The following is a 275,228-nucleotide window of genomic DNA, read 5'->3' as shown; positions in this document are numbered from 1 at the left end:
CCCCATATCCATCAGCAGTCATTCATCATTCCCCTCCTCACCTTAGCCTCTGGCAACCACTAATATATATATATTTTTAACTTTTATTTAAAACATTAAATAAGAGGGGGGAGGGCAAAGAGAGGTGGGGACAGAGGATCTGAAGCAGGCTCTGTTCTGACAGCAAACGTGGGGCTCGAACTCTTGAACCACGAGGTCATGGCCTGAGCGGAAGTCGGAACCTCGAAACAACTGAGCCACCCAGGCGCCCCTATTCTATTTTCTGTCTCTACGGATTAGCCTATTCTGGACATTTCATGTAAATGAAATTGTACAAATAGAGCTCCACACACCATATTTCTAAATATTGAAAAATCTTAAATCAATTTAGCAAACTGTTAGCTAAAATGTTTTATCCTCCTATCTTGACAAATATAGAAGGAAGTCAGATTCCAATCTAGAATTCTCAGACTTCCCAGAATTCTGTTGCCGGAGGGGGCAGTGTGGAGAGAGCCAGCCCCGGGTGCCAGCCCATGCCCTTCTCTCAACCCAGGCTCCATCCTACGCCGAGGGGCTTTGTGCATGTGTGTGGACACCCAGCCCACCAATGCAAACAGTAGTCACCCGCTTTCCTGACAGCTGTCACTCCCTGACAGACCTAAAGGCAGGATAGGCTCAGGGAAGAGACCTCTGCAGGTATGGAGACAAGTTTGGGGTTGTATGGGCAGGGAATTCAGAGTCCTGGGCACCACAGCAGGGTGAGGATGGCTGCAAGGAGTCTGAAGAGGGCTCCAGAGTGCCTGGGTAGCTCTGTCAGTTAAGCGTCCGATTCTTGACTTTGACTCTGGTCATGATCTCCCAGTTTGTAGTTTCGAGCCCTACATGGGGCTCTGTGCTGGCGGTGTGGAGCCTGCTTGGGATTCTCTCCGCCCCTACCCCGCTCACATGCTCTGTTTCTCTCTCAAAAAAATAAATAAACTTTTAGAAAAATAAATAAATAAACTTAAACAAAACAAACTTTGGCTCCACGGCCTCCTCACACCTGGTGCAGTCAGAACCCAGAGTCCAGAGCAGGGCTTCCCTCAGGAGGGTCTAAGGATAGTGTTGCCAATCATGGTATAAGCAGTCCTGAAGATCTTGCCAAATCTATCGAAATAGTCTCTGATTTCCAGCAGTTTGGGATACTTCTTTAAGCATCTAAATCCCCGTAGCAGCTGTTTGGGCTGTAGCTTTAATGATGAAGGGCAGAACGTGGCATTCTGGGTGTACTTGAGAAGAAGCTATTATTCCCAACTACTGCTGAATCGAGGGTGTTGTGAAACAGCTCGCCACATAGACACACAAAAGCTAGGTGCATGCATAAGAGGCAAAGCTGGAACTGGCAACTTTATTGTAGTTGCATTAGAACAGCAGTTTCTGAGAGATTAGAAAAAATAATCCAGACTGTGATAATGGTTGTATGACTATGCAAATTTATTAAAAATCACTGAATTGTACACTTGAAACAGGTGAATTTTATGATCTGTAAATTGCATCTTGTTAGATCTGTGGTTTTTGGGTTTTTGGTCTGTTTTTTAAAATAATTCAGACCTGGGGCGCCTGGGTGGCTCAGTCAGTTAGCATCTGACTTCAGCTCAGGTCATGATCTCACGGTTCACGAGTTGGAGCCCCTGGTCGGGCTCTGGAGCCTGCTTTAGATTCTGTGTCTCCCTCTCTCTTCACCCTCTCCTGCTTGCACTCCATCTCTCTCTCTCTGAAAAATAAATAAACATTAAAGAAAAATTGGGGTGCCTGGGTGGCTCAGTTGGTTGAGCGTTTGACTTCGGCTCAGGCCACGATCTCGAGGTTTGTGAGTTCAAGCCCTACATCAGGCTCTGTGCTGACAGCTGGGAGCCTGGAGCCTGCTTTGGATTCTGTGTCTCTCTCTCTCTCTGCCCCTCCCTCACTCATGCTCTGTCTCTCTCTCTCTCTAAAAAATAAATGAAAATTTAAAAAAAAACATTAAAGAAAAATTAAAAAGAGAATGTTTTAAAAACCAAATTTTACACACACATACACCAAAAAACCCCCCAAATTCTAGGAGCTCCTGCCTGGCTCAGTCAGTAGAGCATGTGACTCTTAATTTCGGGGTTGTGAGTTTGAGCCCCATGTTGGATGTTGAGATTACTTTAAAATATTAAAAAAAATTTTTTTTATTCAACTCCCTGCACTAAATTGTACGGGCTCATGGAGAAAGGACCTTTTTTTGACTCTTCTAAGCAAGAGAAAGTTGACTCCAGGATTATGCATTTGAATACATACTCTTCAAAGAAATATGCTTTTCAATTATTTTAAAATAACTTGATTTTACTTATTACAAAAAAGCTCCATACTCACCACGGAAATTTTGGAACATATTGAGAATTAAAAAGAAGAAAATTTAAATTAGCTATAAATACATACCAAAGAAATGACACCTATTAACATTTTGTTTTCTTATAAATGATTTAGGGATGCCTGACTGGCTCAGTGGGTACAGTTGTGAATCTTGATTTCAGGGTCATGAGTTTAAGCCCCGCATTGAACATAGAGCCTACTTTTAAAAAAAATGAAAAAAAAAAGTGATTCAACCAGTACTGAAATATAATATAGTCATGGCTGAACTACTAATAAATTGAAGAACTAGATGACAGAAAATCTATGGTAATAATTGTTGAAATTAAGTGATGAGCATGTGTGTATTTACCTTTATATTTTTGTACGGGAAATCTCCGTAATCACTCTGCGCTAAGCATGAAGACTGCTTAAGGTTCTCTCTCTCTCTCTCTCTCTCTCTCTCTGCCCCTTTCCCCAGCTCACACTCTATCCCTCTCTCCCTCTCTAAACTAAAAAAAAAAAAAAAAAAAAAAAAAAAAAAAAGCGTTTAAAAATAAAAATTAAAACGAAAATTTCCATAATCTGAATTTTAAAAGAGGCATCTATTTGAAAATCCCCAAATTCTTCTGTATGGCCAAATTTTCTTTTTTTGAGAGAGAGAGCTAGAGCATGCGCGCGCACACACACACACACACACACACACACACGCATGCACACACACACAAGTCAGGGGGAGAGAGAGAGAGAGAGAGAGAGAGAGAGAGGGGGGAGAGAGAATCTTAAGCAGGTTCCATGCCCAGCGAGGAGCCTGACTCAGGGCTCGATCTCATAACTGTGAGATCATGACCTGAGCTGAAATTGAAAGTCAGATGCTTAACCCACTGAGCCACCCAGGTGCCTCAGTATGGCCAAAGTTTTAACTGGAATGAGTTAAAGACATGGGAGTCAATATTTATTTCAACATACAAGGTAACGTGCATTTATACCTGTTAAAACTAAGAGGCGTTTTCTATGTGACAATAGAGAGAAACAGATTTCAACCTCCGATTGCTTATGTAATTATTTGGTGGTGAGATAACTGAAAAATTAGAAAGCAACATAAACATAATATAATGTAAACAGGAAAGATACCAGGCATTGCAATCCAGTGAGCCCTGAAAGAAGGAACTCCCTATGTCAGCCAGCTGCTGAAATGCAGGATCCTGAACTGAAGTTGACACAAGATTGTGTGCTTTTGACTCAGCACGGCCTGGATTTAAACTCAATCTCCCCTGCTTCTTACCTGTGTGAACTTGAGCAGGCTACTTAACCTCTACGTATTTTAGTTTTTTCCCCTCTGTAAATAAAGGAAATAAAATCCACCTCACGGATTTGCTTAAGACTCACTGAGATCATTTATAAGCAAGAGGCAGGGTAACATAGTGGGTTAAGTGTGGAGCCTAAGGAGAACTGCCTGGGTTCACTTCTTGGCTCTCTCACTTGCTTTAGTGTTGTGACCTGGGCAGGTGATTTAACATCTTTTTTTCTTTTTTTTAATGTTTATTTACTTTTGAAAGAGAGAGAATGTAGGGGAGGGGCAGAGAGACAGGGAGACAGGGAATCTGAAACAGGCTCCAGGCTCTGATCTGTCAGCACAGAGCCCGACGTGGGGCTCGAACTCATGGACCATGAGATCATGACCTGAGGTGAAGTCAGATGCTTAACCCACTGAGCCACCGGGGCGCCCCTATGATTTAGTGGTTTTTTTAATTATATTCCCAAAATTGTACATCACCATTATCTAATTTTAGAACATTTTAGTCACCCCAAAAAGAAACCTGTACCCATTAACAGTCACTCTCCATTCCTCTTTTTCCCCTAGCCCCTGGCAACCACTAATCTATTTTCTATCTGTATGGATTTGCCGAGTCTGAACATTTCATATAAATGGAATCATGCGGTATGTAACCCTTTATGTTTGGCTTCTTTCACTTAGCATGTTTCATATTTTTTAAAATCTGTTTTTATTTTTTTATTTTTATTTTTATTAAACTCTACACCCAATGTGGGACTCGGACTTGAGACCCTGAGATCAAGAGTGGCGGGCTCTATGACTGAGCCAGCCAGGCACCCCTTTCACTTAGCATGATTTCACGGCTCATCTGTGTTGTCGTATGTATTAGTACTTCATCCGTTTTAATGGCTGAATAATATTTCATTGTATGGACATGCCGCATTTGTTTAAGCCTTCATGTTATTTCAAGCACATAACACATCGTAAACGCTTACAGCCTGGTGGTCTCGTCACCCAGTGCCTTGGGGTTCACGGCACAGCCTCAATCATGTTGCAACCCAGGTGGAAACAGTAGTCGAGGAGGAAGCCCAAGCCATGAAAGGCCACCCAGGTAATGCCCGGTGCTGGGTTTCTCTCTGCCTGCCATGGCCCGTCCTGCCTTGACCTAATGTACACAGGTCTCAGAAATCTCAGGTTCCTTGTTCTCTGTCCAGCCTTACACAAACCCGATAACCTGCTCTATTTCCCAGTCCCTCTCATCTGCTCTCTTCACTTAATCCATTCTTTCAGTCTTCCTCTGGACTTGATTACCTACCCGATTTCCCTAAACAGTCACATTATTTTGTGTTTTGGACTTTTGTCACTTTGTGTGTTTGGGTATATTATATTAATTATCCATTGCTTCCTAACAACTTACCCCCAAACTTAACAGCTTTACAATCGATATTCTTTTTTTTTTAAATGTTTTCTAAGGTTTATTTATTTTTAAGACACACAGAAAGAGAGACAGAGACAGAGACAGAGACAGAGCATGAGCAGGGGAGGTGCAGAGAGAGAGGGAGACACAGAATCCAAAGCAGGCTCCAGGCTCTGATCTGTCAACACAGAGCCCGATGTGGGGCTTGAACCCACAGACCTCTAACCCACGGACCTCGAGATCATGACCCGAGCCGAACTCAGATGCTTGACTGAATGAGCCACCCAGGCACCCCTACAATCAATATCCTTATCACACGTGGTTTCTGCTGAGCAGCTCAGCTGGGTGGTTCTAGCTCAGAGTTTTTCCTGAGGTTAAATTCAAATTGTCTGCTGGACTGGAGTCGCCTAACATCTTGACGGAAGCTGAAGGATCCCATTCCAAGTGACCCACCCACCGGCCTGGCAAGTTAGTGCTGGTTGTTGGTGGGAGGCCCTTGTCCCCTGCCACAGGGATCTCTCCATAGAGCTGCTCCATTGTCCACACAAAGTCACAGCTGGCTTTCCCAGAGGGAGTGATGGAAGAGAGAACAAGGAGGAAGTCACAAAGTTTTTTTTATGAGGTACCCTTGGAATTCACAGGCTCATTTCTTTAATATCCTGTTGAGATACCAGATCTCTCCTTTGGTGTGGGAGGGGTTGACATACAGGTGCAAACATCAGAAAGCGAGACTCACTGGGAGTCAGCCTGCTACATCACGCCACCGTCACCAAATCAGCCCCACCCTTAGGTCACTCCTACCTGTTGCCTCCACTTTCAGACTAGTGCTACCAGGTGAAGGTTGGCAGCCTGAAGTTCCTCATTTGGACACCACCAAAGCAAAGTCTGTAAATTCGTCCTCGCGGAGGAGAGTGGCCCTTCTCACTCCACCAATACCTGCGGCCCCGTCCTTTCCCAGCTCAGTCAAATGAGGGAAATCCCCTCGGCTTGTTCCCGGCCTTTGCCCTCCCCTGTCTGGCTGCCTGACTCCTCCCATGACTTCCCACACCTCCTGGGGAACATCTGTTTGCCGTGGACTTTGGACATTCCATCTGACTCAACCCTCTGATGTTTATGGACTTTTAATTTCTATGACTTAGCATAGCTGGCTTGCTGCTGCCCTGGGCTTCCCTCTCTGACTGGTGGTTCAGCTGACTCCTGTAGCCTGCTACCAGGCCAGTTTGCCCCAGCAACTGCAGCTCTGCGCTCTACCCAGATTTATTTCTTCCAAGTGTTCACATTTGCCCGGATCTTCTAGTAAAACAGCAGCAATAAATGAGCAAGCAAACAAAAAAATCTCTCTCTGGCTACCTGAACAATTTCTCACGCTTCCCTCCCCCGTTCCCGCCACCTCCCCACTTCGTCTCCTCTCGTCCCCTTTCCTTGTTAGTCCTCTAAAATGAGCCATCTGGGGCACCTGGGTGGCTCAGTCGGTTGAGCGTCCGACTTCAGCTCAGGTCATGATCTCACACTCCGTGGGTTCGAGCCCCGCGTCGGGCTCTGTGCTGACAGCTCAGAGCCTGGAGCCTGTTTCGGATTCTGTGTCTCCCTCTGTCTCTGCCCCTCCCCCGCTCATTCTCTGTCTCTCTCTGCCTCAAAAACAAATAAAAACAGTAAAAAAAAAAAAAAATTAAAATGAGCCATCTATTCTGATTTCCAACCTTCCCGTTCGGGGAAAACTCTTCTATCAAGCATATGGGAGAATTCATTGACATAGGAGCCGTCTGTGGGATACAAGAGTTAGCATCCTGGCAAGGCCCGAGGGGTAGAGCAACATTGCTTCCAAGTGCCTCCTAGAAGCCTGGGAAGGCGACAGCCCGTGAAGAGTGATATTGAGATGCCGGAATTTTTGTGGCATACAGTAGATGAAAGGATTAAAAGATTCAGAAAAGTGGGCATGGTAGAATAGATACATTATGTTAGGCCAGCAGAAGATCCACCAGAGGACTGGGCTCAGAGAACAGCCCAGCGGAATCCCATTTATCACCGATGAGGGAGGACACTAGCATCACTGAGATAGTTCTGTGGTGCTTTCCCCTTAGGACATACCTGATGGGAGGAAAGGCTGTCCTAGGACTTCACTCACCGATAGCAACGGGGACGAGAGGACCCTGATGCCGTAGACCCTGGATGATGGCCCTTAACTGCAAAAGCCAGGGGTTTGTAAGTTCAGAGTGCCAGCCAGCGGCCCCGACCTGTGGAGAGCTTCAGAGATTTTGAACAGAACAGAATTTCCCAACGAGGGAAGTAGATGGGTAGCCAGCAAAGTACTGTTTCCTGTGTATAATCTAAAAAAAAGAATAAGGATTAATGAGCAGGACAATGAGAGAGACAGTGACCCCAATAAAAGTGCACAATTCCTTACCTGGTTTCCATTCCTGAACCAGTGTTCAGACGCAGAACCCAGTGACTGAAGAGGTGGCCAGGTCCCCAGGGAGAAGGACCTAAACACCCAGGGTACCTGGGTGGCTCAGTTGGTTAAAACGTCCAATTGCAGCTCAGGTCATGATCTTGCCAGTTGGTGAGTTCGAGCCCCGTGTTGAGTTCTGTGCTGACAGCTCAGAGCCTGGAGCCTGCTTCGGATTCTGTGTCTCCCTCTCTCTCTGCCCCTCCCCTGGTCGTTTTTTTTTCTCTCTCTCTCTCAAAAACAAACATTTAAAAAAATTTAAAAAAACCCACTATGGCGAGAAGGAACTGTAATAGTGGTTCCAATCCTTCCCCAAAGAGATCTACAACATTTATGTGGATGACAACACTGGGGAAAGGGAATGTGAGAGAGTAGAGGAACCATGCAGTATCCTCCAAATTGAAAAAGCACTTTGAGACCAAAAACCAAAGCAGGCACCTCCATACAGTTTACGCAGAATTTTATTCAGGGTAGTTTGCTGACAGGGGGGATCAGGCTGGTGACGATCAGAGGCTGAGCAGCTCTTCTCCGCAAAGTTCAGATTTAGTTGACGGATTTTATAAAGAGAGGGATGTGAGGGTGAGCATAGCAGTAAAATCAAAGTGTATACATTAACATGACTACTACCTAACAGTAATTATCCTCCTGGCATCTCCTGTGCTTCAGGAGGGGGCAACTATGTTGTCCGTGTTTATACCTCTATTAGTGAGCTGGGGACCATGACAGATCTCCCAGTGCTCTCCTTGCAGGATATGATCACAGAATATATGCATCATTCTTTAGGGGGGCGGGAACAAGCAGTGCTGGAGAGGCCATTGAGCTCGCATAGTAAAGATGGTGGGCCAAAGGGGCACCTGGGCGGTTCAGTCGGTTGAGCGTCTGATTTCAGTTCAGGTCATGATCTCCCAATTCATGAGATCGAGCCCTGCACTGGGCTCCGCACTGACAGTGTAAAGCCTGCTTGGGGTTCTCTCTCTCTCCCTCTTTCTCTCTGTCCCTCCCCAGCTCTCTCAAAAATAAATAAACATTAAAAAAAAAAAAAAAAAAAAGATGGCAAGCCAAAGATAGAGTCACTCTGGCCAACATTCGTACAGGAGATACCCAGACATTTGGGTGACTGTTGTGTAGGAGGTCAGAGGTCAACTGATACCCTGAGATGTGAAGGCCCCCTGTTAGAACGGGAGCGAATAGATTCCTGAAAAGGGTCCAACTTATGATGAGTCCTCTGGGTCCATGGACTCACTGCTTGTCATTTCCCTCATCCCCAAATGTGCAGTTGGGATTGACATTCTTGGAAGTTGGGCTCGCATTACCTCCTTGTCCTGTTGCCTGAGGGTTATCACAGTCGGGAAGGCCAAGCAGAGCGGCTAAAACCACACTTCGCCCACCCCCTTCCCCAGGCCAATAGAGTAACCACAAAATAGCATTGCATTCCAGGGGTGAGGGGGGGTGTCAGAGATTAGTGCCACTCTTAAATATTGAAAAGATGAAGAAATGTTGTCGCTGTCATATGTCTGTTTCACTTGTCAGTGTTGATCCTGCAGCAATTGGATGGACCCTAGAGAATGACTAGGGACTATTGCAAGGAGGTACTCCCGGTCAATACCAGTTGTGCCAGACGTAGTGTCTTAGCTGGAGCAGAGCCATGCAGCCTGAAGCACGTGGTTTGTGGCCACTGATTTGGCAAATGCATTCTTTCTATCCCATTCAACAAAAAAGGGTCAGAAGTAGCTCATATCCCCACGGAATGGATAGCAAGTATTTCCTGTTTTGCCACGGGGTTGTGTTCACTCTTCAGTCCTCCTTTGTGATATTGTCTGAAGAGAACCAGAACGTTTGGACATCCCACAAACATCCCGTTGACTCATTTCACGGATGATACCGTACTGCTCAGGCAGGAGGAGGAAAAGGCGGAGACTGTGCTAGAGGTTTGGTATGACGTACCCACTCCAGAGAGCGGGAGATAAGTCCTACAACGATTTGTGACCTGCCACTTCACCAAAGATTCTGGGGGACCGATGATCCAGCAGCACGCTGGGACATCTCCTCCCCCCAAAAAGACGCCTTGCTACATCTCCTATCCCTTCCTGGAAAAAAACGAAACGCAAAGCCTGTTAGGAATCTTTGGGTTCTTGAGAAGACACATTTCATACCTAAGAACAGTCCTGCTGCCCACATACTGGGTTACGTGGAAAGCTGTTGGCTTTGAGTGGGCCCAGAGCAGGAAGGAGCTCTGCAGTAGGTCCAGGCTGTGATACAAACAGCCCTTCTGTTCAGATTATATAATCGAGCAGAGCCTACAGTGTTGGAGGTGTCAGTGATGGAGTAAGTGCGGCATTGGCGGCACATCCCAGTAGAATCACAATGTAGACCCCTGGGATTACGGAACAAGTTCCTACCCACTGTGGTGAAGAGTTACACTCCTTCTAAAAAGCAGCTCCTAGCTTGCTACCGGGCCCCGGTAGAGAAAACAAATGATCATGGGTTCAGAATGGGCCATCACAAGCTAGGTCCTATCGGACACATCGACAGGTCAGGCAGGCCTAACATTAAAGCCATCCTAAGAAGGGGCGCCTGGGTGGCTCAGTCGGTTAGGCGGCCGACTTCGGCTCAGGTCATGATCTCACGGTCCGTGAGTTCGAGCCCCGCGTCAGGCCCTGTGCTGACAGCTCAGAGCCTGGAGCCTGTTTCAGATTCTGTGTCTCCCTCTCTCTGACCCTCCTCTGTTCATGCTCTGTCTCTCCCTGTCTCAAAAATAAATAAAACGTTAAAAAAAAATTTTTTTTAAAGCCATCCTAAGATGAAACTGGTCCATCTGATATGGAGCACAACCAAGACCAGAAGGTACAGACAAGCTGCATGAATACACAGCCCACGTCTCCATGTCATTCATTAGGTTACATTGGCGTCCCAGCCCTAGCTTACTCCTAGGACCATATGAGGCGGCTCCACAATAACCAGCTAAAGGAGGAAGGAAAAAGCCCAAGTTGGGGTTGTGAATGAGTCATCCCAGTATGCAGTACGAGCTGAAAATGGAGGGTGGCTATAGTCTTGAAAAGCAGTGGTGAAGGGAAATCTCTGCAGTGGGAGATTTGAGATGCTCAAATAAATTTTTTTTATGTTTGTTTTTTTAAGAAAGAGAGAGAGAGAGCGCGTGCGCACACACACATACACACGTTTGAACGGGGGAGAGGCAGAGAGGGAGAGAGAGAGAAAGACAGAATCCCAAACAGGCTCCATGCTGTCAGTGTGGAGCTGGATGCGGGGCTCGACATGGAGCTCAAACTCAAGAATCGTGAGATCATGAACTGAGCCAAAATCAAGAGTGGGACAGTTAAGGTACTGAACTACCCTGGGGTCCCTTTGGTGGAGGGCTATGCTAAGGGCTAGTTGTGGCCTTGCAACCCACTGCAGTGACAGGGGCTAGAGTTCATTCCATTAGTTTTCCTCTTCTAAGTTTCCTTACAGGAAGAAGAGTGGCCCACGAAGCCCTGAAGGAGCCGTCCCCTGAATACGGATGGACAAATAGATCCATGTGGCACACAGGGTGACTGTAGTGGACAAGAGTGTGTCAGTCAGACCCCCTTCAAGGCAGGGCTTGCTGCCCAACAGCTAGAAGATGTGTGGAGCTGATACCCTCCAGCCTTAGCTCCTTCGGGATCTGCTCCAGTGTTTGAGCCCGAGTCATGTACTTGTCCAGTGGCCCCGGGCCACGACTGAGCAGGGTGGCGGTACGAGGGCTTGGGCTTTTCTGCCCAATGTTAGCATGATAGGGAAAAATAGGATAAAATAGGCAGAGAGGGAAAAATTAGGGCCTGAGTTTCCTGGGTGGGGGGGAAAAACACATATTTTGGAACAATGTTGGGAGTGTTTGACCACAGCAAACCCCTCTGGGCGTAAGGTTCCTCTTAAGAATGTAACAGATACCACACCTACCCTCCCTGGGGTTTCCCTCAGGAATTTGACAAAAAGACCTGACTAAAAATAAGTAGACCGAAGAGGTATGACCCACAAGGAATGATATGGCCAGAGGCCACCCCTCATACAATGGAAACGAGCCAATCAGGAACGGACAACCCAGCACCTAGAGTTGTCAAGCCAATAAGGGTAAAACCTGAGAAGACACAAGAGGGGAGGGAAAGGGAGGGGGGCGACCAGAACCTTATAAAACAAGGACCCTTGCCTACAGTCCTGGGCATTCACTTTCGAATGTCTCCTCTGTGCAAAGAGAGCTTTCACACTCTTCTTACTGTCTAATCTGATACTCTAATAAACTTTTGACGGCTGCTCATTTGTGTCCATCTCTTCATTCTCTGAAGCAGCGAGACAATGATTCCTGGGTATTGAGGTAAAACGAAATCCTGCAACATTTCACTCCTGCTCCCCATCGGGCTGGCAAACTTTGTCAGATCCGTATCATTGTCTGACAGCTGCCATAGCCCTAGTCTACGTCTTCCCTTGACTTTCTCCAGTGTTACACCCCAGGGAATCGTCTGAACATCTCAACTCCTTATCAGGGGAATGCAACCTGTGACAGCAGGAATTTCAAAATTTCCCCAAATGTCTGCCTCTTCCCTTCCCACTTTCCCTTATAATTGTTTTTCATGGATTTGAATTGAGAATTTTAGACCTCTATTCCCAACATTTTAGCCAGACTGTACTCTTCCTCCTCCATTCTCCTATATACCCATCGCAGCATTTAGCCACCGATTCCCTTATGTTTTAATATTTTTTTTCATGTCTTCTCAAATACAAGCTTCTTGGGGGCAGGGACCAGTTTTTAGTTTTTTGTTTTTTAACTTTTGCATGTTCAGAGCGACTAACTAATGTAAGGGTCACATGGAAAATGCTATGTTGAATTTGACAATGAAAACCCAGTCCCGGGAACCTGTTAGAACACAAATAAGGCCAAGTGGATCGAAGACAATTATGGAAGTGATAGCTAGAGGGAACAAGCCAGATGATCCTGTGTGGGCCCCATGTTTGGCTGGCTTTTATGCCAAAGAACTCTATTCCTGAGAGACATAGTTCATCCACCAGGAATTACCAAACTGAGAATTTCTGTTGATCATTTGAAGAATGCCCCTCTCTCTCAAAAATAAATATTAAAAAAATTTTTTTTTTAATTTATAGGATTCAGTTGTAAACTTAAGAAATTCTTCAAAATGGGGGTGCCTATGTGGCTCAGAGGAGCATGTGATTTTGATCTCGGGTCATGAGGTCTATCCCCACCTTGGTTGTAGAGATTACATACATACATACGCACAAGTTTTAAAAGAAGAAGAAAGAGTGTGAGTGGGGGAAGGGCAGAGAGAGAGGGAGACACAGAATCCAAAGCAGGGCTTTGGGCAAATCCAGGGCTGTCAGCAGAGCCCGACACAGGGCTCAAACTCGCAAACTGGGAGATCATGACCTGAGCCGAAGTCGGATGCTTCACCGACTGAGCCACCCAGGTGCCCATGAATTCTATAAAATTTTTTAAAAAGGTTTATTTCCTATCTGATCAATGACCCCCCCCCCCTTTTTTTTTTTAACTTCGGAGTGTTGGAAGGAAAACCTTTTTCTTCTTCCAACTTGGATAGGGTTGGATATGGTGGTTGGGGGTGTGCAAATTAACTGACAATAGACAGATTAACAGGGGAAAAGACAAGGTTTATTTTCACATTGGGAGGTGGGGGGAGCTTCCAGTAATGGAAAAGTCCTGGAATAGCTGAAGTTTATCTATCTCAATTTAACAAAAGAGTTTATTTAGAGCTTCAATGGGAGAATAAGGAAGGTTCTATTGGGCTTTCTGATGCTAATGGTGGGCAGTCTGTCTTCCCAGGGCGGCTGAATTAGCAGGAATCTCCCTTGGAAGGGGGTTAAAGGCAGCTGTATCTGAAGGAGGCTCTGCTTTGAGATTGAGAATTTCAGGCAAAAATTCCTTCTGCATCTTCTGTAGCCCGAATGTTTTCACTTTAAGACCATCTTTATACCGACTCTGGGGGTCCAAGAGGGTCTCCACAAGGGATAAGGCCTTGTCCAAACGCACAAAGAGAGGAACCCATCTGAAATTTCGGGGTATGTCTAAGCATGCCTCTCTGTGACCACTTGCCGTTGAGAATTAAGTGGTACCTGGGACACCCCAGTTACCGATCACAGGCAGGCAAAACAGTGGCAAGAAGGGGGGGGGGGGTTCTTCAAAAAGCTCTTGCGAAGACGAAAAAGAGCGAGAGCAATAATCGCTGTTCTTTAAGAGGGCATGGTGTTGGGGGAGAAAGTGCACATCGGTCCTGGCCAGGTGGACCACGATCTGGGGCGTGGGGCCAGATCTGGAGAACCTCGGGTACATCCAGGTTCCAGCTTAATGGTTGTGTCTACTCAAGTTACTTACTTCCTGAAGTACAGAATTAGGATAATAGCATCTAATCCTTGGAGCTGTTGAGAAGATTCACCAAGAGCGGAGGCCGGGCACCCAGCTTCGGGCGAGCGCTCGCTAGGGTCGGTTCTTTTCCCGGAATGGGTGGGGCGGAGAACAGAGAACTCCTCCAGGGGGCTCCTAAGACTCGCGTCATTCGCCACACGGGCTGGCTTATAAAAAACTCCACCGGGGCCCCAGATCATTCTTAGTTTCAATTCTTTCGGAAGAAGCCTCGCTGTGCCCAGCTGGGGAACGTCACCCTGGCGGAGCCAAGAACCCAGCGAAGGAGTCCGGCGGTTGCGGAAGTCGCCGGCAGACCCGCACGCGCCGTTCGCTTTCTTTCCCTTCGGCTGCCGTCGCGGTTCACTTTCAGTCCGGTACGGGGATCGGGTCGGCGAGTTCCGGCCTCCCGACCCAGGGCCGAGCGGGAAAACGAAACCGCTGGGCTCGGCTAACGGCGGCGAGGAGCGCGCGCTCGCTGGTCCCGGGCGCGCCCAGCGCAGCACCGCCCGCTCCCGCCCCCGCCCCCGGGGCTCCTATAAGTTTCGATTCTCCCCGGAGCAGCGTCCCGCGCCGCGGCCGGCCAGCGCAGCGCGCCATGGCGGACCCGGAGGTGTGCTGCTTCATCACCAAAATCCTGTGCGCCCACGGGGGCCGCATGGCCCTGGACGCGCTGCTCGAAAAGATCGCGCTCACCGAGGCGCAGCTCCGCGAAGTGCTGGAGGCGGCTGGGCCCGACCGATTCGTGTTGCTGGAGACCGGCGACAGGGCCAGGGTCACCGGCTTCGTGGTGGCCACCACCCGAGCCCGGGTCTGCCGTCGCAAGTACTGCCAGAGACCGTGCGAAGACCTGCACCTCTGCAAACTAAACCTGCTGGGCCGATGCCGCTATTCGCAGTCGGAGAGGTGAGTGCACGGAGAAGGGGCGGCTTCCTCAGGCCCGGGTCTGGGAGCACCGTCGGGGGCCCGCTGCTCCGCGACGGGCGCGGACGTCGTACCCGACCGCCTCTGCCTCCGGCGTCCCGCCTCTCTGCTCCCCTGGGAGAGCCCCTGCCCCGCCCGTGCTTCTGCTGGTGGCGGTTCCCCTCCGTCCAGCGCCTCCAGATCTTTTCTGGAATTTGGCCAACCCGATATCGCTCCGGGGAAGACTGCGGGGATACCGTATTTTGGGGCGAGCTTGGGTCTAGAACTTTTGGAGGCAGGTTTGAGAACGAAGGAAAACGCCCCCACTGTCTGGAATTTTGAGTCTTTCCCTCAGGCGCTGTCTTCCTCCCTAGGCGTGTTGCACCCTCCGCAGCGGGATCCGTCTCCACCGCAGCGAGCTGGCCCTTTCGCTTGGGCGTCCATTCATGGCCGCCTCCGCGCCCCTCATTATCACTTTTCTGATCTCCGAAGCTAGTACGCACCGCCTGCCCTGAAAGGGCCTCCTCAAGGTTCCTCGATGTTGCAGTGTCCTCTCCCAGTGCTCCTGCCCCAACGTCTCCCTGGTGGCCCAAACTGGTGACCGCCCATTCTTGGGACCACTTTGAAATAGTGCGGCTTATCCCTCAGGCAGCTGCTTCTGGGTTTCCCCTTGTTCGTTTTTTTGGCCTCCTAAATCTAGTGTGCCCCGAATTTGGGTTAAGCCTTTTGACCTGTCTTCCCAGTGTCTCCCTAAGAGAGCTCACTCCCTAGGGTTCAGCTGTCACCTATCCAAAGATGGCTTCCATTTGTACACGGGCTGACCCTGCCTTCCTGCTTCATCTGGGTTCTTCCTCTCATCAGTACCTGAATATGCTGCCAATCAGTCACTCTCCTCTTCTTTCCTCCAGGGCAGGGTCTCTGACCCTGCCCCAACTCCCTCTTCACCTTTCTCAATACCTTAATCACCAAGCCTTTCTCTTGAGGGCTCCTGTCCCCTTCCTGCCCAGTTCCGTCCCATCCCACTTCTGGTTGAACGTCTGTTCAACTAGTGAACGATTGTCTCCGACCATAGTCTTTCTCCCGGTGTTTTGTCTCCCTGTGCACTTCTGCTCAATTTTTCCTGATGTAGTAGTACTTTTCACCCTTGGCTCCTTCTTAAAAACTTTTAAGTGATGTCTTGGTGTGCAAAATGGTGGCCATCAACCTTTTGATCTTGTGATTTTTAGGAAAAAATTTTAGATTACTAACCCCCAATATATGTGTAGTAAAAGCATACAAAATACAGGTGTTTTAAATGGATGAGGTAAATGAGATAGTTTTTTTTCTTTTAAAGTTTGTTTGGGACAAAATGGTAAACAATTTTGTGAGGCACCAATTTGAAAGTATGTTTCTAAGTTGGAGGTACATCATGAATGAGTGTAGAGGGAGTCCTCCTAAGTCAGAGTAACCCAGGAAATCTGGGAGGAGGAAAGGATGGTGGAGGTAGAAGATTGAAAGGGATAGAATGTTCTAGCACTATACTGAATAACAAGGAGTTGTAAGGCCTCGTTACCTTTTTATTTTATTTTATTTTTGGTTCTTTCCTGTTTTACTAAAAATTCTTCAATTAGCATTGGCTTTTAGTTTTAAATACGTATTTCTCTTTTAATTGTTTACTCTGGATATTTTCTTTTTAAATTTTTTTTTTTTTAACATTTATTTATTTTTTGAGACAGAGAGAGAGCATGAACAGGGGAGGGTCAGAGAAAGAAAGAGGGAGAGACAGAATCTGAAACAGGCTCCAGGCTCTAAGCCATCAGCACAGAGCCCGACGCAGCTCGAACCCACGGACTGCGAGATCATGACCTGAGCCGAAGTCGGCCACTTAACCAACTGAGCCACCCAGGCGCCCCAACTCTGGATATTTTCAAAATATACTAAAGTAGAGAAAAGAGAATAATGAACTGCCATGTGCCCATCATTTCAATTCAGCAGTCTTCACAATATGGCCAATCTTATTTCATTTATTTCCCCCTCTCCATCCCTGTCCCCGGCTCCAACGTGTTATGTGTTTTGTAAATTCTTTAGTATCTCTAAAGGATAAGGACTCTATTTTATTCACATAACCTCAGTACAACAATTATAATTCTTTACAGTTACAATTTTAATATACTTTAATATCCAGTTGGCATTCAAATTTCCCTGATTATCTTATAATAGGACTTGAATCTTCAGGAAAAAACCTATAAAGACATAATCCATAATTGTTTAAAAATGTTGCATATCCAGTATGTTTAGAAACTTTCAATTTTTTTTTTAACGTTTATTTATTTTTGAGACAGAGTGAGACAGAGCATGAACGGGGGAGGGTCAGAGAGAGAGGGAGACACAGAATCTGAAACAGGCTCCAGGCTCTGAGCGGTCAGCACAGAGCCCGTCGCGGGGCTCGAACTCATGGACCGTGAGATCGTCACCTGAGCCGACCTGAGCCGAAGTCGGACGCTTAACCGACTGAGCCACCCAGGCGCCCCATAGAAACTTTCAATTTTTTTTTTTTTTTAATTTTTTTTTTTTCAACGTTTATTTATTTTTGGGACAGAGAGAGACAGAGCATGAACGGGGGAGGGGCAGAGAGAGAGGGAGACACAGAATCGGAAACAGGCTCCAGGCTCTGAGCCATCAGCCCAGAGCCTGATGCGGGGCTCGAACTCACGGACTGCGAGATCGTGACCTGGCTGAAGTCGGATGCTTAACCGACTGCGCCACCCAGGCTCCCCGAAACTTTCAATTTCTTACACACAATATGTTTAAAAACTTTAGTGTTTTTTTTTTTAAGGAACTTTAGTTTTTTGTTTTATGAATATTATTCTGGTATTTGTGTGTGGGGTGTGTGTGTGTGTGTGTGTGTGTGTGTGTGTGTGGTTTGAAACATCAAAACCATTTTAAACCATAAATTTAAACTTATTAGTGAAGTGATGAATTTTTACTTCATTTATTGGTCTAGTTGTATTTTTTATTTCCTTTTTCATTACTTTTGGATAGGAGAATTACAAATTTTTAATCCATTAAAGTGCATTGTGTCTTCATAATAGGGCTCTTGGGAGTTTTTTTTTTTTTTTTTTGACTCAAAACCTCGAAAATCTGTTTTTTCCCCAAGTATGTTTTAAAACTATTCCCCCTTCTTAGAAAATTCATAAAATCATCTAAAACTTGACATGTGGAAGTCTAAAGGTTGTGGATTACAGGTTAATGGGATCTGTTGACCAATTGATACTCATATTGAACTTAACCATTACCTTTCTCTGCCTGAGGGCAGTTTGCAATTTGCTGGACTTAGTGAATTTCCTTTATATTTCCTTATATAAAAATTCTTTTATATTCACGGATAGGATTTCTCCTATCTATCTTGCAGTTCTAGTCTTTCTCTTATATTGCTTTTAGCAGTACATGTTAGTCAACAAGGGCTTGCTTCACTGTTGGGTATTTATTTGTTTTGGTGCATCAGTTTAGATATTTCTATTTTGCTTTACTGAAATACATGCCCACACGTGGAGTTCTAATCCCAGATCTGTCGCAAACAATAACTACCATTCATTGAACAAATAGCTATCAAGCATTATGATAAGCACTTTAGAGATGGTATCCAAGAGAGTCTTTACTATAGCTCTTGAGATAGGTGTTATAAATCCCATCTTAATATAGAGAAACTCAGGCCCAGACCTCTTCAGAAATTTACCGAAGGTCGCATAGCAGGTAGCTGGCAGTTACTGTGGAATCCAGATCACTGCACGGTTTCTTAACTAGCCACTTGTGTTGTGAAGTAGCAGTGTGAAGTACGACCTTTCATTAATTCAAGTTTTTTTGTTTTTTGTTTTTCAAGCATGACTGTTTAACTGTGTAAAGCAGGCTGCCTGAGCGTTTTCAACTAGCTTTGCGGTTTTTTGCCAATGTGGGTGTTTCCTCTGGGCTCTTTCCTGTTTGTATGCCTTTCCCGTTTGGTTAATTGTAACTTTGGGTGGGGTGGGTAGATGGGAAGAGGTTTAATTGACTATTTAATAAATTGAAAAAAAAACCCACCCAAATTGCAAAGAATAATATGATGAGCATCAGAGTATGTATATACTCTCAATATGTAATATAACAAAAGTTCTATAAAAGAAAGTACTATATAATAAGATTACGACTCGTCTCTCAGAATAAATATTTACGTTTTTTCATTTTTGCTTATCTTTTAAAGGAAAATAAAAACCATAACAAGCCTAAAACTACTTTCTATTTCCTAGTCTCATTCCCTCCAGTCTTCAGAAGCAACATCAGTTAGGATTATGGTGTGTGTTCTGCCCCCCCATGCTTTTATAATTTCCTCCCACATACATTTGTGTGTGTGTGTGTGTGTATGTGTGTGTGTGTGTGTGTGTGTGTGTGTATATATATATATATATATGTGTGTGTGTGTGTGTGTATATATATATATATATATGCACAAAATATAGTATTGTTTTGTATTTTTTTTAAGATTTTATTTTATTTATTAAATTTTTTTAATGTTTATTTTTGTAGGAGAGAGAGCGTGAGCGGGGGAGGGGCAGAGAGAGAGAGGGAGACACAAGAATTTGAAGCAGGCTCCAGGCTCTGGACTGTCAGCACAAAGCCTGATGGGGGCTCCAACTCACAGGCCATGAGATCATGACCTGAGCTGAAGTCAGACACTTAACCAACTGAGCCACCCAGGTGCCCCTAAAGATTTTATTTTTAAGTAATCTCTATACCCAACATGAGGCTCGAATTTACAACTCCAAGATAGGTTGACTGAGTTAGCCCAGCGCCCCATGTTTTATGTATTCAGAATTTTTACTCTGTGTTACTTTTTGGGGATCTATTCATGTTGATACATAAGGATCCACTTTATTCATTTTAACAGCTATATAGTATTTCATATGATTTATAGCACAGTTCAGTGCCTACTGCTCCAATAATGGGCATCTGGGATATTTCCAATTTTTTTTTTTTGCTATAACAAACCATGCTGTCAAGGATATACATGTCTCTGGTGCTTTTCCAGAGTGGGTCATTACGAAGTGGAATTGCTGCGTTGAGTGTTGAATGGTTGCAGTTTCAACTTTTCTAGATTCTGACAAATATTTTCATGTTTGAGAGTCCCCAGTGTCCCCATCTTATGGCCAGCTGGCACTTTGTATTATCAGACTTTTTACATTTATGCCAATTAAAAGGGCATAAATTGTTTACTTTTAAAGTAATTTTCTCTCTGAAGTTTTTATTATGTGGTATTTGAGTCTTATGAAAATATATAAAGCATACAATGAGTTACCTGTGTACCCATGAATCAACTTCAGAAATACAATACTGCTGTTATCCCTCCCCCCGAATTCTCTTTCTTGATCATCTCCCCCATCTTATACGTGATAACTAGAGATAAATAAACTGTTTTATTTTCCTCCTCAGCTTTATGGAGGTAGCATGGACTAATAAACATTGTTTATACTTAAGGTATTACAATGTGGTGTTTTTGTTTTTGTTTTTTTTAAGTAATTTGTATACCTAAGTGAGGCTTGAACTCCTGACCCCAAGATCGAGTCCGAGCTAGCTAGGCACCCCACCATGTGATATTTTGATATATGTATACATTATGAAATAATTCCCCTCAGTCAAGCTAATTAACCTATCTATCTCCTCATCAATTTTCCCTCTTTTTTTTTTGATGATGAAAACACTTCTGATCAACTTTCTTAGCAAATTTTGAGAAGACATTATTGTTATCTACAGGCACCATGGTGTCCCTTAGAGCTACAGAATTTGTTCATCTTATAACTGAAAATTTGTATCCTTTGACCGGGATCCCCTTACCAACCCCACTCCCCACTCCAGTCCCTGGCAACCACCATTTGACCTTGTGTGGGTGTGACTTTTTAGATTCTACGTATAAGAGATCATATAGTTATTTGTGTTTGGCTTATTTCACTTAGCATACTGTCTTTTAGGTTTATCCATGTGGGATTTCCTTCTTTTGAATCATGCATATTCCTTGGCATATCTGTATATCTGTGTCTGCATCTGTGTGCCGCATTTTCTTTATCCATTCATCGGTTGATGGACATTTAAGTTGTTTCCATATCTTGGCTACTGTGAATAATGCTACACTGAACTTGGTAGTGCCGGTATCTCTTTGAGATGCTGATTTCATTTTTGGGGGGATATATATCGAGAAGTGGGATTGCTGATTCTACGGTAGTTCAATTTTTAGCTTTTTGAGGAATCTCTGTACTTTCTGTAGTGGCTGTACCAATTTGCAATCATACTGATACAGGTCTGCGTTTGATTTTTATTTTTTCCATACATTTACTGTTTTTTAAATATATGTGTGCATTTCTTTTTTTGAATTAAAAACTTATTTTAGAGAGAGAGAGTGAGAGTGAGCAGGGGAGAGGGGCGTGGAGCCCAATGTGGGGCTCAATCCCACAACCACGAGATGATGACCAGAGCTGAAATGAAGCGTCGGACACTCAGCCGACTGAGTCACCCAGGCGCCTCTAGTGTGTCTTTCTAAGCAATATTTCGTATCGTTTTGCCTGGTTTCAAGCCTATAAATGATATCAATACTAGGTGTGCAAATACTGGATTTAATTTGCTTTTGTGTGCACAACATGATGATTCTGAGACTCACCCCTGATGTACAGAGAGCCCTGTTTATGTTTCTGTACCGTCTGGAGACCTGGACAAGATGGACTTCTGCCCTGGGGCCTCTGCTTCACAACCCTAGTTCTGGCCCTCTTTTAGTTGTGTCCCTACTCACTCTTTGAGGAGTCCATGAGGCCATCTAGAACCTCTAGTCCCCACTTTCATTCTAGACCATGCTCTGGGTTTCTGGGACCCTGGAATTCCCGAACCCGCAGCCACAGCCTGGATGGCTTCTTCCCCAGGTCTTCCTACGTGCGGCTGGCATGTCTGTTGCCTCCGTATGATGGCTCCAGCAGTGTGGGACACGGCCGGGGGTGAGAAGAGAGAAGTGGTAGGCCAGAGTTGCAAGCCAGGGCCGACTTTCTTCATCCTCCTCTATCCTATTCTGTCTATATCCTATATATCCCTTCTATATCCCTTCTTCTATATCCTTCTATATCCACCAGAGACCTTGGTGGAGTCTGAGAATTCTCCGTTCGAACTTGGCTTTCCAGCTCATTATGAAAGCATGTTATTGAGACAGGAAGATGGAACGTATTTTATTGAACCACTTCGGAGCTTGATTGTTTACTTTTCAACATTTGGGCACTTGCTGCGTGGACCTCCATTTTGCTCCGAGTCCCCTGCTTTAGTTCTTTCGAATGCAGAGCTTTCTTTTGTAGGAAATGTGTGTACTTTATATGTCAGTGTTTTCTTATTATCAAAATATAGATTGTTTTTTAGTTTTTTGCTGTTACAAACCCTGATGCGTTGAATTTTATGGGATGTGTCTCCGTGTGTACCAAGAGTTCCTTAGATGTCTAGTAGTAGAACTTCTACGTTTATCTTTAGTTTTATGAGATGGTACCAACTTGTCTTCCGAGTGTGTATACAAGGTTTTACTACCACTGGGAGAATATGAGCATTCCCTTGCTTCATATCCTCGCCGTTTGACAATCATCAGCCTTTTTTTTGCGGGACGGGGAACAGATAAAAAGGTACAATAGCTTTTATTGCTTTGCCAGGCAAAGGAGGCGGCTGCAGGCTATGGCCTTCAAAAACCTGCAAGCGTGGCTGGAGGAGACATCGTCAGCCTTTTAAAATTTGTGCCAATACAAGTAATGTGAAATCTTACCTCATCGTGGTTTTAACTCATTACATATTTCTGGGTCTCCAGCCGCTCTGAGACCTAATGCTCAAATTTACGTTTCCCTTACTTGGCGCCTAATTCTTAGCAGTTGCTTCTTATTTCCATCTTTCATTTTTCTTTTGCATTTTATTGGTCTTATTTTTTGCTTGTAATGGTCTTTATTTATTTTTTTACCATTTTCAAGTGTTACAGTTCACACTTACCTTGATGAGCACTGAGTAATGTTAGAATCGCTGAACCACTATAACATCCACCTGAAACGAATATAATGCTGTGTATTAACTATGCTGGAATTAAAATAAAAAAAAAAAGAATGACCTTCAAACTGGGGGAAAAAAAGCGTAGAGTTCAATGGCAATAAGTACATTCATGATGTTGTCCACCCATTACGGCTCTCTAGTTCCAGAACATTTTCCTCACCCCAAACAGGAACCCTATACCCATCTGTAGTTACCCTGTCTTCCCCTCTCCCCGGCCCCCGGCAACCTCCAATCTGTCTCTGTGGATTTGCCTTTTCTGGATATTTCTTACAAATGGAATCCTACGGTATTTGTCCCACTGTGTCTGGCTTCTTTCACTTAGCACAATGTTTGTTTCAAAGGTTTGCCTTTTACTTTTGCATGTTACCTGTCATATGTGTGGCGTATTTACCGAGGAGTCTTTCTGGAAGTTCCTTCTGTTACCAGTTGTCCTCAGTCCGTGGAGTCTCGCGGTTAGGCTGATGGCCATAGAGACTGCTGTTTTCTGTGACATCAGGGCCCAGAGGGGTGTGGGGCCCGTAGGAATCATTTGGGAATTTGTATCCTCTTTTCACATTTGTTTCATGTTTATTTTCATTTGGCCGAATCTGACTTTCGATTTCTGCAGCTTTCTGCAGAAATTCAGCTAAGAAACATAACGACATTATAGGCGGCCCTATGAATCTTGGTAAAATGTTGAATAAGTGACAGAGAAGCATCTGATAACAATAGATTTTCTACTTTTTACATAGTATAGAGATAGCAGCATTAAATGGTGAAACTAAATACAGATTTGTTTTCCTCCCATAAAAGGCTTCTCATTTGCTTACTGGTCCTGACCATATTTACGGGTATCTCTGATCTCTACCTAAAGGCTACTCTGCAATTGGCAAGGCTCCAGGGTGGGGGTGGAAAAGGAGTGAAGGAATCCAGAAGGACCTAGGATTTCAGGCCCAGGGAGAAATCATTTCAAACAAGCAGGAACAGAGGAGCTGGACTCAGGTTTTGAGGAGAGAATGGAGACCCGTTTCACCGTCTTTTGGGCTCTGCCACACTTCAGAAAGATTTTCATCCATTTCAGACCAACTCTGAGCATCAGGTTAACAAGTCATCTAGGGGAGTAATTTCCAAACATTTTGATTCCTGACTCCTGTCAATAGAGAACATTTTGAGCATGGAATCCTATTATAAATATATTTACTTAAAAAAATCACATAACTAACGTGTAACTTCGTAGTTTGTATATTAAATATTTACTCACTTTTTTATCTTTTTTTTTTTTAACGTTTATTTACTTTTGAGACAGAGAGAGACAGAGCATGAATGGGGGCGGGGGGGTGGGCAGAGAGAGAGGGAGACACAGAATCGGAAGCAGGCTCCAGGCTCTGAGCCATCAGCCCAGAGCCCGACGCGGGGCTCGAACTCACGGACCGCGAGATCGTGACCTGAGCTGAAGTCGGACGCTTAACCGACTGAGCCACCCAGGTGCCCCATTACTTTTTTATCTTTTTAAAAAAATATTTTTTTGGGGGGTGGGCGGGGCAGAGAGAGTGAGAGAGAGAATCCCAAAAGGCCCTGCCCTGTCAGCACGGAGCCCGGTGCGGGGCTTGATCTCACAAAATATGAGATCATGACCTGAGCGGAAATCAAGAATCGGACACTTAACCGACTGAGCCACCCATGTGCCCCTCATTTTTTTTTTTTTATCTTTTAAAAGAACTTTAAAATCAACTTTATTGAGGTGTGATTCACATACAGTAAAATTCACCCATTTAAAGTATCCAGGTTGCGCGGCGCCCTGGTGGCTCAGTCGGTTGAGCGTCCGACTTCCGGCTCAGGTCATGATCTCACGGTTGGTGAGTTTGAGTTTCACGAACCCCACATCGGGTCTGTGCTGACAGCTTGGAGCCTGGAACCTGCTTCGGATTCTGTGTCTCCCAATCTCTCTCTCTCTCTCTCTCTCTCTCTCTCTCTCTCTCTGTCCCTCCCCTGCTCATACTCTGTCTCTCTCTCCCCAAATTAAATAAAAACATTAAAAAAAAGTATCCAGGGTGCAGAGTCTTGATAAACGGATACATACCCATGTAACCCTCGCCACTATCAAGGTGTAGAAAATTTCTATTAGGCCTAAGGCTATCTTGTGCACCTGCTGAGTTAACCGGTCCATCTTCCCCTACTCCTCCACATCTTATAGCCCAGGCAATATTTTTTTTTACTTTTTTAGGTAAGAAATACATGTAAAGAGTTGTAACATTTTTTTCCTGTACCCTGAGTTTATCAGCCTTGGGTAGCCCCTGGTGGATAGTAGGTACCCAGCTTTGGAGCAGTACTTCTCAGACTTTGATATATATCTGAATCACTTGGGGAGGGCTTACGAAAATGCAGATTTCCCTGTCACACATCAGACATTCTGGTTCAGAGGGGTGGGCTGGGCCCAGGGATCTGCATTTTCCCCATCACCCTACAGATTGTTTTGCAGGGGTCCGTGAACCACACTTTCAGAAACAGCACCGATCTGCTTCCTGGTAGATTGCAAAAACGAGGTTTCATGTGGCTTCGGCATTTGAGGGCATAAAAGAGAAATGAGATGGATTCTTTAGCGCAGGCTGAACACAAGTTGAAAAAAGTATTGCTTTTCTCCGGGGTTAGGGCGACCCATCTGTTACTTTTCTGTGATAGAACCACAAGACCTACAGGAAGCCTGGGGCATTCTTGCCCCCTCCATCAGCATATATTTTTGGAGCACATGCTTTGTGTGGCAAAGAGTAGGCTATTCTAGAGGCTTCTGCCCCTTACTCTCTCGCGAAAGGAACCCTCAAACCACCGCTAAATAGTTTATTACTTTTTCCCTCTAGTTTAACATTCCTCTTAATTTCCAAAGGGATTTATGTTGGGATGGCAGGGGAAGAAGGAGAAGGGGTATGTGTGAGGAGAGGAGTCTTGTGGGTCACTTTCTCTAATTGTGAACATTCTGGTGACACCACCACCACCTCTCAACGCTTTACCCTTCCTATGCTTTTTCTCAGCCCTGATGTGGACTTAGGGTGATGGGTCCCAACCTTTGCAGTACATTGGAATCACTTGAGGAATCTTTAAAAAAAATACTGATGCCCAGGGCGCCTGGGTGGCTGAGTCGTGAAGCATCTGACTTCGGCTCGGGTCATGATCTCACTGTTCCGTGAGCTCGTGTCCCACTTCAGGTGAGCCCTGCCTCTCTCTCTCTCTATCTCTCTCTCTCTCTCTCTTTCTCCCTCCGTCTCTCCCTCCCTCTCTCCCTCTCTGCCCCTCGCTCACTTGCGCCCTCTGTCTCAAAAAAAAAAAAAAAAAAATACAGATGCCCTGCTCCTACCCCCGCACATTCTGATTTAATTGGTATGGAGTATGGCTTGGGCACTGGCATTTTTTAGAAGTCCCTAGGTGATTCTAATGGGCGGTACTAAGGGTGCTGGAGTCTGGGGCATTGTCTGCAATAACAGAGAGACGATTTGGGGGTGCCTCACCCTTGGTACAATAGACTACACCCAGATCCTCAGCACCCCCCCCCCAACCCCTCCCATCCTCTGTGGGCCCCCATCCTCCTATCACCCTCCGCTGCCCAGAGTCTTGCAGCCAACCAGGTGCATTCCTGTCCCCAGGCCGAGGCCTGCAGCTGGTACGCCTTGAGCTCACCCTGTGGCAGCAGTCAGTCGACCTTCTCTTCTTTGCACCTTGTGTGTTCCGGGTAGTACAGTTGTGGTTAAAGCCGGTTCTTGTCTTCAGCTCCATGCTTTCTCTTCCCCCACACCATCCCTTGTCCTGTTCCTGCGCTTTCTATTTGTCTGCTCTGATTCTCCCCCGCCATCTTACTAGGGCTTCCAGATTCACTGAGCTATCCCTACCTCTAGTCACATGGCAACTTAACCTTGAACATCAGCTGTACAAACAGAGCGAACAGGAGTCTCATGGCTTTGAAATAATACTTCATTAGGGCTTTTATGGGTGGGCGACATTTTATTCTTTAGATCAGCGTTCTCTAGATTTTATCTTTCACACATCCTGGTTCCTTTTTCACCTGGTTTACATCACGATGAGCTATTTCCTGTTTTCTATGCAAATCAACTATATCTTTGTTTTTTATCAGCCCCTCCCCACAAGGTGTTGGGGAGCTGAGGGGGCTAGTGGGAGAAGGGAAGGGGTATTTGGAGACACATCACTGTCAAAAAACAAGACTCTCCCTTAGGTTGGTATGTTTTTCCCGTTGGTTTGGTTGTTGAGTCCAGGGCCTGTCCTGTGTTTACCAGCTCGCTAATCGTCAGAGCTTGGAGGTGACCGTCTAATTCAGGAACCTCCCTTAGATTCTGATCTGACTAGTCCGACTAACAATTCTCAGTTGTGACTGCACGGTACAATCACCTGCCACCCCCTGTCAAATTAAATCAGGCTCTGAGGGTTTGGCTTAGGTATTTCTGAACACTCCCTGGTTGATGATTGTGCGTAGCCAGGGATGAGAGGCACTCCGCCGCCCAGACCTCATCTGAGGTGCGGGGGAGGATTTATTGCCAGGGTTAAAATAACATTTTGTTCTGCGGCTGGAAGGGAAAAGTGAAAAAAGGTCATTTGTTTGTAGGCTTTGGCCTGAGATCCCTGAAGCGGAGACCATTCTGCCTCTTTCAAGGCCATCTTTGCCCTTTTTATAAAAAGTTATCATCTCCCACTCCAACTCACGCTGTTTGAAGTTTATCTGCTCCAAGTACAGGCAGAATTGTGCCAACACTTGCTTTCCCTCTGAGCACTTCATAATGGTTTGTGGGAGAGCTCATCTCTGTGCTGGGAGGTGGGGACTCTCTGTGGCCGTGCCCCCGCCTTCTGCAGGCCCCCCTGTCCTTTGTAGAAGGTAGCTGGAGCCTCTACTGGCAAGTGTCCCCAGCCAGCCAGCAGCAGCAAGTGGCTTTAGTACCTGGGCACTTGTTAGACATGCGCAGACCTACGGAGCACAACCTCGGGGTGGGGCCCAGCAACCTGTGTTCTAACAAACCTTCTAAAAATTTTTTTTTAATGTTTACTTACTTATTTTTGAGAGGGAGAGAGAGAGAGAGGGAATGTAAGCGAGGGAGGGGCAGAGAGAGAAGGAGACAGAGAATCTGAAGTAGGCTCCAAAGCTCCCAGCTGTCAGTACAGAGCCCAACGTGGGGCTTGAACTCTCGAACCACGAGATCATGACCTGAGCTGAAGTCTGACGCTTAACCGACCGAGCCACCCAGGCTCCCCCTCTAACAAACCTTCTAGATGACTCTGACCCACCCTAAGAGTTTGAGACTCAACCAGTAGGTCTGGGATGGGACCTGAGAATTTGCATTTCTGACAACCTTCCAGTGACGCTGGTGGGGGGGGGGGACCTCACTTTGAGAACCACTGGCTTAGAGAACCCGAGGAAGCCATGGCAGATTTTCACTCTTTTTCCCCACTTAAGCCTCCTGGTCAACATTAGGGCCCTGGAGCTGGGGCAGAGTGGTCAGCACAAAGTGGGAAGGAAGGTTCTGCCACCTGAAACCTAAAACATGACCACCATCCGGCTCTAACTGCAACCGGTTCGGCTGAAATTGTCTCCTCAATGCAAGTTGTAAGAAATAGTTTCTATCGTTTCTTGTGTCCTTGCTACATGCGATGTCCTTAATGTGATTTCTGTGCATTCTCTCTCCTTCTACTCCACTCTTGATTTTCCATTTAATAGTGGGGAATAGCGGTTTAAATAAGCCAGAATGACTTTCCTTTCCTTTCCTTTCCTCTCCTTTCCTTTCCTTTCCTTTCCTTTCCTTTCCTTTCCTTTCCTTTCCTTTCCTTTCTTTCTTTCTTTCTTTTTTTTTTTCCCCCCTTTTGGGTTTGTAAAAGTTTCAATCTGTTTTTGTTTTTACCAGATTAGGTTTGTTTTTTTTGTTTTTTTGTTTTTTTAGATTGGGGTTCCTTTTTTGGAGTTACCTTTGATTTCCCATTTTATCCAGCCTCAGTCTCCCAAAGTAAAAAGTAAACCACTACCTCATAGGATTATTGTGGTGACTATATTAAATAACAGAGGCAGAGTTGCCGTCCCTCAGTAAACGTGCAATATACCTTGGGTTTTGTATTCTTGGGCTTAACTCCCAAACAGGTGAGCTTGAACCGCCCCACCCCCGAGGCTGACCCAACATGCTGAAATTAGGGCAAAGAGAAAGCCCCTGAGGAGTTGGGAGACATCTAGGGAATGTGGGGAAATGGAGTAGGGCCTCCCATGGAGGAGCCTGCAGGTCAGAGAGGCTGGACGTAGATGTTGCAGACTGAAGCTGGGTGGCAGGTGAGTGTCATGAGTCTGGAGGAATGAGCAGTTTGCCTGAGGGTGGAGAGAAATGAGGAGTGAAACTGAGCCTTCATTCAGGCCGCAGCAAGGACCTGGCCAGGGCAGCATGTGCTGGCTGGGGCTCTTCCTTCAGGCAGGAGTGTCGTGGGTGAGCTCGGAAAAGCCTACTGACTCCGGGTTTCAGGCAGACCCATTGGGCTGCCTGGTGGTCTTGAGTTATTTAGAGGAACTGTTGACTTTGGGGACCTTGGAAGTGCCCCACTCCTCCTCAGCTAGGACAGGTTAGACCAAGGCTGCCTCTCGCTGTCACCAGGAGAGGAGCTCTGTCCTCTACCATGACCCTTATTTAGCCATACAAAGGGGAACATAGTCTTGGCACGGTGTTCAGGATATCTGGGTTGGAGCTGAGAGGAAAGTGAAGATTCTAAATTCCTTTGAAGTAACAGTTGTCAGGTATCTCTGAGACAGACCAGCGGAACCTTCTAGCTGTGGGGTGTTTGTTTCAACCGAGGTCATTTTCAGCTCCATACCACGAGGGTCGTTAATGAGAATGGCCTGTAGAATGAGAAGCCTTATACTTAATGAGTCTCACATTCATCTGGTAATGGAGGGGCTTTCTGCCTGGGCTGGAGGCTGGGCCCTCCCAGCCACAGATTCCGTTCACATTCCCCCCCCTCCCATGGGGGTGGGAGGAGTGATAAGGTGAAGTCTCAGCCCAGTTGCTGAGGGCTTAGGCTGGCCTTAGCCCAGGTGCTGAGGGCTGGGAGAAGTTACCTGAAACCATAGAGCCCCCAAACAAGTTGAGAGAGCTGATGTCAGCTTTATCAAGAGGCGCCAGAGACCTAGAAGGGCCTGCCTGAGAAAATGGCTAGGATAGAGACTGTCACCAGAGCCTGACCAGCTGCGCTGGACTTCTCGAAGAAGCAAAGTGCGTGGGAGGGCTGGTTGGGTTTTAAGAGCTCAGATGGTAGCAGACACAAGTCGTTGATTCCGTGATTTCTGTGATTTTTTTTTTTTTTTTTTTTTTTTTAAGGAGATTCCATAGCTAGATCTGAAGGCAGTTCGAGAGAGTTTCAGAAATGCCTTACACACAGACAGCAGCATTTGAATAAGTGACTTTTTAAAGTAATCTCTACACCCAATGTGGGGCTCATTCATACTCAGAACCCTGAGATTAAGAGTCACATGCTCTACTCACCCCGGACTTTTACTCTTTAAGATTTTTTTTTTTAAGTTTATTTATTTTTGAGAGGCAGAGAGAGCACAGGGTAAGGGCAGAGAGAGAGGGAGAGAGAGAATCCTGAGCACATTCCTTGCTAAGTGAGGAGCCCAATATGGGACTTGAACCCACAAACCATGAGCTCATGACCTGAGCTAAAATCAAGAGTCAAGTATTAAAATTGTGAAAGGCAGGTTGGAAGGGTCTGATCATAAAACAATTCAGCAACAACCACCTTAAAGTTCTTGGTAAAAAGGGAAAAAATGCAAAGCTATTTGAAATAAATAAGGCTGATAAAGATTAATTTTTAAAAATACAACGATCAATTATAAATCTGTAGGTCAGTAACCATTCTCCACTAGGTAAACAGTTAAAGGAGATGAACAAACAGGGAGGAAGGAAAGAAAGGAGTAAGTAAGGAAATATAAGCATCAAGACAACATTTGGGAATATTCAGCCTTGTTAATAAAGTGCAAATTAAAAGCCTAAGTCTATTTCATGCCTACTGAAGTAGCAAAAGTGATAAAACTCCTTGTTAATGTGCTTGCAGGGAAATAGACAAAGCCACAGATTGCTGGTAGGTTTCCTGGAGAGCAGTAGATCAAAAGGAAACACCAGCTGCCAAGAAAATTACTGTGTCTTTTGAGGCAATACTCCCAAAGGAGTAAATCCCAGGAAAATACCGTAGAAGATGGAAGGTTATTTGTACAAAGGTAATTGTAGCCAGGTAGCTGTTTTTATAGTGAAAATCTGGCCATTACCTAACCGCCTGACAATTTGATAATGGTTGTGCCAACTAGAAAATATTAACCTCCCGTCATATTAGTAACTACCAATACCATAAATCTGAGGGCTTTGGCAATAGTTACTGGTATTTAAGTTAAAAGTGGAATGAGTTTGTTATGGGGACACTGATAACTGTCAAATTATGTTTGTCTAATGAAAACAACATTGCTGTCAGGGTTTTTCAATGCTCTAGATCAGTGCTTCTTGGGCTTTAATGTCATTAAGTCGTTTGGGGATGCTGTTGAAAGGCAGATTTTGATTCATTATAACTGGGGCGGGGCCAGAAATTCTGAATTTCTGACAGGCTCCCAGGCGATGGTGACGCTGATTCTCCCGGTGCACTTCTAACACCGGCAACCTAAGTCTCTGCCATCCACATGGTAGGCACTAGTCACGTGTGGCTACTCAAATTTAAATTAATTAAAATAAAGTAAAATAGAAAATGTAGTTCCTGAGTCTCACTAGCTATGTTTCAAGTTCTCAGTGGCCGTATTTGGAAAGCTCAGGTTCTAGAACAGTTCCATCGTCATGAGTGTGTCCTCTTGGACAGTGTGGACGTAGATCATCAGTGCCTTAGAGTGAAGGGGATTTCTGCCTCTTCTTCTGTAGAGTCGTTTGACACCTACAGCTAAGAGCTTCTTCCATTACTTTGCAGTCACACAAATCATAAAGGTATGCATCGGTATATAAGACATGAGAAATAAAGCGATGAATAATTGTGTACCATTAAAATATTTGATAAATGGAACCTCTTTTCCCGTTGACTTTTTTTAAAAGTTTATTTATTTATTTTTGGGAGAGAGAGGCAGAGAGAGACGAAATCAAGAGTCTGAAGCTTAACTGATGGAGCCACCCAGGTGCCCCATCCATTTATATTTTTAAAGTGTATTCTTTAGGTAGAATTAGTAACCAAGGGATGTGGACATTGATAACTGAAAGTTCTCTGGATGATCTGTTTTTCTTAACTTCTGTGAAGGGGAGACACTGACAATTATCGTTTTCTTCCAGGAATCTGTGCAAATATTCTCACGAGGTTCTCTCGGAAGAGAACTTCAAGGTCCTGAAAAATCATGAGCTCTCTGGACTGAACAAAGAGGAATTAGCAGTGCTCCTCGTCCAAAGTGACCCCTTTTTTATGCCGGAGGTGAGTTATGATTCCTTCGTTTCAGCAGCAGAGAGAATATTGGCAGTGTCGTGTCATGGATGTGTTGAAACACAATGACTCAAAGTTCCCACCAGGCTCTACAGATGGCAGTCAACAGGTGGCCATTGCTGAGTGACCCAAAGATTCCAGAAATTTCCTTCCTATGCGAAGTGATCTGAAGATGCAGTAGTAAGAATAGTTGACGCTTTACATCCGGATAGCTTCCTGGAAGGAGGTGGGCTTTGAATCGAGGTTTTGGAAGATGACAGGGTATATTACATTGGTTGAGGGTACAGGCAGCACTTTTGTACCAGAGACCTCAAAATGTACTGATCCAGATAAAATAGAATTTTTGAAACTTATTTATTTAGAGAGAGAGCAGGGGAGGGGCAGAGAGAAAGGGAGAGAGAGAATCCCAAACAGGTTCCGAGCTGTCAGCACAGAGCCTGATGCAGGACTCGAATGCAAGAACTGTGAGATCATGACCTGAGCCAAAATCAAGCATAGGACACTCAACCGAACGAGCCACCCAGGCGCCCCACAAATAAAATGTAATTTTATTTCTCTCTCACTTGATAGTCTAGATCCAAGGCTATCAAACTATGGCCCATGGGGCAAATATGGCCTGCTACCTGGTTTTATAAATAAAGTTTTATTGGAAATAGCCACACTCATTCATTTGCATATTGTCCATTCCTGCTTTCTTTTTTTAAATTTTTTTTTTTTTTTCAACGTTTATTTATTTTTGGGACAGAGAGAGACAGAGCATGAACGGGGGAGGGGCAGAGAGAGAGGGAGACACAGAATCGGAAACAGGCTCCAGGCTCTGAGCCATCAGCCCAGAGCCCGACGCGGGGCTCAAACTCGCGGACCGCGAGATCGTGACCTGGCTGAAGTCGGACGCTTAACCGACTGCGCCACCCAGGCGCCCCCATTCCTGCTTTCTTAACGCAATAGTAAGCTGAGTAGTTGCAACAGAGACCAAATGGCTTGCAAAGCCTAAAACATTTACCATCCGGTCCTTTACAGAAAAAGTTTGCTGATTTTTCGTCTTGCCTAGATGTAGGTAGGCAGGTAGCCAGTGGAGGGGTCGGGCAGCTGGATTCCACGATGTCATTCAGGGACTCAGGCCAGTAGGTAAACCTCTCTTTTCTTTCAACATGTGGCTTCCATCTCCAGGTACAGTGAGGCTGTTCTTATTGTTACCATTTTCCTACCAGCAGGGATGTAAAGAGGAAATAAGTGGAAGACAGTTTCCTTTTTAGAAGACGTGACCTGGACATTGTATACAGCACATCTGCTCCCATCTTATTGGCCAGAGCTTATCACATGGTCACACTTAGCTGAAAGGAAGGCTGGGAAATGTAGTTTCTGGATAGGTAACCATGTGTGCATCTAAAACTTGGAAGCTTCTGTTACCAGAAGAAAGAGAGGGACAATGGCAGATAGTTAATGGCAGTCTCATCCATGTAGGAATATTGACTTGAAAATTGGAGGATGGTGTTTAAAGAATGGTACCTGGCCTGAGAAGAGTCCTCGAGCAGAGATGTTACCCTCACGCTGGAAGAGAAGCACAGAACAATAATGAAAGGACCCATGTAGAATGGATGGAAGGGGCGGAGATAAGATAAGCAAGATTAGAATGCAAATGTGCTTTATATATAAGACAAGATAGCTATTAGGGTCCTTTGGAAGGTTAAACTTTTTTTTTTAAATGTTTATTTATTTTTGAGAGAGAGAGAGAGAGAGAGAGAGAGAGAGAATACGAGTGCAGGGGAGGGGAAGAGAGAGAGAGGGAGACACAGAATCCGAAGCAGGCTCCAGGCTCTGAGCTGTCAGCATAGAGCCCTACATGGGGCTCGAACTCACAAACTCTGACATCATGACCTGAGTCCAAGTCAGGCACTTAACGACTGAGCCACCCAGGTGCCCCATGAAGGTTAAGCATTTTTGGATTCTAAGTTCATGTGTTTCCCTAAGGGAAGAAAAAGCTTATGACAAGAGGGGTGATTTTGAGTTGACCACTGAGCTCAAGAAAGATAGGAATGCAAAGCACTCTATAAAAATGTTTGGGGAGCGGGATGAGGGGAGAAAAATATTCCCCATTTTCTCTCCCTGCCACATGCATTCTTTCACCTGGATACTTGGATTTGTCTCTCTCTGCGTTTCCAGGAGCCCAAGGTTTAGAGATCTTGTCTTGAGATATCTATGGTCTTTGGCCTACGTGTCAGCCCAGCCCCCCAAGACTACTAGCATGGGGAAAGTACCTTATACGCCAACCTCATTAAAGGTCCCATTGATGAACAGGGGCATCCCTCCCTTTTCCTTTCATGTGATGGAACAATGAATGAAGGCTTGTTAGGATGCTTGAGAAGAGCATTGACTCATGGTCCACCCTTAGTCTTGTGTTAAAGTTGGGGGTTTGGGAAGGTCACTCAGTAGATCTGATCTCTGCTTCAGTTCTCCCAAAGTCACCAAGGACTTTTTATATCAAGTCCTTGGAGAATAAGGGCAGTGGCACCTTTTCCATTCTCTAGGGAGGAGGCCAACAATTAAGAACCTACTAGAAGGTGCTGTTGCTGAGAGATCCCAGAAGAGCCCATTGACAAAAGCCTATGAAAGTCCTCCTAGAAGAATGCTCTTGTCATCGTTTATCACACAGTCCAGAGAAGGAGGCACGGACACCTTTCCCTTTTAAGAATTTAGTACCCATGATTAATGGGCTGGGAGGCTCACGGCTAATGAAGTTAATTGCCATTTGCCATTCGTCAGGGCTGAGGTTGCAGACGGAGAGACTGCCCTGTTTCCTGGACTAGATGTCTGAGGGGCTGGGTCCTGTAGTGGAAAATCGATGGAGAGCCTTGGTAGCATGAGTGTGTGTTCGAAAACGTTGGGCAAGAGAGTCCCTACCGGAGTGTTCTGGTGTGGGTGAGTAGGGTGGAATATTGTCATAGGGGTCCAGCAGGAAGGAATCAGCTAGAGTTCAGCGAGTGCAAGGAATAGTTGGTCAACAATGGTCCTTCCATGTCTCTCAAAGTCCTGACTCTGCCACCAACTACTTGTGTGATCTCGGACAAGGCATTTAATCCTCCTGGATCTTGCTTCATTTGCTGTTTTGCTAACATTTAGGCGCGCCTGCAAGTGGTAGGCACTGAGTTAAATCTTGGAGGCAGCAATGGACAAGACACACTCCTGTCCTAAAAACCTTAAAATATTCACACTTTGTCACTTTGCCTTGACCTGTGAGAACATGAAAGCATCCGGCAAACCTGACTTCCTGATATATAAGCTTGTAAAATTACAATGTACTTATGAAAGGAAGACATGTTGTCATTTGTTCTGGACTAATAAAGGCAAGAGCATTCTTAACTTACTCATTAGGACCATCATAGGATTGTTAGCCAAAGTGGCATTTGTGAAGTTGCTGATGGTTTTTCTGCCCAAGCCTCAAGGACACTGGTTCTCAAGCTTTAGCGGAGCGTCGGAATTGCCTGGAGGGTTTGTTAAGCCAGAGTGCTGGCCCCACCTCCGGTGACTCTGACCGTAGATATGGGGAAGTGTCTGAGGATTTGCATGTAAGTTTCCAGGTGGAATTAATGCTGCCCATCCAGGGACCATACCTGGAGCACAGATGGTGTAGAGTCTGGAATCTGGATCATAGGCTCTATAGCAATGATACCTGTTTGAATCAGGTCTCCGAAGTTGTCTTACGTACTTAAGTTGTTGGCTAGAGTCTGAATCTCATGTCTCTGTGCCCAGATAAATCAGTCAACCAGTGAGGTGGTTTGCTCAGTCTCTTGGAACCATTGATAAATGTTTTCATCCTTAGGGTTCTTTATGTAATGATTCAAACATCTGTAGCCCATTTTATATTTTGCACGGCACATTTGCGTATTTGATTATTTAATCTGCTCAACATCTTGGGTTAGGTGGAGAGAGCAAGTATTTTCCTCCTTCACAGCAAAGGAAACAGGCTGGGGAGTAAGTAATTCAGGTGAAGTCACTTAGCCAGTTGTAGGGCTGCAGACTTTTATTTTTTTGTTTTTCTATTTTTTATCAAAAAAAATTTTTTTTTAACGTTTATTTATTTTTGAGACAGAGAGAGACAGAGCATGAACAGGGGAGGGGCAGAGAGAGGGAGACACAGAATCTGAAACAGGCTCCAGGTTCTGAGCTGTCAGCACAGAGCCCGACGCGGGGCTCGAACTCACGGGCCGAGAGATCATGACCTGAGCTGAAGTCGGACGCTTAACTGACTGAGCCACCCAGGCACCCTGGGCTGCGGACTTTTAAATCCGCGTCTTGCAGTCCTGCATCATATGGTCTGGCCCCCATGACAGTATTTCAGTAAGAAGCCCTTACGCCCTCTTTTCAGTAGGAACTACATGTCTGCAGAGCTAGATGTGTAGATATTTCTACTTACATAGAAATATAGGGGCACCTGGGTGGCTCAGTCGGTTGAGCGCCCAACTTTGGCCCAGGTCGCCATCTTGCTGGTTCACAAATTCAAGCCCCATGTGGGGCTCTGTGCTGGCAGCTCAGAGCCTGGAGCCTGCTTCAGAATCTGGGTCTCCCCCCCTTTCTGTCTCTCCCCAGCTCATTTCTGCCTAACTCTCAAAGAAAAAAAAAAGAAATATAAAAATTACCTTCTTTACTTGCCCTTTTGAGGAACTTTGCCACGTTCTATCTAGTAGAGACAACAGTTGTAAGACTCACGTGTCTTTTTGATTTTTTAATTTATTTCTTTTGAGAGAGAGAGAGAGAGAAAGAGAGCGAGAGAGCGAGCGTGTACGTGAGTGGGGGAGGGGCAGAGAGAGGGAGGAAGAGAGAGAATCCCAAGCAAGCTCTGAGCTGCCAGCGCAGAGCCCGATATGGGGCTCAGAGTCATGGACAGTTGAGATCATGACCTGACCCGAAATCAAGAGTCGGATGCTTAACCAGCTGAACCCCCTAGGTGCCCCAGATCCACGTGTCTTTTTAACTGCAGAAAGACTTGATAGCCTTCCTCTTTGGGGTTCCTTTGTGACGGAGGGCTCCCTTTGGGTCCTGTTTGGTCCTACCTGTGGCCGGCCATCTTATTTTGATTCTTCGAAAAGGTTATTAAATTCCTGTTTCTTTTCGTTAGTTTGCAGGCCTCTTCTACCCCAAATAAATCATCAGTAGAATACAACTCATCGTAGATTGTGGAAGACGCGTGCATTCTCTCCTTTGGTGTATGCCTGCTTGCTTCCAACATTTTTGCATACTTAGGCTTTTCTTCATGAATGTGTGGCAGATGAGGCAAGGTGTTATCGTCTCAGGCTCTTGTTTCTCTCTCTGCAGATATGCAAAAATTATAAGGGAGAGGGTCGAAAAGTTATTTGTGACCAGCATCCATCATGCGAAAGACTCCACATCTGCGAGCACTTTACTCGAGGGATTTGCGGTTATGCCAACTGCCTCAGGTCCCATAACCTGATGGATAGGAGGGTGCTGGCCATCATGAGGGAGCACGGGCTGAGCCCCAGCGTGGTTCAGAACATCCAGGATATCTGCAACAGCAAGCACGGCCGAAAGAAACACCCCAGGGGCAAAGGTAAATGCGTTTCTACTTTTCCATTTGCAGAAGAAACGGAAATAAGCAGAAATCACAAGGAAAGTGTAACTTTACCTATAATCATTCTATCTCCCCGTGTAAGACTGTTTTCCCTTTCAGGACTTGTCTACATGTATACATAATTTTTGCATAATTATAATCATAGCATATGTGCAATTTTGCAATTTGATTTTCATGCTAACCACTATCCACCCACCACCCCCCCCCTCCTGATTTGTTAAAATGTTTATTGTTTTTCTAAAAGGTAATTGGTGGGGCGCCTGGGTGGCTTAGTTGGTGAAGTGTCTGACTCTTGGTTTCAGCTCATGATCTCATGGTACGCAAGTTTGAGCCCTGCATTGGCCTCTGAGGCTTAGGATTCTCTGTCTCTCTTTCTCTCTGCCCCTCCCCTGCTCCCGCTGTCTTTCTCTCTCTCTCTCTCTCTCTCTCTCTCTCTCTCTCAGAATAAATAAACTTTAAAAAAGGAGTTTTAAAAGCTAATTGATAAAGCTTTTTTTTTAAGGGAGGAAGACAAATTTTTTTGTTAGTTTCACCACTTGTTAACATTTTGTCCCAAAAATATTCCGTGACAATTATTCTATCCCTTTGTCTCGATATATCAACGCCGACACACACATATAACAATTTTGTGGTTAGAGCATTTGAGGTATGCGGTCATCAGGAACCTTCACACCTAAATATATCAGCACACACTTCCTCAAAACCGGGCCACTCTACTGTCTTCCATAACCACAATACAATTAATGCAGGAAATCTAGCATTAATGCAAAACTATATGCAATTTCATTACAGTCCTCAATACTATTTCTGGAAAAATGTATTTATTTTTAGTTTTTATTTTTGTTATTTTTTTTCTTCAATGTTTATTTATTTGAGAGAGACAGAGAGAGCGAGTGAGAACGAGTGGGGGAGCAGCAGAGAGAGAGAGGGAGACAGAAAATCCCAAGCAGGCTCCATGATCTGTGAGCACAGAGCCTGACTTGGGCTCTATCTCACGACTTCGAGACCCTGATCTGAGCCAGTATCAAGAGTCGGATGCTTAAGCAACTGAGCCACCCAGGCGTCTCCCGCCCAGACCTTTTTTTTTTAAATTTTTTTTTTTTTAAATGTTTATTTTATTTTTGAGACAGAGAGACAGACCATGAACGGGGGAGGGTCAGAGAGAGGGAGACACAGAGTCTGAAACAGGCTCCAGGCTCTGAGCTGTCAGCACAGACCCTGACGCGGGGCTCGAACTCACGGACTGCGAGATCATGACTTGAGCCGAAGTTGGCCACCCAACTGACTGAGCCACCCAGGCGCCCCCCACCCAGACCATTATTAAGTGTTCAGTGGCATTGAGTACATTCGCATTGTTTTGCAGCCGATCTCTAAAACTCCCTTCATCTTGCAGAACTGAAACTCTATGCCTATGAAACAAACACCTCATTCCCTCTTCCCCCCCAGCCCCTGGCAACCCCCGTTCTACTTTCTGTTTCTATGAATAGGACGACTCTGGGTACCAAATATAAGTAGAATCACACAGGAATTGTCTTTTTGTGACACTGGCTTATTTCACTTTGCATAATAGTCCGCTGTATGTATGCCTCAGTTTGTGTATCCGTTCATCCATGGCTGGGTCCTTGAGTTGCTTCCACCGTTAGCTGTTGTGAATAATGCTGCTGTGAAATACGGGTGCACAGATGCCTGCTTGAGACCTGGCTTTCCATTCTTTTGGGTAGGCAGCTGGGTGTGGAGAATTACCATCACACGGTAATTCTATGTTTAATTGTGTGAGGAACCGTCATCCCATTTTCCATAGCAGCCGCGCCGATTTTCTCTTGCCAGCAGGAATACACGAGGGGTCCAGTTTCCCCACCTCCTCACCAATACCTGAATACTTGTTATTCTCTGTTTTTAGGTTGTTAGCCATTCCGACGTGTGGGAAGTGGTCAGTTCCATTCCTTTCTTTTTTGAGATTTTTAAAATGTTTAATCTTATTTTAAGAGAAAGAGCATGTGCGTGTGAGTGGGAGAGGGGCAGAGAGAGGGAGAGAGAGAATCCCAAGAAAGCTGTGCGCCATCAACGCAGAGCCCAACGCAGGGCTTGAACCCGCGAACCTGTGAGATCATGACCTGAGCCAAAATTAAGAGTCAGATGCTTAACTGACTGAGCCAGCCAGGTGCCCTGATCAGTTCTCTTTCTTGAGCATTTTCACATTGTCTGATGATATTCACACTTGTAATTTTTTTATGCCTTGGTGAAATGGCTGTGAAAGGCATGAATTTTATAAAACAAATAGAATACATAATTCTAAGATTCTATGATCCATAATAAACAATAACACCTCCTTATATTCGAGAAATGCTTTATAATCAACCAGGCATTTTCACCCAAAATATCTCCTTATTGTTCCTGACAGCAAAGCTATAAAGAAAGGCAGGAATGTTATTAGCCTTAATTGGTAAGGAGACCGAGGCTAAAACATTCTAGATGACTTTTATTGCAAGCAGTCTTAAATCGTTTTTACTGTGAGTAAATAAAAGTGATGCGTTCAAGGCCTCACGCTGCTAGACAGGGGCGCAGAGTTTAGGTGTTCTGGCCCCACATCTGGTGTTTTTTCTCCCACATCACAGCGCTCTCTGAACAGGGGAACACTTGGAAGGACGTTTCCTGGTGTAGTTTCCCAGTATAAATTCAGTGTGTGTGAGAGAGATCTTTATTATCCGCCCCGGTTAATTTACTTAATTAACTATTTTGTTGGCAGGAGAAGGCTGTTTGCTTTTACTATTCCTGCTGCCCTCTGAAATTTGAAGAAAAGGACCTCTTCCTCCCCTTCCTCCCCCCACAGTAGCTCATATATCACACTCATGCACACACAACACACCATGCACATACGTGCATACCACACACAAGCACACGTACGATCACATCATACACACATACTCCATACGACACCTATCACACATGCACACCTTCCCGAAGGACACAGCTCACACACCAGTTATTTTCTTTAAATGTTTTTTTTTTTTTTTTTAAGTTTTTATTTATTTATTTTGAGAGAAAGAGGGAGAGAGAGAATCCCAAGCGGGCAAAAGCTCTGGAAAATTTTGTGAATCCCCTAATTTGTTGGGGAACCTTCATCACAATATGGGCAAAATCTAAATGAGTTGAAAAATCCTCCCTGACTTGAACTAGTTGGTCTCTCCGTCTGCCATAGCGGTTGACTGTTGGCTTGAACCAGAGCACAGTGGACAGCCCCACCTATGAGTGTGGGGGCTTAGGGCTCATATCTGGGTCTCAAGAGAGAAGTCGAGAAAAGCCAGGTTCACTCTGACTCTTATCTGAGGCCATGGGGTGGTATTTCTCACTAGCACAAGAGCAGATTCCTTCGTCCTCTTGACATGCTGCTCCAGATTTTTACACACCAGATTGGGACAAGTAATTTAATAGAGCTTGGGTAGCAAATTTGGGAAAGCTGAGGAAGAACCGTAGCGAGAGCCTAGTCCTGTTAAGGCTAATTTTCCTTGTGTTTTTCTTTTTAGCTCCTTGCTCCCATCGTAGAGATGTGGCATACAGAGGGAGAAGCAAGAGCAGAGAACGATCGTTTCAGGGCGGTCCAGAATTTCTCCCACCTGCTTCCGCTTCTACTCAGAAGTCCAGCACCCCCAGTTCAGATCAAATCGGCCACAGGCCTCCCCTGGATGACATGCCCGTAGGGGAGCTGGCCCACAAGTTCATGCATTTGGGAAGTCAAGATTGCCCTCAGCCTTCCCCGGTCTCGCCTAAGGTTGATCATCTTGGAGGAACAGGTCACATGGAAAGAAGCCAGCGGTTTTCAGAGAATGGCGGTCCAGAGGATCTCTTTTTCGGGAATCAAGGCAGCACTTCCCTCCCTTCTGACCCAGTGCCAGCTTCCAACCGGAGGGGCCCTGCGTCCTGGCTGAATGACAAAGGCACCGGGAGAGGGAGTTTGTTTGCTCAGAGTCAGGCTGCCTCTGGCTGCCCTCTGGGTTCTCCACAGACACCTGAAACCACAACCACCAGAAAGAGCGCGGGGATGCTTTCCACAGATGGCACGAATGCCAAGGGCAGAAGCGGGAATCAAAATGTCCAGTATTTCTCGCTTTTCGATAATAATGTTGATGGAGCGGCCACAGATGGAGCTTCCACAAGTTGTCTAAATTACAAAACCACAACCAGCGGACAGAGAGAAAAATCGTTACCTAGGAATCAGGACACCGGAACTACTCATGGTGGTCTCCAGACCACTGGCAAGATTACAGATGGCGCTGATCCAGCAGCGGCCTCTGTGAACAGTAACCACAGTGAGAAGACAGTTTGGCCTGGTAAATCCATCCACAGCACACCAAATGGCTCTAGTCAAGTGGCGGACGAAACCACTGATGTAAATAAAACTGGTGCCGCTGGTTTTGGCTTCACATTGACCTGCAGAGGGGATAAAAACGTGTTGTACTTTGGAAGTCCGGGTCTGGGAGCCCAAGTCCTGCCAACTCCTCAGGAGACCCCTGCCCCCACACAAGTCAGCACTCTGCCCAAGGTGCCACCTTCTACATCCTTCTCAAGCAACAGAGCTGCAGCCTATGCAACCCATGGTCCTAACTCTGCCCAGATCTCTGCTGGCCCTGCCGGTGACCTTGTAGGTCCAAGCTGTGATCTGTGTAAGTCACTGAAGGACAAAGGGGACCCCATGACTTGTGTCTGCAGCAGGCCGGTGGCTTCTCTTTGGATGTTCCCCAGTAGATACTAAAGGACGTAGAGTCAGAGGGTTAGGTGAAGGGGTGTTACTGCTGAGGAGACTGACATGAAGGTTGAAGGACCACCCAGTAGTATCGTGTGGAATAAGCCGCCTCATTTACTGAGAACAGGACTAGTTTGGCCCTGGTTTATTTTTGGTTATTTTTAAGCATCACTCTCACATGACCCAAATGTTCATGTTTGCTTTTACGGAGGGGCTGTCTAGGCTCTCATGAGCAACACATGAATCTAGAATTTTCTCGAACGTGGTCCTAGTTACAGATACTCTTTCCCATTGTGAGGTCAGGTGTCTTGATTTTGGGTTTAAACACCGAGATCAGCATACGTGCATTCTCTTTTGTTTTATAGATTCTGCATCTGACGTTGAGAATACCAGCTCTTCCAGGATGGATGACTGTGGCCCACAGGAAATTTGTCTTGACTATCTGTGTAAAGGTTGTCACCTTGGTGAGTTACTTAAAGACTTTCTAGAAGCAGAAGCTTTATTAGTAGTAATACGGCCAACATTTACTGAGCTTTTAGTGTATGTTAGGTGCATGGTCAACATATACCTGATGATGGTCCATCATCTTTGAACTTCACGTCAGCCCTAATAGTAGGTTCTGTTGTTAACCCATTTTACAGATGTGGCAACTAGAGGCACAGAGAGGTTAAGACCTCACATACGTAACTAGCCAAGTTGGGTTTTGACCCTAAACTGCCCAGCCAGCCTGGGTTCTCCACCCCTGCGTGATAGACTTTTTCTTTTTGTAATTCGGCTTTACGTAAAATATTCTAGTTAGTCAGAGACCCATCTTGTCATCTACTAAAAGCAAACAAACAAAAAACAAATCCCCAGAAATAAAGGTCTCCTGGCCGACGCATTTTCACAGCTCATGTCCTGCCATTGAGGCGTTGTCTCTCTTCTGGGCCGTGGGCTTGTCCCAGTTGATCCTCACACATGGCCTGAGTCTGCATGCCACACACTGTGTGCCCTCCAGCCAAGGAGCCACACCCGGTCACTGTGCCCTCCCACCAGGCTTCCCATGGAACAGTGCCTGGGACAATTGGCTGTCCCCTCAGCGTCCTACCACTTTCTCCCTTTCATGGCTCAGCCCCAGATGTGTGCATCACACTGGATCTCCTCTGCTTGACCCCTGAGTGGTCTTAGACTCACTGACCTGTGTCGGAAAAGGAAGATGCTGCCCTGTGTTCTCAAAATCAAGTTTTTAATTTTTTTCTTCATTTTTAATTAATTGTGGTAAAATACACGTAACACAGATTTTGCTATCCTAATCATTTTTTTTAAAGTTTATTTATTTATTTTGAGAGACAGAGAGAGAGACAGAGAGAGAGAGAAAGAGAGAGAGAGAGAGAGGGAATCCCAAGCACGTTCCTAGCTGTCATCGCAGAGCCCAATGTGGGGCTCGATCTCGCGAACCATGAAATCATGACCTGAGCCGAGATCAAGAGTCACGTTTAACTCACTGAATCTCCCAGGCGCCCCATCCTAATCATGTTTAAGTGTGCAGTTCAGCAGTGTTAGAGTCACATTGTCATGCCACCAAAATCCAGGACTCTTGTTCCTCTTGCAAAAGTAAACCGTTAATACCCTCTGAACAGCAACGCTTCATCCCCCTGCTGCCTCCAGTCCCTCCAGTCCCTGGCACCCACCATTCTCATTTTTGTTCATTGGAGTAGGACGATGCTAGGTCCCTCGTGAGTGGAGTCACACAGTGTTTGTCTTTTTGTGATACTGGCTTGTTTCACTTTGTATGATGTCCTCGTGTTTCATCCACGATGTAGCCTGGGTGAGAATGTCCTTCCTTTTGAAGGCTGAATAATATTTTATTGTGTGTATATACCACATTTTGTTTATCTGGTCATCTGTGAATGTATACTTGAGTTGCTTCTACCTTTTGGCTATTGTCAGTAATGCTGTTGTGACCTTGGGTGTGCGAGTGTCTGCTCAGGACCTTGCTTTCGCTTTTTTGGGGGGGTATACACCCAGGAGTGGGATCACTGGATATTATGGTAATTCTGTGTTTCTTTAAAAACTTGTTTTGGCAGGGCGCCCGGGTGACTAAGTCAGTTGAGCATCTGACTCCGGCTCAGGTCATGATCTCATGGTCCATGAGTTTGAGCCCCGCGTCGGGCTCCGTGCTTATAGCTCAGAGCCTGGAGCCTGCTTCAGATTCTGTGTCTCCCTCTCTCTCTGCCCCTCCCCTGCTCATACTCCGTCTCTTTCTCTCTCTCTCAAAAATAAATATACATTAAAAAAATTGTTTTGGCAATTCTGTGTTTGATGTTTAGAGAAACTGCCACACCATTTTCCACAGCAGCTGCACGATTTTACATTTTTACTAGCAGTGCGCGAGGGTTTGAGTTCCTCGTGTCCTCGCCAACACTTGCTTTTTGTTTTGAGTTGGTTTGATTTTAGAGCAGCCATTCTAACGAGTGTGAGATTCGGACTTGATGAATGGTTATATACTTTTCAATCAGCCAGACCATAGTCATTGCCGCTCTGGGTTTTCCTGGGCCGTCGAAACCTGCCTCTTTTGGTTTCAAAGTAATCACACATCTTTTGAGCCTTTCAAAATGATGTAAACATGACATACTGAAAACTGAAGGACAGAACTATTTTTTGTATTCCTGTATTAATGGGCTTATGATGTTAATTAAAAAAAAAATTTTTTTTTAAGTGTTTTTATTTATTTTTGAGACAGAGAGAGACAGAGCATGAGCAGGGGAGGGGCAGAGAGAAAGGGAAACACAGAATCTGAAGCAGGCTCCAGGCTCTGAGCTGTCGGCACAGAGCCTGACAGGGGGTTCAAATCCATGAACCATGAGATCATGATCTGAGTTGAAGACGGACACTTAACCAACTGAGCCACCCAGGCACCCCGGAAGTTTTGTTTTTCTGATGAGTCTCTATTGGTAATAAGGGAACTTGAACATACGGATATGGGGCAGTGTGGGCCGGAACCGGAATGGGTAAAGGCGTAGCCTGGAAATGGGTTAGCATGCAAGCCTGGCAGGGCGGGAAAGGCAGCCCTCAATGGGGAACGTCAGCAATGAATTGTTAGAACCCCCACTCACCAGATCCTCAGACCCCCTCTCTCTGTCTTTGTAGCAAGCTGCAACAAAGTTCACTTCCACCTGCCTTACCGGTGGCAGATATTACTTGCAAATACCTGGATGGACCTCCAGCCCATGGAGAACATTGAGAAGGCCTATTGTGACCCCCAGATCCACAGGTAAGTTGGTGGCCAGACTCTGGCCTCTGAGGTCCACAGCGCCATCAAAGGAAAGCATAGTGCTAGGCTTACCGTGAGAAGGAAAAACCATTTTCCTTCAGAATCCCCTTCAAGTTTGAGATAACTCTTGAAATAAAAATGACAAATGCCTACTGAGTTCATGAAGAAAAACACGAGCTGGGTAGATTCAAGGTCACGAAGAGCCTGGCTAATTAATACTAGGGATTCTGGGACTATTTACAAACTCATGTGGTTTAATTTTTTTTTAATGTTTTTATTTATTTTTGAGAGAGTGAGAGAGACAGAGTGAAAGCCGGGGGTGGGGGGGGGGTGCAGAGAGAGAGGGAGACCCAGAATTTGAAGGAGACTCCAGGCTCCGAGCTGTCCGCGCAGAGCCTGCTGACACGGGGCTCTAACTCACAAACCAGGAGATCATGACCTGAGCCGAAGTCAGATGCTTAACTGACCGAACCACCCAGGTGTCCCAACAAATTTATAGGATTTAAACAGTGACACAGTTATTATCAGTATGTCCTGCAGAAAAACACAACACAGAGGTCAGCTTGTATTACTGTAATACTGTAAGCTCATGATAGGACTATGGAAAGTACAGTGATTGTAGCTCAAAATTAGCCTTTGGCTCAATGTCATAGTTGTAGAACGCGATTTGAATAATTTCATACAGTTCTAGGGTACATTTTGTTGTCTGCTTTAGCATTTTATACCTTCCTTTGTGTTTGCTAGTTTCTCAATCCTGGAGGTATCTAAGAGGATAACTTACCTGTTTTTGCCAGGGGTGAATTGGGTGATACCATACATGACTGTATTTATAAAGTGCCTCCTAGCTTTCTAAAGGAAATTCTTTTTTTTTTCCCTATTCCCTATGCTGTATTTTTCATCCCTGTGACTTTATAACTGAAAGTTTGTATCCCTTACTTCCCTTTATCCCCCCACTCCCTCCCCTCTGCAACCACCAATTTGTTTTCGGTGTTTATGATTCTGTTAACAACAACTCCTCCTCCTCCTCCTCCTCTTCTTTTTTTTTTTTATGTTTATTTATTTTTGACAGAGAGAGAGAGAGAGAGAGAGACAGAGCACGAGCAGGGGAGGGGCAGAGACAGAAGGAGATGCAGAATCTGAAACAGGCTCCAGGCTCTGAGCTGTCAGCACAGAGCCCGACGCGGGGCTCGAACTCACGGACCGTGAGATCATGCCCTGAGCCGAAGTTGGACGCTTAACCGACTGAGCCACCCAGGCGCCCCTATAAGGGAATTCTTTTGGGGGAAATTGCAAACATGTCATCTGTATAGTGAATTTTTGGTGGAGATTCTGTGTTGCTGCATTTTGCCACTAGAGGGTAGCATCAGCTACGTACTTGTTTCTAGGTGTGTTTTTCCCCCCTCTGGGAAAGCCTCTGGCTTTCTCAACCTTAGCACTATTGACTTTTGGGCCTAGATAATTATTTACTTTTGGGGGGCTGTTTAGCAGCATTCCTGGCCTATATCCACTAGATTTTTATTGTTATAACCAAAAAAGTCTTTCAATATTGCTAAATGTCTCCATTCCTCATTGGGAACCACTGATGTAGGAGGTTTTTCTTAGAGCAGTAATTTTCACACTTGTTGGTCTCGGGTCCCCTCTACAGTCTTAAACTATATTGAGAATCCCACAGAACCTCTCTTTATGTGAATTGTAACTGTCGGTATTTACCATATTAAAAATCAAAACGGAGAAAAATTCAATTTTTATGGATTCATTGAAAAATAATACAAACTCATCACATGGTAACATAAATACCATATTTTTATATAACTATGTTTATGTAAATATATATTATCATATGTATTAACTATTATATGTGTGTATAACTAAATAATAAGTGTTTTCCAAAACAGAGCAAAAAAATTCATTTAGAAAATGCCATTGTTTTATATTTTTGCAAATCTCTTTAATTTGCTGTAGAATCACACATCATGTAGCCTCTGGGAAAACTCCCCTGTGCACCTGTGAGAGTATGAAAGTGAAAAAGGCAAATAATGTCTTAATATTATTATGAAAATAACTTTGACTTTCCTGGCTTCCTGAAAAGGTCTTGGACCACATTATCTAACTATTTAAATAGTATTACTTGAAAAAACTGACCTACCATGAGTTGCTAACATTAAGCCAATCAGTAGTTTTGTGGGCACAATTTTATATTTATTTTTAATTTTCTTCCTTTCAGATTTGTGTGTAAATTCTAGTTAGTTAGCGGGGCGCCTGGGTGGCGCAGTCGGTTAAGCGTCCGACTTCAGCCAGGTCACGATCTCGCGGTCCGTGAGTTCGAGCCCCGCGTCGGGCTCTGGGCTGATGGCTCAGAGCCTGGAGCCTGCTTCCGATTCTGTGTCTCCCTCTCTCTCTGCCCCTCCCCCGTTCATGCTCTGTCTCTCTCTGTCCCCAAAAAAATAAATAAACGTTGGAAAAAAAAAAATTAAAAAAAAAATAAATTCTAGTTAGTTAGCATACAGTGCATTATTGGTTTCAGGAGTAGAATTGAGTGATTCGTCACTTACATACAACATCCCGTGCTCATCATAACAAGTGCCCTCCTTCGTCCCCATTCCCCATCTAGCCCATCCCCCACCCACCTTCCTCCATCAACCCTCAGTTTGTTCTCTGTCATTAGGAGTCCCTCATGGTTTGTTTCCCCTCTCTTTTTTACCCCCTGCCCATGTGGTCATCTGTTTCTTAAATTTCACATATAAGTAAAATCATATAGTGTTTGTCTTTCTCTGATTGGCTCATTTTGCTTAGCATAATACACTCTGGCACTATCCATGTCGTTGCAAATGGTGAGATTTCATTCGTCTTCATGGCTGAGTAATATTCCATTGTGTATTTATATATATATAGATAGATATACTATATCTGTATCCACTCATTAGTTGATGGACACCTGGGCTCTTTCCGTAGTTTGGCTGTTGTTGGTAATGCTGCTGTAAACATCGGGGTGGCATTTCGTTAACTTTAAACTCTTCCCCTTCAGCTTTTCTATCGGAAATAAAAACATCAACTTCCAGATGATGGTTTGTAATTGTAATCCTATCCGGCGTATCTCCACACCTTCATCTGTCACAGTGCTGACCAATTTTGTCTTTGCCACAAAATGGATTTGGTACTGGAGGAACAAATCCGACAGATGGGTTCAATATGGGGAGAAGGTGAGTACCGTTCCTCCTTGTGGAGGCTCTTGTTTAAACTTGACCACTTGAGGAAAAAATATTAATAAAATGTCTGACACCTACATGGTTATCCATGGCACATGGGTGTAGTTGAACTAGTACTTTTTCACATTATACACAACTGTATTGGTATATTTTGTAGCAAACATATACTCTGGGATTACGTTCATCAACAGCAACAGCTATTAATTATTTTCTTTTTTTAAAGCTTATTTATTTGGGGGGGGGAGGGGTAGAGAGAGAGGGAGAGAGAGAGGATCCCAAGCAGGCTCCATGCTGTCAGCACAGAGCCCGACGGGGGACTGGAATCCACCAACCGTGAGATCACCACCTTGTCCAAAATCAGGAGTCAGACACTTAACAGACGGAGCCACCCAGATGCCCCTCCTGCAATTGAATTTTTAATATGAGTTGGGGCAACCGCGATTTCTGGGTTAGGAGCCTCCCTAGTAGAAAGGGAGACAACAGCAGCTTTTGTCAACCCAGGGCAGGTGCATATGCTTTGACTGTGAACTCTCCGGAATGTAGACTTGATATCCTTTTAAGGAAGTTCAAGTGCTTAACCAAGACTTGGCCCTACATAGATGGTAGACAGGAAGAGGAAGTGATGTTGGGCAGGGTGATGATTGAATGGATGGGCAGCTGGGCAGCAATGGTACAGGACAGAGTGACAGCTGGAGGGCGGGGCCTGGTTGTCATGGGGTTTGCATCAGGCGGATCCAGACCCAACGAGATGTTTACTAGCTGGTGTACCTGTGACAGCTGATGTAGAGGGGCAGGGAGCCTGTGGCCCAAGAGAACCACCCGAGGCAAAGGCACACCTTAGCTCTAGATCAAGGCAGTAATGTAGGCACAGGACAAAAGCCAAGGACTGGCTACTGAACATGAGATACACATTCAAGTCTTTCGGGAGAAAAAAAAATAATTGAAGATCCTACCATTCATTCATTCATTCATTCACTTAATCAGAACTGGAGTACAGTGTGAGGGAAGGGCCCGAAGGAAAACCAAGTGTGAAGCTTGAAAGGCTGTCCAAATGCTCAGACACTGAAATTGCCTTGGTGTGTCCAGTAGGACAGCCACTAGCCCCTTGTGGCTGTTTAATTTTATTTAATTTTATTTATTTTTTTTAATTTTTTTTTTAATGTTTATTTATTTTTGAGACAGAGAGAGACACAGCATGAGCAGGGAAGGGGCAGAGAGAGAGGGAGACACAGAATGTGAAGCAGGCTCCAGGCTCCGAGCTGTCAGCACAGAGCCCGACGCGGGGCTCGAACTCACGAACTGTGAGATCATGACCTGAGCCGAAGTCGGACGCTTAACCGACTGAGTCACCCAGGCGCCCCAATGGCTGTTTAATTTTAAACTTCAGTTAATTGAATTTGAACAAAATGAACAATTCAATTCCACGGTAACCATAGTCACATTTAAGTGCTCTACAACCACTTGTAGCTAGCAGCTATCACACGGGAAAACACAGAGAACATGTCCAGTGAAATGTTCCAGAACGTTCCAGTGGACAATGCTGATCTAGACGTGAGGGTCTTGCTGGTTAAAATCAGGTCCACAGACCAACAACATTGGCACTGTGGGAGCTCTTTGAAATGCAGAATTAAAACCCAGTTCCCAGAATTTTATTCTGCATTTTAAAACAATTCCTGGGTGATTCACATACAAATTAGAGTTTGAAAGGCCCTGGCCTAGAGTAAATTCCTTCCAGCCTAGAATAGGGTCCTGCAGAGATACAGGACTTCAGCTGTCAGAATGGGAGATGAGGACAGAGATTCACATTGGCAAACCAGTGTCCCCAGAGGTGACAGACCTACCTTGCTGCTCCCTGTGTTCACAGGCGTTTGCCCAAGTCACTGCTCTTTGGGGTCGTAGGAAGGCATGTGATTTACCCGCGCCATCCTCTATCTAATCTTGGATACCTCATTTCCTACTGCCCGCCAAGGATGGCAGTCTCGTTTACAATGATCCTGATAGATCATGTCCCAGCAGCTGTTGCAACAAACATCTTCACGGGGTGGCTTAATTGTTGGATGCTGTGGGGCGCCTGGGTGGCTCAGTCGGTTGAGCGTCTGACTTCGGCTCAGGTCATGATCTCACGGCTTGTGAGTTCGAGCCCCGCGTCGGGCTCTATGTTGACAACTCGGAGCCTGCTTCGGATTCTGTGTCCCTCTCTCTCTCTGCCCCTCCCTTGCTTATGCTCTGTCTCTCTCTGTCTCTCTCTCTCAAGAATAAATAAAAAACATTTTAAAAAAATTAAAAAAGATTGTTGGATGATGCGGTTGAGAAAGTTCTTCTAAAGTTAGCCTCCTTAGCCTCCTTGTCGCTTCCACCCGTTTGTCCTGGTGCTACCTCCTGAACCACATTCTAGTTTATTCCAGCTTTACACCGTGTACAGGTATTGGGACCCAGCTTTCCTGCTCTTAGCATACTCCTCTCCAGGCTAAAGAGACCTAGTTCATAGACATTTTCCTTGAAGGCTTTCATTGTGGCCCCCTCGCCTTATATCCGTCAGGCATCTTCACTGGGGAAGGAGTAGGGGTATGTGTAGCTGAAAGCCTCAGAATCCAGAGGACCAGTAGCCCCTCCCCATCATAGGCTGCCAGCAGGAACTTGCTGTCATTAACTCCTCCAGTTTAGATCATGATGAACAAGTGTCTCCTTGCCATTAAATATTGGGAACCCCTCCTATTCGGGCTTACATGCAGTCTGCCCTGGTCTGCCAGCCCTGTGTTGGGTGGGGACAGTGGAATGGTGGCCTAGCTTGTCTCCTCACTAGAATCCACACGCTTCCCTTTACCCATCCATTCTGATGTCAGACCCTTCACGTAGGCCTTGAGACGTGGCCCCAGCCTGGCAACCTTTACAGCCTGGTTTGGGAGGCAAGCTGCATTCCTGTTTAAGTCCTGTGGCTAAAATACAATTGTGTAAGATACAACGGCAGAGGTTTCTTAAAAGGCTACCCTCGAGTGTCTTTACCTTTTTTTTTTTTTTTTTTTTTTTTTTTTTTCAATCAGGTCGACAAACAGCAAGCTGCAAACGTCGACTCTTCGTACCTGGAGTCTTTCTTTCTGTGCTCTCCGAGGGGAATTGTGCCATTTCAGGCGGGTTCACAGAGCTATGAGCTGAGTTTTATGGGTAAGACTCTGCGTTTGGCAGTGACCCCTACTGTTGGAATCTGGCACGCGGTGTGCACGTGGGAATGGGAGCAGAGTGTATATACACGCTGAACACAACATCAGGGTTCCTTTTTAGCAAGGCACACGGGATGGTGGTGTGGAAGCCAGTGGAGACCTGTGCTGGAGAGCCTTGGCTCTCTATGTAACCCCGGGAACAGCACCTGGCCTGTCTGGGCCACAGCTCCCTCATCTGTAAAATGCGGGCATTGGACTAAATGGATGGGCTGTTTCCCAGGCCGAGGCGAAAGTTCAGGTGCTGATGACTACAGTAGAGACTTTGGACCCATTGGTGCCTTCAGAATTGTAAAACCTCCCTCTTCCTTCTGGGCTTCATCGTCTAGGTTAGTGGCTTTATCCATCACTTTTCCTTTTTCTTTTCTTTTCTTTTTTTTTTTAATTTTTCTTAACGTTTATTCATTTTTGAGAGACAGAGACAGCATGAGTGGGGGAAGGGCAAAGAGAGAGGGAGACACAGCATCTGAAGCAGGCTCCAGGCTCTGAGCTGTCAGCACAAAGCCCGACGCAGGGCTCGAACCCATGAGCCTGAGATCATGACCTGAGCTGAAGTCGGGTTCTTAACCGACTGAGCCACCCAGGGGCCCCTATCCATCCCTTTTTCTAGAGACTTTGCCTTCTGCCATGTTTGTTTGAGCCGCCATGGGAAGGCTTTCAGTTTAGTTTCTACCAATCTGTTGTGTTTAGTAAGAAATCAGGGCAGGAACTGCCCTCCCTCTAAATGTACTGTCCTTTCAGCTGCACCCCTGGGACGCTACCTGTATATGGTTGGGTAGTTGCCCTTTCAGGATCAGCCCTACAGGTGCTTTGAAAGAGGTAAAGAAGACTTTCTCGCGTCCTTGACATTCCAGGTGGTACCTCGCATTTGGGCCCTGTACCAATTGTTGGCTATTAAGCCTCCAAAAACCATTATACCAGCTACTGTATTTTGGAAAGCATTCTGGTTATACATATCAAGAGATATTAAAATATAATTGCCTTTTCATGGTCTCAGGAATCTTTTTAAGAAAATAATTCACCAGAAGGGAAAAAAAAAAGGCTATGAACATGACGATGTTTATTAAAGCCTATTTGATATGCTATAGTAGAGGAACAGCCTGTAGGGTGGTCAGATAGTGATTAAAACAGGGTATTGAATTTCATTGGAGTATTGGTTAAAATTATGATTACGAAAACCATGCAGTAAAGTCAAAATTTGATATTGTTAAGTGAAAAAGGCAACCTCCCAAGTTTATGTTTGTACTTTTCCTCTTTAGATGTTGTATTTCAAATGTTTATTTATTTTTGAGAGAGAGAGAGCGCGCGCGCTATTGTGTGAGTGGGGGGAGGGGCAGCGACAGAGGGAGACAGACAGTCCCAAGCAGGCTCTGTGCTGACATGGGGCTCGAACTCAAACCGTCAGATCATGACCTGAGCCAAAATCAAGAGTCAGTTGCTTGACTGACTGAGCCATCCAGGTGCCTCTAGATGTTGTATTTCAAATCAAGGTTTTTTTGTTTTGTTTTGTTTTGTTTTTAATTTTTTAAAAATTTTATTTGAGGGGCACCTGGGTTGCTCAGTCGATTAAGCACCCGACTTCGGCTCGGGTCATGATCTCGCGGTCTGTTTGAGCCCCGCGTTGGGCTCTATGCTGACAGCTCAGAGCTTGGATTCTACTTCAGATTCTGTATCTCCCTCTCTCTTCCTCTCCTCTACTCATGCTCTATCTCTGTCTCTCAAAAGTAAATAAACATTTAAAATTTTTTTTTAATTTTATTTGAGAGAGAGAGAGAGAGAAAACAGGAGTTAGGGAGGGGTATAGGAGAAAGGGGGGAAAAGAGAGAGACAGAATTCCAAGCAGGGATCCTGATCCAGGCTCCAAAGATACTCCATCAGAGGCCTCTTTATATTTGTACTTTTTTTTTTTTTTTCCCCGAGAGAGAGAGCCTGGGAGCAGGGGCTGTGGGGGGAAGGGACAGAGAGGGGGAGAGAGAGAGAGAGAGAGAGAGAGAAAATCTTAAGCAGGCTCCATGCACAGCATAGAGCCCGAGGCGGGGCTCGATCCCATGACCCTGGGATCATGATTTGAGCCAAAATCAAGAGTTGGACGCTTGGGGCTCCTGGGTGGCTTAGTAGGTTGAGCGTCCAATTTCAACTCAGTTCATGATCTTGCCGTTCGTGAGATTGAGCCCCGTGTCAGGCTCTGTGCTGACAGCTCAGAGCCTGGAGCCTGCTTCCAATTCTGTGTCTCCCCCTCTCTCTGCCCCTCCCCTACTCACGCTCTGTCTCTGTCTCTCAAACATGAATAAACGTTAAAAAAAAATTTTAAAAAAAGACACAAGAGTTGGATGCTCAACCGACTGAGCCACCCAGGTGCCCCTCAAATCAAAAGTTTTTTTAAAAGAATTAATATGCATGGTAAGTACAACTGTGTGCACACATGACCAAAACCAGAGGGCAATAGGAAGGAATAGAAATCTCTTCCGTTGGATGGTGAAATTAAGAATGACTTAAATGAAAAAAAAATTTTATTCTTTGGGTACTATTCTATTGTTTTGGCAATTTAAATGGGTGTTGGACAGAGAAGAACCAATAATGGACCTTGTTCCCGAATCTGGAGAAAGGTGACCAGCAGTTCTCGTTCAGTTGGTTCATAGAAACTAGTTCGGAGCCATTTGCGGTATTCCAGGGTCTTTTTTTCCTGTTGCTGATATTGTCGTTCATGAATCTAGTATTGGAACGCCACCCATGTGGCTAGGCACCGTTCTAGGTGCTGACATACCAGGCAGTTTCTGAAAGTGATACCAGCTCTGGGGAAAAAGAAGCAGTGTGAAGAAGCAGCCAGAGAACTGGAGGAGTCCTAGGAGAGCATCTTGTTTGTATCCCAGGAGGAACTTTTGGAAGGAAGGGAGCACCTGTGCCCATGGGAAGGCGGGCCCCCAAGAGAGGGAGGAGCTGGCGCTAAGACCGTAAATTGCAGATGAGCTGGAGGTTTCAAAGGGCAGCGGGAAGGTCTGCGGGAGATGAGAGCCCCGGGAAGGTTGGGAGCAGGGCTGTGGCATGATCTCATTTGATCTTTTTTATTGTTTATGTTTGTTTCACTTTACACCAACTCTACTGAAGCAGAATTGCTACAATGGGGTGCATCCGTGTTAAGGGTGCAGTTGGATGCGTGCTGACTGATGGCGTGCAGCTGCTATCCTGATCAGGATCTAGAGCTTTCCAGTCATCGATCCAAAAAGTGTCCTCCTGCTCCTTTGCAGTCATTCTTCCCACCCCCATTTGCTGTCTCTATAGTTCTATCCATCCTAGAACGTCACAGAAGTAGAATCTTGTGGTGTTCTCTGCACGTAGCTGACTCCCTTCACTCAGAATGTTGTTTCGATTCACCTGTGCGGTTGCACGTGCAGTGGTCCTTCCCTTTTCAGTGCTGAGTAGTATTTCATTGTAAGGCTGTACCTTGGTTGGTTTACCCATTCATCTGTTAATGGGCAGTTTGGTTATTTTCACATTTTGGTTATTGTAATGATGCTACTAAGAACATTCAAATGCAAGTCTTCGTGTGAGGGTAAGTTTTCACTTCTCTTGGGTGAGTATGAAGGAGTGGGATCGCTAGATCACATAGGCACCAGGTGTTTAACTTTATAGGAAACTGCCCAACAGTCTTCCAAAGTGGCTGTGCCATTTTATACTTTCACTAGCAATGTAAGTTGATTTACTTTTTTTTTTTTTCAAGTTTATTTGTTTGTTTTGAGAGAGAGAGCGTGGGAGGGGCAGAGAGAGAGAGGGAGAGAGAGGATCCCAAGCAGTCTTTGCATCAGCAGCTCAGAGACCCAATGCGGGGCTCGAACCCACAAAATGGGAGATCACGACCTGAGCCGAAATCAGGAGTTGCACACCACTGATGTGCCCCGGGTGATGATTTACTTAAAAAAAACAAAACAAAAAACACTTTCTTTAACATTTGTTAATTTTTGAGAGAAAGAGACAGAGCACAAGCTGAAGAGGGGCAGAGAGAGAGGGAGACACAGAATCGGAAGCAGGCTCCAGGCTCCGAGCCGTCAGCACAGAGCCCAGTGCGGGGCTCAAACCCACGAGCTGAGATCATGACGTGAGCTAAGGGCGGATGCTTAACCAGCTGCGCCACCCAGGCGCCCCGATGATTTGCTTTTTAAAGAGCTCACTCTGGGGGCGCCTGGGTGGCGCAGTCGGTTAAGCGTCCGACTTCAGCCAGGTCACGATCTCGCGGTCCGTGAGTTCGAGCCCCGCGTCAGGCTCTGGGCTGATGGCTCAGAGCCTGGAGCCTGCTTCCGATTCTGTGTCTCCCTCTCTCTCTGCCCCTCCCCCGTTCATGCTCTCTCTCTCTCTGTCCCCAAAAAAATAAATAAACGTTGAAAAAAAAAAATTAAAAAAAAAAGAGCTCACTCTGGCTGCAACTTGGACCTGGGTCTACAACGTGCATGAATTAAAAATGACATTTCACACTTGATCTAGAAAAATCCTTCAAGATCTAGCTACCACATTCCAACCCACAATTATTGATGCCTGGTTTAGGGTAGCTTATATGGATGATGTGCTGTTATCTGGTCGCCCACGTCCTCCCCTTTACTGTCTGACTTCAATTTAGAGATTAGATTAATTGCTGACTGCTCATCTCATCACTTCTTTGTTTTCTGGGTCTTACAAGAGGGCAGTGAAGGATACAGCGTTTTAATCACGAGAAACTTCCATCCAAAAGGATTTTCTCTTATTCGTACATGTCACAGTTCAGTGGTGAAGATCTGCTGTATTCCTAGCCTAGGAAAAATAACAAGAAATGTTTTCTAGAACTAATTCTCGGTTCTTGTTTGTTTTCTTTTTTCTGTCTAAAGGGATGATTCAAACAAACGTAGCTTCCAAGACCCAAAAGAATGTTGTCAGAAGGCCAAAATTCGTGTCTTACGAGGATGTGGAACAGATTAAAAGGGGGTTCAAGTAAGTGTTCAGAAGCACTGCCTGCTGGCGGATGCTGTAGGTGTTCACCCGCCGATCTCCCGAATCTACTCCTGCATCTGTTTTCTTGAAATCTTCCTGCTTGCATAACACTGCAGTTTCCTTTTGCATCCTCTATGCTTGTGAAGCGGTACAGGGTGGCTGAAAGGGTAGGCGAGCAGGAAATCTGTCTCTTCCTCTGACTCACAGGGGACTTGGCGGGAGCCTCAGCTACCCGGGTCTCAGCCTCTTCACTGTGCACGGCAGGATCGAAGGGGAGTGCCTAGAAATAACCAGATGCACCGTTAGAGGGGCTTGTGTTCCTGTGGGTTCTTCTGCATATCTTTTGTTTTGTTGAGTGGATTTGTGGAGGGTAGGCTGCTGAGGAAGAAATGGGAAAAGAGAGGGAAGCGTTAGTTGCCTGGGCAAGGAGATTTGGACATGATACAGTTGATTGAAGGGGATTGTTTAGAGGAAATTTTGCTGTGGACGATCCTGTGTCGCTCTCCTCTGTGTGCTCATGAAACTCAGTAAATTCTACATTGTTCATGAAGGGTTTTGGGGTTGGGGTTTCCCCCCACCCTCCCGGGTTATACGTGGTTATGTGAAACAGATTTCAAGGTGGGTGTCAAATCAAGCATGACTTTTTCACAGTTGATTTATTTCAGTTTTTATCAAAACAAGGTGTGTGTGTTGCATTTTGTTGTTTTTATTAAAAAATTTTTTTTTAATGTTTATTTTTGAAAGAGACAGAGACAGAGTGCAAGTGTGGGAGGGGCAGAGAGAGAGGGAGACACAGAATCCGAAGCAGGCTCCAGGCTCTGAGCTGTCAGCACAGAGCCTGATGTGGGGCTCGAACCCGTGAACCGCGAGATCATGACCTGATCTGAAGTTGGATGCTCAACTGACTAAACCACCCAGGCACCCCTTGTTGTTAGTTTTTAAGAAACTAAGCGATTCGTCCTTAGAGAATTTCCCACATTCAGAATGTATCAAATGCCTATGGGGTCATCTGATAAGAAATTTCTGTGAGCTCATGGCTTGTTCAAGATTTAGAGGCTTGATTAGATCAAGGTTCCATTGTTGGTTAATGGTACAATTTAACTGCTACTTTGTACTTCCTGTCACATCACAGTAGGAGGCACATAATGTCTAGTTGTCCTCCTTAAAATTTGTTTAATGTTTATTTATTTATTTTGAGAGAGAGAGAGCAAGAGAGTGGGGGAGAGGCGGAAACAGAGAGGGAGACAGAGAATCCCAAGCAGGTTCTGTGCCGTCAGCACAGAGCCTGACAGGGCTTGAACTCAGGAACGGTGAGATCGTGACTTGAGCTGAAGTCCGACCGTTAACCGACTGAGCCACCGAGGCACCCCTAGTTGTCCTATTTTTAGTGACAAAGACGAGACAGGGTTGTGTTCATTCCAGTCTGACCTCTCTGTAACAACTTCTCACTGTTCCTCATCTGTTCTCTTCACTCGATGGTTACAGTCGCTCCTGCTGGTCACCGTTTCAATCCTTTATTTCATCAGCAGTTATGAAATGGTGGTTTTCTAATCCTGTCAATTCTGCAATTACTAGCTGTGTACTGTCTGCTAGGAAGAGTTTTCCTCCTGTATAGTTGTCCTGAAATACGGTTTCTACAGGAAAGACAGCAGGATTCTTTCCCTGGTGCTTCTCGTCTACTCCAGTGTTTAGTTTCTCAAAGACACTGTAAGACATCTTAATGCTCGCTCGCATATTAGATCCTTTGAAGGTTGCGCAGGAATATAAAAAGGAAGGAATGCGTTTACATCTTGAATCACTGGGAAAATAACATTAAATTAATTTACCAAATTACGGATAATGACTGCATTTAAAAAGCCTTTTTTTATTATTTTTTAATGTTTATTTTTCAACGTTTATTTATTTTTGGGACAGAGAGAGACAGAGCATGAACGGGGGAGGGGCAGAGAGAGAGGGAGACACAGAATCGGAAACAGGCTCCAGGCTCTGAGCCATCAGCCCAGAGCCCGACGCGGGGCTCGAACTCCCGGACTGCGAGATCGTGACCTGGCTGAAGTCGGACGCCCAACCGACTGCGCCACCCAGGCGCCCCTAATGTTTATTTTTGAGACAGAGAGAGACAGAGCATGAATGGAGGAGGGTCAGAGAGAGAAGGAGACACAGAATCTGAAACAGGCTCCAGGCTCTGAGCTGTCAGCACAGAGCCTGATGCGGGGCTCAAACTCACGAACTGCGAGATCATGACCTGAGCCGAAGTCAGCCGCTTAACTGACTGATCCACCCAGGCGCCCCTAAAATGCTTTTTTTTTTTTTTTTTTTTAACATTTATTTATTTTTGAGAGAGAGAGAGACAGAGACAGAGCGTGAGCGGGGCAGAGAGAGAAGGAGACACAGAATCTGAAGCAGGCTCCAGGCTCCGAGCTGTCAGCACAGAGCCCAACGCGGGGCCTGAACTCATGAACTGTGAGATCATGACCTGAGCTAAAGTCAGATTCTTAACCAACTGAGTCACCCAGGTGCCCCGGATAATAACTGCATTTTAAAAGAGCCTAATTACTAGTACAACTATACCAGGAATGCACAGGAAGGTAATCCAAAATAAAATACAAAGAAAATATTCTCTGGGAAACCTTGGCTTAGTGACTGGAATTTTGGGACGGAACTCTGGCCTATGGAACAGGGAGCCAAGTGAATTCTTTCTCTTACTTGTAGGCATCAGCCAGCGCAGACCTTGTCAGAGCCGTTAACCTCGACATTGTTCCCTCAGCAGGAGTTTGGCTTGAATGGATATGAGGTACTGGTTTTTGCTTTTTGGTGTATCAATTGTTTAGAAATGGGGGAAGGGGCTTAGCTGTAGATCTGTGTGTTTGGATGAGAGAACGGTTGGCTTCTATGAAATTCATGGATCAAGATTCAAAGGCCTCCAAATGGTAATGGCGCTACTTTCCCAGAGAACAGCCACCCCCTCCAGGTCACCTTGCTGCCCTGCCATACCCGATCCCTTTGGGGCGCGTCCTTGCGAGAACCCTCTGAGCTATCAGGATCTCTGCTTCATGGATGACAAAAGCGGGAAGTCAGAGAGTGAACGTGCCTCGTCTGTTAGTGGGACTTAAAAAGCAGGTTTCTGGGGGAGCGTACAAACTGCCTCAGCTCATCACCTACCCTGGTTGGGGCAGTACTCGTTCTATACTGTTCCGCGTCCACGTCACGCTCCAGATTTGAGTGCAGACCTCTTACGCACCTTCAGTGCCTCTGCCGCTGCTCTAGCTTAAGGCCCTCCCAGGTCACTGCACCAAGCCCGACACCTCCAGGGGGCGTCCCTTTGCCTTTAAGCATCGTGCATTGCCAGCCATCAGTCAGCCTGCTCCGATGGGCCCAGTGCCAGCGAGTTCGTGACTAGAATGAACTGCCAGATGTGGAAACCCTAAGCCAGCTTATCCCACCTGCTGCTGGGGGCCTGGCAAGGATACCCCATGGCATCAGGGGCCACGTGTGTGGACATATCGTGCTCTCAATGTCTCGTGTTTCACGTTTACATGGTTTTTAATTTTCTCAGCTGTTAGAGATCAATCAGCAGACTCTGGAATATGACACAATAAGCGAGCGTTTTAAAGCTTCCATGAAAAATTTCAAGATTGAAAACATAAAGAAGATCAAGAATACAAAGCTCTTGAATGCTTTTGAAAGGTTGGTGGCCACACGATCAGGGTTTTTCTTTGTTTTTTAAAAAGTTATTCTTTTTGTTTCAACGTGAAGTTTGAAAGGATTAGTTATAAGCTGTACTTTAACACCAGTTCACTGGTTTATTTATTTTACTTTATTTATTTTTTTAATATTTATTTATTTCTGAGACAGAGCATGAGTGGGGGAAGGACAGAGAGAGAGGGAGACACAGAATCAGAAGCAGGCTCCAGGCTCTGAGCCATCAGCACAGAGCTCGATGCGAGGCTTGAGCTCACGAACCGCGAGATCATGACCTGAGCCGAAGTCGGACGCTCAACCGACTGAGCCACCCAGGCGCCCCATGGTTTATTTTATAGTGAAGAGTGTCTTCAGGGTCTAGTTGGTTTTTTCATTTAAAAAAAGTTTGTTTTTTAATGTTTATTTTTGAGAGAGAGAGCTAGCAGGGGAGGGGCAGAGAAAGAGGGAGAATCAGAATCTGAAGGAGGCTCCAGGCTCAGAGCTGTCAGCACAGAGCCCGACACGGGGCTCGAGCTCATGTGAAATGGTGACCTGAGCCGAAGTCGGATGCTTAACCCACTGAACCAGCCAGGCACCCCTCATTTTCTTTTTTTTTTTTTTTTTTTTTAATGTTTATTCACTTTTGGGAGAGACAGCATGAGCAGGGTAGCAGCAGACACAGAACTCAAAGCAGACTCCATGCTCTAAGCTGCCAGCACAGAGCCCGACGTGGGGCTCAAACTCACCAACCATGAGATCGTGACCTGAGCTGAAGTCGGACGGTTAACTGACTGAGCCACCCAGGCACCCCTGGTTTTTTCATTGTGTAAACTCGAACTTCTCTCTTTCGGCTTCACTTTTATGATTCTTTGATTTCATGTGTCTGTCATTTATTTTTATTTTTTTTAATTTTTTTTAACATTTATTTATTTATTTTTGAGACAGAGACAGACAGAGCATGAACGGGGGAGGGTCAGAGAGAGAGAGGGAGACACAGAATCTGAAACAGGCTCCAGGCTCTGAGCTGTCAGCACAGAGCCCGACGCGGGGCTTGAACTCACGGACCGCGAGATCATGACCTGAGCCGAAGTTGGACGCTTAACCGACTGAGCCACCCAGGCGCCCCAGATGTGTCTGTCACTTAAAAGTTTTCATAAATTTACTTTTTTGTAGCTGGAAGAAAATTTTAAGGCAATTCGACTTTGGTTTGGGATTAATGTCATTAACTGGAGTGGGGAGAGGAATGCTCTGGGCATTAAGTCTCACATTTCCTTCATTAGGAAGAAAATGAAGATGAACAACAAAAGGGAAAACATCCTGTTTTGTGCCACAAGCCGTGCCCATGTGGAGTCTATCTGTGCGAATAATTTTGACTGGATCTTACATGGGACTGATGAAAACAAATATGGAAGAGGTTTGTGCTAGAATAGAGACGCCTCACTAGTAGAATCGTATCTCAGGCTCTATTATGAGGTATATGCCATGAATTTGTACTCGCCAGCACGTGTAGGCTTTTGCATGCATGGAGAATTAAGCTCTTGTTAATCTTTTGTTTTTCTTTTTGAGAAAGAGAGAGAGAATGAGTGGTGGAGGGGGGGGGAGAGAGAGAGGGAGACACAGAATCCGAAGCAGGTTCCAGGCTCCGAGCTGTCAGCACGGAGCCTGTCGCAGGGCTCGAACTCATGAGCCGTGAGATCATGACCTGAGCTGAAATCGGACGCGTAACTGACAGAGCCACCCAGGTGCCCCTCATGTTAATCTTAAATGCCCAAATTAGAGTGGTACATTGACCTGGGACTTGATTGCTGTACCGTAGTCCTGCTCCTTCCTGTCTTGGGTTTTTTTGCAGGGTAGAAGGACTGAAGAGTTTCAGACATGCTTGCAAAGGATTCTACCTGTCGGCTACATTGTCTACCATTACTTCCGTTCTAGCTATGGCTCTTCCTGACTTGTGTCCAACCCTGTGAAGCCACTAGAAGTAGCCTTCCATTGCCACTGATAGGTTCTAATCGTGGGAGGAGAGGCCTCTCTCTGTCTCAGGCCATGCTGGGTCACCTGGGGACTAAAGTAGCGTGGGTCTGCCCACACACATAGTGTCTTTTTCAGCTCCTTCTTTTTGTTCCTAAATTCTCCCATATAATCCTTTTCTTTCTTTCTTTCTTTTCTTTCTTTCTTTCTTTCTTTTTTTCTTTCTTTCTTTCTTTCTTTTTAAGAACTTCAGAAGTTCAGGGGCACCTGGATGGCTCTCAGTTAAGCATCCTGCTCTTGATTTCGGTTCAGGTCTTGATCTCAGGGTTGTGAGTTGAAGCCCCACGTTAGGCTCCATACTGAGCATGAAGCCTACTTGAAAAAAAAAGAATCTCAAAAGTTTAATTTTATTTAAATGATGAGCTACTTTTTAAAAATGTTTATTTGTTTATTTTTGAGAGAGGGAGAGCAGGGAAGGGGCACAGAAAGAGGGAGAGAATCCCAAGCAGGCTCCGTGCTGTCAGCTCAGAGCCCGATGTGGGGCTTGATCTCGTGAACCATGAGATCATGACCTGAGCAGAAATCGAGTTGGATGCTTAACCAACTGAGCCACCCAGGCGCCCCTGAGCTACTTTTTACTTGACTTAATTTCTCTCTCTCTCTCTCTCTCTCTCTCTCTCTTTCTTTTTTTTGAATCTAGTTGACACACAATGTTACTTTCAAGTGTAGTACAGCTTGGTGATTTGATACGTTTATTCCTTATGCTATGTTCACAAGTGTAGCTGTCATCTGTCCCGTTACATCCCTGTTACAGTATCATTGACTGTATTCCTTAAGTTGTGCTTTTCATTCTTGTAATTTACTCATTCCATAACTGGAGGCCTGTATCCCTCTCCCCTCCACTCATTTTGCTCAATCAACCCTCCTATCCCCTCCCCTCTGGCAACCATTGGTTTGTTCTCTTTATTTATAGGTCTGATTCTGATTTTTGATTGTTTATTCTTTCTTTTTTTATATTCCATTTATGTGTGGAATCATATGGTCTTTGTCTTTCTCGGTCTGACTTATTTCACTTAACGTAATAACCTCTAGATCCATCCATGTTATCTCAGATGGCATGATCTCTTCCTTTTTTATGGCTGTGTAATATTCCATTGTGCGTGCATGTATGTAGGTATGGGTATATATGTATGTATGTGTATTTGGCACATTTTCCTTATCCATTCATCTGTTGATAGACACTTAGGTTGCTTCAATATCTTGGCTGTTGTAAATAGTGCTGCAGTAAACATAGGGGTGCATATATCTTTTCAAGTTAGTGTTTTTGTTTTCTCTGGGTAAATACCCAATAGTGGTATTATTGGATCCTGTGGTATTTCTGTTTTTAACTTTTTGAGGAACTTCCATACTGTTTTCCACAGTGGCCGTTCCGGTTTATCTGTACTGGTTTATCCACCAACAGTACACAAGCATACCTTTTTTCCAGATCCTTGTCAGCACTTGTTGTTTCTTATCTTTTTAATTTAGCCATTCTGACAGGGGTGAGGTGATATCTCATAGTGGTTTTGATTTGCATTTGTGCGAATCAAATCTGATTCTCGTTTGCATTTGATTCGCATTAGTGATGTTGAGCATCTTTTCATGCGTCTATTGGCCATGTGTATGTCTTCTTTAGGAAAATGTCTATTCAGGTCCTTTGCCCATTTTTTTTTTTTTTTTTTAATTTTTTTTTTTTTTCAACGTTTATTTATTTTTGGGACAGAGAGAGACAGAGCATGAACGGGGGAGGGGCAGAGAGAGAGGGAGACACAGAATCAGAAATAGGCTCCAGGCTCTGAGCCATCAGCCCAGAGCCTGACGCGGGGCTCGGACTCACGGACCGCGAGATCGTGACCTGGCTGAAGTCGGACGCTCAACCGACTGCGCCACCCAGGCGCCCCTCCTTTGCCCATTTTTTAATCAGGTTATTTTTTGGTGTTGGGTTGTATCAGCCGTGTAATTCTTAAAACAAACAAACACAAAGAATCACTCATCTTAAGGAAACAATAGTGTTATCAATTCTCAAAGGGGGTCAACTCCTACAACTAAGATTAAATTCACACATACTCCAAAAGGTAAGAAGCCAATCAGTCAGCCAACAATTTTTTTTAAGTTTATTTATTTTGAGAGAGAAAGAGAGAGAGAGGGAGAGTGAGTGCAAGCAGGGGAGGGGCAGAGAGAGGGAGAGAGATTCCCAAGCAGGCTCCACGCTGTCATTGCAGAGCCCGGTGCAAGGCTCCATGTCATGAACTATGAGATCACAACCTGAGCTGAGATCAAGAGTCAGATGTTTAGGGGCACCTGGGTGACTCAGGTGGTTAGCGTCTGACTTCAGCTCAGGTCATGATCTCAGGGCTCGTGGGTTTGAGGCCTGCGTCAGGCTCTGTGCTGACAGCTCAGAGCCTGGAACCTGCTTCAGATTCTGTATCTCCCTCTCCCTCTGCCCCTCCTCCGTTCATGCTCTGTCTCCCTCTACAATAGATAAACATTAAAAAGAAATGTAAAAAGAGTCAGATGTTCAACTGAGCCATCCAGGCGCTCCGGTCAGCCAGCAAATATTTTTGAGTGCCTTCTGTATACTAGATAGTGGGGACGTAGATGTGAACTAACTAGATATGCCCGCCCCCCAAATTACTTCACATAATTAATTAAGTGATTGCAAATGTGCAGCTACTATAGAGGAAGTGAACAGGTCCTATGGACACCTGACCCGGCTAGAGAAGTGTTCCCAGGGAACGGCCCAGGAGGGTTTATCTGCATTAGAGACTCAGCGTGAAAAGTGAGGGATGAGTGGTGTAAGATACGGCCCCACAGGAAAGAATTGAAACCTGACTCTAAGGGCATGGGAAGCTCACGAAGGGTTTTAAGCCAATGACTGGATGAGAATTTCATGTTTATGAAGTTTAAATGCATCAGTAAAACTTACCTAGAAATGGGATGACTATCTTGAGTGAGATAATGTTTCTCTTATGGGATGACTATCTTGAGTGAGATAACGTTTCTCTTATATTAGAACTCAAAGGAATATATATCCTAGAAAATGGAAATCGAGTATATACGTGTTCTTAGGTTTTTGACCCTGATAGTGACATACATGGGCGTGTAGTCTGGTTTTCCTATTTTATAAATGGCAGGGCACTGAAACCCTCTGAAGTGCATCTTGATAGTTTGATAGTGTTACTCACGTACGATCACTTTTCCTTTAACTTGGCAAAAGAGGAGTGTTCTCGATAGCCAAGAAAAAACCCTGTGGGTGGTGTGGAAGAAAGAGACAAGAATGGGGTCTGCAGTTCTCACAGATGGGCCAGGGGTCCGTCCAGGAGCTGTGCCCATGTTTCCCATGCTACCCTCCCTTGAGAAGGTATTGATGCTTCTACTTGGCCTGCCTCCTGTTACACCGAGTTAGGAGGTGTTTTTGTTTTGCTTGTATCTATCTATCTATCTATCTATCTATCTATCTATCTATCTATCTTTAAAGTTTATTTATTTTGAGAGAGAGAGAGAGAGAGAGCACGAGTGGGGGAAGGTAGAGAAAGAGGGAGACAATATCCCAAGTAGCCTCCACACTGTCAGTGCAAAGCCCGACGCGGGGCTTGAACCCACGAACTGTGAGATCATGACCTGAGCCGAAACCAAAACTCTGAACGCTCAACCAAGTGAGCCGCCCAGGCGCCCCTGTATTTATTTTTAATGTCAACATTCCACTTGCATCACCTGTGATGGTATCAGTCCTGTCTAGATAGACGGGTTTGAACCACTGGGCCCATAATCTTAAAAAATTCAGACAGTTGTCCTAAAAGAGGCCCAGTGGTAGATGTCAGAGATGTTGTTCCTCTCTGAGGGAAAGTAAAGCCCCCCCCCCCCCCCCGACTTGTGCATGTGTGAAACCACTCCCTTAGGCTGTTATCTGTATGATTTCATATGTGACTATGTTAAGGGGAGCAGTCTGGACTGAGGATAAGAACAACAGTTAGGTAGGGGCACCTCAGTGGCTCAGTTGGTTCGGTGTCCTACTTTGGCTCAGGTCATGGTCTCACGGTTCGTGAGTTCGAGCCCCGCGTCGGGCTCTGTGCTGACAGCTCGGAGCCTGGAACCTGCTTCGGATTCTGTGTCTCCCCCTCTCTCAGACCCTCCACTGCTCAGGCTCTGCCCCTCTCCCTCAAAAATAAATAAACATTTAAAAATTTAAGAAAAAAAAAAAGAACAATTGTTAGGTAGAAGCCACTCAACTTCACAGTCAGAGGAGATGATTACAAACTCAGACTTGGATAAAGAAATAGAAACAAGATGAAATTAGAAGAAGCAACACATGTCTGGGGGGTAGCTAAGCAAAGAAGGACGTGTCCTGGTTATAAACTGGATTCAAGAGGCCAGATGGGAGGCCCTTAAAGCCATATTTGGGATCCAGGGTGCTGGGGGCATCAGAACATATCTAAAATCTCCCAGGATTCTGCAACCCAGGTTCCTCCCAGTGCTAAATGGTTGGAAAGAAAGAAACAAAAATGTTATTTTTGAAGGTAATGTGAGTGTCTTTATGTAGAAAACCTGAAAGGGATCCGCAGAGAATTGGGATGTTGGCGTTCTACACAGGAAGTGGGACATGGGTGCCTCTGCCACGGGGCTCCTCTCTGTCATCCCTGACAGGCCCCGCCCAGGATCCCTGAATAACCGAGTTGGAGCCAACTTGACCCGTTTTGACTCCCAGCCTAGAAGAGGGTTCCTTTCCCCGGTCTTATTCAGAGTTCTTTCTAGTTAACAGAGTCCATTATTTTTTGCAGTGCGTATCCAGATCCTATTTTGGTAATCAAAAGCTGACCGTGATTCTTCCTTTCTCCTTATAGATGTCTTCCAAAGATTCTTCTCTCTGAGACTGAGAACGTGTCTGGCTAAAATAAAAGGTGGTTAGATATAAAGAATGGTAAAAAGAAAAACAAAAAAGCACAATATTATCCCATTATGTCAGTTATACTGAGAGTGAGAAAAAAAAATAAAGTAGATTACAGGAAGACAGCATATTCTGAAGTCTAAGTATGACCTCCAGGATAAACAAAAGCTAGCTAGGCAAAAAACAAGGCAAAACGAAACAAAAAAGTTGGGAGAAGAGTGTTTATGAAGACCAGAGATTGACAAAGGCCAGGCAGCCTGTGGGTCCGGTGTGAGCGACAAAAGATGCGGCCGGTGAGGTCGGTGTCTGATCCTGAAAGACCTTGCAAGCCATGCTAAGGGGAGGGATTTGTCTCCGGAGGGCAGCTGGAAACCACTGCTGGCTTTGGGAAGCAAGTGTCAGGGCCTGGCTGCAGTGTCAGAAAGGATGCGGGTCCAAGTCTACAGGTGTAGTAAGAGTCCAGGTCAGAGGTGCCTGGGTGGCTCAGTCGGTCGAGCGTCTGACTTGGGCTCAGGTCATGATCTTGGCGCTTCGCGGGTTCCAGGCTCAGAGCCTGGAGCTGCTGATTCCGTGTCTGCCTCTCTTTCTGCCCCTCCCCTGCTCGCACTCTCTCTCCATCTCTCAAAACTAAATAAACATTAAACAATTAAAAAAAAAAAGGTCCAGGGCAAAAGTAGGGTGGCCGAGATCCATTTGGAGGCAGAAGGGATCAAGAGGATGTTGGGGTTCAGGGAATCTATCACGTGTAAGAGGTATTTGCAAGAAGGGTTGGATCACTGAATGAAGCAAATGTACTTCCAGATTATATAAGTATGATTTTTATTTTTATTTTTCTGTATTTTTAAAATGTGTATTTATTTGACAGAGAAAGAGAGAGAGAGAGAGAGAGAGAGAGAGAATGTGACTGGGGGAGGGGCAGAGAGCGAGGGGGATAGAGGATTTGAAGCAGGGCTCAAACTCACCAACCCGGAGATCATGACCTGAGCCAAAGTCAGATGCGCAACTGACTGAGTCACCCAAGTGCCCCTATAAATGTGATTCTTAAAAACTGATGATTCATTTTATTTTTTAAAAATGCTTATTTATTTATTTTGAGAAAGAGTGTGAGCATGCAGGCAAGTGAGCAGGGGAGGGGCAGAGATAGGAAGAGAGAGGATCCTAAGGCTCCTTGCTGTCAGCTCAGAGCTTCTTAGTTGGTTGAGTGTTGGACTTCTACTCAGGTCATGATCTCGAGGTTCGTGAGTTCGGGCCCCGTGTTGGGATCTGTGCTAACAGCTCAGAGCCTGGAGCCCGCTTCGGATTCTGTGTCTCCGGCTCTTTCTGCCCCTCCCCCACTTCCTCTCTCTCTCTCTCTCTCTCTCTCTCTCTCTCACAAATAAACATTAAAAAAAAAAAGAAAGAAAAATAGCTGAATAATCAAATCAGGACTCAGACTTTATTACAAAATAGACAAAAATTAATTTAACAAGTATAAAAGTAACTCAGTGCCCTTAAAACAGGCACAACTATCTCGGAATGTTGCAAATAATTTCATGGCTTTGTCAAGCACTACAGATGCACACTGAAGACACATACGGATGAAAATTTTGTTTATTGTTTTTATTCCATTTGCTTTAAGTCAAATACATTTTTACCAGTAACTCCATACTATTTATTTGACTTGACACCTTTTACATGGATAACTTAGAGTTCAGTTATCTGGAAATGTTCGCTTTCTGAAAGAAGGACTTGGAATTGGAAAGAGCGAATAACTGTGTTACGAGCAGCCCAAGTTGTTGTCATAAAATTCCTATACTGAAGCTTGTGTACGTTTACTCTTGGGAGCTTCTCAGAATCATTTAGTTTTATTTCAAAACAGTGTCTTGTTTTGTCTTTTTGTTTTCTCAGCCCAGCAAGCATGGAGTGGGAGTAAAGAGATGTTAGAGGTGGGCAGCAAGAAGAAAGTTAACAGTTTTTTGTTTTTTTTTTTTAATATACCTTTTTTTTTTTAATTTTTTTTTTTTTTCAACGTTTATTTATTTTTGGGACAGAGAGAGACAGAGCATGAACGGGGGAGGGCAGAGAGAGAGGGAGACACAGAATCGGAAACAGGCTCCAGGCTCTGAGCCATCAGCCCAGAGCCCGACGCGGGGCTCGAACTCACGGACCGCGAGATCGTGACCTGGCTGAAGTCGGACGCTTAACCGACTGCGCCACCCAGGCGCCCCAGTTAACAGTTTTAAGTGGAGAATGAGAGGGGAAATGATCCACAAGACACAAACACAACTTTAACATTTGTTTTTCATGCTGCGGGTAGACCATTAGTGTAGGGGTAAATGGCTCTGTCCCCCTTAGTAACTCAACAGGGCATCCCTATGTTGTAACACCCCATATATCAGGATTAACATATTAATCTGATGCATCAAGAAAAGAAAGGGCACAATGAGTTCTTTTTTTTTAATTTTTTTTTTTTTTTTTTTTTTGGTGAAAGCGAGCACTTGTGGGGGAGGGAAAGTGAGATTGGGGGAGGGGCAGAGAGAGAGGGAGACATCTGACAATTGAGAGCTCAATGCAGGGCTCTTGAGCTGAAGTTGGACACTTACGTGACTGAGCCACCCAGGCACCCCAAGGTGTTCTATTTTTTAAATCCGAGAAACATGTCTGTTTTAGAGAGATTTCCTTACAAAAAAGCTTAAGTTGTTCAGAAGTTCCAGAAACTGATGTGTGAGGAATGGTTCTTTGCAGACTCATGTATAATGATGCACAGAGATGGGTAGTGTGATACAGAATTTGCAGTGGGTGTCCATCGAGTCAGAAATAATACAAATAAAGAATGCACAGCCTCTGTATACCCCAGGTTGTTTGCAGAAGGGCTAACTAACACAGTAGTACAGATGCGTACTTGGCCATCTGGGAAAACTAAGGAGCTGGAGCTAGCTGGGAAGGGGGGGGAGGGTCGCTGGCAATGACAGAGGTGGAGTGTGTGGCCCAGTAGAATTGTTGGGGGATGATGAGTTTTGTTTGTGTTTTTGGTCATTTTCCAATTACCTACTGGCCTACTTTATGAAATTATTAAAAGATCTGGGTGGACACTGTCTTGAATATAAGCTTGTTTTGGGTATACGTCAGTTAAAAAACAAAGGCAGGGCGCCTGGGTGGCTCAGCCAAGTGTCCAACTATAGATTTTGACTCAGGACATGATCTCAGGATTTGTGGGATTGAGCCCCGCATCAGGCTCTGCACGATTCTGTCTCCCTACCTCCCGTCGAATACACTTTCTCTCTCTCTCAAAATAAATAAACTTAAAAAAATGAAAAAAAAAGAAAGGCAAAAATACACCAGGAAACAAAGATATGAAAAAGCAGTTCAGAGAATATGGAATATGCCAATAAACATATGAAAAGATGCTTGATGTCACTCAGATTAAGGGAAATGCGTATTAAATTCAGATTTTTTTTTTTTTTTTTTTTTTTTTTTTTTTGCGCTTTGTATTGGCAAAAATTAAAAGGATAGTTGATATCCAATGCTGGCAAAGTTGTGGAGAAATCGGACTTTCTCCATTGCTATTAAAATTTTTAGGCTGCTTTTGGAGGGCAGTCTGTAATATCTGTCAAAATTTTATATGCTCTATCCTTTGACCCAGCCATTATAGTTTTAGAGTCTGTTCTACAGAAAGACTTATACAGGCTACCAAAGGTGTATTTACTAGGATATTTTAAAAGCATTTATTGAGAAGTGTCTTGGTAATAACAAAAAAGTGAAAACAACCTATATTTTAATCTGTACAGAAGTAGTTAAATTATGATACATCCATACAATGGAATTCTGTGCAGTCTTTGAAAAGAATAAGGTAGGGTGAGGTGAAGTGACAACAAAATTTCTAGGGCTAAAGTGGAAAAAAATACTGAGCAGTTCATACTGTATAATCCCATTAATGAACAAATAAAAGAACATCGAACTGTACCAGAGTAAATGTGTTACATGTGTATGTAAATACACAGAAACAGATGAGAGAATCCCCTCCAAGCTGGTAACTGTGTTTGGGAAGGAGAGCGGGGCCAGAAATGGTAGGTCAGTGATAGTGTTGAACATCATTTACCCAGAATAGCCAGTATCTGACCTATTCAGGATGAGCAATATTTCTGGAGTTCAAACATCTAAAATTATAAAAAAATCAGTAATAAAAAATAAATAGTATAAATGAAAAAGTAGTAAATAGTTGTTACCATAAATACAGTGAATTCATTTTACTTACTAACTTTTGCATAGAAAATCAGAATTTGCAAATATACACATTTCTGTTAAAAAGACAGAGAAAAGTATCTGGCAATGACAAAAATTAAAATAGGAAATTTTATTTATTTATTTTTTAAGTTTATTTATTTTGAGAGAGAGAGAGAGAGAGCGCGCACACAAGCAAGGGAGGGGAAAAGAGAAGGAGAGACAATTCCAAGCAGGCTCAGTGCCATCAGCGCAGGGCTTGAACTCACAAACTGGGAGAGCATGACCTGAGCCAAGATCAAGAGTAGGACGCTTAACTGACTGCGCCACCCAGACACCCCTAAAAATAGGAAATTTTAAACTTTTTTTTTTTTTTTTTTTAAGAGAGGGAGCACAAGCAGTGGAGAGGGGCAGAGGGAGAGAAACAGAGAGAGAATCTCAAGCAGGCTTCACACCCGGTGCAGAGCCTGATGCAGGGCTTGATCCCACCAGGACCCTGGGATCATGACCTGAGCCAAAGCCAAGAGTTGGACGCTCAACCCACTGAGCACCCAGGCACCCCTAAAATAGGAGATTTTGTCAGGAAATCACTGTTGGTCTGCTGAGTATAGAAACCTCAGTGGTGTCGAGGTTGTTTTACAGTTGAGGACAATAGATCAACTATTTTGAAAAGCTCTGCCAGGGTTTGTGCTACACCTTTCCCTTCCACATTTTCTAGGACCTTCCCATCAGTAGTATATGAGCTTTGTTCCTTAAAATGTATGCAATATGGGGGGCATGCATTGGGCTGTGCACTGGGTGTGGAATCTGCTTGAGATTCTCTCTCTCCCTCTCTCTCTCTCTCTTTCTCTCTCTCTGCTCCCCCCACCCCCACTCTTGGGCTTGCTCTCTCTCTCTTAAAAAAAAAAAAATGCACACAATTTAAAAAGGCCTCTGATGGAGTATCTTTGGTTCATCATTTACAGTTCAACTCCTCCTGCATGATTTGCAGGAGTTGGGCTGCTGTGACCTCACCGCTTGGTTACTGTAGCCTGTGGCTCACACCATCACTGGGAGCCCCAGAACAGTGGCAAATGATTTGGTTATTCCACTAGGGCTATATACGGCATTGAAATTTACTTGCATGATAGACTTTTTTAAGTACAAAGGAAGTTTATAAGTATCTATAACGTGTTGCTGACACGTGGGTAGTTAACACCCATCATCCGATAACACCATCGGATACATAATCTTACAAACTACATGCCTTCTTTTATGATAATTCTTACCCTTTTTGTTTTTCTATTTCTAGGAAATTACTTCAGAAAAGATGCCATCTATTCCCATAAAAATTGCCGGTATGATACCAAAAACATCGTGATGTTTGTAGCTCGAGTCCTGGTTGGAGATTTTACTCAAGGAGCTGTGGGAAGCATAAGCCCTCCTCCACCACCATATGACAGCTATGTGGATGCAAGGTTGAATCCCTCCGTGTTTGTCATCTTCGAGAAAGATCAGATTTACCCAGAATATGTGATTGAATACACTGAACTAGACAAAGCCTGCGTGATTAGTTAGAAATGATGACTACAGCGTCATAAAGGAGGCCATAACCATTCTGTTCATTACAGAGCCAGATTGCCCCAGATAGTAAACTTGTACATTTCCTCATGTAGTTATCAAATTGCCTTAGATCAATGGTTCCCCAATTTTGTTAACACATTTGAATCATCTGGGAAGCCTTCTAGCAATCCCAGTGTTCAGACTGCATCCCATTCCAACTAAAACACTGTTTCTGCTGTGAGAGCTGGGCAATGGTACTTCTAACTCCCAAGGATTCAAATGCGTCCTAAAGTTTGGGAACCACTGTCTTAGATGTAGCTGGGAACGACTGACTTCTAAAACTGCTGTCACTGCTATAAGTTTCTCTCCCAGCTACTCTTCGTTTATTGTACGCAATGGTTTCGTTTTGGTTAAATTGCAAGAAAATTAACTTGGGCAATTTGAGAGGAATCTAAAAATGCCTTTTGATGTAAGGACGTAAGACAGTACTGCCTTTGGATGGAAGACTGGAAAGTTGGAGGGGGAGGCGTATTTTTTGGAAAATGCTGGGGAGGGGGGAAGAAAAGGTAACTTAAATGGTATTACAGCTGTAACTGCAGTATTATACCTTCGTAGTAAATCTGAGTTGGGGCATATATTTCTTTATCTCTGCGTTTATTTAGGGGACTCCATCCAGGTTGACTCTCTGGAATGCAATAAAAAGAGCCACAAAGTATGGCTCAGAGAGAAGCAACCAACTGGAGTTTACTGCCCAATTTTGGGCTTTTTATATATATGATTATAGAGAAGGTTTTTCAGGTTGGACTTTCATGAAGTAGTTGTATTTTGGGGGGATATGAGTCACGGTAACCAGATTCACACAAATATTACTGATAAACCTGAGTGCTATTTGTAGTCGTTCGGTGTAGCAGATGAGACTCACCAAGGAATTAGGAGCCGGGCCATCCCTACTGGAGGGTGGGCCCCTTAAGGAGGCGAGATGTGTTTCCTGGTGAGCACGGAGTCAGAACAAAGAAAACGCCTCAAACAGGCCTTGCACCTGCAAGGGGCTTCTTTTTTCTACATATAACGGATTGTTTGCAAGTGTTAAGTACAGTTTTAAAGCAGTTGAGGGTCCTAGACCAAGAGTTCCTTCCTTATAACGAATCAGGTTTTTCCTTCCAGTTTTCCCTTTCAACATTGTGTAACATTCATTCGCCAAAGTTTCCTGTTACAGTTCCTTCTAGCAGACAGGTTATAAAAGTTAATTAACATTAGAGTTGATTTTGTATTAGTCAGATTGTAGATCAGTACAGACATCTGCACAACCCCTTGGTTTCAAGGACTCCACCAGTAACATGTATAGAGATTTTTTAGGGCAGGGTTATTTTCTGGGAGGCTTGCCACAAATAATTACTCTAATGCACTTTTGGTTTTTTTTCCTTGAATGGTAGCTCCTGTTTGGAGTTTTCATTTCCTGCTCTTGGTTCTCACATTTTCAGAGATGCAGTTTGTCCAACTCTGATTGCCCAGTAGACCTCTCTGCTTGGATATTTCACAGGCACCTCTAAGGCAATGTGTCCTAGGTGGAATTCTCTACCTGCCTCCATCAAGCGAACCATTTTCTCCCTCAGTGTTCTATAGTCAGAAGTCATTCTTGACTTCTTCCTCTCCTTCTCCCAAGCTGTTCCCAAGTCCAGTTTTACTTCTGAAATATTTCTTTGTCCCCTTCTGAGATACTGTTTACTTAGTAGTAACAATGGCCATATTTAAAAATTTTTTCCTTAATCTTTAAAAACACAGATTGATCATGCTTTTGGAATAAAGTTCACAATCCTTATTATGGCCCCACATGATTATGATTTCTCCCTTCCCTGCCCTCTGATATTTATTTTCTTCCACATAAGCCACACTGGCTTCCCTTCTTCTTTGGTTCCCCTTTCCTCCTAGCTCAGTGGTTCTCAATTGGGACTCCTGCCTTTTTCGTTTTTGGTTTTTGTTTTTTTTTTAATGACAAATACATTGTAACATCTGTTTCATTATCCTCAAAATGCAATTCAATGGTCATATACTCTACCTACACGTAATTGCCGAAATAAATTTAAAATTAGTTAACATTAACATAAAATGGAAATAAAAGGCACATTAACTTGGGCACAACTATGTTAGAAGACCTAGTCAGATGTTTATACCTAATGTGTAAATTTAAAAGAAGGTAGAAAATCAAAACTGATTTTATACAAAAAAGTATAAGAAAATGAAAAAGCAGGGAAAGGAGTGGACCTTAGAATAAAAACTAGTGATGCATAACTTGTTTGCATATGATAGTACTTATAAGAGAAATATCGAAATAGAATGTTAATTGAAATAAACATATTATGCAAGGATATCTACAGATTGTCGAGATGGAGAAAATGAGGAAATACAGTATTTTTTGCAGACGAGCTGTAGGTTATACAAGAATGTCTAGCGAGACATTCAAAATTCGTATAGGGTGCACAGTAGTAGTTTCTTACTGTGAGGAACTGTCCAGAATATTGTAAGATGTTCCGCCTACTTGGCTCTCATGTACTTAATGCCAATAGCACCCTCTCTTCCCCTCCACTTATGGTGGCAACTATAAATCCTAGCAGACCTTTTCACCCTTTTCAGAGCAATAACATTTTGTCACATCTCCTTTGTTGGCCTGAGAGGAATCGTAGGGAATACAGTCTACTTACACACATGGATTTCTTTAAGAATCAATTTAATACCCCAACTCTATTATAATGGAGAAATAGAAGGAAAGAAATTTGTAATGACAATAAAATGAGTTTCAATATGTAAATGCTCAGGCATGACTATTCTATACGACATCATGAAGTAGATACTTACCCCTACTTACAATGAATGGGTTGGAGTTTCAGAGTTGTCCAGAGGCTACTTCCTATAAAGAAGTACTGGGAAATGAAAGATTTAGAGGTATGTGTGAGCGTAGGATGAAAACAAGTGTTAGGGTAAGTCGTAACAGACCATATATCTTATCTGTAAGAAACAGAGCGAAATTACCTTAACTGAAATAAGGATAACGGACTGCCTAAGAGGAAAAAATGAATGATATTCTCTCAGGCGAGCTGTAGGTCCTACATAAATGTCCAGTAGGACGTTAAAAAGTCGTATAGGATACCGAATAATTCTTCTTTGTGTGGGACTAACCCATCTACTGCAGACATGCGTTCTTCCTGGCTGCATCCACTCAATGCCAGGAATAGTTCCCAATAATTGTGAAACCAACAACCTATCAATTTCCAAAATCCCACCGTGAGAACCACTGACTTAGTTCATGTCTTATTATCCTCAGATTAGTTTACTATTCCCTCCATAAGGAGTCTTCTACATTAGATGAGATGCTTGCTTCCCAAACCCCCAGGTTTTAAAAGTCTTTGTGCCTTTCTTTCTTCATTTTTAGCATCTGTCCACCTTGCAGTTATCTACTTTCTGCATTAGAATGTAAGCTCCTTGAGGGCCGAGTCAACCCATCTTATTTACTGTGCCATACCTGATACTTGCCTGAATGCTTGATTGGCTGATACCTCGGATGCCTTTTGTTGAATAAAGTAAGCTCAACTATTTATATTTCAGTAGTTCAGTTGTATTTCTTCTTCTTCAAGCTTAATTCTAGACTATCCAATAAAGAGAAATATTAATTTTGCTCTGCTGCCTGAATTTGCTATATTTATTTCTAGGTATCTCCAAAAATATAATCAGCTGCACACACTAAGTTATTCAGTGGGGGATAGATGTTTGTCCCTTCTCGCTTTTTCGTTCCAGGACTTGATGACCAGGGAGGTGTCAGGATAATGCCAAGGAAAGGCAGGTGGTGGTGATGGACAAGCCCACAGTTGGTTGGCACATCTTCTGTCTAGGGGCTTAGAGAAGGAGGCGGAAACTGCGAATATACTTTTCTTGGTCTCAGGGGTGGGAACAGAGCCTGGCTGAACCCAAAAGTTAAAAATATAAATGGTTATTGGCAGAATTGTCTTATCAGTCCCTCCTTTAAAAGCTCTTCTCCACTCATTCTTTTTTTTTTTTTTAAGTTTATTATTTTGAGGGGGGAAGGGGCAGAGAGAGAGAATCCCAAGCAGGCTGTTAGCACAGACCCTGACGCAGGGCTTGATCTGACGAACCGTGAGATCATGACCTGGGCTGAAATCAAGAGTCAGGTGCTTAACCGACTGAGCCACCCAGGTGCCCCCTCCACTCATTCTTTTTTGATTACAAAGGTTGGATGGAAAGAAAGAGGAAGAAAATCCTATATGGCAGCAGAAATTTTTTATTTAAAAAAAATTTTTTTTAATGTTTATTTATTTTTGAGAGAGAGCGAGAGCATGAGCGGGGGAGGGCGGCGGGTGGGGGGAGACACAGACTCTGAAGCAGGCTCCAGGCTCTGAGCTGTCAGCACAGAGCCCAACATGGGGCTTGAACCCATGAACTGTGAGAACCTGAGCTGAAGTCAGACGCCTAACCGACTGAGCCACCAGAAATTTGATTAAAGTGAAGGGAAACCCATTTGATTTGTATCCCAAGGTAAATGAAACAATGTGTAGCCAACCCATTGCTGTCAAAGCACCACATTCAAATGCACAAAAATACTAGCAAAACCAAGCATGGGCAGATTTGGTCTTTTCTAGTTAGTTATTTATTTGCTTTGTCATAGAAGGCTCCCCGTTTTTCAGAAGTGATTATTTGAGATGTTATTTAAAGTCTTAATTTTTGGTCCTGCAGTTGGGAAAAGGTGCCGTTATTTGATTTCTGTGGTGGAACTCAGTCCAGCATTTGGTGGGAGGAGAGCTAGGGAGCAAGCAGTTCAGAGTCCTGCCTTGGCTACCGTAAAGATAATTACCATAAAGGGCCAGCGATGCTCAATGCTAGAGGCGCAGAGAGCCACTGGGACCATGTTGAAGGACGTGGCTGGGAAGGAGCAGGGAATAACAGGCAGGTTTCATTGAGAAGGTTCTAACTGATATTAGTGCATGCCCTTGGAGTGACTTGTTCAAAAACTTGTGCTAGACAAGTGTGCCCGGAGCGGGCAGCCGTTTGAGAACAAGCTTCAGAATCTGGGTTGGAGGACGTATCACCTTACAAGGAACCACCTGAATCCTAGAAAGTTAAATCCTAAAATACCACCTGAATCTCAACCCTCTGTGTTTCTCTTTTCCATTCTCTGGTCAGTCTTCTTGTCCTCTTCAGCCATTTCCTGATGTCTCTCCCTTTGTGCCCCGAAACTCTACATTCCCCAATAGTCTGCTCTGGGATCTTTGGGGGTTTTTTTTGTCCCTTTACACTCTTCCCCATGAATCTCATTTATTCCCATACTTTAGTTATCACACCATTTCTGATTCCAGAATCTATACCTTTGCTGAGGAGTCAAATAACTTACCCAGAGTTTCACAGTTAGTGAGTAACAGACAAGTATTCCGAACCCCTGGAGTCTAGCTCCAGAACCCACATGTTAACCACTCTGCTAGGCTTCCTCTCTAAGGAACAGTCCCTACCCTTCCCTTTGACGTCCCACCTCTCTCCCCCTTCAACCATTCATTGTGGACAACATACCCAACACTCCTAGCCTTAGATCTTCATAATCTCTTTTTCTTCAACATCTTCACACTTCAGGCATCAACGTCCATCGCCCTCCTGCCGCTAGTCAGAATTGCTCTTCTGAGATTGTAAACTTTTTTAAAAGTTTATTTATTTTTGAGAGAGCGAGCAGGGTGGGGCAGAGAGAGGGGGAGTGAGAGAGACTCCCAAGCAGGCATGATCATCGTGGAGTTGAAGTTGGAGCTCGAACTCCCGAACTGTTGAGATCATGACCTGAGCCGAAACCAAGAGTCGGATGCTTAACTGACTGAGCCATCCAGGCGCCCCTGACGTTGTAAACTTGTATAACCTACCTCTGCTGTGGCCTTTAGCTCTCTTGCTCTCACATTCCCTACACACATGCCGCCCCTTCCCCTTCAGCACCTGGCCACTCCTTCGGTGAATACTTTCAGTCACCTAGAACCTTTGGCTTTATGTCCCATCCATTTGGCAAACCTAGCAATGGATTCGTCAAATTCTGTTTCTATAAACATTGAGTAGTTTCGTTTTTATTTACTTAATTTTAATTTGGAGTACTTTTAGAGAGAATTGCAGAGCTGTTTGGATTAATACCACTACGTACACCTGGTATTCAACTTTGGCAAAACCCTCTCACGGCCCACCTGCCCTCTCGGCCCTCATTCCCCCAACCCCACAGGACAGCTTTGTTAAACCTTCGCTAGCCTCCTCACGTGACTCCTCCCCCCCCCCCCCACATTCTCAGTCTTATACTTAACAACAACACAAATGGCTATTAGACCTTTTCTCCTTCATCTTAAGCCTACAAACTTGTCTTTTTATATACTCATCCTTGCTTCTTTTCCTCTTGTTCTATGGAAGAGGTTTTTCTTCTTCTGTCTTAGGTTAATTCTTCCCATGTCCTGTCCTCTCCCACTGCCTTATGAAAATCACCCACTGAATTATTCTTCTCAGCCAAATTTCAACGTTCCCTTCTTATTGGCTCTGTTCACTTGGCATAGAACTACGCTTGCCTCTCCTATAATAAAACACCTCCCTCCATCTTACGTCTTCCCCTAATTATTATTTTATCACTACCTTATTTTTTCAGATAACTTATTTTAAAAAGTTGGACTTTCCCATGGGGCACGCGGGTGGCTTGGTTGAGTGTCGACTCTTGGTTTCAGCTCAGGTCGAGATCCCAGAGGTGTGGGATAGAGCCCCACTTGGGATTCTCTCCCTCTGCCCCTCTCCCCCACTCAGGTTCTTTCTCTAAAATAAAAGACAAAAAGTTGGATTTTCTCATTTTTCTTTTTATTCTTAGCCTACAGAATTCTGCCTTTTCTCATTATACCTCTGGAATAAACTTGCCTAGTTTATCAACACTCTCGTAGGGAAACTCCCTGCAGCATTTTATAATGCTGACCACCTCCTCCTTGAAACTTTCTCCTCTGTGTCCATGAATGAATCTCATTTTTCTCTAGGCTCCCTTTATCGGTTTCTATCTTAGGCTGGCTTCCTCGGAAGAAAATAGAAAAGGATTGTATGCAAGGAGATTATTTGGGAGGTGATTCCAAGAAACACTGGTAGAGAAGTGGGGAGCTGAGTCAGGGAAAGGAAGGCAATATAGGGCATGTTAATGAGCAGGTTACAGCCGTGGGCAACTGGGGCTCAATGCCACTGACAAACCTTTGGGAGACTATGGAATATACATTTTGAAATTGTTCCACCTGAGGAACAATGCCCTGGATATTTAGCCACTATCTGGTAGGAAAAACTCTTCCTTTATCCTCTTAGGTTCAATTTCTGGAGTATGAATTTAGCTGACAACAGACAGATTAACAGGAGAGAAGTGGGGGGGGGGGGAGTTCATCACGTGCATATGGAAACAAAGGGACTCCCTAAACCGTTAAAGATTATGGTTTATGTACCTAAATTAATAGGGGAGAGGGAGAGGGGAGAAAAGCCTTCTGCGGGAAGAACAAATGGTTTCCAGAGGAACAAACGAGATATGGAAGTTTGTGATAATGTTTGTTTATGCAGGTGCCAGTGATCTTTGTTTTATTTTATTTTATTTTATTTTATTTTATTTTATTTTATTTTATTTTATTTTATTTTATTTTTCCTCATGGCCATGAAACTTGCCCAGAGAGAGGATCTATGGCAGCCTCACTTCCAGAAGTTTCTGCCTTTTGTGAAATAAGGGAAGCTCCAAGAAGGCTTCTTCCTACATCTGCTGAATCTCAAATTGTCTTAGTTTAAAATAACCTTCCTACCAACTCTGGGGGTCTGAGTGGGCCCCCACCCCATTCATTCCCTAACATCACTAGTCGAGGGTTCTTCCTGGAGTGTTGATGCCTTGGCAATTCCAGCCTGCCTCAACGGCCGGCAAGCTTGCTCCTTCTGGAGGACAAAGACCTTATGCAGACAGTCCAGGTGCAGATATAGTCAAAAGACCCAGGCGAGGCAGGAAGAGCTACTTCCGCTTTCCTTACGTTTTTCTCTTCCTCCCCTTGCCTCTCTAATGTCGCTATAATAGAAGGCTCTATCCTCCCATGCTTGCTTTACACACTTTCCATTTTGCGGAGAGAGCTTATCGACTCTCGCCGTTTCAATGACCTAATAATCTGATGTCACTCAAGTCTATATTCCCCGCATCTTTTGGAAACTCTAGACCTGTGCCTACAATACAACTGCCTACTGAGCCTCTTACCTTGGATTGTCCACTGCAATCCCAACACAATGAAAACTGAAGTTACAGTCCCTCAAATCCTCTTCGGTTATTCCTTATCTCGCCCTGCTCTTCTAGAAATCCATTCTTCTCACGCCTACCAGGGATCTTTCTGAAACACCTCTCCTAAGTATGGCCAGGCCCTGTTTTTTAAGTTTATGGACCGAGCAATGAACAGGACAAAGCAGATTGCCTCCTTTCGCGTGCTTGAATTCTACAAATACAGAAATAAGAAGAGACACGATCAGTGGTAAGTTCCACGTGGAGAGGTCAAGAAAGGTCTTGCTGAAGACGTGTCATTTAAGCTCAGAGATGAAAGGCAGAAAGGATACATCTAGAGCAGGAGAAACATTCTGCGCGGAGGGATCCTGCCACTTCCAGCTGAAATTCCTTTAATCGCTTCCCAACGTCTTCAGGATACAAGTCCAAATTTCTAAGCATGGCAGAGAAGGTCTTCTGGCCTCTTGCCAGTCAGTCACCTTCCTCTTTAGCTTCTTTACATTACATGCCATCAACTCGTTTAATCCCCACAACCACCCTGTAAGAGAGCTGGTTGAGTTCCTCCGTCAGGTCTTAGGTGTCTCTGTTTTCTGTCACAGCATGAGCGGTGGCTCAAAAGCTGTTCATTAAATGAGCAAGCTGTTGGGCAGAAAGGATAGCTGCTTGCATTTATTCATTTTTAATTTACATCCAAGTTGGTTAGCATATAGTGCGATAATGTTTCCCAGAGTAGATTCCAGTGATTCATCCCCTGTGTATAACACGCAGTGCTCATCCCAACAAGTGTCCTCCTTAATGCCCCTTACCCATTTAGCCCATCCCCCCCCCCCCACAGCCCCTCCAGCAACCCTCAGTTTGTTCTCTGTATTTAAGAGTCTCTTATGTTGGGGCACCTGGGTAGCTCAGTGGGTTGAGCATCCGACTTCAGCTCAGGTCATGATCTCGCGATTCGTGAGCCTGAGCCCCGTGTTGGGCTCTGTGCTAACAGCTCCCGGCCTAGAGCCTGTTTCAGATTCTGTGTCTCCCTCTCTCTCTGCGCCTTCCCTGCTCGCACTGTCTGTCTCTGTCTCAAAAATAAACAAACATTAAAAAAAAAAGTCTTATGTTTTGTCCCCCTCCCTGTTTTTATATTCTTTTTGCTTCCCTTCCCTTATGTTCATCTGTTGTGTATGTTAAATTCCTCATATGAGTGCAGTCTTATATTTGTCTTTCTCTAATTTTGCTTAGCATAATCCCCTCCAGTTCCATCCACATAGTTGGAAATGCAAGACTTCATTCTTTTTGATTGCCGAGTAATACTCCACTGTATATATAAACCATATCTTCTTTATCCATTCATCTGTCGATGGACATTTGAGCTCTTTCCATACTTTGGCTAATGTTGATAGTGCTGCTATAAACATTGAGGTGCATGTGCCCCTTTGAAACAGCATACCTGTATCCCTTGCATATATACCTAGTAGTGCAATTGCTGGGTGCTAGGGTAGTTCTCTTTTTAACTTTTTGAGGAACCTCCATACCATTTTCCAGAGAGGTTGCACCAGCTTGCATTCCCACCAGCAATGCAAAAGAGATCTTCTCTTTCCGCATCCTCGCCAACAAGGATAGCTGCTTCGTAGACGTACAGGTCTAGACTGGTGTGGTCCAACGACAATAAAGTGAGCCCCACATGTAATTTAAAATTTGCTTGGAGCTACATCAGAAAAGTCAAAGAAACAGATGAAACTGTAAGAACATTTTTATTTCTTGTTTTTTTATTTTTTTAACTTTTTTTTTTTTTTTTTTTTTTAATTTTATTTTTGAGACAGAGAGAGACAGAGCATGAACGGGGGAGGGTCAGAGAGAGGGAGACACAGAATCGGAAACAGGGTCCAGGCTCTGGGCCATCAGCCCAGAGCCCGACGCGGGGCTCGAACTCACGGACCGCGAGATCGTGACCTGGCTGAAGTCGGACGCTTAACCGACTGCGCCACCCAGGCGCCCCAGAACATTTTTATTTCAGTATCATCAAGTGAACACGACTGAGAAAGTTCTCAATGAGATAGTTTGCATCCAAAAACCTTCGCAATCCAGGGCGTGTATCTCACTTCCATCACCTCTCGGTTCCAACCGGTCACGTTTTAAGGCCTCGACAGCCACATGCCCACATGCCGCTGGTGGCTCCCTTGGAGTCCTTCCCCCAGCAACCCCCTAAGGCCCCTCGTACCTCATTACCCGTTTTATCTTTGCAGCCCTCATGGGCGCCTCGGATCCTCTCATTTGCTCACGGGTCACGCCTCCCCCCACCACCCACGTCCCTCTAGGCGAGGCCTCCCCTTGACCGGCGCTCAGTGAACACGGTGGCACCCGCGGGTGGCCCGCAGGCCCCCGCCCGGCCCCCCGCCCCCGCCCCCGCCTCTGCCGCCGCGGCGCGCCCTCCCCCCACCCCCGGCCCGGCCCCGGGAGCTCGAGCCCGAGTCGTGGACGTGACTGGGAGGAGTCTGCCCGCCTCGGGTTTCCGTGCTCGGCCGCGGCCATGGCGGACCCCACGGTGTGCTCCTTCCTCACCAAGGTGCTGTGCGCCAACGGCGGCCGCATGTTCCTGCGGGACCTGCGCGGCCACGTGGAGCTCTCGGAGGCCCGGCTCCGGGACGTGCTGCGCCAGGCCGGGCCCGACCGCTTCCTGCTGCAGGAGGTGGAGATGAGGGAGGGCCTCTGGGACGCCGAGGCCGAGGCGGCGGCCGGCGCGGGCGGCGCGGGCGGCGCGGGCGGCGGCCCCTGCGCCTGGCGGGTGGTGGCTGTGTCCTCCGCGCGCCTCTGCGCCCGCTACCAGCGCGGCGAGTGCCAGGCCTGCGACCAGCTGCACCTCTGCCGCCGCCACATGCTGGGCAAGTGCCCGAACCGCGACTGCTGGTGAGGCGGGCGGCGGGGGAGCGGGGCCCCGGGGGAAGGAGAAAAGGGATCGCGCGTTCGGGGGGTGCACCCCGCCCCGCCGTCGGAGGGCGGAAGGGAAGGCCCGGGAAGGGGCCCCCGCGGCGTCCTCGGGGGTGGGGGAGGGGGGCTCCCCTGCGCTTCCAGCTCCGGCGCGGAGCGAGGCCCGAAGTCGTCCCGATCGGTCTGGATTTCTTCACCGCTGCTCGCCCCCCGGAGTCCAGCCCCTGCCCGCGGAAACCTTCTCGGCGCGGCCGCGGGAAATCCGGACTGGGACTTTTGAGTTCGTTTACTCCGGTGGTCCTACTGGGGGGCTTTTGCGGACCTGTGAGGTCCTCGGACCCTTTGTCGAGAGTGTCCTTCCTTTCTTTGCACGTAACCTCAAAGTTTTACCCAAGTGAGTCGGTGCTCACCGGGTTTAGAAAGCCCGATCTGGGATGACCCCCAGGAAACCGAGGGCGGTGTTCTGAGGCCTCTGGTCATCCTTGGTTCCCTCAGGCTCCCCAAAGCGGGGTCGGGGGCACACTTCACTCCCAACGTCGGTGGACTGTGGGGGGTGGGCAGCTGTTCGGGGTGGAGAAGTAGGGTCAGTCACCTTCCGGCCAACAACAGAAGGCATCGAGGCAGGTGACTGGGGCAGGGGGTGCCTTTGGCTGGCTTTCAGGCATCCCGATTTAAAATGCAAGTGACCTTGGGAGGAGAGTGGCTTCCACTCGGCTTTTTTATTATTAGTGCTGGCTTTATTAGCTGTGGTATCTTTGGGTTCAGGGAAAATTGTTTAACTTCACACGTGAGTCGAAGGCCAGGAATTTGGCGGACTGGCCCCTTCACCTGTGGGCCTCTGATCAGAGCTGTGTGTTCTCCTAGGTCTACCTGTACCCTTTCCCATGATATCCACACACCCGTCAACATCCAAGTTCTGAAAAACCATGGGCTTTTTGGCCTCAATGAGGCCCAGCTTCGGATCCTGCTTTTACAGAATGACCCGTGCCTTTTACCAGAGGTGAGTTACCAAGAATTCACCCTCATACTGAATGCACGATGAAGGAGATCGAGAACATCAAAAGTCACCTTGCAGAGGTCAGGTGTATGGGTGGAGGTTATGGTGCAGTGCTGACCTTTATGCAGTCTCTGTGATTTTAGGCTTTGATCCACAAGGAGTGATGGACGCGTGTGATAAAGAAATAACGAAAATGGCTACTAGTTTATTTTATTTTTATTTTTTTGAGAGAGATAGAGAGCAAGTGGGGGAGGGGCAGAGAGAGAGACAGAGACGGAGACAGAGAGTCCCAAGCAGGCTCTGCACCGTTTGAGAGATCTCAAACTCACGAACTCAGAGATCATGACCTGAGCTGAAACCAGGAGTTGGAGGCTCCAACTGAGCCACCCAGGCGCTCTTAGCCACTAGTTTTTTGACTGCTTACTGAAGGCTAAGTCATTCACATATCTTAGCTCATTAATAATGTGTCCCTGTTTTACAGGTGAGGAAACTGAGACTCAGCTACATTAACTTGCTCAAGGTCACATAGCACATAGCAGATTTGAATTTACGTCTGTCTATGAAGCCTGTGTTTTGTGAATTGCCTGTTTATGCTGTTGCCTATTTTTCTGTTGAGGCATTTGTTTTCCTATTAATTGATAAGGTGTCTTTTTTTTTAAGTTTATATATTGGGGAGGGGGGTTGTATAAGTGGAGGAGAGGCAGAGTGGGGGGGGAGAGAGGGAGAGAGAGAGGGGATCCCAAGCAGCCTCCATGCTTTCAGTGCAGAGCCCAACTTGGGGCTCGAACTCACGAAACTATGAGATCATGACCTGAGCTGAATCACGAGTCAGACATTTAACCGACTGAACCACCCAGGCGCCCTTATTAGATGTCTGTAATGATACAGGTCCCTTTTGTGGTCACGTTTGTTGAAAGTATCCTCCCCCATTTACTTTCTTGGGGCTTTAGATACCAATTTTAATTGCTTTGAGGTGATTTAGTTCCAAATGTTTAACCAGTGCCCATTAGAACTGCTGTCATGGTGAAATTAGCGTATTTGTTTCTGTTTAGCTATACACAAAGACTTTTTGAAAACAAAACAGTTGGAATCCCCAAAGAAAATATTACAAGAGCCCACCAGTGAAAAGTAGAATTTGCTACTCTAGCACTGATGATGTCGTAGACATTCGAGTTGCCAGAAGAGGGGTGGGGTGGGAAGAAGGGGGGATGTTGGGAAACCGGAGGGTAGTTTGTGAGTGTGGTGCCCCGTTAATGCTAAGGTAGTTCAGGGTCGAGAAGGGAAGGAAGTCACAAGGCTGGAGGTATGAGCTGGAGCCTTTGGTGAGATGGCAAAGGCCGCCCTCAAGGCAGTAGAATCTGTATGTGGAAGGCAGCATTGGAGTCAGCCTTAGCCACGGGGTTTATTCTTGGCATCCACATCTCCTTTCTCACTTCTTTGGGCTTTGAAGCCAGACTTGATCAGTCATGGTTATAAGCCAGATACATTCCAACGATGTTGCCAGAAGGACCCGGAGCCACAGCTGGAGCAGGTTATTGGCAGGAAGGGAGAAGAGAATGGCAGTAACGGGGGTCCAGTCCAGTCCTTCCTCTCTGAGAGAGAAGGGTTGGCGACACTTCTAGTTACCTTTTAGTTAAAAAAAAAATTTTTTTTAACGTTTATTTATTTTTGAGAGAGAGAGAGGGAGACACAGAATCCGAAGCAGGCTCCAGGCTCTGAGCTGTCAGCACAGAGCCCGACGTGGGGCTTGAACCCACAAGCTGTGAGATCATGACCTGAGCTGAAGTCGGATTCTCAACCTACTGAGCCACCCAGGCGCCCCAACCTTTTAGTTTTTACGATATTGTTTGACTTACAGATGTTTAACGTTGTTACATTGTTGAACTTATTGGGCCCATTTCCTTATGGCTTGTGCCTGCTCTCCTGGGTCCAGCCTCGTCTTGTCATACCCGACTACCACAGTGTTTTGTGAGCAGCCAGTGGGCTGGCTGCACTTGGGACAGGAGCCCACCCCTGGTCCTGTCACCCAGCACTGGAGGTATGTATCCTGTGACACACAGCATGGCCACTTTGGTAGCGGGGACCACGGAGGAATCAGGAATGGTGCCCCACATCTCTTGTATGGAAATGGCTATGACCCCTTTCCACCACTCTCCTAAAGACACAGTACACAGGAACAGATACATCACGTAATAAAAAGACGATAGGGGGGCGCCTGGGTGGCTCAGTCGATTAAGCGTCCGACTTCAGCTCAGGTCACGATCTCGCGGTCCGTGAGTTTGAGCCCCGCTTCGGGCTCTGTGCTGACAGCTCAGAGCCTGGAGCCTGTTTCAGATTCTGTGTCTCCCTCTCTCTCTGACCCTCCCCCGTTCATGCTCTGTCTCTGTCTCAAAAATAAATAAACGTTAAAAAAAAAAAATTAAAAAAAAAAAAAGACGATAGGGACAAACATTGTGATCTTATGGTTATAATGATAAATATATTTGGTCTTCATCCCCATTCCCGACATAGAGCTCCTAAAACCCTTGGAATTTCCTACATGATGAGAGCTCTAAAGGTGTCTGTTGTTAAGTGATTTTTGGAAAGCCCTTTGGTAACCTAAGGACGGGAGCTGGTTGTCAGGAGAACAACTTTTTTTTTTTCCCAACACTTTTTTTTTTTTTTTCCAACACTTTTTTTTTTTTTTTTTCAAAAAATTTTTTTTCAACGTTTATTTATTTTTGGGACAGAGAGAGACCGAGCATGAACGGGGGAGGGGCAGAGAGAGAGGGAGACACAGAATCGGAAACAGGCTCCAGGCTCTGAGCCGTCAGCCCAGAGCCCGACGCGGGGCTCGAATTCATGGACCGCGAGATCGTGATCTGGCTGAAGTTGGACGCTCAACCGACTGCGCCACCCAGGCGCCCCCCCAACACTTTTTTTTAACTTTATTTCTTTATTTTGAGAGAGAGAGAGAGACTGTGTGAACAGAGGAGGAGCAGAGAGGGAGAGGGAGAGAGAGGTTCCCAAGAAGGCTCCGTGCTGTCAGCGCGGGGCTCAACCCCATGAACTGTGACATCATGACCTGAGCCGAGACCAAGAGTCGAACGCTTAACCATCTGAGCCCCCTAGGCGCCCCGAGAGTTGTAACTTTTATCCCCTCCCCCTCACTCTTCCACCCCCTGGGAGGGCAGAGGGGCCTAAGGATGGAGTTCATTTACCAATGGCCCATGATGTAATCGATCATGCCTGTGTTAGGAAGTTTCCATAAAAACCCAAAAGGACAGACCTCCAGACAGCGTGCAGGGTGGTGAGCACACGGAGGTGCTGGGAGAGTGAGGCCCCAGGAGAGGGTATGGAAGCTCCACACCTTTTCTCCCCTCACCTCTCCACATGCGGCTCTTCTAACCTGCGTGTTCCCGGGTTATATCATTTTATAATAAAGTGGTCATCTGACTCCTGTGAGCTGTTCTGGCCCATTAACTGGAGGAGGAGGTGATGATGACCTTTATAGCAGCTCAGGCAGCAACAGATGGACATTCGAAGTGGGGCAGCCTCGTGAGACTGAGCCCTTAACCTGTGGGATCTGCCGCTATGTCCAGGTAGACAGTATTCGGGGGAAGTTCAAATCTGTGGGACATCTGGTCATTGTCCTCTGAGAATTACTTGGTGGTGTTGAAAGAAACACACATTGGAAATACGTACAATGGGATACTAATACATTTGAAAATTTCAATGAAATGCACACATTTCTAGAAAAAAATATAATTCATCCAAACGGTTTCAGGTTGCCTGGGTGGCTCCATCGGTTGAGCGTCTGACTCTTGATTTCCACTCAGGTCATGATCTCACTGTTCGTGGGTTCAAGCCCTGCCTCAGGCTCTGCACTGACAGTGTGGAGCCTGCTTGGGACTCTCTGTCTCTTTCCCTCTCTCTCTCTGCCCCTCTCCTGATCACTTTCTTTCCCTCAAAAATAATAAATAGGGCGCCTGGGCGGCTCAGTTGGTTAAGCGTCCGACTTCAGCTCAGGTCGTGATCTTGTGGTTCATGAGTTCAAGTCCCACGTTGGGCTCTGTGCTGACAGCTCAGAGCCTGGAGCCTGCTTCGGATTCTGTGTCTCCCTCTCTCTCTCTCACACTCTATCTCCCTCTCAAAAATAAATAAACATTAAACTAATAATAATAAATAAACATTAAAAAAAACTGTTTTAAGAAAATACAGAAAGCCAGAATAGTGTTTATTTTTGAACAACAAAAGCATTAAGATAAAAAATTTAGGGGTGCCTGAGTGGCTCAGTCAGTTAAGTGACTGACTGTTGATTTTGGCTCAGGTCGTGATCTCAGTTTGTGACATCGAGCTCCGAGTTGGGCCCTGCGCAGCACAGAGTCTACTTGGGATTCATTCTCTCCCTCTCTCTGTGCCCCCGCCAAATAAATAAATAAACATTTTTTAAAAAAAGATAAAAAATTTAAAATTGCACGGAACCACAGTATTAGTTAAAAAGTCTTCTACAAGAAAACATGAGGCTTGAGGCGCCTGGGTGGCTCAGTCAGTTAAGCGGCCGACTTCGGCTCAGGTCATGATCTCGCGGTCCGTGAGTTCGAGCCCCGTGTCGGGCTCTGTGCTGACAGCTCAGAGCCTGGAGCCTGTTTCGGATTCTGTGTCTCCCTCTCTCTGACCCTCCCCTGTTCATGCTCTGTCTCCCCCTGTCTCAAAAAGAAATAAAAACGTTAAAAAATTTTTTTTAAGGAAACATGAGGCTCATGCAGTTTTATTGTTGAGCTCTATCAAATCTTTAAGGAATATTTTTATTTTGAGGCTAGGTGTAGGATCTCTTTTTCTTGATCTCCTATACATCCCTGAACCAGTGTCATACTGTTCAGTTCGTTTATATTTTAACATATGATGGCCCAAGTCTCTGCCGATCACACTTCTTTCACAGAAATGTTTTCTCAGGGTGCCTGGCTGGTTCAGTCAGTGGAGCGTGTGACTCTTGGTCTCAGGGTTGTGAGTTCGAGCCCCACGTTGGGTGTAGAAATGACTTACAACTAAAATCGTAAAAATAATTTTTTTTTTCTTTCGTCAATGGCCGTAAATGACAGTGCAACCAAACGTGTCAAGTGTTGCTTCATTTCTGTGCCAGGTGTGTTTGCTGTACAACAAAGGGGAAGCGCTGCATGGCTACTGCAACATGAAGGAGAAGTGCAACAAGTTTCACGTGTGCAAGTCCTTTGTCAGAGGGGAGTGCAGACTTCAGAAATGCAAACGGTCCCATCAGCTCATTCATGCCGCAGCCCTGAAGCTGCTGCAGGACCAAGGACTGAGTGTCCCAAGTGTCGTTAATTTTCAGATAATCTCTACCTACAAGCATATGAAGCTGCACAAGGTGCTTGAAAGTCAAGGTGAGAATATCAGAGGGAGAACACTACCGACACATAGTTTTGACCAGAAAGTGAGTCTGGGGGGGATAGCACCTCACATTCTAAGTTTTGCTCTATCCTCGGGGAAACCGGACCACCAATATTTTCTGATGTTTTCTGATGGAGAACTATGGTTCTTCTTTTTTTTTTTTTAAATTTTGTCTTAAACTTTACTTATTTGTTTTGAGAGAGACAGAGACAGCATGTGCAGGGGAGAGGCAGAGAGAGAGAATCCCAAGCATGCGCTGTCAGCACAGAGCCCGATGCGGGGCTCGAAGTCGCTAAACCTTGAGATCATGACCTGAGCTGAAACCAAGAATTGGACGCTTAACCGTCTGAGCCACCCAGGTGCCCCTAGAACTGTGGTTCTAACTAAAGGAAGGAAGGGATAGAGTTTACTTTCTGCGCCGCCGGCTAATAACATCTGCCCAAGGGTTTGAGCAGTGTACCTCCTCGCTAAGCTGGGGGCCAGGAAGTAGGTAAAACCGTCCTCACAGCTTTGTTAGGAAGAAAGAGGAAGGAGGTGGGCCAGTGGCCTAGAAAGGGAAAGAAAACACAGGAATGGATTTCTTTATTAAATTTGAATTAAAGTGTTTTCTTTTTCTTTCTTTACTTTTGCTGAGGTAGTAAACATACAACGTTGTATTAGTTTCAGAGGCACATATTTCGATATTTGTATACACAGCAGAAATGATCGCAGTTAAGTGTAGGTAACATCTGTCATCATACATAGTTACAAAGTTTGTTCTCCTGTGATGAGAACTTTTAAGAAAGTATGTTCTTTTTTAGTTATTAAGAAGTTTTAACCATATTACATAAAAATTTAGAAAGTAGAGAGTAGAGATATAAATTGCATGATTCCACTCACTCCATCCACAATGATTGTTACCATTTATTTTGCAGGGCCGTCCCTCCTGTTACTATACAAATTCCAGTCTAGTTGTGCTCGAAGTATGCATTAGTATCTTAAATTTTCACTTTATCAAGAATCATAAATATTTTCCCATGTTGCTGCATAGTCTACCATTAAAAAAATGGGTCTACAAAGTGTGGTTTGGTGTACTTTTAACTACAGTGCATTCAGATTACTTATTCTATTCGATTTGTTTATAGCTGGAAATCAGTTTCAGTGGGTGGTAGGCTTAGGAGAATTGCCGAATTTGGGAAAACCAAACCAGCAAAGTCAGAGTCTCCAAACTATCGATACGGAGTTTTCTTTTCTTTTCCTTCTTCTTTTGAAGTGTTTATTTATTTCTGAGAGAGAGAGGTGGGGGGGAGGGGCAGAAAGAGAGGGGAACAGAGCATCTGAAATGGGCTCCATGCTGACGGCTGCTTAGCAGACTGGGCCACCCAGGTGCTTCTTGATACGGAGTTTCCTTCTGTTGGGATGGTCGTGGCTGACTTCCTGAGCGGGTGGTTTGAAGGTCGTGTTGGAGGCTGTCTAGGGAAGCCTGAATGATGGCGGGGATCTTCTAGGCCAGGTATAGGGCCGTCATCACCCTCATCTGGTCTTGTTTAGTGGGTCTCTCCTAACTATGAACTTGTGTGTGTGTGTGTGTGTGTGTGTGTGTGTGAAATAAATCTAGAAAACACAAACTCTCCAAATCCAGAGCAGTGTTGGGACTTTTGGCTGGGATCTGATCTGCTGGGCCGATGCTCCCAACACAAAATGAAATAGAGAGCGATAAAAGAGGTGTCCCAGGAAAGCTCATCTCTTCGTCTTCTTTTTAGGGAATTCAGCTTCTGCTGAGTGTTCACAGGGCCTTGAAGAACCAGGAGTACACGTAGCCGGCGCTCCAGAGGCCAGCCCTCTGGTGCCCGGCCCCGCTCAGTCAGCCAAGAAACCACATGCAGGTAAATCTTAAAGGACGTCAGTGAAAGAAGAAGCGTGTCCAACTAGAAGGTCTGAAAACAAAGCTTCTGTTGAGCTTAATTTGTAAGCTCATTCATTTCATCATTTTCCAGTCACGGTCGTAGTAGTACCTACCTCACACGTTGTTGTAAAATCAACGAGGACGGTGGTCGGGGATGTGGTTGGACACTGAGCAGGCAGAGAGGATAGGACGTGAGTATGGTTGGGGTCGGTCCAGCGTGCACCGTGAAGATGGCCCATCCTGCCCGAAGTCCCCAAGAGCTTTCCCCAGGCCGGCCGGAGCTCCAAAAGGAGTGGGTTCTGCTGACTTGCTCTGTGACCCACCCAGGGTTTTTCCTCTGCGCCCATATACACAGTTTACATAGTGGTAGTTCTAGAATATGTACGCTTTGCACTCTTGTTTTTTCTTAAAGTTTCATAAGCACCTTTCCCTATTCTCATTTTATCACGTATGATCATTTGAATGCACGGATACACTAACAGATGATCGCTTACTTCACTATTTCCCTTATTCTGGGATATTTCAATTCTTTCTCACAAATTTTGAATAGGACTCTTAAAATCCTTACCATACTGAATTTTTAAATTTCTTCTTTTGCTTAGGCTTGTAGGTGCTAAAGGATACTGTCTTTTTTGGTTTGCGTTTCTTTAAGTATATGCAAGTGAGTATTTTCCTGTGTGTGTTTTCTGTATGTCTTATATGGTGCATTTCGTGTTTGCCCTTCAGTTCCTGGGGCCCTCCTCTGTGCTGATATGGCATGGCTTTCGATGAGGTTCCTCGATTTTCACGAGAGGATATCACTTGTACCGTGCTCATATGATACCCACCTCTGTGGATCCGTCCTCAGCCAGTACCATAGCTTTATAACTTTTGAGTGCTCACCAAAGATTTCTACCTCACTCTGTCCACTCTTCGTTTTTTATTAAATTTCTTTGCCAAAGCTCCATTGCTACCGTTTAAACAGTATGTTGTTCCTCTGTTCCTCGAAGTCGTATCCATTCTTTCTGTGGATCAGGAGAGACCATCAGAAACCTATATACCTCACCCATTTCACGTTGCCTTTATCTCCCTTCTCCACCCCGGCCAGCTTCCTTCATCCAGTTAAGCTCAGATGTTTGGTTCTTTGTTTTCATTGATGGGTACAGAGAAGCAGCATCATGAGATCTTTTTCTGGGTTTCCTGTTGTGATATCCCCAAATGTCAGTGTGTAAAGTTTTGTTTGTTTGTTTTTAAGTTTAACTTTCCTGCAGTAACACATTTGAGAAATAGGGACAAGGGTAGTGAGTTTTTCATAAAGCTGAATTAATTTAGTTTAGAAGCATGTTTTATCATGAAATGCTGTCTTCTCTATTGGGGAAGGTGTGCAGAAACATCCTTTTCAGAATGAGAAATTGCTGTGTTTTCTCCTCATGGACAATAAGAGTCACGCGGTTAATCTTTTCACTTTGGTTGTCCACAGCAGTATTTCTGAAAGCCCTTCTGTTCTGCATACCTTGTTTCCTTCTTCCTAGTTCTGATTTTTCCTGGTGCTGTTTTTTTTACAAAATTATTTTTACATTTTATTATTATTATTTACATTTTATCCTTTTACTATGTGTATTTTTGCTATAAGCCATCTAAAATTCTTTTTTAATTTTTCATTAAATTTTTTTACCCATCTTAAATTCTTAATGGAAAGTGTAGGGTATAAATGTATATCCTGTCTATTAAGAGACTTGGTGGACTTTTACAGTATTGTGTTTTTTTTATACATCTTCTAATTATGCTTTTATGTGCAGTTATTAGCCCTCTGTAATCTCTGTTACAATATTTTATGTACAGTAAATACATAGGGAATGTATAATATTCCCTTTAAAGCTTAGTTCTGTTAGTATTCATTCTGTAAAGATATTTTATATAATTATACTTGACCCTCATTTCCAGCTCATGATTCAGCTGTTGGAAAGTTACTACAGGAGAATTGGAGATGATTTTTCTTTGGTCATTTATCAGGGCGTATGAGGGAAGGTGCACATCCATAGGCCCCACAAATTCAACATAACCTAGGTTAAATACTAACTTTCCCATAGACTCGTCCCTTCTTTGGTTTCTTTATTTTTGGAGTATCAACAAACTACCGACTTAAAGCAAAACCCTGCAAATTGTCCTCATACTCGTCTTTCTCCTGGTTCCTTATGTCAGACTGGTTACCCAGTGTTGGAGATTAGTTTCCCTTCAGAACTCTCAAGTTTTTGTCCTCCTCTGCCCCTTTCTTTGCATCCCCTACACACAGCCTTGTTTCCAATCCTCATCAGCTCTTGCTCTTATGCCACAGATGTAGGACTCCTTGGTTTTCCGGGTCTGTCTTGTGAGAGTATTTTTATAGAAGGTACGAGGTGGCCCCCTGCTTTCCTTCAGTGATGGCAGTCCCATTTTAATTTTTCATACAATAGGCTTTTGTGGATTTCATTGGTCTCCTTACCACCTTCTACCCACCCCCCACCATCCCCAAGCCTTCCACCCTGTGCCCAGTTGGGCTTTTGAAATGCAGATCTAATCACATGCTATCTTTTGCCATAACCTTCATTGGTCCCCACGATGCAAGGTAGGAGTCATAAACTCAAATGCCTTCTTGGATGAGACAGGTGACCTAAATGGATGATGTGAGCTGGCTGTAAGAGAAATGGGGGGAGAGAGGACGTGTCGTAGCAAGTTGCCCATCTGAGGGGGCACCTGCCTCTCATACCCATGTGGGCGTGCAGACCCAGGCTGTCATGTTGTCCAACTAGTCGAAAGAAGCCAGATCCAGATTTTATGATACATTTTCAGGTTTTTAAATATTGGGCTTTGACTGAGTTTTGAAAATGCAGACCAATATTGTGTGTACTGACCTACTTGTAATTTTTGGAATGTGCCATTTTATTTTATGACTCTCTGTTTGTAAAGGATGTTCCTGTTAAGTGCCAATCCTTCCCTCTTCCTGCCTTGAAACCTGGCAAAACCAGATTCTTTAAAATGCTAGTTAGTCTTTCCTGACCCCAAGAGAGGCCGTTCTCCTAGCATTCTCAAAGTTCTCTCGTAGCACTTGCTTTGACAGGCTTTCTGCTTTTACTCCCTAGCTTTGAGCCAAAACAAAACCGTAATTTCTTCTTTTTGGACACTTCGCAGTGAAGAAGTATTTTTTGTCATGTAATGAATCAAACTCTGTGTTTGAATCCATGGAATCCGTATGATACTGGTCTTCGTTGTTCTTTTTTGCCCCCACGTATATATTTTTAATTTTCAAAAAGTCTTTTTTCCCCCTAAGGAATGTGTTATTTAAGGTAAACATCTTTTTGGTGCTTCATTTGGAATCCTCAAGGTCTAAAATGAACTGTTTAAGACTTATGCTTATGACACTAACTCCTCCCATCAAGGAATTAAGTCGCTTCCTTACTGATGGGTTCCTTGATTTCTCTCATGATAATTTGTTCTTGGTTTTATCTAGGCCTTATATATCCCTTATTACATTAATTTTTTCTTGGCTAAATACATCTGTATTGCTACTCAGTATGGGAATCTCTGTCATTAGAATGCTATTAATTTTTTAAATGTTTGTCTTTTGTTGGATTATCTTTGTTCTACCAGTGTTAGGTGGCCTTTTTGTTTCTTCCAAATGTAAAACCATAGCTGCAAAAAAGACATATTTGTCATTTCTTATGTATTTCTGTTTTGCTTTGTGTTAAATAAAATTGTGTTAAAATATAAATTTTGATGTTTCTTCATTACATATGAAGTTTATTGTTGGCTTTAAACAGATGTTCTCTATTTAATAAGGGAAAAAACATTTATTGTTGGAAGCTTTTAGTAAGAATTGGTATCTTTGTATAATCATATAATTTTTATCATTTAACCACCTAACATGATTGTGTTACTGGTTTTACTATATTAAAACCTCCTTAAATTCTGAGTAACTCTGTTAGGACATATGTTCTTTTAATGTATTTCTTTTCACTATTTGGTAATTTTTATTATAATTATATACATCTATACATTCATAAATAAAATTGATTTATATGTGTATGCAATTTCCTTTTTATTTTTATTGCTATATGCTCAAAGTATGTTTATTCTTAGCGCTGTTTTGAGTTTTGTTCATTGATTCGGAATGTCATTATTATTTAAAAAAATTTTTCCCCGGCTTTATTGGGATATTATTGACGTATAACACTGTGTAAGTTTAAGGTGTATGAGATGATGATTTGATACATGTATATAATTGTGAAATGATTACCACACTGAGGTTAGTTAACACATCCATCGCCTCATATTCATTATTATTTGTAAAATAACGTATTACTCTATCATTGAATTTCTCTATTCTTATTTAGGAATATTTTTCCAAGAGATTTATTGGAAAATAAAGTATTATATCATTGTAGAAATTTGGGAGAATACAGGAATGTATTCAGAAGGAAGTAATAATCACTCATAATACCATTGTGTAGTGCTGTTCTAAGTTCTTTAGATATACTACCCTGTTTAATTATCAAAACACAGATGAGTTAAATCAGTACTGCCCTGACCCAGGCAAGAGAGGACCCTGCCTTGGGCCTCTGCTTTAAAAGGTTTTCTCTGCTTATGACTTATACCACTCAGGCCCCACGGAAATGCTTCTCCACATCTCTTATCCTACGTCCTCAACACAAAACATGATTGCTTGTGAACTCTGTGCAGGTCTGTGGGCTGAACCACTGTCATCATTGGAAACAGATATCGTTTCAGACTTTGTGGAGGGCTTCTGTGGTGGAAACGTGTGGGAAGCAAAAACGAATCAACCTGTCAAGGCCTGCCTTTTGGATTGCCTGGATATTAGAGGTCCTTGCCTTTCGGATTGCCTGGATACTGTCGATCCTTGCACAATCAGTGGTTTCCAGTTTCCATTTCCCTTCCTCTTTGTCTTCTGATCAGTAGCTCTGGGCATACCTGCAGTTGTGTGGTATTTACTGCAAGTACACATGGCAGCTGGGGAACATTTTTGCACTGTTAACCAATTCACATTACTCTTCAATATTTATAGGAGAAGTTTTCCATGTGACATGTGAAAGGCAGGATTCAATTTCTTCCATTAGCAAGTACATGCACATTGAATGTGGTAATGAATATATGGTTTTATGTCTTGTTTTTTACAGAAATATTCTTGATTTACTTAAATTTTCAAAAAGTTCGGGGTGCCTGGGTGGCTCAGTTGGTTGAACGTCCAACTCTTGGTTTCGGCTCAGGTCATGATCTGATAGTTTGTGGGATTGCGTACTGTGTTGTTGGGCTCCAAGCTGACAGCGTGGAGCCTGCTTGGGCTTCTCTCTCTCTCCCCTTTTCTCTTTCTCTCCCTCCCTCCCCCACATGTACGCTCTCTCCCTCTCTCAAAATAAGTAAGCTTTTAAGAAATTAAAAAAAAATATTCTTGATTTACTTAAATTTTCAAAAAATTAAATGTGGAGTTGCACTTCGGTTCAGGATGTGGGAAGTCACAAGAAGAATCAGATAACCTACAAAATCGTAACTTTTCTCAAGCTTGGTCATAAGTCAAGAGTAAGAGACTGGTCATAAATCTCAGCAAAACTAAAAGGCAACTGACAGAATGGGAGAAGATATTTGAAAGCGACATATCCGATAAAGGGTTAGTATCCAATATCTATAAAGAACTTATCAAACTCAACACCTAAAAAACAAATAATCCAGTGAAGAAATGGGCAAAAGACATGAATAGACACTTCTCCAAAGAAGACATCCAGATGGCCAACCGACACATGAAAAATGCTCAACACCACTCATCATCTGGGAAATACAAATCCAAACCACAATGAGATACCTCACTGACCTCACGCCAGTCAGAACGGCTAAAATTAACAACTCAAGCAACAACAGATGTTGGTGAGGATGTAGAGAAAGAGGATCTCTTTTGCATTGCCGGTAGGAATGCAAACTGGTGCAGCCACTCTGGAAAACAGTATGGAGGGTCCTCGAAAAATTAAAAATAGAACTACCCTACGACCCAGCAATTGCACTGCTAGTTATTTATCCAAGGGACACAGGTATGCTGTTTCCAAGGGGCACATGCACCCCCATGTTTTTACCAACATTATCAACAATAGCCAAAGTATGAAAAGAGCCCAGATGTCCATCAATGCATGCATGGATAAAGAAGATGTGGTATATATATATAATGGAGTATTACTCGGCAATCAAAAAGTATGAAATCTTGCCATTTGCAACTACGTGGATGGCACTAGAGGGTATTATGCTAAGCGAAATGAGTTGGAGAAAGACATATCATATGACTTCATTCATGAGGACTTTAAGTTACAAAACAGATGAACATAAGGGAAGCAAAAATAATATAAAACAGGGAGGGGGACAAAACATAAGAGACTCTTAAATATAGAGAACAAAGGGTTAACTGGAGGGGTTGAGGGATGGGGGATGGGCTAAATGGGTAAGGGGCATTAAGCAATCTACTCCTAAAATCATTGTTGCACCATGTGCTAACCAACTTGGATGTAAATTAAAAAATAAATAAATTATTAATTAAAAAGAGACTAGTCATAAGTCACGTTCTGAAATCCAAAGAGTGACAAGGTTGTGTATGGAAAGACATGACATAAAAATGATTTCAGCTTTGACAGAGCATGGGGGAGAGATGGCCCCTTACACATGGGTAGGATGAAATCAGGTATAATTTTAATGAGTTCTTAAAGGCCAAATATGGGCTAACCGGTCGATTTGTAACAGGTAATAGAATAAAACACCAAGAAAGTTATGCAGGGAAAACTAAAACAAATAGACCGCAACGATTACTAGCTGATCTCCTCCCAACACAGACTTTCATAGATGAGACTGTCTCTATAGTATAGCAGTGCTTACAAACATAGCAAAAGATGAAAAGAAATTATAATATCCGGTTGGACAAGGGGCCTGAGGGCAGAAGTTCTGTACTGCTGGAGGAATGGTATATTGAAGAGCAAGTTGGCAATATTGTAAAAGGTCTTAAAAATACACATGCTTTGGGGTGCCTGGGTGGCTCAGTCGGTTGAACGTCCGATTTCGGCTCAGGTCATGATCTCGTGGCTCGTGAGTTTGAGCCCCGCATCGGGCTCTGCGCTGACAGCTCAGAGCCTGGAGCCTGCTTCTGATCCTGTGTCTCCCTCTCTCTCTGCCCCTAACCCACTCTCATTTTGTCTCTGTCTCTCTCAAAAATAAAAACATTAAAAAAAATAAAAAAAAATACACATGCTCTTTGATCAAATAATTCCAGTTTGAGAAATTTATCATATGATAATAAAAGATGTAGACAGGAATTTACTTACAAAGTTGTTTATATTTGTTAGGTTCCTGGCAAGAAGGAGATGGTACACTTAAAATGGATAAATGGAGACAATTTAATGAAGGACTATCTATGAAGAGGTAGGTAGGGTCAAGGGAAACCCACAAAGGTGGGTGGCATAACTTGGGCTAGCAGTGGTGGGGGCACCATACCACTCTAAGCATGAAGGCACAAAGGGAAGGAGCTGTTCCAAGAACCCGGCAGGGGTAGTCATAGGAGAGAACCTCCCACCAGATGCATTCTAGCTCTTATGCTTGAGGACACGGCCAACTAGTAGTATTTTCAGGGTGGGAGCTGGGGGAATAAATACCCTTGGTTCCTTTTCCATGATCAGATTTCTTGCTGGTGTTATCCACCCCCACCCCCTCCCACACTGGCCAGATGCATTGGAAGCCAGAGAGGGAAGAAGCCCAACGAGGCAGTCTTGCAAAGTCTCACTTCTCGAAGCAAATAGCATGGTGGAGAAGGGTGGAGGGTGGATTGTGGGCCAATAGAAATACCTAGCACGATGTCTGAGGCAGCATTACGTATGAAGGAAACCACCTAATTGTCCAACATTAGGGAGTGTGCTGAACAACTTATGATAGGTTTGTATTTTGGAATACAGTGCCTCCATTAAAAATGATGGCAGTTTGGGGAGTATTATCTATTAAGGTAAAAAGACGTTCATAATATAGTGTTCAGTGCAACAAAATTTTGTGTACAGCCCGATCCTAACTTTTTATCAGCATGATAATGTGGGTATGTATGTGCACACATTTATGCATTTAAATGCTTGGGAGAGCATAGAGTCTAATGTTAACAATGCTTCTTCTGGTTAAGTGAAACTATAGATAATTTTAATATTCATAAACTTGATTCCCTGTATATCCTACCTTTTCTACAATGTGTAATAAAAAATTAAAGTTCTTTTTAGAAAAATGAGAGCTATGTCATGATCCCATTTTAATTCTGTGAGCTAAGTAGGTGCTATTCTTAACACTGACAAGGAAAATTCCTTAAAAATTCCATTAGAAGCCAGTTTCATTTTTTGAATCTAGTTACAAAATTCTTAAATAAGATTCCAGCGAAGTACAGAACAATAATAATTATCATGGTATATTATTACTGCCAATAACACTACCGAGGGACCCAATTTTTTAACTTCTTTTCATACAACACGATGAGGTAGGTATTCTACTAACATTTCCATTTTTAGGTGAGGAAACCAAGGCTCGGAAAAGTCACGGCCAAAGTTACATGGTTATCGAATGAATGGTAAACCAGTATTTAAAGTCAGGTCTGTCTTCATCTAAACCCAGTGTTCCAAACTATACCATGCCTAAGTAGAACTTATCTCCAGAAATACAAGACTAGCAGATCACGAAACTCCGAATATATTCATCGTGTCAACAGGATGAATACTGAACATCAGAAGATTACTTTGTGGATATTGCAAAGTCATTGTATAATATTTTTAAAAACTCTCAGAAGCTGGGAACAGGTACTTCATTAACTTGGTGTCTGTGTCTTTAAAAACAAGAAAAATCAAATTAATCAGAAATTGACCAGTCACTATCATAGTTACTTAGCATGCTTTGAGAGATTATTGTCAATGCTTCAACCTGGCAGAAAGGGGTCAGAAAGAAAAAGATCAAAACATTACTATAGTATTAAAAAAAAAAAAAAAAACAGGGACGCCTGGGTGGCTCGGTGGTTAAGTGTCTGACTTCAGCTCAGGTCACGATCTCACAGTTGGTGAGTTCGAGCCCTGAGCCCCGCATCAGGCTCTGTGCTGACAGCTCGGAGCCTGGAGCCTGCTTTGGATTTTGTGTCTCCCTCTCTCTCTTCTCTCTCTCTCTCTCTCTCTCTCTCAAAAATAAATATTAAAAAAATGTAAAAACATCACTATAGTAGTCTGATGGAAATTCATTCATTCATTCATTCATTCATTTACTGAGACCCTATTTTGTGCTGGACCCTGTACCAGATATTGACCAAATAGTGGCCATGGGTACTACTAACTAACACTAACACTGACGTAAAGCTTGCCAATGTGCTACCCTCTTCTCTAAGAGTTTTGTGTATACCAATTCATTTAATCTTCTTACAGCTTCGTGAGGGAGTTATTGTTATTATTGTTCCATTCTCTAGATGAGGACACCGAGGCACAAAGGGGCTAATGTGTCATAGCTAACAAGTAGTGGAGATGTAACACAAATACAGAGAGTCCTGGCCCGAGTCTGAGCAATCAGCCATCGTGTAAAAACTCCTCTCTTAACAAGAAGTAATAGTGTCTGTCCTCAGGGAGATTACGGTTTAGTGGCAAAATAGACATGAAACCAAATGCAGAATGAAGTATGCAGTTGCGAGTAGTAGGTGCTCAGGAATAAGAGGCTAAGGGACATGACTTCTTAGATGGGAATGGAGAAGTCAGGGAGGACTGGCATGAGGAGGAGTGCTTCGAATCAATGGTGGGAGAAGGACAAGGGGCTGTGGGAGAGGAGCAGGTGCTGGGGCCACCAGAGGACCGTCCTCCCAGGCTGGACTTCTTGTGCAGGAGTCTGAGAACCTTTGCAGGGCGTGCTGAGCAATGGACTTTGTTTGAAGCGTGAAGGGGAGTTTTCAAAGTTTTGTATCTATATTTATGAAGTGTTTGTCTTCACTATAGCTGTTTTATCGGCAGATGTCTTATTTTTTGCTCACCTGGCGGCAAATCTGTGCTATACATGGGAGTCCCTCAGACATCTATGGTCACAGGTGATGGTGGCTGCATTCGATTCTGGTCTGAATCTCAGGCAGACAAGCCCATCACACCCAAACCCCGAAGTTCAAGTTGATGCTCAGAAGATTAGAGGGTGCTATGGGGTGGTACGAGGTAGTTATGATTATTCCCATTTTACAAATGAGAAAACTCTGGTGTAGAAAGTTGTGTCTGTGGGGCGCCTGGGTGGCTTGGTTGGTTAAGCATCTGACCCTTGGTTTCAGCTCAGGTCACCATCTCACAGTTTGTGAGTTCGAGCCCTGCATCAGGCTCTCTGCTGATAGCGTGGAACCTGCTTGGGATTCTCTGTCTCCCTCTCTCTCTGCCCCTCCCCTGCTCATGCTCTGTCTGTCTCTGTCCCTCTCAAAAACAAACGTTTAAAAAAAATAGTGTGTTGAATCCATGAAGCCATTAAAAAAATTTTTTTATTAAACATTAAAAATTGAGCTCCTTGGTTACACTAGCCACACTTAAAGGGCTCAAGAGCCATTTGTGGCTAGTGGCTTCTTCACTGGATGGCACAGATTTATGGAACACTTCCAGTGTCCCAGAAACTTTCCATCTTGTAGACAGTGCTGGTCTAGAAATTTCTTAACTTGCCTTTTTAAAGGGCAGATGAGTTCCACACACAGTTGTTCGTGGGCAGATAATTTTACCCAGCTTCTCGCAATCCAATGCTCTTCATCCAGAGCCTATAAAATTCAAATTTTGTGAGCATATTTTATTGTTTGGAGATTGTCACTTCCTAAAGGGCAGAGATTGTGTTTTTCCTCTATTTCTGTGAAGAGTCTTGGTTCACTAAATTTACTAAATGTTTGCTGCAGCCAATGACCATAGCCTACTGAATTCTGTGTAAGACCAAGGTAATGTCGTATCTGAAGTGACCTTTTATATTTTTCATGCAGTCTCCATTGGTGTTTCATGGTGTAGAGTAGAGGAATCTGGCATTTCTGGACATCCTTTGAGGTCTGAGAAGTTCTCTGTCAGTGTATCCCTTCTGGCCCGGGCACCAAACAACTGGGGACACTCATGCTCCCCTTTGGGTAGTTTGCTGAGTTAACCTAATTGATTAATGAGGTGAATTGTTCATTGGAGTGCAGGGAGGCATGAGGTGAGGGAAGAGGCTGGCTTGGAACTTAGTTCTTGTACTCCTGCTTATTCATTCAACAAGCATGAGTTGAGCCCTAAAACCTGCCATGCACTACACTAGGCACTAGGGAATAAATAGTTGCGAATGAGAAGGTCTCTGCCCTTGAAGGACTCAGAGACACGTGGAGTCTTATCCTGTGTGGTCAGTGCAGTGACACGGGCATCATGGGGACTTATGGCAGCCCAGAGGAAGGGCAACAAAGCCAGCTCTGGCAGATCAAGGAAGGCTTTCTGGAGAAGCGATGCTCCGCCCACAATTCCAAGAAGCTCAAGAGCACAGATCTCTCCTAGCAAGGGTGTCCATTGAGGGCTTTGAGGGAAGAAGGGGTTTTCTAGAGAATCAGGGTCATCAGGACAGATACATAGTTAGTATGGGTTTGGTTTATTTACTCATGTAATTGGTCGAACTCACAACAAGACGGAAGAATAAGAGACTGAGCTAGACGACTATCATTTTTTCTCATTCTGAATTTGAGCCAGAGCCCCTGAGTTTGAGAACACAGTCATATGTGAGTTGGAGTTAGTAGAATGCCAGAGAATGAGGGTGATTCTAAAAACAGCTTTCACCAACTGTTGCCGTGATTCTAATGTGGATTTTTGGCATGCCTCAGGGAGCTGCTGGGTGTGGGGCTATAGTGGGAAATGACCATGGAGAGTGTGGGCAGAGGACTTAGCCAGTTGGTCAGTGGCAGCTTGTGTGTTGGGGGGGAAGGATTTTAGGGGAAACTGCAACAGACAGAGAGGCAAGGTCAGGATTGTGCTTCAAGAACATTCTCACTTGCCATGATGGCTACTAAACTGTGCAAGAGGGACAGACATTTCCAGCCCATTCCATCCAGGACAAGGATCCTGGTTTTAAACATTATACTTATGGTCATGGGTGCTTTGACAATGTCACTCCCTCCAAAGGCTTCCTTCCCTTTTGATAGGCAGGAAGTCCTTGTAATGACAAGTATCCTACACTTTCTGAAAGTTCACATTAGGCCACTTCGCTTTTGGAAAAGACTTATATTAGTACCTGTTTTTGCTAATGAAAGAAATCCAAAGAACATTTTCACTTTTATGAAAATAGTTGTTATTGTACTAATGTATGTCTTTCCAACTTTCAGAAAGTGGGATATACTCTCCACTTTATGCTATTTCTATTTAAGAAAGGTTTCATAGGAGCACCCTACTTTTGACTAGCGGGGGAAACCTATCTTTAGTTTAGATCATGGCAGGTCTAAACTCTTTGCTTGCTACAAGCTCATCAGATCCAACCTATTTGCTCTTTTGTCCCCAAATTCCTTCTAAATAGCTTTTCTTCCAGATAGGCAAGTGGCCCCTGCCCACATTCTGTTAATTTCTACTGTCTTGCCTTGCCTTTCTACTTTTCTCTCCTCTGTAATCCCCTCTCTCCTGCTCTCTCCCTTTTTAAAATTGATTTATTTATTTTGAGAGAGAGAACACATGGGAGTGGGGAGAGGGCAGAGAGAGAGAGGAGGAGAGAGAATCCTAAGCAGGCTCCATGCTGTCAATGTGGAGCCCATCTTAGGGCTCAATCCCATGAACCCTGAGATCATGACCTGAGCCAAAACCAAAAGTTGGATGCTTAACTGACTGAGCCACCCAGGTGCCCCATCTTTTTTTTTTTTTAAACAAATGTTATCCATTGTTCTCATTGCTCAAGACCCAACTTAAGCCCCCTGCCATCTGTGACCCCTTTCCTACGTACTGTAGCTCATGCTGATCTTTTCCTTTTTTTGGATTTTCACATTTATTTACTTATTTATTTAAAAACTTTTTAAAAAATATTTACTCATTTTTGAGAGAGAGAGAGAGAGAGCATAAGAAGAGGAGGGGCAGAGAGAGAGGGAGACACAGAATCCGAAGCAGGCTCCAGGCTCCGAGCTGTCAGCACAGAGCCTGATGTGGGGCTCGAACCCATGAGCTGTAAGATCATGACCTGAGCGAATGTTGGATGCTCAACCGACTGAGCCACCCAGGTGCCCCTGGATTTTCACATTTAAAGTTCAAATTCTGTCACCCAAAATTGAGATTTGTGGTGTTGAAGAGAGAGAAACACTTTAGAGACCACATAAAGCCTCCATCTTGGCCCGTTATCATCTTCTCTTGGAGGAAGACATTCCAAACAGTTTTATCAACGAGACAAATGGAACAACAACATCGAAGAATAAAAGGCTCATAATCCCTCATCTTACTACAGCAATCTTAAGTATTGCACAATTCCTTTCCAGTCATATATATTGTTTTATATTAGCCCATAAACCATTTTATATTTAGGTTTTATTCCATTTAACGTTATAACCCAAACATGCTGTATGTTTTTCTACATTTATTGAGAGAGGAGCATGCATTCCCTCCTTACTGTAATATGATTTCATGAAGCCCTTCTGCTGGTACATTGGGCACTGGATCTGCCTTTTCAAAAGAAGTGCGTGTTCCTCTTGGTTCCATCTCCTCTAAGCTCTGAGACTGTACTCGGTGATCCCTCCCTCGCACTTCTTTCTTCCCTCACTGTCTTCAGACACCTTCCCTCCTGTCTCCAGGGATGCTCAGTCTTATCTGTCCTAAAATAGGTCTCAGCTCTGCTGTGTACCCTTCTCTGTGGCCGCCATTATTTCCCAGGCAGCTCATTCTTTTACCCTAGTTGTTTGCCCCTCTCCCCCACCATTTCAATGGCAAGTCTCTTTTTCATGACCACATCATCAGGTCCAAAGAGATTTTTTTTCAGTCCTTGTTGTTTCTGACACTGACCATTCCCTTCTGAAACTTCCCTCCAGGCCTTTCCCTCAGAGTCTTTCTCTGACTTTTTTCATTCCTTTTCAGCTTTTCCATAATGAAGCTCTCTCTCGGGGGCCTGTCCTTGGCCCTCTTCTTTTCTTCTCGCCTGTCTTCCCAGACACAGCCATTCACTCGCACATCTGTAGCTAACAGCTCTGTGCAAATGATTTCTGTATCTGTATTTTGAGCCCTACCTGCCTTATCTCCCAAGCCTCAGCTCACCCTCACTGCCCACTGCTTGTGTTAACGTTGCTCCCTGGGTGCTGGCCAGCCTCCACAGCCAACCGCTCAGCCAGCCCCCCATGATCTTTCCCCCTAATCCAGCCTGTCCAACTGACTCCCCGTCATCTCTCTTTACGTATGTAGCCTTAGAGTCTCTGAATCGTCCGTCTTTTATTCTTTTCTTTCTTCATATTTCATCAGTGGATTTAGCATCCAGAATATGTCTCATCTGTTTTCTAATTGCCATTCAAACCCACAAAGTTTTTTTCTTTTAATTTTGAGAGAGAGGGAGCAGGGGAGGGGCAGAGAGACAGAGAGAATCCCAAGCAGGCTCCACACTGTCAGCACAGAGCCCGATGTGGGGTTTGAACCATGAAACTGTGAGATCACGGCCTAAGCCCAAACCAAGAGTCAGGTGCTTAACCGAATGAGCCACCCAGGCACCCCTACGTGACGATTTCTTACATAGGACACAAAAAAAGAAGGAGTAAATAAAAATTGGACTTCATCAAATTTAAAAACTTCTGCTTTTTGACAGATACTGTTAAGAGAATTAAAAGATAGGTTATGGACTAGGAGGAAATATTTTCAAAATACTAATCCACAAAAGGATTTGTATGCAGGATTTATAACGGTACTTACAACTTGGTAATAAGACAAATGTTCCAATTATAAAATGAGTAAGAGATTTGGGGCACCTGGATGGCTCAGTTGGCTGAGCATCTGACTTTTGATTTCAGCTCATGTCATGATCTCTTGGTTCATGGGACCGAATCTGCCCTTCCCTCCCCTCTTAAAATAAATTAATAAACATTAAAAAATTTTTTTAAAAAATGAGTGACAGATTTGAAGAGTTTCTTCACCAAAAAAGAAATATCAATGGCAAATAAGCACATGAAAAGGTGCTCAGGGTTGTTAGTCATTAGGAAAATGCAAATTACGACCACAAGGAGATATCACTCCATACCCTACCACATTAAACGGACTGACCAAAGCAAGTGCTGACAAGGATCTGCAACAATTGGAACTCTCATACATTGCTGGTGAGAATGTAAACTATACCCACTCTGGAAGACAATTGGGCAGTTTCTTCTAAAGTTAAATATACAATTATTACATAACCTAGGAGTTCAATTCCTAGATATGTGCCCAAGACAAAGGAAAACATATGTTCACATGAAGACCTGGAAATAAACACTGATAGCAGCTGAATTCATACTAGCCAAAAACAAACAAACAAACAAACAAACAAGCACCCAAAAACAAACAAAAAACAAAAAAGCAGGGGCTGCCTGGGTGGCTCAGTTGGTTAAGCAACCGACTTGGGCTCCAGTCATGATCTCGCAGTTCATGAGTTCAAGCCTCATGTCGGGCTCTGTGCTGACAGCTCAGAGCCTGGAGCCTGCTTCAGATTCTGTGTCTCCCTCTCTCTCTGCCCCTCCCCTGCTCACGCTCTGTCTCTCTCTCTCTCAAAAATAAATAAATATTAAAAAAACACTTTAAAAACAAAAACAACCCCCCCCAAAAACTCCAAGCAAAACAACCCCCCAAAACGATAAACTGAAAACAACCAAAATGTCCATCAAATGGTGAATGGATAAACAAATTGTGGTACATCCATTATGGAATACTCATTAGCAATAGAAAAGAACCAATACATGTAACAAGGTAGATGAATCTCAGAGACCTTATGATAAGTGAAAGAAACCAGACACCAAGTCTACTGTATAACTTCTTGTATATGAAATTCTGGGAAAGGCAAAGCTCTAGAAGCAGAAATTAGATCAATGGTTTTCAGGGATTGGGATAGAGTCGGGGTAAACTGCAAGCAGGCATAAGGGAAAATTTTAGGGTAACAGAAATGTTCTATGTCTTGAACATGGTGGTGGCTATAGGAGTTCACAAATTTTCCAAAACGAATTAAAGTGTAAACTTAAAAAAAGGTGAATTTTACCTGATTAAATTACTGAATTTACCTATCTGAATTAAGCCTAACTAAAAAACGATAACAACAACATCAAAAACTGAAGGAAAATAAAAGGAAAAAGAAAGAAAGAAAGAAAGAAGATAAGAAAGAAAGAAAGGAAGAAAGAAAGAAAGAAAAAGAAAAAAAGAGGGATAAGCAAAAGTGTATTATACATAGAATTTTTTACACCAGATGGTGAGCTGATTTTAAATTTTGATAGATAAGGCCAAATTGTCCTCCAAAATGGCTCTACCAATTTGTACCCCCACCAGTAGAATTTGAGAATGCCTATTTCCCCCACGCTATGGCACAAATGGATATAATCAATTTTTTAAAAGTTCTGTCCATTTGATGGTGAAAAATGTTATGATCCTGAAACTTCAGGCATGAACAGTTAAGACCTTGTCCTAATTGGTCTCTCCACTCTCTCCTCTCTCCAAATCATCTTATATATTGTTAATAGAGTGATCCTTCTTGTGCCTAGTTCTAATAATATCTCACGAAAATTATTAACGATAGCCCATGGCCTACAAAATTATGTCCAGACCCTTTAGCCAGATATTTGCGTCCTCGCTCTACCCCAGCACCTTTCTCTCTTCTCTATTCCTGTCTTCTCATTTTTAGCAGAGAGACTGGTTCAAACCTCTAACTCAATGGTTCTTATTCCCGTTTCCTTCCAGATTTTGGGGGTATCGTTGACACATAACATTGTGCAAGTTTAAGGGATACAATGTGATGGTTTGATACACTTATATATTATTAGGCAAGGTAGGCATAATCAAGCCAGGCATCATATAAGAAAGGTTGAGGTTTGAGAGTAGCTTTTCCCTGAGATAAGAAACTTTTATGTGACAGAGCAGAGCTTAGAACTCAGCTGTTCTGATTCCCAGTCCAGGACTTTCAGTGCTATCCCCTACTGCCTTCCAGTCATTTCCAACATTTCGGGTAGTCAGTCTGTCCTCATTTCTATCCTACTCCTAAGAATTAAGGGGCACAATTTCAAAATACAACTGGAGGCTTACATAGCATTCATTGAAATACCAGTAAGTTATATGCCAAGCAAGCAACCTATTAAATATTACTATCCTCCTCCCTTGATGAGCATACCTTCATGATGACCTTGTAGGCTAGATTCAAAGGGAGAATTCCCAGACTCCTGGAGATCCTGAGCAGGAATATGGCAGCCAAGTTGCCATACAAATATAGAACTTGTTCCACCCTCTCTTCCCATTCTTGGTTCTTGGCTTCATTCCCTTAGGTTTCACATGTTCATCTCACCCTACCTGCTGCCTGAACCCTACCCTACCCCTGGCTGCTCCTTGGGACTAGACATACCTTGGCCCACCCTTTGAGAATAAGAGGCCATACGGGCCTTGGAAGTGAGCATGGGGCCAAGTAGGAAGGGAATTCTGGGGTCCTAGGTACCCAAGCATGGGGGAAAGTGGGCTCCTTGTCGGGTATTCCTTTGGCTTCTCCGACTTCTTGTCCTATGGGGGAGAGGTGCAGTTGGAGGAGGCCCAGAGTGGGCTTTCTGAAAACTGAGGCCCATTGTGCTTAGGTCTAAGGGTGGTACTGATCCTAACTCTCACCCTCCCCAAACCAGACAGCAAACCTTTTGAGAACCCAGGCTAATTTTCCCTCCTCCCCTAGAGATTATATTTTACTGGAAAACGGGAGATGAGAATTCCAGTTTGGGCTCAGCCCTAGTCAGTAAACTCATCTCCCTGGTTTGTTTCTTTATCTATACAATGAGAATTGTAGGAGACAATCTCTAAAATCACTATTTTTATCATTTATTTTTAAAAAAATGTTTATTTTTGAGAGAGAGAGAGACAGAGAGCAAGCACACAAGCGGGTAAGGGGCAGAGAGAGAGGCAGGAATACACAGAACCTGAAGCTGACTCCAGGCTCTGAGCCATCAGCACAGAGCCCGACGTGTGGATTGAACCCATGAACCATGAGGTCATGACCTGAGCTGAACTCACGTAACCTGCTGAGCCACCCAGGTGCCCCTGTTTTTATCTTTTATATCTCCCTACAACACTAGTAGTTCATAGTAGGTGCTCAGAAGTGTTTGCTGGATTTATTTTTTGCATAATTTGGTATGAATGCCCTAAGGCCTTAAGGTCTTCTCTTCTCAGACACAAGTGTGTATGGCTGTGTGTGTTTACACATGTAGGGGCATGTATGTGCTTCTACTGTGTACCAGTCTGTTTTGGACTTCCAAGTCGCACAATCTGCTAGCTGGATGGTTAGAGCCCAGGAGATATTTTCTTAGACACTCAGGCAGAATGCTCTAAATCCTAACAGGGTAACATTCAGTATTATGCCTTCAGAGCGTGGAAACTAGGAGACTTTCTATAGGGACTTGGTGACATTGAGCCATTTCTGTTATCTCAGATTTGCAGTTTTTATTTCCCACTGATGTCAATCCCTTTTTAATGGCTGGGCAAATATTTATTTTCTTTGAATTGGCTGAGAATGGAGAGGGAGCCTACTTTCCCTGACACCCTGGTTCTAGTGTAGGTGGGAGCTGACTGGAGGTTGGGGCCAAGTCCGAAAGGTTGAACTCTTCGCTGGACAGGTGGATATTCTGGCTCAAGTAAAACGGGGGTTTACTGGTGCTCTGGGAATTCTTAAGCAGGATGACACCATCTTCGAACTTCATATTAATTTGGTTCCAGAGGCAAAGCATACATTCATAACAGAAGATAATACGACGGGACAAGACAATTTAATCATCTCAGGGGGCACCTAGTTGGCTCAGTTGGTTAACTGTCTGACTCTTGATTTCGGCTCAGGTCAGGATCCCAGAGTTGAGGGATCGAGCCCTGCATTGGGCTCTGCACTGACAGCGTGGAACCTGCTTCGGATTCTCCCCCTCTTCTTCTGTCCCTCTCCCCGACTTGTTCTCTCTCTCTCAAAATAAATACATAAACATTAAATGATATATTTAAAAAAAGATTCTCTAAAAAAAAAAATCCTCTCAAGTCAGTGGTTTGTAGTCAAATGACACTTTATACAATGAGTTCAATGGATGAAGACAGGCATGAATAAGAGGTCACAGGTCTAGGGACATCGTATCCAGGCGCCAGACTTGCCTGAACAGGCAATGTTTCTTCTTCTCCTTCTTCTTTAAAAATGTTTATTTATTTTTGAAAGAGAGAGAGAGAGAGAGAGAGCGCGCAAGCAGGGGAGGGGCAGAGAGAGAGGGAGACACGGAATCCGAACCAGGCTCCAGGCTCTGAGCTGTCAGCACAGAGCCTGACATGAGTTCACCCACGAAATGTGAGATCATGACCTGAGCCGAAGTGGGATTCTTAACCGACTGAGCCGCCTAGGTGCCCTGGCAATGTTTCCACAGAGGTCCTCCCGGAGATTATGGGCTGATGGTAAGGTATGGAGCCGGTGGGGAATCAGCTGAGAACATGGGAGTGTTTGTGATGGGGAGGCATGGTAAAGTAGAAAACAAATTAGGAACGTCAACAAAAGCTGTCTTTAACCTTTATTCTCAATTATCTTCCTTGAAACTAACACGGAAGGTACTTACAGAAGGGTGCCTCAGACTCATTCAGAGGAAGGGCTATTACTGATTCTCCAGTAATCTCACCAGGGAGCACATTGCCCAGCAGGGTTGGAGCTGGGAACCGGACTGGAGAGCAAGCCGGACCCTTTTGTCAATGGAGATGATTCACATTTTCCACTTAACCATCATAGTTTCCCGGGCAATTAGATAGTGCCCCCAGCTTACACTTTTCATCCCCTGCCTAGTGCAAGCATCCTAACAGGACGCAATGATCCCAAATTGCCAATTCCACGTTCCAAGACCTTTACACCACCAGGTGTGTTCAGTTAGATGCCCGGCACGTAGCAGGTACTCGACAAACATTAACTCCCTTCCTCGCTTTCCTCACGTTCCCTCCATCGTCAAACTCTGACTCTCCCGACGTCCATCCCCTGACATCTCTCCATTGCCTAAGAAGGCTGCTTTCCCTAAGAGAGCCTGGACGTGTGCGGTTCTCTCCAGCTCCGCGGCAATTCGGTTCAGCAGGCGCCTTCCGAAGGCCTACTACGCGCGGGGTTGGCGAGCCTCCAAGGCCCAGAGCGTCCGGTGGCTCCTTAACGACCCAGACCGGAGGCAGAACCTCTACAGGGAGAAAGGACGGGTAGAGCTGTGCGTGCGCTCTTCTCACCTCCAATACTGCACGTGGGGCTCTTGCGAAGGGAGCCCGACCTTCTCTCCGCTTTGTCCCCTCTGCAGCCCCGAAGGCTGTCCTACGAACGCCGGCGTCCCACTCACACCTGCTGCCCCGCACTGGACGGAGCAGAGCGAAGCCAGGCGCCAGAGGAGGAGCGAGAGGCCCGCCGCCCTCCGGGCTTGCCAGGTTTTCCGGCCCTGACCCCTCCTCGCCGGCCTGCCTCCCTCCCTCCCGGCGCCCCCGGGGGCGGAACGCGCGGGGCCACCCGGGCCGCGGGCCCCGGTGTTCGGGGCGGGGCGGCGCCGGCCGCCGGCCGGGCCCAGGCCTCCCGCGCCCGCCCCCCCTCCCCCCCGCGCCTCCTCCCGGGAGGCGGGTCCTGGGGGAGACCCGGCACCGGCCCCGCGCGGCGCGGCCCCGGCGCGCCCCAGCCCCGCGCCCGCCGCCCGGCCGCCCCGCAGGCAGGCGCCCGGCCGGCCGGGAGGTGGTGCTCGCCTCCCCGCGCCCGGGCCCGCGCGTTGCCGAGCAGCGGCTCGGAGGCTCCGAAGGGGGCGGAGCGGCGAGGCCGGCGTGCGGCTGGCGGCCCCTGTCCGCGGTTCCGGCCCCCGGCCCGCCCCCGCCTCGCCGGCCTCCCTCCGCGCCGGTGCGCGGCGCCCCGTCCCAGCCGCAGCCGCAGCGGCCGCCCCTCCCGGGCCCGAGAGCGCCGAGCCGCGAGGCCGGGCCGGGGCGCCGGCCGGGACTGCCGGGGGCGCGGCGCCGACGCCGAGGCGCGGCCATGGAGGGGAAGACCCGCGCCGGGGTCGCGCTGGTCCCGGGGCCGAGCGGCCGCGGGCCTTCCGCCCGCCGCGCCCGCCGCCTCCGCCGCCGCCCGGGGCTGCTGCTCCCCGGCCTCTGGCTGCTGCTGCTGGCCCGGCCGGCCTCATGCGCCCCAGGTAAGCACCGCCGAGACCCTCGGGCCGCGACCCTGCCTTTTTTTATTGCTGTTATTTTCAAAATCGTGCTTTCCCCGCCCACCCTCTTTTATTCTCCACCGCTCCCTAGCCCTCCTTTCTTGAGATGCTTTTTCCATTCTTCTTGGGCCCAGCAAATAAGAGGCACGGCGAAAATAAAAGGAAAAAAGCGAACGGATTCTGGCCAGTCTTGCCAAAGGTCTGCAAAGCTCTCCTGGTATCCACGAAGCCGGAGGCGGGTCTGTGGCTTCTCCAAATGTGCCTTTATTTTCTCTACAAAATGCAGGCACTGAAATTGTATTTGTGCATGTTTCTGTCAGTGTGGTATATCAAATGTTTGGGAATACTTTATTGTAGGGGCGAAGGGGCCCATTCGGGGTGTGTGCTTTGAGACGGCGTTGCCTTAGTCCGAGTAGCCCGACGTCCCCCAGATGCAGGCAGGCTGGCGGTGTCCCCCAGTGCACCAGGACACAAAGAACATTCAAAGAAAATCTCTTGGAAAGCGCCCTGGCCATGGATCTTTCCAGGGAAATAGCTATTGCTCTTACTTCTGCAAATGCATCAGTACAATAGAGTGTGAAAATATTGTGATTCTTAAGTGTCAGGGCATGAAAGGAGTAAGGGTTGTTTTATAATAGATGCAGTTTACTGACTCTTCAGCAGCATGGTATTAAAAGGCGTCATTTATGAAGGAGCATGTGGGCGGGTTTTGTTGTTGAAATGATTTAATTCATATTGCTTGTCTGAAATGTTTATTTGTCCACCCTGAGCACACACACAGGATGGTCTGGAAACCATCTCTGAGCTGACACGCTCCAAGCTGGTGATTGGCCCGGCACACACACTCCACCACTTTGGGGGCAGAAAAGGAAAGGTGGAATGAGCAGCTCTGGGTGGAGGGCTTCTGCACGGTGAGCACAAGCAGAGCCACGGAATCTCCTCCGAATCCTCCCTTCTCATGGGAGCAGGGCCAAAGGACTGCCAAATGGCTTTGGAAGGAAATGGAACACATTTGAAGGTGTCCCTTGGACATCACTGTCGGAATTATAACCAGTGCCACATAAGGGATGGTGCAATAGAAACACAGGCAGGGACTTCAGGGATCATAGAATGGAACCACTCCCCTTACTACAGAGGAGACTGATACAGAGAATTGGCTTGGTCAAGGTCACTGGCTAGTTAGTGCAAACTCATTACTTTTCCATTTCCCCCCTACTGCCCCATGACCTCTAGGCTTATAGACACCTGAGGCCTCCACAAGATTTCCCACAGCTGGGGGAGGGTAACCCTGCTTCAGGGAGCCAGCCATACCAGAGCACGGGCGACAGAACGGGTCTCTTGAAGGCAGTATACAGAGAGTGCAAGCAATTCGCCTACCCTAGCACGTCAGTTCTCATTAGTGCCTTCTGCCTATTCAGAGGAGAGGAGACTCGGGGCTTTCTGTGAGAAGAGATAATCATGAAGAGTGCCCTTGGCTTTAGTCGGCAAAGAAAGCCCATCTGATACCTGGCACACTAATCGTTTCCATTTACGCAGTGCGTCCTCTGTGCCAGATGCTGCATTTTGTAGACATGATCCAATCATGTCTTGAGTTCGGCACGATTATACCCATTTTACAGATGAGGAAGCTAAGACTTCAGGAGTTTAGGTTAGTTTGATTCCACACTCTCTGCATTTAACTTCTGCACAGCTTCCCCGTGTGAGCGTGGCCATCGGGATGTACTTGTAGATGGGGTGGAGAGTAGAAGTAATTCTTTTGATAAATTTAAAGTATCTAGCTGTTTGCATTGTCCCTCTGTAACTTGTCTTTAGAAGTCATTCCTGTTTCCCATCAACCCCCAATGCAAACGTTCAAGTTGGAGATGTGAAGTTCATTATATTTCGGTGTTGGAGCTGACTTCACTGAAGTGGAGACTTCATCCTTTCGCTGATTTGTGTACCAGGCTCCTCGGGTTTGCATGGCTGCTTCTAGGCCAGGTGATAGAATCTCAACGCTAGAAGTGGAGGACATGGCGTCTGTCCTCAAGGATCCAGTTGGAAACCCAAAGCGAGTGCAGATCCCTGCGCGGACTTGTTGGCGGGCAGGAAGGCGTGGGCCATCCTTAGAGAAGACCTATCTTACAGGTGGCCCCTGACCCCCTTGTTGAAGGCTGTGAGAAGCCACAGCGGTGGAGGCCTGGGCATGGCGAGTGCTGGTTGAATCCTGGGAAGAGGTTTCGTTTTACTTGTTTGGCCCATGTCTCCTCTGTGCCACTAGGACCCTCTGGCTCCTCGTCCTGAGTGTTGTCTTTTCACCATCAGAGTGGGGATGGGGGGAGGCTTTGCTGAACCCTGCTGTGGTGGTTCTCCTTCTAAAGAGCGTTGTTCAGAAAGTGGCACGTCTTAATCCTGCGTGGGATTTCCTGGGTTAGGCAGCAGTCTCGCTCGTGTGGCCGTCTGAAAACCATCTCCTTCGGCAGTCTTCTCATTAACCTCTGTTAAATGGAGTCCACCTTTCAGTCTATATTTAAATTCCTGTGTTTTATTGATTTCTTGCCTACTTCTGTTTCATTCAGCATTTTGAATGTGCCCTTTTTTTTTGTTTGTTTAAACATTTATAAGTTTGGTCTTGACTGTTCACTGTTGTGGAAACAACTTGTAGTACTTTGGACTTGCTTTTGAATGTATTTTTTAGGCGATCCCACGTCCACAGTATAAAAAGAAAGAATTGTGCTCCATTTCCTCATCTTATTCGGGGATAAGTCCTTAAAATAATAGTTACTATGAATGTGATAATTTTGCTGAGAATTTGGAAATTACTAGAAGGTACAGAAAACAGATACTCATAATCCCACAACCCATAGATAACACTAAATAGTTTTTTTTGTTGCTGTTCACGTTAAAAAAGTGAAATGAAATATTTGCACAAATACATTTACTACTTTTTTCGCTCATTATTTAATCTAAGCATTTTCCTATTCATTAAATATTGTTTGAAAACATGGTGTTCCATCCTAATAATTTCCTTAATTATTCTTTTATATTTCCAGCTTTTTTGGCTGTTATAAATAATGCTATGATGAATAGATATGTAGATAAGGCTTTGTCTGTATTTGTTGTCTGTATTTGTGTGTGTGTGTGTGTGTGTGTGTGTGTGTGTGTGTGTGTGTGTTTGGCATACATTTCTAGAAGGGGAGTTAGAATGTGATTTAAATCTAAGACCTACCAGGCTGAATCTTTGCATGTTTTGTTTAGGGTGCTCGGGGCACCGACTAGGTGCTCCATAAGTGGTTGTTGAATGAAACAACTTTTTCTGTAACGCTGTAACACTGAAATCCTAAAAATTTATGCAGTTGCCTCTCTTCATCATCACCAGCATTGGGTATTATTTGTAAAACTTTTTTTTAAATGTTATTTTTTATTTTTTAAAATTTACATCCAAATTAGTTAGCATACAGTGCAACAATGATTTCAGGAGTAGATTTCTTAATGCCCCTTCCCCATTTAGCCCCTCCCCCTCCCCCTCCCCCCACCCCTCCAGCAACCCTCAGTTTGTTCTCCATATTTATGAGTCTCTTCTGTTTTGTCCCCCTCCCTGTTGTTATATTATTTTTGTTTCCCTTCCCTTATGTTCATCTTAAAGTCCTCGTATGAGTGAAGTCATATGATTTTTGTCTTTCTCTGACTAATTTCACTTAGCATAATACCCTCCGGTTCCATCCACATAGCTGCAAATGGCAAGATTTCATTCTTTTTGATTGCCGAGCAATACTCCATTGTATATATATACCACATCTTCTTTATTCATTCATCCGTTGATGGGCTTTTGGGCTCTTTCCATACTTTGGCTCTTTCCATACTTTGGCTATTGTTGATAGTCCTGCTATAAACATGGGGTGCATGTGTCTCTCCGAAACAGCACACCTGTATCCCATGGATAAGTGCCTAGTAGTGCAATTGCTGGGTCGTAGGGTAGTTCTGTTTTTAGTTTTTTTTTTTTTTTCTTCAACGTTTATTTATTTTTGGGACAGAGAGAGACAGAGCATGAACGGGGGAGGGGCAGAGAGAGAGGGAGACACAGAATTGGAAACAGGCTCCAGGCTCTGAGTCATCAGCCCAGAGCCTGACGCGGGGCTCGAACTCACGGACTGCGAGATCGTGACCTGGCTGAAGTCGGATGCTTAACCGACTGCGCCACCCAGGCGCCCCTGTTTTTAGTTTTTTGAGGAACCTTCATACTGTTTTCCAGAGTGGCTGCACCAGCTTGCATTCCCATATTTTTAAAACTTTTGTCAAATAAACTTGTAATTCCTTGCTTAAATTTTTTTATTAGTTCTGGGTTGGGTATTTTTTTGTATATTTTGTATGTGTATTCTGTGAATTTTCTGTGTTTTTGATCACTTATGTGTTGGGTGTATATATTTACATCTTTATGAAGGATAATGACCACTTCCTCTCATTTGTTGTACTTTTCCCTTTCTAACGCATTTTCTTTTAAATTTTTCATAATTTAGAAATGTGGAAGTTGTGATTATTTTGATTAGCAAAATCTGATTTTCTAACTTTTTTCATTGCATTTATTCTCATGGCTTGTTAAATTTTTATCTTAATGTACTTATTTTATTAGTCTTTTTTTTTTTTAATTTTTTTTTCAATGTTTATTTATTTTTGGGACAGAGAGAGACAGAGCATGAACGGGGGAGGGGCAGAGAGAGAGGGAGACACAGAATCGGAAACAGGCTCCAGGCTCTGAGCCATCAGCCCAGAGCCTGACGCGGGGCTCGAACTCACGGACCGCGAGATCGTGACCTGGCTGAAGTCAGACGCTTAACCGACTGCGCCACCCAGGCGCCCCTTATTAGTCATTTTGAGGCGAGCATTTGTGGTACTTTTTGAGCAATTTAGTATCCTATAAACAAAGACTTTAAATGTTTCACAGGTGTGATCCCTGGCCCTCCCGCATCAACATCACTAAGGGATGTGGGGCTGCTTGTTAAGAATTTAGATTTCTGGGGCTCACCCTGGACGTATCTATATTAGAATCTTCGGTGGTGGTGCCTGGGAATCTTCATTTTTAACAAGTTTATAGCTGAGTTTTAGGCGCTTTAACTTTGGAACCACTGATCCAGATACTGTAATCCCAGAAGCTTAAAACTAATAGCATTTGGGGGGTACACACTTAATATCTTGCAATTGTCTTTTCATGATTAGAACGATTGATTGAAAATTGTGATGTTGAAATTGTTTTTTGTTCAGTCTTGTTCGCTTGGTTTTCTTTGGGATGGGAGTCCAAGGGCATAGAGGACTTCGTTTTAAATTCTCAGTCCTGGCCACTTGGGAACAGCTGCTACCTTTGTCAGGAAATGCCTCGCTTAATCCTGAAAACAGAACCCAGCCAGGGAGTTGTTAAAATTCGCTGGGGACCTGGGAGTCACAGGTTGTCTGTCAGTGCCCTGGGTGCTAGAGGCAGCTAGTTACCGCAATTACAATTATGATTAGGTTGATTTTCTCATATAGGAAGATGCTGCCGTAACTGGTCTAATTTGTTTCCAAGTTGCGACCACCCACCTTCCATCAGCGGCTCACGTGATTTCTCTTCCATGTGCCCCAGCAGCATGATTTGTTGGAAGGCACGCTGAACTGTGAGTTAGCAGACCCGAGTGTGGAGTGTGCTCTTTTCTGCTGATAAATTGCTTTGTGACCGTGGACAAGTTACCTTGTCCTGGGTTTCTTCATCATTGTAAGAAGAGGTCACTGAGATTGTCTCTAAATTCCCTTTTAGTTCTTATATTTCAAGTCCACATGTTGGATACCTTGGAATGAGCTTGTTACGGACAGCAACAGTCCTGTGAATGTTTGGTGTTGAGAATGTTGGCGAATGTTTGTGTCACTCTCTCCCTGTCCTGTCGTTCTAGCCCAGTGACTTGCTCAAGGCAGTTCATTCCATTCTTATTTTAAAAAAAAAATCCTCTGGGCGCCTGGGTGGCTCAGTCAGTTGAGCGTCTGACTTCGGCTCAGGTCATGATCTCGTGGTTCATGGGTTCAAGCCCCACGTTGAGCTCTGTGCTGACAGCTCAGAGCGTGGAGCCTGCTTTGGATTCTGTATCTCTCTCTCTGCCTCTCCCTCGCACGCGCTCTCTCTCTCTTTCTCACAAATAAAAATAAAACATTAAAAAAAAATTTTTTTTTAAATCCTCTAACCACCTGCATCCCCACCCCTGGGACACATACTTTGCTCTCTCATGGTCTTTTTCTTGGTCTCTTCCTTTTATCCATCTTCAGTGATAATGCTTCAGGTGTGCTAGTGCTGTGGCTTAGAGCTTTAGGCATCGCTTCTTCTCATTAGTGAAAATCTAACCTTGCTACTCACTGTGAACGTGTGGTCCACAGACCAGTACCGTCACCATCTGGTAGCTTGTTAGAAATGCAGAATCTTGGGGCACCTGGGTGGCTCACTTGGTTAAGCATCCAATTCTTGATTTCAGCTCAGGTCATGCTGTCATGGTTCGTGGGTTTGAGCCCCGCATAGGGCTCTGTGCTGACAGAGTGGATGGAGGCTGCTTGGGTTTTCCTCGTACTCCCTCTCTCTCTCTCTGTCTGCCCCTCCCATGCGTGCACATGCTCGCTCTCTCTCAAAATAAATAAATAAACTTAAAAAAATAAAAAGAAATGCAGAAAGAATCTCAGGTCCCACCCCAAACCTTCTGAGTCAGAATCTGCATTTTCACAAGATCCTTAGGCGATTTCGTACATACACTTGAAGTTGGGGAAGCTCAGGGCTAAGAGGTAATGCCTACTGTTCCAACCATCTGGGAGTAAGTGGTGTTAGATCACTGGCGCCTGAGTCAGCCCAGACTGCTCTGGAGCCAATCCAGATTTTCAGAGACCTTGAGATACACCTGCCTTAGGGATTGAATCTATGTGCATAGTGTGTAAGAGCCCTATTGCATTTGACCAGGGAACTTTAGCACAAAACGGTTCACTAGACCTGCCCTGATTTATAACCCATTCGTTTATTACGGACATTTGGCTGGGAGTGAAAATACTGAAATACTACCATACCAGTCCGTAAATAGCTGCTATACTGAGCATCTCCAACCCTTCAAGTGCCTGGGGCCTCCATGCCCTCCCTCAGGCACTCAGGATTTGTAGACATTGAGGGTCAGCGCTGAAGGGCTTTCCAACCCCAGGGTGCACTTTGTGGTGACAGACCAGCAGCCTGCAGAGGACCATCTTCCACTTTGGGGTGGGGGGGGGGTTGCTGTGTGCGTTCAAGGAGTGAAATAAGGTGGAAAGTTCGGGGAAGGTAAAAGGAGGGGTGGAAAGGCAGGGGCTTCTTGTGCAGTTAGGAAATAGGAGTAATGCGACACTCTGTGGGGCTAAAGGAGGTGGTGGAAAGGGGGCAGTGAGGGCGGGAGGGAGAAATGGGGGGCTACTCTGGAGACAGACGTTGGGGAGGGGATAGCTTTGTGGAGAGAGGTGGACAAGATGATCTTTTGGGAGGATGGCAAGCAGGGGAGGGATTCGGGGGCTTGAGAAAACACAACTGGTTTGTAGAGGAGCCTGGCAAGAGGTGAAGGCACTAATTGCCAGGCAGTGGCGGGGGCCTGGGGAAGTCGGAAGGCCAGTTTTGGTAGCAGGCCGGGTGAGTGCCCTCTGCTTGCTGCTTTAGCAGCCGTGGGTGGCCCAGAGCCTTGGCGACAGTGTCCCAGGGTTGTCTCCTGGCATGTCTTGGCTCGAGGTGGGCCTCAGGAGCCCCCCCACCTCCTGGTGATCGGCACAGTCATTTAGAAGCGGTCTTTGCTTCTTTCTTTGTTCTCCTGTCTCCTGTTTGGGCCTGTGGAAGGAACCCTTCATCCCTATCGTTTTGGGTGCTAGGATTAACTTTGGAGCCAGACAGCCTGAAGGGCTGCGTTAAAACGCTGGGTAAATACCGCTGGGGAGCTTTCAAAGGGGGAAAGCCTCAAACACACAAAACAAACCATCTGCTGAAGCCAGCTTTGAGGGGAACTTGGGCAAAGCCCAGGAGACAGGTGTGAACGGGTGGTGAGAAGGCGCTAGGCCTTTGCTGCTCCAGGTGTGGTCCAGAGACAGGCAGCATCAGCAGCCCCTGGGAGCTTGTTAGACAGGAAGTCTCTGGCCCCACCCCAGGTCTACCGAATGTACCTGTTACCAGCATCTTGCAGGGATTTGTACGCACAGTAAGGGCTGAGAAGCTCCGGCCTCGGCCGTTTCTCATTGAGGTTGGGTGCATTTCAGACATTTTTAGTTGTTACCTAATTACTGAGGAGTCTTTAACTTGTAAACAGCCCCGATTTTATTTTATTTTATTTTATTTTATTTTATTTTATTTTATTTTATTTTATTTTATTTTATTTTATTTTATTTTATTATTTTATTTTATTTTATTTTATTATTTTATTTTATTTTATTTTTATTAAAAATTTTTTTTTTAATGTTTTTATTTATTTTTGAAGGAGAGAGAGACCGAGCATGAGCAGGGGAGGAGCAGAGAGAGAGAGAGAGACATAGAATTTGAAGCGGGCTCCAGGCTCTGAGCTGTGAGCACAGAACCCGATGTGGGGCTCCAGCCCACGAACCATGAGATCATGACCTGAGCCGAAGTCGGACGCTTAACCGACTGAGCCACCCAGGCGCCCCAAAACAGCCCCGATTTTAAAGTTGCTTGGGAAAACTGAGGCAGGGAGCTGTAGCACGTTCGGAGCTGAGCCGGTGTCTGGCTGGACGTGCACGTCACAGAGCTGGTCCTGCTCCGTGTCTCCCCACGGGCCCTGAGCGTATTTGGAAGCCTTTTGCCTGGCCCTTAATTTCTCTGTGCTGATAGCAAGGGTCAGGGAGGGAGGCTGCCGACGATTCCAAAAGCACGTGGAGGTGGCTGAAGCAAACAGGTGTCAAAGCTGACGTGGAGGTGGCAGCAACCCGAGCGTCTGTCAAGAGGTGAACGGATTAACAAAATATGGCTTATCCTTACAATGGAATTATTCCTTCTTAAAAAAGAAGGAAATTCGGACATGTGCTGCACCACGGATGGACCTTAGGGAGATACGCCCGTCACAGGAAGACAAAAACTGTAGGGTTCCATTTCCGTGAGGTGCCCAGAGTTGTCAGAGTCGTGGAGACAGAAAGTAGGACGGTGGTTGCCAGGGGCTGAGGGGAGGGGGGCAAAGGGGAGTTAGTGTTTCACGGGCTCCGCGAGATGAAAAGTGTTCTGGAGACCGGTCGCACGACGGTGTGAACACACGTCACATTACTGAATTGTACACTTAGAAGTGGGTGGTCAATACTTTTTTTTTCTTAAACCACAATTATTAAAAAAAGAAAAAACAACCCAAGGTGAGACTGGGTGAGGACTAGCTGGTTGGGTGGGGGTCTGGGGGCAGGGCAGGAGCACGCAGCAGGTGTTCACCGTGGGGACAGGTGGGCCGAGGTGACAGGCTGGGGTGAAAGGGCTTCTGCAGACCATCAGCGGCCAGATCTGGATTGGGGCAGGGGGACGTGTCAGTGTCCGGTGGCCAGGAGAGGGCTCATAGCCCTTGCACTTGGCTTACGGCACCGGCTAGGATCTCAGGCCTCTCTGCCTCAGGACTGCTTCGCTTCACCCTTGACCTCTCCTCTCACCCTTTATCTCTCCCCTCACCTCACCTGTCCCCTCACCTTTACCTTTCCCCTCACCCGTCACCCCTCACCTCACCCGTCACCCCTTACCTCTCCCCTCACCCCACCCATCACCCCTCACCTCACCCTTTACCTCTCCCCTCACCCTCATCCCTCACCTCACCTGTCCCCTCACCTTTACCTCTCCCCTCACCCGTCACCCCTCACCTCACCCCTCACCCCTCACCTCACCCCTCACCCCTCACCCCACCCATCACCCCTCACCTCACCCTTTACCTCTCCCCTCACCTGTCGCCCCTCACCTCACCCTTTACCTCTCCCCTGACCCCACCCTTTACCTCTCCCCTCACCCATCACCCCTCACCCCACCTCACCCTTTACCTCTCCCCTCACCCCCCACCCGTCATCTCACCCCACCTCACCCGTCCCCCTTCACCCATCACCCTTCACCTCACCCTTTACCTTCCCCTCACCTCTTGCCCCTCACCTCACGCTTTACCTCTCCCCTCACCCATCGCCCCTCACCTCACCCTTTACCCTCATCCGTCGCCCCTCACCTCGCCCTTTACCTTCCCCTCACCTCTTGCCCCTCACCTCATGCTTTACCTCTCCCCTCACCCATCACCCCTCACCCCACCTCACCCTTTACCTCTCCCCTCACCCATCACCCCTCTCCTCACTCTTTACCTTTCCCCTCACCCATCACCCCTCCCCTCACCCATCACCCCTCCCCTCACCCATCACCCCTCCCCTCACCCATCACCCCTCCCCTCACCCATCACCCCTCACCTCACCCTTTACCCTCATCCGTTGCCCCTCACCTCGCCCTTTACCTCTCCCCTCACCCTCATCCCTCACCCCACCTCACCCTTTACCTCTCCCCTCACCCCTCACCTCACCCTTTACCTCTCCCCTCATCCATCACCCCTCACCTCACCCTTTACCTCTCCCCTCACCCATCACCCCTCACCTCACCCGTCACCCCTTACCTCTCCCCTCATCCCTCACCCCACCCATCACCCCTCACCTCACCCTTTACCTCTCCCCTCACCCTCATCCTTCACCTCACCTGTCCCCTCACCTTTACCTCTCCCCTCACCCGTCACCCCTCACCTCACCCGTCACCCCTTACCTCTCCCCTCACCCCTCACCCCACCCATCACCCCTCACCTCACCCTTTACCTCTCCCCTCACCCTCATCCCTCACCTCACCTGTCCCCTCACCTTTACCTCTCCCCTCACCCGTCACCCCTCACCTCACCCCTCACCCCACCCATCACCTCACCCCTCACCCCTCACCCCACCCATCACCCCTCACCTCACCCTTTACCTCTCCCCTCACCTGTCGCCCCTCACCTCACCCTTTACCTCTCCCCTCACCCATCACCCCTCACCCCACCTCACCCTTTACCTCTCCCCTCACCCCCCACCCGTCACCTCACCCCACCTCACCCGTCCCCCTTCACCCATCACCCTTCACCTCACCCTTTACCTTCCCCTCACCTCTTGCCCCTCACCTCACGCTTTACCTCTCCCCTCACCCATCGCCCCTCACCTCACCCTTTACCCTCATCCGTCGCCCCTCACCTCACCCTTTACCTTCCCCTCACCCATCACCCCTCCCCTCACCCATCACCCCTCCCCTCACCCGTCACCCCTCACCTCACCCGTCACCCCTTACCTCTCCCCTCACCCCTCACCCCACCCATCACCCCTCACCTCACCCTTTACCTCTCCCCTCACCCTCATCCCTCACCTCACCTGTCCCCTCACCTTTACCTCTCCCCTCACCCGTCACCCCTCACCTCACCCCTCACCCCACCCATCACCCCTCACCTCACCCCTCACCCCTCACCCCACCCTACACCCCTCACCTCACCCTTTACCTCTCCCCTCACCCGTCACCCCTCACCTCACCCGTCACCCCTTACCTCTCCCCTCACCCCACCCATCACCCCTCACCTCACCCTTTACCTCTCCCCTCACCCTCATCCCTCACCTCACCTGTCCCATCACCTTTACCTCTCCCCTCACCCGTCACCCCTCACCTCACCCCTCACCCCACCCATCACCCCTCACCTCACCCCTCACCCCACCCATCACCCCTCACCTCACCCTTTACCTCTCCCCTCACCTGTCGCCCCTCACCTCACCCTTTACCTCTCCCCTCACCTGTCGCCCCTCACCTCACCCTTTACCTCTCCCCTGACCCCACCCTTTACCTCTCCCCTCACCCATCACCCCTCACCCCACCTCACCCTTTACCTCTCCCCTCACCCCCCACCTGTCATCTCACCCCACCTCACCCGTCCCCCTTCACCCATCACCCTTCACCTCACCCTTTACCTTCCCCTCACCTCTTGCCCCTCACCTCACGCTTTACCTCTCCCCTCACCCATCGCCCCTCACCTCACCCTTTACCCTCATCTGTCGCCCCTCACCTCGCCCTTTACCTTCCCCTCACCTCTTGCCCCTCACCTCATGCTTTACCTCTCCCCTCACCCATCACCCCTCTCCTCACTCTTTACCTCTCCCATCACCCCTCCCCTCACCCATCACCCCTCACCTCACCCTTTACCTCTCCCCTCACCCGTCACCCCTCACCTCATCCTTTACCTCTCCCCTCACCCATCACCCGTCACCTCACCCTTTACCTCTCCCCTCACCCCTCACTCACCTCACACTTTACCTCTCCCTTTACCCATCACCCCTCACCTCACCCCTCACCCCACCCATCACCCCTCACCTCACCCCTCACCCCACCCATCACCCCTCACCTCACCCTTTACCTCTCCCCTCACCCTTCGCCCCTCACCTCACCCTTTACCTCTCCCCTCACCCATCACCCCTCTCCTCACCCTTTACCTCTCTCACCTCTCCCTTTACCTCTCCCTTCATCTCACCTCACGGCACCATCTGTGTATTATTGAATGTTTTTCTCCTGGGCAGCTGTTTGATAGAGGATGGGATGGGGGACTGGACTGGGGGTATAGGGTTGGAGTTTTCGACTTGGGCGTAAATAGAGGCTGAATAGAGCCTTAGGACTTTGTAAAATCAGATTCTTCTTCCTAGTCTTTGGAATGAGGCATTTATTTATTTTCAAGTATTTTATTCATTTTTGAGGGAGAGAATTCCAGCAGGGGAGGGGCAGAGAGAGGGGGGTACGGAGGATCCAAAGCAGGCTCTGTGCTGACAGCAGACAGCCCGATGCAGGGCTTGAACTCACGAACCGTGAGATCATGACCTGAGTCGAAGTTGGACGCTCAGCTGACTGAGCCACCCAGGCACCCCTGGAAACGGGGCTTTTAAATATTTGTATGCGTTTTCAGGATTATAGTAGCTTTGTTGGTTTTTTTCCCAATTATAAAAATATTATGTGTCCATGGCAGTAATGTGTATGTACTGTTCCCTCTGCCTAGAACATTCTTATCTCTGATATTATCTGCATGGTTTACTGCATCCCTTCAGGTCTGCTCAGATCTCATGCGGTCAGGGAGGCTTTCTCTAACTAAGTTTTTAAAATTCAGTAACCTCCTTCATAATTCCTTGCTCCTGATTCTGCTTTATTTTTCTCCGTGGTGCTTATCCCCATGTTGCATATGTCTGTTTATTCGCTGTCTCCATCCACTGGACAGCAGGCTTCATCAGGGCAGACTTTACCTGTGTCCCTCTGTGTGGTTTGCTCATTCACTCTTCAACCCTTTCTTGAGTGACTGGCCACTGTGGCGGGTCCTGGGGATACATCGGGTTGACTGTATACTGTGTCACTCCGTGATAAGCACAGGAAGGAATAGACAGCAGAGAGAGGGCTTGGGAGTGAGGAATTGAAGTTTTAATCTGGGTGGTTAGGGAGGCCTCATTGAGAAGGTGAGTCTCTTAGTTCGCTAGAGTGTGCCATAACAAAATGCCACCAACTGAGTGGCTTAAACAACGTTTTATTGGCACATGGTTCTCTGAAGTCTAGAAGTCCCAGATCTAGGTCGGCAAGACCATGTTCCCTCCGAAGGCGCTAAGGGAGGGCGTTTCCAGGCATGTCCCCTATTCCTTGGCTTGTGGCCATAAGCCTCTGATCCTCACGTGGCCTTCTCCCTGTGTGCATGCCTGTGTTCAGATTTCTCCTTTTTACAGGGACAGTTCCATTGGATTAGGGGCCATCCTCCTCTTCCACTATGACCTCATCTTAACTAATCACATAAGGTCACATTCTGAGGTATTGGGGGTTGGGACTTCAACATAGGAATTTGGGGAGGACTCAGTTCACCCAGGATGATGACATTTAATCAGAGATTTGAAGGAGGTAAGCGCATGGGCCAAGCAGGTATTTAGGGAAACTGTTCCCAGCAGACGAAGTAGCCAGCGTAAAGGCGGGAGTATGCCTGGTGTTGGGGGATGGGGAGGAGGCCCAGATGCTCAAAGGTGAGTAGGTGGGGGTGGGGATCAGCAGATGCTCAGGTGGGTGCTGGGGGTAGAGGAAGTGGGCGCTGGGATGGAGCTTCGTGGGCCCTCACAAGGGCTTGGGCATTACTCCAGGTGAGGTGGGAAGCGGCGGGAGGGTTTTGAGCAGAGGAGCGATGTGATGAAGCTTCAAATGTGAAGTCGATTGCACATTAAATGGATTCAGATGGTACAAAAAGATGTACGTTGGAAAGTGAAAATCGCTAAGAGATAACCATTATGACATTTTGGTGGTTTTCCTCTCAGACTTCTTTTTCACACGTACAAGCACATACACATACACGCAAAGTAACGGTATCATCCTCGCCATGTTGTTTGCTAACTTGCTTTTTTGCACTTCACACTTTATCATCAAATCTTTACGTTGTTAGGAAACGTAGATCCACATTATGATTTTGTTTGACGCTGTGGATGTTCTATACTTTATTTAGCCCGTTCTCCGTTCGTGGGTAATTCTGTGGCTTTCAGCTTTTGCTGTGATAAAAGACACTGCTGTGAGCATCTTTGTATATCTGCCTTTACGTACTTTTCTAATTATTTCCGTATAGGATGGATAAATTCCCAGAGATAGAATTGCTGGACCAGGCAGTATTCGTATATTAACATTTGATACATATTGCCAAATTGCTCTCTAGAAAAGTTGAAGCAAGCTACCTTCTCTCTAGCAATGATTCAGAGTACGGGTTTTGCTTCTACGACCTCCATCATACAGGCTGTTACGAATCTTTATTATCTTTGCCCGACTCCTTTACAGTTGCATTTCTTTGATTGCTAATTGGCATTGGGGACTGTCAGCTGAGGCCCCCTTTGCACTCCTTTCTCTGCTTCTATCCTGCAGAAATCTCAGGGCTGACCTGGGAATGATGAACAATACCCAACTATTAGAGAGTGCTAGCCATGTGCCAAACATCGTGCTAGGCACAGTGTATCTTTTTTAATTTTTTTTTTTCAACGTTTATTTATTTTTGGGACAGAGAGAGACAGAGCATGAACGGGGGAGGGGCAGAGAGAGAGGGAGACACAGAATCGGAAACAGGCTCCAGGCTCTGAGCCATCAGCCCAGAGCCTGACGCGGGGCTCGAATTCACGGACCGCGAGATCGTGACCTGGCTGAAGTCGGAGGCTTAACCGACTGCGCCACCCAGGCGCCCCACAGTGTATCTTTTTTTAATCTAGACACTATCTCCGGGAGATAGTTGCTGTTATGATCTCCATTGTACAGATGAGAAGGTAAAGATCAGAGAGGTTCACTAATTTGCTCAAGGTCACACAACTAGTGAGAGCCTTCCTACCCCTGAGGTGGGGATGTGCACCCCAGCCAGGGTTTCCTTCGCTCTGGGTCCACGCTAGAGAATGACTCTACCATTAAAACGTCTACTCCGAGGTTTTGCTTGCTTGGTGCAGTGAACTCTTTGGATGGAGCGTTGCAGTCGGGGTCACCTGTGGCCCCTGCCCGTGACAGAAGCCCTAGCTGTGCGGGCATGCCTAAGGCCCCCCACAGTGATAGAAACGAGGCTGGACCCAAAAGTCAAAGGCACAGACAAGGCTTTATTGCGACTACAGCTTCAGCCGAAGGGAGACACAGCGCTAACTTAGAGTAGGGGAGGCGCTGCTTGGATGGAGACCGTTCCCTTCCCCTGATTGGTTGGAAGGGCCTTGTCCTGATTGGTCGACATTAGTAGGCAACGGAGGCAGCTTATTGGTGCTTTTTGGAGCCGGGTCCTCTAGTTCAAGCGCGACTTGTGTGTGAGCTTGGCCTTCTCCGTAAGAGAGGTGTGTTTAACAGCCAGCAGAAAGCGCCCCAGGTGCTTGATGTTTTTCACTCGGGTCTTGTTCCCTTGGTCCCTGACAGCCTCACATAGAAGGTGCTCACCATATTGGTTACTCGGAATGAAGGAAGAGGCTTTTGAAAGTTACAGTGGTGCGTGGAAGTGTCGTTTTGTTTGATCCCAGCAGATTACAAATGAGAAAGTTTAAAAATAAAAAGTTTCAGAAAGTTAATATTATGAGCCTAGCCTGTATTCCCTGTCTTCCAGCCCAGAGAATAATATTTTTCTTAACACCAAGTGACATTTTTTTTTAAAAAATTTTTTTTTTCAACGTTTATTTATTTTTGGGACAGAGAGAGACAGAGCATGAACGGGGGAGGGGCAGAGAGAGAGGGAGACACAGAATCGGAAACAGGCTCCAGGCTCTGAGCCATCAGCCCAGAGCCCGACGTGGGGCTCGAACTCACGGACCGTGAGATCGTGACCTGGTTGAAGTTGGACGCTTAACCGACTGCGCCACCCAGGCGCCCCCCAAGTGACATTTTTGTACTCCATTTCCTCTCTCGCGTTCTGGATGGATCCTTGTGGGTTTGATAATATTTCTACTTTGTTTCGACTACACTTTTTTTCTGTGGTTTGTTTCTGACAGCAAAGCGTGTGGTTGTAGTACATTCTCTTTGCTAGTAAATCGGTGTCGACCACTGGTTTAAAATCAATTTCTCATTAACTTTGAAATTTTGGTGGGAGTAAGTTGATGCCTTAAAAGAAATAGCTTGTTTAAAACTCAACCGGTGCACCTCACTGTCCTGCTTCCATTGTTTTATATGCCCAAGGCCTTTCTAGTTCTTCACAAAATACAGCGTATTAAAACCTGGAGTTCTTGCCTGGATCTGGTGTTAAAGTTTAACCTTCTAAATAATATCAAGAGATCTTAGGCCTGAAGCTGTCCTATTTTTTTTTTTTTTTCATCACAGTTTATATTGATTTTACTCATTGACAAGCTTCAAGTTCCTCTTCTCCCTCTTTGCAACTCAGGATTCACTTCTTCCTGATAGGAAAACCACATGTAGAATATGTATTCTGTCAGGATAAGCTGGTCGTGCTGCGGAAACAACCCCCAAATCTCAGCAGATTTCAACGTGTGGCTTCAGACTCCACCATGCTGTTACTTCCCTTTATCTCTTTCCTGTAGCTTTTGCATTTTGTGTAGTTCTGGAAATTTCTCCATTCCATCTTTGTCTTGGGGTTTCCAGTGCCAGAATGCCTGCCTGGAGGTAGACCGGTTATATGGAGGTCCCATTCATCATACATGTGTGCATTTGCCAGCTGACATTTTCTGAGCTCTCACCACCATGTGCTAGATGTTGGGATACTAAAATAAATATGGCAGTCAGTCATGACCTTCAAGGAACTCAGTCAAGTAGGAGAGATGGTCCTATACATAAATAACTATACAACAGCATGGTCACTACTGTAATAGAGGATGCAGTGATGATACAAAGGAAGCAATAAGGATCAAGGAACTGTGTGGGATATTTTGTTTTTAAGGTGGGATATAAGATTGGAGCATTCTTTTAGTGCTAAAGAGGAGCGTTGTTCAGTTATCTCTTGCTGCGTAACAATCACCCCCAAACTGAATGGCTTGAAACAATAATGATCTATTATTTCTCATGATTCTGTGGGTCAGGAATTTGGACAAGGCTTAGATGGGTGATTCTTCTCCCTGTAGCCATTAATTGGGCTGTTGGTGGTTCGTACCGGGATTGGGCTGCAAGGTTTAAGAGGGTTTCACTCATGTGTCCAGTTTCTTGGAGGGCTCCATATGCCCTCCCTCTCTCTTCTCATGTGACTGTCTTGGGCTTTCTCAAAGCATAGTGGCCTCAGGGCAGTAGGACTTCATATTTGGCGGCAGCCTTCCAGGAGGGATGAAGCAGAAGCTGCCAGTTCTCTTAAGATCCTGAGCTTGAAAGTTACCCAAAGAAGCCAGACTGTCGACCATAGCCAAAGTCTGGGAAGAGCCCAAAGAAGCCAGGCTGTCGACAATAGCCAAAGTCTGGAAACACCCTGAATGTCCAACAGATGAATGGATAAAGATGTGGCATATACATACACTGGAATATCACTCGGCGATCAAAAGGAATGAAATCTTGCCATTTGCTACAACGTGGATGGAGCTAGAATGTATTATGTGAGCAAAATAAGTCAGAAAGAAATATATGATTTCACTCATATGTGGAATTTGAGAAACTTAACAGATGATCATAGGGGAAGGGAAGAAAAAATAAGATCAAAACAGAGAAGGGGACAAACTATAAGAGACTCTTAAATACAGAGAACAGACTGAAGGTTGCTGGTGGGGTGTTGGGTGGGGGGATGGGCTAAATGGGTGATGGGCATTAAGGAGGGTACTTGTTGGGATGAGCACTGGGTATTATACGTAAGTGATGAATCACTAAGTTCTATTCCTGAAATGATTATTACACTATATGTTAAATAACTTGGATTTAAATAAAATTTAAAAAATTAAAAAGAAGCAGCCACAGTGTTGACTCTTTTGCATATTGTTGGTCAGAACAACTCACAAGACCAGCCCAGACTCAAGGGGCAGGAGGGAATAGGAACTACGCATTGATGGATGGAATAGCATACACTTATGAATTGATGGTGGTCACCTTTGGAGATTACTACAAGCCCAAAATGGTTGAAAATGAAGAGGAAATGGAAAGGTACCATTACTGGAGCGAGTTCTCAGAGTGAACAGAAATAAATGATAATAACAATAGGCATGATAACAGCTAAGTAATATTTAATGTACATTTCCCATATGCCGGGCATTCTTGTAGGTGCTCAACATGTATTAATTGTGTTAATTTATTTTATTCTGACAAACAACGATTAACTCCCTTTCACAGATGAAGAAGTCAGCAGCATCCAAGGAGATAAGTAACTTGCCTCAGGTCACACAGCTAGTAAAGGGGTGGGGGGGGGTGGGAGGAGGGATTCAGACTCCTTGGGCAGGAAAGATGGCGCCTCTTCTACGGAGGCAGGTGGGAGGGAAAGAGTGGTGGGTGCTGGTGAGGCTGGGAGGATGGGAGGATCTTGCTGTTGAGGAAGTTAATGCCCGATGGTCTCTTTTTTCTTTTTGATGGTGCTGTGATTATCATTTAAGTGTGACGCGGCAGGAGCACTTTGGGCTCCATGAAAAAGTTGTTTGATTGTAGTATCTGTGCATCACGACAGAAGGAGGAGAGCAGGAAACTCTGAAGGGATTGTTGAGTGGTTAAGGGCCTGCGCAGGTGAGGACCACTTGTGTGCCGCAGCACACTCCCTTGGCCCTGTGGGGGTTTCTGTGGCAGGTAGAGAAGGTACACTGTGGGGCTGATCCCAGAGTGGCTCTGTGAACCCATGATAAAAGTCTCCTAGATCCATTTTCTTTTTTTTTAAAAAAATTTTTTTTTCAACGTTTATTTATTTTTGGGACAGAGAGAGACAGAGCATGAACGGGGGAGGGGCAGAGAGAGAGGGAGACACAGAATCAGAAACAGGCTCCAGGCTCTGAGCCATCAGCCCAGAGCCTGACGCGGGGCTCGAACTCACGGACCGCGAGATCGTGACCTGGCTGAAGTCGGACGCTTAACCGACTGCGCCACCCAGGCGCCCCTCCTAGATCCATTTTCTGTCCAGCTGCTGGGACTGCCTCAGTCTCCCGAGAATTCCCCAGTGCTCTCAGCAGCATTTCCATCATAGACTTGAAGAGTGTCAAGCGACTCCCTGCGACCTTACAGATGTTCTTTGCTCTTTCATTGGGTGCCTATTCAAGGTCCCCTTCAAGTGCCAAAGGTCCAGTCTTGAGCCTGCTCCTAGGACAACTTAGAATGGGATTTTACTTGTGCTCCCGGAGGAGACTCCACTGTGTTTTGGTGGAGGGCAGGATGTGGGGATTGATTGCCACCTGGATCAGAGCCAAGGGCAGATGGCTCCTGCTCTTCAGGCTGTACTGCTGGCCTGCGAGGGGCTCGTCTGTCCACAGAACTACACGGAGAGAGGTTATGATGAACTTCCGGAAGAGACTGCACTTTGTGTCCCATCCACCTTTTTGCCCATATCGTGGGATCTGTAGTGCTCTTGCAATTTCCCAGTGTTTATCATTCACGTTCTTAGAGATTTTGATTCATAGGAGTATATCTTCCGAATAGCTTGATCTCTTTGGAAAATCCAGAAGGCACCTCCACATGTCTGTCGAGTCCTGCAGCGCCTGAGAAAGCGTTTCTTGAGAAAAGCACACTCAATATGGAAGGAACAGCTTTACCCCAGAAGGTTCCAGATAAACTGTGAGGTGCCTGCCATTGCACCTTGGGCTCCAGCCTGGGGTGTCTGGGAGGTTCAGCCCCTTGCTGGTGTTGGAAACATTTTAATCTGTATTTTTTGACATATCACGCTATCTGATAAGCCACAGGGCTCCAGGGGACAAATTCTGTTTCTCCTGGACCCCAGTGGCCCAGTGAGCCTTCGACCAGTTGGAGTGGGGACATCACTCTAATTCCTGCTTTGATTTGTCTATCTTGGATTAAGTTCTGTGTAAGCTGAAACCTCAAACGCGACCAGATCTTATCCATGTCATGGGATCAGCAGTCTTCTTGGCCTCTGCCCTGTAGTCCTGAGAACTGACCTGAAACCATGCGGCCATGGCATTTGCTATTGAACATGGGTAGTCCTCAAAGCTAGTGTTTAAAGAAGGGTCATATCTGATTCAGAGGCACGGTTCCCTGCAGTTGCTCTGTGATCATTACAAGTGAGGGTGGCTCATGTCCTTTGACACAGCAGGTCAGCTCCTAGGAATTTAACTGACTTACGACTCTTTGATGGTAAAATTTACCTAACTCTGTAAATACATTTGTTAATGGATCCTCTAATCAAGAAAAATTAATGTCTAACAACATAAATTTAAATCTTATTTTGCAACCAAACTTTCAAGACCTATTTCATGCTAAAATAACTGATAGCCAATGTCAGGGTTAAAAACAATCATAACAATGATTATATTTTCTCCATTTACAAGATACGGGTTTTAACTGCAGGCTTTTTATGGGAAATAAATGTAAAGACCTTTGACCCTGTGCTGTTTGGGCCTTTCCACCATGATCCCTCACTCCCTTTTCCCCCATAGTGTAAATCCCATTAGAATCATCTTTTTATTCCATGATGCCCAACACAGTGTCTTGTACTACTAAGTGAGTGAGTGAATGAATGGGTGCATGGTACTTTTTCTAGTTGTTCATGGTCATGATTTGTGGTATTCTTATAGTTTTTTTTTTTTTTTAATTTTTAAATATTTATTTTTTAAAAAAAAAATTTTTTTTTTTTCAACGTTTATTTATTTTTGGGACAGAGAGAGACAGAGCATGAACAGGGGAGGGGCAGAGAGAGAGGGAGACACAGAATCGGAAACAGGCTCCAGGCTCTGAGCCATCAGCCCAGAGCCCGACGTGGGGCTCGAACTCACGGACCGCAAGATCGTGACCTGGCTGAAGTCGGACGCTTAACTGACTGCGCCACCCAGGCGCCCCTAAATGTTTATTTTTGAGAGAGAGACAGAGTGTGAACAGGGGAGGGGACACACACACACACACACACAATCTGAAGCAGGCTCCAGGCTCCAAGTTGTCAGCACAGAGCCCAACACAGGGCTCGAATCCACAAACTGTGAGATCATGACCTGAGCCGAAGTTGGACGCTCAACCAACTGAGCCACCCAGGCACCCCAGAAGTACAGTTCTAAATGACAGTCCCAGGTGAAGTTGTCATCATGGGAGGTATGTGACAGATTGTAAAATAGTTCCTGAGTTAGAGAACTTTACAGCTGGGAAGTTATATAAATAATCACATATATATGTCAATTTCTACTTCTGTGGCCTTGACAAGATGCCCCAGGGCCTGCATCTTCAGGATCCAGACTGTAGGAGTGGTGACTGTTCCTTCAGGGCAGAGCCAGCAGGATGAGTTTTAGCCTTTTTATTATTCTGTAAAGATTCAAATTTGGGGGAGAGAGCCCGCGGCTTAGGATTGGTGCCCATTCCTTGGCCAGGAGAGAATGGGCATCTTGGGCAACCGATGTTCCTAGATCATAAACCATGGTGGAGGCAGCGTTCCCCAAGGCAAGACTGGGGGAGGCTGAAACCACCGTCCGCTCCCATGTTCTGCATGTGTGAGGCCTGCAGGTGCCAATGTGCAAAACCATAATCAGAGATAAACATGCATGGATATCCAGAGGAAAACACTCATGCAAAGATGAGAAAAGGCAGAAATATGCATTAATAGACATTTTCACAAATACAAAATATGCAGACACATCAGTATATCAAGAAGCATTGTGTGTACAAGTATCCAGGTTAATAGCAGTATGTACTAAGATGCACATGTAGATATATATACATGGAAATACATGTATAAATACAGACACACTTTCATGTAGATGCCCATGGTGGAGTGCATGGGTGCTTGGAGAGAAAATGAGCAGCAGAAGAAAGACCGAATAGTAGAAGGTGGATAAAGGAGAGAGAGTAGAGGGGCAATGCAAATAAAGAGGAGACGGCAAATGATATGGGGGGTGAGTTGGGTTGAGGGTTACGTGCTTTAACAAAGTAGCTGGTATGGTCCAGGTTTAGAAATTGACTTTGGATTTCTGCAGTATTCTTTGTAAGCCTCTTGGCTCGTGTCCTCGTTAGTGTGTTCACTAAGTTCGTTTGATCAGAAGGGCAATGTGATGCCCCAGATGGCAGTCTTCCTGTTCCGTCTTCATTTTCTGCGGTCTGCCTGTGTTAATGGCCTCTTCCCCCTTTCCTGCCTCATTTTCTGCCTCTCCTCCTACCACACTGTCCTGGCCATATGGTCATTCCCCATAAGGGGAACCATGTTGAGTTCTTTTGTGCATCTGTGCCTTTTTTACATGCTGTTTCTATGCTGTTCCTTCTGCTTGGAGTGCTCTTTCTTGTCCTTTGCCTGATTTTACTCTTCCCTCAAAAATCGCAGGACAGATATCACATCCTCCAGGAAGCCTTCCAGGAATACCAGAACGGTTTAGACATCTTTCCTCTATGTGCATCCCTATTATAGCCCTGGCTACTCTGTGCTATAGTTGTTTTTAACTAGATTCGAAACTTCGGGAGGGTAGAGATGTGTGTTTGTATCACCATCTAGCACCATATCTGGCTCTCAATAAACATTTGTTAAATCATTAAATGGATGATTGAAATTATGATTCTATGAAAGAATGAACGATTGTGTAAATAATCAAATGAACTAGGATAAATAATGATTTGGTGAGTTTGGTAACCTGAACTTCATAAAGCTGGGCTTCCCCCCCCCTTTTTAAATATAATTTATTGTCAAATTGGCTAACATACAGCGTGTACAATGCGCTCTTGGTTTTGAGGGTAGATTCCCGTGATTCATCGCTTATATACAACACCCATTGCTCATCCCAACAAGTGCCTTCCTCAGTGCCAAGCTGGGCTTTTATTTTTCACTGCCTCTTACTTATTTCCTCCTTCTGAAACAGAATTCAGAACTCCTTTTCATACCCCCACTACTTTCTTGAAGATCTTAATCAGTCACCTCCATGTGGTTGAACCTCTAAACTACATCTTAACTTGAATCCCTGGAGATGATTGTCATTTAAAACAGTAGGGGCTCCTGCATGACTCAGTCGGTTAAGCATCTGATCTCCGCTTAGGTCATGATCTCATGGTTTGTGAGTTTGAGCCCCACTTGGGGTGAGCTCAAGCCCCCCTTCAGCTCCATGCTGACCATGCGGAGTGTGTGTGGGATTCTTTCTCTCTCCCTGTTTTCCCCACTCTCTCCTTCTCTCTCTGCCCCTCGCTCACTTGCACCCTCCTAAATCAATCAGTCAATCAATCAATCAATCTCAATAGCATCTGAGTCTGAGTTCCTGGCAATGTTGATTCCTTCTGTGCTGGGGTAAGAAAGGTTTGTCTCTGGTGGCAAATAATACTCATTTATATGTACTTTGTAGAGTATGGAAATATATTTAGAAGAAAATAAGCATCTTTATTTCTAGCATCTAACTATTTTGTGAAGAGTTTGTTATATATTTTTCCAGGCTTCTAGGAAATGTACATACTTGTATATATAATAGATTTGACTTTTTTTTCATAGAATGGGATCATGCTATTTATATACTTTTGCATCTTGTAATTCTTATTTTCTGGCAAACATTTCTCATACTATTACATATATTGTTTTAAATATTTATTTGTTTTGAGAGACAGAGGCAGAACATGAGCAGGGGAGAGGGAGGGAGGGAGAGAGAGAGAGAGAGAGAGAGAGAGAAAGAGAAAGAGAAAGAGATACAGAATCTGAAGCAGGCTCCAGGCTCTGAGCTGTCAGCACAGAGCCTGATGTGGGGCTTGAACTCATGAACTGCAAGACCATGACCTGAGCTGAAATCGGACGCTCAACCGATTGAGCCACCCAGGCGCCCCACTATTACATATTCTTTAAAATGTTTTTTTTGTTGAATGCATAGTATTCCTTTGTAGAGCAGAATTTTTCAAGTCATTCTTTAATTGTCTGGTATCTTTATTGCTCCCTATTCTTGCCATTATATATGATGCTATGATGAACCACTTTGTACATAGATGTTTGAACTTCTAGTTATTTCCTTTAGGATGGGTTTATAGAAGGAGAATAACTGGGTCAAAAACGATAGACTTTAAAAGAAAAAAAAACCAAACCCTGTGTGTGTGTGTAAACCAGAATGCATTCCAGAGTAACTATTTCGAAATAATGCTCTCCGTGCAGGGATTTGCAAAATAGATTTATGGTTTGTATAGTTGAGCTGTTTTCCAGAAAGAGAGTATCTGGCCAGGACTGATGTTTTTCCCAGCCCTGCTGTCTGGTTATGTACTGTTCCATCTCTCCTTGTGAACAGGTGTTTACCCAGAAGGAGGTCTCTACCCTATGCACATCTTTAAAGATTCAGAGCCCAGGAGACAGAGGGTGTGTGGCTTTGGGAATCTCGGCCACAATGCAGATGTGGGGACGTTGTTTCCTGGGCACTGGTGGTATGATCTGGAGGTGAGAGGATGGGGGCTGGAGAACTGGGCTCTTTTCTGGGGCCTCCCCTCTGCTGTTACCCAGCGTTGCCCCTCCTTTGTGCTGCAGCCGTTTTCCTTGTTTCTGTACTGCCTGTCGTACTAGTGGCTGATAGATCGATTGGCTGTTGTGGTAAATACACATGACACAAGATTTACCGTTTAACCGTTTGTAAGTGCACCGTGCATTCACGTTGTGCAGCCATCTCCAGAATTGATCATCTTGTACTGCAGCTCCTGTAGGGATTTATTTTTAATTCTGAGCAACTCGGGTCAGGGACAGTGTCTCCAGATCCCAGAAGTCGGGTGCCGTCTGTGGCACATAGTAGGAGCCTGTCAGTGTTTATATAAGAGAAGGTAGAGCCACCTGAGGGCACTTCAGAGGAGGCCATGTGTGCAGGGACTTCATCGGAGTCCTGGCTTTATCCCGTTTGGGGTCTTTCCTGTTGATCTGTGTGGCAGCGTAGGCCCCTTCAAAGGCTCTGTGACTGTGCTGTGACAGAATTAAACTGCACAAATGCAGGACGCCTGGTTGGCTCAGTCAGTGGAGCATGTGACTCTGGATCTTAGGGGTGTGAGTTTGAGCTCCAAGTTAGGTGTGTAGAGAGTACTTAAAAAAAAAAAAATCTTAGGGGTGCCTGAGTGGCTCAGTCCAGCTCTTAGGTCATGATCTTGTGGTTTGTGAGTTCGAGCCGTGCATCTGGCTCTGCACTGACAGACCAGAGCCTGCTTGGGATTCTCTGTCTCTCTTTCTACCTCTCTCCCTCTTTCCCTCTCCTTCCCTCCTTCTCTCTCTCTCTCTCTCTCTCTCTCTCTCTCTGCCCCTCCCTGGCTCACATACTGTCTGTCTTTGAATAAGTAAATTAACTTTATAAAAAAATTAAATCTTAAGAAAAACCTGTACAAATGCCCTCTGCTTCCTCTTCTTTTAGCACTTTCTGTCTTTGCCCTTATTAGTAACTAAGTTTTATTATTGTCAGTCTAAGTTTTTGTGTATCTGTCTTGTTTCCTGCTTCGATTATTAGCTCCTTGCCAGCATAAAGCTTTGACATAGTAATATTACTGCCGATTACTAATGTGCTATGTCATTGAACCTAAGATGCCATCAACAGTGTGATGATGGACCATTTACTTTTCTGTACCTCTGAGAAAGAAAAATCCTGAGTCGAAAGCACTGCCACTTAAGCCAGGAGACACTGTTGGTTGTTAAATGCAACCTAATTTCAGGTATCTTAGAATGTGAAAAAAAAATGCACCTTTGAATGGACGAATCACAGTAAGTGTGAAATGAGCGCTTGTTCCGGTGTTTTGTTTCATTGTGCGTATTTGTATCATGTGGATGATAGATGAGAATGTTTATACGCATTACAGGAAATAGCTTTAAAATTTTATTACGTGAAAATTCGTAATTAAATTTCCATTGACTCTCTTCTGGAGAATATGGATCGCATAACTTGCCCTTTTGAATTTAGCTCTATGTTCTTTCCTAGGGTGACTGCCCTCATTTTGTTTCGCTTGTTTTTCTTTCATATTTTTGTTTTTCACTGTAGATTATTCAACTTGTTCATTGTGGGTCTTTTTTTCTTTTTTTCTTTGGCAGTGTTTTCCTGTAGGAAGGGTGACACAGTTGGTTACCTGGGTGGCACAGTTGGTTGAGTGTCTGACTTTGGCTTGGGTCATGACTTTGGCTCAGGTCATGATGTCACAGTTCGTGAGTTTGAGCCCCGCATTGGGCTTTGTACTGATGGCACAGAGTCTGCTTTGGATTCTCTGTCTCCCTCTCTTTCTGCCCCTTCCCCACTTGTATGCACGTGCTTGCTTGCTTTCTCTTAAAAATAAGCATTAAAAAAAAGGCCTCATAGAACCTTCTAGAATATTTTTCCAGGATCCAAAAAAATCTTAAAAGTATCACAAAGTGACAAAACTGATAAGAGCAAGTGTTAGTGTCTTTAATGCCAAGTGCAGATTTCAGTGGCTGAAAAATAAATTTTTAGATGAGAGTATGAATATTTTGCTAAAGTGGCCCATTAGGTGATTATTATATTAGCAGCTGGTTGGATCTTCAGATCCTGGGAATTCACATCAACAGTTCATAGTTCCTGCTGCTTAACTATGGGTGACCTTCATGAACACCACTTGATGTATAGAGTCCTTAATTTATTCCTGGGAACTACTTTTTTTTTTTTTTTTTTTAATTTTACTGCCGAGAAGAGCAGGAACAAGAAAGCATGTTTGTTTTTATGTGCCCTCAGACCAGTGTTCACTTAAGCTTCTTCTAGATTATGAAAACACCTGCCTTAGCTTGATTTCTTTTATGTGCCTAATCTTGTTTATGCCTAGAACTCTGAATTCTTATTTTTCTAGGCTGTATTATTATTATTAAAAAATTTTTTTTTAATGTTTATTACTGAGAGAGAGAGAGAGAGAGAGAGAGAGAGACAGAGCACAAGTGGGGATGGGCAGAGAGGGAAGGAGACAGGGAATCCAAAGCAGGCTCCAGGCTCTGAGCTGTCAGCACAGAGCCCCATGTGGGGCTGGAGCCCACAAACTGCGAGACCGTGACCTGAGCTGAAGACAGGATGTTTAACTGATTGAGCCACCCAGCCACCCCTTCTAGGCCATATTGTTAATAATTGTATGAATAGCTGCCATGTGGTTTGAAAGCTTGCCACGGTTTTGTTCAGTGGCTCTTGACCTTGTACACATTAAATCACCTGGGAAAATGTAAAATTCCAGCCTGTATCCAGACAAGTTAGTTTAGAATCTCATTGGAGCCCAGGCATCAGTATTGCAGCCGTGCATTATCTCCTTTAATCTAACAAACCTGTGAGGCATGTGTTCTTTTCCTCCTTGTATAGATGGAAACACTATAGGTAGGATTGGTGAACTCAGCATTAGTGGAGACTCAAACCCAGTTTGTCTGATTCTAGATACTGGTCTTTCCATATGTATTAGTTATTCATTGGTGCCAAACTGTTTCACTGAAACAAAGCAGTTATATTCTGCAGTATTTATAAAGGTAGCTCACATCACTTCATGAACACTTTCAAAGTCCTGGCCATTGTTCGGGCTTCTAGACTACTCTTTTCTTTGGTAATTTGCTCTTCAGGATGTATTGAATTTACCTTGGTTCCGGAGTATTCACCATATTGGCATTTTATTAACACAGATGGTCCTGAATGATCCTGGAGGAACGACTTGTTCAGTCGGTGGTGCTTCATATCAGTTGGAGAAAGCCGTGTTATTGTCTAACAAGTGGGTTTATAGCGTGAGCCAGTGCAGTTCTGTTCATTGGGGAGTGGCTCCCAGAACTCCAGGGATGGTCATAAACAGTCCCTGGGGCCAGCCACGTGAGTGTAAACCTATCAAAGAGGACATGCAGAGAAGAGATTGCTAACGGTGCATTTCAGGAAATGCCCAAGGAAGGAAAGGGAAAGGAAAAGGAGAAGTAGCTGGGGCAGCGACAGCATTAAGGACAAAATGTTCTAGGGACAAAAAGCCTCTGATGTTTGAAAGAGAGAGAGAAGATTTTAAGGATGGGGTGAGACGGAGCCATGGGCGGAGGGGAGGTCCCGTGAGTCTGCCTTCTGTGATGCCACATTTGGGTTCAGGTTACTCACGAAGATGTGTTGGTGGGGCAGGGAGAGGCGCATTTGACCTTGGGGAGGAAGGAGTGTTGGGGAGGGAACTGTGGTGACAGAGATGGGCCAGGGTGAGGGTGAAGGCGGTGGAGACATCATATGGTGCTGATAATGTAGCAAAGCAGGGGACAGGATCTGATCAGAGGGTGTGGTTTCAGCCCCGGGGAAGGGTGGAGGGAGGAGGGGGCCCGAGGAATGAGGGCAGGGATCACAGGGCTGGTGGGTTTGCCTCTGGCTTCAGCATTGTGATAAGGGAAGGTGAGAAGCAAGCCCTGGAAGGTAATTTGGAAGTGATCATTCTTTTTTTTTTTTTTTTTAAATTTTTTTTTTTTTCAATGTTTATTTATTTTTGGGACAGAGAGAGACACAGCATGAACAGGGGAGGGTCACAGAGAGAGGGAGACACAGAATCGGAAACAGGCTCCAGGCTCTGAGCCGTCAGCCCAGAGCCTGACGCGGGGCTCGAACTCACGGACCGCGAGATCGTGACCTGGCTGAAGTCGGACGCTTAACCGACTGCGCCACCCAGGCGCCCCAGAAGTGATCATTCTTGTGCTAAATAGTCTTTAGGTGATAAGAGCCCCCTAAGGTATTTACATATAATTCAGATTCCAGAGCTGGTTTCCATACAGATTTTTAAAGAATTCATCACACAAATTACAGCTCACAAAGCATATTCTCCTCTGGAAGACTAGTAAGGCTAGAAGGAAGATTATAGGCAACCTTTCCCTTTTTGAATAGCTTAGCTAAGTGGCTTAAACTAACTGACCAGCTTAGTTGGGAGTGTTGGATGGATCTGTTAGAAGTGTTTTAAGGGTTTTGCAAATTTGATAGAAATACAATTTTTGAAATTTTCTTTATCTCTACACCTTTTACTTGTAGCTTAAAGTGTTATATATTATGTTGTTTATTATATATTATAGATATATAAGAGTACTCTTAAGTATATAGCTTGATGAATTTGCCCAGACTGAATACAGCTGTATAACAACACTGAGGTCAAGAAATAGAACATTACCCGCCCTTCAGAAGTGCTTCCGCCCCCGCCCCCCAGGCCTCTGCCTCTTCTAGTCTCAGATCCCTCTTTTTTGAAAAAAAAAAAAAAAAAAAAGTTAATTTTTTGTGTGTGAGAGATATCGAGCGGGGGGGGGGGGGGGGGGGAGGGAGGGCAGAGAGTGAGGGAGACAGAGAATACCAAGCAGGCTCTCTGTCAGTACAGAGCCCGATGTGGGGCTTGAGCTCATGAACCGTGAGGTCGTGACCCGAGCCGAAACCAAGAGTCAGATGCTTAACCGACTGAGTCGCCCCTCAAACCCCTCCTAGCAAGGTTTTCCTCTTCCTGACTTCTAACAGCTAAAGTATTAAATTGATGTGTGTAATTATGTCAGACACCAATTTGAATGCGATGGAGACCACCAAAGTATTAGCCCATGTTGCCGGGTAACTTGTTTTTGTGCTGATCTTAAAGTGGCTTCGGCCATCTTCTTGACAATGTGGCATTATTTAGGAGGATTATGGCTTGGCACAGTCTGTTGACCTCAGATCTGCTCACTGGTCTCTTGAACTTGCACAAGCTGCCCCATTCCTACGCTGGGGGCTGGCTCAGATGTGTTTGCTTAGTGTGTGTGACACATCCGTGGGGCACTGGGAGCCTGGTGTGTTATAGGCAGTTCTGGGGTTTGTCCAGGGTCCTCAGTGCCCCTGGGCCTCTTCATTCATTCCAGGGAACACAAGTGATTATTAGGTAACTTTAAGATCTCTCAATATTTTTATCATTTTTAAATTTTTTAAATAAAAAATAATTTTGGTATAGTTAACATACAGTGTTATATTAGTTTCAGGTGTACAATATAATGATTCACCAATCCTATACATTATACAGTGCTCACCAGGATAAGTAGACTCTTAATCTTTCACCTATTTCAACCATCCCTACACCCACCTCCCCTTGGGTCGCCATCAGTTCTCTGTAGTTGAGTCTGTTTTTTGGTTTCTTTTTTTTTCTTCATTTGTTTCTTAAATTCCACATATAAGTGGCATCGTATGGCATTTGTTTTTCACCGACTTATTTCACTCAGCATTATAGCCTCTAGATCTGTTCATGTTGTTGCAGATGGCAAGAGTTCTTCCTTTTTTATGACTGAGTAATATTCCTGTGTGTGTGTGTATGTGTATGTGTATGTGTGCGCGCGTGTGTGTGTGCGCGCGTGTGTACATGTATCACTTCTTCTTTATCCCATTCATCTATCAGTGGACGCCTGGGTTGCTTCCATAATTTGGCTATTGGAAACAATGCTGCAATAAACATGGGTGCCTACATCTTTTCAAATTAGTGTTTGCATATTTTTCAGGTAAATACCCAGTAGTGGAATTTCTGGATCATATGGTAGTTCTATTTTTAATGTTTTGAGGAACCTCCATACTGTTTTCCACAGTGGCTGTCCCAGTTTGCATTTTCATCAATCGTGCACGAGGGAGGAACTCTCCAGTCTTGAGGCCAACATTTCCTGGTATTCCCGTTTTGAATTTTAGCCTGAAGAAGTTGGTTTTGTTGGCCTGCAGACTTATTTATTTATTTGTTTATTTTACACTTTATGTATTTATTTTGAGAATGACAGCGAGAGCGGGGGAGGGTCAGGGAGAGGGAGAGAGGGAGAGAGAATCCCAAACAGGCTCTGCACTGTCAGCACAGAGTTGGATGCAGGGCTCGAACTCGTGAATCGTGAAATCATGACCGGAGCCAAAGTCGTATGCTCAACCGACGGAGCCACCCAGGTGCACCATATTTATTTTTAAAAGTTGGAAGCATTGCCAACATTGTCTTGAGGTAACAGAACGCCCAGCCTCACCAAGCCCACTTGTATGAATGGTGGCACCATGCTGAGAATGTGTCTTTGTGGCTCCTTGTGCTTGATCTCAACACCCCTTATTTTGTGAGGTTCACTCCTTGTCTTTCTCCCTGACTTCCTTCCATAGCCATTTGTGTTTAAGAGCCTTCTGAGGCTGCAAAGTGAGGAGTTCAGGAAATGTTGCAACGTTTCATAAGTTTGATTTAGGGTTTTCTCCATACAGAGCAAGTTAACTATTTTTCAGGAAATATGTATTTAAATCACGGATCACAAATTTCCGGCCAGAATCGGTGGGCATGGTATTATTGTATTTTGTTACTTTAAAGTTGTTCTTAATCTTTTATTGAATAGGTCATACTTTCATGTGGTTCGAAATTCAAAAGGCAGAGGTCACAAACTCAGATGTCTGTAGGGAGGAATCAGGCAGGTAATAAATAAATGAAGCAGGCTCATCACAGGACAATAAGGGATGGTGGGGTCTGTGGAGAAGTGCCCCTTTAGGCATTAACATTTGAAAAACTATGTGCAAATGTTGGTAAGAGTCAGAAAGTGATTGCCTGGGAGTTAGGAACTGGGGATGTGGGATTGACTAGAAAGTGCCTGAGAGAACTTTCTGGGCTGATGGAAATGTTCTGTGTCTTGTTTTGGGTGGTGGCTACACGATATGTACTTTCATCGGATAAACTTCATCTAATTAACAAAAGGCACAAACTACAAATAGAAAGTGTCTCTCCTGGCCCCCCTGTTACCTGGCCACCCAGTGCCAGTCCTTGAAGGGTATCAGTATCTTCCGTATTCTTGCAGAGATTAATGCAAATACAAACAAGAGCGTGTGTGTGCTTGTGTGTATCCCTTTCCCCAAACGACTTTCCATGTTCACTGTTCTGTACCTTGCTGTTTTCATTTAATGACACATCTTAGAGATCATTTTATGTTAATATGTAAGGAGCTTCTTCATATTCTGTTGTATATATTGCACTTCTGGAAGAATTTTTAGAGTAACTTGAGTCTGGATGTTTGAGGTCAGGTGTGCACTTTCTGGGTCACCCAAAGCCCCCCCCATCCCCTGAGCGCCCCCCCCCCCCCGCTGCTTTGTGATAATATGTTCTCCCTGCTCGGCCCGAAAGACAAATGCCTTTGCTCTGTAAGTTTAGCCGTTTTTCAGTTCTGATCTAAGTCTTGCTTGTGCTACGAAGGCCTTCCTCGAGCGCATCTCACCGTATTTTTGGAAATTCCGTTGCTCTTGCAAACACACTTCATCGTCTTGCCACCCCCAGAATTTTCAAGTTCTTCTTGGCTATCTTTTTTTTAATGTTTCTGTGGCACCATTTATTTCATTTATTGGGTATGTAGTAGATACTGAGTAAATACTGACCCAGTGAGACTAGATTATTTGACCTTTATCAACACGAAGTGGGTTGGCCTTCTGAATGGTAGTTAAGACGTTAGGTGAGTCCTACAGGTGTGCATTAGCTTCCTGTCTCTTTCCTGTGTGATGAGATAGCAGGATGGGCTTGTCTCCAGGTGGGACAGGAGAAAGGAGGAGAACTTTTACTTATTTTTAAAAACACCTATTTTGTATATAAAAATCAAGAAGAAGTTTTGCAATAAGTAATGTACAGGTTGACCCTGACACCCTCACTCGGTCTGTATGACAGAGGGTTTCATGTCACATACGGAGCATAAAGCATCCTGAGGGACAGACAGGGAGCCTGGGGCATGGGGGCGTTGGCAGTGAGTCTGTTCCGTTTGCTGTCTTTCAGTGGCTTGGGTTGGATGGAGGTGGATGGATGCTCTTGTGAGCAGATTTCCGAATTATATATAAACAAATTTTCGCTAGTGGACAGGTGGCTTCAAATGGTTTTGCTGAGGGGGTAGAGACTCGTGGCATGTAGTCTAACTGTGCAAACAGGTAAGTGGGGACAGCCGAGCCTGTGCTCTTCCTGCTCCTGGGTGTGCTTTTCAGCCTCTTTGCTGTTAAGGACAGTGGCAGCATCTGTATGGTCTCCTGGGGCTGCCGAAACCAGGTACCCCACACTGGCTTCAAACAACAGAAACGTATCATCTCACTCTTTTGGAGGCAGGAAGTCCGTATCAAGGTGTCCACGGGGCCCCGCGTACTCCGAGGGATTTTTGTGTGCTTCTTCCAGCTTCTGGCATTTGCCGGCGATTATTGGCCTTCCTAGCTTAAAGATGCATGACTCCAGCTGCATGACTGTCTTTTCCCTGGTCATCACCTTATTTTTCCATCAGAGCATGTCTGTGTCTCAATTTCCCCTTTCTTTAAGGACACCGCTCTCATGACCTCCCTGTAACTTCATTACCTCTGTAAAGAAGCTCTTTGCAAAGATGGTCATGTCCTGAGGTAGCGGGGGTGAGAACTTCAACATATCTTTTTGGGGAGTCACAGTTCCACCTGCAGGAGTATTTTATCAGATGTGGTAAGAAACTGGCCCCTGAATATTGATATTGAATAATGTCATTTATCACATATTTACATCCTTCTTAAATTTTTTTAAAATATTTTTTTTTTATTTTTGAGAGATAGAGACAGAGCACTAGCAGGAGAGAGAGAGGGAGATGCAGAATCCGAAGCAGGCTCCAGGCTCTGAGCTGTCAGCACTGAGCCTGACATGGGGCTCAAACCCATGAACCATGAGATCATGATCTGAACCAAGGTCGGATGCTTAACCAGTTGAGCCACCCAGACATCCCTACATCCTTCTTTTCTTTTCTTTTCTTTCTTTTTTATTAAACAAAAAAAAAATTAATGTTTATATTTGAGAGAGAGAGTGAGCGAGAGAGAGAGAGACAGAGAAAGAGGGAGACACAGGATCCGAAGCAGCCTCCAGGCTCTAAACTGTCAGCACAGAGCTGACGCGGGACTCGAACCCATGAGCCTTGAGATCATGACCTGAGCCGAAGTTGGACGCTTAACCGACTGAGCCACCCAGGCACTTCTACATCCTTCTTTTATTTTTTTTTTATTTTTATTTTTTATTTTTTTTTTCAACGTTTACTTATTTTTGGGACAGAGAGAGACAGAGCATGAACGGGGGAGGGGCAGAGAGAGAGGGAGACACAGAATCGGAAACAGGCTCCAGGCTCTGAGCCATCAGCCCAGAGCCTGACGCGGGGCTCGAACTCCCGGACCGCGAGATCGTGACCTGGCTGAAGTCGGACACTCAACCGACTGCGCCACCCAGGCGCCCCTACATCCTTCTTTTAAAATGTAGTTTGCATATGATTTGTAAGACTCCTAATATTAAAACATTAGGCTTTGTGTACAGTTTTTAAAAGAATGAAAGTATGTAAGTAGAGGTGTGCTTGGGAATTTTTTGATGGAGTGTGTGACCCGCCAGTTTGCAGACCACCGCCCGGGGCTGTCTGTCCAGAGGGTTCAGGCGCATGAGCACCTGGTGGCCGCAAACCCGTGTATAGATCCCTGTTCCACATCCTACAAACAGGTGGCCCTTACGGATTCCTTAACCTAGCTTTAGTTTCTTCGTTTGCAGAATGGGTTCTTGGGGAAGTTAAGTGATATAATGTCTTAAAGGTGCTTAGCACAAAACTTGGCCTATAGTAGGCAGTCAGTGAATGGTAGCTATCGCTGATGTTAATAAATGGATTTTTGTTGCTTTCGATTTCATCTCAGGGAAATTGGTCAGCACTGCGACCACAAATTACACAAGAAACACAATGGATAAACAATGATTCTGTACTAACAGACTTAAAAAACAATGAGATCATGTAGAAGGAAGTGGGAAAGTGTACTTTGATTCCCTCCTACTTGGTGTGAACATGTTGATAAATAAAATCCAAGGGAATGTACTGTTGTGGTTTTTCCTATACCAGTTGGCCGAGGGCGGCTTGGGGTTGTTCACCTGTCCTCTTCTGCTCTTCTCCCCAGGCTGCCCCGGTGGAGATTCATACATGTCAGTGGTGCTCAGCTGGGTAGTGTCACCTGCAGGGGCATTTGTCCTTCTCATTGTTAGATTGGTGTGGACATTACAGACAGCAGGTGGGTCAGGGATTCCAAACACCTGGGGACCTCTAGATGCCCCTGCATAAGACTGCTGTAAGTCCTTTATTTGTTTTTAAAGTTCTTTTGGTCTGTGAGAGACTTTTCTTCCTGTCTCTGTAGCCAAGTGAAAGAGGCAGTGATTGTATCATGACAGTAGAGTGGTTTAAAATTCTCACTGAGGAAAAAAAAAAAATTCTCACTGAGGATGCCCTGTATTCTTTTTAAAATAGTGTCAGTAATCAGGACTCTTTTTTCTCTTAGAGGCCACTGATTCCTCTAGAGAAATCAACCAAGGCTTATATACAAGCAGAAAAAATTTTTTTTTTAAAGAACAAATTATTACCAGTGTTTAAAAGTAGAGAATAATGAGCCCCACTCAGTAAATGTAACAATGAATATAATATATTATTTGGTTTCATAGTCTTATGTGAAACCAGCTGAGGAAAGGGAGGAGACAAGAGGCAGATGAGAACACAAGGACTGGGGAGACGTGGGGGAGGGACAGTAGGGGGAGGGAGGTCGCTAAGAGATGGGGGAACCAGTTTAAAAACTACCAAAACTTGCCAAGCTTGCTGTTGATCCATACTGGAGATACATTTCACAATTGCCACTCGTATAAAAAAATTTACAATTTTATTTAAAAACTGGTTTGTCTTAAAGGATGATTTCAGTATGCCTAGAAGAAACCGTATTAATAATCTGGTTTTGTTTTATTTTTTATTTATTAAACACTTCTTAATGTTTTATTTATTTTTGAGCGAGAGAGAGCATGAGTGGCAGGGGGGAGGGCAGAGAGAGAGGACAGAAGATCCGAAGCAGGCTTTGTGCTGACAGCCGCAAGCCCCTCGTGGGGCTCGAACCCACAAACTGGGAGCTGAAGTCCGACGCTCGACTGACTGAGCCACCCAGGTGCCCCAGGGATCTGGTTTTAAAGTGAAGGTGGTCAGAAACCAATCACAGTTTTGGGTGAGAAGGCAAATTTAAATACGTAACATCGATAGATGAAGTACAAACATAGAAAACCAAAAAGTCTCTTCAAGCTCAAAAGCAAGATAACCATCTCTCTGGACCACAAGTGGCACAGAACTGCAAATAGTTAGCAGGGCCGAGGTCAGCTTCTGCCTGGTGGAGGGGCTTGACTTAGCAAATGCAACTGAGAGCTAACACAGCAGATTCTAGCAGCTCAGAGGGAGTACCCAGACAGCAGCTGTCAGCATGTAGTAAGGAGGTGATTAACACCTTCCTTATGAGAAGCTCCAGGGAACTGGTGGTTACTGGCAGGAACTGGTGGGAAGGACAGGGATGGTGGGTGCTAAGGCACTGATTTCCCCAGTCCCATCCTCTGGAGAGTTTGGGGAAATGCCTGGAAAGCCACATTTTTTAAAATGTTTATTTTTGAGAGAGAGAGAGAGAGAGAGAGAGACAGAGACAGAGACAGAGAGAGTGGGTGAGTGAGGGAGAAGGGAGAGGGGGACAGAGGATCTGAAGCAGGCTCCGTGCTGACAGCAGGAAGCTTGCTGTGGGCTTGAACTCACAAACTGCAAGATGGTGCCCTGAGCCGAAGTCGGTACGCTCAACCGACTGAGCCACCCAGGTGCCCTGAAATCCACATTTTAAGAAGATCTTCAGGTGATTCTGAGAGCAGGATCATTCTGAGAAACACTGAGCTGATAGGAAAGTCAGCTTTAGTATAGCAGGCTTACCAAAGTTAAATTGGCATAAGGATGTTTAATTTGGAGTTTTTGTATTTGAGCCCTTGAATTGATTGCTTTAAAAGATTATAGTAAAATACATGTAACCTAAAATTACCATTTTAATTAAAGCGTGCGATTCAGTGACATGAAAGATATTCACTGTGTTAGGCAACCCTCACTTCTATTTCCATTGCTCCCCTCCCCCACCCCTGGTAGCCACTAATCTGCTGTTTCTGTGGGTTTGCTGATTCTAGATACGTCATGCAAGTGGAATCATACAATATGTGTGTGTGTGTGGGGGGGGCTGCTTTCACTTAGCATAATGTTTTCAAGGTTCATCTGTGTTGAATGTATGACTACTTCTATTTGTTATTTATGGCTGAATAATACTGCATTGTATGGATATACCATATTTTTGTCTGTTCATTAGTTGCTGGGTATTTGAGTCGTTTCCACCGATTGGCTGTTGTTAACAGTGCTGCTGTGAGCATTCCTGTACAATTTTTGGGGTTTTTTTTGTTTAAATTTTTTTTTTTTAATGTTCACTCATCTTTGAGAGGGAGAGACAGAGTGTGAGCAGGTAAGGGGCGCAGAGAGAGGAAGACACAGAATCCGAAGCAAGCTCCAGGCTCTGAGCTGTCAGCACAGAACCGGATGTGTGGCTCGAACCCACAAACTGCGAGATCATAACCCGAGTTGAAGTTGGACGCTTAACCGACTGAGCCACCCAGGCGCCCCCAAGTTTTTGTTTTTTAAACACCTGTCTTCATTTCTCTTGGGTTTACTTTTTTTTTAACTTTTTTTTTTAATGTTTGTTTTTGAGAGAGAGAGAGAGAGAGAGAGAGAGAGAGAGACAGAGGATGAGTGGGGGAGGGTGGAGAGAGAAGGGACCCAGAATCCAAAGCAGGCTCCAGGCTCTGAGCTGTCAGTACAGAGCCCAACGCGGGGCTCGAACTCACAGACTGTGAGATCATGACCTGAGTAGAAGTTGGACATTTAACCGACTGAGCCACCCAGGTGCCCCTACCTTTTTTTTTTATGTTTATTTTTATTTTTGAGACAGACACAGAGCGTGGGGGGGGGGGGAGAGAGAGAGACGGAGAGAGGGAGGAAGAGGGAGATACAGAATCCGAAACAGGCTCCAGGCTCTGAGCTGTCAGCATAGAACCCGACTCAGGGCTCAAACTCGCAGACCATGAGATCAAGATCAGACACTTAACCGGCTGAGCCACCCAGGCGCCCCAGTTCTCCTGGGTTTACCCCTAGGTGTGGAATACTGGGTCATAGGGTAATTCCGTGTTTAACTTGTTGAGGAACTGCAAAACTGTTTCCACGGCGGATGCCGCAGCGGTGTTATGAAGATTCCAATTACTCCACATGCTTTCCAACACTTGTTTTTGGTCTCTTTAGAAAAGTATGGCTCTCCTAATGGGTGTGAATTGGTATCTCATTGTGGTTTCTCTAATGACTGATGACACTGAACATCTTTTCATGTGCTTCTTGGCAATTACATCGCTTTTAAGTTAAAAATTTATTCAGATGGGTGTTGTTTCCTTAATGCAGGGTAGTCATTTTGTATGTTGCGATTGAAGCTGCAGACAGACCAGGGTCCTCATCGTGACTCTCTTGCCAGGCTTGGGACCAGCTGGAGCTCTGGCGCCTCCCTTCCTGTACCTTCCAGTAGGGCTTTGTGAGAATTGAGGTTTACAGGCAAGTTATCCAGGAACAGAGGGAGCACTCTGGAGCCATTGTGATCACCGTTTTCATGAAGAATGAGGAGCTCTCTGATTATGTCCCTGCTTTTCTTGTGGGTCTGAAAGCATTCCTTAGCGATTGAAGATAGACAACCTGGAGGAACACTTTTTAGTTGCCCATCTGTGTGAGACCCCAGGTTGCTGGGGTCGCAGGTCCTTTGGTTCTTTTATTCCTGCCTGAGTTTTCCTGCTGCGGGCCCCACCTCCCATTTGTCCTTGCAGGTGAGGCAGCAAATGCGTCACTGCCCAGTGCCCAGAAAGCTCATCACTGGGAAAGTTCCCAACCCTTTCCCAGATCGCCTCTTTTGGGCCTCCTCACGGGCCTAAGCTTCCTTTGCCAGGTACACTGTCTTTCCGCGGCAGCACCCCACCAAGCGGTCCTGATGCACAGTTGGCCCTAGAAGCTAGTTTCATACCCCTCTGGATATAGTGTCTGACATGTTATTCTTACTGTATCGTTTGTTTATTTCCTTAGGTAGGTATGTATTATGTTTATTTATTAGAGAGTGAGCATGTGAGCAGGAGAAGGACAGAGAGGGAGAGAGAGAATCCCAAGCAGGCTCTGCACTGTCAACTCAGAGCCTGATGCGGGGCTCAATTCCACGATCCTGGGATCACCACCTGAGCTGAAACCGAGTTGGATGCTCAACCGACTGAGCCCAAGTTTGATAAGCCTGTGTTGGGATGCAATGAGCATAAGTGTTCAAACTGGGAAGCCATTTTTAATATATAGATTTCTTGTTTGCTGTGTAATTAGAAAGATTTTTGTGCATAGCTATTCAAGAATAAAAATGATAATCTAGAAATGTTCCTTGAAAACCCTTAGGTGCAGTTTAAGATCTGCCTCCCCACAGAGGCGGTGTGGTGCTGTGGAGAGAGCAAGGGGTTTAAAAAAAAAATTTTTTTTTAACGTTTTATTTATTTTTGAGACAGGGAGAGACAGAGCATGAACAGGGAGGGTCAGAGAGAGGGAGACACAGAATCTTGAAACAGGCTCCAGGCTGTCAGCACAGAGCCCGACGCGGGGCTCGAACTCACGGATCGCGAGATCATGACCTGAGAGCCCAAGTCGGCCGCTTAACCGACTGAGCCACCCAGGTGCCCCTAGAGCAAGGGGTTTTTGACGGCAGAGAGATCACCCGGCGCGGAGGGGTGGTTGTCGCGGACATAACCCTGTAGGCTCAGCTGACCATTGCAACTTTTCTTATTGCAATAGAATACACACAACATAAGTTTACCATTTTAATAACTTTTAAGTATACAGCTCAGTGGCAACCATTGCAACATTTGAAACATTTCCGTATTCAGGGAGTTTCAGCCTCCCTCATCACCATTCCGGAGGTCACACCTGATGGCAGGGCACCCCCCAACTTCCCTCCCCTACCACTTGGGCCAGGCAGGCATGTTCAGTGAGCTGCAGGCTCCCTGCCCCAGGGGGACATGCAGGCTGGCCTGGGAGGCTTGGCTATTAATAGAGACTTTCTCAGGGTCATTAAATGATTCCGCAGAAGGTATTAACTAATCTCCAGTGTTGGAGGCGGGGAGGATTCTTGCTTTTGTCCACAGAGGTATTAAACTGTTTATTAACTTCTTGACGTATAGGACAGGGAAGAAAAAGATTAAATTCTTTTTTGCTGTTTTTCTAGAAGCTCCTGCTAAGGGGTATGGAAAAAAGTGAAATTGAAGCTGTTTGACCATCATGTTTTAAGGTTATTTTAGTACTTTGTTCATGTCTCCTTTGGGAAGGGACTAAAATAAAAGTACCACTTTGGAGATATTCTGACATTTTATTTCCTCCCTCCATAGTTCTCTTCATTTCCAAGATTTCCTTTATTTTTTATTCACTACCTTTTAGGAACTTTGAACTTCAGAGAGTGACATACAGACATAAGGCTTTATTCTTTTTATGTGCAGAGTTAGTAATTTATCTGTAATCTTTCTAAAGAACAGTACAGAATTCAACATCTTCGCATTGAATTCTTAATCAGGTGACTTAAGAAATGTTCTCAAACGCACACAAATATGTTGTTATGTAATTATGTTACTGTTTCAGACACCAAATAATTATTATTCGTTCTGCGAATATATCTCGGAAGTGTTAGGAATATCTTTTAATTAACAGAGGCTTGAAAACCTTCCAACCTCCCTAATAAATGTAAGCAATAATCATCTTGACTGTTTAATCATTAGGTGAAAAGTTGATGAAGAGTCTTACCATGGATAGAACAGACTGTCACCACCTAAAAGCCCTGATAAATTTTAGTGTCACCCACTGTGGGACAGCCAGATATCAGGCACGTCCTGATGTGATGCAATGGGAAATATGAAAGACCACCTAGAAAGTATTCTTGCTAAAAAATATTGATCCTGAATGTAATGAAGCCTCGCGATGTAATGACCAGTTTATAGAAAATTTGAGGGTTAGAAGAACATGCTAAATGACACCATGAGACTCTAGTCAGCCAAATTTGGACTATGGGCTGGCTACAGGACAAATGACCTTTTTCTTTAATAAGTAAATCGTGAGAGCTTAAAAAAAAAATAAAAAAGGAGGAGGAAACTAGTATAGAGTAAAAGAGACTTAGGAGACATATCACCCAAAGCAGGGTGTGTACCTGGTTTGGATCTTGATTTGAAAAAGGCAGTTGTACAAAAGTATTTTGAGGCCATCAAGGAAAACTAAGTGTGGAATGGGTAATTAGATGATATTAGGAATTATTTTTAATTTTGTTGGCTGTGTATAATGATTATGGTTATGGTTTTTTAAAGTCCTGTATCAGAGATACCAAAGTATTTATTGGTGAAATGAGTTGTATCTGGGATTTGCTTTACTGTCACTAAAAAAAGAGTGAGCATGGCCAAAAGTTAGCGTTGAAGCCTGGTAATGGGGTTTCTAGTCTTTCAGTTTTTTGGGGGGTATTTCTGAAAATTTCATCATAAAGAGTTCAAAATGCTGAAATTGGTTTGCTGCTGGCATTTAGACACTTCAAATAGCAAAAAACAAATATAGAACGCTGCATACTGGTAAAGCCTCAATTTTGGAAAATTGCCTTTTGGCTTATCTACATATTTGGTCTGGGTTAGTTTCTCGGCAAATTAGTATTTACATTAACTTCATGTTATTCCTCATCCTGGAGTCCCACGGAGCCCTCAAATAGACTAAGAGAAGTCGTAATTATAGATACTTAGAGAGTTAATGCTATGGATAATTGCTAATCAGTAAGCTCTTCATACCAATAAGCAGGCAGAAGAGGGGTTTGGGAAAGATTGTCAGTGACTAGAAATAAATTAAGTAAGGATGAGAATAATTTGTGTGCTTGACTGAACTGCATTGTAGAAAAGTGTATGTAAATAGCGCTCTATTTGGTGTGATTGCTAACAGTGGCCCCTTCTGATTGCTGCCCCTTAAATGAACCAGAGTATGGGAGTTGAACTTTGTTTCTCTCTCTCTTCCTTGATGGGGGTCATTTGACCCCCATGATCATCGTTCCGCCAATAATCACCAAATCTTTATCCTCAGCCCACATTGCTCTTTGGAGCACTAGAATCACATCTCTGCCCACCTGGGGTTGGCTTTTGTGCCTTCTGCGCCAGCCTCGCCCGGAGCTGGGCTCCCCTTGTGCTGTGTGCACCAGCTCTCCTGTGCTCAGCTGTGCACACCGGGCTCTCCTCTGTGCTGTGCACACCAGCTATTTTTCACATCTGTCCTGGTTGAGGCATTTTGCATGCACCATCCGCTCTGCCTGGAGTGATTTAATCTCCTATGCTTTTTCTCCTGGCTCCTTCGTCTTCTAGGTGTTGGCTCAGACACAGCCTCCTCGGAGTCAACTTTCTGACCTTCGTCCATCATTCTGGGTCACCAGCACTTTGCTTGTTCCTTAGTGGCCTCCTTAGACCTTTCTTTCTTGCTAGGGTGCTAAGCCAGGAAGGTTGAGGACACAGACTCTTATCTTACGTGGTGGTGATGAGGATGAAGAGATCTGAGAGTTAACCGGAAGACCGGGACTGAGGGTGGGTGTTAACTGGCCCCGACGGGGGATCAGGGTTTTCTTAGGGGCCAGTTTTTGGTACTCAGATGGAGTTGTCTGTAGCAGGCAGTTGAATCTGTGACTCAGAAATCACCTCGGACTTCTTCTTCTCTCTTCCCTCATGCATCCCGCCAGCTGCCAAGTTTTATCATGTTTTACCTTTGTGCGGTCTCTCTGAGTTGTAACTTCTTTCCATTCCTGTGTGATCATGCTCTGCTTACTCTCACCCCGTTGGCTGTGTACCTGCGCTGTGTACCTGATGGATCACTGGTTCCTGCTTCTTTCCACTCTGCTGTGTGATTTTTCTGCAGTGTAACTGAGAAAAAGGCCACTTTGCCCAAAACACCCACTGGATCCCCATTGTCCACACGGACTTTCTCACATTCCTCAGCCAACTTTTCTAGCATTCTCTCCAACCAGTTGGGGCCACTACCATTTGTTACGCAAACACATCCGCATTGTCCACACATGGAGCCTTTGTCTATGTGGCTGCTTCCAGCCGGAATGGCTCCCCTCTGTCTTTTAAAGTTCTTGCTCCCCTTATGATATAAAAAGCTTAATTTAGAGCTGAATTAAGGAATTGAGCCTGTAGCATAAGAGCATAAGCTCTTTACTGTTCGTTGGAATTGGACCCACCCAGTGAGGCGGGGATGTCTCCTGGTCACTTAGTTATGGGCTTGTGCATTTGTGTGGAAACTAATGTCTGCTGGCCCCTGTGTTTGGGAGGGAAAGTGCCTCCTCATGCTGAGTCACGGATGTCGTGTGCCACTCCAGGCCTGAGTGTAACCAGAGACGGGAGATTATCTTGAGGCTGACGGTGTCCTTTTCCCTGTTGTTATGGGACTGTGTTTTGAATTAAATTATTTTAGAAACAGATGGCTGACTGAGAATTTTTTCGCCTTTGTTCTCAGTGAGCTGAGAGAGTTTGGTTCGGTTTGTTTTTGTTACTTCAAGTGCTGACAGTCTTGCTTTTGCAGGTTGGTAAAAAGAGGACTGCGTTTCATTTCGGAAAGAATAAGACAAAGCAACACGACATCTTCCAATAAATACTCTGTCCCATGCTTTGAATCAAGCTGACATTTCAATACCCTTGTCTGCTCGGATGAGAAAATCATGCCAATAATTAGGGAGTCCCTAAATCCCAACCTGAAGCCTATAGAGTGGCCCCCCTTATTCACGAGGTATGCGTTCCAAGACCCATTTGTGTGGATGCCTGCAATGGTGGATAGTACCAAACCCTATATATGCTGTGTTTATTCTTATCAGACATACCTTTGGTAAAGCTTAATTTATAAACCAGCACAGTAAGAGATTGACAACAAGGACTAATAACAAAATAGAACAATTTTAACAATATGCTATAATAGAAGGTGAATCTGCTCTGTCTCTCAAAATATCTTACTATACTGTATTCACTCTGCTTGTGTTGGTATGTGATGACCAAATGCCTACATGACAAGGTGAAGTGAAGTGAATGATGTCAGTTTAGGCCACTGTTGACCTTCTGACCATATGTCAGAAGGAGAAATCATGTGCTTCTGGGCTGTAGCTAATGGAAGTTGTGGAGGCAAACTACAGATAAGGGATGGGGCACTAAAACTACTGATGTTTTAGCTGTAATAGTATGAAACTTTTTTTTAATGTTTATTTTTGAGACACAGAGTGGGGGAGGGGCAGAGAGAGAGGGAGGCACAGAATCCGAAGCAGGCTCCAGGCTCTGAGCTGTGAGCAGAGCCCGATGTGGGGCTTGAACCCTTGGACCGTGAGATCATGACCTGAGCTGAAGTGGGCTGCTTAACCGACTGAGTTACCCAGCCTCCCCAATAGTATGAATTTTTAAAAAAGCTTTGTGGTACCTTTATTTAGTCTTGCGTGCAGTTGTTGTTTTCTGAAGTTACTCACTAGCTCTCTTCGTGTTTTAGTGAAGTCTTAATTGTTATCTGTGTCCCCATCTCCTAGAGGAGGAAATGGAAGATATGACTAATTATGGGGGATTTCTCCAGGGAAGTGAGCAAGTTTGAGATAGAATGGGACCCGCTTCTATTCTCTGTGGAATGTTCTGGAGCTTTTGCGGCCCTGTTGTCTCCTTCTCTGACGGGGATCATTAATATACCAGTGTTGAAGGCCGTGCTTTTTATTGGCTAAAACCAACCCCCCCCCCCCCCCCCCCCCCCCCCCCGCCACTGATGTAGTGGCCATTTATCATTTTGGGAAGCTGCCTTTTCCCTTTTCAGGAAATCTTTCATTGTGAGAGGGTCAGAGGACTGCAGGGTTGATGGGCAATGTGGCATGTGATTTAGGCATGGACAGTGGGACCCTCCCAGCTAGACTTTGAATTTTGCAGAAGTTTTGCTACGAAGTAGAAGAGCTGGGGGGCGGGCGAGGGCGGTGGCCGTCCATTGGCAGCTGTGCCCGCAGAGTTCCAGCGTGTGTCGTCAGCGGACGCTGTCTGTGGCAGGCTTCTCTGCTGCCCGGTCGCACTTGGCTTTTGTGTCTCTTCTGAAATTGAGCCCCTTGTCCATTCTGTGGGCCCTCTGGTATTCTTCCATTGATTTCCCTCCTGCTTATGTGGCCAGAATTGTTTCTGTTGCAAACAACAGAAAACCCGACAGAGAAAACCTATAGCGTGAGCACAGGGTCATATTTCAGGCCTGCACATAGAGAGTCAACACTTGAATGCTCGTTTTTCAGGTAGTGATTTTCAGGAACTCTATATCTTATTAGCTGAAGACGGAACTGAGACCCAGGAATGTGAACTGAGTTACTCAAAGTCGGCAGTTAATTGGAGCACCTGGGTGGTTCAGTTGGCTGAGCGTCCGACTTTGGCTCAGGTCATGATCTCACGATTCATGAGTTTGAGCCCTGTGTTGGACTCGCTGCTGTCAGCACAAAGCCCACTTTAGATCCTCTGTCCCTTCTCTCTGCCACTCCCCCACTTGTGCTCTCTCAAAAATAAATACCAAAAAAAAAAAAAAAAAAAGTTGGCAATTAACTGTGGTAGACAAGGGTAGGGCCCAAAGCCTGTAGGCTCCTGTTTCCAGTAATCCCTACTCCATCCTAGTGCCTCTTGTTAGAGTTGGGAATGAAAGGTGTTGTCTTAGTCACTTGGGCCATTAAAACGAAGTGTCACAGACTTCAGGGCTTAAACAACAGACCTTTATTTTCTTATGGTTCTGGAGGCCGCAAGTCCAAGATCGAGGTGCCAGCGGGAGTGGTCTCTGGTGAGGCCTCTATCTGCTTCCAGATGGTGCCTTCCTGCTGTGTTCTTATGTGGCTGTTTCTCTGTGCCAGTGCTCCAGGAGAGTGAGCTCTGGTGTCTCCCCCTCTTCTTACGAGGAGGCCCTGTTGGATCAGGGCCCAACTTGTATGACCTCATTTAACCATGTCTCCCTCTGGAAAGGCCCTGTCTCCAGATACAGCCTCACTGGGGGGTGAGACCTTCAACATACAGATTTTTATGGTGGGGTGGGTGATGTAATTTAGTCCACAACAGATGTGCACTATGGGAATATAGGCATTTTAATGTTGCCTGTGACTTAATAAAAGTTGAACAACAAAAGATGTCACAGGAAGATTTCTAAAAGAAATTTTACATAGTCTGAGATCTTCAAACACTGGGGCTATGCCATTGGGTACTGCCATTCACTCTGAGGTCGATACTTTTCTTTGCAGAGAGCTCATCAGCCATTGTTCTTTGGGTAAGGCCCCACATCCAAATGTAGGCTGAAAGGCTGATTTGGGAACAGCATGGGACACGGAGAACCTCCTTTCTGTTTTAGACTGTGGCTCCTTGGTAGAGCCTGGCCATGTTGTTTATGTCTGTAGGCAGCCCTGCTCCCTGCTCCGTGTCGACTTCACACATTCTCCAGTGTGCTCTGCCTCGTCCTTCCTCTGACCAAAATTACCTCCTGTTCTCACCAGCACGTGTGCACAGAGGCCCTGTCTCTGCACTCCCCTTCTCAGTCTGTCCTCCAGTTGAGGATCAAAGGCCAGTTCCCTCTGGTTGCCATTTCTTCTTCCTCCTCTCCCACCTGGGTTCCTCACTTATCCACTGCATCTTCCATCTCTTCCTCTCTTCTGGATTGTTCCATTGGTATTGCTCTAGCCCAGTACCTTTCAAAGAAAAGTCCCTGTACTTGCAGTAGAATTACCCATGGTGTTGGTTCAAAACGTTGATTCTGAAATAAGAACAGCAGCAAACACAAGCACACCCCAATTCCTAAGCCCCCCACCCCATCTACTGAATGACAACCTGAATTTAGCTTTTATTTTCAAACAATCCTAGACGTATAACAAAGTTAAAAAATTAATACACAGAGTTCCCATAGACCTTTAATTAGCTTTCCCTAATGTTAGAATCTTAGATCATCTTAGTAGAGTTATCAAAGTGAAGAAATTAACCCTGGTACAATTCTGTTAACTCGACTACAGACTTTACAGGATTTCACCAGTTTTCTCCCTTCTGTTTTGGAATCCAATCCAGAATCCCAAATTGCATTTGGTTGTCACATCTCTAACTTAGTCTTCTCTAGTCTATGACTGTTCCTCAGTCTTTCCTTGTCTTTTATGACTTTGAGGTCTTTGAAGAGTCAGGTTTTTAATAGAATGCCTTTGGGTTTGTCTGATGTTTTCTCTTGATTGGGTGACATTTTGCATTTTTAGAAGCCTGCATCTTTATTGAGCTCCTCGGTGATTCTTACCTATTATCTGAGAACCAGACACCTTTCCCTGGACCCTTCTGGTTGTCATCTTGTTCCTCTCCTGCCCTGTACAGCTAAACCTCCCCCAAAAGTTGCTGCACATATTCCCCATTACATCACCTGTCAGTCACTTTTCAACCCACGGCAACCTGACTTCTGCCACCACAAGGCTAAAGAGACCTATTGTCACATCTAGGAGGTGCTTCCCAGCTTTCCTTTTCTTGACCTCTCTGGGTCATCCAGACCCCTTCCCGACTCCTAAACTCTTTTTCTGTTTGCTTGTCATCTCATATTCCTGGTTCTCCCTGCTTCTCAGATTTCTCCTCCTTACTTTTTCAGGTTTATCTCCGGGCTCACATATCTGTTTGCAAACTTGATATCTCCATGTGGATTTCTCTAAAAAAAAAAAAAAAAAAAAAAAAAAATCTCAGGCTAGTGCTCTCACACTTTCACGGGCACAGGAATCACTTGGAATCTTGTTGAAAGCAGTTTGTGACCTAGTAGTGTCTTGATGGGCCAGAGAGGTTGTATTTCTGAAACACCCCAGCTGATGCTGATGGTCTCCTGGCCCCACTGAGTAGCAGAGTTCTGAAAAGACGACTCTGATGTGAGCCACGGTCTTCTCAAGCTTCAACTGCTGTGACCATATAACCAGTCTCTCCACATCTCCTCTTGCCTCCTTTTAACCTGTTCTTCATACTACAGCAGGAGGGATTTTTAACCACCATTCTGATCATGTCATGCGTCTAAATACCTTCAATGCTCCCATTGAAACGCAATCCTCCCATTGTGTTTACTAAATTGTTATCTGCAACATCATGGCTTCCAAGCCTTGAATGTTCTGTTCCCCTAACTCCCTTTAACCTTGTCTTTGGGCACTTTTTCCTTCCTTCCTTCCTTCCTTCCTTCCTTCCTTCCTTCCTTCCTTCCTCCCTCCCTCCCTCCCTCCCTCCCTCCCTCCCTCCCTCCCTCCCTCTCAGACATACTGGTCTTCTCTGTGTTCTTCATTGGGCTGCATTACCAGTTCTGTCCCCACCCGCCCCACCCCACTGGACCTTGTACAGATCCCACATCCTCTGCCCAGATGGTACTGTGCAATGAGCTGGCCTGCAAACTCTTGTCTTCCATCCAAGATGAGATAAGGAACTCAGACCAGAGCATAAATTGACCACTTGCAGAGCATGCTTTCTGGTTCAGCTGACATATTTTTGTAGCACGACCTACTCTCTGAAGAATCAATGCATTGAGTTATATCCTGGCTCAAGCACCTTATTTCATCGCAGGCCAGTAACGCAAAGTGCAACTGCTTTGAGTGACATCGGTCTGGGATACTCTTGTCCATGCTCACATCATGTACATGTACACACACACACACACACACACACACACACACGCACGCACTTGCATGCACACACTTTACAACCTCCAGGCATACGTGGCTTTAAGTGAGAAAGGCAAAACTTTAAAACCTTTGTATGACAATATAAGACTATTGTTATGGCTTTTGATGTAGGGAACGATTTCTAAAACCTTCTGTCTTAAGACCAATGCACGTGAGTCTCAAACAGTAACAGAAAAGATTGGTAAATTTGACCATATTAAAATTGAGAACTTCTGTTCATCAAAAGGCCACATAAAGAGAATCAGTCAACAAGCCACAAACTGGGAGAAGTTATAACTGACATAGTATTATGTATTCAGAATGTATTAAAAATGTCTGAGAAGGGGGCACCTGGGTGGCTCTGTTAGTTAAGCATCTGACTTCGGCTCAGGTCATGATCTCATCGTTCGTGGGTTCAAGACCTGCTCCAGGCTTTGGATTCTGTGTCTCCCTCTCTCTCTGCCCCTCCCCTGCTTGTGCTCTGTCTCTGTCTTTCGAAAATCAATAAAACGTTAAAAAAAAAAAAAAAAAGAAAAAGAAAAAGACAGGCAACCCAATAGCAAAATGGGCAGTAGAATTGAAAAGACAGTAGAAGAGGCAACACCAACGTCTGTTGTAATCAGGGAAATGCAAATTAAAACCTTAAAACCTTTCACATCAGCCAGATTAGTAAAAACATGAATGGCCAGGAATGTTTAAGTATGAGTAAGAATTTGCAGGATCAAGAGTGGGATTATAAATTGATTCAACTGCTTTGAAAGATTATTTGGCATCATTTAGTAAAGTTTCAGATGAACATCTCCTCTGACCCAGTAGTTCTATTCTCGTGTGTGCATATGTACACAACACATCAACACCCATACACATACACATGCGTATGCACATGCATATACATTCTCCAAAGGCAAGTGCACACGTACAAGCATACCTATTCATACACATACATGTACACACACATACTCACATGAACATCTATACTTTATGTATACATTTGTGTACCAAATGATGGGTAAGAAAATTCATATCAGAACTGTTTGTAGGGGCACCTGGGTGGCTCAGTTGGTTGAGCATCCGACTCTTGATTTTTGGCTCAGGTCATGATCTCAAGTTTTATGAGTTCAAGCCCCACACTGAGGTCTGTGCTGACAGCATGGAGCCTGCTTGGGATTCTCTCTCTCTCTCTCTCTCTCTCTCTCTCTCTCTCTCAGCCTCCCCCATGTATACACACACACACACACACTCTCTCTCTCTCTCAAAATAAATAAACTTAAAAAAAAGTTTGTAATAACAAAATTGACAGTGGTCCAGCTGTACATCAACAATACATGGTTAAATTTTAGTATGTCCATACAATGGAATTCATGTTGAAGTGAGAATAATAACTACATGTGAAAAAAGTATACTTGGATGAATCTAAAAAAATATGCAGTGAAAAATAAGTTGTAGCAGAATACATGCAATATAACACCATTTTGATAAAGTTTGAAAACGCTCAAAGCTGGAGAATATATTCTATTTACGGATACACACATGTGAAAAGACTAGAAAGAAAAGCAAGGCTGTGAGAAAGGCAGAGTTCAAGAGTGACTCTCTCAGTGGAAGGGAAGGGGTTGGGAGGGGTCCCCAGGGGATGCCAGAGGGAAAGGGTAATCTTTTTACTTAAACTAGGTGATGGGATCTCAAGTCATCTTTGTACTATTACCCGTATACCTGGCAAATATGTTTTTATAAGTAGTATTTCTTATCTACCTGATAATTTGATGAAAAAAAAAAAACACAACAAAACAAAACAGGACCAGTTGGAGGAGAGAGTAATCTGGCAGAAGGTATTCGTGTGCAGTTGGGTTCTGAGAAAGAAAGTGAAGAAAGATCCTGTTTTCTAAACTACGGAGAAGAGTGGGAAAGGGGAAGGATGATTTTAATAATGGCACTAAAATCATCATTAGGACAACCTGGGGACTACAAGAAGAATAAAAGTTGCTAACTATTGACCAAATTGGGTAGTGGTTAGATGATCTGCTTTTCTTGTTAAACTCTTGGAAACTCCAGGGGGCTCTCGTTTGGTAGTAGGCTGAATGTCTACACAGGGTTGAGATGACTCCTCCCGTTTTGAAAACCACAGTTTCACACAGAAGCAGAAGTAATCGATCACAAGTGTTTGGATTAAAGCTCTTCAGAGATTTTTGCCACTGGGTTTCCCAGGCTAGCCCTCAGAGGGTGTTTTGTTTTTGTAACACCCTTGCCTGTACCTGTGAGCTGTCCCCTGGTGGACGGTGGTTCCTCATAGCTCCAAAGGCAGGCCTCTGCATGGGTTTCAGCAGCACAGAATTTAGCCTGTGCTTTCGGCTCCTTTCCAGTATAATAGAAGTTAGCGTGTTTTCCAGTGTCATTTCCTCACTAGTAATTGTAATTAAACGGACTGATTTGACTGAATGTGCTGTGGCATTTGAGGAGTATTCAGTCACTGAGAATTTATGAACCTGCCTTTCTAGGCTGCCGTACGGCCCGGGTGCTATTTTAAGCAAGTCAGCTTAAACTCTTTGAGCCTCCTTTGCAACATGATCGGATTGGCTAAGGTCTTAACGACCCATTCAGGTTGGAAAGTCCATGACTTCATGATTGACTATCATATTTGGGAGATGATTTCCAGATAGAACAATGTGATTAAAAAGAAAAAACAAAAAACCCACCAAATTGTCTTGCTTGTGTGAGTAAGACCATCAAGTTCCTAGAGATGGGCATCTCCCTCATGGATTTCTAAAAAAGTTTTTTAAGAGCTTCATAAATATGTTTTTTCAAAAGATTTTGTGTTTTCAAAGAGCAGTTTTAGGTTCACTGAACAGGAAAATTGAGCAGAAGGTGTAATTTCCCATATGTCCCCTGTCCCCACACATGCATAGCCTCCCCCGTTATCAGCGTCCCCACCGAATGACACCTTTGTTACAATTCATGAACCTACATTGACAAATCATTTGTCACAGTCCAGAGTTTACCTTAGGGTTCGCTCTTGCTGTTGGTGCATTCTGTGGGTTTGCCTTGTGAATTAAAAAAAATTTTTTTAATGCTTATTTTTGAGAGAGAGAGCAGGAGAGGGGCAGAGAGAGGAGACACAGAATCCGAAGCAGGCTCCAGGCTCCGATCCGTCAGCACAGAGCCCGATGTGGGGCTTGAACCCATGAACTAGGAGATCATGACTTGAGCTGAAGTGAGAGACTTACCTGACCGAGCCACCCAGGCGCCCCTGCCTTGTGAATTTTTAAGCACCATGACTCAGCACTGGCACTAGGGCAGTCCCTACTCTTGTTACCTACAGCATGGTGAGATCCCAGCCCAGGTTGAGGTACAAGGTAGGCACCTAGTAGGTATGTGTTGTGCAGTCTCTGTGGCAGAAGGTGTCTTGACACCGGCTGTTCAGTGTGGTTGCAGACCTGGCACCACCTGAGAGCCACACGGAAGCTCAGCGCCCGCCCCAGCCCCGCTGGACGGTGCCCGCATCTTAACAAGACCCCCACGTCATTTGCGTGCGTGACGAGTGAGGAGCACTGGTGTCTTCCCAGCCCCTTCCTTTCTCTCTGTCATCACAGAGACAGCCTGTCATCACAGAGACAGTTCACTCTGGTGAACTAATGCTTTAGAGCTTGAAAATTGATCTCCAGGGCTTGAAATTCGAGTCTGTGAAGCCTTTTCTGCTGGGAGAGACTCGCTTGGGTTTTCTAACCTCTTCCTCAATTAACCATAGAAGTAATTCCCGTGGCATTTCAGCTGCTGTCTCTTTCAGAGCTGGCTTCTCCTCTCCTGGGGCTTGGCCAAAAAGAAGAGAGCTTGGCACATGTCACATTTCTTAGAAGTGTTTGTTCCTCTTTTTTACTATCTGGTGAATTTTTCATCTTTTTGACCGCTTTGCTTTCCCTCTTCTGTGTCCTTTGTAAGTAGAGTTGATGGAATTCTAATTTATATCGGATACTTGGGCTCATAAATTAGCCACAAAATGTTGTTTTTCTTCACTTTTTTTTTTTTTTTGAAAAATTTTTTTTTCAACGTTTAGTTATTTTTGGGACAGAGAGAGACAGAGCATGAACGGGGGAGGGGCAGAGAGAGAGGGAGACACAGAATTGGAAACAGGCTCCAGGCTCTGAGCCATCAGCCCAGAGCCTGACGCGGGGCTCGAACTCACGGACCGCGAGATCGTGACCTGGCTGAAGTCGGACGCTTAACTGACTGCGCCACCCAGGCGCCCCGTACTTTTTTTTTTTTTAATTTTTTTTTTTTCCAACGTTTGTTTATTTTTGGGACAGAGAGAGACAGAGCATGAACGGGGGAGGGGCAGAGAGAGAGGGAGACACTGAATCGGAAACAGGCTCCAGGCTCTGAGCCATCAGCCCAGAGCCTGACGCGGGGCTCGAACTCACGGACTGCGAGATCGTGACCTGGCTGAAGTCGGACGCTTAACTGACTGTGCCACCCAGGCGCCCCTTCACTTTTTTTTTAAAAATGTTTTTTATTTATTTTGAGAAAGAGGGAGAGAGCACACATACAAGCAGGGGAGGGACAGAAAGAGAAAGGGAGAGAAGGAGAGAACCTCAAGCGGGCTCTGTGCTGAAAGCAAAGAGCCTGACTCAGGGCTCTGTCTCGTGAACTGTGAGATCATGACCTGAACCGAAATCAAGGGTCAGATGCTCAACTCACCGACACACCCAGGCACCCCTTTTCGTTACTGTTTTATCCCCTCTAGGGTGTTTTCAAACATGTTTCTGATTCATTTTAAAAGGGATCTTGCTGTCTATTCAGATCTTATATTTCAAAATAAATTATAGCAGAGTTTTAAAGCACATAAAATGGTCTGTCCTTAGAAAAACCTTAATATCTATGTGCTTCGTAGTTGGATAGAATGTTGATTTTATTACTTCTTAGATTTATAACCATTTAACCTTTATTGTGGAAAAGTACAGCCTCTACTTACTTCACCAGAGTTGTGGGAAGTATCAGGATTACTTTTACCCATGCTTGGAATGGGATAGGTAAATAGTAAAAGTGCATAGACAAGAAATCCTAGAGCCAGGTTGTAAGGAAGACAACATATGCCTAACAGTATTGAAATCTCTAATATTATTTTTTATTGTATGATTTATTATTTTTTATTGTTTATTAAAAATTTTTTTAACATTTATTTTTTGAGAGAGAGCGCGAGTGGGGAAGGAGCAGAGAGAGAGGGAGACACAGAATCTGAAGCTCCGAGCCATAAGCACAGAGGCCGACGCGGGGCTTGAATCCACGAACCGTGAGATCATGACCCGAGCTGAAGTCGGACACTCAACCGGCTGAGCCACCCAGGAGCCCCTAATAAACGATAGTCTCATATTTTATTTATTTTATTTTATTTTATTTTATTTTATTTTATTTTATTTTATTTTTTTATTTTATTTTATTTTTTTATTTTATTTTATATTATTTAAAAAAATTTTTTTCTTAATATGAAATTTATTGTCCAACTGGTTTCCATACAACACCCAGTGTTCATCCCAAAAGGTGCCCTCCTCAATACCTATCACCCACCCGCCTCTCCCTCTCACCCCCCATCAACCCTCAGCTTGTTCTCAGTTTTTAAGAGTCTCTTATGCTTTGGCTCTCTCCCTCTCTAACCTCTTTTTTTTTTTCTTCCCCTCCCCCATAGACTTCTGTTAAGTTTCTCAGGATCCACCTAAGAGTGAAAACATACGGTATCTGTCTTTCTCTGTATGACTTATTTCGTTTAGCATAACACTCTCCAGTTCCATCCACGTTGCTACAAAGGGCCGTATTTCATTCTTTCTCATTGCCACGTAGTACTCCATTGTGTATATAAACCACAATTTCTTTATCCATTTGTCAGTTGATGGACATTTAGGCTCTTTCCATAATTTGGCTATTGTTGAGAGTGCTGAATAGTCACATTTTTAAAAGTCACATTACATAGAAAGGAGTGTGAATCTTTAAACAGCTTATATCTGGTGTAAGTTTGTGATATTCACATGCTGGTGGAGCCAGCTAGAAATATTTTATCTAAATAAATATGTGACTAAATATCATTTACTAATTTTAGTGAATATGCACAAAATCTGTTCACAGAATTTTGTCTTAGTCTTGATTTCCATTTCTGCCGATGAGTCACAGATATCTCTGAATGCCCTCTCTCAGCTTCTGTGTGATTGTAATAAACTATTTTAATTCTGTAGTACATGTTTTTTAACCTCACAAATTACATAGTAGTAGTGTTGTCCATTTATAACACCAGTATTTGTTTAGATTTAGCCATATCTTTATCATTTATTTATCCTCTGTTCTTTCTCCTCAGATCTTCCGTCTGGGATAATTACCTTTCCCCTGGAAGTATATCCTTGTTTAGGGAGGTTCCTCTATTGAAGGTCTTCTGTTGGTATTACCACTTTTGGTTTATCTGAAAATGTCCCTAATTTAACAAATAGAAAGTAGTAGTTATTCAAATCTAAGATGTTGGATGTTTTCTCTTTGCACTTTCAAGATTTTCCTCATTATCACTTGGCTCCTAGTTCTCTGAAGGGGTTACCTGATGGTGTAATTGCCAGTATTTTTCTCTGGTTCATTTACGGTTTCTCTCTGTCTTTGGTGTTCTGTGGTGTCATCATGTGTGTAGGTGTGAATTTTTACAAAATTCACCTGACTTGGAATTTCTTGGTTTTCTTGAATTGAAGGATTCATGTCTCTTACTAATTTTGGACAGTTTTTAGCACCGTTTGTTCAAATACTGTCTCTACCCATCTCCCTCTATTATTTCTTTTAAAAACTTGGATCAAATGTATGTTGGACTGTGTCATTCTATCTTCCATACTTCTTAACTTCTCTTTTTTATATTTCTCACCTTTCTGTTTCTCTGTACTCCCTTCTGCATAGTTTTCAGATCTATCTTCCAGTTCACTAAATCTCTCTTTAGCTATATCTAAATTGCTATGTTAAAAAAAAAAAAATGTTTATTTACTTTGGAGAGAGAGAGAGTGTGAGTGGGGAGTGGAAGAGAGAGAGAGTGAAAGAGAGGGAGGGAGGGAGGGAGGGAGGGAGAGAGAGAGAGAGAGAGAGAGAGAGAGAGAGAGAGAGAACCCAAAGCAGGCTCTGTGCTGACAGCACAATGAGGGGCTCAGAATCACAAACTGTGAGATTGTGACCTGAGCCAAAGTCAGATACTCAACCAACTAGGCCACCCAGGGGCCCCTCTAAATTGCTATTTTGTATATTGCATATTGAGTTTCAAAATTTTAACTATTAAAATTTTTAAATTTGTTTAAGTAATCTCTATACCCAGCGTGGGGCTTGAACTCTCAACCCTGAGATCAGGCGTTGCATGCTCCTCTGACTCAGTCAGCCGGTGTCTCTCTGTTTTTTCATTTCTAAGTATTCTTTTAATTATTTTTCAAATCTTTCTGGCCATTTTTACAGTCTCTTGCTCCTTGCTCATGTTTTCAGTCTTCTCTTTATTATTTTAAGTGGATTAAACATACTTTAAAAAACGTATCCCACATTCCAGTATCTAAAGTCTTTACAGCTCCAACACTATTTTTGTGGGCTTCTCTTGACCTTTTTTCATAGTACCTTATTTCTATACATGTTTTGTAATTTTAAATGTAGCACTCATATTTATTGGAACTCTAGCTGCACGAATACTTTGATGCCTGCTCTGTGAGTGTTCTTCTAGAGGTGATTTATGTTAACCTCTGATAGGCGTTGGAGAGTCATGATTCTAAACATACAATTTTTAGGACCACGCAAGTAATAAAGATTCCAAAGTTGGGAGGACATTTTATAAAATATCTACATAAAGTCAAGGTTGAGACATATTTTTTCTTACTGTTCTCAGAGAGGTGGCTGTTTTTCTTCCTAATTCACTCTTGCCCGGAGAGTATGGTCCTTCTCAGGTCTCACCTTTTTGGAGATGGTCTTCATTTGTGTTCTTTACCTGCTCAGACCCAACACTCGTCCCTTATTCCCCCGTGTTCTAAGTGTCCCTCTATCTGAGGCTCTCTGGTCCAGTGTCCCTCTCTCCAGTGACTGCAGTGCTTGATGACTACTCCAACTCTTCCTTTGTTCCTGTGTATGGCACACGTCCCTTATCGCCTTACAGGCTCATCTAGTCACGTAAAAAGATGTTTTCGAACATTTTGTAAGCATAATTCAGCGTTATGATGTGAGAAGACATCGAGGTCTCCAGTCTGCCCTAGTGCCAGGAATAGAACAGAAACAATTTACTTCAAGAAATAAAGTAAAAAGGTCAAGTTCAAGATTGTCTCTAAACGATTCACACACTCACGTTCTGATAGACTGTTTGGACAAGCAAGAGGAGGGTCTTGTTATGGGTCATGATAGCTGCTCAGTCCTCAGCCTGTGCTTCAGTGGACATACCATGTGCTCTGGGCCTTCATTAGGGGCCTGGGCCAGTACATATCCTGCCTCTCTGTATCCGAATTATAGGTGGAGACACCTCAGCCACGTCCATGATCAAGACAGCTGTCACAAGGGTAAAGAATATGAAAGTTTTGAGAGGAAGATAGGATGTTGTGGGCACAAAACAGAACTTGGTTCTCAGACACCATTCCTTCCTTCCTTCCTTCCTTCCTTCCTTCCTTCCTTCCTTCCTTCCTTCATTTAGCAGACATGTATTGAGCTCTGACTATATGTCAGTCACTGTGCTAGGCACTGGGAAGGCAGATCAACTGTCCTTGTCTTCAGGAAGCTTGCAGTGTAATGAGCAGACAGTTAATTTCAGTGAGGCTTGCTAAGGGTTATGACAGGTAAGAAGCCTTGGGAGAGGCACTCACTCCACTTTAGAGCATTGAAGGAGGAGGCGGTATCTGTGTTGCATCTGCAGGGCCAGTAGGAATAATCCCGGTGGAGAGCCGGGGAAGGGCATCCCAGGCAGAGGGACAAGAATGTGCATAAATCCCTAAGCCAGAGGGAGTTTGGATGGGCCAGAGCGTAGTCAGGAAGGTGTGAGAGTGGAACAGGGAATGATGGGAGCCGAGCCTGGAGGGAGTCTGCGGCCTTGGTGTGGGTGGCCCTAAACTAGGATCTTTTGAACTCTCTTACCTGTGTAGAGAGTGATGCTTTCAGGGTTCTCGTGTTCATTTCTCTTGAGAGCCAGCTCTTGTGGAAGAGAAGGAATGTGGGCTTGGAATTCAAGGCAGGCTTATCTTGAGGTTCTCACTCCACCTCTGTCTGGGTGATCATGTAATTGATTTAGTTACTTTCTCTCATCTCTTTCTTGTGTGATAAATGAGACAGAATGGACCACACAGCCTCCTGAGACCTCCTCCATTTCCGGTATTCTGTGGTGTCATTTGAAAGTAAGAGAAAAAATGGCAGGATCTGCTTCCACACAAGCTGAAGTGAAGGTGGTGCTCACATTGATGAATATTTGTGGATATTATTACCCTGACGGTTGTTCTGGCAATTTCTGGCTCCCAATTAGCTGTTTCACTTCCAACTGTGAATTGTACATATTCATAGTCGAGTGGATATTTGTTCAATGAATAAATTCTTACATCTGAAACAAAGCGTTAGCAGTATGGCTTTGATTGCAACTAACCCAGCTTTTATTCTCTCTGTAGATGAGCTCTTTGTGGAACAGCACAACCTCTCTTTATCCTCCGTGGAGCTCACGATGAAGAAAAGCACCGTGCACAGCACTGCACATGTGGCCTTAACAGAAACTGCTCCAGGGTCCCAGCAAAGCCCTTCTCTCCAGGTCACATCATCTCTATCTGCCACTATTTTTGATACAGTCTTTTTAAACCCAGGAACACTGACCCAAAGTATGGCAGATCACAGCATCCTTGTGGCCAATTATGTGTCGATGACGAGCAGTGAGGTGGTCAGAGATGATGATGAAATGGATAACTTTTTGCCGGAAACTCCCTGGGCCACTTCGCGCGTGGTTTCTCCGCTACAGCATCTCCCAGTCAGCCCGCCAGTGCTGACTCCCTCTTTGCCCATTATTTCTTTCCAGGATGAGCAAATGACGTCAGCCTGGCAAAACACAGTGCCACAGCCAACAACGTATGCCGAGTCCGCCAGTCATTTCAGTGCTTTTTGGTCAGCCTTTTCCACTTCTGAGGGCATACTGCCGCGTCCCAGTAGGAATTTGGTGCTTTATCCTACTGACACTTACGGGCACTCGGCAAGCAGGACTTTGCCGGAGATCGCGGCTTCAGGAACAGAGGATGGAGAAACCCTTCTTTCTGGCTCTCTGGCCACACAGCCTCCGCTGTCAGGCAGTGGCATCCTTCCACAGGCTTTTCCCTCCTGGGACGAGGTCTCCCCACCTCCGGAGGGTGTTCTGGCCACAGGCACGGACAGATACCCCGACATGCCCACGGCTCTGAGTCGCAGTCTAGAAGAAACCATCTTCCCAAGAACAGACCCCGCTGCAAGTCTGGCACAGACAGCCCTTGCCTGTGGCCGCGGCCATACAAAGTCGGCTTTGTTCTCATCTCTCGCGCTTGTGTCCTTTTCTACTCGGCCAGCGGATGTTTCTTATAACCCCTTTCTTCCCGGCAGCGCCAGGGAAGCATCAGGGTTGCCTGGCGAGTCAGGGGTCCCGAGGCCCGTGGACGACACTCACGTCCCGAGCCCGGCGGCTTCGTTCAGGCCGTACACGTGGTGCGTGTCCTGCGCCGTGGCGTCGCCTCGGCACGTTGCGTCAGCGAGCATGGTGGAGAAAGATGTCGGATCAGGGGATGGTGCCCTGACGGTGACCACGCTGGGAGTGAGCAGCCTCTCTCCGCCGAGCAGCAGAGTAGCGGACTTCCCTGAATTTGAAGACGATCCCCAGGAATTTAATACACTTTTCCCCTCCCGACCGGTCATTCCGCTTTCTTCTCCATCCGCGGGCATCTCAGGAGCCAGCGTCGGTCTTTCGGCCGACGTGGGTACGGGGAGCGTTGGGACCACTCAAGCGGATCCTTCCCGCGGCCGCCTTTCTGTGCCAGTGTCACCCGATACTGCCACTCTGGGCTCCTCTGTCCCCGAAAGCCCAGGAACGCCGTCCGGCGTGACAGCCGTGTTTCCCTCGCTCCTCGGCAGCGTGCTCCCTGACTTGGGCACAGCAAACCGGAACACGCCGTCGCCCGCTAGCAGAGACCAAGGTCCTTTTATGTCTTCTACTCGGGGATCGTCAGTAGAGCCTTCACTCTCCCTCGACTGGGAGCCCGGCAGCTCTTCCCAACATGTCACCGGCCTCGGTCTGGATTCCGCATCCAGTTTTTTCTCAGCTCCACCCCTGGAACCCAGCAGTTGGGTGTCTCCATCTTCAGAAACACTTGCCTCTCCGTCTTCAGGGACATCGAGTGATGCGTCGGCCTTCATTTCTCAGGCGTTTTCTTCCTTGGTTGAGACACTCCCGTTGTCCGACTCTGTCGATTTGGAGGCCCCTCCGCTTTCCGTTCCTAATCCCACGAGCTCTGAATTTTCGCAGCTCTGGCCAAGTTCAGACCTTCTTTCAAATACATTCACTTTTCTTCCTGGTTACTCTGAAATGCCCCTACTCTCCAGCTTCCCTTCGGGTTCTCTCAAGGTCTCTGAGGCATCCACGGTTTCGCTGACCGGTCCCGAAGCTCATTTTACCTCAGCCCTCACTGAAACTACCTCCTATCTTGAGTGGTCACTCATTGCCCATGAATCGGCGGTCACCACCCTGGTGCCCTCCAGTTCTGGGCCCACCCTCGACATTTTGACCGTTGGGACTCACTCCGCATCACCTCTGACTGCTTTTCGTACAACCCCCGTTGTCGTGGAGTCTTCCCTCTTTCCAACCCCGCTACCTTCCAGCGACAGTGTCAGCGCTTCGGACGGTCACACGTCGGTCTTACCCTCTTTCTCCAAAGTCATTCCCGGCACTACGCTCCCAGTCACCGATGTGTACCCATCATCAGCCTCCTCGTTTGTTTCTGAGGCAAGCTCCTCACCTCTTCCAACAGAGCCAGTCCCCGTGGGCCCGTCGTTTACACCCACAGACTTGCCAGTGCTCGCCTCCACTGATCCGAGCACCCCCACTGCCGGTGCTGCCCCTGGGGATACTGTGGACGGCAGCACCCTGAGCAGCAGAACCACGAGTCGGAATCCCCACGAGAGCAGCTCTGTGCATCCCCCACCATCCCTTCATCCCGTGCCCACCTCCACTTCTGAAGCAGCGGTTCATAGTCCAGCACTGGTCACCACCAAGCTGCCGTATGTGTGTGATATTACGGTTCCCGATGCCTATCTGATCACAACCGGTAAGGCCCTGTTTCAAGTCACTTCTCTTGGTCGGGGCGATCTCTCTTCGGTGCTTGGATGGAATGTTCCAAGACGCAGCATCCTGGGAAAGAGCACGGGCTTCGGGCCTGGAGAGCTCTTGGGCAGTAGCCCTCACTCCTTCGCCTTTCTCCTGTGAGTTCTCTGGACACTTAACGAGTTTCTGTACACCTCGGTTTCCTCCACTATTAAACGAGGACAATCATGGCACATACTGCATTGGGTTATTAAAGATTTAAATGCATCACTGCATATAAAATACTTAACCTAGCGTTTGGCACGTAAGAAACACCCACAGAGTACTACATGTTCGTTAATAGTAGCAGTAAGAAAAATAAAAGATTTAAACGACCGTAGAAACATCTGCTAGGATCTTTGTCTTTGGAACTCGTAACCCGGTGCACGCGTAGTTGGTGTCGTGAAAACAAAAACCTTCAGGTGTGGTTCGAGCAGTTAGTTGGGCAAATGTGTAAGGGCAGCCGCTATAATTTCTTCCTAATTTATTATTCTTTTCCTTAAGGGGGCCGCTGTGCTCTTACATGTTTCTGGAAATGTCGTTTGGATCCTGAGAATCCAAGAATGAAACAGAGAGCAGCCCCGTGTCCTCTGATCTTGGTCCACAGACTTTTATCTCTGCCCCTTGTCCACAGCCTGAGTGATTAGCTTCAAGCAGACGCTTCCCCCGCATCTGCCCCACTGCTGTAGTTGCACGAAATCGGAGAGAACAGGGAAAGGTGGGGTGAGGAAGGAGGAGATCACGTCAGTGAGGTGAACCATGTATCCTCTGCTCATCATGGCGGAGACCCCGTCCTCTGAGATGGTGGGAGCAGCTGAAGCCTGTGCTCTCCTAACTCCCTCCCTCTCCCAAACAAGGAAGTATTTGTGAATTCATGTGACAAATAATTATTGAGCACTCAGCATGCGTGAGGTGCCTTTAGAAGGTTTAAGGGTTATCTAGATGAATGACGTGGTTCTGACCTTCAAGGAGCTTAGCTTCTAGCAGGATGGACACAAGCCGTGTTTTCTTGGTGGCTGTGATAAGAATGGTTGAAGCTGTTCAAGAAGAGTTCTAGAAGAGTGGCCCTGGGATGATGAGGGATGGATTTGGAAGGATGTGAATTGGACTGACACACTCAAGAAGGCTGTCGTCTGGAGATGGAGGAAAGTGTCCTCGTGGTGGAGGGTGTGAGCACAGGTGGAGAGGTCAGACAGCCCAAGAAGGTTCAGCCTGGTAATTAGGCTGTGCAGTGGGAGGAGGAGGTAATTATGCTAGGAAATGAGGTTGGGGCAAGTGATAAACGTTCATCTAGGGGATAACAGTAGTCCCGATGAGAGAGAAGAGTTTCTTATAGACGTGATACTTTTTCTGCCTTTCTACAAAACTATTTCATATGGTCCGCTACAAGAAGCTCATTGAAAGAGCTACTGAAAGCTTCTTTATTTCTTGAATTCCATGACATTTATTGATACTTTGAGTTGCAGTGTGTCCTTTCAAATTAAAAAAAAAAATTGTTTTCAATGTTTATTTTTTGAGAGACAGAGCGTGAGGGGAGGAGGGGGAGAGAGAGAGGGGGAGACGTACAGTCCGAAGCAGGCTCCAGGCTCCGAGCTGTCAGCACAGAGTCCGGCATAGGGCTCGAACTCATAAACTGTGAGATCGCAACCTGAACCGAAGTCGGACACTTAACTGACTGAGCCACCCAGGCGACCCTCAAATTTTTCTACAAATAATGAGAAACCATTTTAGAAGTATCTCTTAAGGATATCATATATAGAATGGATTAACTTTCATATAGGACATACAGTTAATGGATTTGGCATCCTTTGTTAGGGATTGTGTATTTTTTAATAGCCTTTGGGGTAAACTTGACCCACTGTAAATGTACACATCAGTAGTTTTAGTAAATGTGTAGAGTTGTGCATAGGTACCCAGGCTGTTGCATTATGGTTTTTTTGCTACGTTGTATTAAAAAAAATTTTTTTTAATGTTTGTTTATTTTTAAGAGACAGAGCACGAGTGGGGGAGGGGCAGAGAGAGAAGGAGACACAGAATCGGAAGCAGGCTCCAAGCTCTGAGCTGTCATCACAGAACCAGAGACGGGGCTTAAACTGGAGGGGCTCGAACTCACGAGTTATGAGCTCATGACCTGAGCCGAAGTCAGACACTCAATCGACTGAGCCACCCAGGGGCCCCTGCATTGTATTTTTAAATGGAAACAAATGCTATCTTTGACCCATAAGAAGGATCACTTCGTGTAGAATCCTCATTTAGATTTGGCCTTGGTTTCTTTTAGGTAATTACTTAAAAGAGAGAGAGGGTTGGGGTGAGTACTTGTCCTCTGAAAGGGTTCTTTTTATGGAGTTCTGTAGTAAAAGCAAGAACACTCTGTTGATCCTTAGTGGACTCTTGGGAGAGCACTTGACTGGATGTGTCTTCATCTTTTTTATTTTTTTATTTTTTTGAGTTTACTTATTTTGAAAGAGAGAGAGAGAGCAGGGGAGGGGCAGACAGAGGTGGAGAGAGAGAATCCCAAGCAGGCTCTGCGTTGTCAGTACAGAGCCGGATGAGGGGCTTGAGCTCAGGAACTGGGAGATCATGACCTGAGCTGAAACCAAGAGAGTGTGCCACTCAGGTGCCCCCGACGGCATGTATCTTTTAAGGGGTGAGGCTGTGCTTCCCACTCAGGACCTGTCAGACCCTGGCCGCCCCTTTTGCCTCTCTTGGCCTAAATTAGATCTTTGGAGAAACTGTGAGATATATATTGCCGACGATCCTTTTCCCCCAAAGACTCCTGCACGTATAACCTGATGTTACAGTTTTAGGTCTTACCCAGATTAACCAGAGAAGGTGGAGTTGATCACGGTGGGCCGTGTGGACTATTCAGAGTAATATTTGGATGGTTCTCCCGAGTGAAACCTTTATTTATTTAAAAAAAATTTTTTTTGTTTAATGTTTTTATTTATTTTTGAGACAGAGAGAGACAGAGCATGAGCAGGGGAGGGGCAGAGAGAGAGGGAGACACAGAATCCAAGGCAGGCTCCAGTCTCTGAGCTGTCAGCACAGAGCCCGACGTGGGGCTGGGACTCACAGACTGTGAGACCATGACCTGAGCTGAAGTCGACTGCTTAACTGACGGAGCCACCCAGGTGTCCCCCTGAGTGATACCTTTAGATGGGGCTATGTACGATGTGTGCTTCCTCGTGTCCTCTTTTGGGTTTATCTGTCACTGATTTTCCATTCTGTCTCTACATTCCCCAAGTTCAGCTTTTGAGATCTTAACTCCCTCCTTCCCTCTCCCCATTCCTCCGTGCCTCCGTCCCTCCCTTCCTTCTTCCTTTCATTTGCTTTTTTCCTTCTTACTCATTTTTGTCTTTCCCTTTAAAATCAGTGTTGCAGTCTAGTTCTCCTGGAGCCCATGCAGACCAGGCCAAGCTGGCCATTGGTGTCACTCAGCAAGGCAGTCAGGGGGTCTGGATTTGTTCTCCTGGTCTCATGAACTCTCCTTTTTTCCTATCAAAAGTTACTGATCAGTAGAGAAAACAATCAAATGTAACTTAAACGTTTGGGTTTTTTCAAAGAATGAAAGATACAGCATGATTCTGTCTCTAGTTTTAAAAACTTAGACTAGGGAAGAGGGAAACTGAATCATAATTTCAAATGTATTTAGATTCCGCATTATGAGCAGTTAATGGAAGAGGAAAGAAAAAATGGGGAAGAGAAGGGGGAGCAGGACATGTTTCCAAACCCCGAGAAAGAGGCTTACTTATTACAGATTTTAAAATAGAATTTCTTAGATGTGAAAGGAGAGTTAAATATAGCTAGACTGTGTTATAAGAAATATTTTACTTCCTACATGAAATTTTAATATATGGGAATTGTGAACATCTTTTCCCCCATTACTAGTGAAACCCCTTCACTTCCCGTGTTGAAAAGCTGGGGTAGGAGACCTCATTTTATAGTGGGAGAGGTCATCTAGTTTTGTTGAGTAACATCTTAAGGCCTTCTAAAATATTCCTGCTGAGCGTTTTTAAAACTTGGTGTTTTACCATTAGGGACATAGCCAAGAGAAAAACCTACTATTTGCCCAGTTGACAATGAGAACTCTGTGTTCTTTGTTCCCTGGCGGGGCCCCAGCCACTGATCCCTGGTCTCAGCCCCTGGGGCAGAGACAGTCGAGGGTTTTCTTAGTGTGGTGAGCACGGTTTACCTGGTAGCCTCAAGATCCGCTGCTGTTCCTCTGTTCTTCCTAGTCTGGGCCTTATTTTAAAAAATGGTTCTGGGCCCTGCTGTCGCAGTTTGGCACAGCATGGGCTCTGCCTTGGGGACCAGAAGTGTGATGCCCACAGTATTCATAATGAAACTGATGTGCATTTGGTGGTCGGCTTTGCCTTGCAGTGCTGGCCCGGAGAGCTGTGCAGGAGTACATCATTACGTCCATCAAAGAGGTGTTGAGGATCCACTTCAACCGTGCTGTGGAGCTCAAGGTGGGTCCCTGTGGCCCTGGAGCCCAGGTTAACGGCACCTCTCCGTCCTCGCACGCGCTTTCCTCTCCCCCCTCCTCCTGTTGGTGAACACCTGCTCCTGCTTTGGATAGCCATTCAAACGTCACTTTATCGGGGAAGCCCTGATCTCATGTGAGGCCAGGTGTAGTCCACTGGAGAGATGCGTTGGCAGAATTGGAGGAAAAAGTCTCTAAGACCAGAGATGGGGATGATGATGTGAGGCTTTTGCGCCCCTCGATTTACATAAAAGGACTTGGATTAGAACTTGAATTAGATGTTAGAATGAGCGCATATGCATATATCTGTCCACTCAGTGAGATAGAGGTAGATTTCCGTACGTTTTACAGTGGCCCCTGTGCTCATACCTCCTGTCCTGTGGTGAGGTCAGAGAGCCACGCTGTAGACCTGCACCATCCTGAACAGAGCCACGAGCCACACGTGGTTCCCGAGCATGTGACATTTGGGCCTGTCTGAATCGAGATGTGCTGTCAGTCCAAAATTTACACAGGATTTCAAAGACGAGTGAAGAAAGAAACGTAAACTATCTCACCAGTGATTTTTTTAGGTTGACCACATGTTGAAATGTCATTTCAGATATATTGGGTGAAGTAAAATTCATTTCACCTGTTCTTTTTATGTTGTTTAATGTGGCTACTAGAAATTTCAAAGTTGTGGCTCATGAATGTCTTTTGGCTAGCACTGCTCAACAGAATAAGGGCTCCTTTATATGTGGATTAAACGCGACAACTTTGAAGTTAACCTTGTAAAATACAACCTGGAATTCTCCATAACTCATTATTCAGTTCATATTATTGGCTGCTCTTCTTTTTTGCTGTCTTTGCTCTTATAATTTTGTGCTGTTTTTGAGAAGGTCGGCGGGTCTGTAAAAGGGAAAACTAAAATAAAATTTTGATGATCTTTGCAGCCCTCCCCCTTCATTTAAAGCTCCCCATTTACTTTTCACCTTACTTACTCTGTTATTTTTCTACTTTGTACCACTTCCTTTAATTTTGAGTTACAGTACTCTCAAATTTGATAATTGTTGTCTTTTGTATTTTTAAATTTTCATAGGTTTATGAACTGTTCGCTGACTTCACTTTCCTGGTAACATCGGGGCCTTTTGTTTACACGGCGATATCAGTCATAAATGTACTTATAAACAGTAAACTTGTACGTGACCAAACTCCTTTAATCTTGGCTGTGAAACCTTCCTTCCTTGTGCCAGAGTCCAGGTTCCAAGTGCACACGGGTGAGAAAACTGAGCATAGTTGTTTTGATTTGTCAATAAAATGTCACTGTATTTTTTAGGTTTTTCAAATATTGAGGGAGGACTTAAAAATTTTTCTTTAAAATTATGGGGGTGGGAGGGAGGGGGAAGTGGGTGATGGGCATTGAGGAGGGCAACTGTTGGGATGAGCCCTGGGTGTTGTATGGAAACCAATTTGACAATAAATTTCATATTAAAAAAAAAAAAATAAAAAAAAACACGTAATTATGGAAAATTTCCAGCAGATGTGAAAGTACACAGAATAGTTGAATGAGCCCCCATGTACTCCTCATATGGCTTCAGCAAATTTCAACTCCTAAGTCAGTCTTGTTACATCTATGTGCCCTCCTCTCACATTATTTTGAAATGGCACCATGTCATCTCCCTCATAAATATTTCAGCCCATGCTTCTAAGAGACGAAGACCTTTAAAAAAAAAATTCATGGGGCGCCTGGGTCGCTCAGTCAGTTAAGCATCTGACTTCGGCTCAGGTCATGATCTCGTGGTTCATGGGTTCAAGCCCTGCGTCGGGCTGTGTACTGACAGCTCAGAGCCTGGAGCCCGCTTCAGATTCTGTGTCTCCCTCTGTCTCTGCTCCTTTCCCACTCACGCTTTGTCTCTCTCTCTCTCTTTCAAAAATAAACATTAAAAAATTAAAAAAAAGTAAAGTCATTATATTTTTACGTAAGCTCCATGCCCAGTGTGGGGCTTGAACTCACAACCCTAAGATCAAGAGTTGTGTGCTCTGCCAACTGAGCCATCCAGGCGCCCTAAGAGATGAGGACTGTTAATACACTCCATACACATCTGTGCTTGAAAAATTATCGATGTGTTCCCAGTTTTGTTTCATCTATCCCCACAGTGTTTTTTTGGAGGAGTTGAGTGTTTTAAAGTAATACCACATATCCTGTCATTTCACCTGTAACTATGTAAGATTTCACATTTCATATTTGGAATGTTTCGGTCAGTTGAATCTTTTGATGCTGATTGTTTTTCCATTAAAAAAAATTTTTTTAATGTTTTATTCATTTTTGAGACAGAGACAGAGCATGAACGGGGGAGGGTCAGAGAGAGAGGGTGACACAGAATCTGAAACAGGCTCCAGGCTCTGAGCTGTCAGTACAGAGCCTGACGCAGGGCTCGAACTCACGGACCGCGAGATCATGACCTGAGCCGAAGTTGGACGCTCAACCGACTGAGCCACCCAGGCGCCCCTGTTTTTCCATTTTAAAATGATACGAGCCACCTTCACATCATATATATATATATGCTTGGTGCAGAGGCAGCCTTCTTAGGTTTCCGTGCTACCATACCCATCAGTGATACCTCTTAGTACTTCGTCGCGTGCTATGGATGTGTTAGTTGAGCTAGATAGTATTTTTCCCGTCCTCATTCGTCAATACTAAAGCAATGCCTGGTTCGTGGGCCTGTGATTGCTTTCCTTCTCTCAGTACTTCAGTTTGTGCCTCAGAGTGTGGATACTGGCTTGTGCAGCTTCACCCAGCGCATCGAGAAAGGCCTGATGATAGCTCTTTCAGAAGTGAGCAAACACCACCAGGGGACGCATAACCTCACTGTGCAGGTGAGAATAGCGCGGGATGCAGAACAAGGTGCTTTGTCCTTGGAAGACGAACTAGCTTCACATGTTTCGTTTAGGCCATAATGCACTCTTCCTCATTTCCTCTCTTAGAAGAGGTTCTGTTCACATGAATCAAGATTGATCTCTTTCCAGGGCCCTGAGTTCACATGGCGTGAGTAGGCTAGGCATATTTGAAGATTGTAGAGTAACAGGATAACTAGGGAGCTCAAATGTGGCAAGTTAGAGAGAGATGAGCATATGCCAGAAATTCTAGAATGTTCTAAGAAGGAATGGTATCAACCTAAATGCCTAAATACACTAGCGTTTCACGTTGTGGAATACCATGAAATGTAGCACTTCACTCTAAAAACAGAATATAGCCACAAATTAAAGAACAGGCTTTGGGGATGCCTGGGTGGCTCAGTCAGTTAAGCAGCCAACATCGGCTCAGGTCATGATCTCATGGTCCTTGAGTTTGAGCCGTGCACTGGGCTCTGTGCTAACAGCTCAGAGCCTGGAGCCTGCTTTGGATTCTGTGTCTCCCTCTTTCTCTGCCCCTCACCAGCTCACACACTCTCTCTCTCTCTCTCTCTCTCAAAAATAAGTGTTAAAAAAAAAAAACAACAAAACAGGCTTTGTATGTATCGTATGGAAACTGCTAATGTTTTTGTATTTCTTTGATATTTTTCTCCACATTTTTTCTCTTTTTCTATGACTTACACATTTTTTACAGGTAATTTATTTATTTTGAGAGAGAGAATGTGTGTAAGAGAGAGAGAGAGAGATTGAAAGAGAGAGGGAATCTCAAGTAGGCTCCACACTGTCAGTGCAGAGCCTGATGCAGGGCTCGAACTCACGAATTGTGAGATCATGACCTGAGCCAAAGTTGGACACTTAACCAACTGAGCCACCCAGGTCCCCTCTACAATTTATATTAAATAGATTTTGGTGTACCTGGATCCACCTTTCATATTTCTTATTTTTTCTTCTATGGTCCATCTCTTTTGAAAATTCCCTGTTTTTACAGATTTTCTAAACTTTGTCCCCTGAAGTCATTAATTTCATCTTCAGCTGCATCCATCATGTTTTTCAGTCCCTCTGCTGAATTTTCTTTCAGCTATCCTTTGTTGTTGTTGTTGTTCTTTGCTCCTTTTTCTTTGTGGCTTCTCCTGCAAAGATGCAGGATTACCTTGAATGAAGATGCGCTGTCGCCTGGAAAAGTCTCTGAGCAGATTACTGTGAATTTGCTAGAAGTTGCCTTCTGGTTCCCAAGTTGTCTCTGTTTTCTCTGCAGCTGTTGTTCTGTGTTGATCTTGTTCCTTCGCGTTCGTGCTCCTAGTTTACTGTAAATATTTGGAGACCGTGGGTTGGTCGCCGTTAGGAGTGAAGAAGCAGGTTGTTGATTTTGGCTGCTCTCCCCTTCAGCTGTGGTGTCTGTGTCTGTATCCGCCCTGTCTCCTGCTGGGAGAATTCGCTGGAGCACCGGGTCGGGCAGAGTATGCCACTGCAGGTGGTGGGACAGACTGGGACCCCCGCCTCCCTGTACGATAAGGGTTCCTGGGGATGGAGCGCTTCGGTGTAATTTTCACCGCAGCTCTGCTGCTTTTTTCCTTTTGTTTCCTTCTCTGTCTCTTGTGTGCGTTGGGGTTATCGCAGTCTCGCCCCACCTTCTTGTTAGGGTCCAAACCCACAGTCTTTAAGCTTGCTCTGACGGGAAGATCCTTTCTGCCCAGGGAGCGGTTTTTTGGGGCCGGTCAGGGTGAAGATATGGCTGCTGCCAGCTCCTGTGTGTTGGCCTGTGTGTGGCAGTTAGAAAGGAAAGAAGAGGGAGAAAGTCAACTCGACTTCTTGGCACACGGGCTTTGATTAATTGTCCTGATTGTCTCCTCTGGTGACCGTTCCTGCAGAGCTCTCCTGGGGCAGCCAGCTCTTGGCTCCTGGGCTCCAGGCCTGTGTGTGGTTTGGGTCTCAGTTCCCTCAGTTCTGGCTTCTATCATGATGATCCCACCCTCTCTCCATCTTCCAGGAATTTGACAGAATCTCTGATTTTCTTCCATTCTCAGCCCTGTTGTGGGTTTACTCCCCTTTGTTCAGCTCTATTGTTATTTCAGTGGGGATTTGGGGTGGGAGGGAGCGGGAGGGACTATAAATACTTGTGTTCAGTGCACCACCCAATGTAAAAAACATTTTCAGTAAACAGAATTTTAAGTATCGCAGACGGGAACCAGGTGGTGAAGCCAGTTCGTTCCTTTGAAAACGTTACCTCCTTCAAAAAAAAAAAAAAATCAACGAGAGAAATGGTGAGGGAGAAATCACAGGCTTTTAGCCGAATGTTTTGCTTCCTTTTGGAAGCTCATCCCACCTTCCTTCTTTCAGATCTTGAATGTCACCATGGGTGCTTCCAGGCCGGCTCCTCGGCGGGGCCCGGTGAATATCGTCTTTGCGGTCAGAGGCGCGCAGGGGTTTTTGAACGGGACGGAAGTGAGCCAGCTGCTCAGGAACTTGAGCGTGGTGGAGTTCAGTTTCTACCTGGGATACCCAGTGCTCCAGATTGCTGAACGTGAGTACTGCCGTTGCCTGAATCCCTGGGGAAGTGACCACGGATATTTTCATTGCTGGACCTCTCCTTTTCACTTGAAATATTTGGCTGAAATCCAGACTATAAATCAGCTAAAATTGGAGCTTCTCAGAGTCAAGGCAGGGTCCCCAGAGCCCTCCTCACCTCCAGGCCCGGGTGTAGTATTGTCTTTTGAGAGTAACCTGGGCTGTTAAAGATGAGGACAGTTCTGGAAAAGGTGAAGCCCAGAGGCACAGAGAGCAGACCTGTGGTTGCCAGGGGTGATGCGTGGGAGGAAAGCTAGACAGCAAGAGAGTAGCAGAAGGCAATTTTGAGGGGGGCTGATGTGCCTGTTCTGTTCTTTATGGTGGCGGTGGTTATGCAAGTTTGTGCGTTTGTCCAAAGCCATAAAACTGTATCCTAAAAAAGAGTAAAATTTACTGCATGTACATGTAAAACTGAAAAAAAAAAAAAAAAAAAAAGGAATAATAAACAACACCAAACAAAACCTTTCTTCCTGGCTGAAGCAGTTAGATTCACGGTGCAAATGGAGTGGGGGTGGGGGTGGGGAAAACGTTTACTTCAAAAAAAACAGCAGATTTCAGAGTTGAAGTCAGGCAAAAAAAAAAAAAAAAACCCACATCAAATTCTTTTTCAAAATGGAACAGCCAAATGGTCTAAGGACTTTTCTGTGTTTCAGTGTGCTGTTAATTAAATTAGAAAGAGTAACTTATCAAACGCAAGAGCAGGCAGGGAGGGAATTGTTCTTTACAAATAGCACCTTTCAGTTCTGTGCAGTGCAGGTAGGGATAAAATAATAAGTATGTGGGACAGCCGGGGTGCCCTGGGACTATCCCAGGCGAGCCAGGACATAGGGACCCTGAGTAATTGCTGGGAAAGCCTAGGGCCCTGGGGAACACAGTGTGAAAAACCATTGCTCTGGAACAATGAGATTTCAAGGGGACCTTGTGGGTGGGCTGTCTCTGTGAAGCACTGTCCACAGTGTCACTCAAACAAGCCTTCTATTTCTTTCTCTGTGTCTTTCTCTTGGAGACTCTCATGCTCAGAAACTGCATATTGTCTGTGCCTTCACACCAGTCTGGCATCTTGTTCTTCCATATTTTGCGCTCGGTAGTATAGAAAGGTAGTGTGCTGTGACTTACCGGGTACTCCCTAGACTTACCTTTCTGATGGTTGCAAACCTGCTTTTTACAGATTTCCCTCCTTTTCTTTTTATAGCCTTCCAGTACCCACAGCTCAACTTATCCCAGCTGCTGAAGTCCTCTTGGGTGAGAACAGGTATATTGAACTTACATAATGTTTTGGAAACTGTAAGAATAAAAAAGTCTGTGCGGGCGTATTGAGCACGATACTGCCTTTCTTGTTTCCGAGTCCTAAATTCAGGGCATAATGTACCTTAAATTCCTGGCAAAGAATGAATGAGAAAGGAGTTCGGATTCAGCTGTGGGAACGCGCCCCACTGAGTTATGGCACAAAAAGAATTGGCTTTCTTTAAAATTCATACGTCAGGTCCGGGGGAACGTCTATCAAGAATTGACCGTCTTCTGATCCAGAACAGGATGAGGTTCCAAAGCAAGGATTTCTTTTTTTCTAAAAAGCCTTATTTATTTGGTTGTATGAGGATGAAAGCTTGGTGAGCAAGTAAGAAGCTTTTTTGTTTTGTTTTTGGTTTGTTTTTTTTTTTTTTTAAGAAGCTTTTTTAAAAGTTGTGTGGGCCTGGGTCAGATATTTATAGCTGTGGCATTGCAGATAAAGGCTTTCTAACTGGGTAATCAAAGTGTAAGAGGTAGTTACACCCTCACTGTGCGCCCAGCATGTGAGCGGCACAGTAAGTAACTGGTCGGGGGGACGAAGCATGTACAGTGGTCATGGTCACAACTTATGGGTTCTCGGTACCTGCAGACCCTCCTCGCTTCACATACAACAGCCCGTGTAAAGCCTCTACCTCTTTGATAGTACAGTGGCACCATTTTCCAGATACTTTCCTTTTCATTTTAGTTTTTTAGAGAGACAGAGAGCAAGCAGGGGAGGGGCAGAGAGAAAGAGACACATAGAGTCTGAAGCAGTCTCCAGGCTCTGAGCTGTCGCACAGAGCCCAACGCAGGGCTCGAACCCACGAACTGCGACATCATGACCTGAGCTGAAGTCAGACATTTAACGGACTGAGCCACCCAGGCGCCCCTCCAGATAATTTTCAAAGCACTTAAGGGACTTGTCTGTGGTCCTGTCTCAGAGCAGATTTGAGCCAGTTCTGGTTGAAAAGCACATGCCTTTTTCTCCTGTAATACGCCGACCAGCCCGTTATCTGTTCGATAATCTTGTTTATGGCAGATAGTTTAAGGCAGGCACCCTTCTCTCTTGGGTCAGTTTACGAGTCTAAGTCTTGAGTCAAGATAACATATGAACTCAGACCATTTCCAGAAGTTTTGAAATAAGTGCAAATAAAATGTTTGATCTTGTGTGGGAGTTCTTAGCTCCAAAGCTCTTCCACTGCTGAGTTCCTGGGACTTCTGGCCACCAGTTTGTGTAGCACTTGGAGCTTGGAGCTGTAAATGAGACCTCTGAGCAGCCCTTCCTGGCTCCCCGTGACCCTGTCCACGTTCCCTTTTTCTCCTCTTAGTGTGTCCTCCCTAGGGACTGGCACTCTGTAGCAACCCTATGTTAACATCTCCTGCACACGCACCCATTTTTCCTCCACTGCTAACTTGTTTTGGCGCCTGCGTGTGTTTTGTTTTGTCAATGTAGTTCTCCTGGGCGTTGTCGAGAAGCAGCTCCAGAATGAAGTGTTTCAGGCTGAGATGGAACGCAAACTGGCTCAGCTGCTCAGCGAGGTGTCCACCCGGAGGCGGATGTGGAGAAGGGCCACCATCGCTGCCGGGAACAGCATCGTGCAGGTACTCTGAGAAGGCCAAGGGAGGAGGGGCGGAGGGGGGAGGTGCTCGTCTAAAAACACGCTGTATTTTCATGCAAATGGAAAGTGCCGTGAGAAAATTCTCATTTAGACTGGTGGCAGTATCAGGTAGCGGCTGAACGTGGGAGCATTTCAGTTCAACTAGCGTCTAGACAAATAGACCTCGTGGGGAGCAGAGGAAAGGAAGTGTGTCACTGGGTTGCCCTGCCATCAGGTGACCTTATTTGCAGAGTAGTTTTTTAATTACCAAAAATGTCCATTTTATGCAGTGGAAGTATTATTAATAGCATCCTCGCTGTAAATCATCCAGTTGGAAGAGACCTTAAGCCATCGGAGAGAGGAGAATTTCGTGCCCTCTCTGCAGGCACTTCATCCTTCCTGCCTCCTGTCAACCGTGGTTGTTTCGTATTACCCAGTGGTCTTCACTTTTTTTTTTTTAATTGAAGCAAAATTGATAGATACCATTATATTAGTTTCAGGGGTGCAAGATAATGATTGGATATTTGCATACACTCCATCGTGACCGCCACAGTAAGTCTAGGTACCTACCATCTGTCACCATACGTCTCATTTTGTAAACTAGCAGAAAGGTTATGAATGACAGAACCGAAAAATGATCTGTGAAGAAATTCACATGCTCACAGAGAGTCGGAGGTTCGGGCTGTAATTTATTCCCATCTCAATGTGAATTATGTTATTTTTGGATTTTTTTTTTTTCTTTTTCGACTGCTGACTTACAGAGCTAGCAAACTGGGATATTTAGAGCCATGGCATTGCAGAGACAGGAAAGTGGGATGAGACCCAGAAGTGCAGGGGCAGAGAGGTGGGTGGTTTGGAGGTAACAGAGAGGAAGGTGCACAGCTGGACCTGGGGTGGGGGACGACGGGGGGGGGGGGGTGCCTTGAGCTGGCATCATTGTTCTGTCACCCTCTTAGCAAGTTTTGCCCATAAGCACAGTTCTTGATTCCCCTCCCCAGAGTGGTTTCCTTGTCAGGTGCAGTAGAGTATAGAGAAATTTTTAAAAACTAATAAAACATTGAGAGTAATATTAAATAAGCAGAAAATAAAAAATTAAAATGACACGTAAAAAGCCTTGCCCTATTTAGCAGCCCTGGCTTCATAGAGCTCAAGGTCTTGGTGGAGGTTAATTTATGCACATAAAACAGCTATAGAGCACCGTTGTAGACTCTGGGTCTGAAGTTCTCTCTTGTCCAGCAAGAGAGCCGATGGAGGATTAAAATTCGAGAGAGGCTAATGTCCGGGAGGAGACAAGAGCCCGGAGTAAGGGTTTTTGCTCCGTTTTTATTAGGATCAGAAGGCTTATAAGCGTGATGGACGTGCACAAAGAGACAATGAAACCGTGAACATTAACTCATGGGTATGAGGGAAAAGGGGTTTTCGAAGATAGGCAGTGTTAGGGGTTTTAGTCAATATAAAACAAAATCCTGGTGCTGGGCATATGGTTGTTTACTGCGGGCATGAGGCACCAAGGTGTGTTTATCTAGCTAGCCTAGGGGACAAGAGGGACACAGCATGCCACCTCAGGGTCAACATGGCACCTTTCTTTTGCTAATGGCACCTTTCTTTTGCTACTTAGCTCTGCTCTGGGCAACTTAGCCCTGCTGCGGTCTGTAGCCCCGCTTACCTATTTTGGTCCTTCCTTGCTGTGAAAGCAGCTTTCTGCTGTTGTACTAAGTTGGGGGGCGTTTCCTCCCTGAATACCTAATCTTGTTTACCTGATTTTGGACGCTTTCATCCTGAGGCTTCCTGTTCCTATATGCCCTGTTAACCCATAGGTGTAAGCTCAGGGATTTCCTAAGCTTATTCCCCACAGAGCACCGCAAAGCTGCATAATGAGGTGCTACTTTCATTGTGCAAGTTCCCTAAGGTAGGAATATGAGATTTGTGGGAGCCAAGCCACATGGCCAGTGGTGCCATCTGATGGATTACGTAGAGGCCTGCCCGACATCTCGTCCCCCTTAGAGTGACACAGTGTGAAGATGTGTGGACAAGGGCTCATCTACAGTAGTGCAGGACTCTTCATCAAAATATAATCTGCAAAAGTGAAAGTATTAAAACTACCCAAATGTCCTGCAGTTGGAGAACGAGTAAATAAATTACAGTGAATCTTCTCATGTTGGAATGTTATGTAGCCAGTGTCATTTTTTAAAAATTATTGAGTGATATAGAGAAATGCTCAAGTGAAGAGAGACTACCAAAGAATGTCTGTACTCTCATCCAAATATTAATATAAAACCTATGCAAAAAAATGGCAATATGCCAGAATGTTGGCAGTGGTTTTCTTTGGTTGGTTGAATTTCAGGTGATTTTCATTTTGTTCTTTATACTTTTTGTGTGTTTTTCAAAATTTCACAGTGAGCATATAATTTGTAGAGTAAACATGTGATTTGAATCAGAAAATAATTTAAAAAATGAAATTGAAAATGTTGCCCCAAATGATGGCCACGTTGTACTGTGGTTGTATGGATTCCAGATATGAATCTGATAAGTCATCTAGAAAGGATGCTAGAATTAGAGTCTACTGATCATTGCTTTCAGACTGAATAAGCTTGTAGAATTTCTAATTATGTACCCAAGTAGATGGGTACCTGGTTTCTGCAAGAAAAACCCATTTCCGAAATGTATCAGAACTTTTCAGTGTAATAAACAGGCATGCAGGTAGTGACACAGGTGGATATAATCTCCTTGCTTTGCAGTAGCCCTTTGATAGTGTTCCATTCTAAAGGCTAATAAAAATTAATCACTACAGCCCAGTTCCGGGGGAGGAGGAGGTGGTTAGGGAATAGAAGTGGTCAGGGAATTAGCCTAGAAATAGCAAACAAAGGGCAGGATAGATGAGCCCTTCTCAGGATGGAGAGGTATAAAGAACAGATTCTTCAGGGATGAGAGTTTGGACCTGTGTTGTTAAGGAGCTTATAAATAATCTGAAAGAAGGCATTCACAGTGAAATCATGAAATGGTTGATTTGCCAGAAGTTTCCGGTGATGAGGGAGGAGTCTAGCAGCCAAGTCCAGAACACGGGGCAGTATTACAATTCTGCACACGTGGCTGGCCAAGTAGCAGCTGCATTTTGCCAGTTGCAAACGTAGAGACCAAACATTCAAGTTGTCTGTCTAAAATAGAGGGCTTGGACTCATTGTTGGCATTTCCCCAGAACATCAGTCGTGCAGTTTGCTGGAGTCTAAAGGGGCAGCGAAATTGTTGCATATTATTAAGAGAAACAGCAACAAAATAGAAAGGTATATTTGTATAAAGCTGATATAGGAGGTACACAGATTCCGAAGTCCTAATGTGAAAGGACTACCTTTAACACCTGAGAGATAGCAATTTTGGGACAAATCAAAGTACTGTTTGACCTAGGAGATTGTGAATTTAAGCATGGCTTTCTAGCTTGATTGAGATATAATTGACATATGACAGTGTATAGGTTTAAAGTGTATCACGTCATGACTTCTGCATGTATATACTGCAAAATGATTACCACAGTAAAATTAGTTAACACATTAATTACTCACATAGTTCCCTTTTTTGTGTATGTGGTGAGAATTTTTAAGATCTACACTCTGAGCAACTTTCAAGTATATAATACAGTATTGTTAATTAGGGTCACTATGCTGTGCATTGGACCCCTGGAACTTATTTATCTTGTCGCTGAAAGTTTGTACCCTTTGTCCACCATCACCCATTTCTCCCACCCCCTGCCCCTGGCAACTACCACCTACTGTCTGTTCTTGTGAATCTGGCTTTTTTAGATTCCACATATAAGTGAGATCATACAGTATTTGTCTTTCTCTGTCTGACTTATTTTGCTTTGCATAATGCCCTCGTGGTCCATCCATGTTGTTGCAAATGGCAGGATTTCCTTCTTTCTTATCACTGAATAATGTTCCATTTGTGTGTGTGTGTGTGTGTGTGTGTGTCACATCACATCTTCTTTATTCATCCAGAGGCGGACACTTAGGTCACTTCCATGTCTTGGCCATTGTAAATAATGCTGCAGTGAACAGGGGTGTTCAGATATCTTTTCAAGATTTTGTGGATTTCATTTCCTTTGGCTATGTATCTGGAAGTGGGAGACCTGGATCATATGGTAGTTCCATTTTAATTTTTTTGAGGAACCTCCCTACTGTTTTCCACAATGGCTGCACCATTGTACATTCCCACCAACCATGCATAAGGGTCCCCTTTCCTCTACTTCCTGATCAGCACTCATCTATTATCTTTCTGATACTATTCTAACAGGTGTGAGGTGATACCTCATTGTGGTTATGATTTGCATTTCTCTGATGATTAGTGATGTTTACCTTTTCATATGATTGTTGGCCATATGTATATCTGTTTTGGAAAAATGTCTATTCAGATCTAATGCCCATTTTTTTTAAATTTTATTTTTTATTTTTATTTTTTTGGAATTTACATCCAAATTAGTTAGCATATAGTGCAACAATGATTTCAGGAGTAGGTTCCTTAATGCCCCTTACCCATTTAACCCATCCCCCCTCCCACAACCCCTCCAGCAACCCTCAGTTTGTTCTCCATATTCATGAGTCTCTTCTGTTTTGTCCCCCTCCCTGTTTTTATATTATTTTTGTTTCCCTTCCCTTATGTTCATCTGTTTTGTCTCTGAAAGTCCTCATATGAGTGAAGTCATATGATTTTTGTCTTTCCCTGACTGATTAATTTCACTTAGCATAATCCCCTCCAGTTCCATCCTCCAGTTGCAAATGGCAAGATTTCATTCTTTTTTTTTTTTTTTAATTTTTTTTTTCAACGTTTTTTATTTTTTTTTGGGACAGAGAGAGACAGAGCATGAACGGGGGAGGGGCAGAGAGAGAGGGAGACACAGAATCGGAAACAGGCTCCAGGCTCTGAGCCATCAGCCCAGAGCCTGACGCGGGGCTCGAACTCACGGACTGCGAGATCATGACCTGGCTGAAGTCGGACGCTTAACCGACTGTGCCACCCAGGCGCCCCGATTTCATTCTTTTTGATTGCTGAGTAATACTCCATTGTATGTATGTACATACATAGATACATACATACATACACCACATCTTCTTTTTTTTTTTTTTTTTTTTTTAATTTTTTACTGTTTATTTATTTTTGAGACAGAGAGAGACAGCATGAACAGGGGAGGGTCAGAGAGAGGGAGACACAGAATCCGAAACAGGCTCCAGGCTCCGAGCTGTCAGCACAGAGCCCGACGCAGGGCTCGAACTCACGGACCGCGAGATCACGACCTGAGCCGAAGTCGGCCGCCCAACCGACTGAGCCACCCAGGCACCCCACACCACATCTTCTTTATCCATTCATCCATCGATGGACATTTGGGCTCTTTCCATACTTTGCTATTGTTGATAGTGCTGCTATAAACATGGGGGTGCATGTGTCCCTTTGAAATAGCACACCTGTATCCTGTGGATAAATGCCTAGTAGTGCAGTTGCCGGGTCATAGGGTAGTTCTATTTTTAGTTTTTTGAGGAACCTCCATACTGTTTTCCAGAGTGGCTGCACCAGCTTGCATTCCCACCAACAATGCAAAAGAGATCCTCTTTCTCCTCATCCTTGCCAACATCTGTTGTTGCCTGAGTTGTTAATGTTAGCCACTCTGACAGGTGTGAGGTGGTATCTCATTGTGGTTCTGATTTGTATGTCCCTGATGATGAGTGACGTTGAGCATTTTTTCATGTGTCAGTTGGTCATCTGGATGTCTTCCTTGGAGAAGTGTCTATTCATGTCTTTTGCCCATTTCTTCACTGGATTATTTTTTTTTTGAGTTTTGAGTTTGATAAGTTCATTATAGATTTTGGATACTAACCCTTTATCTGATATGTCATTTGCAAATATCTTCCCCCATTCTGTCGGTTGCCTTTTAGTTTTGCTGATTGTTTCCTTCGCAGTACAGAAGCTTTTTATTTTGATGAGGTCCCAGTAGTTCATTTTTGCTTTTGTTTCCCTTGCCTCTGGAGATGTGTTGAGTAAGAAGTTGCTGCGGCCAAGATCAAAGAGGTTTTTGCCTGCTCTCTCCTCGAGGATTTTGATGGCTTCCTATCTTATATTGAGGTCTTTCATCCACTTTGAGTTTATTTTTGTGTATGGTGTAGGAAAGTGGTCCAGGTTCATTCTTCTGCATGTCGTTATCCAGTTTTCCCAGCACCATTTGCTGAGGAGGCTGTCTTTATTCCATTGGATATTCTTTCCTGCTTTGTCAAAGATTAGTTGGCCATATGTTTGTGTGTCCATTTCTGGGTTCTCTATTCTGTTCTGTTGATCTGAGTGTCTGTTCTTGTGCCATAATGCCCATTTTTATTTTTTATTTTTTAATTTTTTTTTCAACGTTTATTTATTTTTGGGACAGAGAGAGATAGAGCATGAACGGGGCAGGGTCAGAGAGAGGGAGACACAGAATCGGAAGCAGGCTCCAGGCTCTGAGCTGCCAGCACAGAGCCTGATGCGGGGCTCGAACTCACGGACCGCGAGATCGTGACCTGGCTGAAGTCGGACGCCTAACCGACTGCGCCACCCAGGCTCCCCAATAATGCCCATTTTTAAATCAGAGTTTTTTTGTGTTTTTTGCTACTGAGTTGTTTGAGTTCCTTATATATTTTGGTTATTAGCCCCTTATCAAATATTTGATTTGTGCATAATTTCTTCCATTCTGTAGGTTGCCTTTTCATTTTGTTGAATCTTTTTTTCTTTTTTTGCTGTGCAGAAGTTTTTAAGTTTGATATAGTCCGCTTGTTTATTTTTTGCTTTGTAGCTTGTGCTTTCAGCATTATATCCAGAAAATCATTGCCAAGAACAGTGTCAAGGAGCCTTGCCCTTATGTTTTATTCTAGGAGTTTTGTGGTTTCAGGTCTTACATTTAAATCTTTACATTGGAGTTAATTTTTGTGAGGGGCCCACTTTCATTCTTTTGGATGTGAATACACAGTTTTCCCAGCACCATTTATTGAAAAGACCATCTCTTCCCCATTGAGTATTCTTGGCTCCTTTGTCACCATGGTCCTCTGTGGTTCCATATGAATTTTAGGATTGTTTTCTATTTCTAAATGCCACTGGAATTTTGACGGCAATAGATGGCACCTATAGATGGCTTTGGATAATATGGATGCTTTAACAATGTTAATTATTCCAATCCACGAACACAGGATATCTTTCTATTTATTTGTGTCTTTAGTTTCTTTGATCAGCATCTTATATTTTCAGTGCACAGATCTTTTTTTTTTTTTTTTAATTTTTCAGTATTTATTTTATTTTTGAAAGAGAGCAAGAGACCACAAGCAGGGGAAGGGCATAGAGAGGGGGACAGAGGAGCCAAAGCAAGCTCCGTGCTGACAGCAGAGGAGCCTGATGTGGGGCTTGAACTTATGAACCATGAGATCGTGATCTGAGCCGAAGTTGGGTGCTTAACTGAGTGAGCCACCCAGGTGCCCCTCAGTGTACAGATTTTCTAATTCCTTGGTTCAGTTTATTCCTTAGTATTTTATTATTTTTGATGCTGTTGTGAATGGGATTGTTTTATTTATTGTTTTTTCAGATACCTTATTGTTGATGCATAAAAACATAACAGATTTTCATGTATTAATTTTGTATCCTGTAACTTTACTGCATTCATTTATTCTAATAGTTTTTTTTTTTTTTTTTTGGTGGAGTCTTTAGGGTTTTCTATATATAATATCATGTCATCTGTAAATAGTGATAGATTTTACTTCTTTCTTTCTGATTTGGATGCCTTTTATTTCTTTTTCTTGCCTAATTGCATTGGCTAGGACTTCCAGTACTGTGTTGAATAGGAATAGTGAGAGTAGGCACTCTTGTTTCTGATCTTACAGGAAAAACTTTCAACCTTATACCACTGAGTATGTTGGCTATGGGTTTGTCATATATGGCCTGTAGTATGTTGAGGTATTTCCTTCTACACTTAATTTGTTGAGAGTTTTTATCGTTAATGGATATTGAGTTTTGTCATATACTTTACCTACATCTTTTGAGATGATCATATGATTTTTATCTTTCATTTTTTTATGTGATATATCACACTTACTGATTAGCATATGTTGAACCATCCTTATATCTCAAGGATGAATCCCACTTGATCACGGTGCATGATCTTTTAAAAAAAATTTTTTTTAAATGTTTGTTTATTTTTGAGAGAGAGATAGAGAGAGAGACAGAGCATGAGCCTGAGCATGAGCAGGGGAGGGGCAGAGAGAGAGAGGGAGACACAGAATCTGAAGCAGACTCCAGGCTCCAAGCTGTCAGCACAGAGCCTGATGTGGGGCTCAAACTCATGAAATGTGAGATAATGACCTGAGCCAAAATCAGTCTCTTAACTGACTGAGCCACCCAGGTGCCCTGGTGCATTATCTTTTTAATGTGCTGTTGCTTTTGGTTTGCTAGAAATATATTTTGTTGAGAATTTTTACATCTAATTCATCAGAGATAGTGGCCTGTAGATTCCTTCCTTCCTTCCTTCCTTCCTTCCTTCCTTCCTTCCTTCCTTCCTTCCTCTCTTTCCTTTCCTTTCCTTTCCTTCCTTCCTTCCTTTTAGTTTTCTTTCTTTCTTTCTTTCTTTCTTTCTTTCTTTCTTTCTTTCTTTCTTTCTTTCTTTCTTTCTTTCTTTCTTTCTTTCTTTCTTTCTTTCGTAGTACCCTTATTGGAGTTTGGTATCAGGGTATTATTGGTCTCATAAAATGAGTTTGGGAATGTTCCCTTCTCTTTATTGCTTTGGAAAATTTTGAGAAGGATTAGCATTAATACTTCAAATGTTTGGTAGGATTCGTCAGTGAAACCGTCTGGTCCTGGGCTTTTTTTGTTGGGAAGTTTTTGATTACTGATTCAATCTTCTCAGTCCTTATTGGTCTGTTCACATTTTCTATTTCTTTGTGATTCAGTCTCAGTAGGTCATGTGTGTTTATCCATTGCTTCTAGGTTATCCAATTTGTTGGCGTATAATTTATGGTATTCTCTTATGATCCTTTGTATTTCTGTTATCTGTTGCAGTGTCTCCTATTTTATTTATAACTTTCATTTAAGTCCTTTTTTTTGTTAGTCTCACTGAAGATTTGTCAATTTTATCTTTTTAGAGCCAACTCGTAGTTTTGTTCATTTTTCCTATTCTCTGTTTTATTTATTTCTGTTCTAAACTTTATTATATTTTCTACCTTCTGCTAACCTTGGGCTTAGGTCTTGTCTTTTTCCTTCCTTCCTTCCCTCCTTCCTTCCAGTTCCTTGAGGTGTAAAGCTAATTTTTATTTGAGATCTTTCTTTTTTCTTGATGTATGCATTTATAGCTATAAACTTTCCTCTTAAACTGCTTTTGCTGTATCCCATAAGTTTGTGGTATGTTGTGTTTCTTTCATTTGTCTCAAGATACTTTTTAAATTTCCCTTTTGGTTTCTTCTTTGGTCTATTGGCGTTTTCAGGAGTGTGCTGTTTAATTTCCCTGTATTTGTGAAATTTCCAGCTTTTCTCCTATTATTGATTAGTTTCATACCATTGGGGTCAGAATAGATACTTGATATCACTTCTGTCTTCTTGAATTTGTTGAAGCTTGTTTTGTGGCCCAGCATATGGTATCCTAGAAAATGTTCCACGTGTGCTTGAGAAGAATGTGCTTTCATTTCTATTGATACTGGATGGAATGCTCTGTAAATGTCTGTTAGGTTCTTTAGTCTATAGTGTTGCTCAAATCTGCTGTTTCCTTATGATTCTCTGTCTGGATGATCTATCTATCACTGAGAGTGGGATGTTAAAGAATTTGTGAGATTTATCATCCTGAGAGCAGTGGTTCTCAAGTGAGGGTGATTTTGCTGCCCCCATCCCCTGCCATGTAGGGTACATTTGGCAATGTCTGGTGACATTTTTGTTTGTCACAACTAGTGTGGGAGGGTATGGTTACTGGTACTGGCATCTAGTGAGTGGAGGACAGTGATGATGCTGAATATCCTGCAATACTTGGGATAGCCCCCCACTGAACCAAAATGGCAGTAGAGAAGATTGAGAAACCTCGTACCAAAAAAAGAGAGAATGCTGATAAGATTCAAGATGAGATTGCATAGAACCAGTAATAGTTTCTGGGAACCAGGGGTGTACCTAATGGTTACGATTCACGTGGGGAGGACATTAGTGTTCTCCTGTGATGTGCTGGAGCTGGTTGGTAGCAATTCTAGACTGCTTGGACTTGGCAGCCTTGCGTTCTCTGTATCCAACTTGCCCATGTGTCTCAGAGCAGACTCTGAGCAAGATGAAGGCACATTTGTTATTCCGTACAGAGTAACTTTCGTTTTAACCGTCCACCTTCCCATCAAGACAGCATTGTGGGGACTCTGGGATCCAGAATGGTGTAATGAGCTCAGTATGAGGACTGGAATGAATCCTGAATACCACAGTCAAGATGGAGTGCCCTGAGAAAGGGCATCTGGAAACATGAGCTTTGAAAATGCTAATGGTTTCTGTTATCTTTCAGATGGTAAACGTGTCAAGGCTAGAGGGAGATGACAATCCCGTGCAGCTCATCTACTTTGTGGAGGATCAAGATGGAGAAAGACTCAGTGCAGTCAAGTCTTCAGATCTGATTAACAAGATAGATATCCAGAGAGCAGCCATTATCTTGGGTTACCGAATTCAAGGTGCTGTTGCCCAACGTAAGTGCATGAGGCATAGACCCTAAGTATTGTCAAGTATTGTCAAGCTGTGCTGTGGTCAAAAGCCAGTCTGTTTTCTGACAACGAAATCTGAATTTAAAGCACTCTTATGTGCACAGAGTAGATTTCTGTCTTAAACCCTTATTACAGGACGCTCGAATAAGATGTCAGTTGTGAAAATCCACTCGACAAGTCCTTCTTTGTTTATTTTGTTGATTTAGCCTTCACTGCTGTTTTTCTTACCTGGCATTTTGTATCCCAAGTGTTAGAGTGAGTTCTCATAGCTTAAGTTAACTGTAATATTTTTTCCCCTGCTCCTGTACTATTTTTCTTTTGAAAATTTTGTCTTCGGTAAAATAACTTGCTTTCTCTGTATTTATTCCAAAATCTTGTCTGTCGTATTTTGAACGTTGGTGGGGACAGTTAGTCACACAGGAAGCTGGGAGGTGCCCTCTGCATTTACTGGCTTCCTTCTGAGTTTTTTAACACAAAGAAGTCCTTGATGCGTCCCCTTTTCATTGCTATTTCTCTCCCTCCCCATCCTCACAGTACTTCACAATTTAGAAAGAGGTATTTTGATATTTCTGTATTATTGTTGGAAGATACTTGGCCCCCTGGCAGTGATTGCTCTCGGTGCCTTATTTTTCAGCTCCCAGATTTTGGGTATTTAAAATGAAGGAGAAGGAGGGGCGTGGAAGAGCGTATTTCTCTAAATGTTCCCTTATGAATCAGGCTGCTATTTTAATGTGGATGTTCTTGCATTATGAGCCAGAGAGCAATCCTTGTAGGGAGCTTGGTGATATTTTCTCCCAAGAGTAAGGGGATAAGTAAGTGTTGAGAAGTAATTGAGCATCAGAGACTCTTGAAAAGGTCTTTGTAGGGAACACAGAGGAGGCAAAGGCACTTTTGAAAAATGACAGCTTCCCGGTTATCCTTGATAATGGAAGATTCTTTGTGAAATCTGTACTTGTCCCTGGAAACTCAGCAGGACGAGGACTCCCGGGCACACTTTGCCTGATTCATAGATGACAGTGGAGAGAGTTTAAGCAAATAGCTGTTGGTGGTTTGTGTTTGTGTATTTCAGATACGGTTGCATGTTAGTATGTTCTGTTTCAGAGCAGTGAGAAAAAAAATAAACAAAGCTCTTACTTAGTTTTCTTCATCTAGGACGTTTTGTATTTTATTTTATTTTATTTTATTTTATTTTATTTTATTTTATTTTATGAAAAAAAAATTAAGTTTATTTATCCATCCTGAGAGAGAGAGAGAGAGAGAGAGAGAGGCAGGCAGGCAGAGAGAGAATCCCAAGCAGGCTCTGTGCTCACAGCATTCCAGCTAAGCACTTCACTTTTGAAAAAAGATCGGTTGCGATATGGTACGGGCACCTTTCCCACTACTTCCATTTGCTCTTTGCACATCTCTTTCCTCAGTTTCTTGCTAAAATCCACAGGGTAAGGATCCTAGGGTTGGAAGCCTCAGCCAACGTCAGGCCCTAGGGCAGCCATAGACCCTGGTATCAGGGCCTCATTTGGTGAATCCGTGCCTCCCCCAGGGTGTTACTAGGTGAGATCCAAGGAGAGGATCCACTTGTCCCAGCTCCTCGGTTTGATTCTGTCACTCTTTCCGTATGGTCAGTTGTTTTCATGCAAAATAAGTCACGTATATAGACTATATTCAGGTCAAATTCAAAAATAAGATTAACACTTTGTCCTCTTTTTCATTTCCCGCATAGCCTGTGCTCTCTCATTTGTGCTTTCTGCATAGTGCATGTGCTTCAGAGGGCTCGCTCCCTTCCCTTGTCACTCTCTCAGGGCCTAAACCCACACTTAAGCCGGCACCGGGAATGTTTGTGTTGTTACATCTTTGAGCAGAAACATTTTGATCCCATAGCACATGTTAACCATTATAGGATATGAAAAAAGCGTAAGACTTAGCCCCTGCCTGTGGAGACTGAAATGTATTGCAAGAGACAAGACTTAGAGTCATGACCATATTAATGAGTGGAGTGGCGCCGTATATCAAGATAACACATTTATGTAATAAAATGCGTTTTAAAATATAGTAAGGAACCCATTGCAAGGCCAAAGTAACCAGAGTAAAATAACTTAGAAAGGGAGGAAACTGCTATTGTCATGGAGAGGTCTTTAGGAAGTGATCACAACGGATGAGGAGGTTGGGCAGAGGGGAGGGGGACATTTGGGTTTGGGTTGTCTGGTGATTGGAACCTGAGCTTTAAGTAGAGCTGAGACCTTTGAGAGGATGGGTGCAGAATGAAGAGGTCAAGGGCCCTGGATCAGGAGACAAGGTTAGGGAAAGGAGCTGGTGAAGGAATTGAAGGCAGAGGGGTTGAAGCCTATTCCTCCAAGATCACGTCAGATGCGAGGCTTGGCAGTGGTTGGGGTGGTCAGGAGGGTGGGGAGTGGCAGATTTGGAATCAGTAAGTGGGATTTCACATAATTTAAAAATTGACATCTGGTACCTCAAATCTTGCTTTAGGGGTTTAGAGGGAGAAGCAGGTGAGGAAATTAAGGCGATGCTCACAGATTACTTGTTGGGGTTTCTGGCTTTTAGTATGGAAGCGTTCCTGAAGTGAGGTTACAATGGAGCTGGTGGAACACACTGGAAGTCAGGAGACCTGGAATTAACCTAGCTCTGCCATCAGATGAGCCATGTACCTTTAGACACGTCACCTATGTCACCGTGGTCACTAATGCATTGAGGACGTAACAGTCTGTGTTGTGTTTGTTTACTGAGTCATGTTTCTAGCCATCAGGAGATCACAGCCTCCAACTACTTGTTTTGACCTGAAACGACAAGGACTCTCCAGGTTTCTCACAGAAGAAGGCGTGTTCTTCGTGTTCCTCGCAGAAGGGCTGTCCAGTAAACGAGTGCAGAAGAATTAGCAAATGACCTGTCTTCTTTGTCTGCAGCCTTGGACAGAGTGAAGCGGCCGTCCCCAGAGTCCCAGAGCAGCAACCTCTGGGTCATTGTCGGTGTGGTCATTCCAGTGCTCGTGGTGACGGTGATCGTCATCATCCTCTACTGGAAACTCTGCCGCACGGACAAGTTGGACTTCCAGCCTGACACGGTGGCCAACATCCAGCAGCGTCAGAAGGTAAGGGGCGTAACTGCCCCGTGTTCACATAGGCCGTCTTACAGGCTGGGGTAGGCTGAGTTCAGGTTCTTGATACTGAAAGACAGGAGAGGGAGCTAGTAGGGACATTTTATGGCTTTAACGGTGGTATCCCTTTGCCTCATATTTGCTTACTGGAACCCTGTTTCGTCTTAGAATTAAATATGTGCCAAGAAGATTAAGCTGTATCAAGGCTTAGGAATGTTATAAGCTCCCAGGTTGTGTGATTTTATTTATGAGATGATCACATCCATTTTTGTATGAATTCTGATCTATTTTAACCCTGGATAGCTTCAGAGAACAGGAGCTAAGGGAGGTTTTCTCAGATCTGTATCTCAATTTCGTTCATACACGGCCTCACTAGACAGTTGGTTTATTTTCCGTGCACCATATTGGAAGTCCACTATCCACCTTGATTAAGATCATGTAATCATTAAAAAAGGATACTGCATGCCTTAAACATTTTAAATATACAAGTGGGTTCTTATTTGCCAATCTTTTGATATACTCTGAATCTTTTTTTGTTTTATATTTTATTTTTGGGATTGTTGGTTTACTGAGAAGATTCTGTGTGGTTTTTCTTGTAAGAAATAACACCTCTAATGCATCAGCTGCTGTTTCCAGCTTGGGTTTCTTTAGAGAAGAGCAAGCAACCTGAGTGCAGAATTCTCTAGATTATTTTTTTTCAATACCCACTCCAAGTCTGCCATCTTTTAGAGTTAATTCACCTACCCCTAATTTGACAGCCGTGTTTTTAAAACATCTTTTTCATGTCATTCCAAAGCACTCAATTTAGTTTTTATAATAATAGCAGTTCTCACATTTATGTTTGAGTGGTTCCTGCAATGTTTGTCACATAGCAGTTTCAGAGCAAAGATATTGACTCTTAGTAAGTGTCTAGTTTTGGTTGATCTTTTCTGAGCAAAAACATGCCAAGTACCCAAGAAGAAGTCAGTAGCTGCACACGTCTAGCCCACCGTGCCAATTAGCCATTGCCAAGGGAATGGAAAATGGTAGTCCATCTACTGTGTTTATGAATGTACACCCTCTGTGGGTCTCACACATTTAGAGGGCTCATTTGACTCTAGAAGTTTGATTTAAAAAAGCAAGCAAGAGGCAGAACAAGAAATAAAGGGCTGCCTGTTAGCCTTTGAAATTTATTCTGTTTGGCTGTAAGAAACGCTGCCCATTACAAACCTATACGTGCTGAAAGAAAAAAAATAAGTATTTTTTTCTTATGAATTAACTAAAATGCAAAGCCGTGACTAAGTTAGAAGCTTATGATTATCAAATGTATTGGAAGCGTTTTAAATTTTTTTTTTTTTAACATTTATTTTTGAGACAGAGAGAGAGCATGAACAGGGTAGGGTCAGAGAAAGAGGGAGACACAGAATCTGAAACAGGCTCCAGGCTCTGAGCTGTCAGCACAGAGCCCGACGTGGGGCTCGAACCCATGGACCGCGAGATCATGACCTGAGCTGAAGTCGGACGCTTAACCGACTGAGCCACCCAGGCGCACAAATATATTGGAAGCATTTTATACACTAAGGTTCTACTTATTACCTGTCTTCATTTATTATTTACATAGTGTGCTAAGGTTGTTTTGTTGTTAGGTGAGGTAGTGGCGTGGAAAAAACCTGGAAAAAATGCTTGATGTGCTGAATCATTCATTGTGTGAATTTCATTGTGCTAAGATCAACAGTAGGTTTGGAAATGTTTTTGTTCCGGTGAAAGAGTAATGTTACAGAGAGATTTACCTAGTGTAGATGGTTATGTCGTCAGGTCTTTCATGTTCCGTGTTGCCCAACATAAACACTCCCCATGGAAGCCCATCTGTCATCTGTTCCTTCATTCAACTGTCAGAGGACAACATCCCTTGAGTTAAAACAGGATATTCCCCAAGTTTTCTCCTTCTCCTACTTTTACTTCCGAAATATTTTTGTGCCCCAGATGTTGCTATAAATCAAATGGACAGAGTTTCAAATAGAACCTCCAGCCCTCGGAGTTGCCCTTTATGGCATGTTTGTAGGAAGGTCTCCTGCGTGGAGGGGGCCCCTGAGGGAGTAAGTGTCTTCTGACACTGGAAGGGGGGCCAAAGCCCCGTGACATTTCAGAAGCGTGGTCTTTGTGTTGCTGGCATAGGAAACCGCTATATAGTTCTTGTCTCGTGTTTATGATAGGAAAAAGATGATCTGTGTTTAGTTTAGAAACAAATATCTCTACTTTACAACTGTTTCTTCTAAGATTTACGTGGCAGTAGTGAGGGGCCTCTAGCCCATCCCTTGGGGCAGTTTGAAAAGATGCCAGCTTCCCCTGTGACTTCAAGAGTTCTTTCTCCTTGTGCTCACCCTGACCCCCCCCCCCCCCCGATGTTGCTGCACTGCTACTCCCCTAGATCCCCCGAGCAAATCTCAGAGCTACAAACATCTGGAAACAATAAATGGGCTGACCAAGAGTCCACACCCACTACCCCTTGTAATGAGCAGGAAACCTCTTCAGATTGGGAGTGGATTCGTTTTGACATATGATAAGAGGGAGAGACCATTCTGTCACATTTGGAGACAGGGTCCTTTTTTATTTCCACTAATTAAAAAAAACAAACCTAACGCATCTTTTTTTTATCTGTAGTCTCTTTAATCTGTAGCCCAAAGCCATCACTTTTTACTGGTATCAGAAAAACTGCAGCTTGGACCCACCTCGCCCTGTTTGAGGCTCTATTTAAAGACATGGATGGCATTGGCTAGATGCTGCTGATCCCACGGAAGCTTGTTCCTTCTGATGGGGTAGTCCATACTCTGTTGTTGGCGTGGGACCATGGTTCCTGACCTGTGGGCACTGTGGGCAGCCAGAGGGAGCTGCTTCAGTCACTGCTTATCCGTTCACCCAACACCCAGCCTTTGCTCTGAGCCAAGCAGGGCCAGGCTGGGTCACAAGCCCAGATGACATGCAATCCCTGCCTTCGAGGCCTTTAGTAAGAGAGGACAAGTGACCCAGACACTGACACACTGCAGCCTAAGTCTGTCCAGGCTGCCACGGAAGCAGGGAGGAGGGGCAGCTACCCCATTGGGCAGTGGGCTGCCTCTGCCCTCTGGGAAGGGGTGATGCTGGGGCTGAAGCTCAGAGGTTGAAGAGATGAACCAGATGAAGTGGGCTCAGGTGGAGGGAATGGTCCATCTGTCAGGAACGATGGAGAAAAGGTTTATGGAAGGGTACAGGAAAAACTGAGGGGACGGTAGGCAAGAGCCAGGCTGGGAGGGGTTGTAGGACAGATCAGGGGTTGGCAGTGGTGCTGTAGGTAGTGAGGAGCCAGTGATGGATTTTCAGCAGGGAGAGCAGCTTGAACATATTCATGCCGGGAACGACCACTGTGGAAGGCTGTGTGGACAGCTGATGGAAGAGAGAAGCTTCATGGGCATTTCTTTCATCTCAGCCAAATTCCTCTCATCCCCTGTGGTTGCTCTTTGATTCTCTGCAAGGACCCCGTAGCACCTAGTTTGTGGGGAGTTCAGTTCCCCCGCTGTCACTTGGCTGCTACCTCCAAGACTGCAGGGTGACCAGAGGTCCCAGGGCTGCAGCAGGGACAGACGGTAGTAACGTCTCCTTGTTCTCGCCTTCTGAATGGAATCAGCATGGCGATCGTGGTGACTTTTCACAGATCACATCCACCAAATAAGAAATGCATGGACAGTGCTGCGGTCTGCGAGACTGCAAATTTTTATTCAGGCACGTTTGGGGTTTGCTCTGTGGTTTCTATTGTCATCTTAACTGCTCCTTCCCAGGGGTTCAGGCTAACCGGAGAGCTGTGGATTCGCTCCGTCTTGTTCCACCCAGGTCGTATTATATTTATGGCTCATGCATTTTAAAATTCATCAGGCATCTCTCCTATTCTTTGGCTGACCTGCTTTACCAGCCCTCTCTGACTCGTTGGCGACATATTCCAGTGGGGCACGGACAATGGGGACTGCCCCCTCTGTGACATATTAAAGAGGGATGGAACAAAAGAGAGCCATCTTTCCTCAGAAATAATGGGTCCTTAGAGAAATATTGAAGGCCCTAATTAATTGTGGCTCTTCTTTTATAAAATACTGATTGAAGCTTATTCTGCATGGGGAAGCCAGAGACACAATACAGCCAGACTTAACTCTAGATTTTTTTGTTTGTTTGTTTGTTTTTAAGAAATGGAAAAACTAGAAAAAAGCATTCTGGAAAGTAGGGATAAAACAAAAGGAGCTAATTGCATAAGTGGGCAAGGTTTCCTCTAATTTCTTCCTTTTGTGTGTTCTAAGGTAGCTTTTGTTTTGTGCAGAAGCACAGGTTAGTTGCCAAATTTCTATTGTTGAAGGTGGTGACTCACCCTGCCTGTAAGTAGTACAAGATCTAATGGACATATTCGAAGATGTTGGTGGGAATCAACAGTGAGCCGGCAGGGCCTTTCCTTGGTTCCCCACAAGATCCAGTAAGTTTGGAGCTCCAAATGACTTTTTAAAATTCATTTAGTTATCAGATATTTATGGAGGGTCTGCCCTGTCATATCTGGGTGCTGAATTAGAAAATTTTGTATCTAACTTTATAGCTTTTATCTGACGCCTGAGAACACTTAGCAATTTCTGTTAACTGCTTGACATTTCATCAGCCAATAGCAACAGCGATGTTGTCAATTGCACCTGGATGGTACTTAGACATTTATGAAGCATTTCGACATATACATGTGTTTGTTTCTTGCACGAACTCTGAGAGTTTGTCAGGGTAGGTGACCAGTATTAATCCCTAGACTTGGGGTACACAGACTGGACCACAGAGGCAGTGCGGTTTGTATTTTTTCCTTTATTCACTTTGGAGACCTTTACTTGGAGGAGGCAGTCTGTGGCTCCTCCTTCAGTTTTTCTAAAGCTGACCGTCTGCCTTGCAAAAGTGATTGTTTCCTGGTCATTAGAGGCATTTACTTTCTTACTGGGAAGTGCACTAAAGAAGATTTTACCAAGATTTACTAAATGGTGTTGATGGGGTTGACTCAGTGACTATTGATTATATCCGTGATTCTTCCATTTAGAGGCAGTTTGTTTATGGAATTAACAGGAGGCGCGGCAGGGGTAAAAAGCAAGGGAAGGACTCTTACTACAGGAGGTAGGAAAGAGGAACCAGCCTGATGCCCAGACCACAGGCACACTCACGAAGTGGTGGAGTAGTCTGCTCTGGTCACACGGGATCATTAATTTAGAAAACAGAGCCTCACTGGGTCTTTGCCTCTTGTTTCCAAGCAACAGCTTTGTAAACTACATTTAGAGTAAGTTTTGTCCCCCTCTGCTGGAATAAGTCATTATTACCGACTACTTCCTTTCTATTCACAGATTGTAGACTTTTAGTGCTAAAAAGACCTTCGAGATCACAGATCTAAGCCTTTGGTGTTGTCACTCGTTTGGCATGAAGTTAGCACAAATAGGACAAAACATTTTGCTTCTACACATAGCCCATTGTCTAAAATAACTCCTTCGGTTGTTTTGGCCTTTGTCTTTGACCGATGGACTCTCTATAAAGTGTGGAATACAGCCTCGCCAAGGGCTTTGGTGTGCATGTGGCTTTCCTGCCAAGGAGACCCGTGGGGCAATTATTGAAATGCAGTTTAGTTTCCTATAGTCTTCAAGTTCCAATTAATGACACATAATGCCTCCCCCCGACCCCCGACACTTTTAGTGTCACCACAAAGGATGCCTCACCTTTATTGCCCACATTTCTATATACTTTTGAGCGCTTTCCCTGTGTTAGCACAGCCCTGGGAGCTGAGGCGTGGACTCCGTCATGGCAGGTCCACGGGGCGTTGGCTGTGGGTTTGGTGTTGCCACCACGTACCTAAGGTAGGACTTCCACATCCACCAGTGTGAGAGCTGGGCTTTTTCAAAGACCTCTTTCTCCTTTCTCTTTGTGCCCGCATTACTTCTTTCGGCCACTCCTTTCTAGAACTTCTCTATCCCCTTGCCTTCTATTACATTAGACTTCACAAATTCTTTTATTTCTTTGAAAGTCACCTATTTATTTCCCTCGCCTCTTCCTCTGAGCCCCAAACTATTAGATGTTACCCAACATTTTGTCCACAGACTCTGTTTCCATCTTTAAAAATATCTCAGGACCCCTTCACGTCATCTTCTGTACAGATGCTCTCCAAGTCCTATCTCCAGCCTGAAATCTCCCCCAAGCTGTCATCCTCCATGTCCAGTGACACCAAGCTCTTCTCCTTTGGAGCGTTTCCTGCTATCTCAATCTGAAGCGTGTCTGAAGTGAAACTTGTCTTTTTATCTCCTCAGGTTAGCATTCTTTCGTGACGAATGTGCCTTCCACTGTTCAGGATGCCTGCCTATAAGTCATTCAAGTTATCACTGGCTGCTCTCCCTCCTTTGCCTCTTGCGTCTATATTTGGCTTCCAGATCCTTCTGCCTCGTCTTTAGAATTGTTCATTACTTCCCAATTGGTCTCTTTGTGTCCTGTCTGCTTGGATTTTGGAAATCTGCCTCTTTAGAAATGCTTAGTGGTTTTCTGCTCTAGAAACTGCCACTTGGTGTTGGGCAGCCTTCTCTCTCTCCCCACATTCTGACCCTTCTAGGGCAGCTGATGTGCTCTCTTCCCAGCTTTCAGGTGTTCTCTGGCCCCTGACACAGTCTTAGGACATTCTCTGTGTAGCTGCCCTTTTGCATTTATTTCCAAGTTCTTCCTGTCCTGCGAATCCCGGCCTCAGTCTCCATTTCTCGATAAAGAATATCTCGCCCACTATATATAGATATATATATATCTCGCCCAATATATCGTGCCACTGTCTCCATCTAATCCACTGCATAGCACATGATCATGCTACTGTGATGGTGGCCAGGTATTGTCTTGCAGTGTCTTTTGTATTATGGTCTAGATATTTGGTCCCATAATCTTCTTTCATCTTTCGCAAGTATCTGCCTTTTCTGCCAACTCTAGGTATAAACAGCCCTGTGCACACTGTTGATGTTTTAGAGATGCTTGTTCAGTTAGATTGGTGGGGTGGCAAGCACGATCTCGGGTCGGAAGTTGGCACTCACAATCTTGCCGGCCCTCACAATCCCCTTTTACAGTCCCCGGACTTCAGATTGACTCTCTCGCTTGGGTGTGTCTGTGTGTTTTAGTTGCAGATCCCTAGCGTGAAGGGCTTTGATTTTGCGAAGCAGCATCTGGGTCAGCACAATAAAGACGACATACTGATTATTCATGAGCCAGCACCACTGCCGGGACCTGTCAAGGATCACACCACACCCTCTGAAAACGGAGATGTGCCCAGCCCCAAGGCAAAGATCCCTTCCAAGAACGTCCGTCACCGAGGAAGGTTCTTATTGGGCTTTCTGTATTGTTCTCTATCTCAGAGCATGTTTCCGTTTTCAGTTTGTCAGTTTCCAGTGTCAAAAGAGCTGATGGTGAGTATTCCCTGGGTCTGGAACCCCAGGAGACTGGCGCCAGCTTGCCCAAAGTTAACGAACCCAAGGGCTCTTGATCCACTCCGGTGGACTGCCATAGGAGGCCAGGCGCTTTTCTCAAGTATTTAGCATTATAAATCACTGCCTCTTGTGGTTTGGTGGTCCCCCTGAGACTTGGTGAGGTATTGACTAGCTCAAGTGTGTGTATTCTGGGGTGGGTCATTCTAGGCCCTCAGGACATGATATCAGAAGTCATAGATAAAACATGCCTGACACATAATACACACTCAGTCCATATTACTTTTGCCCTTGACATTATGCCAGAGGCTGGCTATGACTTGGTAGCTTTGTCTGCAGGTGACTTTCATCACATCCTCCTTTCTTCGCCTGTCTTTTCGCCAGCCGTCTCTGTTGTCTCTCTCGTTAGCGTGTTTCCATGGGCTCCGCACCACCTCCCCCCTGCCCAGCTCCCCATTCCCAGTGTATTTCCATTCTTCCTATCAAAGCAAAGCGCACGGAGGACTGCCTGTTAACATGCCGCCTGGAAGTCCCCCTTTGCACCCTCTGATCCTGTGAGAAGGGCTGGAGCTTGGTCAAAGATCAGGATCAGGTTTTATGCAGTTGACTGTAGAACTCAGCCTGGTCACGCCACGGTATGGAAGCTTCAAATTATCAGCCCTCCTTGAAGCTTTGAACTCCAAATCTTGATCTCCTGCTAAGAGGGGGAGAAAAATGTGTGATCATACCAACACTTGAAACGATGTCACAATTTCTGACTTATCAGAAAACCTACCCCGGGGGTTCTGGCCTAGTTTTAAGAATTTAATGGATGTTACAACGTGATCTTTACAAAAGAAAGCGAATTATGTAGAGAGATGTTACTTGCTTAATTATCTTGCAGGCTAAGAATAAATCAAATCATTAAAGATCGTCAAAAACGTTAGTATAATTTTGCCAAGTTTTTTTTCCCCCCTCCCCTGGTAGTCCCATTCTAGACATTAGTCACAACATTTCAGTGGTCTGCGGTTAAGGTAGTATTTTAGCATCCCTTAGGGACACACAGAGAAGGGCTACTAACTGGTTAAGGATTTTCATTAGCCTGGTGCAGCCTGGGTTCTCTGACATCCTTGCTCTTTATATGTAGAATCAAATCTCAGGAGTGATTGTCGCTTTTGTGTTGTAAGTGTTGGCTTCTGCCGAAGCTGTGGGGTTCTTTGGGGTGTCTTCAGGACCACCCTGGGTTCCTAGGAATTCTGTAGTCTCAGTTGACCTGGAACTGGGCCTTAACCCCAGATCTTCTGATACAGTCTCTGCTGGACCCAGACTGCCAGGCCAGGGCCCTGGTAGCCGAGGGACCATCCTCCAGTGTGGCACTTAGTTTCCTGGTATTTGCTGAAACACAGCCTGCTGAACCATATAAGCCCCGTTATACTGTCTGTGTGTTGTGAGTGTGTGTGCCTTGTAGATGATTTTTTGGACGGTCTCATTTCTGTCTGTTTTGCCTCGAAGGCTGCCTTCCACACCTAAGTTAATGTGACCTTCCCCTCCCCTCCCCTCCCCTCCCTTTCTTTCTTTTTCCTAATGCTTGTGTTTGTTTTGTGTCTGTAGAGTTTCTCCATCAGATGCTGACTCTACCGTAAGTGAGGAGTCCAGTGAGAGGGATGCAGGAGACAAGACACCAGGAACGGCGAACGATGGCCAGCCCCACAGAGCCCCACAGAGCGGTCAGTGATTCTTCCCGTTCTCCACGTTAACTGTAGTAATGGAGATTCCAGTAGGATAAGGTTTTACGGTATTTCACATGCTAAACATTTAACAAAAAAATCTGCAGTGGAATATTTGTTATCCATATGGTGAGTTTCTCAGCATCGACCGTCACTGTCTGATGTGGTTCTGGTGTCTGGATTGAGGCGGGGGACTGTGCTAGAGGTTAGGGATTCACTCAAATACGTTTGGAAGTTCATAGCCATGTTCCATTCTAGTGGAGAGTCCTAATGGTTTGCCTCCCCCAAGAACAAGGAGGAAATCAAACTACAACCAGACTCGCAAACACTACCTCCAGGATTTAGTGACCTTCTTAGGATCCAATTCCAGTATTTCCCAGCTGCCACTGCCAGAAAGTCGTTTATGTATCATGGGTCCAAATGCATTATATTTGGTTCTGTTCCTAGATCATTCTTCCTATAGGTCATTTGGTGCAGTCGGGTGGCGTAGCGTATTTGAATCTGTAGTCTGTGGTTTTTTAGGCCAGGTATGAAACGAACTTCGTGTCCGTCCCAAAGACATGAACGTGGAGCTCTTGCTCCGTGACAAAACTAAGCCCACAGGTCTAACTAGACTTAGAAGCATTTCTTGGTGTGATGGCAAGGTAGCTTGGCTTTAGTTTAAGAGATTCTGTTAAGTAAATGTGCTAGTACAGCTGTTGTATTTGCTGGAGTTTTATTTATATTTCAGGGCCGTTTCAGTAATGCAAAGAAAATTGGGATGCCCCAGGATACTGTTTTTAATAGTAATTTTTATACTTCAACATTTGCTGTCATAAATTTCTTTGTTTCAAAATGCAGTACCAAGTGAACCATATTCTATAAATGAACAGATTCTAGATGGAAGCTAGATCAAGCTGATCCATCATTGCCATGCTGGTGACCTTGCAAGTCCCGTAGCCTTTGGGGCTTCTGTAGGACTAAACTAGCTCATTTTTGAGATTCCTTCTAGCTCTTTTTTGATGTTAAAGAAAACTCCCTTAGAATAAAGGAAGAGTTTTTTCTTTGGATCCAGTTTCACAGAATTGTAAAACTTATTTAAGCACCATGGTAACAGGTGCTCTGTTTCAGACAGACAGAACTAAAATCTAATTTTGATTCTGGGAAGGAAATATTTGAGAGGGAAAAAGAAAAAAAAAAGAATCAGTTCTGGAGTTTCTCAGTTTCTGTTCATTGCTTATCTGAGAAAATCTTGCTTTTAGTTCCTGCATTTAACTCCTTACTGACAGTATTAAAACCAGTATCTTCTGTGTGGCTAGCAAAAATCAAATATCACTATCAACACATACTCAAAATCCAACTAGTATGCATGTCAGGTGTGGGACTGAGTTGTCCGCGGAAGGAGGCAAGTACACTAGATGTTGTGAGTTCTGGAAGCTAAGATGTCACCATTATGATTTGAAGTGACGCCACAATCTGTACATTATTTTCATATTTTAGAAAGATGATTTTCTCACTACAAATATCACTTCGCTTGAAAGATCTTGTTTACTTCTTTAAAGCTACCATGAAGGTATTTTTTTTGCTTGCATAGAACTTAAATACCCTATAGAAAAGATTGGGAGTTTTAAAAAAAAATTATTTATTTATTTATTTATTTTTTTAAACCTTTTTTTTTAATGTTTATTTTATTTTTGAGAGAGGGAGGGAGAGAGATTGACAGACAGAGCGTGAACAGCGGAAGGGCAGAGAGAGGGGGAGACACGGAATCGGAAGCAGGTTCCAGGCTCATGAGCCGTCAGCACAGAGCCCGACGTGGGGCTTGAGCCTATGAACCGGGAGATCATGACCTGAGCCGAAGTCGGACGCTCAACCCACTGAGCCACCCAGGCGCCCCTGTTCTCTGTATTTAAGAGTCTCTTATGTTTTGTCCCCCTCCCTGTTTTTATATTCTTTTCGCTTCCCTTCCCTTATGTTCGTCAGTTTTGTATCTTAAATTCCTCATATGAGTGAAGCCATGTGATATCTGTCTTCCTCTAATTTCGCTTATCATAATACACTCTAGTTCCATCCACGTTGTGGCAAATGGCAAGATTTCATTCTTTTTGATTGCCGAGTAATACTCCATTGTGTATGTGTGTGTATATATGTGTGTGTGTATATATGTGTGTGTGTGTGTATATATGTATACACACACACACACATATATACACACACACCACATCTTTATCCATTCATCCATCGATGGACGTTTGGGCTCTTTCCATACTTTGGCTTTTGTTGATAGTGCTGCTATAAACATGGGGGTGCGTGTGCCCCTTGGAAGCAGCATACCTGTGTCCCTTGGATAAATAACTATTAGTGCAATTGCTGGGTTGTAGGGTAGTTCTATTTTAGTTTTTTTGAGGACCCTCCATACTGTTTTCCAGAGTGGCTGCACCAGTTAGCATTCCCAAGGATTGTGAGTTTTTAATCACAGCTTTTGAATTATTTTGTGATTCATGTAAAAGTCCTTCTTTTGTGACAAGTCATAGTTGCCTGAGAACCACTTGGGTCCCTCCTCCATGTTGCCCTGGGACCAGTGTTCTGTCTCAACACAGCAGGTGCCCTGGCCTCTGGGTCCTTTCTGACTCGTTGGCAAGACTTGCGATGGATGTCACAAGTCATCTGACCCACATTGCAATGGTGGCTGAGAAAAGAGCATCGTTGATTTTGGTCTGTTAGAGGTTGTGCTTTATACCCTGCCCAGCTGACTATTTTTGGAAGGTTGGTAGACCATGATGCATATATATGACCATCTGTGGACCCTTAGGAGGTTACTTAGATGTCATTGTGTTCACAGTTACTGTGGTTTTAGAGTAAGTCACATTGTTACCACGGGTTCCCTTTAGCAGAGCTGTGAAGAGAGAGATGAGCTAGGGAGACAATGCACCTTCCTCATGTGAAGGCAATGGCATTCAGCCTGGTACTGTGCCACCATTGTGGTGTTCTTGCCTAATGTTGTGTCCTTCCTCCTCTGTCATCGGGAATCCACTGAGTAGGTAAGGACTGCGAAACGTGTGCGTGCAAGGATGTGATTTAAAAAAAAAAATTTTTTTTTAATGTTTATTTCTGAGACAGAGAGAGAGCATGAGTCAGGGAGGGGCGGAGAGAGAGGGAGACACAGAATCTGAAACAGGCTCCAGGCTCTGAGCTGTCAGCACAGAGCCTGATGCGGGGTTCGAACTCACAGACTGCGAGATCATGACCTGAGCTGAAGTCGGACGCTCAACCGACTGAGCCACCCAGGCGCCCCAAAGATGTGATTTTTAAGTAGTTGGCACTTCATTCATGAGAATTCCACAAGTTCTGAATTGTAGAATGGACTTCTAGAAGTTTCAGTTGGAGCTAAGCCGATACCTCCTTTGGCGTTGCTACGGAGTTTGCAAAGCAAATGAATAATTTGGGGGAGATTGCAGGGCAACTGTTTTGACTGCCTATCACATCAAAGTTTGTCAAGGAATTGTGGAGCACTCATTCATAGAATGACTAAATTCACAGATTAGAATTCTTTTCATTGAAGCAGATTCCCAGATGCCTTTCTGGGGTAAAATTTTATAAACTTAGGTGAAGTGACTGGTTGGTTAGTCCTGCATTCAGCATATCTGTGCTTAGTGCCTGTGGTGGGTGAGGTGCTAGAATGGGAGGAAGAGGAAGAGAGAAATGTGATCCCTGCCTCCCAGGATACTAATGGGGGCCACGGGCCTTAGCGATAGTGTACTTTGTATTCACCTGCAGATAATGAAATTAATATTCTTTAAAAATGTTTTATAGCTTCACCATTTCAGTACTTCATATAGTTCTTTCCCCTGTCATTCTGCTTTGTCTACATCTTCCTATACTCTAATTTGTATCATTACAGTTTTTTTTGGTTTTCTATTTGAATATAAATGGGTTTTAATCCAAAGTCTCCTATTACCTTAAGGCATATTCATGCAGATTAATCTCTGTGTATCCAGTTGTACCTTCCATTGGTCATTATTGTCCATGTAGTTTTTATTTGTATAATATATAGCAAACATAAAAATAACCAAGTTATGGGGCGCCCGGGTGGCTCAGTTGGTTAAACATCCAACTTCGGTTCAGGTCATGATGTCACAGTTCATGAGTCTGAGCCCCACATCGAGCTCAACACTGATGGTTTGGAGCCTCCTTGGGGTTCTCTCTCTTTCCCTCTCTCTCTCTCTAACCCTCCCCCAAATAAATACACTTAAAAAAGTATATCCCCGTTACAGATATATACACATACATATATTGTCTGGTTGCAGTTGGTGAATTGTGCCAAACCGTGACCACAGCTGGGGACTGGAACAGGGCACCGACAGGAGCTAGGCATAGGCTTGCAGCTCGGAGGTACCCAGGCAGGAAGACAGCGTGGAAGTTGGGGAATGGTGATCTTCCTTTGTCATCTGTGTGCCCCGGTCTGTTAACCCTTCTGGAGGAAAGCGTCTCATCTTTAAGTGTCGGTAGCTTAAAGGGTTCCCCTTTGTGACATTTGCTGTTACTGTCAAAGTTTGGGTTAGCAAGGCTAGCCTGTCTGGCGAAGCTAATTACCCCCTTTTAGGCTTTGTGCCTGCAATTTGAGTAGCTGCCACAGGATGAATGGTGGTACCGGCTGTGCTTGTGTTGCACAAATAGGCTCCCTCTGGGCCCAGGGCAGGGAAGGAAAGACGGAGAATAGCCCGAATCCAGATAACGATGCTCCCTTGCTAGAGAGGCGTCATTCATTCACAGTTCTATAAATCATTTCTAATCGTGTGGGATATAATTCAAATTGAGAGGAAATACAAAGACGTACACACCACTGATGTGCGTTCATTAAAACAGATTCCACACGCTCTCGCTCCTTCTTGTGACCTCTTGGTCGTGTATTGTAAAGCACTGTCCAGAGTATTCAGGGGACAACTGTGGCTTAGCAGAGGGAGTGTATCTAAGTACCTCTATCAAGCTCTTCCCATCTCTTCATCCCTTCTGCATCTCTCTCTTTCTCTTTGCCTTTTGAAAAGTAAAGTTTATTGGGATTATATCTACTACCAAAGTCATATGCTTTAGAGAAAATCCCCACTAGAGAAAATGCAAGAAATTGGAGAAAATCACCCATTCTACTAAGGTCCGGTCTCTGTTTTCTTTTTAATTTTTTTTAACGCTTATTCATTTTTGAGAGACAGAGACAGAGTGTGAGTGAGGGAGGGGCAGAGAGAGAGGAAGACACACAATCCGAACCAGGCTCCAGGCTCTGAGCTGTCAGCACAGAGCCGGACACGGGGCTCGAACTCATGAACCATGAGACCATGACCAAGCTTAAGTTGGACACTTAACTGACTGAGCCACCGGGGCACCCCTCTCTTTTGAAGTTCTGGTTACTTTTCTGAAAAGTTCAATGTTGGGGCACCTGGGTGGCTCAGTCCGTTGAGTGTCCCAACTTCAGCTCAGGTCATGATCTCATGGTCCCTGAGTTCGAGCCCCATGTCGGGCTCTGTGCTGTCAGTTCAGAGCCTGGAGCCTGCTTCGGATTCTGTGTCTCCCTCTCTCTCTGCCCCTCCCCCACTCATGCTCTATCAAAAAAAATGAATAAACGTTAAAAAAATTTTTTAAAGTTCAATGTAGTAAGATATGCATGCCATGCAGTGTCCCCCTTTTTTAAGGGTACCACTGCTGTTTTTTTAAGTGGGAAAAATTCCCTCTTGGCAGCAGCTTTTTCTTTTTATGGCTCTTCAACTTAGTTTTCTTTGTGTGTCAGAACTGAAAGACTAGATGTGTTCATTATTTTAATTTTTTTTCTTTTGCCATGAAAATTCTTTTTTATTTTTATTAAAAAAATTTTTTTACTGTTTTATTTATTTTTGAGATAGAGACAGAGCATGAGCAGGGGAGGGGCAGAGAGAGAGAGAGCGAGACACAATCCGAAGCAGGCTCAGGCTCTGAGCTGTCAGCACAGAGCCCAACGCGGGGCTCGAACTCACAAACCATGAGATCATGACCTGAGCCGAAGTTGGACACTTAACTGACTGAGCCACCCAGGCGCCCCTTTATTTTTATTTTTTAAAATTTATATCCAAGTTAGTTAGCATATAGCGTAATAATGATTTCAGGAATAGATTCCAGTGATTCATCCTGTATGTATAAAAGCCAGTGCTCATCCCAACAAGTATCTTCCTTAATGCCCCTTACCCATTTAGCCAATCCCTCCACCCACAATCCCTCCAGCAACCTTCAGTTCTCTATATTTAAGAATCTCTTATGTTTTGTCCCCCTCCCTGTTCTTATATTAGTTTTGCTTCCCTTTTGTTCATTTGTTTTGTATCTTAAATTCCTCGTATGAGTGAAGTCATATGATATTTGTCTTTCTGTGACTAATTTGGTTAGCATAATACCCTCTAGTTCATCCACGTAGTTACAAATGGCAGAATTTCATGTTTTTCTTTTGTTTATTTATTTTTGAGAGAGAGACAGAGAGAGTGAGTCGGGGGGTGCAGAGAGAGAGGGAAAGAGAGAATCCCAAGCAGGCTCTGCACTGTCAGCACAGAGCCCATTGTGGGGCTTGAACTCACAAACCTTGAGATCATGACCTGAGCCCAAACCAAGAGTCAGATAGCTTAACCAATTGAGCCACCCAGGCACCACAGGATTTCATTCTTTTTGGTTGCCGAGTAATACTCCATTGTGTATGTATACCACATCTTCTTTATCTATTCATCTGTTGATGGACATTTGGGCTCTTTCCATACTTTGGCTGTTGTTGATAGTGCTGCGATAAACATTGGGATGCCTGTGCCCCTTGGAAACAGCATACCTGTATCCCTTGGATAAATACCTAGTAATGCAATTGCTGGGTCGTAGGGTAGTTCTATTTTTAACATTTTGAGGAACCTCCATACTGTTTTCTAGAGTGGCTGCACCAGCTTGCATTCCCACCAACAATGCAAAAGAGATCCTCTTTCTCCGCATCCTCGCCAACGTCTGTTGTTGACTGAATTGTTAATGTTAGCCATTCTGACAGGTGTGAGGTGGTATCTCATTGTGGTTCTGACTTGTATTTCCCTGATGATGAGTGATGTTGAGCATTTTTTCATGTGTCGGTTGGCCATCTGGATGTCATCTTTGGAGAGGTGTCTGTTCATGTCTTTTGCCCATTTCTTCACTGGATTATTTGTTTTTTGAGTATTGAGTTTGGTAAGTTCTTTATAGATTTTGGAAACTGACTCTTTATCTGATGTGTCATTTGCAAATATCTTCTCCCATTCTGTCGGTTGCCTTTTAGTTTTGCTGATTGTTTCCTTCGCAGTGCAGAAGCTTTTTATTTTGATGAGGTCCCAGTAGTTCATTTTTGCTTTTGTTTCCCTTGCCTCTGAGGGAGGGAGTGTTGAGTAAGAAGTTGCTGCGGCCAAGGTCAAAGAGATTTTGCCTGCTTTCTTCTCTAGGATTTTGATGGCTTCCTTTCTTATGTTTAGGTCTTTCATCCATTTTGAGTTTTATTTTTGTGTATGGTGTAAGAAAGTGGTGCAGGTTCATTCTTCTGGTTGTCACTGTCCAGTTTTCCCAGCACCACTTGCTAAAGAGACTGTCTTTATCCCATTGGATATTCTTTATTGCTTTGTCAAAGATTAGTTGGCCATATGTTTGTGTGTCCATTTCTGGGTTCTCTATTCTGTTCCACTGGGCTGAGTGTCTTTTCTTGTGCCAGTACCATACTGTCTTGATGGTTATAACTTTGTAATATATTTTGAAGTCCAGGATTGTGATTCCTCCAGCTTTGGTTTTCTTTTGCAGGATTGTTTTGGCTTTTCAGGGTCTTTTCTGGTTCCATACAAATTTTAGGATTGTTTGTTCTAGCTCTGTGAAGAATGCTGGTGTTATTTTGATAGGGATTGCACTGAATATGTAGATTGCTTTGGGTAATACCAACATTTTGACAATATTTGTTCTTCCAGTTCAGGAGCATGGAATGTTTTTCCAATTTTTTGTGTGTCTTCTTCAATTTCTTTCATAACTTTTCTGTAATTTTCCAGAGGTATTCACTGTTAACCAGCACATACCTGCATGTCCACTGTTCCCTATTCTCTTGTTTTTCTATCAGTATAATTGCCCTGGTGGCTAAATTTTTATCATTCCAACTGATAGCGGAAGTTCAGAGCTGCTTTCAATGTTCCTCTAAAAGTTGTGCAAGTTGCTTAGTGACTGACTAAGCAGCTCCTGTCCTTTCTCTTTCCTTCCTGAAGACTTTGAGATGCCGTTAGACGAAACATGGCAAGTTTTGACACCATGCAGCGTCACGATTGATTATTTGCTGTTTCTTTGGGATGGCTTTATTTATGCTTTTGCTTTTCCTTCTGCTCCAGGGCCGCCGCCTCCCAGTTCAGGGAACGAGCAGCACTCGTCAGCCTCCATCTTTGAGCACGTGGACAGGCTCTCCCGGTCCTCAGAGGCCAGCCGGCGGGTTCCCAGTAAGATACAGCTGATCGCCATGCAGCCAATACCAGGACCTCCAGTTCAGCACACCGTACTGGCCGACCGGGTGGCAGAAACCAACAAAATTAACAAAGAGGTATTTGCTCATATTGAAAAGTACATTTATATTAAAAAAAAAAAACCCACATTCTGATTTGGTCAGTGCTTACCAACAAGTGAAAATTGCAGTGTTGAAGGTCGGAGCTGCTAAGAAGTATGCTTAATTTTAAGTTTTATACTCCACTTTTTTAGATCAGATACCATTCAAGGACACCGTTTCGCACACTGGCCGTTGTGCAGAGAGTTCACGTGGCAAACATGAGACTGCTATCCTTCAAGAGTCCTGTTTTGGCCCTTGGCTGATGTTGAGGAACTTACGTGTGAGAAAGGCTCCTGCCATTCCCAGAACAGAGTGGTTCACTGTGCCCAGACCGTTTTTGCAAACGTTATGACTTATTTGAACATCTCTTTTCCTTCTGGGACTCTGGTACACGCTAGGCAGAGGGTGCCTGTTGGACCAGCCCCCAGTACCGATCCTGGGCACTGCATCTCTGATGGGCTTCCTTGGTGGACAACATTTCACATGTGTTGTCACAACTCATTGCTGGAGGAATTAAGCATATTTAGTGTGACTCTCCTGGGAAAGGCCTCTTAGAAGCTTGTGCTTTGTTTCCTCCAGATTTCACCCCACATACCCTGTGCTTATTTTAATTTGCGTCCTTTTGCTGTATTAAATGGGACTAAATGCTAAGTCCTATCGGTTTTCCTAATGAACCTTTGAATTGGGGGGTGATCCCAGATAGATCCGCTCTGATCCCAAGGATCTAGGAAGGCGTGGTAAAATCGTCTGCCAGTGAATCCTGGAAGAGTGAGTTGGTAAGATTTGGGGAAGCAGAAGGCCAGGCCAAGTCACTGTTACCTTGAACTTGAAAGGTTTGACCTGGCCTGAGCCATTTAGGGCTGCACATAGCTTCATGCTGTGCATTTCCTGCCTCTAACAGATACCTGCTACTGTTGTGAGTTCTGCCAGGATGAAGTCATAAGCAATTGGTGTGGTGGAAACCCCCTGCCCACTTTAAAGGTGATCCTTGAAGTAGATCATCTTACCGAAGTCCCATCAAGAGTTCCTAGAGTTTTCCCTCTCTAGCCCTCATTGGCTTCTTGCTAAGAATGTGACAAGAACATGTGTCCCGGGTTTAGGATGGTGTGTGTTGTCTCTTCTCACCGAATCCTGGCCTGGCTCAGCCCCAGTCCTAACCTAGAGCTGTCTGCACGCCTCTGTACCTGCTACGGGTAAATCCTCCTTTAAGTGGATTTTCCATCTGGTGGAAAGAAAGAAGGGAATGTGCTCACCAGGCCTGTGGCCTCACAACTTGATAGCATACATCTTTTTTTTTTTTTTTTTTTTAACTCTCTTTTTAAAATGTAGTGCTTGATACATAGGTATGTATGCCCCCGCGTGGGAGTGCCTGTCCCTTTGGGGCCTGGACACGGGTCTGGGGGAAAGAAAGGCCTTCCCCCAGATGCTGTCTCCGTGTGGGTGGTAGGAACCTTCAGGAACATTCCATGTGACTCATTTCTCTCCCTTCGGCCACGCAGATCCAGACGGCCCTGCGGCACAAGTCCGAGATCGAGCACCATCGGAACAAGATCCGGCTCCGCGCCAAGCGCCGTGGCCACTACGAGTTCCCGGTGGTGGACGACCTGTCCTCGGGCGACACGCGCGAGCGGCACCGCGTATACCGCAGGGCGCAGATGCAGATCGACAAGATCCTGGACCCCACGGCCAGCGTGCCCTCAGTGTTCATAGAGCCCAGGAAGAGGTGGGTGTCCGCAGAGGGGGCGGGGGCACCCCCCAAGGGTTGCCTGTGGAGGCGCCGTCGGCCTTGCTCCTGCTGGGCTTCTTCTCATGCTCCTGCCTGCTCCTCCAGGGGCCTCAGAACCCCGGCCCTGGGTTTATTCTGCCTCCCCGAATTCAGCTAGTTGGACATGGAAGTCACCTTCTCTTTCTCAGATGGCTCTGCTCGAGTCTCTCTCACTGGGGAATCTCCCTCCTCTCCCATCCCACCCTCACCTCCAGTACCTTCACCTCCTTCGCGTGGGCACCCGTCCGTGTCAGGTGCAGGTGCATTTCTTTTCCCATAGCTGCCCTCCGAGTCTTGGTCTCTTGGCCTTCCGGACCCCTGCCCCTAAGGCGCGTGTGTGTGCTGTAATCGCTGCTCTGGTTGGTCTTGCTCTGCCCAACACCCGTGACGGCTTTGGTTCCCTGCCGCATGGAACCTGCCCTGTAACAGGAGGCGCCCTGCCTCCCCATTCCGGCTACTTTCCACCATCCAGCAGGGTAGACAGAACTGTCTCTCCCTTAGATGGGCCTGCTGTTGCCCGCCATATATTCATCTGCTTCGCATTTCTCCCCACACTCCTCCCCTTCTGCAGATCCTACTTGGTCTTCAAGACCTAGTTCAGGTGCTGTATAGCCAGCCATGATACTGGTAGCTCACACTGATCTTGCCCTTTTCTGAAAGTCCGGAAAAAGTCACGGTCATATGTTACCTTATATTATTCTCTGTTGTTGCGTGCATTTAATATGCTCAGGTAGACTGTGGCTTCCTCATAGCAGAGACTGTCTTACATATTTGTATCCTATGGGGTGTTTACCACGGTGGCCACCATATCCCAGATGCTTGGAAAATACTTTGTGTTTAGTGGATAAGCTACTGGCAGGAAGGATTATTTCCTATGAAGATAACCTCCTTCCTGCCCCCACCCCCTCCCGCAGCTCCAGGATAAAACGATCTCCTAAACCACGCCGAAAACACCAGGTCAACGGCTGTCCCGGAGATGCTGAGAAGGACAGACTCATCACCACAGACAGCGATGGCACTTACAAGAGGCCCCCCGGTGTCCACAACTCTGCCTACATTGGTTGCCCAGTACGTAACGCTGACTCTCGCTTCCAGAGCCGGGGTGGGGTGGCTCTTCGGAGAGTGACCACTAGTGGCTGCTGCCCTGTGTGGTGTTGCTGCCGATGACTGACACTCAGGGCCACGAGACATGTGGAGTGAGGGAACTGGTAGGCTGCTCCTTTGAGAGGAGACTTGAGTCACAGAGCCCAGCAGGCTGCGAAGTGAGCCCTCTGGAAACGTAACCCCGTGTTTGTCCTTTCTGTACACAAGCCCTGTTCTCTTATGCTTCAGGATGGGTACTCCTGGAAGTTAACTGGAAAACAATTTTTTCTTCCTTCCCCCGGTCATAGAATTGTTTGGGTTTCTTGGTGATAGGAGGGGTATTTAGGGTTTTGTCTATCCCTTCTCTTCCTAGAATGCAAGAAGGTATTGTGTGTGTGTGTGTGTGTGTGTGTGTGTGTGTGTGTGTGTGTGTGTGTAATTTTAATGGAACAAAGAGCTTAATGGAAATTAAGAAATACGGAATTAAACTTTTTTTCTTCAAACGGAAAGGGGCACATACAGAATTGCTTGAAGTGTTAAAGGCAGACATTGATAGCATTAAGGCGCACATACACAGACCCCATTGAGTAGGGAAGAAAGTGCCAGCCTCCCCAAAGGTCTGTGACACAAAGACAACCCAAGACGGAGGGAGAGCCAGATGTGGCTGACTTCCAGCAGTGCAGGAAGGACACCGGTAGCCTTGGGCCAGGGTGCGAACCTGGCTCATTGCACAAGACCCCTTCCTCGTTCCGGAGATGCACTTACAGAGGCATCCTTGTTTAGAGAGACATTAGCAAAAAAAAAAAAAAGATAATAAAATAAAAAAAACAAAAACAAAAAAACCCCACGTCTTGGAAAAGGGGTTTGTGATGTGCATGATGACTTTGGACAGAATTTATGCAACCAGCCATTGCCTCCTAAATTAGACAAATAACTACCCTGGAAAGATATGAAGACTCTGGAGGTAGGGCAAACACCACACTGACGTTGGGGCTAGATAGCATCGAATCATGATCATCCGAAAGAACCAGACTTTTCCTTGGCAACTGACTGTATTTCTGGTGTTTTGAAGACTGGCCGTGCCTGTTTGTGAGGATTGGTGCAATCCCAGGGGGTCGCAAGGTTCTCCGGTTGAGACAGTTGTGCTCCCGAATGGAATGAGCTGTGGATGAATTCCTGAGACGGGGGAGCCCGGGCTGGCAATTCATACAGCAGGTGGCGCTCTTGTAGTGTTCTTGTGCTGTGGACAGGTGGCTGTCTGGGCTTCACCTGGAGAAGACTGTCCCCTGGGCTCCCCAGGATGGTCACTTGAACTTTTGCTTTTGTCTCACCTGGGACTTGCAGGCCTGATGCGTGAAACCGATAAATAGAAGAGGTGGTGGGGGGGGGGGGTGGCGCATTCCTTCTTACCCCTTGACTTCCCGAGCCAGCCAGGGCTCATCTCCCAGAGGAAATCCGCAGCCCCATCCCATCCTTTTTTAAGTAGCCCTGAGTCCGTCATCTGTTGCCACGAAGTCTTTTGTCATCTTCTTGCTCTCTCCATTTGTCTTCATCAGTGATCCGAAATCAGGCCTCCTTCGGGGTGACCGGGTCCCGGGTCAGCCTTGTACTTCCTGCTCGTTGTCTTAGTGGGAAGCAGAGACCCCTCCTTCAGCTGGTGGAAAGCAGCCCTTCCCTGGAGAGCTCCGCCTCGGTCGGCCGGCTTCATTTTTGCAGAGATTCCTTAAAATGAAATTTTTCTTACGTGGGCTTTTTCCATTCCATAAAAATTCTGAAACACACGCTTTCAAAGATAATCCCCCTCCCCCCCCCCCGCTTTTTTTTTGAACTCCTTTTTTCTTAGGTGGTATTTCATCTTGAAGATTATACTAATGTGTTTTTTTCTTGAATTTTACACTCTACCTTCAAAATGTCTTCTCGTTATGATCTCTTTTCTCCTAGGGTGAAAGGAATAGTCCTAGGTTTCTTGGCAACTGGGGTTACCGTTATAATTCAGGCCTCAGCACGGTATGGCCCTCAGGCCAAATCCAGCCAGCCACTTGTTTTTGTAAAGTTTTATTGGAACACTGTTGTGCCCTTGCACCATTCATCTGTGTGTTCTCTGTGGCTGCTCCTGCTGCAGTGTTAGAGTTAAACAACAGAGCAGCAAAGTCTCTGTGACTCACGGAGCCTAAGATAATTGCTGTCTGGCCCTTTACAGAAAAGGTTTGTCTACCCCTGATACAATTTATCATCCAAGCTTGGCACTTGGGAGAGTGAAAAGAGTCTCTATTAATGATTACACTGGGACAGCAGGCATACCCTGACATTGTCCTGGGCCAGCCAGGGTGTCTGATCACTCTCTTAGAATTCCTACAGAAGACTGCAAAATGGGCACCAGAGTACATCCTGTCTGATGACTGAAGGTAAAAACTTCCTATGTATTTCTGAGGAATGACGGGCGAATGTGTACCTGTCCAAAGGAAAACACATTGACTAATAACAAAATTATCAGGCTGAGATTCAAGAGAGTGGAATTCAAATTCCAGCAGGGATCCTGGGTAAATCTTCCTTTCCACAGACCACGGTTCCCCCTGTATTATTGACTACCACCTCTATGTGAAACACCCTACAGGTGTCGAGATACAGAAAAATGAAGATCTCTTGTTGGCCTGCAAGTTGCTGGCAGTGTAGCCTGCAAAATGAGGAGACCGGAAGAAGAAAGAACGGAAAGCTCTAACGTCATGGCTCCGTAGCTCTTTGCCTTCTTGGCAAGATTCACGAGTCCCTCCTTCACAGCATACTTTTTGCTGTAAAAGTTAAACCGTTGGAATCTCTGTTCAGGCTTGCAGTTTTTTGTGTGGCCACATGCTCGCTTCCTTGCCACACAACGCTATAAAGCAGGATTCACCCGAGTAAGTTTGAAGATCTCATAGACTTTACTCAACAGCTCTTGAATCCCACAGCATCAGACGCGGAGAGTTGAAAGGAGCTCCGAGGAGCCGTACAAAATGGAAGGGGCAGAAAAGGAAGTTTTCTAACAAAGAGCGAATTGTTTCAGGCAAGGTCACCTTTCTCTGGGGGAAGGGGGGGGTGGTCTATCACGCCTGTTACCTCACTAGTGCAGATCAGGAATTTCCAGATTGACTGGTTAAAGGTCACATTCCTGGAAGAGGCTGAAAATGCAGTGAAGTCTTGGTTTGCTCCTGGGGGGGCAGCGACTCCATTTTGGGCCTGTTGTTTCTTTCTTGCCTTCTTTCATTTAAACAACAGGTAACTAGTCACTTCCTGGAACCACCACCAGGAGCCTCATTTCTGTCTTTGGAGAGACCCTTTCACTCGCCAGTGGGATGTGTTTATAGACACCCTTTTCCTTTGTTCCACCATGAACTGTTAGTCTGGTGACACACTACTGACCACAGTTTTCCCTTTCTGCTCTTCAAGAAATCCAAGAATGGGAGAAGGGCCTGCCTGTGGACCTTTTATCCGCCTCGTAAGGAAAGGAACAGAGTTCTTCTAGCGCTCGTCATACGTCAGAGAACCCCTTGGGGCCCCGAATCCTTACTTAACAATTCCTTGAGGACAGCTCTCACTTCCTGGAACCTTTCCTGGGGTAGCCCAGTTTTAGAGAAAGAGACCGAGGTGTCACTACACAGCAGTGGGACCACCCCCCTGCTGTTGGGAGGGGAAGAGCCCCGGATCCATCTCAAGAGCCAGCCACTGCTCAACGGCAGTTGTTTCTGTCGGAGGAGTAAGGGCCGGGTGATGCCACAGCTTCAGGTTCTGCCAAGGGAATCCACAAATCTGAGTGTTAATATTAAATCTTCAGGTTTTCAAAAATATTAGCTCTTTATTTTTTTAAGACTGCACAGGCCAAGCAAAACAGGTCTGTGGGCCGTTTGTGGTTTGCCAGTCTGTAGTGCGGTTCTCTGTTTGGAGTTAAGCAGTGACTGCCCTTAAATGTTTGATGCTGGCATGAGTAATAATGGATCATCTGTTGGACAGGACAGAGGCTTTTTTTAAAAAGTTTTTTTTTTTAATAATTATTTTTGAGAGAGAGAGAGGGAGAGAGAGAGACCCCGCAGGGGAGGGGCAGAGAGAGAGGGAGACACAGAATCTGAAGCAGGCTCTAGGCTCTGAGCTGTCAGCATAGTCTGATGTGGGGCTCGAGCCCACTTACTGCTAGATCATGACCTGAGCCAAAGTCAGACACTCAACCAACTGAGCCACCCAGGTGCCCTTCTCCCCTCCCCCCCACCTCTTTTTAATATTTATTTTTGAGAGAGCACAACCCTGGGATCATGACCTGAACCAACATCAAGAGTCAGGTGCTTAACTGACTGAGCCAGCCAGGTGCCCCTGTATAGAATAATATTTAAACCTTTCTTGATGACTCACATTATCCAGAGATAGTTCCATTTAAAAACATGTGGTTTCTGGGGGCACCTCAGTCGATTAAGCGTCCGACTCTTAATTTTGGCTCAGGTCGTGATCTCATGGGTTTATGAGTTCAGGCTCTGCATCGGGCTCTGCACTGACATTCAGAGCTTCTTGGGATTCTCACTCTCTCCCTTTCTCTCTGACCCTCCCTACACCCCTGAAAATAAATAAATACACTTAAAAAAATTAAAAATTAAAACGTGGTTTCTGAATACTCTGTTTACTATAACAAGTAGTTACAATAAGTATTAAATTTTTAAAAGTTTGTTTGAGAGAGTGCACACATGTATGTGTGTGTGCGGGGGGGAGGGGCAGAGAGAGACTCCCACACGGGCTCCATGATGAACACAGAGCCCCACGTGGAGCTCTGCCTCAAGACCATGAACGAGATCATGACCTGAGCCGATATCAGGAGGCAGACACTTAACAGACTGAGCTACGCAGGCACCTCAGTGTCAACATTTTTTATACACACAGGTGTAATATGGTGGTGACTTTGAACTCTCTTGAGGGTGTGTAGGGCTACTTTTTCTTATTGTAGTCAGTAGACTGCTTTAGACTTTGGTATCTATGAAAAGTTGACTAGGTAGTTTAGTAACTAAGACTCTGAGACATCATTTTTGGCTGCTTAGGGACATTTAATAAAAACACATACTTGCAGGTATTGAAGTGCATTTCAGCTCGTTGGTTGAATTTTGCTGGACAAGTGATTTTTGAATATCTTCACTTTTTTCTTTCATCCTGATTCAGGCTCCCCCTGCCACCACCACCCGTTAGCCGCCATTTAAAAAATTCTTACGGGTGACCTTTTCCTCACTGTCAGTGAAAATTGTTAAATCCCATTTTGGCCCTGTGGTTTTCACGTCACCACATAAGCTCACATCTGATCCTTGTTCCCTTTGCTCTTTGTCTTGCCCTAGTCTGATCCCGATCTCCCGGCCGATGTACAGACGCCGTCCTCTGCTGAGCTGGGGAGGTATCCGGGCCTGCCCTTCCCAGCCTCCCAGTACATCCCGCCTCAGCCGTCCATCGAGGAGGCGCGCCAGACCATGCACTCCCTCCTGGATGACGCTTTTGCCCTCGTGGCCCCCAGCGGCCAGCCTGCCAGTGCTGCAGTCACAGGCCCCGGGGTCCCAGCTGTCCTGCCTGTGAACAGCACCCCTTCCCGGGATGAGAGGCGAGCCACCCAGTGGGGGTCCTTCTACAGCCCTGCTCAGACAGCCAGCAACCCCTGTAGCGTAAGTCCTGGCCTTCTAGAATTCTCGTGTGGGTCATATGTTGGAATTTTGTGGCCTTCCTCCCTCAGTTTCAGAATCACTATGATGGTACTGATTGTATTTGATAAGAATTAAAGCTTGGCTGAGGGGTCTCGGTTTTCGTTTTATTCTCCTAAGTTAATTCTTAAAAAAATTTTTTTTTAATGTTTGTTTATTTTGGAGGGAGAGAGAGAGAGAGACAGAGTGTGAGCAGGGCAGGGGCAGAGAGAGAGGCAGACACAGAATCTGAAGCAGGCTCCAGGCTCCGAGTTGTCAGCACAGAGCCCGACGCGGGGCTTGAACCCACGAACGGTGAGATCATGACCTGAGCCGAAGCCAGACTGACTGAGCCACCCAGGCGCCCCTCTCCTAAGTTAATTCTTAATTTGGGAAGTATCCTTTTATGTTTTTATGCAACTCTGGTATTTTATGGGAGTCTCTTCCTGGGTTCCATTCAGGTCCTGAAATGGAGGTGGGGTAACTGTCAAAGCATATTCTTGTTGATGTCTTTGTAAAAGGTGCATTTTAGAACATACCAGGTAATTAGGCTTCTTGGAAGGCCCCCGGGGACTGGAGTGATCTTTGAGGCTCTGGGATTGTAGGCAGCTAGCCCACAGGCAGGCAAGGACAACCGTTTCAAATATCAGGTTTCCATCTTGGGACTTGACATTTCAGCATTTCATCTGCCTTTGTCATCCTTTTTTTTTTTTTTTTTTTTTTTTGTATGCCATCAATCCTTTCAAATGTGGCTTCTCAAAATATGGGGAAGAAGTGAAACTGAAAGGTGTGACATTAATATTTTTTCTGCTAATTTTAGATTGGGTGATTGGACTAAAGCATTTGACTCTGGAGGGAAGTTAATTAGTCACAATTTGAATTTCTCAAGGAGTGTTTATACTGGGTCCTCTGATTTCATTACCCACATTAAGGTAAAATTGGGTGGTAATGAACATGTGTTAAAGGCATCTTTATCTCTGAAATTGGTTTGAATGTTCACAGTACGCCGTTAGTAATAGATTATTTTCTTCAATAACTGCTACCACGTGGCGGGGGGCGGGGGCGGAATACCATTCCATCTTGTTATTGTTTTCAATGTTACAACTGTAAGTATTAAATGCTTCATAATTATAACTAGTAGTTTATAATCTTTCTTTAAGGAAATGGATGATGCACAACAAACTCACTGATAATCAAGTGAATGTGGCTTCAGCTGCTGTCTGAGCTTCTTTCATTTGTTTATTCCTTCAGGTAGATTTGTGGAGCACAAATCTGTGCTGTGTTGGGGTGTTCTGCTAGGTGTTGGGATAAAGCAGTTGCACAGCGCACAACTCCAGCTTCTGCATGATGGCAGGGGGTATGTGGGCAGTTGAGGCAGTAATTCTAACACAGCATGGCAGGTCCCTTGGCAGGGGGAGAGTACCTCCAGGGAGCCCTTGGCTGAGCTGTGAGGTGTTCAGAAGGATTTTCCAGATAAAATGTGATCTAAGTAGAAGACTGAAGATTAATTAGTGGTTGTAGTAGGGAAGCATGGCGGAGACAGAAGTAAGTGTCCAGTACAAACTTTTTCTGGACAAGATGAAGGAACAAGGTTGGATTACTTTGCTTCCAGAAACACCTAAAATAATGGAAAAGGAAAGATTTTCACAACCCTGGGCCTTAGGCAGCAAAGGAGGGATTGCTGAGAAATGAGCTGAGCTCTACACATGTCCCAGTTTATATCTTTTTTTTTTAATGTTTATTTATTTTTGAGAGAGAGAGAAAGAGAGAGAGAGTCAGCATGAGTAGGAGAGGGGCAGAGAGAGAGGGAGACACAGAATCCGAAGCAGGCTCCAGGCTCTGAGCTGTCAGCACAACCCATGAACTGTGAGATCATGACCTGAGCTGAAGTCTGGACACTTAGCTGACTGAGCCACCCAGGTGCCCCTGTCCCAATTTATATCTTGAGAGAGTTTCTGGTTGCAGTGCAGGGATGGAGACCTCAGGCAGAGCACAGTAGTCTCTCTGAGTTGAGAAAGACCGAGTTGGAGACAGGGGAGGAAAAGGTAGCTACATTTCACAATAGAGAGTACAAGAAAGCAGAGAGAGAATTCTAGAGATCTGCAAAGAGTCTTCGTCTGAGTACTCATCAGTTTAAGGGTATGGTGAAACTATCTAAGACTAGGGAAAGAACTGCTTAAAAAATTAAAGGGAATAGTCCTCAGAGCTCACACAGATGTAGAAATAAGTTTCTATTATATGATGAATTGTGTGCCCCCAAATCCATATGTTGAAGCCTAAAACCCCATGTGGCTATATTGGAGCTGGGGTCTTTAAGAAGGTGATTAGCTTTAAATGAGGTCATAAGTGGGGGGTGCCTGGGTGGCTCAGTCACTTAAGTGTCCAACTTCGGCTCAGGTCGTGATCTCACGGTACGTGAGTTCGAGCCCCGCGTTAGGCTCTGTGCTGATAGCTTGGAGCCTGGAACCTGCTTCGGATTCCCCTGTCTGCCCCTCCCCCTCTCTGTCCCTCCCCTGCTCCTGCTCTCTTTCTCTCTCTCAAAAATAAACATAAAAAATATATAAATGATGTCAGAAGTTGGAACCCTGATCTGATAGAATTGGTGCTCTCATGAGAAGAGGAAGAAACACCAGAGTGCTCTCTCTGTCATGTGGGAACACAGCAAGAAGGTGAGCTGTCTGTGAGGCAGAAAGAGAGCTCTCATCATAAACCCTGCTGGAACCTTGATCTTGGACTTTGTAGCCTACAGACCTATGAGAAAATAAATTTCTTTTGTTTAAGCCACCCAATCTGTGGTATTTTCTTGCAACAGCCCAAGCTGTTCCTTTCTTTCTAGAGTGGAAAGCTGCATAATTCATGGAGCGCCAGTTAGATTACTCAGAAGGAGCATTGGTTTGCCTCCGTAGTGGGGCAAGATGAACCCCAGATTAAAGCTTCCCTAGTTCTACCTAACAAAGCATAAACACAATACCTGAACCTGAACAGAGCCCCAGAATATTTATAGGGAAACAAAAGTATATAACATCCAACAAGGTAAAATTAATAATGTCTAAAGTCCAAAACTAACCAGTTAAGCAAATAGGCAAGAAAATGACACAGAACTAGTAGACAAGGATTTTAAAAGAATAATTATAATGAAGTTCCATGTGTTTAAGAAGCTGGAGGACAGATTGAATTTATTAGAGGCACTGAGGACATGAAAGGGTGCACATCAATTTAGAGATGAAAACTATAACGTCTGAGATAAAATATATACTTATGGGATTAGTGGCAGATCAGATATTAAAGAAGAAAAGATTACTGATTTTAAATACATAGTAATAAAAAATAAGCCAACATGCAACAGAGTAAGTAGACTGAAAAAATGAATAGAGCATTGATGACCTGAGGACAACTTCAAGTGGACTAATATACATGTAATTGGAGGTCTCAGAAGAAAAGAAGGAGAGTTAGAAAAAATAATTAAATAATGCCCAAAAGTTTTTCAAATTTGATGGAAACTATGAATCTGCAGATCTACAAAAATTGATGACCCCCTGTGCACAAGAAACACGAAGAAAACTGTGCCAAAAAATATAATGAAATTGCTTAAATTAAGTGATAAAGATTTAAAAACCATCCAGAGAAAGAGGACACATTGTATGCAGTGGAACAAAGGTAAGGATGACAACAATATTCTCATTGTCCAGAAGACAGTGAAACAAATCTTTAAAGAACTAAAGGAAAAAACTGTCAACCTAGCACTCTCTATCCACTGAAAATATCTTTCAAAAACCTTTCACACATATAAAAGCTGAAAGAATGTATCACTGGCAGGCTTGCATTACAAGAAATGTCATTGAAAATTCTTTTTTTTTTTAAAAAATATTTATTATTGAGAGACAGAGCATGAGCATGGGAGGGGCAGAGAGAGAGGAGGCACAGAATCTGAAGCAGGCTCCAGGCTCTGAGCTGTCAGCACAGAGCCCAATGTGGGGCTCAAACTCAAAAACCGTGAGATCGTGACCTGAGCTGAAGTCGACGCCTAACCGACTGAGCCACCCAGGTGCCCCTGTCATAGAAACTTCTTTAGGCAGAAGTAATATGATACCAGATAACGATCTGGATCTATATAGATGAATGAAAAACACTAGAAGTGTAAATATGTGGATAATTTAAAAAAATTCTGTATTATTTAAATCTTTTGAAAAGATAATTGGCTGTTGAAAGAACAAGGATAACAGTGTTTTGTAGGGTTTATAACATATATAGAAGTAAAATGTGTGAAAACGCAAAAAGCACAAAGGCTAAAAGAGGAGAAATTGAAATGCACTGGTTTGATGTTCTTATACCATACACGAAGTGTAATGATAGTATGTGAAGGTAGACTGATCAGTGAAATATATAGAACGTAAACTCTATAGCAACCACTAAAAACAAAATAACAAAATAATAGCTAATAACCAACAAAGAGTAAAAATGGAATGATAAAAAGTACTCGGTCCAAAAGAAATCAGGAAAAGAGGAAAAAGGAAAACAAAGAACAGATGGGAAAAACAGAAAACTGATACCAAGATGGTAGATTTAAATCTAGCCCTATCTATAATCACATTAAATGTGAATGGTCTAGATATTCCTGTTATGTGACAGAGATTGTCAGATAGGCTAAAACATAAGAACCAATTATCTGTTGCCTACAAGATACGTACATCAAATATAAAGCCATAAATAGGTTAAAAGTATGGAGAAAGAAAAACAAATGTATGGAGAAAGATATACCATGTTAACACCAATCCCAAGAAACTGGAGTGGCTATATTAATATTCGCCAAAATCATATCATAGTGAAGAACATTACACAGAGGATCATTTCAAAATAATACATTGGTCAGTTCATCAAGAAAACCTAAAATCCTAAATGTTTATGTGCCTAGTAATAGAGCATCAAAGTACATGAAGCAAAAACTGGGAGAACTGCATGCAGAAATAAACGAAGCCGCAGTTATAGGCAGAGACTTCAACACTTCTCTTTCAATAATTGATAGAATGTGTATACAGAAAATCATTAAGGTAGAGAAGACTTGAACAATTCTCAAATTAATGCTTACTATCAGCTTGAACTAATTGACGTTTATAAAATGCTCTACCCAAGAAGAACAAAAAGAATATACATTTTCAAGAGTACATGGGTGATGGGGGCTTAAAAGTGCACTTATTATGAGTACCGAGTAACTTATAGAGTTTTCGAATCACTTTATTGCAGACCTGAAATTAATACAACACTGTATGTTAACTACACTGGAATTGAAATTTAAGAAGAGTACATGGACCATTTACTAAGATTATAGACTGTATCCTGGGCCCTAAGTCTAATCTCAATAAATTGAACGAGATTCATATTCTCAAATGATCCTGTAAGAAATGGGAATGTTTTTGAACACAGATGTCACCAAAAAAGAAATACAGAAAATAAGCAGACAAATACAAAGAATCAGCAGATGGAGAGATGTTCAGTTTCATTAGTCATTAGTGAAATGCAGTAAATCATAAAGAGATGCTCCTATACACTTGTTAGAATATGAACAAGTGGAGCTCTTATAAACTATTGTTAGGAATGTAAACCAAGAAAAACCACTTTGAAAAACAGTTTGGCAGTCTCTTAAAAAATTAAACCTATACCTAACTTATGACCCAGGCATTGTATTCTGAAATATTTACCGAAGAGAAATGAAAGCGTATGTCCAGGCAAAGACTTGTACGTTGTGACAACTTTATTTGTCATAGACTCAAACTGGAATCAACTCAAATGCACATCAACAGGTGAAGAGATAAACAAATTGTACCGTATTTATGTAGTGGAATACTACTCATTAATAAAAAGGATTGAGTTATTTATATGTATGACAAAATGGTAGGGAAAGAAGCCACCCTGTTGACAACAAGAAAGTGCATATTGTATAATTCCGTTTATATATAATTCTAGAAAATACAAACTGTCGTGACAGCAGGTCAGTGGTTGCCTAAGGAGGGGGTGGGTTTAGGAAAGGGTGTGGGACAGAGGGATTACAGAGGGTCACCAGGAAACTTGGGTGGTGATGGATATGTTCATTATCTTGTTGGGCATGGTTTGCAGGTACAAATAGATGGCAGAATTGATCAATTCATATACGTAAATATGTGCAGTTCATTGTATATCAATTATAATGAAATAAACCTGTTTATATTTTTGCCCCCAAAGGTTCTTAACAATGAAATCAGTTTTGGGTGACTAACAGCTAGAAGTAAAAGTGGTGAGACATGAGGCAGAAGAGAGAAAGCAAGAAGCTGATGGGATAGAGCCTAGACCTTATCCTGAGGGTAGTGGTGGGCACTGAAGAGTTTTGAGCAGGCTAAAGACATGATTTGGTGTGCCTGTTTGACAGATTGGTCTCATCTTAGACTGGAGAATGGTTTGTTAGAGGGCAAGACCAGAAGCAGGGAAACATTTTTTTTTTTAACATTTATTTATTTCTGAGAGACAGAAACAGCATGAGCGAGGGAGGGACAGAGAGGGAGACAGAATTCAAAGCAGGCTCTAGGCTGTCAGCACAGGGCTCGACACAGGACTCGAACCCACGAACTAGGAGATCATGACCTGAGCTGAAGTTGGATGCTTAACCAACTGAGCCACCCAGATGCCCCAGCAGGGAGACATTAAGGGCAAGACGCTGAAGGGCGCGGACAGGGAGTTGGGGTCAGTTAAACATGCTGCATTGTTATAGATTGTTCCTCTCGAGTCCTCTGCCTTACCTTGATTGGAGCCACCATCATCTCTTACCGTCATTGCAAGAGCTTCCTAATAGTCCCTCTGCCCCTGGTCTTGAATGGAGGATGTCAGGTTGGTGGCTGATATGTAAAATGCCATATACTGGTGTTGAGCAGGCTGGGGAGCTGGGAGGCTGACATAGGAGATGGCCTCCTACGGAGGACAGGAGGACCTGGCTGGAGAGGGAAACCTGCGGGAGCTGCTTGACTTAGTCTGGAGTTTTCCAAAGGAAGAGTTCTCATCTCACTTTCTGACATGACCTTGTTCACTGCTGCCATCTATCTGTTACTTCTCTCTCCTCCTAATGCTTTTTGAATTGTTCTGCGAAGAAATCCATGGCCGTCTTAATTTCCCCTTTCCTGATAACAGATGGATGTACCCTACGTGCCAGGAAGTGTAAATAATTCTGGGCACTCAGTCAGTTTTTCTGAATCATTCCCCCTTCCCCCCTCCCCAAATAACCAGTGGCCGTTTTATCTTCAGATTCAGTTCTTTCATTCACTTCAGGGAAACTTTCTTTTGTATCTGAAAAATAATTTTCTTACTCTAATTATTGAAGTCAAAGATACCAATTATCTTCGTGTTGGCTCATCTTTGTTTTTTGTACCTATCCTTTTATCTCTAATTGCCTGAGCTACTTTGTCCTGGTTTCTCTGCCTTCATTATAATTATCATGGGCCTTTTCTATGTGGCATCGATTTGATTTTAAGCCATATCTGTTATTTCCCCTGCTAGTTGATTTCTTAGAGTCATAATGGCTTTGTTTTGGTCCTCAAATCATTACCACACATAATTTGGTACCAAATTACTTCAGTTCTTTGGTTCCTCATTTCCATTCATTCTGTTGTTGTATCATCTCATCTTTGAACTTAAAAAAAAGAATTGAGGGATGCCTGGGTGGCTCAGTCAGTTAAGCACTGGATTCTTTATTTCAGCTCAGGTCATGATCTCACAGTTGTGAGACTGAGCCCCACGTTGGGCTCTGTGCTGGGTGTGGAACCTGTTTGAGATGCTCTCTCCCTCTCTCTCTCTCTGCACTTTCCCCACTTGCACTCTGGCTCGCTCTCTCTCTCTCTCTCTCTCTCTCTCAAAAAGAAAAAAGAAAAGAATTGCTATTCTTACTATATTAGTCATTTTTCAGCCATAGTCCTTTTTCTCTCCTGGTCACTACTTTCCTCCATTTATAGCATGAATCTGTTCCTTTCTTTGCTTGTTTGGTTTCTGCTGATGAATTTTAGCAATTATTTTTTTTACTGATTTGGGTTATTACGTTTATTATTTGTTCGTTGTTGATAGGTGTTGGAGATGAACAATTCTGTGATAGTGCCTTAATCTACCATCTTAATCAAGATCTCACCTCCACAGCAAGATTTTCGTAAACACTGTTACTGAGTGGTTTTCTCATCATGGACCTTTGATGTTACCCTTATGTATTTTGATGATGATAGCAGTTTGATATAGTAGAAAACCAGAATCACAGGTGTGTCTGTGCATATCTAATATAATTTTATCAAGTTTATAAATTGGTCATAAATTACTGTTTGTTCCCAGGAGGAACCTGATTACCCCTTATTTCCTTCTGACTGCAGTAAAAACTATAAGAATGTGGATTTCAAAGTGTCTTCAGTGACCACAGGGATGGACCTTTGTTTACCATCTGATGACATTTTTACTCTTTCTGTGTTGCTGGTGTAAGGTAGTATTAGTTACGCATTGGTGCGGAGGCCACTTGATAGGTGTATTTCTGCTTTCCTGAGTAAAGTTCACCTCCCTGGAACAGTCTTCCAAGGACCGAGTGTGGATGCCTGAACCAGGACATTTTACGACTCATCCCAGATTCCACCAACCATTTAATGTGCCTTCTTGCTCTATTGGCCTGTTTCATACTGAATAGAAAGAAGGGATGCATTAAAATGGGAGTTTTATTTGATGTCGCTTGTTGAAACCATAAAATTCTATTTCATCCCCCAAAGATTTATACAGGTGTGACCCACTTAAACACCTGTCATTATGTCTGTGATTTAAAAAAAAAAAATTAATGTTTATTTTTGAGAGAGAGAGAGACAGAGCACGAGCACGGGAGGGGCAGAGAGAGAGGGAGACACAGAATCCGAAGCAGGCTCCAGGCTCTGAGCTGTCAGCACAGAGCCCGATGCGGGTCTTGAACCCACAAACTGTGAGATCGTGACCTGAGTTGAAGTTGGACTCTTAACCAACTGAGCCACTCAGGGGCCCCTGTGATTTTTTTTGTAAACCTTTCATCGGGGCATGCAGCCTCTGGACAAAGCACTTTCTTTTTCTGATTATAATAGAGTTGAAATGCCTGGCGCCACGATAGCAAAACATGTGAAGAGTGGACAGCTATTTTTTTACTGTTTGTCTTTTAGTTTATTACTTACCGGACCTCCTGAAATGCTGATACATAAACTTCCATCTTTTTTTGTTTTGTTTTATTTTGCATATGAATGTGTTTAAAAAACTCAAACTCTGCTGAGAAGCAGAAGGGCTGCTGGGAATAATCTTTATCTGGTCTCAGATTTCCCTTTAATTATTTGGAGAAGGAATTGAAACTCCTTTTCCTTCTATTCTGGCTATTTTACATCAGTTGGGTAACTCTGCAAGGTTCTAATCCCCCTCCCTCTGCCAAGGGGATGGGAACAGAAACGTTCAAAAGGTGAAGTAATTTGAGCACAGTTTCGGACGTAATAATCCCATCAAACTGTATGAGGTGTAGGGTTCATTCTATTCTTCTTGGCATCAGGAAATAGGCCCAGGGAAGTCGAGTAGCTTTGTCAGTCTGTTTGACTCCAAAGCCTCTCCTTTTCTTCACAAAGTAGAGATTAATTCAAGGGGGGAAATCTGGTTGGCAACCATGGGCAGTGTAGTGTAGTGGTTAAAAGCATGGTCTTTTATTATTAAGCCTGGACTTACTAGGAGGAAATTACTTAAATTCCTTGTGAGTTGATTTCATCTATAAAATAGAGGTAGTGAGCCCTTTGTTACTGTTACTGGGGTCTGAGTTAGTGCTCATAGCACTTATCACAAAATAATAATTCATGAAATGGCAGATTTAAAAAAAAAAAAAAAAAAGATCTAAAATGGGGACAGGTCCAGAAGCAAGGCTGACTTAGTAACTTGGAACACTAGAACCTGGACAACCAGTTGGTTCAAACTGACTGAACTTGGATGGACTCTGTCCAGAGTTATTGTTCTGCTGAAATATCTGGTTCCAAAATAACAATTCACAGTTGTTGAAAGAACCGTTGGAAGAGGAGTACAACGTATGATAGGGACAGGGTGTGTTGATTTCATGAGGAATGCAACAGATACACGTTTATTTAAATCTGATGCCATATTGACATTGATTTAGCCAAAGAATACTTGGTTAGTGGAGATTAGCTCAAGTAAGAAGAGTTGATTGAAGGCTCTGGGGCCCTGGATGGAACACAAGGACAGAGTATGGCTGGGCTCTTTGGAACAGGAAAACTATCAGAAACTCAAAGTGTTCACCTCATCTTTAAGAGTCTCTCTAATTTCTGGTTCTCTTTGTATTTTTTCTTTTTTCACATTGTTCCACAACATGGTGCAGCATTCACATACTTTACTTTTGTGAGTGTATTTGAATTGCTATTGGACACCCACTGGTTCTGGGAATGATCATGCCCGCGTTGATGGGGGCATTTGTACTAAGTGTGGCCATCAAGGCCGACCTTTTTAGAAGATACAGATTTGTAGAGAATGAGCCTGTAGGGAAGATAAGCTGCAGAAAGGCTATCTGTTACTCATTCTTTTATAAAAGAAAGAAAGGTCTAGAAAATAGTTGTGTGTGTGTGTGTGGTTTTTTTTTTTAAAGCGTGGTAGCCCAGTTCCCCAAGCTGAAACTTCTGGTATTATTTGATGGCAGAATGCCTCAGTGCTGTGCCAACTTTTTATGAGAAAATAATTCTCCTGAAAGTTGATCCTGCAAACCTAAACTTGTAAGTTTGCTGTTGTCACTTTCTAATAAGCGTTGCACGTTAATCTTCATTTCCTTTTGCTTTTCTTCCAGAGATACGAAGACTATGGAATGACTCCCCCATCAGGCCCATTGCCGAGGTAAAGTTTTTGGGAGAAAATACATTAGGACTTCCTCACATTGACTGTTTTTTACAAATTTTGTAAACTTGTTTCTTTTAGCTAATATGAGCAGATGCAAACCTCTGGGTTGTGTGTTCTCTTGAGTTAACCTGAAGAGGAGAAAAAAGGTGCAATTTTAAGTTCTGCTCCCAGTAAAGACAGGCTAGATTGTTTGCTCAGGGCATCTGGAAAAGCCAGACAAGATTTTAAAATAAAACAAAATAAAACCCAGATAGCTAACAGGGCAATGGAATGGTATAGGGCCAAGATCCAGGGAGTCCAGAGAAAGGAGCCCTGCCTTTTGGGTGAACTTTCTCCCTGGGGTGCCTGCTAATCCCGGAAGAGGTGACTGAGAACCTGAGCAAGACTTTGGGCAGACCTCTGGGCCTTGGAGTCTTGAAAATTTGACATAGTGAAAGTTGTGGGATAAAGCCAGGCTTTGCAGGGACTTTGATGCCTTAAATGAATCAAAATACATTTGAAAAGAAAAATGGCTGAATACCAGTGATCTAAGCATCTGTCTCAATGTAAAAAAAAAAAAAAAAAAAAAAAGGTCTAATTAAACCTAAAGGAAGTAGAAGGAAGGAAATAATAAAAATAAGAATAGAAATTAATGAAATAGAAAACAAATACCATAATAGAGAAGATCGACAGGGCTAAAAGTTACTTCTTTGAAAACTAATGAAATTGATAAATCTCTGAAGAGCTTGATCAAGTAAGCTGTGTAACATTATCAATAAGAGGAATGGAAAAGGACATATGGATCCAGATCTTTCAAAAATTAAAAAGATTTTGATAGATTTTTAAAAGACAGATTTTTAAAAGATTTTATAGGAATTAAGATTTTCTGAACATTTTTGTTAATAAATTTAAAATGGAAAAATTCCTGGAAAGAGAATATCTAAATTGACATACAACTATTAAAGAAATTGAAATCATTACTAAAATCCTGCCCACAAAGAAAACTTCTTTAACGGTGAATTCTACTAAAGATACTGAAGGAAGAAAATGCGCCAGTGTTCTACAAATTCTTTTAAAGAATATAAAAACAGAGAATGCTCCCCACCTCATTCTTTTTATTTATTTCATTATTATTTTTAATGTTTATTTAATTTTGAGACAGAGAGACAGAGCGTGAGAGGTGGAGGAGCAGAGAGAGAAGGAGACACAGAATCCAAAGCAGGCTCCGGGCTCTGAGCTGTCAGCGCAGAGCCCGACGCAGGGCTCAGACTCACGGACTGCGAGATCATGACCTGAGCCAAAGTCAGATGCTTAACTGATGGAGCCACCCAGGTGCCCCCCCCAACCCCCAACCTCATTCTTCCTCTATCAAGGAGGAGACAAGGACAAGGACGTTGTAAGAAAGAAAACATTACGGGCCAATTTTACTTGTGAACATAACATAGGTGCAGAAACTTAAATATTAGCAAAGATATCCAGTATTGTATATGGAAGGATGTCATATCACAGCCAAATTAGATTTATTCCAACAATGCAAAGGTAATTTAACATTTAAAAAACAAAATCAACCAATCTAGGGGTGCCTGGGTGGCTTAGTCAGTTGAGCATCTGACTCTTGATCTCTGCTCAGGTCTTGATCTCAGGGGATCTCAGGGTTGTGAATTCAGGCCCCACATTGGGCTTCACACAGGGCATGGGACCTACTTAAAAAATAATAATAATAAAAAAATTAAATAAAAAATCAATGTAATTCACTGTTTTGAGAATAAAGGAGGGGAATCTTATTCCACTAAATACAGCATTTGATAAAATTCAGCGTCCATTCATGGTAAAAATCTTAGCAAACAAAGAATAGAATTGAACTTGTCTAATCTGGTTATAGTTATCTCAGCAAAGATTATATTACCTCTATTCAACTTTGTCCTGGGGTTCTTGATAGTGTAATAAAGCAAAGAAAGAAAGAAAGAGACAGAGAGAGAGAGGGAGGGAAGAAGGGAAGGGAAGGAAGAGATTAAGGAATTCTAGGAAAGAAATAATACTGTTATTATTCTCAAATGATATAATTTTTTTAGTAGAAATACCTGAAATGTCAACACATAAATTGTTAGAATTAAGAGAATTTAGCAAGATAGATAAGTTACAAAGTAGCTGGATATAAGATCAGTATACAAAAAAATCTTTTATTTCTGTTGTGAGCATCAGACAAAATAAAAACTTTTACACATACTACATAAAATAGCATTCAGAAGCATAAAATATCTCCGTATTCATCTCACCAAAAATAGTCAAGCCCTCTAAAGAAAATGTTCATGGATTGGGTAACTCAATATATTAAAAATATCAGTCTTCCCTAAGTGATCTACAGATTCATTGTGATCCCATTTAAAATCCTAGTCATTTGTTGTTTTTTTTTTTTAAAAAAAATATGTGGAAACTGACAAGCTGATTTTAAAACTTCTGTAGAAATGTGAAGGGCCAACAATATTCAAGACACTTTGAGGAAGAAAAACAGGGTATGAGGAATAATCTGAAAGTTGTAAATTGCTGTAAGGTAATTCAGACAGTGTTGTATTGCTGTAAAGCTAGACAAATAGACCAAAGGAACAGAATAGAGAATCCATAAGCAGACTCACACATGAGTGGACAAATGATTTATTACAAAGTGGGAATTGCAGAAAGCCAGAGTTAATTGCAGAAATCATAATCAACTGTTCTTTTTATTTGGTTTATTTTGCGAGAGAGTGTACACACAGGTGCACGTGAGTCGGGGAGGGGCAGAGAGAGAGAGAGAATTCCAAGTAGTTTCTGTGCTGATAGCATGGAGACTGATGTAGGGCTCAAACTCAGAAGCTGTGGGATCATGACCTGAACCAAAAGCAAGAGTCAGATGCTTAACCATCTGAGCCACCCAGGCACCTGTCGACTATTTTTCAATCACCAGAAGTCACACAGAAGTAGGAATGTTATCTGGTTTCCTCATTTTTTTCTGTTCTTTGTTTGTCCTCATTTTCAGAGGGGCTTGTTTTATTTTTCCCCAACTCAGGCACTGCTTTGTGGTCCACAAGCAACAGAGATAAAGGGAGCATGTGAAGATTAGGTGACCCAGGGCAGAAGTTAACGATGGGGGCCATGTGATCTGGTTTGCCCAGTTCAGTTCAGTTTACACCTCTTTTTCTGGCATAGATACTAGTAACTTCCACTCTGAAAAGTGTTCTGGTTTGGATGACCAATTTTACAGTTAATTAAAGGGTTCTGGGGGATTTGGATCACACGAAACTATCCGAACACACAATTTAGGATAAAAACGACGTAAACGTAGGCGGGAGAAGGATAATTGGGCAAAGTAGAAATAAGGAAAGGGCAAGAGCTAGTTCTTCAGTGGATGGTCAAGAGGGTCAGGAGATGAGGAGATTATGTGAACTCCAACATCCAGATGTTGAAGGAAAAGTGTGCCTTTTAGATCTGTAAGGTCAGAGATACCAGACCTCTCTCTCTCTCAGGTCAATCTAAAACAGTCGCAGTTATCTAAAGAGAGCAATACATAAATAGCCTTGGGTTTCAATTTATGAGATATGCTCTGGAAATAACGCTACAGAATAGAGGCGGAGTCAGTCTGTGTTCTCATCAAACTAGTTTGATCTGTTAATTCCTGGTTGACTGTCATTTGCAAAGCACCGTAATTAAACTATCATGCTTTTTCATTCTTGAATTTCTTTAGAAGAGTGGTTCTCAAGGTGGGATTCTCAGACCCGTGATGGTCCTTGAGACCCTTTTGAGGGGGGGGCTGCCTATGAAGTCCAAACCGTGGTTCATAATAATACTAAAACATTATTTGATCTTTTTAATTGTTGATGATTACACTGAGGCACAAAAGCAGCGGTGGATGAAACTGCATGACCCTTATCATGAATCAGTGGCACCACACGGCCCAAGTGATCATTGTATTCTTCACCACTGTGCAATCACAACGTTTTCAGAACGCCAGTGTTCTGGTTATACAGTATGTTCTTAATGAAGTAGTAAAAATTTTTCTTTTTTTTTTTTAAACCTAAACCCTTGAGTCTTTAATCGTCTGTAGGACAAAGGAGGAAAGACTCATAAAGCGCTTTGCAGAGAACGGAATTGTGAAGGAGAAGCACTTGTTCCGTTGTGGGAGTTAAGAACTCATCTGAACTGCTGCCATGTTTTTTGTTTGAGGAGACCATCAGATGACATTGTTATTCAGACGCGGGTTGTTTGGCAGCCACTGTCTTGAAAATAAAGGAAGAGAGCCTGTCACGTCAAGAAAAATAGCGGGCAGGATTTGTTGCCAGTGATAAAATAGAGCCTTCAAGTGAAAATTTGAATTTTGGAAACTTGTCTGCCACTAGGTGCTTGACAGCTTCCTAGTGCTTAAAGGATTTTTTTCTGATGAGCTCAGTGGTGATGCTAATGAATGTGATTTTTGGTACTCTGAAATGAAATGTGTCAATATCTGGAAAGTCTGCATAAAGCATGGCACTGATATTTTCCAAATGACTCATGTCAAAATCTCGGGGCGCCTGGGTGGCTCAGTCGGTCAAACATCGGACGTCGGCTCAGGTCATGATCTCATGGTTCGTGGGTTCGAGCTCTGTGTTGGGCCCTGTGCTGACAGCTCAGAGCCTGGAGCCTGCTTCAGATGGTGTCTCCCTCTCTCTGCCCTTCCCCTGCTCATGCTCTGCCTCTGTCTCTCTCTCTGAAAAGATAAACAAACATTGAAAAAACTAAAAAAAGAAAACAAAGAAAGTCATGCATGGGTCCATTCAAAGTGCACACTAGTAGTGGGTTTGAATATACCTGAGTATGAAAAGTTAATTGATACTCTTCAGATTGTATATTGCCACTAACCCTTGAGGAAACTTTGCTGAGTTCTGGTATGTCAAAGAAGAATATTTGTCTGAAATATTATTTGAATATTATCTGAAAAGCCTATTAAGATCTTCCTTATCCAAAAAAATGAAAATATAAAAATAAAATCTTCCTATCCAACTATGTATTTATGTGAAGTCAGATCATCTTCTTTAAATAACTTACAGGGACTGTGTTGCTCAGTCAGTTAAGCATCCGACTTGATTTTGGCTTAGGTCACAATCTCAGTATTCGTGAGATTGAGCCCTGCATCGGGCTCTGCATTGACCACGTAGAGCCTGCTTGGGATTCTCTTTCTCCCTCTCTCTCCACCCCTCCCCTGCTCATGTGCACACACTCTTTCTCTCTCAGAATAAATACGTTTAAAAAAATAACTTACAGCAACTGATTGAATACAAGGTATATGAGAATCCAGATATCTTCTATTAAGGAAATTTGAAAAAAAATAAAACTACTTTTTTGGGGGGAATGGGTTAGAAAATATCGTTGACTACTTGAGAAAATGTTAACGTGAGATGCTTAATATTGTTACTTAAAAATTTTTTTAAAATGTTTTATTTATTTTTGAGACAGAGAGAGACAAAGCATGAGCAGGGGAGGGGCAGAGAGAGAGGGAGACACAGAATTCAAAGCAGGCTTCAGGCTCCGAGCTGTCAGCACAGAGCCTGACGCGGGGCTCGAACTCACCACGAGATAATGACTTGAGCTGAAGTCGGACGCTCAACCGAATGAGCCACCCAGCCACCCCAATATTGTTTTTTTTAAATGAATTTTGAAAATAGTTATTTAAAAAAGTTTTAGTTTTAATTCTGAATGCAGTAAATATCTATCCACATAAACACAAATTCTCAGGAGTCCCTTAATAGTTTTTGAGTGGAAAGGGGTCCGAAGACTAAAAAGTTTGAGAACCCCCGCTTTAGAGCACTGGTTTTCAGCCTTAATGAATAGCAGGATCATCAGTGGAGCTTTAAAAATTGCTCTGTCTGGGTTTCACCTCTAGAGATTCTGTTTTCATTAGTCTGGGGTGCAGCACGGCCATCGGGGTTTTTGAAAGCTCTCCAGGGGATGCTCATGTGCAGCCGAGATTGGGAACCAGCGCTTTAGTCCAAGGCTGGAGACGCACAGGCCCTGGAACTTGACCTGTACCTGCTTTTGGTCTGTAAACAAGGGCATTTCTTCTTCAGTCATCCGGCATCAGCTCTATTCCAGGCACCGTACTTAGTACTGAAGATATGTCAGGGAGCAAACAGGAAACATTTCTGTGTTGTGGGAGAGGAGATGATACTACACCGATAGGTCTTCTTTTTCTGTAGCACGGAAGGTGGAGTTAATAAAATGCCAGAGTCAGGGTCCAGTGTGGTTCTGATGCTTGGGCTTGCTTTGCTTTCAGACCAGGTTTTGGCCCCAGTTTGCTGCCATCTTCGGAGCTGGTGCCTTCTGAGTCCCAGCAGACACAGGCATCGGCTGACGCCCCGTTCACTGCCCGAGGGATCTACCCTGAGGAGATGCCATCGGTGGCCCGGCCACGGCCTGTCGGGGGCACCACAGGTACATGTGGCTGTTTAGCTTGCGTTTCTGAACTAGAGAACCTCTGCTTTCTGGCCATTCCGGCAGAGTACCTTTCAGACTTCCCAGGGTACCGCTGTCCCCACGTCCGTCACCTCCTCCACTAGTCTGTGCTCCCTGGGATCCCAGTAGAGGTGCCGGCAGGGGAGGGGGGAAGAGAGAGTGGCGGAGATCCCAAGACTGATGTCCTCCGACTTGTTCCTGTGTCAGTGTCTCAGAACATCCTTTCACGTGGAGTGCACAGCACGTCTCTGCCAGGGGAAGTGTTTCTTAATTCTTACGGTAAACTGAAAGATCTGTTTCTGAGCACTTGGTATGGCTTTAAAACAAGTGTCGTTTTCTAAAAAGGCACTTTTCCAGCCTGTGATAAACAACTCTAAATGTTGCTGGACAGTAACCTAGGGAGATTTTTGTTTCATTTGGTTTCATTTGTTTCATTCAGTGTCCCTCAGTGACGAGGGACACTGCTCATAGGTGACAGTCAAGTCCAACATGGCTGAGCTGAGTCTCACATGGCATGTGGCTGGTTGGCCCTGGCGGTTTACCCAGAATTAAAAATTGCTGTTTCATGTCACGGAACTGCGTCTCATGAATAGTTGATACTACAAATACCATATTTGTGAATGTTGTTCATTGTTCCTCAAGCATCTGTGGAGTTTAAGATTTTTTTTTTGTACAGCTCAGCATGCTTTGAAAAGTCTTCGAAGTTCGTTATACCCATCTGACTGTTTTACTCAAAGTCACTTTTATTTTCATTTCTTCACCTTCCTGTTTGACGGTTTAATAAGAAATTGAAGCTTTAAAAAGAGGAGCTATTACATGTTTGCTTATCTTTTGCAGTTTTCTAACTTTCTGGACAATATATACCTTTATAATGTCAACAAGGAGCCAGTTTAAGCCTTTTCGAAACTTGTAATAATCGGTGGATAGTGATCCTTTATGGTTTCCTAGGCATTTATTATAGGTTGCATTGTCTATCAGTCAACAACAAAAATATCTCTGGATATCCCACAGGATTTCCCATATTTTACAGGTGCTGTACTTGTAGTGAGTTTTCTTTCTCCTGTTAATTACTGCTCATTTGAACATTGGTGCATATTACATATCCCAAACAAAATTCAGACAGCTTCATCTTTAATCTAGAAGAATAGAGAAATGGTACATATGAAATATTTGAAGAGGAAGTTATTTTCTAATAATTTCTAATAAGAGATTAAGTTGTATAAAAATTTGTCATAGAAAATATTAAGATATACTGGAAGAGTTACCTTTTGACTATTTAAAATAATCGAATATGTATATGTCTAAAAATTACTAGAAACAAAGGAAAATAGAATCCAGGGAAGTATTCAGCAGGTATGCCCATGAGGTATTTTTATGAGAGGATGATTCAAAGAAATTGATAAGTGGGCAGACTTCAGAGCCTAAATGGACAAAGGACAGGAAGGATGAATTCACGGAAGGAATATGTGTGTGGGGTGTATATCACAGGAAAGTAAACATGAAAGATGCCCACTTTTGAACATGACTGAAGAAATGCACTTTAAAACCATGGGGAGACACCATTTCAGTCGTGAAACTGTTTTCGTAATAACGTAGCAGGACAACATTAGCATCCACTTTCTTCTTCTGTACAGTGGGGGTAATGTGGCTGTTGTGTGGATTACAGAAGATAACAGGTGCAAAGTGCTCAAAATAGTGCCTGACGTGTTGCAAACTTTCAGTGAATATCAGCTGCAATTATTATTAGTATATTTCCAGTGGTGGTATAAATCATTAAACATTGGGAAAGCAGCTGGGCAGGATGACTTACTAAGCTTTGCATTTGCTAATTCTACTTTTGAGAATCTAGGATCCTCCTCCCCAAGGAAATCCAAATATTGGGGAAAAACGAGTGCAAAGGTGTTTATCAGCACATTATTCGTAATAGAGAATTGTGAGCCCTCTAAATGCCTAGTAATGAGGGGATCAGTGCATAAATTGTGCAGCTGTTTATTATTAATTAATTAATTAATTTCATTTTAGTTTTTTTTTTTTAAATCCCAGTATACTTAGCATGCAGTGTTATATTAGTTTCAGGCATACAATATAGTGATTCAACATTTCTATACGTTACTCAAGTCTTCATCAAGAAAAGTATACTCTTTTTAAAAAATTTTTTTAAAATGTTGATTTTTGACAGAGAGAGAGAGAGAGAGAGAGAGAGCATGAGTGGGGGTGGGGCAGAGAGAGAGGAAGACAGAATCCGAAGCAGGCTCCAGGCTGTGAACTGTCAGCACAGAGCCCGACGCGGGGCTCAAACTCACAGCCCGCGAGACTGTGACCTGAGTCGAAGTCAGATGCTCAACCGACTGAGCCACCCAGGCGCCCCAGATACTCTTTTTTATTAAGTTTATTTTGAAAGCGTGTGCACATGCATGTGCTCATAAGTGGGGGAGGGGCAGACAGAGAGGGAGAGAGAGAGAATCCCAAGCAGGCTCTGCGCTGTCAGCGCAGAGTCCCCCATGTGGGTCTCGAACTCACAAACCGTGAGATTATGCCCGTGCCAAGATCAAGAGTTGGACTCTTAACTGACTGAGCCACCCAGGCGCCCCAAGATAAGTGTCCTCTTAATCCCCCTCACCCTTCCCCCCAACCCCCTCCCTTCTGGTAACCATCTGTTCTCTATAGTTAAGAGTCCGTGTTTTTGGTTTCTCTCTTTTTTTTTTTTTTTTTCTTTGTACGTTTGTTTTGCTTCTTAAATTCCATGTGAGTTAAGTGATACGGTATTTGTCTTTATCAGACTGACTTGTTTCACTTAGCAGTGTACCCTCTAGCTCCATCCATGTTGTTGCAGGTGACAAGATTTCATTCTTTTTACGGCTGAGTAATATTCCATTGTATATATACACCACCACTTCTTTATCCATTCGTCTATTGATGGACACTTGGGTTGTTTTCACAATTTGGCTATTGTAAGTAATGCTGCTATAAACATAGGGGTGCATATATGTTTTCAAAATAGTGTTTTCATGTTCTTTGGGTAAATAGTAGCGTATTTCTATTTTTAGATCACACGGTAATTCTGTTTTTAATTTTTTGAGGAATCTCCGTACCGTCTTCCACAGTGGCTGCACTAGTTTACGTTCCCACCAGCAGTGCACAAGTGTTTTTCTCCACATCCTCACCAACACTTGTTTTTTGTGTTTTTGATTTTAGCCATTCTGACAGATATGAGGTGATATTTCCTTGTGGTTTTGATTTGCATTTCCCTGATGATGAGATGTCTGTTGGCAATCTGGATGTCTTCCTTGGAGAAATGTCTGTTCATGTCTTCTACCCATTTTTGACCTGCATTATTTGTTTGTTTGTTTTGGTGTGGAGTTGTGTCAGTTCTTTATATATTTTGGATACTAGCCCTTTATTGGTTATGTCATTTGCAAATATCTTTCTCCATTCTGTAGGTTGCCTTTTTGTTTTGCTGATTGTTCCCTTTGCTGTGCAAAAACTTTTTATTTTTATTTTATTTTATTTTATTTTATTTTATTTTATTTTATTTTATTTTATTTTTTAAGTTTGTTTATTTTGAGAGAGGGAGAGACGGGGGTGGGGTGGGAAGGAGCAAAGAGAGAGGGAAAGAGAGAGAATTCCAAGCAAGCTCAGCACTGTCAGCGCAGAGCCTGACATAGGGCTCAAACTCATGAACTGTGAGATCATGACCTAGCCAAAATCAAGAGTGGGATTCTTAACTGACTGAGCCACCCAGGTGCCCCCAAAAGCTTTTTATTTTGATGTAGTCCCAATAGTTTATTTTTGCTTTTTTGCCCTTGCCTCAGGAGACATAGCTGGAAAAATGTTGCTGTGGCCGATGTCAGGGACCTTACTGCCTGTGCTCTCATCTAGGATGTTAATGGTTTTAGGTCTCACAATTAGGTCTTTAATCCATTTTGAGTTTATTTTTGTGTATAGAAAGTGGTCCAGTTTTATTCTTTCGCATGTAGCTGTCCAGTTTTCCCAACATCATTCGTTGAAGAGACTTTTTCCCATTGCATATCCTTGCTTCCTTTGTTAAAGATTAATTGACCATATAATTGTGGGTTTATTTCTGGGCTCTCTGTTCTGTACCATTGATCTGTGTCTGTTTTTGTGCCAGTACCATACTGTTTTTATTACCGCAGCTTTTTAGTATATCTTAAAATCTGGGATTATGATACCTCCAGTTGTTTTTTTTTTCTTTGTCAAGATTGCTTTGGCTATTTGGGGTCTTGTGTGGTTCCATACCAATTTTAAGATTATTTGTTCTAGTTATGTTGAAAAGTGTTTTTGATGTTTGTTTAGTTTTGAAAGAATGCAAGCAGGGGAGGGGCAGAGAGAGAGTGGGACAGAGGATGTCAAGCAGGCTCTGCGCTGAGAGCAAGGAGCCTGATGTGGGGCTCAAATCCATGACTTGTGAGATCATGACTTGAGCCGAAGTTGGACACTTAACCAACTGAGCCTCCCAGGCACCCCTATATTGCTGTTGATAGTATGGACATTTTAACAGTATTCGCCTAATCCAGGAGCATGGAATATCTTTCCATTTGTTTGTGTCATCAGTTTCTTCCATCAATGTTTATGGTTTTCAGAATGTAAATCATTCACCACTGTAGTTAAGTTTATTCCTAGGTGTCTTATTCATTTCGGTGCAGTAGTAAATGGGATTTTTTTTCAAACTTCTCTTTCTGTTACTTCATTATTAGTGTATGGAAGTGCACTAGATTTTTGTGTATTGATTTTGTATCCTGTGACCTTACTGAATTCATTTATCAGTTACAGTAGTTTTTTGGTGGAACCTTTAGAGTTTTCTATGTTTAGTAGGTATCTGCAGGTAGTCAAAGTTTTACTTCTTTCTAACTGATTTGGATGCCTTTTATTTCTTTTTGTTGTCTGATTGCTGTAGCTAGGAATTCCAGTACAATGTTGAATAAAAGTGATGAGAGGGGAGCCTGGGTGGCTCAGTTGGTTGAGCGTCTGACTCTTGATTTCAGCTCAGGTCATGATCTCTCCGGTTTGTGGGTTCAAGCCCCCTGTTGGGCTCTGCAGTGACAGCAGGGAGTCTGCTTGGCATTCTTTCTCTCTTACCCTCTCTCTATCTGTGCCCCGCCTCCATTCCCTCTCCCTGTCTCTCAAAATAAATAAATAAACTAAAAAAAAAAAAGTGGTGAAAGTCAACGTTCTTGTCTTGTTTTTCCTGATCTTAGGGGAAAATCTCTCAGTTTTCCACCACTGAGTGTGATGTTAGCTGTGGGTTTTCATATATGGCCTTTATTATGTTGAGGTATTTTCCTTCTAGACCTAGTTTGTTGAGGGTTCTTAGCATGAATGGATGTTTTACTTTGTCACATGCTTTTTCTGCATCTGTTGAAATTATCATATTGTTCTTATCCTTTCTCTTGTTGATGTGATATATCACGTTGATTGATTTGGGAATATTGAATTACCCTTGCATCCCAGGAATAAATCCCACTTGATTGTGGCAAATGAGTTTTTTAATGTGTTGTTGGATTTGGTTTGCTAATATTTTGTCGAGGATTTTGTATTTATGTTCATCTGAGATATTGGCCTGTAGTTTTCTCTTTTTGTGTTGTCTTTATCAGGGTAATGCTAACCTCACAGAATGAGTTTGGAAGCTTTCCTTCCTGTTTTTTGGAATACTTTGAGAAGAATAAGTATTCTTTAAATGTTTGGTAGAATTAATCTGTGAAGCCATTTTTTCATAGACTTTTGTTTGTTGGGAGCTTTTTGATTACTGACTTGATTTTATTATTGGTAATCAGTGTGCTCAAATTTTCTATTTCTTCCTGATTCAGTTTTGGGAGGTTATTTGTTTCTAAGAATTTATCCATTTCTCCTAGGTTATCCAATTTGTTGGCATATAATTTTTCGTAATCTCTTAGAATCCTTTGTATTTCTGTGGTGTTGGTGTTATTTCTCCTCTTTTGTGTCTGATTTTGTTTATTTGAGTCTTTTTTTTTTCTTTTTGATGAATCTGGTTTAAAGGCTTATCAGTTTTGTTTGCGTTTTGAAAGAACCAGCTCCTGTTTTTCATTGATCTGTTCTATTATCTTCTTAGTTTCTATTTCATTTATTTTTGCTCTAATATTTATTATTTTCTTCCTTTCATTGGTTTTGGGTTCTGTTTGTTCTTTTTCTGGCTCCTTTAAGTGTAAGCTTAGGGTATTTATTTGAGATTTTTCTTGCTTCTTGAGGTAGGCCTATATTGCAATAGGCTTCTCTCTTAGATCAGCTTTTGCTGCATCCCAAAGATATTAGGCCATTGTGGTTTTTTTTCTTTTTTTCATTTGTCTCCCTGTGTTTTTTGATTTCCTCTTTGATATCTTGGTTGACCCAATCATTGTTTAGCAACATGTAATTTAACCTCGATGTATTTGTGGTCTTTCCATATTTTTTCTTGTGGTTGATTTCTTGTTTCATGGTATTGTGGTCAGAAAAGATGCATGGTATGACTTAAGTCTTTTTGAATTTGTTGAGACTTGTTGGTTTTGTGGCCTAACCTGTGATCTATTCTGGAGAATGTTCTTTGTGCACTTCAAAAGAATTTAACCTTCGTGTATTTGTGGTCTTTCCATATTTTTTTCTTGTGGTTGATTTCTAGTTTCATGGTATTGTGGTCAGAAAAGATGCATGGTATGGCTTCATTCTTTCTGAGTTTGTTGAGACTTGTTTTGTGGCCTAACCTGTGATCTAGTCTGGAAAATGTTCCTTGTGCACTTGAAAAACATGTGTATTCTGTTTTGGGATAGAATGTTCTGATATATGTTAAATCCAAGTGGTCTAATGTGTTATTCAAAGCCACTGTGTCCTTGTTGATTTTCTCTTTGGATGATCTATCCAACAATGTAAGTGGTATGTTTAAATTCCCTACTCTTATTGTATTACTATTGATACTTCCTATATGTTTATTAATAGCTGCTTCCTGTATTTGGGTGCTTCTATGTTGGGTGCATAAATATTTGTAATTGTTATATCTTCTTGTTGGATTGTTCCCTTTATGACTATGTAGTGTCCTTTGTTGTCTCTTGTTACAGTCTTTGTTTTAAAGTCTATTTTGTCTGATATAAGTATTGCCACCCCAGCTTTCTTTTCACTTCCATTTGCATGATAAATATTTTTTCGTATCTTCACTTTCAGTCTGCATGTGTCTTTAGGTCTGAAATGAGTCTCTTGTAGGCACCTTGTAGATGGGTCTTGCTTTTTTATCCATTCTATCACCCTGCATCTTTTGATTGGTGTATTTAGTCCATTTACGTTCAAAATAATTATTGATAGCTTTGTACTTACTGTCATTTTGTCACTTGTTTTACAGTATTTTTGTAGTTCTTTTCTGTTTTCGTCTTCTCTTACTCTCTTATCTCGTGGTTTGCTGGTTTAATTTAGTGATATGCTTGAATTCCTTTCTCTTTATTTTTTCATATTTATTACTGGTTTTTCCTTGTGGCTACCATTAGGTTTATATAGAATATCTTATGCATGTTGCAGTCTATATTAAGTTGATCATCACTTGAAGTTGAACCCATTTAGTTGAACGCACTAAATTTTTACTCCTCTCCCTCCCGTGTTTTAGGTATATGGTGTCATATTTTCCATCCTTTTATTTTGTAAATCCCTTGACTGATTTTTATGGTTGTGCTTAATTGTAGAGCTTTTGTGCTTCCTATTTTTCTTATTCGTGCTTATGTTCTCTTGTTTCCACTCAAAGATCCCCTTTAACATTTCTTGTGGGGCTAGTTTAGCGGTGGTGACTTTCTTTAACTTTTGTTTGTCTGGGAAACTCTTTGTCTCTCCTTCTATTCTGAATGATAACCTTGCTAGATAGAGTGTTTCTCGGTTGCAGGTTTTGTTTTTTTTCCTTTCAGCATTTTGAATATATCATGCCACTCTCTTCTGGCCTGCAAAGTTTCTGTTGAAAAGTCCACTGATAGCCTTATGGGGTTTCCCTTGTATGTAACTGTTTTCTTTTCTCTTGCTGTTTTTAAAACTCTCTTTTTATCACTACTTTGTGCCATTTTAATTACTATGTGTTTTGTTGTGGACCTCCTTGGGTTGATTTTGTGGAGGGCTCTCCATGCCTCCAGGATCTGGATTTTTATTTCCTTCCTCAGATTTGGGAGGTTTTCAGCTATTATTTCTTCAAATAAATTTCTGGCCCATTTTCTCTCTCTCCTTCTGGGATCCTTCTAGTGCAAATCTTGTTGTACTTGATTGTATTGCTGAGTTCCCTTAATCTATTCTTATTTTTTATCCTGTTGAGTTTTTTGTTTGTTTGTTTGTTTTTTTTTTGTTTGTTTTTAATTTTTTCAACGTTTATTCATTTCTGGGACAGAGAGAGAGCATGAACGGGGGAGGGGCAGAGAGAGGGAGACACAGAATCGGAAACAGGCTTCAGGCTCTGAGCCATCAGCCCAGAGCCCGACGTGGGGCTCGAACTCACGGACCGCGAGATCGTGACCTGGCTGAAGTCGGACACTTAACCGACTGCGCCACCCAGGCGCCCCTGTTTTGTTTTTTTAAAGAAGACCTGGCTAGCTACATGCCAGGAAACCAGTTCCCTTTATTAAAATAAAATTAGAAATATTAAGGACTATGCCTTCTGACTTGTATTTTTACAACAAAGATGGTGTAACATATTAAGAGAGATCAATACATCTGCAGAGGCAAAGAAAGCTTTACCAAAACATGAACCACTAAGAAAGAAAAACTAGACATATGTGACACAGCATGTTGAAAATGGTTAGGATTTAAAAGAAATTAAAAAAAAAAAGAGTGGAACCTTTCAGGGTTCCTGGCACACTGCTGCACTTAGGGCACCTCTTTGGATGGACTCCTGCCAAGGGCATTTTGGAGGGGGTGTGTCTGCAGGAGAATGCGGGAATAGGGTGCCTGGTATTAGCAAGGTTTCTCAGTTCTGCCCTGGGAGGAACCTGGGGCCACTTTAGAGAGGTGCTAAGAGTGGGTGGGAGCGGGTAGGTCCACAGAAGAGTGCAGGGGTGCAGTGCACTGTTAGCGAGCTCGGTGGAGAGTATTTGTGCTGCACTGGTTCCCGCAGGTGTCACCTATATAGGCTGAGGGGCAGGGCAGGGAAGTGACACCTTTATATCCCAGGCATTTTTCAAACTGCTGCTTCTATGCTGTATCTAAGTGGAGCTGTTTGTTGTCTTGTCTCTTTAAGGGTGGAGACTCAGTTTCCTCTTGCCCTCTGACTACCAGAGTTGAGTCTGCGTGTTTTTAAAGTTTCGGGTGTTCAACCCCACTGATTGTAAGAATTCATGAAGTTAAGCTCCTCTGGTTTTTCAAAGCCAAATAATAAGGGAGTTTGTCTTCCCAGTTCGAGTCCCCTGTGCCTGGGGTGCCTGGTGTGGGGTCTGCTCCTTACCCTTTTCTGTACTTGAAGTGACCCTCCCTCCTGAGGACAATCTGGAGGGTCCGTTTGGTTCCTGACCATGCCTCTGCCCTCCCTACCCTTTTGGATATGGCCTCTTCACTATGTTTAGTTGTGGAGAGTCTGTTCTGCCAGACTTCAGGTCGTTTTCTGGGTTATTTACACTGATGTGGGTGTTATCTCGGTGTCAGTGTGGGACGAGGTGAGCTCAGATCCTTCTATTTCGCCACCTTCTCTGGAAGTCCCCAAGTGTGTAGCTATTTAAAATGAAGAGCTCAAAAGGAATCAGAAAGAGAGGATTTAAGATTTCCCAATTGCCTCTTATGTTTATGGTACTTGACCTATTTTATCTCTTTCAATTCTGAAAATAACATCATGAAGTGGGTGTTTTTTCCCCATGTGAGAAATGAGGCATCAGGGCTCAGTGGGAGTGGTAGCCGGCTGCCCAAGGTGACAGGGCTGTCACTGCCGGGGCTGGAATGCAAACCTAGGCTTCCTGGGCGTGATGCCCCACTTGAATCATGGGGAAAGCCCATGCCGTATTGTTAAGTAAACAAAGCAAGATACAGAATTGTGTCTCAATTATGATTTCGACTACCATTGCACTTTTAACACAAAGGTATGCTTTTCTGTCTGTGCGCTTGTGTGCACCTTGGTAAATGCTGGGGAATAGCGTGCTACATTTTTGTTCTTTGCAGGATTTGCTCAACCAGTATCTGTTGAGCAAACCGTACTGATGGTCCTAATAATTTTATTTTTTTAAGTTTGTTTATTTATTTTGAGAGAGGCAGTGCAAGTGGGGAAGGGGCAGAGAGAGAGGCAGAGAGACAGAATCCCAAGGAGGCTCTGCACTGGCAGTGCAGCGTGGGGCTCGAACTCACAAACTGCAAGATCATGACCTGAGCTGAAGTGGGATACTTAACTGACTGAGCCTACCAGGTGCCCTGGTCCTGATAATTTTAATCAATTTTATGAAACTTCAGTAATTGGCAAGAGCTCTTCTGGGTACATTGCTCTGACAGGAGCCTAGCAGGTTTTTTTTCTGACCTTTAGCATTTAGTTATTGCAGATCCAAATGAAACTGTGGCATTCCTTTGTTTAAAAACATGTATTTGGTTCATGGAGGCTGTTACTTTGACAGCTAGAGTAGGAGAAGGCTGGAAGAAGGAGAGGGCCGCCTTCCCTACCTCTGAAATCTCTGAACCTCGTAGGGCCAGTCTGCACAGCATAGACAGATTTGATGATCCTGGGAGCATTTGGGAACAAGTATTTGATTTCCCAGAGCGTAAAGGTCACTTTTTTTGTCTCCCTTAATCTATGGAGTAGGGGTATATCCATATTGCATAAGTTGATGGAGTAGGAAAATATGTCATTTACAGCCTGGCCTTCATAGCTCCCTGAGGCTACAGCATGTCTACGTGTAGAGAATGAGCTGTAGAGAGACTCCTGGCTTTGCCATCAGCACAGCTCCCTGAAGAGGCTGGGTGGGTGGCTTTAAAATTTTAATTATGACATGCCTAAGTTGTGGAAACAGTGTAAGTATAGTGAACATAAATGTACGTAAACATTCTGAAATTAAAGAAATACACACCCTGCCTTTTAAGAACAAATACATACTGTATTTTCTCTCCTCGTGAGTCTCAGAAACACGAGCACACAGGAGCCAGGTTTCAGCTTTCTCCAAAACCTTTCCCTTCTTTCTTTGGAATCAATAAGATCATCCTTCTTTATAACCTCTTGGAAATGAGTGGAAAGGCCCTCTGCTATAGCCTTTATTCCCCGTCCTCTGATGTCTATATATGAATATAAGAACATCACTGTTAGGCACCGTATTAAACGGAAGTAAGAGGAACCAAGAAATCCACAGTCCGTTTTTCCTAGGAAGTATCATCCTCTGGAGATGGAATTGGGGCCGTGTTTGAACAACGCTTGTATCCCTTGTCCGTAAGGAAGATCTGTAGTCAAAACCCAAGCGTCTTGCCAGGCGACTTCGCTTCTCAACAAGTGTTGACCCAAGTGCCCGCTCTGTTCCTTCAGGCTCCCAGATTCAGCACCTGACACAGGTGGGGATTGCAAGCAGAATTGGAGCCCAGCCAGTGGAAATCCCACCGAGCAGAGGCGGCCAGTATGGGGGACCAGGCTGGCCTTCCTACGGGGAGGATGAAGCGGGCCGAAGAGAGGCTGTGAGTATCTTGTGTGTGGGTCATCACGGAATAATCACTTAATTTAGCTGCTTCTGCCTCTGCTTTGAGGATCGCTCTTTAAAACCTACATACATAAAAGTTGTAACTAACTCCCTCACTTTTTTCTCCATAAGTGTATTTTTGCCTGCAGTTTTTAGATCATAAATTCCCACCCACCGAGAGGGGGAGAGTACTGGCATTGAACTTTTCAAAAGTGTATCATCTTTCTTGAGGCAGATTTTAGACTTAAAGTAGTGAATTTTTGAAAATAACCTTGCAGAAAAAGTAATGAAAGTGATGTTCATTACATTAAAATCTGGACAGAGACCTATAAGTAACAGCTACTTTGAAAATTTTTCCAATTTTTTTATATTGTGGTAAAACACACATAATACAAAATTTACCATCTTAACCCTTCCCAGTTCCCAGTTCAGTGGTTTCAAATACATTCATGATGTTGCACAACCATCACCCCCATCCATCTCCTTGGCATTTTTCATCTTGTAAAATGGGAAGTGTGTGCTCATTAGACACTAAGTGCCCTTTGCCTCTCCCCCAGCTACAGGCAACCACAATTCTGCTTTCTGTCTCACTGATTTTAACTTTCAAGTAGTGAATGTGAACCTGTAGGTGACTAAAATCTGGACTTGATCTTTGGTGTTACTGTTGTATACACGTGTATGATCTCACGTGCCTACTTGCTCACCATTTGTGCTTTGTTGTGGGCTAATCAACGTCATATCCATTATGACCCCCACGAGATGCTTCTGCCGTAATCTCACAGGTTGGAGCATTCCAAGGCATAGGGTTTCTTTTAGAGGCTTCTCCTTGCTTTGACTGCTCCTTTGTAGGAATGGAGTCAATACGGGCACAGGTAATTTCCACAAATGATTTCCTTCATTTTTCTCAAGACTTTTACATGCATTTATGTGTCTTTCCAGCAGATACACTAAATTCTTTTCATGGCCAGATGGTTCTACTATTCAGAGAAAGAAAATTAACTCCAGAATGTAATTTTCCCCTATCAGATAGGCTCTTATACTTAGAATCTCAGGTGTCTACTTGACATTTGCTCACACTTTTCTTTTTCTGCCTTCGTTGTGCCCAGCTTATTTTTTTACTGTGCTTTGTGTTTTCCTATCAGATCTAGCGTTCACTTTATACTGCCTCTTTTATCACTATTTGGAAACGTGAAATGTAGAAATATTCTAGAGCTTGAACGCCATGTTTACCATTAGGCTAATTTTTAGCCTAAGTGAAACCACAGATTTAGTACTTATATGTACATCCAAAGAGAGATTTTTCACTGAAAAAAATATGAAAAAAAAATCACTGAAAAGTATAATTCTGGTCAAATGAATGCCAAATTAATTTATATTATGTAAATATAGGCAAAACTCTCGTGTGTTGCAGTACAGATAACTATTTTAAAATGTTTATTTTTTAGAGAGAGAGAGAGAGCGTGTAGGGAGGGGCAGAGAGAGAGGGAAACAGAGAATCCCAAGCAGGCTCTGTGCTCTTAGTGCAAAGCCTGACATGGGGCTTGATCCCACGAATCCTGAGATCATTATCTGAGCCAAAATCAACGGTTGGATGCTCAACCGACTGAGCCACCCAGGTACCCCAGTGCAGATAACTTTTTTTTTTTTAATGTTTGTTTATTTTTGAGAGACTGAGAGAGACAGAGCATGAGCAGGGGAGGGGCAGAGAGAGAGGGAAACACAGAATCCAAAGCAGGCTCCAGGCTCTGAGCTGTCAGCACAAAGCCCAACAGGGGGCTTGAACTCATAGACCACGAGATCATGACCTGTGCTAAAGTCAGACGCTTAAACCAACTGAGCCACCCAGGTACCCCAGTGCAGATAACTTTTTAAAGAAAAAGGTCTGCAGAACAGTCAATAGACACACATGAATAAAATGGAAAACGATTTTGTGACCTTGTGCATGTTCTGTGGTCTCAGCATGTGTCACAGGCACACCCTCTCAAAGCTCCAGGCCCAGAGCAGAGGCAGTTCTTGTCATTTGCTCTGCAGGGACTTGCTCACCTCTTCCAGCTCTCAGATGCCCTCATTTGACCTTTCACCTCCCCAGGGAAGGGACCCCAGCTCTCTAGGTCCTTTCCTGTTCTCCCAGTGGACCACTGACCTCCACACATAGAGGCCCAGAGACTTGGCCAACCTCATCATTCCTTCTGTCTGCTTTTAAGCAAGTATTTATTAGGCATCTGTGAAGTCCAAGGGTTTCTTTATTGTACTGCTCCCCCTCCAGCACTTCTTCCACAGTCTGTCCATCCCACCTTGAGGCCTGATTGGAGAGCCAGGGTGGGTGGGCAGTGGTCAGAAGTCATCCTGGGAGTACACCTACCACCAGCGAATTTGACTTTCCCTCCTGTTCTTACGTGGGAAATACAGTAACGTTTGCCATGTTCTTTCAGACGCACATGCTTGGCCATCAGGAGTATTCTTCCTCACCGCTGTTCCAGGTGCCAAGGACTTCAGGCAGGGAGCCCTCCGCTCCTCCTGGGAACCTCCCACACAGGGGGCTGCAGGGCGCGGGGCTGGCTTACGCCACCAGCTCCACAGAAGACCTCCAGCCCGGCCACTCCTCGGCTTCTCTCATCAAAGCGATCCGCGAGGAGCTCCTCCGGCTTTCCCAGAAACAGACCGCCGTGCAGAACTTCCACAGCTGATCGGCCTCGCCTTGCAGATTTGCCAAGTATCTGCTTCCCGTGGAAGCAAGACTAAATGGAAATCAACTGAGTGGGTGTTTGTAAGAGGATGTGCATCTCCTGGGCTAGGCGCCCATGTAAGGGAGCAAGTTGCAATTTTAGAAGATGCCATAAGTCACATGACAGCTCATGATGCTTTTAATCGGTTGGCAATTTTTTGACCACTTGGGTTTCAGTCGAAATTTACGTACTTCTGGCCAAAAGCCAGCAGCACTTCATGAAGACAAACCATAAGACTAAGCTAACAAAAATCACTAAATTAGTCTCCTTTTTAAAGGTAAAGGATGAAAATTGTGTAGATGGTTTAGGGATTATTGGAATCCAGCGTTTCTGTGGGAAGATGTGATTCAGACTGGTTTGTATGATGAACTTGCTGCTTTGTTTTTTGAGAAAAGAGATTTGAAGACATTTTATTAACAGCTTGATTTTCCTCTTTTTCTCCATAGGAACTTATTTTAATAGTCATATTAACAACAAAAATACTAAGACTGTTTGGGAATTTACAAAGCTACTAGTGAGAAACCAAATGATAGATCGTAGAGCCTGATGATTCCAAAAGAAGCCATCATCTGCATTTTTCCTTCTACTTCTGGTGCTACAGCTCCGAGGGCCCCCTTCACGTTTATGTCTGTGAAATGCAAACTTTGGCTTTTTCAGTGGAAGAGTATGTTGAGGATTTCATTTTGTCCTAGGGAGGAGAAAACAAACAAAAAAACCTCCCAGCGCGGGGAGGGGAAACGTTACTATTTATTTGGTTATTCAAAATACATATCGAAGTTTAGATTTACATTCTTAAGTGTATTTGCTGTTTAATTAATTGGGCGCATGTGACTGCCAATAGCATCCCATCTCAGCGCATGCCATTAGTAAGGCCAGTGCTAGAGGAGGCGGCTTTCAGGAGGTCATAACTAATCCTTGCACTTAGCTGATGAGTTGCTCGCAAATCACATTTGAATGAGAAATCTCCCACGAGCAAAAATTGTCTATGAAAACTCCTAGGGCCAACAGATTGTTATGCACGAGTGCATTTCTAGTAATCACGTTCTCTGTGTTCAAGACCTGGAAATGAAATGGAGTTCGGTCCAGCCTCTCTGTAATAAATCAAGAAATGTAAAGAGGAGCTTTGAGGACCACAAGGGAAAGGAGGGAGTTGCTCCCAGTTTCTGATTGTATTGTGCACGACCGCTGAGTGGCTGTTAAAACCATCTTACATCCTTGGGGCCTGACAGAGGGTATCGCCTCTCTTGAGATTCACTCTTGAAGTAAACATTTCCCTACTTCCCAGATTAGAGGAAGGATCATAATAATAAGGGCCGTTCTGCTTTCTGGTACTTGAGTGAAGTTCAGAAGAAAAACAGATAACTGATTTCCACTCTGAATCCTTTTTTATTAGATCAACTATTACTTTTAACTAACCACAAATCAACAGGCAGAATTCAGGACTCTGAGGAATCAAAATCTGCATCAAATTTTAAGAACCCTGCAACAGCTGAAATAGGTTTCCAAAATGTAATCACTGGGGGCCAGAATCGTTGCAGCGCTTCCTCATTGAAGTCTGTCAGATGGTCTTACGATACAGGGCATCTCGCTTCTGGGAAGTTAAATGTAGCCATTTCATCCCTGCCCCTCTGGAAGAGAAGGGGCGCAGGAGAGGAAGTCTCTCGAGGATGTTAAAGGAACGGAGACCCCTTTTCAGGCAGCCCTCAAAGGCTCCAAGCAGTGTGGGAGAGAAGACCCCCTCTGGGCTCGATTTCTTACCTCTCAGTCTTGGTCACATACCAGACTCTCCCCAAAATGGAGGAGTACTTTGCATGTCATTCAGAAATACCAGGTTTCCCGATACCTAAGCAGAATTTTATTTGGGACATCTTACAGTGAGTTCAGACTGTGTGACAGCAAATGGAATAAACACAGGCTCCCTTCTGTTCTGCTCAGTGTTGTGTTTGTACCCAGTGTACTAAGAATCGTTACCTCCTGTGTCCATCACAGAACCAGATGTCTCTTCTCCAGGGAGCTGCAGTAGGGGATCTTGATGCCTTTCAGATGAGCATGAAAGGATTCTACCTGTATTGTTGTGCTTAGAATTGATACACTTTTAAGCAAATGTCAAGACCAAAGATAACACGAGATAACCGGTGGTGTGTGGTGTGGTGTGAGCAGGCCCGTGGGATCACAGCGTTCGTGAGTTGGTCGTAAACCACACTTGGTCTGCACTTGTGTTCTCTAAACACCTGCAGCAGTCTACCTGTCACAGAACTCAGGACAGACTAACTGTTGTGGGGAGCACCACACCCAAATGGATCTCCGGACGCCCAGTTAACGTGATCTACTTAAAAGAAAGGTCCTCATGTCGATCGTGGGTGGCCTTGGAGTTCTAAAATGAAAAGTTAAATTTTGTGTCTCTTTTTCCTTAGTTTGAAAGTTCTAGTGGTAATAACGCAAGCTATCAAGTTGACTTACAGTTTTAGAGAGAGTTGGAGAAATGATCGTTTTCAGAGACTACTCTGTCACCAACTTGCTGTGTCAGGTCCATTCCTGAGCCTCATTCTCATCAGCTGAACGAGAACAGACCTCCCCTGCCCACCTCCCAGAATTTCTTGTTTTGAGATTCACATGTGCTCATATGTGCAAATAGCCTTTGAGGAGGGAGCACAAAGCTTGGTGAAATGTAAGATGTTATCTGTATGATTGCACTGGAATTGGACAGTCTGATACGCTGTCATCTACCAGTGAATGAATTCACGTGGAGGTAACCAGAGCGAAACTAAGGTTTCCGTGTGTCTCTTCGTCTCTCCCGATTTGCTTTAAATTCGCTTCCGTTGCCATTAATTTCAAAACAGTGTTTATCAAACATCTTTCTGCTCATGATTTTTTGCTGTTTGTAGCACCAAAAAAGTCACCATGAGCCCTGTGTTCTGAGATCTTAGAGTCTAAGGCAGATAGCACAGATGGGTATAAAAGACAGAAGAAGATACAGATACATAATGTGGTGTGAACGTCAGAAAGGATCATTGAAAATACACCAGTGCGTTGGGTACTCAGGAGAAGGGAAGTTGCACTTTGGAAACCACGGGGTTCTGGGGAGAAGCCCACGTGAGAAGCTACTGTAATGAAGACGGGGGAGCTGGTGAGATGGCAAGGAAAGAGCTGGGAGTAGGCCTGAGGAAGGACGTAGAAAGTAGGCGAAGCTGTCATTGAACATGAACTTGATCTGCTGCAGTATGAGGACAGGATCCCTAACCGCACTCTGTAAGGAGTTTTAATAAAACAAGAGGAAGAAATGGGACTGTGAGAAGGGGTTTGCAGTAGTACAACAAGAAAATGGCCAGGTCCGCGAAGAAGGTCTGCTCAGCAAGAGATCCAGTCTGGAGGAGGGAAGAGAAAGGTACCAAGAACTGCTGGAGGAATTATAAGTATGAAAATATTGCAAGAATTCCACCAAGGTTTATGGCGTAGAGCCGATCTCAGTGGTCAGCCGTAAAACCACATTAAATCCTTTGTGGAGCAGAGTAGGTTATAAATAAATACATCCCACTTCTTTGTAGCTACCTACACAATTTTCTCCAGATTTTGTTTAATTTCAGAATATGGTTTGATTTTGGTGGCATATGACTTTTGAGCAGCAGACTAAGCGGGTTTTGCCAACCGGGCTTTTCAGGGCGTGAGGCCTGTGATGCAAAGCACAGGTGAGAGGGGCACCTGAAGGCTTTGGGCCGAAACAGGTAATGCTGTGCTTCTTGAGCCTCCCATTTAACTGTGTACAGGGTCAGTGTTTACTGTATTCGCACTTCTTAGTGCTCCAGTGGCCAAACCGGTCACTCGGACACCGATTTGCTTTTGCAGTAATCCACACGTTAATCATTACATGAACTTCCCGTCCCCTTTCCTACTGGATTCTCAGACGTGAATGAATTTGCTGGTTGAAAGGAAAGCTGGTTGAGGTTCTGGGCAGGGGAGAAGGGGGCTTCCAGTCTTAAGTACCACACTGACCTCTGCTCGAGGTGAGTTGCAGCCATTCCATTTCTACCTCCAAAGCCAGTCTCCAGAGCCTGCTTATCCACATTTGTCCCGGCGGGAGGGTGAGGGGGTCTGCTTCTGTACCTGCACACTGACCATTTGATCACAAAATGCATTTTTATGGGATGGTAACTTGAACTTCATTCTGACATTTAATCCAACACATTAATGGATATTCTTGTAACAGGTGAGAGGGGTTTCTAAGAGCAACTGCTGTAACATACTCATAAAATGTAACAGGCTCACACTTACTACCTAATGAATAAGGGGTGTGTATATTTCAGGTTTCTTTTGATATTTTTGGAGGCAACTTTCAGTGTTTAGGACTCCTGTCTCTAGTATTAAAAAGACTTGAAAACTGAAACCTCACGGTACGATCCTAATTCCATGCTTGTGTGTGTTAACAGTACATTTGAGAATTTATCTTAAGAACACGCAGCAGCATTGAAATTTAGGAAAAGCATTTTAAATGCCTTTGGAAACATGAAACAAAGTTAGGAACCCGCAAGCAAGTGAGAGAAGGAATGAATGTCTTAAGCTAAGGTGGTCTAGTCCAAATTAGTTTCCCACAGGGTAGTTATGCAGGCTCCTTGCTTTGCCTTTCTTCCTCTGGGTTGCTCTGCCCTGGGGCCACTTCACATTTAAAGAAAGAGTGAATAGTAGAAGGGACAGAGATTTTGAGTCGCTTGGTCCCTGATTCCACCGGAACTTTCTGGACAACTTGGAGCGTCGTGAAGGGTCTCATGCCCCTGATTCAAGTATTCATGACTTGACAACCTAAGTGTGCAAGTTAGGAAGAGCACAGGGCCACGTTCAAGCCAGACACCCTGTGCTGTTCCTCTTGTTCACGGGGGAAAGAAGGAGGCTTTCACCAATTAACGCACTTGCTCTAAGCACCAGAGGGCTCATTTTAGGAAGGGGTATACACTCTGCTTAGCCCTCCTCCAGAGCATCTTCGAAGGAGCATGGAGATTGGGCTCATGACCCTTGCAGGAAAGGAGGCTCAGCAGAGCCATTCTGGGATACCTGCTTGTCTCCTACTTTGTCAAGGTCCACGTTCCTCTGACTCTTCCTGCACTCTTCTTCCTGGATTGTGAGTGATAATGTACGAAAATACGCAGAGTCAATTGAGGCCACTTGTGGCATCAATACTGCAACTTGAACTTGACAATCATGGTTTGCTGGTCTCAAACGGGCACTTAAATTTCAGTGTGGGTATATGATTTAGTAATCGAACCTTCCCTTCTATTTGTCAGTTATGTTTCTACCCTTCAATTAGCTGCACTGTTTTCTAATGTGCTGTAGAGTTTTTGAAATAATTTATGCAAGTGTTTGGTTTCCATGTTTACAATTTATACTGCTTTCCTAGCATTTTAAATGGAAATGTCAATAAATGCTATGAATTGGTGTCAAATGATATTTTTCTGTTTCTTTCCTTTGTAACGTGATCATTTTTCTCATTTGTGAAATGTGATGGTTGAAGGAGATGATCTTTTTCTCTAATTTTTGTGGCCCTGGCGAGAACACCTACGACTTTGATTTTCTGAGGAATTAAGTGGAAAGGAGTCTCGTCAGCCTGTGGAATTCGCAGAATTGTTTTCACTCCCCTGGGTTGGTGCCCACCCCCTTCTGCTCACTGTGTTTTGCACTAATCAAATTGATGCTTGCAGATTCATTTAGGAATTAAAAGATTAGGACTCTACAAAAGATTAGGACTCTACCTTTACCTAGAAAGGTAAATGAGAAGATCAAAGTCTGCACAATCTCGAAAGGTAATAGGTTCAACCTGGAGTTGTTTATGAAACCCAAGACAACGCCTGGAAACGGAGGAAAGCCAAGGGAACAAAATGCCGTAGAACGTAACAACGAGATGAAATGTGGAAACCTGGATGGGATCCTGGAGCAGCGAGAACAAAACAAATGACATTAGAGGAAAAAAAAAAAAAACCAAACAGTGGAACCCAAATAAAGTCCCTAGGCTAGTCAGCGGTATTGTGCAAAGGTTAATTTTGTTGGTTTTGCTAACTTTACTAGGATTACTAAGACTTCTCTTAATGTCAGTAAAGGACACGCAGAAACACTATTTTTACAGCTTCTCTCGAAATCTAAAATCATCTAAAAATTTTAAAACAAGTTTGATGCAGATCAAGCCCCTAGACCCGTGCAGAGGCTCACGTGAGCCTTCCATGGGCACCCACAGCCCAGCACCTGCCATGCTCCTCTGGGCGGCCAGCTCTTCCTGAAGTCGGAACCATGGTTAGCAGCTGCAAGTCATGGGTGAAAATAAACCTTCATGAAGGAAAAGTCACAGGAGCAACCACAAGGAGAGTTTGGACCTAAAAAATAAAAAAAATAGACCACTATGAAAGAGACCTTCAAGTATGTTTTAAATGATTAAGAGGTTTAATGTTAAAAGGATAGGATATTATGAAAGTTGAAGCACATTCGACAAAACCAAATATTAATCCTTGAAGGAAAAATAAAGGAAATTTAAAGCATACACATGCACGCACAATGGCCAGATACTCTGGTGTTTTTGACATAGCTGAAGAAGCAGTCGTTGTGGTAGTTTTGATTAATAGATCCTTATGTTTTAGTAAACACAGCTTTAATTAAAAACAAAAAATAAAATACAGGGTAGACTAACTGGCACACCTCATTCCCCTAAGGCATTGTAGATGTTCTGCATGCAAATCGCTTCAAAACTATAGAAGAACAAGGAGTTACCAGAAGTAGCTAAGGCTTACAAGAAAGGTCGGGCTGGTCCCATGCCCAGACCTCGAACACCGAGTTGACATGAATATGAATTTAAACTGTAATTGGCATTTCTTTTCCCTCTGTCTCCTCTTGCATATTATACCTGCCAAGCGTAGCTTAAGGTAAAAAGAAAACGAGAAACTAGCATTCCCAAGAGAGAGCCTTTGGTCGTGTCTGAGATAGTCAAACTAACGAAATGTTTTTATTGTTGTTGGACCACCTGCTATTTGTTTAGTAACTTTTTTCCTCTAAAGATCTCCTGATTTTTCCTGTGTTGAGGACTTGAAAAATTACAGCCCCATGTCCAGGTAACCCACACTTGTGTAGTTGAATGATTTTTTGCTGTACTCTTGCCAAAGGATAGCATTCAGAAGCGTAAAATAGGACATGTCTAGAAAACTTACTGTGAACTTGCTTTAGAGTAGCTGTGTCATGGATGGTTTATACCAGTGTCTTGCAAATTCAGTAGTGTAAATACTTAGGTTTTGATTCTGCGAAATGATGATATGCCTTAAATCAGTGGTTTTCTTTCAGCATCTTAAAGTTCTGAGATTGTTCTTTAAAAAAATTTTTTTTAACACTTATTTACTTTTGAGAGAGAGAGAGAAGAGAAGAGAAGAGAGCATAAGCCGGGGAGTGACATGGAGAGAGGGAGACACAGAATCCAAAGCAGGCTCCAGGCTCTAAGCTGTCAGCGCAGAACCCGATGTGGGGCTTGAACTCACAAACTGTGAGATCATGACCTGAGCTGAAGTTGGATGCTTAATCATCTGAGCTGCCAAGGCACCCCAGAATTCTGAGATCGTTCTAAAGGAAACAGTACAAAGAGTTAAAAGAGAGAGAAAGAGAATGGCTTAAAAGCTGAAATGGGGTTGCTGATTTAAGTACAAATGAATGTTGGTCTTTTTTTCCCAACAGTAGTTGTGCACTGTGGTTGCTTTTTAAAAAAAAAAAAGTTTTTTTTTAACGTTTATTTATTTTTCAGACAGAGAGAGACAGAGCATGAATGGGGGAGGGTCAGAGAGAGGGAGACACAGAATCTGAAACAGGCTCCAGGCTCTGAGCTGTCAGCACAGAGCCCGATGCGGGGCTCGAACTCACGGACCATGAGATCATGACCTGAGCCGAAGCTGGCCGCTCAACCGACTGACCCACCCAGGTACCCCTGTGGTTGCTTTTAAAGAGCAGCAAGAATGGTCTACTTTGAGCAGAATCTAGAAGAAGCTATTCCCCCTTAGATTGTCCTAAAGTGTAAGAGACAGGAATCCTCACTGCCTGGGTTTGAAGTCCAAGAGCCCGTATGTTTTTAGATTGCTTTACATTTCTCCAATACTATTAATTCTGGATTTCTTGTGAGACCAATTTTATACACAGATTAGGAATACAGTTTTTTTTTTTTTTTAAAGAGGACATAACCAAATTTTAAATCAGAACATCCAATTACTGTATGTAGCCCTTTAGCCCTAACCTTTTTGGTTCTACCTTTTCTGGTCAAGATGCAGATTAGCAAAAAAAGAAGGAAACAAAAACAACTCCACCATCAGAAATACTGCAGTCAAGATTTTAGTAAATTTTGGTCTTTAAAAAAAATATATCTCAGCCAATTTCATCTCATTTGGTGACTGGGACTGATTTGCTTTCTAGTTGCTATTACAATAAGCTGTTGATTTGGATTCCAAAGCATGGGGTTGTGGGAGGGCGAGGGGGGGGCGAAAGGATTAGAATTGGTGCTGGGGGTAATCTGGAAAGCAGCACAGGGAGATGTGTGTGTCTGAGGGTCTTCAAGCAGTAGTTTTCTAACTGTTGGAGGAAAGTGGTACCATGACCTCGAGAGGCCCAACTAGTGCCTAATTCTGCACACCAGTGGGGGGCACTGCTCAACGGGTCCCCTGACACAATACATGGAATTTTGTAGGGGCTTTGTGCCTGGTGTTTGTACCTCTCTTGGAGGACTTCGTGGGTAGCAGAAAGCATTATTCTGGTCCAGAAAGCGATATTCTGTTTCTGGCCCTTGGCCTTAATGCTAGTAATTTACAGACTTCAGCCCACAAACGGCTTTTGGGGGACCCTTGTGAAAAGTGTGTGCTTTGATGTCTTTTCCTTGACAGTGGGGCTTCTCTTTAACTGGTGAATTTAGGCATACACACCAACTCTGCGCAATGCATTTCCTGCTCTGGTTGGCCCTTCATCTATCTCTACCCCCTGCCACTTACATGCCCATTGACCACACGGAGAATGAAGCAGGAATAGTGCCTCAGCTCTATCTGCAGGGTCCATGACCTGTGGTTTCTGACACACTTCTCTGTGCCTCAACCCTTTTCCACATAACTAAAGCTTCACCTTCTGAGGTTACTGGCCCCTGGACCTCAGAAATTAGAGTTTGTATGGTCTTCACATCAATGGGTTCAGAGTGACTTACTAAATTTTATATGCTTCAAAATTTAGAAGGATAATATTGTGATGGGTGGCAATCAGAAACACAGGCCAAAAAATAAACAAAAATATCATTTATTCCTACTAAGTTTAAAGCCCTACTTCTAGGATTAAAATGTGTGTGTGTGTGTGTGTGTGTGTGTGTGTGTGTGTGTGTATCCCATATATATATGGAATATGGCCTAACAGGATTTAATAGGAAAAGAGTTGAGGATGTTAATGGGCACGTTAGGAGTGCTGGGTATACTTGAAAGATCAACCCAGCCTCAGACACTTCAAATAGAAATATATTGACCCAGTGAGAAGATATAAGAATTTCCACCTCCCCAGCTGGTTACTGGAAGAATATAGGTGCCAAATTTGGAAAGGGATGTTTATGAATTGGATGGAGAGACTGGGAGAAGAGGAGCCAGAATGGCAAGATTAGAATCCATGTCATTTGAGGAAGAGTTGAAGAACCTAGGTGTTTCGCATGAGCAGGGAAGGCTTTGTAGGAAGCAAAGCTGTCTTCAAATATCCAAAGAGTTGTCTTGAGCAGGGAGATTGATTTGCTTTACGGTATCTTGGAAGACAGAACTAATACCTCGTAGTAAGTCTTGGCCCAGTCAAAAGAACTGAACAATTAATAGGTCAACACAGAAAAACCATTCTCTAGAAGTCCTTCCCATTGGCCTCTGGTGAGGACCTGTTTGCCATGGCACTGAGCTTATCCATCATGTGGCCTCCAGCAGAAGGGTGGCATGTCTGGGCCCCGAGACCTTCTAGCTCACCCAGTCCTTTTCTAAGACTTTCATGAACTGATAAGGTAGAAGGTGAGGATATGGACCCCTGGAGGAGAGATGGAGCTATGGAGGAGGGACTGACCAAAACCAGCTCAACCTTTCCCCAGAGTTAGTACAATGGGGAAATATTCCATCCCCCACACCCCGGGGTGGGGGTGGGGGGGAGAATATTGTATGTCTGGGAAAAATAACTATGAATAACGTTTAATGGCTTATAAATACCCTTCTGCAGTTAGAACTTGGCATATCACTTGTGTATAAAAGCAATCTCAGCTCCAGTGTTAAGAATGTCATGGAACAGCAAATACGTTCACTGCACTGGACTAGTGTGTATGGAAATACTACCGGCGCATGAATGCATCATGAGGACCTTGACAGGAGCAGTCTGTGTGGAGTCCTGGAGAAAGAAGCTAGGTTGGAGGGGGAATGAAGGAAGACTAGGAGATGGGAATGGAGAGACAAGTGAATCTAGACAGTTCTTTTCAGATATTTTGCTGAGAAGGGATGCAGAGAAATGGGGTGGTTACTGAAAGGTAGGGATGTAGGGTAAATGACATACAAGTTGCCAAATAAAATACAGGGAAACCAATTAAGTTGAATTTCAGATAAACACGGGATACTTTTTTTAGTTTAGGTATGTCCTAAATATTGCATGGACACACATACAAAAATATTGTTGCTTATCTGACATTCAAATTTAGATGTATATTTTTATTTGCTAACTGGAAACCTTAAAATGACAGGTACCAGATGTGTTGCGTGCTTATGGGGATGACCCACGGAATTGGGGGAAGTTGTTACTGTTAATGCAGAAGACAGAGAAGAAAGTGAGAGATGCTGGGATTCAGGGCATAGTGGGGAGATTAGCCTTCAGAAGAGCAGGGATATTATTCCATTGTGCAAAGGAGAGAAAACAGAGCAGAAAACAGATTCAGGTCAGTGAATTTTTGATTCTGAAAAAAAAAAAATTCCAAGTGAATATGCTACCATTTCCTTCAATTTGTAAGCTCAGGGATTGTTTTTAGTAGGTAGCAAAAACATTATTTGATTTCACATTAAGTTGTCTAATCTTGTGCTTGTTTAAAGATGAACTCCGGTTCATTTTACGTGGCTGGTAAGATATATTCAGGTTATTAGTGTCTGTTATTTGGGGTAACATAATGAATGAGTGACATAGTAGTATTTATTATTTTAAATTTGTGAAGGTGTGTTTTATGGTCCAGAATGTAGTCTATTTTTGGTGAATATTACATGTAGGCTTGAGAAGAATGTATCATCTGCTGTTGTTGGATGGAGTAGTCTATATATGTCAATTAAATCCAGTTGATTGTTGGTGGTGTTCAGTTCAACTGTGTCCTTACCGATTTTCTGCCTGCTGGGTCTGTCAGTTACCGATAGAGGGGTGTTGAAGACTCCAACTGTAATAGTGGATTCATCTGTTTCTTCTTGTGGTTCTATCAGTATTTGCCTCACACATTTTGTTGCTCTATTGCTAAGAGTTTACACATTACGGATTGTTAATGTCTTCTTGGAAAATTTGCCCCTTTATCATTCTGTAATACTCCTCTTTATCTCTGATCAGTTTTCTTGCTCTGAAGTCTGCTGTGTATAAAATTAGTGTAGCTACTGTAGCTTTCTTTTGACTAGTGTTAGTATGGTATATTTTTCTCCATCTCTTTAATTTTATCTATGTCTTTATATGTACAGTGGGTTTCTTGTAGACAATATATAGCTGGGTCTTATTTTTTTAATCCATTCTCATAGTCTCTGTCTTTTATTTGGTGTATTTAGACCATTCACATTTAAAGTGATTATTACTCTATTTTTTACTATTTTCATCTACTGACCTTGTTCCTTGTTTTTGTTTTCTTGTCTTCCCTTCTTTTTCTGCCTCCTCTGGTTTTTTGAGCATTTTATATCATGCCATTTCTCTCTTAGCATATCAATTTTTACTATTTTAAGCAGTTGCCCTAGAATTAGCAATATACATTTATGACTAATACAAGTCCATTTGCAGATGACACTGTACTGCTTTACAAGTAGTGTAAGGACCTTACAACAGAGTTCCGAGTTCTTTACATGTTGGACCAAAACTTGGAAGATATGGTGTATCTAATTCACAAACACGTACACACACTTGCCATTAAGATACACACATTTCCTCATCATGTTGCTCAAGATTAGTATGCATTTATTCAAACAGTCTTCAACATTTAGATGAAATTTCTTCCAGGCTCTTTCCTATGCCTTTTCTTTTACCTAGTACAGGGACATAATGTATATATATAATGTTCTATCCTGTTTTCCTTCTTTATTTTTTAAGAAAAAGTTTTAATGTTTATTTATTTTTGAGAGAGAGCATGAGCAGGGGACGGCCAGAGAGAAAGGGAGACACAGAGTCCAAAGCAGGGCTCCAGGCTCTGTGCTGATAGCTCAGAGCCTGATGCAGGGCTCCAACCCATGAACCATGAGATCATGACCTGAGCTGAAGTCAGATGCTTAACCGACTGAGCCACCCAGGTGCCCCCTGTTTTCCTTCTTTAGCATTATCATAAACGTTATCTTGTGTCATTAAAGATTCATTTTTGTCCATGATTTTCTGTCTAGATAGACATATTTTCCCCAAATTCTTGTATAATTTATTATTTGTTTATCTTACAGCTTCCATGTATCTGATTTCATTTCTTTACTAAAAACATTTTTTCCCCCTTTGGCAACTCAGTTACACTTGGTTCTTTTAAAATTTTTGTGGTTGTCACTCCCAGTTCCTTTAAAATTTCTTTTTCTTTAAAAATATTTTTTAATGTTTATTTATTTTTGAGGGAGAGAGAGAGAGAGAGAGAGAGAGAGAGAGAACATGGGTGGGGGATGGGCAGAGAGAAAAGGAGACACAGAATCCGGAGCAGGCTCCAGGCTCTGAGCTGTCACCGCAGAGCCTGACATGGGGCTCAAACTCACAAACTGTGAGACCATGATCTAAGCCAAAGTCAGATGCTCAACCGACTGAGCCACCCAGGTACCCCTCCTTTAACATTTCAATAAAGGAATTGCTGATTTGTTCATCATCATTGTCTAAATATGATGTACATAATTCTGGAGGTGGATGTTGGAGATCAGGGTATCAGCTTGGTAGGGTGAGTGCCCTCCGTCTGCCGAGTTACAGAATCCTCATTGTATCCTCACATGGTGGAAGGGGCTAGATATTTTTTTCTGCATAATGTTTTTTTTCTATGGATCTACCATAATTTGTCCATTTCTCTAGTGTTTGGTTGTTTCTGATGTTTTGCTATTATAAATAATGATGGGCTAAATACCTTTTGTGTATAAGTTGTCTGATTTTCAGATTACTTCCTTGGAATAAATTCCCAGAAGTAAAATTACTGAGGTGAATGATCTGAGTAGATTTAAAGGGACTCCTTTGTATTTTAAATTATTTTTCAGAACTCCTGGGTCAGTTTAGATCCCCAGTGTCCACCTTGAGAATACATGCCATTGTCCTCGGAAACCAACATTGAGAAAACAAAACTATATTTATATTTATTTTTTATAGAGACTTTTTTTTTTTTTTTTTTTTTTTTTGGGACAGAGAGAGACAGAGTATGAACGGGGGAGGGGCAGAGAGAGAGGGAGACACAGAATTGGAAACAGGCTCCAGGCTCTGAGCCATCAGCCCAGAGCCTGACGCGGGGCTCGAACTCATGGACCGCGAGATCGTGACCTGGCTGAAGTCGGACGCTTAACCGACTGCGCCACCCAGGCGCCCCTTATAGAGACTTTTAAAAAATGTTTGTTTATTTATTTTGAGGGAGAGAGAAAGACAGTGTGAATGGGGGAAGGTCAAAGAGAGAGAATCCCAAGCGGGCTCTGTCTTATCAGCAAGGAGCTGGATACGGGGCTTGATCCCATGAACCACAAGATCATGACCTGAGCTGAAATCAAGAGTCAAATGCTTACCTGACTGAGCCACCCAGGTGCCCCTTTATTTATATTTTTAATATTTTATAATTTGACCAACAAGAAAGTTTCCACATAGTTCTCATGGTTATCATTTTACATCTATCTAATATCCCACAATGTTATCTTACCTTTTTACCCTGTTCTTTGTTAGCAGTCTTTTTCCAATATGTTACATTATCTAGCATAGCAAATTATTAGAAGCAACTATTTTCCAGACTATTTTCTAGTCTTGTTTTCTTTGAATTATTTTCTGTCAGGCAAATTATCAGCAATAAGTCATAAGTTCTGAACATTTTTATTATGTATGGATTTTAAAGGGCTCTCTCACGGCGTGATGAACATCATTTACTGGAGGTCACTGAGCAAGGACACATCCTTTTTGAAGTGTGGAAAGTGTGTGTGTGTATGTGTGTGTGTGTGTGTGTGTGTGTGTGTGTGAGAGAGGGAGAGAGAGAGAGGAGAGGGAAGGGGGGAGGGAAGAGGAGAGAGAAGGGAAAGATGGGAGGGGAGGGGAGGGGAGGAGGAGAGAGATGGAACCCATTGGCCTCTAAGGTCTCATCTAACTCTGATTTTGTGACTTAGTATATCATCTCAGTATCCAAGGCAGTCTTGCTGATGAGGGTTTGAAGAACTCCAATGTGACTTTGGCCAACTCACATTATCTCCTTGGGTTTCATTGAAACCCATAGATGCACATAAAGATAATTTATGTAAATCACATTAAATGCTAAGTTAAATATCTCTGGGTAAAAAAAAAAAAAAAAAAATTAATGTTGTCACCCTTAGACCATCATGGAAATCTGATTTGCCTTACATGCAAATTCCTTCCACCCCACAGATTTTGTCCACCTGGCTCCTTGCTACTCCCTACCTGCCCCCCACCTCCCAGCTTAGGGTTCTTCAATGGGAATTACCCTTGGGAAGCTGGAGGTGAGAGGTTTGTTTGCTCCTTTTGAGCTGGCTGCCTTCCATATGGCTTTATCCAGGATGGCTTGGAAAGCTGCCATCTCTGAATGCAAATTGGAGATGATGGGAGACAGTGGGAGGTTCATTGTATCCTGGAGAA

The 275,228-nt window shown here is 44.2% G+C and overlaps 3 protein-coding genes and 1 long non-coding RNA gene across 4 annotated transcripts; 3 read left to right on the top strand and 1 right to left on the bottom strand.

Annotated features, from left to right (window-relative positions):
- Positions 1 to 14,364: 14,364 nt before the first annotated feature.
- On the top strand, positions 14,365 to 77,228 carry ZC3HAV1 (zinc finger CCCH-type containing, antiviral 1). Its single transcript, XM_045495823.1, has 13 exons — positions 14,365 to 14,776; positions 32,140 to 32,275; positions 37,598 to 37,850; positions 41,396 to 42,532; positions 42,978 to 43,076; positions 45,742 to 45,865; positions 48,891 to 49,065; positions 52,113 to 52,233; positions 57,140 to 57,242; positions 59,955 to 60,036; positions 60,799 to 60,929; positions 62,204 to 62,337; positions 73,307 to 77,228. Exons 1-13 carry the CDS (start codon positions 14,469 to 14,471, stop codon positions 73,570 to 73,572), a joined length of 3,069 nt encoding a protein of 1,022 aa, XP_045351779.1. The 5' UTR covers positions 14,365 to 14,468; the 3' UTR covers positions 73,573 to 77,228.
- Positions 77,229 to 84,272: 7,044 nt separating this feature from the next.
- On the top strand, positions 84,273 to 96,751 carry ZC3HAV1L (zinc finger CCCH-type containing, antiviral 1 like). Its single transcript, XM_045495822.1, has 4 exons — positions 84,273 to 84,733; positions 85,619 to 85,754; positions 90,874 to 91,132; positions 92,882 to 96,751. The coding sequence occupies exons 1-4, from the start codon at positions 84,357 to 84,359 to the stop codon at positions 93,013 to 93,015; spliced, it is 906 nt and encodes a 301-aa protein (XP_045351778.1). The 5' UTR covers positions 84,273 to 84,356; the 3' UTR covers positions 93,016 to 96,751.
- A 13,910-nt stretch (positions 96,752 to 110,661) lies between these two features.
- On the top strand, positions 110,662 to 265,650 carry KIAA1549 (KIAA1549 ortholog). The gene is made up of 21 exons (XM_045496408.1): positions 110,662 to 110,752; positions 113,492 to 114,358; positions 173,011 to 175,674; positions 180,090 to 180,178; positions 181,268 to 181,445; positions 182,915 to 183,045; positions 185,419 to 185,602; positions 186,839 to 186,898; positions 188,366 to 188,514; positions 199,024 to 199,201; positions 202,132 to 202,316; positions 209,477 to 209,673; positions 211,370 to 211,485; positions 219,843 to 220,048; positions 221,551 to 221,774; positions 222,731 to 222,884; positions 228,239 to 228,556; positions 239,403 to 239,449; positions 245,712 to 245,869; positions 257,343 to 257,488; positions 259,923 to 265,650. The coding sequence occupies exons 1-21, from the start codon at positions 110,662 to 110,664 to the stop codon at positions 260,175 to 260,177; spliced, it is 6,597 nt and encodes a 2,198-aa protein (XP_045352364.1). The 3' UTR covers positions 260,178 to 265,650.
- Positions 171,198 to 172,998, bottom strand: LOC123606937. The gene is made up of 2 exons (XR_006716574.1): positions 172,490 to 172,998; positions 171,198 to 171,620 (listed from the first exon to the last, which is right to left on the bottom strand). It is a non-coding gene; the product is annotated as an uncharacterized LOC123606937 (long non-coding RNA).
- Positions 265,651 to 275,228: the final 9,578 nt, after the last annotated feature.

Source organism: Leopardus geoffroyi, chromosome A2, assembly GCF_018350155.1.
Source record: "Leopardus geoffroyi isolate Oge1 chromosome A2, O.geoffroyi_Oge1_pat1.0, whole genome shotgun sequence".
NCBI classification, from domain to species: Eukaryota; Metazoa; Chordata; class Mammalia; order Carnivora; family Felidae; genus Leopardus; species Leopardus geoffroyi.
The sequence above is the reverse complement of the archived record's forward strand: the minus strand, read 5'-3'. Positions and strand labels throughout refer to the sequence as shown.

Excerpts from the sequence above, each read along its gene's own strand:
- KIAA1549 (XM_045496408.1), top strand. The coding sequence starts at position 110,662 with ATGGGGGAAAGTGGGCTCCTTGTCGGGTATTCCTTTGGCTTCTCCGAC. Across the intron at positions 175,675-180,089 it reads TGCCTATCTGATCACAACCG|TGCTGGCCCGGAGAGCTGTG; the intron begins GTAAGGCCCTGT and ends TTTGCCTTGCAG. Across the intron at positions 239,450-245,711 it reads CCATCAGGCCCATTGCCGAG|ACCAGGTTTTGGCCCCAGTT; the intron begins GTAAAGTTTTTG and ends CTTTGCTTTCAG.
- ZC3HAV1 (XM_045495823.1), top strand. The coding sequence starts at position 14,469 with ATGGCGGACCCGGAGGTGTGCTGCTTCATCACCAAAATCCTGTGCGCC. Across the intron at positions 49,066-52,112 it reads GGGTTCAATATGGGGAGAAG|GTCGACAAACAGCAAGCTGC; the intron begins GTGAGTACCGTT and ends TTTTTCAATCAG. Across the intron at positions 62,338-73,306 it reads TGAAAACAAATATGGAAGAG|GAAATTACTTCAGAAAAGAT; the intron begins GTTTGTGCTAGA and ends TTCTATTTCTAG.
- ZC3HAV1L (XM_045495822.1), top strand. The coding sequence starts at position 84,357 with ATGGCGGACCCCACGGTGTGCTCCTTCCTCACCAAGGTGCTGTGCGCC. Across the intron at positions 84,734-85,618 it reads TGCCCGAACCGCGACTGCTG|GTCTACCTGTACCCTTTCCC; the intron begins GTGAGGCGGGCG and ends GTGTTCTCCTAG. Across the intron at positions 85,755-90,873 it reads ACCCGTGCCTTTTACCAGAG|GTGTGTTTGCTGTACAACAA; the intron begins GTGAGTTACCAA and ends TTTCTGTGCCAG.